Source organism: Phodopus roborovskii, unplaced genomic scaffold, assembly GCF_943737965.1.
Source record: "Phodopus roborovskii unplaced genomic scaffold, PHOROB, whole genome shotgun sequence".
NCBI classification, from domain to species: domain Eukaryota; kingdom Metazoa; phylum Chordata; class Mammalia; order Rodentia; family Cricetidae; genus Phodopus; species Phodopus roborovskii.
This window is the reverse complement of record NW_026125397.1, coordinates 1,310,757-1,599,114: the sequence shown is the minus strand read 5'-3', so window position 1 is coordinate 1,599,114 and position 288,358 is coordinate 1,310,757. Positions and strand designations below refer to the sequence as shown.

The 288,358-nt window shown below is 42.6% G+C and overlaps 3 protein-coding genes across 11 annotated transcripts; 2 read left to right on the top strand and 1 right to left on the bottom strand.

The window, feature by feature from the left end:
• Window positions 1-13,103: 13,103 nt before the first annotated feature.
• Smim28 (small integral membrane protein 28) lies at window positions 13,104-17,185 on the top strand. Its single transcript, XM_051175301.1, has 2 exons — window positions 13,104-13,214; window positions 16,826-17,185. Exons 1-2 carry the CDS (start codon window positions 13,104-13,106, stop codon window positions 17,183-17,185), a joined length of 471 nt encoding a protein of 156 aa, XP_051031258.1.
• Window positions 17,186-27,756: 10,571 nt separating this feature from the next.
• Hebp2 (heme binding protein 2) lies at window positions 27,757-34,017 on the top strand. Its single transcript, XM_051175349.1, has 4 exons — window positions 27,757-28,055; window positions 28,526-28,661; window positions 29,584-29,764; window positions 33,709-34,017. Exons 1-4 carry the CDS (start codon window positions 27,954-27,956, stop codon window positions 33,905-33,907), a joined length of 618 nt encoding a protein of 205 aa, XP_051031306.1. The 5' UTR covers window positions 27,757-27,953; the 3' UTR covers window positions 33,908-34,017.
• An 11,112-nt stretch (window positions 34,018-45,129) lies between these two features.
• On the bottom strand, window positions 45,130-253,848 carry Nhsl1 (NHS like 1). 9 transcript variants are annotated; one of them, XM_051175333.1, is made up of 8 exons: window positions 253,387-253,848; window positions 109,118-109,270; window positions 85,537-85,661; window positions 70,964-71,156; window positions 66,753-66,884; window positions 51,075-54,383; window positions 50,398-50,527; window positions 45,130-47,059 (listed from the first exon to the last, which is right to left on the bottom strand). In XM_051175333.1, the coding sequence occupies exons 1-8, from the start codon at window positions 253,676-253,678 to the stop codon at window positions 46,333-46,335; spliced, it is 5,061 nt and encodes a 1,686-aa protein (XP_051031290.1). In that variant the 5' UTR covers window positions 253,679-253,848; the 3' UTR covers window positions 45,130-46,332. The 9 variants fall into 9 exon arrangements, with proteins under 9 accessions (XP_051031290.1, XP_051031291.1, XP_051031292.1 ...); XM_051175334.1 differs by having other exon boundaries at window positions 51,075-54,353; XM_051175335.1 differs by lacking the exon at window positions 253,387-253,848 and adding an exon at window positions 175,857-176,230.
• Between the last annotated feature and the right edge of the window lie 34,510 nt (window positions 253,849-288,358).

Genomic DNA, 288,358 nt, shown 5'->3' with positions numbered 1-288,358 from the left:
CCAACATTGCCATTGAATGAATGACCTGCTGTCTTGTCTTTATTTCTATCTCTAGGCCTTTGTCTGATTCGTGGAACAGATTGCAGCCCGGGCATTACAGTATTTCAATTTTTACACTTTTTACTCATCTTTTAGTGCATTTTCATGATTGATGGTAAACGAGGAAGGGACCAGTGCAGTGTGGTCTGTTGGTCCTGGGGGCTCTAAGTGTGCATGCTGAGCAAACTATGGGAGCAAGCCAGTAAGCAGCACCCCTCCAAGGCCTCTACATCAGCTCCTGCCTCCAGGTTCCTGCCCTGCCTGAGTTTCTGCCCTGACCCCCTATGGTGGCCATGTAGCTGGAATCCAGTGGGCACTCCTAACCCTCTGAAAATCCTGTCTGACAGGTCCCAATTTCTCTGGTCCTTTCCCCATTTCCCTGGTCTTGGGACTTCTCTTCCCAACTTATAAGACCGTGAACCTAACAGTTTCAAATGCACATCCCAGATAAAATAGTTTTCTAAACTCCTTAACTTGCCCTTCTCACTAGTCTACCTCAACAGATTTCAAATCAACTACAGGCTGCTCCAGCAACTGCAGTGCCAGCCCCAGCTGTCTTCTTGGAATCTACATCCTGGTCCAGCCTCACAGACCACACTTCCCTAGACACAGATCCCAAAGAACCTGGACATCAGCTGACCCAGTCTGAACTTCCTGTCCTTGACCAACAACCCAGATTCCTTGGTCAATGTCAACAGGGAGCAATCAGTGAAAACTATGCCCATTTACCCAACACCTAGTTACCCAATAATAAAACAAAAAGATGGGAATGAAGGGACACTAGCCCACTTGAACATGTGGCTCTGGCAGGCCTTGCCCTTCTCAATTCCTTCTACCTTGAAAAAAAAAAAAAAAAAAAAAAAAAAAAAAAAACACAACGAAAACTTTAGATTGCATTCCTAAAGTAAGCCACCAAGGTCTATTTCCTTATTTAGCCCAGCCCTCCTTCTAAAGTATTGAAGTCCAGCAATCAAAAGCCCCCTTTGGCTCACCTAATAAACATGCCTAATTAAAATTAAACACCTCATCCTAACACAGGGTTTCCCCTTGTACCTTTAGAAACTGTCATTTTCTTATGTCCCACATCTGTCTCCTCTCCATCCAGAGGCAGTCAGTCCTTTGTCCCTCTGGGACAAATACCCCTATCCCCTTTCCTTGTTCTTTTCCCCTCCTCCCTCTTCCTATACCTGCTATTTTTGTCCCTTATCCCTGCCCTTTGTCACTCTGAAGCAAATAATTCTCCTTTGTGCTGAGAACTTGGTGTTGGGGGTCCTGAGCCAGTAGTTTTTCTCTCAATGATGGAGTGTGGTGTTAAAGTTTAAATAAAGTAAATCTTTTCCTCCCCAAGTTGCTCTTGTCAGTGTTTCATCGAAGCAACAGAAAATCATCATTTCTTAAATTGTGGGTCATAAGCCAATGGGTTGGGAACTGAGTGGGGTGGGAGTCATGAAAGTTTCAACAGGAGAAAAAAAGTTCTTAATATGCAACAACCAAAAATGTAAAATTCAGTCTTTATGCTATTATAATTTGTAATTTTTAAATTTCCAGTGACTTTGTTAAAGTCAGTTGTTTCTAGGCATTTTTTCGTGTGTGTGTGTGTGTGTGTGTGTGTGTGTGTGTGTGTGTGTTTCATAGGATTATCCACATCTACAGTCTCTTACCTGTGAATTAGCTTTACTTCCATTTAATAATCTATAGGTCTTATGTATCCTTTACTGGCCTTATTGCACTATTTCTCACCTCTCAGAAAATATGGAATAGGAATGGGGAGAGGGAATATCTTTGATTCAGTTCTGACCTTGGAAGGAAAGCAGTCAATCTTTTATCATGGGGAATGGGGGACCTAGCTGGGATTTATGGGGTGAGAGAGCATCTCCCACTTATAGTTTGAGGAAATATTTCTAATAACTGGTTGTTAAAGTGAATAAAATAGCTTTTTCTCCATCTGTTAAGATTCATACCAGGTTGTTTTTATTAATAGAGTAAAGAATGTTGCTTTTCCAGTATATAAAATCTTGCATTCCTGGAATAAACACCACTGGTCTCTATTCTATGATTAGGCTTCTGCAACAGGCTTGTTTGCTGCGGAATATCCTTTAAACTGTTTGAATATATGTTTCTATGACTGGTTTAGCAAGCTGACTGGCCAATAGCTGAACAGGATAAATTAGGCAGGTTAGCCAAACTGAGAATGATGAGATGAGGAAGCGTAGTCAGGAGAAGTTTCTAGCCAAATGCAGAGGGAGCAGGAGATCGACATGCCATGCTAATAAAGATAGCACCATGTTTAACTAAGAGTTAACTTAAAATGTTAGTTAGTAATAAGCCTGAGCTATTGGCTGAACATTTACAATTAATATAAGCCTCTGTGTGGTAATTTGGAAGTGGATCCTGGGACAGAAAAACTCCACATACACTTGGTGGTTCAACAATACAAATGTATGTTCTCATATTTGTGGAGGCTTGAAGTATAAGATGCCATCAGGCTTCGTTTCTGATGCAGCCTCTTTCAAGAGCTTGTAGACAGCAACCTTCTTTGTGAATCCTCATATAGTCTTTCCTGTGTGTGTGATCCTAGGGAGGCTCACACACAGAGGTGTCTCTCTCTTCCTGGGAGGACACCATAGTTCTGTGGGTTAGGTTCTATCATGTGACTTCATTTAGCTTTAATTCCTTCTTTAAAGGCACCACTTCAAAATATAGATCTATTGGGGGTTGGGGTGAAAAGTATGACTGTGGGGAGGGGTACCATTCAGCCCAGACCAAGCATGATGTTCTATACTTACTGTATGTTGCCATATTTCATTTACTTAAAAAAAAATCTACTAAGAATTCTGAATCTGTATTTATGAGTATTATTGGTTTATGAATTTGAAATACCTTCAGTTTTGATATCAGTGCAATGTCAGTTTTATAGAATTAATTTTGAAGAGATTCTTCTATGGGGAGAGGTTTTTATAAAATTGAAATTGATTTTTCCTAAATATTTAGTATGACTCATCAGTGAATTCATATGGAACAGTAATTTTCTCCTTGAGAAAATTATAAACTATTTATTTTATTATTCAAATAGAAATAGACTATGTATGTCATGTGTTTGTCTGTTTTTGAGACAGGACTCATGATGTATAGCCCAGGTTGGCCTCAGTCAATCATCCTTGCTCTTCATCTTGCATTCCAGGATAACAGATATACTTCCACATCCAGTATCTTTTGGGGTTTTGTTACTGTATTGTGCTATTTCCTTCCCATCACTTACTTTGTGTGTAATTTACCCCAAGTTTCTTCTTTTGGTTTTTTGAGACTAAGGCAGTATCCATATTATAAGGACCATCACTCCCTGTTACAAACTGAACCTCCTATTATTAAATGTTCTCTTATCACCATTAACATTTCTTAAGCTAATGACAATTCATCTAACATTACTTTTAATTGTTCTTTATTGATATTTTATATCTAATTAAGATGTTGGCCAAAGGGAATCCCTGGAAACACCCAAGCAATTGTCAAGGCTATTGGTTCCTCTCCACATGCTAACAGTAAGTCCCTGATGCTGAAGAGAACACCCACATATCTCATTGAACATGGAAAAGTCATGCTGGTGCCTGTCTAAAGCCTCCACCCCTACTGGTCAGTGTTCATGATATTGGAAGGTACTCTGCATGCTCCCAGATGAGAAAGTTAGACACCAACACAACTAGAAATCTCTCGGTGCACAATCATGATGTCCCTGCATGACACACTGATGCAATGCAAAGGCCACTCCATAAAATGGAACCCATGCCTGACATTTTGACTGGCCAAGACCTGAGACCTAGGGGAAAATCAAATACTATCATTCTGCTGAAGGGATATAGCAATAAAATGACTTCTAATGATATTCTGCTATACCCATAGATCAGTGTCTTGCTCGGCCATCATCAGAGAAGCTTCTTCCTGAAGGAGATCAGAACTAATACAGACACCCACAATTGAACAAATTCAGGGAGTGAGAGACCTTGGAATACTCAGTCCTAAATGGGATGTCTTCATCAAACTCCTCCTATTGGGGCTCATGAAGCTATATGGAAGAAAAGGGGGAAAGACTGAGCCAGAAGGAATGGTTGATACCAAGGAAACAGTGTATTCCAGACACAATAGGACTGACATATATATGAACTCACAAAGACTATAGCAGCATGGGCAGGACCTGCACAAGTCCAAGCCAAATGGGGTTCTAGCACTAAGAGAGGAAATAAACATAAACCTCCATCCCTAACCAAGAAGCTATCTCCAATTAACTATTGCTCACAAATGAAAACTTAGTTTTCTCCATCAGAGTCTCACTGGGTATACATACCGCACTTAAGGGCAGGCTCCACACCTAGAAGTAGATGCCAACACAAAACAACAGTATTTGGAGATGTTTTGTCTCACAATGCTTTGTTTGGGCATTTTTTTTTTAAATATACTGGTTTTTTGCTAATGTGTGTTTTATGGATTGTGTGTGTGTGTGTTTCTCATTGCCTTTTTTGTTTGTTTGCTTTGTTTTATTCTGGCTTATTTGTTTATTTGCCTGATGGTTGGCATGGAGGGTAAGTAAGATCTTGGAGGAGAGAAATGGGGGGAAGTATGATCTGAATATATCATATGAAAAAATATTTTCAATAAAATATACGGTTTTATAGTGAATATTGGTTTTTCCTTTTTGAGAGATGAGGTTTAGAGTGGGAATACAGATTGAAGCTGGCATTTTAAATCCAGTGTATCCAAATTAAATCACCACTATCCCAATTGCATATCCCCAAATAGGACTGTTCAATAATGCACGTTTCAATTCAAAGGCTTTCATCTGGATAATTTGGGCCATGAACTTAGTGTGAATGCCATGCTTCTCAATATTTCAATACTGATACTCCAGGTGCATAAATATATCACTAAAGCACCTGCCTGCCTATTGGGAAAGCACACAGCATATGCTTCAAACCAGGAATAATACTTATACCCTGTAATATTGATAACATCATTTTTACTGCCATTGCACTCCATCTAAGATTTTTATCCTATTTAAAAATAATAAATTCACCCCCAACGGTTAGTTGTTAAAAATGTGAAAGATATTACACATAGGCACATTTCCAAAAGGAAGAAACAGATGTTTCACTTAAAGAATTTCCAGCTGTTGGAAAGCACATTGGCGCTCCAGAGTAAAGAGTCTTGTCATGGCTTTAAAGTCGCTCACTATAAAGCCCTGAATAGGTCGCAGAGTTTCTGTTTCATACACTGTAAAATGAAGGTGTTATTCTAGAAATTTCTTTCCCCTCAGATTTTATGTGCTTAAGGACAAACTTTTAAAAGTGAAATGAGTGATAACACATGAGATCAAGACACATAAATGAACTTCAACCCAGACAAATTCCTTTCTGGGAAAGATGAAAATGCTTGTCTTGTTTGTCTTGATGCTTTGTTTAGTTTTGTTTTGTTTTGACGCCGGCATCACTCAGCAGAACAGAGCTGCTTTCTCAAGACCTGTGCAGCCAATCTGAAACCTGAGCAGAAAGCAGCAGGGTTGAAGGTACCACTGTCACCCTGGGGCTGGAACCTGAGCTGAAGTTTCTGAGTCATCAATCCACTTTCAGTTCCCAACTTTTAAATGTGCTGCTCCTTCCCGGTGGGTAACTGCCCAACATTACTAAACACAAATCACGTCTGAAAAAGAATCTCTTCAATTTCCCAACAATCGGGGTCAACACAATCTGAACTTCTGTTAGAAGTTACTAAGCATTCTGGGGGGAATGTAGAACCCACGCTGAAAATAAAATAAAATAAAATAAAATAAAGCAAAAGCAGACTTTAAACTAGGAGTGTCAGAGGCTAGGCAGAGGTAAGGGGCAATTCCCCACAGACACCTTCGTTTTGGATTTAGAGCTCCAAGAACTGACTAGTTATAATTCTAGTGGGTCCCATGATGGTCAGTCAGTTCTTCCCACACTTGCTTATTTTCATTCATGTTGTATCAACTAGCCTCCTTAATTATTGTAGTGATAAAATCATGAAAATGTCTCTTTCATTCAGTCTTAGTTAGAGTTACTATTGCTGCAATGAAACACCATGACCAAAGCAAGTTTGGGAGGAAAGACTTTATTTGGCTTATTCTTCTGCATCACTGTTCATCACTGAAGGAAGTCAGGACAGGAATTCAAACAGGGCAGGATCCTGGAGGCAGGAGCTGATGCAGAGGCCTTGGAGGGGAGCTGCTTACTGGCTTGTTTCCCATGACTTGTTCAACCTTATTTCTTATAGAACCCAGGTATGGCACCACCCATCATGGACTGGGCCCTCCCCCAGATCACTAAATGAGAAAATGCCTTACTGATGGATCTCATGGAGGCATTTTTTCAACTGAAGCTCCTTCCTCTCTGATGACTCTGGCTTGTGTCAAGTTGATACACAAAATGAGCCTGTACACATTCTAAGAGACTAAATGTTTTGCTGAACCTCAGAGATGACTTAATAATACACCTTGAAATCATTTAAGACAACTATAGTACTGTGTAAAGAACCTGTTTGTTTAACCTGCCTTTAAGAGAACAATATAACAATCAACTTTACTTGCCTTTTATTTCCCATGTCATAATCTTATTTTTAATTTTAAGACCTAAGTTAATGCATAGCCTTAATATTATGTATTTTTCCATACTCCTGACCAAAGAGCAATGCATGTATATTTATATGTGTGGTTTTATAATAAACAAGTCAAAGGTGAGCTTCTTTAATAGTTAGTCACCATAGATGCTGAAAACAACATACAGATTTGCTTGATAAACAATGTTTACAGCACTGTTTGTTATCTGGGTCAGTCAGGGCCAACTGGATCCACTGAATTAATCCTTTGTAAAACTCAAAGATTTCTGTAAAGTCCCTCATTCCTTTGCCATGTATTACTTTCTGTACTGTTAATAAAAAAGAGCAAAAGGTCGTTTGTTAGACAGACACAGGGACAGACAGACAAGGCAATACAGCATACACACACACACACACACACACACAGAGAGAGAGAGAGAGAGAGAGAGAGAGAGAGAGAGAGAGAGAGAGAGAGAGAGAGATGCAGATTCAAACAGCAGACAGATTACAGACAGGCCAGAAACCATAAGCTACAGAGAGATGGAAGACACAGGGAAGTGGGGAATGAAAATTGCAGCTCATTCTTGGTCAAACTACTTCTGACTTCTTTAATGTGGCATTCACACATTTACCACTGCATTTACCACTAATGTATATAAATGATACAAATTACAAGATATTAATCTCCTCCTGTTCTACATTAAGGAAGCTGCATTCACAGATCTTCCAATAGGCTCTCACGCCCTCTGCATCTAATACTTCAGGCAGCTTCTCAGGACCGCACAAGATGCTGCATGACAGTATCAGAAACCAGTTAGAGGCAAAATTACTTAATATTCATCTGGTGTGTCTCCATCACCATGACTTCATCAACTGTAGAGTATAATTATATTCTGACCTGGGAATTTTCTTCCCAAGACTTAATTTCCTAATCTGCAAAATAAGAATAATCCTTTCACACCAGAGTTGTTTATTTTTTAACAGAAGCAGATAGTATTATAATATGAGACAATTTAGGTGTTAAATAAGTGATATTCCTCACTCTATCTAACCACTCTGGGTCATAGCATGAGTTAAAAACAATATAGGCCAGGGGTGTCAATCACTGGCTACAATACTCAGTCAGCTTTGGCATTCTATAGTGTAACACTGAGTACATTTAGAAATAATGCATCATATACCCCAAAGTAGAAGAGATGAATTAGGACGTGCTTACCAGGAAGAAATGATGGCATTTATAATGATAGCTATGCTAATTACACTTGATAAATGACCAATGTACAACAAAAATCAAAATATCACATTATGCCTCATAAATATGTACAAATACTATGTCAATATTTTTTAAAACAACATATGCATAGACAAATTAGACAAAGGTTTTTAATAAAAATGTATCTGCCCACTAATGTTTCAAATTCAAGAATTTTAATTTAGGGGCTGGAGAGATGACTCTGTGGTTTAGAAAAATTTGTTTCACCTACATAGTAGCTTACAACAATCTGTAACTCCAATTACAGAGGATCCAACACCCTCTTCTGCCTCTGATGGGACTAATTACACACGAGATGTACATACATGCATGCAGACAAAACACACATATGCAATAAAATAAACATTTAAAAATACTAATTTCATTTCAAAATATTTATGATTATTATTCTAATTTAAATATGACTAGATTTTCCTTGGTTTCAGCCATAAAAAGATAATTGACAAATGTTTGGGAACATATACCATACAATACTGTAAGTTTATAAATTTCATATCCTATTCCTTGATTTTTCTTAAAAAAAAAAAAAAGTAAAATATTTTTCTATTGCAAATAGAACTCAAAATATAGGGAGCTGATAAAACAGTGAAAAGACTGTTCCTTTAGAACTTTTAACTTAACTTTCTATGAAAACCTCCAGTCTCATAAGTGCTTATGGTTTTCCAGAGCAAATTCTGTATCAGTAGTTTCTATTATTGCCCGTTCTAGACTACTGTGTGTATGTGTGTGATTTTTTTTTAAACAACACAGGGATTAGTCTTTTTTTCGGTGCATGCTTCCAGTGGATTTAGTCAAACTGTTGCTTCCTTCCAGATTATCAAGCCAAGCCTTCAGGAGAACTCACCAGATATGTGACCCTTGGGTGACCTCCTGCATCCCCCGTGGAAGTCTGATTCAGGCAGGGTGATCTATTACAATGATGCCTGAAGACTGCCAATTAGTTTTTCTGTCACCCTAATCAGATACCAGCATATTTAATTCCTATAACAGAATCTTAAGACAGTGTGTTGATCTGTTTACTAAGATTCAAATGTATTTCCTAGCTCAGAAATGTAATATGGAGGCAAATATCTACCATTTCATACTCTGTTTGGTTCATTTTAATCTTCTCTATTAGTGTCTTAGGAATTTTTCTTCATTGCTAGCCCAAAAGCATTATATGAAATATAGCAAGCAAACTGTATGTCCAACTGATTCACAATTAGTAAAATGAGAAAAATCTAGGAATCTCAGCTATTTTAAAAAGTATCACAGCAAATCAAATATGTTGAGTACAAAGAGATTAAAGAAAAAAAGAGGAGAAAGATGTCAGTCTGAGGAGACAAATAATAATCAAGTAGAAAATATAGTTTTCTATTGAGGCATTCTAAAGGAGAATAGGGGAGCTTATGTGATAGTTACAATGTGCTAACATTGTAATTAACATTGGGCTGTAAATGTCCTGAGCGGAGGTGGGTGTAGTTCACTAGTTCACTAGCATAGGCCTAGGCTATGGGTCATAGACTCTATCCCTTGCACACCCACTTCTCCCCCCAAAAAGGATTCTGTACATTGAAAGTGAGCTGGTTGAGAGTTTATAGAACACATCTCCTGTAGCCACATCTTGCCTGTGAACCTGTAACAGTGGCCACACCCTTTGGGCATAGTTACAGGTGTAGATGTGACCCGTTTAAGGTAGAGGAACAAGGGACAAGGGAGTAACTTAGTAGGGGAGCATGTGCTTAGCGCTCACAAGGCTCTGAGTTCAATTCTAGACATGGGAAAGGAGGAGGAGGAGAAAATGTTAACAATGGGTCTCTTTCTCCCTCCCTCCATCTCTCCTCCCTTTTTTCCTTTCTTTCTATCTTTTGCTAATCAATAGAGTTACAGGCTTTTCATTTTATTTTATGAGACTATGTATGATTCTTTGTTTGCTGATTTGTGTTTTACAATATTTTTATGATAATACAAAATGCAAATAACAGAATTATTCCAAAACTTGCCCAGGCTTGAAGTTCCATATAAAAGTCACTCTGAGGTAATGTTCTATAATTTCCTGCCTGTAATTTCTACTCAAATTAGAACGAGGGGCTGTTTCCTTTGAATTCTCATAGTATGTTGGTTAATCTAATACGAGCACTTATTTGATCAATGTCATATTCTTTCTAAAATAAATCACAGGACTGCTAGTTGATTTACAGCAGGACTTATTGAGGAGAGAAACATAACCCTGGCCTCTATTTTGACTCATGATTTGATGAGCTACATTTAGCTGACAGAGCCAAGGGCCTGGATCTGCTGCAACCTTTTATACAGTTGGATTTCAACTCTAAAATCTGTGTAGATTCTTGTCATCAAACATGGTGGTGGTGGGTTCCTATTCTGTTTTCTTTCTTGCCTTCATAGCATATGCTTATTGCTAATTATTTTTATATCAAAAGACAGAACAGTTCCTTCCTTTTTAAAGTATATTTAAAATTTTAATTCTGACAGCTTCATACATGTATATAATGCATTTTGATCAGATCATACATACCCTCTGATCCCCTCCACCTCCTTCTGAACCCTCTTCTTCCCAGCAGCACCCCCCTCCTTTTAATCTCTTTCATGTATGTATGTTTAGAACCCATTGAGTTTAATTAGGGTTTACACAAGCATGGGAGGGGAGTTATGTATTGAAGCACCAGCAATTAAATAGTGGCTCCATCACTGAAGAAAATGACTCTGCCTTCTCAAGTAACTGCCGATAGTTTCTCAGGGAAGATGGGATGAATGAGCCCATTCTCCTCCACCCATGATGCAATGGTAAAGGGTCCAGTTCATACGATTTCATGAGTTTAAGGGCACATAATGCCTAGGAGACTGAAGGCATGGAGTTATGAGTTCAACTAACCAAGATGAAAGATAAAAAGGTGTTTATTGGGGATGAACTTACACAGATAACAGTAACTGTCACAGCATTCTTGTTCCAAGGATACAGACCGTGCCTCCCCAATGCTCTCAGCCACACAAGGGGTTCCCCATCAACTGGAATTCCATCTGCCTTGCAGACAAACCCTGCACTTCATGATCGGCTTTCTTGGTTCACTAACTGTCTGCTTCTTGACCTTAAACACCATCACCTGCCACCTTCACATGTATATGCCCGTTGCTCTCAGTCTTGGCTCCTTCCTTGTGTTAAGACACGATGTTACAGAGGAGATGAGGAGGGGAGCTCACTCCTTAAGACACAGGATGTTTACAGGATGGTGAAATAACAGGCTGTTCTAAGGCAAGCTCTGGAACTAGACAAATCAACCACTTCAGAAAGCCCCTAAAACAGAGCAGATTCAATAGACCCCTCCCTTCCCCAAAATGCAGAAGACAAGGACTGCTGAGAGACTTTCAGAAGAGCTGAGCTGCCTGGAAGAAGCTCAGGCCGAAGAAGCAAACTGCCTGGAAAGAAGCCTTTCTATCCCATTGAGGTGCTCACAGGTTGCTCAGTGCAGTTCAGATTTCCGGGTGTCATGATCTGCCACCTAGGTTGAGGTGGACTCTGGTGATACAGCTGTCATTTCCACTCCTGTACGTAACCCTTCCCTCGGGTAATTAACCTAATGAAATGAACTATTTTTCATGTTGGACCTTGGTGGTATAGTGACTTTGGTCTGATCAGCTCTCTATCTGCAGTGAGTAGTCATTTGTTTACATCTCCCCAGGAACAGTGTCACACAACAAGGTACAGGTTGCTGGATGCTTCTGGTATAAGCAGTGTCTTAACTGAAAGTACAAAGTAAGCTAACTGCACAGTAAACAAGGTAAAGAAAAGGATAAGGCAGGAAGGACTTGTAGGGGAGGATACTGACACTGGAAAACCTAGCAAACATTTACAACACAAGTGAATTAGGCAAGGACTAAGTTCTACCAGGCAGGGACAGCTGTCTTTGAAAAGGCAATGGTAACTAACTGTGGATCCTCCCCACAAACTGCACCTATCTGTAAGTCTGTGACTCCCTAAAACCTAGCCACAGACCACCAATAATTCTAATTAAATAAGGAAAAAATTCCAAGTTGAATATTTCAGTCTATGACAATCACTTTATCCCAACCACAAAGTCTGCTGTGGCTTGACTGTGAGAGGTGGGCCTCAGAGGACATTAGGCTGTGATATCTTCTTCATGAGGAGGATTGATATCCTTATGAGGGAAGTGTCACACAGCTGTATGATTAGCCAGATCCTCTGTCTTCCACTACATGAGGGCACATGAAGCATCTCAACACACATCAAATGCTAGCACCTTGATATTGGACTCTCCCGACTTCAGCTCTGTAACACATGACCTTGTATTCTTAATGAGTTACCCACTCTTAGCTATTATGTATAGAACAGTAACATGAACAGGCTGAGACAATGTTGTACATGTTAGTTAGCATACCTGTGATTAAATGTCCCCAAGTTAGCCTAGTAAACAGTCAACCTGGAAACCTCTTATTTGAAGTTTGTTATCAGTATTTTTATAAACTTTACAAGATAATCAGAAGGAAGACTATTTAGATACTGGTAATTGATTTAAAAAAAAAAAAAGAAAGGAAGAAAGAAAGGAAGAAAGAAAGGAAGGAAGGAAGGAAGGAAGGAAGGAAAAAAGAAGTCAGCAAACATCACATCCAAACAGTCTAAGCTATTGTCTGTCTGGCTTCTATACAATTTTATCATTAAGCATCTTTCATCTAAATAATTCAGTAAGGATTATTAATGGTCCTTGATTCTCTACCAAATACCTCTTTACTATTCTGTACAATAGAATCCAGAAATCGTTAAGGATAATTCAGCCTGTGTGGTTTTGCTGGATCAGATATGTCTCTGAGAAGGAGATGGGAAAGGAAGGGGGCGGGTCTTAGTTACATCTAAATATGAACAGCTCTGTATGCACTGAGTGCATAAAACCACACTTTGTAAGAGTGCAATGCAGGAAACTCACCTAGGATCTGTTCCATTTCTAAGAACATTTTCTGACCCCTATGGTAGGAAAGGCCACAAAAACCATTCCAAAAGCACCGGTTTTAAACCTGCTCTGAAGAAGTCCCTCTGCTTGGATTATTTTCCCTGTTGCCACTCATCAGAAGATAGGGTTACCAACACATCCACCCTGATTCCAAGCCAAGAGCAAGCAGCATTGTGGAATCTGGGCAGCAGGGTGGAAGGGTAGCCAGGGCATCAGCAGATGGAAACATGAGGGGACTGCTGGGCAGCAGCTGGAGGAAGTTTGGCCATGCTGGCAGGGGGACATATGAATGGCTAACCAGCGAACCAAGCCTGCAACTTCTGGAGCCCCAGCTGCAGGTCTGTATCTCTGGATTCAGTCATTTCTTCCCCTAGAGTATGTTACTTAGCTCTTTAATCCAACAGTACCTCTGTTTTCAGGTTTTAAAACTTAGTGGCTACGCTGAATAGTGAATTGGTATAATAAAAGTATGAGCTCTGATTAGTCATCTGTAGGAAATAACGTGAGGGTTGGGGGGGGCGGTTGGCAATCGCAAATGTAGATAGGAATATTTGTTCTATCAATTATAGATCAAAGAACACCTGAGGCTGGGAAACAAGACTTTTAAAATGTGTTTTTAGCTGTGTTCTGTGCTCAGTGTGCAATGTCCACATGTTATATACAATCCTAAGAGGTTGAGGCTGTTTGTTGTGCCTGGCTGTATTGTGAGCACTGCACTGTGTCTGCCAGTTCACAGAAACATAGCATCTTCAGGAAAGACGGCAGGGGATTAAGGAAGTTTTCTCATTCACTGCTTTAAGCTGTCTGGCAAATCACCAAAGGAGTATCAATCTGAGCATCATTAAAGTAAAAAAAAAAAATGTATAGAAATCTATAAACAAAGATACTGTAATCACAGGATAAATGAATGGCATGCTGACCACACATGAGAGGGAAATAAACTTATTTTCTCATTTTCTAGAAAACTGGGAGAGACGGGTGTTTAAAATCTCCTAAACCTGTGTTATAGAAAATACATCCTAGTTTAGAAAAATAGGTCCTCTACATGTTGTACGTTAAACTCAGTATTTTTCTAAAAAGTCCCTTGAGTAAACACAAACATCAGAAAACTATCAGAAGTTAAGAAACAACTTGGAGTATAGGAAAGGATTTAGAGTCTTTGAGCAGGAATAATGACTTTTCTATATTAAGAACACATACCAATTTTAACCATCATAGCATGAATAATCCAATAAGGAAATTAAGAATACTATAATGCATTGCATATATCTCTGAAATTTTCTTAACTGGAAAAATAGAGCACTCTGTCTCAGGAGGTTGTAGTACTCTGCATGCTAAACAATAAAACAAAACAAAAACATTTCTAATACTATTTACTATTGGGACAAAAGTACTAAACCAGTGATAACACTGATTTCATTTAGGACTGCATTATTTTTCCTTTCCCAATGTTTTTGCAACTAATATTGATAATGCCAAGTGTGGCATCATTGTAAACAATAGCATCTATTGCCTAATACCTTTTAAATAGAATGTTAAGTACCTTTGTATCAAGTACATATTAAATTCACAGGTTTAATAGAGAATTTAAAATTTGATGAACATAATAGACCAGAAATCATTATCATGTTATTGATATAGAAAAATTTAAAAAACACATTGAAAAATAATGATCTGTGTTTTAGGGGTGATTATTATTTTAAAGGGGATGTTATCTTTAACATATTAATAACTAAACTAGAAAGAGAAAAGGAATTATAGTTAAATTTCTTTTGTAGTCAAATTTGATTTGCTATTTCAGTGGATTCCTTTATAGCTTTGTGAATTCTAATGCTTTTACAAAGCCCCATATTATGTCACAATAAGTACATTATTCTAATACTAACTAGATTATATGTGAGAAAACAAAAGAAATCTCTAATTTAAAAAATCAATCACACACAAAATACATTACTAATTTTCCTGAATATATACATATATACATAAAATATGAATTTAGTAATGCTAGGTTTTATTACTGTGAAGTAATTTCTAGGTTTCTCCTGGTTGTCATCAGTAGTAATTTTTTTTTTTTTTCTGAGACAGGGTTTCTCTGTGTAACAGCCCTGGCTGCGCTGGAACTTGCTCTGTAGACCAGGCTGGCCTTGAACTCACAGAGATCCACCTACCTCTACCTCCCAAGTGCTGGGATCAAAAGTGTGTGCCACCACCATCAAGATGTCTTTAGTATTTTACTGTAAGTTTTAGTGACTTGAAACATGAAGATAAAGTCTCACCATTCCCTGAGATCTTTACATAAATTAATTCACTTCATTCCCTTGCTAATCCTCAAAATCAGACACCATTATTTCCATTACCAGAGATGTGAAGTGTTGTTTATTGTTACATAGGAGAGGGATTTTAAAACAAGTTGTCAAACCCAAAGGTTACAGTTGCTCTGCTTCTTAAGAAGGCCTTTGTTTTTGAGGCTGCTTGAGCTGAAGGATCTCAAGTCACACATTACCAAGAATAAAAATCTGGCAGTGTAAGCAGAGATTCAACCATCTAGTTTTGAGCCAGAAAAGAACACATATTGTAAAGTTTTTAGAGACTAAGAAGAGATTATCCATACAAAGAAAGATGTGCCAGTTGTCCTGCCCATCAAAATCAGACAGAACTCCAAAAGTGAAAGCAAGAAGGGAGAGCATTGATTCTCACAGTAGCGTCTATGCTTACTCTTCCTATGCAATGAGCTTGCTATTTCAATTTGCTTTTTGTTTTTCTTCCTTCCTTTCTGTCTTAAGATGTGTTTATTTATTATGTATGCAATGTTCCATCTGCTTGGTTTTCCTCAGAAGATGGCATCAGATCTCATTACAGATGGTTGTGAGCCACCATGACCTCTGGAAGAGCAATCAGTGCTCTTAACCTCTGAGCCATCTCTTCAGCCTTCCCCCCACCCCATTTTAAACATAGTTTTCACCTTTAAAGTATTTCTTTCCCATGGTCACAGGTATTTGCATTTTTACTTTATGCTTTATTCATATAATACAGAAACTTTGAAATATATCCTTAGTAGATTACCTTAAAATAATATATGTGCAATTACAGCAGTATTTTTAGGTTGCATTTCAACTCTGCTATTGAAGCATTAATCCATGACATTACTTACTCCATCAGAAACCATTATTATTTTTGTGTGCTAACACTACAAAATTACAATCTTTTAGGTTGTATGGGAATTTTCCTGTAATTTGTTTGTTTGTTTTGACTTATGTACCCCAGGCTGATCCCAGACTTTCTGTGTAGCCAAGGCTAGACCCATGCTCCCCCTACTTTCTCCCCTTTCCCCTCCAGCACTGCTGGGATTAAAGGTTTGAGTCACCGTATTGGATTATGTGCAATTCTTTTTTACTTAAAAATTCATAAACTTTCAGGTCACAGGTAGTGGTATATACCCAGGAGTCAAAGACAATCTCTGCTAGTTCAAAGCCAGCTAGGGTTACATAGCAAGACTGTCCCAACATCTCCTACAAAAGTAAAATTAAATATATTCAATTCTGCTTGTCATGCCAATATTACATAATCAAGCTTAATTATAACTCTAACTGAAGCTATGAAATCCGAACTCATCAATTATTTACATGTGGTATGAACTTATAACCATATGAGATTTTGTTCCAGAATTAAAGACGAATATTATTTGTGTCTTATGTGCCAATAAAACACTGTTGGCCTAATTCTAAACAAAGTAAGTAGATAGATGATATGGGTTCCCAGTGAAAACAATAATAGGTGCACTTAGCAAAATGAAGGTATTAAAGCATTCTAACCTCCATGTCATGTGTACATGGACATTCCAAAAGCATACTTCGGCATGAGCTTCACTTTATTTCACCTGGGGTCCCTAGGCTAAAGTGGCAAGGCTCACCTGCCCTTTTCCTCTAACTCATCTCCTTGCTAACTCCAGGGCAGCCAGCAGGTGAGCTCCACTCAGGCAGATGTGAAACCTTTCCTGTGCATCCTACTTCCGGCCACCATCGTGCTTTTCCTGGCCTTCCTGCTGCTCTTTCTGTACCGACGCTGCCAAGCTGCACAGGCCCAAGGCCAGGTGTTCAGCATCGACCTCCCAGAGTCCCCTGCAGGAGAGGTGACCGACTTCTTGCCCAGCTTGCCTTGGGGCAGCGAGCAAGCTGTCCCCTATTCCCCACTGCCCGTCTTTGGGACCCTGCACCTGACCTGCCTGCCACCCTCCTACGAAGAAGCCATGGGGAATCTTCCTGGAAAAGACGTCCTGGACATGGTGTCTCAAAATGGAGAAGGACCCTGACTGGAGGAGGAAACCTAAAGCATGTTTTCTACCGTCAGAGATGGTGCAGGGAAAGAGGGAGGCCACCCAGACCCAAGAAGCTGAGACTCCCTGCTGTGCTACACTTAGGGTGCTTTCTAAGTACCAGATAACCATGCTTTCCATTTCCTTAGGGAAGAGCCCTGCCCAGGTCCTTAGACATACCCGTACTCCCCTCCATCAGTAACATCCCTTAGAGAAGTGGAAAAGTTCGGTGTTGACAATGACTAGGCCAATTCCTATGCTAACTAGGAATTGGTTCTGAACAGCCAGGAAAAAAAGGCCAGAGCAGCTAAAGGCCACTGGTTTTGCCTCCAGTTAAAATCTGGGTTCCTAAATCAGTTTTGCAGGGTTCTCCTAGCTTTACTTCTCTGACCATTTCAAGAAACAAAGAGAGTTCTAGAAAAAAATAGAGAACATTCCTAGTACTCTAGGGTAAATTATACTGTATATAGTCATGGTCTATGTTTCAATATAAATGAAAATACAGGTTTGCAAATAATTTAGCTAAAAATAACTCTTTCTAGTATTATTTCCTTTTTGTATGGCTCTCATATCTGTCCTCTGGTTTGTTTTATGGAGTGAGGACAAAATTTGTCTGCACTACCAACTGTTTAGCTCCCCATGGCCAAGGTCATCCATGACAACTTTGGCATTGTGGAAGGACTCATGACCACAGTCCACACCATCACTGCCACCCAGAAGTCTGTGGATGGCCCCTCCGGGAAGCTGTGGCGTGATGGACGTGGGGCTGCCAAGAGCATCATCTCTGCATCCACTGAAGCTGCCAAGGCTGTGGGCAAGGTCATCCAGAGCTGAACAGGAAGCTCAATGTCATGGCCTTCCATGTTCCTACCCATCCATTGTGGACCTGACATGTTGCCTGGAGGTGGTGAAGCAGGCATCCGAGGGCCCACTGACGGGCATCCTGGGCTACACCGAGGACCAGGTTGTCTCCTGCGACTTCAACAGTGACTCCCACTCTTCCATCTTTGACACTGGGGCTGGCATCACTCTCAATGACAACTTCGTAAAGCTCATTTTCTGGTATGACAATGAATTCGGCTATAGCAACAGGGTGGAAGCTACACGGCTTCCAAAGAATAAGAGCCCATCATAGACCATCCACCCCCAGCAAGGACATGAGCAAGAGAGAGGCCTTGGCTGCTGAGCAGTCCCTATCCAACAACCCCTGACACTAATCTCCCTCACAGTTTCCATCCCAGACCCCCAGAATGAAGGGGCTTAGGGAGCCCTGCTCTCTTGAGTACCATCAATAAAGTTCACTGCACCTGTTTAAAAAACAAAAAAAAAGTTGGGTTCGCATGGTTAAATGGAATATAGACTGCCTCTAACAGAAATCTCATAAACCAGCCCAACCCTGGCTTTACAGACATCACTGTAATAGAACTGAAGCCTGGTCTCTATGTCCTGAGAAGCAATGCCTTAATAGCAGTAGATGTTTTCCCAAACATCATTCAGGTGGGACTCAACTCATGCTCCTCATGGTTTGGGGCTCTCACTGTAGGCCAGTTTGGGGTTAATAACAATCTCCCTGGATTGTACAGGGAAGTACTTGGGAGGTAGATCACAATAGCCATGGAAATAACAAAGTAGATACTGGAAGGTGTGTGTGTGTGTGTGTGTGTGTGTGTGTGTGTGTGTGTGTGTGTGTGTGTGTGTGAATTCTTAAAATCTTACTAATATACTTCATTAAAAGCAACTTTTGTTGTTTTTACAATATAAATTAGACAATGCTTTGATGAGCCCAGGTGATATGATCAAAACAGTGTAGCTTTTATTTTTATTTTTTTTTTGATACTGTTATGCCATAGTTGCAATGTTGTAGATTTTAGAAAAGCAACAAAGTAAGCAAAAATAGGGTACTTTTCTCTTAAAATGGAATCCTGTAGGAATAATGGTTTTACCTCTGAAAACTAAAGCAAATATAACCCACAAAGGTGGGAAATTCAATAGAATTTCTTCTAGGGCAATTTCTTGAATAAAAATTCTCTAAGGGTCTTTGAAGGAAATAAACAATGTGGTAAGGCTCCAAGCACACAGCCTTCTTCAGAGTTTCCTGACCTAAGAATCTAGCGGTGTGGGAGGCAGCTGTCTCTTTGCCCTTTCCCTTCCTGTTTCCTTTTTGCCCTCAGAACTCTGATTTGGTTCTAGGATCTTGAAACCACTCCAAACACAGAGAAGAGTAGCATCATAATAACATGGTTTCAGTTCCTTCACCACAGACTGACTGGGCTTAGGACTTAAGGGGAGATCTGTAAAGGAGCGGAGCTGTTCCTTTCAGTTTGCCTTACCATTAAAAACAAACACATGGGACTGAAGAGATGGCTCAGTCAGTAATGTGTTTGTTCAGCAAGCATAAAAGTCCTGAGTTTGATTACCAAGAACACATATTAAAAAGCCAGGTATTCAGGAGATGCAGAGATGGCTCAGAGATTAAGAACACTGTCTGTTCTTCCAAAGATCCTGATTTCAATTTCCAGCAACCACGTGATGGCCCATAACCACCTATAATGAGAACTGGTGCCCGCTTCTGGCATGCAGGCAGAACATTGTAAACATAATAAATGAATCTTAAAAAAAAAAAAAAAAAAAAAAAAAAAAAAAGCCAGGTATTGGTTGCTCTTCCAGCTTTGGAGAGGCAGAGACCAGGGATCTCTGGAGCTTGCTAGCCAGATAGTTTCTTATCAGCTAGCTCTGTCTTAAATATTAACCCATTTCTATTAACCTAAGTATTTCCACATGGTCTCATCTTACCAGAGAGAGGGGTTGGCGTTCTGCTCTCTCCTTCTTCCATCTCCAATCCCCTCCCTACTACTTCCTCTCTCCACCTAGTCTCCTTGTCCTACCTATCTTGCTTTCCTATTGGCCAACAGTACTTTATTCATTAACCAATACGAGAAACATATTTACAGAATGACATCTCCCATCAGACATGCATGCAGGAAAAACACCATACACATAAAACATTTTTAAAAAAAATTATTAAGACTTATTTAAATGCTATTGCAATCTAGGGAATGAAATACTTTATACTACCAAACTGAAGCAGGAACACAAATACAAACTATAAGGCTGGACTTGCCAAATCCTACTTGCCCCTTGTTTTGTACTTCCAAAAACACAGGGGTGTTTTTGAATAGCTGAAAAACATAAGAAGAACATTTTTGTGGCACATGATAACTACATGAATTTAAATTTCAGAGTCTAGAAGGGGAATGTCATTGGAACACAGACACCCCTCCTTGCCTATGGCTAATTGTTCTCTAAGGGAAGGGGATTCTATGGGTGCCCGACAGGGAAGTGATCAGTGTGAAGAGAGGAGAATAAAAACTCAGTCCAGATTGACTTCGTCAAACTGGATCAAGACTTCTAAAGAGTGTGAAACCAGGTGGTTCATTGCCAGCATATTTAAAATACAATACAATCTGGGAAAAATAAAAAGTATCCTGGTATAACACAATGCTCAGTGCAGAAGAGGTGTAATTATATTGACACTCGACTCAGGGTACCTGTGATTTTTTCCAAGAAGATGGGTTCTACGGACAGGGTACCTATACTAGGTTATGGGCCTAAGAAGGGTCTGGCCTGGTCTTGGTAATACAGATAGCACAGAGGTCATTTGGAATATTAACAACTGCTAGTCATTGTTGTGGGACCTTGGGGCAGCCTCTGGCTATAAGGGTCATTTAGACTACTAGATATCTCTGGTCATGGTTGTGGGAGACTGGGGAGCCCCTGGCTATAAGTATCATTTAGATTACTGGACATCTCTGGTCTTTGTTGCAGGAGCTGGATATGGCTTATCTTAACAGATAATGCAGAGCACTGGGCTATTAGTCACCTCCAATTCCCAGCTTTCTAGATGCTTTTATGTCTTTCTCATTGGAAAGACAACCCTGTATGCTTAACATTCCTGGTTTCTCTGGAGGTCTGTGGCTCAAGGACCTTCATGCTATGTTCCCAACATCCAAAGTTGAAGTGTAACCTTCAAATCCTATATTTACTGTCTAGTTTTTCTCAGAAGACTTTCATAGGCCCTTGTAACAGACCAAGTATATTAATTGTTGAGATAAAATACTATGGCCAAAGCAACTTATGAAGAGTTTATTTGGGCTTATGGTTCCAGAGCAATACGGATCCATCAGAGCAGGGAAACATGGCAGGAAGTGGCAGGCGCGGCTGTACTTCAAGGGGAGAACCAAGGAACATGGGCTATGAAGGCACGTGAAAGGATTCCAGCTGGTCTACACTCATCTTTTAAAGTTTCATGCCTGAACAATCTAGCATCCACTTATTATTAGACTCATTATTAGTCAATTTGTAAAACAAATTACAACCCAGGAATAGGGACATCTTCTTGAACATGGCAGAAATAAATACAGTCAAACAAAGACATTTATGTATTTTATTTTGATATATGTGTAATGTAAAGAATACAAAGTAATACATTAAAAAGGGTGTCATCTATTCTACAAAATATATATCAATGACCTTTCCTGAGGACAAATACAAGCTAAGTGTCTAGAGAGCCACTGGTAATGTATGACTGAATGGTGTGAGACCCTATATCAGATCCAAGTGGGACAGTCACCTAAACCAGCATTCCTCAAACCATGTGTTAATAATCTAAGATAACTAGAGCAACTTGGAATAGAGACACTTAGAGCAAGTTAAGCTTTATAAAACACCCACACATGACATTGGTTCCCCTGACTGATAGCAATTGAATTAGTGTAGAATTAATGATTTAATTTGTGGAATAAGAGTCACACAGCATGGGCTGTGAGTTGTCTTTGCAAATAGAATCACATATTGGTTTATGGTGAACTAGGCAATTAAAAATATTTATTGTATTGCTGTGTTACTGTGTAGTGTGTGTGTGTGTGTGCACGCGCACATGCACGCGTTTACTGAAGTGCTTGCAGAGGCAGCCAAGGTCCCCTAAAGCTGGAGTTGTAAACCACCTGATATGGATACTCCAGTCTTTTGGATGAGCAGCCAGTGCTCTTAATCACTGGGCCATCTCTCCAGCAATCCCCTTTCAGTTCTCAATCACTAGCCACCTTTTTATGTCTGTCTGGATCTGAACTCTTACAAGTAAACTCCAAAATACTCAGGCATGGGATGACCCAAGAGAATACTATGCAGCATCCATAAACAGGCTTAGAGTAGGCTGTTTTGTGTATATGCTGGGAGGAAACAGGGACAGTGTACCACTGTAACACTTGAGTTCTAGAAAGGTCATAAGAGATCAACCTGATTCCTGCCTGTTCTTTTTATTGAGGTCTACTCACTCTCAGGAGATACTTTTTCTCAAAGTAAACTGAGCAGGAAGAAATATCCATAAGAATAAATGTTCTATTTTTTTCACAAAAGGTATGGTCTAGAAAGATGGGAATAAGAGCCAATTCTTCAATGTATACAGTGAAAGAAGACACAGTGTGGTAACTCTATAGCTACATTGAAAGCCCCACACAGATGAGTGGAAGGTTTTCTTTAGCTACCTGAAGACTTCAGCAATTAATCTTCAAGCTATTATTAGAACCATGCCCCCACCACCAGATGTCCAAGGGATAGATTTCTTCTAAATGCTTTGGAAAACATACACTATCTAGTTGTGAAAGATTTAGTAGTCTAATTTTACTTGGAAGCATGAACCCTTTTTCAAACTTGTGTGTTGTGTGTATGGGCATGTGTGTGTACCCATGAGTACACACGTGCCTGTGGAGATCAAAGGCCAGCATCCTCCTGTGTTACTCTCCATATTATATTTTGAGGCAAAGTCTCCCAGTGTTTTGATCTGTTTTAGCTAGACTGGCTAGCCCTGAGGATCTGCTTGTCTTGTCCCAAAGTGATGGGATTATAGATGCACATCACTTTTATATGGATGCTGGGGATCATACTCCAGTCCTCATGCTGGAGTAGCCCTACATTACCACTGTCCCTCCAGTCCCCCAAGCCTGAACCCTTTAAAACAAAAATGGCTGGCCTGGAAGTCCCAGAAAACATATAAGTCTGACTCTGACTAAAATCAATGTTTTTCATTGTAAATGCATTTGCATGTTTAGATTTTAGTTTTCTTACTCTTCACTCCACACAGTTCAACACATTTCTTTCCATTGCCTGTGGTACATAAAAAGGTGGCTTGTTCACAGGTGCCCCTGAAAACATTCAATGACTATTTAGTATCTAATAAGTTTTCTGCTTGGCATTCATTCAACATTTATCAAACAATTATCTATCTTCTGCTGAGCAGGTGCTCAGTGAAAGATGAGTATCATAGGGTATGTGGAGTCTAAATAATGGAAGAGTACTGTAATTCTCATCAAAATTAAAGATGCCAACCAAGAGGGAAAATTAGGTTTATCGCTAGTATACCAAGGAACTACCCATCTTATTGTTACCACATTTGAGATGGTAGAAGGAGTTTTAATTATGTGATTTAATTATGTAATTATGGTGTGGGGGCAAAAGCACAATCCCACAGTAAAAGATGACTTCACATTAAGACATGTGAAGGCCAGGAAAAAAAATATTGATTGATAAAATGCTTCAATACTTACCACAGCCCCATTCAGGGTAAATTCTCATCAAATTATAATTTCTAAAAAAAAAAAAAAAATCACATCACTCCAGTGTCATAAAAAATGTTCTTAGTTTTAATGTGTTTTTATTTTTATTTTATGTGAACTAGTATTTTGCCTGCACAGTTGTCTGTGTGGAGGCATCAAATCACTTAGAACTGGGTTACAGACAGTTATGAGCTGCCATGTGGGTGCTGGGAATTGAACTTGGGCATCTTTAAAAAAGAAGTCGGGTACCGATTGGTTGACAAAAATTTTGTAGCCAAAAGCTCCCAGGAACCTACTCTGCATTGTCCTGTGGTAAAGGTTCAGGATTCACTGATCTCAGTATGCACACAAGCACGGTGACTACTATAAACATGAAGACCCAGCTACAGTGCCTGGTACTCCCTTCCCCAGCCGGGATTAACAGTGCAGACTCCTCGCCTTAAAGGGACCCCACTGAACTTGTATTCCTCATAACCATAAGTAAATAAATATATTGTGGTGTCACACAAGTTTGGTTAAGTTTAAGATACTAGAACAATGTAACCATAATTCATCAATAAGGAACTTAATGATTTTGTAATATGGCTATAGATTTTATTTTGTTCTAGATTTTATTCAACTTATTCTAAAATACAATCCCACTAATTGGGAATAAACCTTTCCTTTCTTCTGCTCTTGTATATAACTAATCACCATTTTCAAAAATAGAAAAGTAGCCTGGTCACCTGCTGGCATCTCTATGAATTGTATATTCTGCAAGTGTAATAGGAATGCTTCCACAATTGGTTTGTTTTTCTGCAAATCAAATGATCTCCCCCCAACAAAAGATATTCTTCAGATTAAAAGGAAAAAAAAAAAAAAAAACCAAAAAACCCCCAAAACTTAACACCATACATTACTTCCTTGTTCTTTTTAAAAAATAATTCTGTAATAAAATATTTTTTCAGTTTTTGAAGCCATCTTAACAATAGCCCACATCTTACTGCAGAGATAACACTGACATTTAAAAAATATGTCAAAATTCATTATTGAAGTTTTTACTAAATAATTCAAGCTTAGCTCTGAATCATAATAGATTTGATGTAACACCTAGATAGCGCTGTGTGGCCTGAGGACTTTACATAGTTCGAGCAGGGAAGGGCAAAGAAAGAAAGCAGCTTAAACTACAGCCCAAACAATGGGCCATTTTCTAGCAAGAACAAAGGACCGATCCATGATGTAGCCTGGGTAGAGCTTGAAACACTGGTCTCAGTAAGGGAGAGAAGTCAGTTAAGGGGGTCACATGTGTGATCTATTGATACAAAATGCTCAGAGGAGGCAAATATATAGATATAACATCTGTTGCTGTGATAAAACACTACCTAATTGTGATTTGGAAAGAAAAGATCATTTGGGTGTCAGGTTGGGATGAGGGTATGGTCAGAAGGGAGAGGGACTGCTCGCTTCACTGGTTTGCTTTTGGCAATGGTAGACTATTCTGGGATTAGATAGTGCAGCTGGGTTTCCAACTTAGTGAATGTGCTAAATGCCACTGAATTGAACACTGTGAAATACCACATTTTGTATAATAGAAATCACATCTACAAGGCCAATTGTATACTCCCCAAATACTTATAATTTTCAAAGCCAGGTAACTGCTGAGGATGTAGGGACATAGAGAGCTGGTAAGATGTCAAATGGTTAAAGAACAGCTCGACTCACGACTTGACCCAGAAATTCCACGCAGGAGAAATGAAAAACTTATGTCTACACAGAAACCTGTATACAATCCCTTCCCCTCCCCTCTCTGTGACCTTCCCTGCACAAATGCTGGTGGCAGCATTATTCATAATAGCCCAAAGTTGACACAACCCAAATAACTACCCATTTATAAATGAAGTGCTTAAAAATGTATTATTTGAACATAAAAAAAAGGGATGCTACAGCATGCCTGAACCCTGACAATATTTTAAATAGAGGAAATTAGTCACTACCATGGTTCTACTCATATGAAGTGTCTGGGAGGGAGGTGTGGACATGGTGACTTTGGGAGACTTTTACACCATCCTAGTTCCTTGACATTTTCCAGAAATGACCTAAACACAGAGTCGCCTACCAGGATGGGAGGTACAGGGTGGATAGGCCCTCCCTTCAGGTTTGTGTTTAGAATTTTGAGTTTCCAACCAAACCATCCAAAGGTAAGTGCAAGCGAGCACTTAGAGGATGGCTCCAGAAGTTAGGAGTCAGTGTCCTAGCTTGCCTTCTGTTGCTCTGATGAAACGCTTGGGAAGGAAGAGTTTATTTGGCTTACATTTCCATACCACAGTTGGTCATTGAGGAAAGTGGGCAACCTGGAGGCAGGACCTGAAGCAGAGACCATGGAAGAACACTGCACGGTCCCAGGCTCACCTTCAGCCAGCTTTCTTCTCTATTTTGGTTTTTTTGAGACAGGGTCTTTCTACATAGTCCTGGCTGTTCTGGAGCTCGCTTTGTAGACCAGGCGGGCCTCAAACGCAAAGGTCTGCCTGTGTCTCTCCAATGGAGTGTGGGCACTAACGCCCGCATGCCACCACTCCCAACCCCAGTTACCTCTTTTATACTTCCCAGAACTATTTGCCCAGGGGTGGCCCTCCCACACTAATCATTAATCACATAAAATGCCCCACAGACTTGCCTAAAGCCAATTTGACATTTCCACAGTTGACATTTCCTCCCTCTTCCCATATGACCCTAGTTTATACCAGATTGACAAAACTAACTAGCACAAGGGCTGAGTAAAGGCTAAAGGCTGAGGTGGGGGGGGGGGTTGATTAAAAAAAAAAAAAGTCCTAGCATTGTAATGGTTTCATAACTCCATAAATATACTTAAAAACATTAAGCAGTACATTTTATTATTGTTACTGATTTTCTGGTTTTGAGGCATTCTCACAAGGCCAAAGGTAGAGAGGGTAGTGGCTTCAAACTAGTGTGCAGTCAAGGGTCACTTAGTGTTTCTGAGTTTCCTGCTTCCAAACCACAGTGCTGGGATTGCAGGGGTCTGCACGGATTGCACCGCGTCTGGCTCATTAACTAGTAGGGGTAAATTAATACACACATGTAATTCAGGAGGAAGGAGGACCTCTGGAGTTCTTACCCACAAGAGCTTCGTCATTACTGGCTGCTGGGCCATGGATAGTCGTTTCTCTTTAGGAGTGCAGGCATTGGTTAGGTTCCCAGTGCAGCAGTGGGTGACTTTCACTGGAGTGTACATAAATAGTACCAACTGAATTTGGTAAGCTAAACATATAATAAAACGATTTGAAGTTGGGAGGGAGATGTGATGGAGGTCCTCTTTGAGGGAGTTAAAGAGGAGAGACGGGGGAGAGGCTATGATCAAGACATACTGTATATAGGTTTAAATTTTTCAAATAAAAAATAGATGAATTATATATGAATTTATTTCAATAAAACTTTTGGAAAAAGTAAAACACCTAAGCAAAATAGCTTAAAAAAAAAAAGTCACTGTCATGTGCTCTCGGCTGTCCCCAAGTGCTAATGAGATGTCTCAGGACTTCAAATCATTTATGGAAAAGGTCAAGGAAGCAGATAGCCCAAGACTCCTCGCAAAGACTGCGCCTCTGCTGACTTTCTATATTGAGCAGCCCTGGAACCTGTTTGGGGATCCTGGCTGCCTTACAGATCTATCCCACCACAGAGGTCAGAGTCCTTAGTTCTGCTGGCTTCTGCTAGTCTCTTGAGTTCCGACTGCCTGCATCTGAGGGGCAGGTCGTTCCCTGTTGTGGCCGGGAGGAGGCTGGTTTTGCAGAGGAGCTGGCAGTGTCTGCCGCCTAGGGAGGGGCTCCCGGACCGGTTCCACAGAAACCGAGTAAGCAGTGGCTCAGGCCTCCGCCCACTGCTACTCACTGCCGAGCTCTGCAAAACCTGGGCAGCCGAGACTCCGCAGAGGAGCCGGATGATGACAGGCCAGCTGGCGGATCCTGGCCCACTTCCCTATCCCAGCGGAGGGGTGCGGCCAGGACTGGCGCACGGGAGGGGCCCTCTCGTGGCTCAAACCCTGCAGTGTCCTACGGACCCGCAGTCAGGGTGAGCCCGCGGGACGGGGACTCAGGACAAGGTGACTAGTGCACACAGACAGGGCAACCCAGGCGCGCGCCCCTCGTGATCTGTCCCTGCCCATGGCCGAGGAGCCAGAGCCAGACCTCAGGGCTGCCGAGGGTGCAGCGGAGCCGGCCGTTGAGATGCCGGGCTGGAAGGCTCCGGAGGACACAGATCCCCAGGTAGGTGTCTTCCAGGGCCTGCGAGGTTGCATTTGGGCTGCTTTACAATGAGATCAAAGAGTACCATAAAGTTACATGAAAAGTACTATTTTTAGATCCAGGCATGAGATGCGTTGTTTACCTAACCGCCCATCCCCCACCCCCACCCAGGTGAGAGCCATGCCTCCACTTCCTGTTTGGGGTGGGGTAAATAGGGAGGAACTGGTTGCAATGCAGACCCAGTACTTCCATAAAAGTGATGCTTGTTTCATTTAACATGGCCTTAGGGCAGTATCAGTATCCTATAGGAAGATCTCCGGAGAGGCCTTTCCTGTCTTAAAGACTGGGACCATGGGCTAGATCTTGGGACCCCAGCATTCCTTTGGCCAATGGTCTCTTGGTAGACTAGGGATCAAGGTTACCAGTATTGCTGACATTCACCTCCTGATGTCCAGGAGTTGCTTCTGGAAGTTCTCTCGGTTCCATTTTAGCCCGGAAGTTATGAGATCCGACACTACGGACCAGCCAAGTGGGTCAGCACTTGTGTGGAATCTATGGACTGGGATTCAGCCATCCAGACTGGCTTTACAAAACTGAATGACTACATTCAAGGCAAAAATGAGAAAGGTAAAAGTAGCCACTGAAATTCTGAGGTCATTGAGTTTAAACTTACTGTAGGAATCTTGTTTGTAATAGATGAATAACCAGACCATTGCAATCCTAATGTTTCTACACACAGTTGGCCCCAGGAAGCTTAGTGTAGTTAGAAGAAGGTGCTGCTGGATCTACCTTTCACTTCTATTCATAACTAGGGAGAAGGCCTTACCCGTGGTAAATGTCTAATAATTTGTGATAACAGGAAGATGTGTAAGAGCACAAGCCACATTCTCTCTCTCTCTCTCTCTCTCTCTCTCTCTCTCTCTCTCTCTCTGTGTGTGTGTGTGTGTGTGTGTGTGTGTGTGCGCGCGCGTGTGTGTATACTTTTGCAGGTTTCTTAGTCTAGAGTGTTATGAAAAAGCGAATGGGGAACCTTGGCGGATTCCATGGCAGGAGAGAGTGACCGAGGTGGGGGGACAAACATGTCAGGCAGACAGAGCTTAAGTGAGAAGTTTTATTGGGGGGGGGGAGAGGTAAAGAGACACAGAGACAGAGAAAATGAAAGAAGAGAAGAGGGAGAGAGGGAAAGTCCTATCTGCACAAGGGGAACAGCAAGAGAGGAAGAGAGCATAAGTGGGCGGGGGTCTTTTAAAGGGGTGTTTTGCATCTGTGTGCAGACTACCCTGGGCTAACCAGGGCACTGCCTGGGTGGTTTCTGCCAGGAGACAGGGGCAGGCCACCATAATGCCTGAATCCTTACCAAAGGACCTTATTTTCTGATTTGTAAAGAAAAAAATGATTAATTGCCCCATGTTTTCTCTAATTTCTCCTTTATGTTTAAAAAATAGGATTCACTAACCCCAGCACACAACACTATGACACATAAAAATAGCTTTAAAAATTCAAACTAGCCATGAAGACGCTGAGGGTACTTTCATTGTTCATGTTGCAGAGATGAGAATGACGCTGACGGCCCCAGTGACAAGCTACGTGGAGCCTGGCTCAAGTCCTTTCAGTGAGTCTACCATTACCATCTCCCTGTATGTCCCCTCTGAGCTGCAATCCGATCCACCCAGGCCTTCAGACTCAGATGTCTTCATTGAAGACAGAGCTGGAATGACTGTGTTTGTGCGGTAAGTGGTAGATAATTCACAGCCCTAGCGACTGCTAGTTTACCTGTGTGTGTTCACCATTTTAGCGCCTATGCAATTTCAGCAGGCTTCTTACCCTTCTCTAAGTGTAGTCTAATGCATTCATGGTGTTTTCCTACCGGCTCGCTTTTAAAATGTCTATTGCGAGATATAATCTACTTATTGAGAAGTCTGTTAAATACCTTCCACATGTAAAACACAGCACAAACTATATCACCCAGAGCGTAGGGCTTCCTATAATCTAGGGAGACCTGAACAATAACACCTTCAAGAAAACAGTATATGACGGCATCTTATTCTGTTTGGGCTGCCAAAACAAATACTATAGACTCCATGGCTTATAAGAAACAGAAATTTTATTTTTGTAGTTCTGTCTAAAAGCTGGGTTCAAGTTGAAGGCACTGAGGGTTTTAGTGACTGGCTAGGGACCATTCCCCATTACATGAGCTCATTTGCTCCTCTTTGTAAGGCTGATAATCCCTTTCATGAGGGCTCACCCCATGATCTAATCACTCCAGAGGCTCTTAAAACCATCACATTTGTGATCCGGAGTCCAATATGAATTTTAGAGATGCAGACATTCAGTCCACAGCAGTGTGTCCCTAAGCACGTGAGCTTTGTGACTTTCTCATACAAAATGCATTCAGCCCCACTCTTTCAGCCCCAGAATATAGTCAGACTTTCCTTTGGGCCACAAACAACATTTAATTATGAAGGCTTGGCCTTAGCTTAAGCCTTTTCCCAACTTACTCTTAGAACTTAAATTAACTTGGTGTTTCTTTTTTTTTCTTTCTTCTTTTTTTTTCTTTTGTTTTTTTGTTTTGTTTGTTTGTTTGTTTTTCAAGGCAGGATTTCTCTGTAGAGTTAGAGCCTGTGTTTCTATTACTTGGTGTTGGACCACGTGGCTCACTTACCTCTCCTCTGTACCCTACATTCCACTTCTTCAGTGTCTCACTGGCCTCGTCTCTCCCACACCTAGATTCATCCCATGTAATGCTCTCTCTCTCTCCCAGAAGTCCCACATGTTCTCTCCTGCCTAGCTACTTGCCATCCAGCTCTTTATTAAACCAGTCACAGTGACACATCTTCACACAGTGTAAACAAATCGTTGCCTACACCAGAATCCTAGCTCATTTTGGCACTGACTCAAAAGATTCATTTAAATATCATTCAAATAAAATCTGGCTGAGACTCAAGGAATGATTCATCCTGAAGCAAATTCTCCCCAGCTGTGGGCCTATAAAGCCAAACAAGCTGTGGGCTTCCAGAGTACAACAATGTGACATGCATGGCAGAGACAGCCTCATTGCAAATGGGAAAATAGTAATGTGCTTCAATCAAGACCCAAGTCTCAAAACTAATGTTTTTGACTCAAGGGCCTGCCCCCCCCAGGGCCATTGGACTGGAGGTCAGACCTCCAAAGCTTTGCTGGACAGAAATTAGGTTCTTGATGGCCCACATAGATGTATCTCATTATTTCCAGTGCCCCCGAGCCCCGCAAAGTTGTCTTGGTTTAGAGCAATGGTTCCCAATCCTGTGGGTTGCAATCCTTTTTTTGGGGGGGGTCATATATCAGAAATCCTGCATATCGGATGTTTGCATTACAATTCATAACAGTAGCAAAACTATAGTTATGAAGTAGCAGCAAAATAATTTTATATTGGGGGTCACTACAACATGAACAACTGTACTGTATTAAAGGGTGGAAATGTTAGAAAAGTTGAGAACCACTGTCTTAGAGTTACCTCCCTGTAGATTCTACCAGGTTACAATTATATACCAGTCACTCTTCTAATATGGTGTGTGGTGCCCTCTCCCACAGTTCTGTTAGGGATGGCTGTGTAGTGGGGACTGTCTGTGGTGGCCCAGCCCTTACTATTGCCCTCTGCCTGTATGCCTCTAGGGATGGAGAGCTATTGTTGAATAAAATAAACATGGTCTTTGATCTTCTAGAAGGATCATGTTATATCTGAATCTGCCAGACTGGTTATTTTTTTGTTTTGTTTTTGTTTTTGCATTGGCACATTTACAAAGAAACTTATATCAATGAAGCATATTAAAAATATTTTTTTATTTCTCATTTTTAACCATCTAAGTAAAATCCATTGTACTAACTTTTATTCTTTCCCTTCCCATCCCTGTAGTAGTGGCTCCATCCCACTAATCTGTCCTGTCTCTCAGCCTATGTTGTTCATACCTAGATTTTACCAGGTTCCTTTCTGCTCAGCATCATGTAGCATAATCCCAAAAGGTCATAGGTTAATAAGGGAAGTTCTGGCTTCAGTACTTCTTTTGGACCCCATTCTATGCTTGCCTGTGACAGTGCTTTGTACTCTTGTCATTTCCATATTTCTTATACCCCCCCCCTTCCTTTGTTCAGGAAAACCATCCTTTCTTCTAAGACCAATTCAGAAGACACCTATTAGCCTGGACTGAGTGCCATCCTTAGTATTCTCAGAGCCCTTTGATCCTGTCTCTGTTAAAATACTTTCTTAGGCTGTTTAGACAATACTGGCAAAACACTGATCTCTTTCACTGGACTTGAATGTGTAAACATCCAAATTACATTGTATTCATCTGCAACCCATTGTGTGCCCAGAAGAGGAAAAGGGGGAAGCAGTTGATTGATGTCTGACTCTGTCTGTTGACACACTCTTATAGTCCCAGGTACTTAACTGAGAGTTCGTTCTGACCCATCCTGAGCAACTAACATTCCATGACAAAGTATGCAGCAGCAACAACAGAACAAAAGAAACAACACAATGAAGTCCAGCTTAATGGCACACTTCCATAATACTAGCATTGGGTTGGCTGAGTTAGGAAGATAATGAGCTTGGGGTTAGTCCTGGCTACATAGTATATCAGATTTTTCTTTGGGCCTTCTGACCCATCCTGAGCAACTAACATTCCATGACAAAGTATGCAGCAGCAACAACAGAACAAAAGAAACAACACAATGAAGTCCAGCTTAATGGCACACTTCCATAATACTAGCATTGGGTTGGCTGAGTTAGGAAGATAATGAGCTTGGGGTTAGTCCTGGCTACATAGTATATCAGATTTTTCTTTGGGCCGCCAGCTCACAAATAACCACACAGAGACTTATTGTTAATTGTGAAAGCTTAGCCTTAGCTTAGGCTTGTCCCACTAGCTCAGGCATGTTTCACTATCTCAGGCCTGTCCCACTAGCTCTTATAACTTAAATTGACCTGCTGCTCTTAAGCTATGCTTTACCATGTGGCTTTTTACCTTTCTTTCACCTCGTACCTCCCGTTTTCTCTCCATATCTCCTGGAGTCTCCCCTGCTCCTCTGTCATCTCTTCCCTTCCTTTCTGTCTCCCTGGAAGTCCCACCTATCTCTCTTGCCTAGCTATTGGCTGTTCAGCTTTTATTATACCAATCACAGCAAATACAGCTTTACACAGTGTACAAATATCCCATAACAACATAGGGCCTCTAAGGGTTGCCTGAGCTATATAGCAAGACTCTCTGATGTGTAGTGATTGTCAAGGCAGCCTGCATTGTACATAAAAGAGAAAGAATGATGGGAGAGAAAGGGATGGGAGGGAGAACAGGGACTTGTAGTGAAGAAGAGGAGTGAGTGTTTGAGTGTTTTATAAGTGGCAGCATCAGCTTGTTTCTGGGAAGTTGTACTCCAGCCCTATCCTACACATCCTCAATGTACATTTTAATAAGGTTCTAGGGTAACTTTTGTATATGTTAGCCCACACAAGAAGATATGAGTTTAAATGTGCCAATGAATAGGGCTTGAGAGTTTTCCTGGGTCTCCTAAGTAAACTTGAAGTCTGGACATGAAACTTAGTGGCTGCCTAGAAGCCACTTCACCCAGCTCTCAGGGCCCCAGACTCTGCTGTTCATCTCAGATTAGCATTGACATCCATAGCCAATCACTTTCTTCTCCACAGGGCTTTCAACGGATTCTCCAGTGGCCAAAAGAATCAAGAACAGCTTTTGACATTAGCAAATATTTTGAGAGAAGAAGGAAAAGTTTTCAATGAAAAGGTCTTTTATACTGCTGGCTACAGCAGCCCTTTCCAATTACTTGATAGAAATAATGAAGTGTGGCTGATTCAGAAACATGAGCCCTCCAAAGAAAATGAGTAAGAAAATGAGGGTCACTGCTGGGGCAGAATTTCAGCAGATGTCAGCAGCACCACACATGAAGTATCTAGAATCTTCATAATGTAATACCTGATATACCGGATATCTGATGTGACCCCAAAGGGGTCGCACCCACAGGCTGAGAACCACTGTTCTAGGTTATCTTATGCTAGATACCATCCTGAATCATGCTTATTTCCAGTGTGCCTTTTTGAGAAGCTTTATTTAGGTCCAGGTACCAAGACAAATCTGTAAATGAGATGGCCTCTATGGTTCTGAGGGTCAAGGGCAAAGCCATGCCATTTCCCTCTTATTCATGATATCACCATCAAGTTGCCTTCTTCTGCTTGGACTAATGACATGTGAATGTTCTACCTTCCATATAGTAGCAATAAACATGTCAAAGTTTTGTCTTATGTAGAAATAAAATTATGTCGGATACAAAAACAGTCACTTACTGCTGCCACTATTATACTTTTCAGAAGAATCCATGTCCCCATCCAGTTACTGCTCCCTGCATAAAGAAAGCTCTTACTATAAAGTATTGATAAAATTTGGAGACAGAAAATAAATTGATGAAATGGTGACATGTCCTCTGCTACTTGACAGGTGTGCCTTCTGAAGAAATACACACATATACATACTTTTAGCATTCACTTGCATTTTTAAAGCATGTCATGCAGTCTTCCTAGAGGTTTCATGGAAACTCTTACTCCTTCCAAGTGCGGGTTGGAAATCAAGGAGGTTGGAAAGCCTTGTCTCCTTGTTCTGTCAAGTCTTCTCCTGGGGAAGATCAAGTCACATTCAAGTTCCTGGCAGCTGTCCTGAGAAGGGCACACACTCTAATGTGGGCTCCTGGGTTGATGACTTTCAGAGCATGGGTCAAGCAGGTTAGAGCTCAGGAACATCCTGATAATTAAAACTGCTCACAAGTGACATGGCTTATACTTCTCATTGTGTAAGCACAGGCCACATAGTCACTTCCTGAGAAAAATCATAGGGGAGGCTACAGGGCTGCCATGTTGTGATGACCCCCACAACCATAAAATTATATTTATTGCTATTTCATAACTCTAATTCTTCTACTTTCTTGAATCATAAATATTTTGGGAGATTGAGGTTTACCAAAGTGGTCCCGACCCACAAGCTGAGAAACACTGCTCTAGCACACCATCTGTCCCCATAGTTACGAGTTTCTAGGCAGTCAATTCTGAATGCTTCACCTGAATCCTCACAGTCAAACTTCAGAATAATTCACATGTAAGCATCATTATGTTATAGAAGGGGAAACTGAGGCACATAGATCTTAGTTGCCCTAGACAAAACTGTAAAAGCAAAGGTTCACCTGGTTTTCCTTTCCTTCCCTCACCAGGCCAACAGAGGCAATACACTTCCTTCACAGAAACCCTCAAAATGGTCATTTTTGATACAAAACAAGCTACATTTATGGTTTTTAAATTACTGCAGATATAAAAATCTTTAATTCTCAGCATTATTTCCTTGAGTTGCATGTTGAATTTATTGATTTCTTACATATTTATGCCTGCCAAAAAGAAATTACTTTTATAGCATGTATATATATGATCACTAGCTGGGAGATGCCTTTAATCTCTCCTATGGATGAAAATCCACAGCACGAACTTCTACTATTAGGCAGCAAATATTTCCAGTATTTAAGCTGAAGTCCTATATGAAATATGCATAATTTCCATTTTAAATGAGAGGAACCTATTTCTGCTGACTAAAATGGAAAGGTGTCAAAAACACCTGAGTTTTGCCCCATTCAAGTTCAATGTATTCCATTTCCCACCTCTCTTCCTCTAGAAGCTAAAATTGTTTCAACCATAAATTGGTAGATCCAGACAGAATTTTTTCACAGCAGTGAATTGGTTATTTCATAGCTGACACTGACTGGGGACCATCCTTTGTGTTACCATTTCTTCTTGTATTTTTCCCCCTCAGTGGGAGACATGTTTAGACTTTCTTTTCTTTTTCCTCTTTGCTGATGGTCTAATTTTGCTCCATGAACGGGATCCCGTCTTCACTGCAAATTCAGTGCCTCTAATTGCTGCACCCAGAACTCACTCCAGGTTTGAAAATCTGATTCCCCCACCAAAAATTCCTTTTTTTTTCTTGACTCTCATATAGGACAGCTCCCAGCTTGCTTTTGCATACTACCCCCACCACCTTGCATCTTTATCTAGTTGCCCTGGAAAGAGTCGACCAAAGGCTTCCAAGGAGCTTTAGACTATAAGGCCACATGTCAGCAATTAAGGTGGCCAGTACCATGTACCCTATGCTTTCCACACAGCCATCTGTGTCTCCACAGGGAGGTCATGCTTTTCAGAAGATAGCTCTTTGAAAAGAATTCAATGAAACTCATAGCATTCGGTTATCCCTTTACAGTCACCACTTAGCTTCTTAAAAATCCCAAATCTGCCTCCACCCACATACAAGCAGTTCCCTGACTTGGCATTTATTGTCATGGTTCAGATCATTATGAAGTCCCAACTCTTTTTCTGGGACAATGCTCATGGTCCCTCATCATTGGCTTTCTATTCACCAACATGGTTCATTGTCTACTGAGTCCAGCTGCCTGCTGAAAATGTAATAGTGTTCATGAAGGTTGCTGAGGAGAGAGTTCCAGCAGTAAAATGTTTGCTATAGAAACAGGAGGACCGCGTAAAATGTGTATATTAAAATTAAAACAAATGGGGTGAAAAAAAGCTGGACATGGTGGCATGCTCTTGGAAGCCCAGTTCTCTCTGGACAGCCTCTAGGCTATTTGGTGAATTCTAAGCTGGTAAGGGACCTGGTCTCAAAACTTTTTTTACAAAAACCAGAGTGAACATCTCCTGATGAAAAGATAGCCCTCCAAATGTGCTTGTTCACATATAAATGAACACAGACAGACAGACAGGCTTGAAATGAGCCTGTGAGACAAAGGCACAGAAGGTTGTGTGGCTGTCACACAGCATGGCCAGGGAAGGTCTTTCTGAAGGAGAATCCTGGAGATGAGGATGATAAAAGCCAGAGGGTACATCTTGAGTAGATGTGACAGTGGCAAAGCAAGAGGCTGTGCTCAGCGCCAACACTAAATGCTGTACATTGTTACAAGTAGTTTTCCCGTCTGGTCCCACCGCAGCACCACTCCCAATTAACACACACAGACTCTGTATTTGATATAATGCTGTTGGCCAGTTACTTGTTTCTTATCGGCTAGCTCTGTCTTAAGTATTAACCCATTTCTATTAATCTAAGTATTTCCACGTGGTCTCATCTTACCAGAGAGTGGGGCTGATGTCTGCTCTCTCCAATCTCTACATGCTGACTCCTCCTTACTACTTACTCAAATCCTCCTTGTCTCCTAGTCCCTCCTATCTTGCTTTCCTATTGGCCAAAAGTGCTTTATTCATTAACCAGTATGAGAAACATATTTACAGAATGACATCTCCCATCACCTCCTCTTTTCTGTCTAAATAAAAAGGGTTTTAACCTTTACATAGCAAAAAAAAAAAAAAAAAAAAAAAAAAAAAAAAAACACAACAGTTATCAAGTAAGAATCACAGTTAACAATATTTAGTTCATTAACATTTAGTAAGATTTAAAGACATATTTCATCACTTATCCTATCTTCGTGAGTCTAAAGTCTTATATTTATCTTATCTTTAATCCTAACTAAGGAAAACTATAACCATAACCATTTGTCTTCAACTCCATCAAAGACCACAGAAGGATAATATATAAACTCTAGAAATGACAGAGACGACTCACTGCCTGGTCAGTCACCTGAAGTTCTTCTGTAATGTTCCATCTTCAGCCCATAGGCCACAGTGTGTCTGGCAGACTCTTCAGCAAAGCAGGAAACTTTAAACTGTCTTCTTGTATTGACAGTTTGTCAGTCACTTTTCTCTGTGTCCTGAAGACTGTCTGGCAGACTCTTCCATGAAGCAGGAACTCTTGAATCAGCAGTCACTTTTCTGTGGGTCCTGCATGTCCAGTTTATACATCATGAAGTCAAACAGTCCAGACAAGAACAGTTTTTGCCCAAATGGCTAGTCTTGCCATATTGAAAGCAAACTTCATAATGCCTTTCTTTGAAGTCCATCTTCCTTTCTGACGCAGATGGTGTTGCCAGGAGCATTTATGTCTCACTGTCAAGAAAATCCCTAAACCATTTTAAATGCCATATTCTGTAGGTCTTTGAAAGGTTTGAACAGTGCCTATTTATCTGAAATACATGTCTGTGTATCTTGAAATCCTAACTTAACTCTAAGCTTTGACTGTCATAGGTAATTATCTATAATCTGTAGTACATTATACATTACATTTCTAAATGAGCTATATAATACAATACCTAAACAAGAAGAAAAATATACATATCACAAAATTTACCTTAAATTTGTATCAATAAATGAAAATCCATTCCCTAACAAAGTATTCATATGACAGTGAGACATAAATGCTCCTGGCAATACCACCTGCACCAGAAAGGAATATGGAAGATGGACATCAAAGAAATGTGTTATGAAGTTACTTCCAATATGGCAAGACTAGCCATTTGGACAAGATACTACTCTTGTCTGGACTGTCTGACTTTGTGTTGTATAAACTGGACATGCAAGACCCACAGAAAAGTGACTGCTAATTCAAGATGGACATTGCTACACAGTTCCTGCTTCATAAAAGAGACATTCTGCAGGACACAGAAAAGTGACTGACAAACTGCCAACACAGGCAGACGGTTTAAAGTTTCCTGCTTTGTTGAGGAGTCTGCCAGACACACTATGGCCTATAGGCTGAAGATGGAACATTACAGAAGAAGGTTGGGTGATAGATCAGGGTAGTTGTCTCTGTCATTCTAGAGTTGATATACTATCCTTCTGTTGTCTTTGAAGGAGTTTAAGACAGATAGTTATGGTTATAGTTTTCCTTAGTTAGGATTAAAGATAAGTTACATATAGGACTTTAGACTCACAAAGAAGGATAGATGATAGAATATTTTCTTTAAATCTTGCTAAATGTTAATGGACTAAATATTGTTAACTGTGATTCTTATTTGATAAGTGTTGTGTGATATATTTTGCTATGCTAAGGTTTAACCCTTCTTTTTATTTTTAGACAGAAAAAAAGGAGATGATGGGAGATGTCATTCTGTATATGTTTCTCATACTGGTTAATGAATAAAGCACTGTTGGCCAATAGGAAAGGGAGATAGGAGGGACTAGGAGACAGGAAGGAAAGAGAAAGTAGTAGGGAGGAGTCAGCATGGAGAGACTGGAGAGAGCAAAATGCCCGCCCCACTCTCCGGTAAGATGAAACCACATGAAAACATTTAGATTAATAGAAATGGATTAATATTTAAGAGAGAGCTAGCCAATAAGAAACAAGTAAATGGCCAACAGAATTATATCTAATATAGGGTCTCTGTGTATTAATTGGGGCTGGCATGGCAGTGGGACCAGACCGGCGGGAAAAACCTTCCTCCCAGCAGTACATGATGCTTGCTGAGCTGGGCCTCTAGGGCACTGACTCTTTGGATAAAGAAACTGCTGACCGTACATATGGTTTCAGGAAACCCAGAGTCCAGGGCTTTCTAAAGCATGTGTGGATTGGGTTGTAGCTGGGGAAGTACGGTTACTAGCTGGGATGCTGCTCAGTGGCCTGGTTTAGAAGTGGGGTTACTGAGGTGGAGTTGGCATTGCTCCTACTTGCCACATATCACTGTGACCTGAGGACAGCCACTTCTGAGATTTGGAGTTGTGGCAGAGAATCACCTTCAGATGGGCCAAGGTTGGGGGGGGGGTACTCAAAGCAGGGACACAAAGCAGAAACCCTGCAGGAACATTGCTTAGTGGCTTGCTGCCACTCTGGGCTGGCTCAGCCACCATTCTTATGCACCCCAGACTCACCTGCCCAGACTTAGCATTGCTCACGGTAGGCTGGGCCTTTCTATATCAGCTCAACTAGCAATCAAGAAAATGCCCTCACAGGTTTGCCACAGATCAATCTGATGAAGGGAATTTTCAATTGAGGGTCCCTCTTCTCAGGTGTGTCAACAACCAAGATTAGCCATCACACTCACTGTACACAAAAGCCTAGGCCCCACCCTCAAGAAATAAACAAAATCGCAAGACCGGAGGTCAGTTCCATGAATCACTTTAAAAGTGCCAGGTGTGGTGCTTCGCCTTTGGAATCCTTTTGATGAGGAGGTGGATTCAGGGAGATGGCTGGGGTTTGGTCAGCCAGCTTAGCCTACTTCACGGACTTTCAGGCCAATGGGAGCCACTGCCTCCAAAGCTAAAGTGACAATACTTGAACAACACCTGAGGTGGGCATCTGGCTTCCACATGCATCCACACACATGAATACGCAGATGCGCTCACAAAATCAACCATTACAACTCCTTCACCCATATAACCAAGCAGAAAACTTTGAAGGTCGTGTGGACTTGGACGGTAAAACTAAAAACCAGCCAATGTCCAACCAGGCCGGGTCTGTGATCCTACACAGAATCGAATGTAGGAGTCTGAAACACAGTGAGGTCAGGCTGATAACCCCCCACCCTATCCCCTGCCACCTTTTTTAAAAGACCAGGTCTCTAACCCAGGCCAGTCTTGAATTCCTTGTTTTCAACACTTTTCTGTTGCTGTGATAAAGCACTATGATCAAAAGCAACTCACAGAAGAAAGGGTTCATCCAGGCTTACATTTCCAGACGATTAAGACAACAAGCCAGAAGCTGGGAGTTCACATCTTCAAAAAGGAGGAAGCAGCATGGGCTGGAAGTGGCTTTAACCTCTCAATGCTTGTCTCCAGTGACATACCTCTTCCAGCAAGACAGTACCACAAACTCCAAGTGCTCAGATCTCATCCACTGAGGGCCATTCTTATTTAAACCACTATATTGAACAGGACCCTGACTTTCTGCTCCTCTTACCTCTGCCTCCCATGTGCTGAGATGTCAGGCCTGGACCACTGTTGTAGCAAGCTATCCTCTGAGCCAAACAGCCACCATCTTCATGTGTCCAATATGGCCTGTTTACCAGATAATCGTAACAACTGGGCTTGTCCAACTGTTGATGTTCCCTCTTGGAAGGAAGGGATGGGAAGAGTCATTACCCTCACCTGACTAGCCAGCCTTCCCAACCAGTTATATCCAATTCTGCCCTACCTAATTGCTTGCTGCATGAGTCTCTGGGAGGGGCTAGAACATGTGGTTGGAGAAAGACAGGGTTGAGGGATGGGACTTCCATGGGGAAGTTAAGTCATCATCCTAGCAGAGTGTAGATTTCCTTTAAGGTCACCCATACTCCTGCCTGTAATTAAGCCTTAAAAAATGGAATTGACTCTACTGGGTAAATGTTGGTGAAATCATACTCCAGTTTGTTGCTGGGACCTCAGGAGGAGGAGAAGTAGATATTGTCATTTCCTAAAGGAAGAAATCTTAGCAACAGCTAACACACCTAGTTTATGAGGTTCTAGGGATCAGATCTAAGCTCTGGTGCGTGTTAAACAAGGATTGTAGCAGATGACCTTCATCCTAGCCCCACCCACAAGGTTTTGACACCCTAGGAGATTGTGAACATCTTGAGCCTTCAGGGGACCACTTTCAGTTATTAAAATAGAGGACTACTCAAGCCTCCTTCCTCTGCCCTAGCATAAGGTGGTGCGAAACTCTTTCCTCCATAAAGCAGTAGGCACAGCCCCAAACCGGTCCTTCTTCTTGGCTTCTAGGATTTGGTGCTGGCTCTGATTAAGGAATAAATGGCTATATGCTGACGATGCTGCAAACTTTGTCACCAAGCCTGGAGAACCCTGGCATTACATTCTAATGCAGTGATTCTCAACTTGGGGATCTTGACCTCCTTGGAGATTGAATGATCCCTTCACAGGAGTCACCCAAGACCATAAGAGAATACGGATATTTACGTTACGATTCATAACAGTAGCAAAATTAGTTATGAAGTAGCAACAAAACAATTTTATGGTTGGGGGGGTCACAACAACACGAGAAACTGCATTAAAGGGTCACAGCATAAGGAAGGTTGAGAACCACTGCTCTAAAGGCATTCGATCAAAGACATCAGGTTTGTAACACTAAATAAGGGGGAGCTTCTTGAGATTTACCCTTATGCCTTAAAGCAAAGTTCCAGACAAAATATGTAAAATAATATGTCTAGACATTGGAGCTCACTGTGTATAGGATGTGATCTTTCAGAGATGAAGGAATTACCTGAGTCTATGGAGGGGCTGGCCAGGCTAATGTCGTTGAGGCATTTTCTAGGCAGCAAAGAAAGGATGGGGAGACAGAGACCAGCCAAGGCAGTGAGCTGAGAGACAGACAGCTGAGTGTCAGGAGAGGCATAGTAAACACAATTAAAGGGGGTGGGGGTGGGACAGAAGAAACTCAGAGAGCAGAGGAAGGCCAGCAGGGGGATCCTCAGTGGATCTTAGGTGGCTGCCCTTGACAGTCGGTCGGTCGGTGTGCAAGAGTGCACTTACCCAGACTGAAGAACTGGGAAGTAGCTCGATCAGTACTTTACAGATCTAGGAAGCAGAAGGAGTTTGTGACCCCACTAAGTCAGAAAAGGAGTAAGGTATGCTTAAGACATCCGGTAAAGTCCCCAAGTGAATGCCGTCATAATAGAGAGGTTAAGTTGTCCTTAGCCGAAAGACTTCTTTCAAAGTGACACATGTGAAGGAATTAACCACCTGGGTTTGGTGGATCCTGTGGCACCTGAGGTAAAGAAAACAACACATGGGGCTGGAGAGATGGCTCTGCTTCATCTCTCTCCAGTTAAGAGAGCTGGCTGCTCTTCCAGAGGTCCTGAGTTCTAACCCCAGCAAGCACACGGTGGCTCACAACTTTCTATAGTGGGATCTGATGCCCTCTTCTGGCATAAAGTTGTACATGCAGATACAGCGCTCCTATACATAAACTTTAAAAATTTAAAAGAAAAAAAAAAAAAAAAAAAAAAAAGGAAAGAAAACAACACACAACAGACCACTTGCAGGGTGTAGTGAGTGTGAAATCAGATGGGGGAAGGTTGTGCTGGTGAAGTGCTTGCTGCACATGCATGACAGACCGGATTTAGAGCCCTGGCACCCGCATAGGACACTGTGCACCTGTGATTCTACAACTGGAGACACATACATAGACAAGCAGTTCCCTGGTGCTCACTGGCCAGACAGCCTGGCCCAATAAAGTTCTGGGATCAAAGAGAGATCCTGTCTCAAAAAATAAGATGGAAAGCAACTGAAGACATTCAACAGATCTGGATTTCTCTCTCTCTCTGGAAGAACAGTTGTTAGTAACTGTAAGACTAAACTAATGGCTTTTGGAATACTATAGGATGCTGAGGGAGATGGCAACATGGGACTGTAAATGATATTGTGCCCCAAACTGTTGTTATTGAGATCTTATAAGAATTGCTGCATTATAAAGTTGTCAAAGCAAGCAACATCCATTGTAAGATGCAAGTGATAGAACCCCACCGTTATAAACATTTATTTGCATGTAGGCTGAGAAAGACATTCATGCACAAACAATGAAATCTATCTAGTCTGTCATCTGATTCCCAGGATACTAGCTTCAGAGTGCAGTGTTTCACCTGTGGTTAGAGATAATGTAGACACTGAAATGCCAGCTTTCCTTTTCTTGTTGTTGTAATTCCTCAAATGAACAGTTACAAAATGCTTAATATGAGCTTCTCTCATAAAAAGCAAGCCCACCCCATCCTTTTTTCAGGTATTTTTTGATCTGTAGTTAGTTGACTTCCCAGATACAGAGCTCATGGATCCAGAGACTGTGTGTGTGTGTGTTCATTCTTGCTCTCACATGAAAGGTGACCAATTTCAATTAAAACACTTCAGAAATCCTCAGAGGATGGCAAGACACCCAAAGTTAAGACTGTTCCCAGCACATAGACCAAATGCTCTCTAATTCTTGGAAAAATGAAGTGGAAATTTAGCCGTGGTGCCTCTCTAGCTCTCAGGTGTGAGAAAGGCCATCCACTCTGATCTCATGAAGTTTGGAGTGTGACCTAGCCCACAAGCACACATAGTTCTTACTCCAGGAAAGCAGCAAGACCGAGGCCATGCCACGATTCTTCTTTCCCTGTGTACGACCCACATCTGTGAAACCGCCTCCCTCCACAGACCACCCCAGCTAAACAATGGGTCCGTCCATCGCTCCCACTTTAGCATGTTATCTTCGGGTGGTGTGCATGTCTTTAGAGGCACTGCCCAATGCCTGTGGTGTTCTGTCTCCTTTCGGCCTCCACCCCCAGAATCTCCTGCGTCTCACTGCTTTTCACTTCAAAGTGCCCAGTAACGCACTCAATGATTCTGTATTAGTAGAACAGTTCCACGGAAGGTAGAAATAAAACTGTGCGGGGCTGCGGGCGTCAAAGGGACTAATGGCAGCAGAGAAAAGTGGGAAGAGGTGGAGTATGAGGAAAAACATGTTTGACATACAATAGATACTTTGAAAAATTAAGATTCTTTAAATGCACATACAAACAAGGTTCAAATACCAACTTTACGATTGTTTTATTCAAAACAAACTTTAAAACCTAATAAATATCTTTAAAATTGGGAATTTTAAATCATTTTATAATTAGTTCTAGTGCTCAACTTGCCTTCAAACAAATATTGATATATTAAGTTCAAGATTTTTGATATCCAGATACATTCTAATTTTTTAGGTATGCAAAACCCAACATGACCTTTCTAAGATTTACAAGAAATGATCGGTGTGCCCCCATGTAGTTGAAAATTGACCCAAAGGATTAAAAAAAAAAAAATCCCTGTGGCCATGTGTCCAGTCATGTGTCAAGTTTGTGACAGTCAGAGTGCTTTGTTTTAATTCTTCCCTCAGAGATGGATGGGAAATGGTATCAAGGGGTCTGCATGGGAAGCCTTGTGATGTTTAGCCTATGTGATTTAACTTTCAGATACTGTCACACATTGTCAACTGCAAACCACAGCAGCTTTAGAAGCTCAGTGTAATCACTGGGAGAAAAAGGAAGTGTGTGGTTTATTCTGGGTACACACAACCTGGAGGGAAGCAAGGGACACAAGAAGTTAGAGTAAAGAAAAAAGAAAAAAAACTTTGCACACTTTTATCCCAGTTCTAAAGCATGTTGGAATTCTGATGGGAAGAACCCAGAAAGGACTGAGCAACTCAATTCATGAACAAATACAAAAAAACCACACAAATCAAATGGTGCAAAAAAATTCTTTTTAATCTAAAAACTCATTTCCCAGGGCTAATTAAATAACCAAGCCCTACCAGTTTTATGAGTTTCTTCCATTAACAAGAGTCAGCATTTTCTTCAAAGTGAGATACTATATAATAGAGTTTGGTAAACTTTCTAAGTTAGGACATGATGCTGCAAGCAGTTCAGGGGGGCCTGGGGATAGTTGTATTATTTTTCTTTGGTATAACCAAAAGGAGATCCAAAAGTTAGGAAATGTCAACATTTCACGTGACAAACTGTCATGTGGAAGGCTAAACTCTGGTTTGAAACGAAAGAACTCGTCTGAGAGGAAAAGCTTCACCCACAGCTCTACAGTGCACGTTTCCGATTTAATTCTGAAAATATTTTATTAAGAACAGGAAACAAACCCAGCAGCATCACTCACTCCCTCCCCTCGTGAGACCCTGCTCGTCCAGCTTCTCTTGCCTCATTCCACCATACCATCACCTCAGCTACTACAGTATCACCCTCAGCTGGAGAAGGTCTTGGTTGCAACTCTAGGGAATTCATGTTTTTTTAAAAAAAAAAAAAAACCCACCCACGCTTCTGACATCAGGCTCGAAGTTTGAGCAGTAGGCATAGAACACAGCCTCAATTGGGTTATTTTTTCAAAAGAAGGAGGAAGCAGCAGCAGAGCCCCTCCCTCACAAAGTACCTGAACCAGAGAGTTGCTTAGCTATTTCCCAGCCTCTTCCGGGGTTCCACGCTGTGTCTCGGAACTATAGCATATGCGCACACAGCAATGCTCTATGGTTAGAATCAGCCCCGCTGCCTCTTAGCTTACTAAACTTACTCATTTCCATACCCATAATGCATTTTGAAAGCAGTTACCACCAAGGGCCAGAAGTCTCCATGACTCTATCTACCTTAACTCTGACTTCTCCTATTTCTATACACAATGTTAGTGTGTGCATGTGTTAGAATGACGTATTCAAAATGCACACATATACACACAACCGGCATTTTTGGGAAAAACAAACAAACAAAAATCTTCCCCAGGAAGCACTTTCAGAAGTTGAACCTTCTACTAGCTTTTAAGCCACATGGCGAGTGAGTCCTAAGTGACCCGCAAGGCTGAGACTTCCCCAACACCAATGCTGAGTAGGGTCCCCACAAGCCAGGAAAAGGCCACAAAGACTTCCAAGTGATGCACTTCCCTCCAACCTCACTCAAGAGATTCAGGTTCTGACCCTAACTCTTCACTTCCCCCACAGTGCTCAGAGAGACTTTTGCCCTCTAGGCTTCCCATCCCATCCACAGATGTGGACTCCTCCCTACACAGCTGGCTGTCTGGGTCCACCTTCTGCCCCTCCAGCCTGTCCAGAGAGCATCCCGTGGCAGCTTCTAGGGCCCTGTGTGTTTTGCAGTCCGCTGGCTCAGCAGGTTCCCCCTCTCCCTCGGAGATGACAGTCATCGGGCTGCTCTGGATGCGGTTCCGCATGCTGTACCTGCTGCTGGCCGCAGAGGGTGGCGTCCGGCTACGGCTGTACCGTGGGCCTGAAAAGGACAGACTCCGAGGCATCAGGCCTTCGTTCTTGGCCCACTCTTCCTGGGCCCTCCTGTTCTTGTTGGGGGAGCAGCTGGACGGGCTGTCTGGGACGTCTGGTGACGGCTCCGACCTGGATCTCTGGAATCGGGGGTCCGTGGACTTGAGCATCTCTGCTGCCGACATGCGAGCACTGGTGTCCGAGCGACTGCCCTTCTTTAGCAGCAGAGCTTTGAAGTTGTCGCTGCTGGTAGCACTCTTTTTCATGCTTCTCTGGATGGACCCTACTTGCTTTGGAGAGGCCAGGCTAGGTGCTGCTCCTGTGGGTGTCACCGGCGGGGATGGAGAGTGATTTCGGGTGTGATCATCTTCTGAGTCTTTCCGGCCAAGGACTTTCCTTTTGGATCTAAAAGAAAAACAAAATGTGACAAAGGCCAATCCTCAGCAACCCTTGGCTACAATCACTTGTCACTTTACTGAACACACACACACACACACACACACACACACACACACACACACGCGGCACACACACTCACCAAACATTAAAGATGAACTCAAGAGCTTCTCTGATACTACCACTGAAGTCAGGTATCAGAAGCTCCTTCCCCCCACGACAGCAGAATGTGTCTAAAGTACTTTTGTTCAACAGTTCTGCAATGGTCACCACAGCAATGAAAGAAAGAGAAGCAACTTCAGATTTAAGGGGCTAGAGAAGAGTTTGGAAGGGGTCTTGTCTAATTGTGTATTTAAAGGGGAACTGAAATCTAGACAGTGATCCCCCCCACACACACACATACACAGACGTACTTAGCACAACTCAGTCTTGATGGGCCTTCCTTGCCATGTACTGACACATCTAAATCTATATTGCTTACATGGATTACCCATCAGAGCAACTCCGCCTTCTCAGTTTTCCAGACACTAACCTGTGCTGTCATGTCTGATTTGCTTTTAATGGTCAGAGTATGCTGAGGAACAAAAAGTCACAACCATACTCTCTGAAATTTAGAGCCTTTAATTGTAGATACTGAGATGGCAAGGTTTACAAAAACAAAAACAAACAAAAAAAACTGTTGTTTCTCAGGGAGCAGCTGCCTCCAACAAAATGAGTTAAATTTAAATTTCTGATGTCTCTGCATATTCTGTGTGTTTCTAAAGATGATGGCTATAACAGGCATTTAAATAGTTAACAATGGCTTAAAGTCTAATTGCTTCAATAAATATAAAAATTTTGCACCTCAAGTGGTGTTCCACACTTTCCATCTGGCTTTAAATCTGAAGAGAGTTAATTTGCATGCTAACACTTGAAAGCTGTGCTTCAACTCAGATAGTCTTTACATGACATTATAGGTGCTGAAGGTTGTGGACATAATATTCTAAGTGTCCTAGGCTTCAGATGGACTTTGATTACATCTGTTAATTTAGTATTAATACTGACAACAGAAATTAGCATATAACTGAATTCTGTTTTTTTCAATCTACCCCTAAGGCTGCTTGGCCTGTAATTCTCCCATGTGTGCAGGGAATGTTACAAACTGGCTGATTTCTATATCTGTAATAGATGGCACTGTCCCTGGAGCAGAAACCACACATTCTCCAGTGCCTTCTGAAGTCTGCCAAAATAAAATATAGAAGAGACCTCTGGAATATTTTTAGGAAAAAATCTGCAGTGATTTGGCTCCACAACAGTTGGATTTCTTTGAGACCGAGTATTTAGTACACACAGCAACTTGGCAACACAAATCCCTGTGGCTTGTGATTATAAATACAGATTCCCATATATTTAGAAACTCAGTGCATTCCATCCTAAATGAAAGACATTAGGTCTCAGAAGAATTCCCTAACAGTTAAGTTCCAATTGGTTTCATTTAATTCAGAAAATATTTATTGAGGGCTTATTATGTGTCCAATGGCCATAGTTAGAAACATGTATGTAAACCTCTACAAACATCACTTAATTTGCATTTGAGATGCATTTCTCATTTCCGTGTTTTGAGAAAGAATCAGGTAGCTAGCTCCCTTTTTATTTCTAATGAGATCAAGGAAACCAGAGAAGCCACAGAAAGGGGACTGCCCTTTAGGGTCTTTTAGACCAATACTACAGCTGAGAGACAAAAACAACACAAAGACAGATAAAGACATGCACAAGACTCTTTGTCAACTCAACTTGATAATTCAAATCCCAGCTCACTTCCCCACATCAGATGCTTCTGCAATGCACAGTTCCTGTGAAGGGTGGAACTTTCTTCTACAGAACCTTCTTATTTAAACTCTAAGATTCCAGGTGCTGTGGTAGCACCAGTTATTTATACAGAGAGTCAAATGACTCTAGAGGGTACTTGATCTCAGAAGGAAAATAAGGGACCATCACTCAGGTCACAAGAGTTACCAGAAAACTGGTAGTAAGGAAACCTAAGCAGCAAGAGCATTTCTTGACATAGCATTAAAATGTTTGTGCATATCTGCATCTTATCATTTTCTCTGTGATGCAGCTGTGGTGATATTCAGTTGTATACAGCCAAGCAATGTAATAAACAAGGCTGCAGTGTGCAATCAGTTACTCTCAAGGGTAACCATCTAAACACAGGTAACAGTTCCCTTTCTTTAACATGTCAGCAGGTGGCGCTAGGAGTATGTGGTAACAAAGAGTCCTTTTGCTCCTGCATAAGAACCATTAGAGACTTTAGAGTGCTCAACCCTGCATCAGGACCAGCAAAACTCTGGGATATGGAAGAAGCAAGTGAAAAGGCTGTTAGATCTAGACTCGGTGGACGACTTTAGGGAAATGGCATTTTCCAGACACAACACGACAGACCTACAAATGAACTCAGTCTATTATGTAAAACGTGCAAAAACTCAAGCTAGACAAAAATCCCAGCACAAAAAGAGAAAGTGGGTACAAAGTCACACCCTCATCAAGAAGCTATCCACAGATGATGGCTGCTTTGAGGGGAAAAGTCAGCTTTCTTTAGAATAGGGATCTTGGGTATATCAGCCACACTCCAGAGCAGCTCAGCGTAGCTAGCTGGTAGACACAAATTGGACTCCATGGCCTTAGAAGAGAAAGTTTTCTTTTTCTTTTTTCTCTTAGAGAGAGAGAGAGAGAGAGAGAGAGAGAGAGAGAATTTCAAGTGGCTGGGGGCAGATCTAGGAGTAGGTAGAGGACCAAAAAAAAAAAAAAATATATATATATATATATAAAACTTGATGAAACATTGAAAGAACAAAAAAAAGCAGTATGAAATTATGGGTTTTCTAAAAAACAAATCATAAAAAAATCAATTAAAGCATTCTTAGGAAAATGGCTCTGTAGGGATTGTTTATGAATCCTAAGACCACAGGAGGTAGCATTTCTCACCCTAGGTCTAATCCAAATCTTGTAAACACTGGGTCACATGACTGACACACTAGGTGTCTTGCCAGCCACAGCTGTGTCTACCAGGAAGTATCACACTGTGTCCTCAATGTCATCATGGAAATCAGTGAAATAAAGTTAAAACAGAAATCGGACTTTAAATGAAATTAAAATATAAGTAAGATTTTTAAAATGAGTAAAGTTGAAGGAGCCATGCCTGGTTGACAGAAGACACCTCAAGACAACAGAGGTGCCATTACCTCTATGTTACTATATTAAAAGTATATTACTATACTTTTAATATACTATATTAAATTATTATATATTAAATTATTAATATACTATATTAAAAGTATAGTAAAGTATAACAAAGGAGTTTGGGATACCTGTGAATGGCTGCAAACAGATCCTCTGTGGTCATGGGTCTAGTGGGGGTCATGATGTCATCACTCCTGTCTTCCTTAGAGAACTCCCTGGGGTCTGAGGAGGAAGCTGTGTTGGGTTCCAGCAGCTCAGCTAGAGAGAAGAAAAGCAGACAAACACAAAGATGCTGTGACTAGCACTTGAGTCTTCGGACCGGCTCTGAAACATAGCACTTCCCTGCCATCCCTGACAAAGTGAGACCCACCGGGAAGCCAGGTGGGTCTGCAGTATGAGTTTTTATAGAGAGGGAGAGACAACACTCACTAACAGTTAGGGCTCGGTGTTTTTCCTGCTACAGACTTTGGACTAAGTTGCTCTTAAATTTTGTTAGAATATTTCTTTGTAGCTCTTCTGAAGGGAGATTACTCCTGCTGCTGAATACCCAGACTGCTACACACACACACACACACACACACACACACACACACACACACACCTTTTCCCTCTCTTCTCTTGGATCCAGAGTTTTTAAATTTTTCACAAAGCAGCTTGGGTAATGAGATATCAGAAGCCCACGCGCTGCCAGCCCTCGCCTAAGTCTGGGCTTTTTCACCTGGTTGCTTTGAGTGTTCAGTAGCCCTATTTGGCTCAGCTCCAGAGCATCAGAGGAGTACAAGGGAGAGCAGCCAGCCAGGCTTACCTTCCCTGCCCTGTGGAGACAGGCAGCTGTCCGCATTGCCCTCACCATCCACGCTGCTCTCTGCTGACTCTTCCTGTGTGGGGCCCGATGAGTCACTGGGCTGGACCATGGGGGCATTGGTTCCCAGGCAGCCAGGGGACAAGGACCCTGCAGCTCCTCTTTCCAGAACCGGACTGCCGGGGGTGGAGGCCGTAGCATGAGAACCAGTTCGGGATGCTGGGTTGGCTTTCTCCTCTTGGCTGTGTACAGCCTCCTCCTCCGCCCTGGAAGGGCTGGGTACGCCTGGGAATGTTTCGCTCCCGTTCTCTGTGGGCTCCGCTGTGAAATCTCTCTGCGGAGGTGGTACCACCAGGAACAGTTTGGGCTTCTTAGAGATGGGGGGTGGCTTCCTGCTGGGTGAGGAGTCTGGGAGCAGAGTGGTCCTGAGGCTGGGCCCTGGACAGGGAGCTCCATCACTGCGGCTCAGAAGGCCGCCACACTCGGCTGCACCGTCATGGTCACCCTGACTCTGGCTCTTGGCAGGCGTCGGATGCGGATGCGAGCTCGTCACAGAGGCAGGCTGGCTTTCACTCTCCATTTCATTTATGCTATTTCGGGATTTGAGGAGAGCAGATGGCTTTAAGTGATACTGTGGAGCAGTCGGAGTTCGTTGTTCCTGAGCTGATGGTTCAGAAAACAGGGCTGCCTCGGCGCCTGAGTTCTTTTTCACTGGCCTCAACTGCACCATCTGCAATGCCTCTGTGGTGATCAGGGGCATGGGGGGTCGGCAGCCCTCCTCCTTGTTGGCAGGCCGCCTGAGGGACTCCCTGGAGGATTCCGACTGCCTAGAGTTTTTGAAAAAAGACCTGTTGTCTTTCATGAATTTGGGGTCCAGGGGTGGGGCTGGTGGGGGTTCTGATGAGGGCAAGAACGGTGGAGGTGCTGGCAAGGGAGGTGAGGACTCAGGAAGAGGGGGGCTAAGAGCTGTGGGGGGAGGAGAAAGGCACCTGTGGGTGGGGGAGCAGAAAGGAACAAGGGCTTCTGGCGGTGGAGGGGGGAACACTGGAGAAAGCGGAGAGCCCTCAGGGCAATCTGCTACAGGAGGGGGAGGCGGAAGAAAGGAGGACTTGTCTGCCAGGCAGGGAGAAGGCAAAGCGGGAAGAGGAGGGGGAGGAGCAAGGGGTGAGGCCAGGGCTGACTCCAGTTTCTTCACGGTGCCGCTTCCTTCAGTAGAAGTGTTAGAGGAGAGAGACGTGGACGAGGAGGACATAGACATTGAGGAGATCAGAGATGACTTCCTTTCTGGTACCTTGGGCTTGGCCTTCCCCTTCCCGTTTGCTGGTGACATTGATTTTAAAAATACAGGCACAGGGGTGAGTGCTGTGGGTGTATTAGACTGGCTGGAATACCCACTGGATGGAGAGGTGACTCTCTGGGACTTCTCCGGTGAGGTGATCTTTGGTTTAACTGAGCCACCAGGCACTTGGGGCAATGAGACTCTGGACCCCTCTTGGATGTGACAGACCAGCCCGTTTCCAGCTGGGGCCTCACTGCTGGCCGAGCAGCCACCAGTGAGGGTCCCTGGATCCTCCTGCAAGCTGGTGTAGTCAATGTAGTAGCCCCAAGGGTCTGTGTATTCTGACTTGACGCTACTTGCATCACTCTGCGATGGAGTGACCCCGCACAGAGAGTACACGTTGGGAGTGGTGGTGGAGGTCATGCTGCTACCCTCGCTGACAATGCTCTGGCTTCTGGATCGAGGGAGCCAGGGTTCCTCAAAGTCACTGCAGGGACTCCGGGAGGGGGAGCTGCGGCCCTTGCTGGGCAGGCCCTGCTGCAGCGAATGCTGCAGTGAGGCGATAAGGCTCTCGTTGAGCACCTGCCCATTGGACTGGCTGTTCTTCTTGGGAATCCTTCGCAGGGAGTCTGTTCGGGAGGGGGGCAGGGGTGGTTTCTTTGCTTTCTTCAGAGAGATGTTTCTGGAAAAGGATTTATCCTGGTGACTGGCCTGATCCCCTTGGTTTCTCTGAGCCCTTCCATCAAAAACATTGACCATGCTGTGCCTGGGGTTCCCAAAGCCATCACTGATGTTGTACAAGTTCCCAGTCTCATGTCCAGAATCACTGTGAGTGGTCATATAGTAACCATCAGGGTCCTCTGAATACAGGGATCTGGCATCTTCCTTGACAGATGTTTGGTCCAAGCTGCAGCTACTCATGTTACTCGTGGGAGTAGAGCATCCAGGTGTTGCCAGATGTGGCTTCAGTGGGGATGCCCGCCCATTGCTGGAGGCTCTATATTCCCAGGGCTCAGAACCGCCATGCCCCCTGTCCCCTGAATAACTAGACTCGCTCTTGCCATCCACTTCTGGAGGGTGGGTGGGAAAGCTCAGGTTGTTTCTACAGTGATAGGGTATGGCTTGAGACCCATTCTCCCTGCTGGCTGGGGCATTTAGAGCGACCTCTGAATCACAGAGGGACAACAGTGCGGTGGCACTAGGGGCAGAGGAGGCTAAAGCCTGTGAATGAATAATATGACTCTCATTCCAGTGATGACTGGGGGACTGGTGGTCATCTTTCAGAGAACATCTGGGCATGGTGCGGTCTCTGGGTTTTATCTTTGAGTACGTGGATGAGCCAGGCATTCTACTGTCCAACTGTCCCACACTCTGAGCAGTGTGAATAACAATAATCTCTGAAGAGGACAGTAGTGTGGCATTTGGAATGACACTGGTAGAGTAGGCTGCATGAGGCGAAACCACACACGCTGGACTTGCTATGCTTTCGCTCTCAGAGAACCTCAGTTGCTGGGATTTGGGCCTCGAAAGCATTCCAGACCTGGAGGCACCTCCTAAATGTGCCAAGTTTTCATGCCCCTGGGAGCTACCCCTCTGGTAGGGGAAAGTGTCATCCATGTTGTCAGCTGAGCCCAGGGCACCCATCCGTGCCTCCAGGGAATAGGTGCTTGCTCTCACACCCGACCGTGGGAGACTGTGGAAGTCAGCATCATTATTGAGGCGAGACGGGAACACGATACCGGCAGAGTCGCTCAGCACAGACATGTTGCCAGAGGAACCCGGGAGGTGGCTCATCTGGGCAGCGATGCCTAGCCCTTTGTGGGCCCTGATCCTCCTCATTGATGGCGGGATGACTTTCACATCTTCTGTCTGACAGCTGGAGTCCTTGGTTTCCAAGCATTGCCCAGTAGACCGATAGCTATCAAGCCCTCCTAGAGTAGAGTAGCGGTCTGGGACATACACTGAGTGACCACTATCATCATCATCTTGGCCAGGGACTGATGCTGGAGATAAAGCAGAAAGAGGCCTGTTTCCTGAAAATAGAAATACATAGGTTACTATTGCCTATACCCATCCCTGACTGTTGTAATAAAACAAAAAAGAACGCCATCAGCAACAAAACCCCAGACCCTTTTTCTATTTGATTTGGTGTCCTATTGAGCTTAACTATTCCTGATATCTTTAAACCTTTACCATCAAGCTCACGTACTTTTCATTCTAATTGAAACTGTACATCATCCTATAAAACGAATGATGCACATGACATTCTTGGGTGCCGCCTTTGAGATCCTGGACTGGGTACTGTCTGTGGAAGATTTAATTTTCAAATAAGTGGTTTCTGCAAAGTGTGGTGATGCACACCAATAATCCCAATCCTGGGAAGTAAAGGCCAGTCTTGAGTTCTAGGCCAGTCTGAGCTATATAGTGACACCTCATCCTTGATAACAACAGGACCTAAGGAGGTAGGTCAGGAAGTAAAGTGCTTGTCAGGCAATCATGAGGATCTGATTTCAATCCTAAAAATACACAGAACAGCCCAACATGGTGGGGGAAGTGATGGGTACCCATCACTAGGGAGGTGGAGCCAGGTGGTCCTGCTGGACAGCCACTCTAGCCTATTTGGTAAACTTCAGACCAAGACCCTATCTCAGAAAGCAAGGTGGGTAGATGCTTCAGCCTCCACATACACACATCTGCATGGGCACTTGCCCTCACACATACCCTACCCCATAACACACACACACACACACACACACACACACACACACAACTTCAGTGCAGCCATTCTCCAACTAGGTGACAGAGCAAAATATAGCATCTATCAAGCATTCAATGAATAGAACAGTCTATAGGGCCACAGAGATACCATTGAAATGATATTAATCTGAAACCAGTGTTAATTACATTGATTCTTCGTGTCAGAAGGAAGTCCTAAGAAAAAGAAATTTGATTTATGGGCCCATCTGTGCTTCAAGCATTTCATTATCCATCTTGAGCCATTGTCATCTGTCTGCTGGTGACATTCAAAATGCAACAGCAATCTGCTGTGTTCTGGTTGGGGGTAGAGCTACGGAACTGATCCAGGGAACATTTCCTCAAATTAGGGTATTTATTTCTTTGAGTTTACAACCAACCAGAGAGTAGTATGTTCAGAAAAGAAAGAAAGAAACACAAGAAGGGGTGAAATAAGAAGGAAGTTGAAGATAAAAACTGTAACTGTAAATAAACAGATGTCAAGCTACATAGGAAAGAGCAGAGCTTAAAAAAAGAAAAAAAACCACAAAGCCAAGAACTTATCCAAAACACACTAAGAAATAGACTCAATCACTAATACAAATCCAATCCTTAAAAATAACGGCGAAACCATGGTTTCATGGGTTTTTTTTTTCTTGTCAATATGAAATATGTATGGGTAGAGTAGATAAATATAATTATACACCAACAAAATAATTGTAAGACGTGAAAACTCTTAACGTGATACGCATATATTACTGCATCATCTTGGGATGAAGAGTGACAGATCATATGGAAGGGGAAATGAGATAAGGGGTGGGGAGAGAGGAAGGATAAAAAATACTAGGATGTTTGGAAAAGCCATAGGGAATCATATTTTACATCTGCCTAAAACTACATATAACATGTATGTGGTGCGCACATGGGTTTAATGAAGAGAAATAAATTTACAGCACTTGGGGTGATAATGCTCTCCCAAGGAGTTATAGACTATCTAACAAAAACCTCAGTAGCAGGAACAAGAAACTTCCTTTCAAGTTGTTGGTCAGGGGAGTCCACACAGTATGAGGTATTGCTGTTGCCCTTGGTTGCCTCCCAGAAGTGGAAGGTAATTTCCTGTTGCTGAAGACACCACACACTTTAGACATAGGCCTTAGTGACTTGGAGGAACTGAACTGAAAGCCTCCTTTAGGGCTAGCTAGCTTTCATAGTGCTATCATGTGCTATGTAAGCTGCTAAGGTAGAAAAGAAATCAATAGTCATACCAGCTGTGATACTTAATGAACAACAACAATAACTTGCATGGCAAGAGATCTCCAACGTGCAATAGTGGCACTTATACCTAAGTGGTAACCAACAACTGTTAAGTCAGTAGTTCTCAACCTTCCTAAAGCGACAAACCTTTTAATACAGTTTCTGATATCGTGGTGACCCCCAAACCATAAAATTATTTTCATTGCTACTTCATAATGTAATTTTGCTACTGTTATGAATCATAATGTAAACATCTGTGTTTTCCAATAGTCTTAGGCAACCCTGTGAAAGGGTCAGTCAACTCTCAAAGGGGTCATGCCCCATAGGTTGAGAACCACTGGTTTACCTGGCCATAAGGTTTACTTTACAGAAAGGAGCTGAGACCTGGTACTGTAATCCTAATCAACTATCCATGACTAGTGAAGGTATGGAAGGGTTTTAAATGAAAACCCTACTACTTCCACTTCCCTTAACTAATAAAATTCCTAACTACAGTCTGAATACTTACCCTTACACCCACAGGTAAGTGTAGCTCGTATCAAAGAAGCTTCTTTTTGTAGCAGATGAAGACTATTATGGAAATCCACAACTTGTCAAGATACAGAGCACAACTACCTGTGGGTGTCCAGACCCAGCTGATACGCATACAACACAGCACATACACCTAAGGCTCAGGAACATCTAAGAAGGAGTGCAAAGGCTGTAAGAGACAGAGAACCAAGAAGTCTGCTTCATGATTCTATCTTCTATATATAAAAAAGGGGATCTTCACCCATGAAATCTCAATGACTAACAGTGACAACAGCGAATGACATGCTAACGTAGGTGAGGGAAATCCCAAGGGGCCCCACCTCTAGATGAAGAGCTATAGGCAATTAATGACTTGAGAGAGAGAGAGAGAGAGAGAGAGAGAGAGAGAGAGAGAGAGAGAGAGAGAGAGAGAATTAGTCATTCCCATGGATGAACCTCCTGAATGATTATCCAACACTAAGTGGTCAATCCTAAAAACAGACAGAACACTAAATGTACTCAGCAGGATGTATTAATGTGTGTGCATAACACACATATACATACATATATTGAAACCATGAATTTGAATTTGGAATGGGGTCGTGGGAGGGGTTGGAGGAAAGGGGGGAATGGTGTATATTCAGTACACATGTGGAAACTTAAAAGGTATATTTAGTTTTAAAAAAAAGAGAAAGAGTAATGAAAGAGTGAAAATTATTCTACTCCCATTAAATGGAAAGCGACAAGTTACAGGTCATTGGATATGCTTTGGAAGTAAATACAAAAGGAGTCAAGACCCAGGCTTTGCTGAGCACTGCTGGCCACCTTCAGGACAAGGGTTGGGATTCTCCCTGCCCCACAAAGCATAACCATCATTGTGTGTGTGTGTGTGTGTGTGTGTGTGTGTGTGTGTGCACTCCTGCTCAATCTCAGAGATGTCACAGTACAAAGAAGGTTCACTAGCAAAAAGTCCTTTCCTTCACGGTGACAATGGAGACTACTTTTACACCCATGTTGTTAACAAAGATGGTCTGTCACCTTTCTCTATGCTCTCCCACGTATCCATTGAAAACAGGTGGTGATGACACACACCTTTAATCCCAGCACTCTGGAGGTAGAGGCAGGCAAAGCTCTGTGAGTTTGAAGCCAACCTGGTCACAAAGCAAGTCCCAGGACAGGCTCCAAAGCAGTATAGAGAAAGCATATCTCAAAAAACAGAGGGAGAGAGAGAGAGAGAGAGAGAGAGAGAGAGAGAGAGAGAGAGAGCAGACAGATATACAAACATATACATAAAGGCATCTCTCAGCAAGAGGGCAAGTGGCATGGTATGACTCAGCCTCATCAACATCAGACCCTAGGAATGAGCCTCCTGGCTATGAGGAACCGTATAATATTTAAGTAATATGTGGCCCCTACATGCTCAACATGTGGTGCTTGGTCAACATGAAGAACTGTTCATGAGAATGATATGAAAGAAGCTGTTTTTTGCAAAGACTGATGGACAAATGGGAACTATTGTGATGTGGAGAGGTTGGGATATTGCTGGTCCAAAGGCTAATTACCTTATTTTGAACAAGCTTTAGCCCATCAATAGCCATTCCTTGCATGCCTCTGTGCTGGAACTAATACCTTAGTAAAACCTTTTGGGATCTATTAAGTTAGCAGGCCACTAGCTTCTACCAACCCAAAGCTAAGAGCATCATCAAGACAGCAAGTGAGCTGTACAGAAAAGCTTCCCTATCTTGTGGGAGCTGCCATTCTGATGTGCTTACCAATATACTTTAAACTTAGCTTGATTTATGAAAGTCTTCTTCGTTGTGTAAAAATGTAAAACTTCATGAAACATGGGATTTAGGGTAACCTCAATCTGTGTTCCTGGGCCATGGTCCCTCAAAATTGGACGGAGGGAGGAAGGGGGGAGGGAGGGAGGGAGGGAAGGAAGCAAGCAAGCAAGTGGGCCGGAATGGAGGATAACTATCTACTTTAAGAATAGAAAATTACAAGGAACAAGTTTCTAGCACTTGTTGAAGGTAGGAGGCTGGCTTGTGTAGGTACGGTTCAATTTTGAACATTCAAGGACACTGCAATCCCATTTCATAACAGGCCTATTTCTTTCAATACCACAGAGGTCAGCTGGAGATATAGTATGGGGATAAGAATTCTTTCATGCCTAGTCTGTGAGACCCAGGGCTTGATCCCTGTGTGTGTGTGTGTGTGTGTGTGCGCGCGCGGGGGGGGGGGGAGGGGTGCTTTAAAAAAAAGTGCAACCTCCTCCCCATAAATCTGCACAGCTTTGGGGGAGATTTTCAACTACTACAATTAAACTGTTCAAATGCCACAAATAAAGCCAGATGCCTTTGGGTAAAATTTAAGGTATGAACTGGGCTCCAGAAAACAGAACGAGAGACAGCGTATAGCTGAGTTACAGGGTTCTTATTAAAATAACAATATTTCTTAAAGACATGATGAAAACAGATGAGAAACAACTAATATAAAACCTATCAGAAGGACCACAAAATTTCTATTCCCAAAGCAAACTCTCTAATATTTTCACAGAACAAAGTTCAGTTGTCTCAGTATGGGGCATGGATGAAGCTATGTGATAAAACACAAAAATAACGACAAAAGTCAGTCATGGAGTTTATTTGAATTTAAAATATATAAGTAGAATCTTATTCAAATGTTACTTCCCCTTTTATCCACCAATCCTACCAGGCAATATTTAAAACCAGAATAAAAGCCCCATGGAAACTTACTACTGTAGAAGCTCAGTCAGTCAGTCAGATAGATAGACAGGAGTTTAAATGTAGAAACCATAACATAGGGGAGAGAATACCCCAACTAGACATCATATACTACTAATTAAAATCCCTAGTACCAGAAATTGGTTTAGACATCATATACTACTAATTAAAATCCCTAGTACCAGAAATTGGTTATCTTTCTGAGTCATTGGCCAAGGGGTCACACAGAACTCCACCCTTGGCAAACATCACAGGCTATTGCCAGTACTACTGGTTACCTTCTACAGTCTGATGGTAGGACCCTATTGCTGAGGATACAACATACTTAAGTTATCAAACATGGAGAAATCCCGCTGGTGCCCAACTGGAATCTTTACCCCCCCCCCCCCACTGAACAATATTCACAGTGCTGCAAAGTACTATATCCATGCTACGAAGGGAGAAAAACAGTCACCAGTCTCACCCAGCTAAGCACTCTTTCAGCTACGTTTGCAATCTTCCTGCATGACCCCCTGGTGTACACACGTTATGAGAGCAACCAACCACATGCTGATTCGACTGAAGGCCCACTTAGGAGATGGAACCCGTACCTGACACTGCTGAAGTGGCCAAGAAACCCTACTACTATTATTCTGCAAAAGGAACACAGCAAAAACTTGACTCCTAATGGCACACTGCTATAGCCATAGATGAAAGCCTTGTTCAGCCTGTATCAGAGACACTTGCAGTACATGGGGACTAACACAGAGACAATGCATAGAGTGAGAGACTTTGGAAGACTCAGTCCTAAGTGGGATTTTTTTTTTTTCAGAGACAATGCATAGAGAGTGAGAGACTTTGGAAGACTCAGTCCTAAGTGGGATTTTTTTTTTTTTTTTTTTTTTTTTTTCATCAGATCCTTCTCGTGAGACTCCGGAACTATTCAGAAAAGAAAGTGGAAAGTTTTATAAGAACCAGAGGTGATAGATGCCTCCAAGGAATCAATGTCTTCTAGGCAGAACAGGATTGATGCACATAGGAACTCACAGAGACTGTGGCATCACATACTAGGCCTATTCAGGTCCAAGACAGACAGAATCCCAGGACTGAGAGAAGTAGTCACAGGCTCGCTCCCCTCGCCAAGAAGCTATCTATGTCCAACTGATACTTGTTAGGCGAGGGAAAATAGTTTTTTTTAATGGAGTAACAATGAGTCATTACACTCAGGCTCAGGAGCCATTGGCCTATATAAAACAGACTCCATGTTGGCCATAGCTGTGCATGTACACACATGAGTGCACACAGGTGCACTTTGTTTTGAGAAAGAACATGAAGTTAGGTGGGAAGGGAGAAAGCAGGGTTCTAGGAGGAATTTGTGGAAGGGTAAGCATATGATCAAAAATATCGTATGAAAAAATGTTTCAGAACTAAAAATTTAGAGTTGTTATCTGATTTCTTTCTCAGCCCCTTTGTCGTCTGTATATAGTAGAGCTACTGATTTTTTTTTTGAGTTTATCTTGTATTCTGCTAGTTTGCTCAAGGTGTTTATCATCTGTAGGAGTTCCCTGGTAGTTTTTTGGGTCCCTTATATAAACTATCATATCATCTGTAAATAGAGACAGTTTGACTTCTTCCTTTCCAATTTGGATCCCCTTGATCTCCTTTTGTTGTCTTATAGCTTTAGCTAGAACTTCAAGTTCTCTTGAAGAGATATGGAGGGAGAGGGCAGCCTTGTCTTGTTCCTGATTTTAGAAGAATCGCCTTAAGCTTCTCTTCATTCAGTTTGATGTTGGCTGTTGTATTGCTTTTATTATGTTTAGGTATGTTCCTATTATGCCAGATCTCTCCAAGACATTTATCATGAAAGGGTGTTGAATTTTGTCAAAGGCTTTTTCAGCATCTACTGAGATAGTCATATGTTTCCCCCCCCTGTTTGTTTATATAGTGGATCACATTGAAAGATTTTCATATGTTGAATCCCTGCCACCCAGGGATGAAGCCTACTTGATCATGGTAGATGATTTCTCTGATGAGCTCTTGGATTCAATTTGCCAATATTTTATTAAGTATTTTTGCATCAATGTTCATAAGGGATATTGGTCTATAGTTCTGTTAGTTGTGTCTTGGTGTGGCTTGGGTACCGAGGTAATAGTGGCCTCATAAAAAGAGTTTGGTAATGAACCTTCTGCTTCTATTGTGTGGAACAATTTGAGGAGTATTGGTATTACTTCTTCTTTGAATTTCTGATAGAATTATGTGCTGAAGCCATCTGGCCCTGGGCTTTGTTTGGTTGGAAGGCTTTCGATAACTGCTTCTATTTCATTGCGGGTTATAGGTCTATTTAAGTTGCTTATCTGTTCTTGATTTAATTTTGTTAAGTGATAGTTATCCAGAAATTTGTTCATTCCCTTTGAATTTTCAAATTTTGTGGAGTATAGGTTTTCAAAGTATGACCTGAAAATTGTCTGGATTTCCTCATTGTCCATTGTTATGTCCCCCTTTTCATTTCTAAAAATGTGGCATGTTTACACAATAGAATACTACTCTGCAGAAAAAAAAAAAAAAAAAAAAAAGGAATCTTGAAATTCTCAAGCAAATGGATGGACCTTGAAGAAACCACCCACCCTGAATGAGGTAACTCAGTCACAAAAAGAGGAACATGGTATATACTCACTCATATATGGATTTTAGACATAGAGCAAAAGATCAGCAGCTTGTAATTCACACTGCCAGAGAAACTAGGATACAAGGAGGAACCTAAGAGATTCATACAAGGTCCCTCACAGAAGGGGAAAGGGACAAGATCTCCTGAGCATATTGGGAGTAGGGGGGGGGGTCAGTGAGTGGAAAGGGAGCTAGGAGAAAGAGAAGGGGAGGAGAGGAAAGCATATGGAACTAGGAAGATTGAGTCATAGGAGGAATAGACGAAAGAAAAAAATGAGAGAGAGAGAGAGAGAGAGAGAGATACTATAAAAGAGGGAGCCATTATAGATTTGAAGAGAAAACTGACTCCATAGAAATGTCCAGACACCTACAAGACTGACCCCAACTAGCAATTTGAGCAACAGTGTAAAGGCTACCATAAATGTCCTTCCCTGATAATGAGATTGATGACTAACTTATCCACCATCATAGAGCCCTCATCTAGTAGCTGATGGAAACAGAAGTAGACACCACAGCTACACACTGAGCAGAACTGGACTCCAGATACACAGAGGGAGGACAAGACTAGGCTACAGAAACCCAGAGAGACAGCTGATCTGAACAAGGAGGAGCTAATGGACCCCAGACTAATAGCTGGGAAACCAGCATTGGACTGACTCAGACACCCTGAACATGGGTCTCAGTTAGAAGGCCTGGGCAGTTTAAGGGACCTCTGACAGTGGAACCAGGATGTATTCCTGGTGCATAAAAGGACACTGGGAGCACGTTCCCCATGGAGGGATATTTCCTTAGCCTAGAGGCAGGAGGGAGGGCCTAGTCCCTACTCCAAATGACTTGACAGATTATGATGATCCCTCCTGGAAGGCATCACCCTCCCTGTAGAGTGGGGGAGGATGGGATGGGAGGGTGGTGGTGGGGCATGGGAGGGAGGGAGAGTGAGTGAGGGAGTGAGGGGGAGGGAAGGAAGGAGGGAGAGAGGAAGAGGGAACTGGGATCTATATGTAAAATAAGAAAAAAATAATTAAAAAGAAAATAGTTGTTATCTAATTGCTTCTCTTTCAAGAGCTTCCCCCATTGAAGCCCAGACTTGGACCAAACTTTCAGTGTTGCTGAGCATGATCCTGGGCTTCTGATTGCCCTGCCTCACCTCCTCAAGGCTGGGATTACAGGTGCACATCATCACCTTTCTCTGTGATCAAAGCGAGGGCTTCATGGGAACTCAGCATGCACTCCGCCTTCTGGGCTGCACTACAAGCCAGAATTGTCCTCTGGTTTGTTTGTTTTGGGTTTTGCCCCAGTATTTCAGATTGGGCCCAGGGCCTTGTACACGATAGGAAAGTGCCCTGCCACTGAGCCACAGCCCTGGCCTTGTTTTGTTGTTGTTGTTGTGTTTTTAACTTTGAGACAGTCTCACTAAACTACCTAAGCTGACCCTGAAGCCATTTTGTATTCCTAGTAAACAGTGAATTTGTTAGTCTCCTGTCTGGGATCTTCTGAGTAGCTGGGATCACAGGCCTGAGCCACCTGCTCTTAGACAGTGGCCCCTAGTGGCCATTCAGGTACATAACTGACCATACAACAATGATATCAGTTGCCTCTCCGATATGGCAAAGGTAACAGAATAGGTAATATTGGCAAAGTGATCACTAATGGTGACCCCATGTCCCATGCAAAAGAGAAAGGAACTCTTCATAAATTAAAAACAACGTTCCAATTGCTGAACATGCGATTGACATTGATGGACAGGATCATTTCAGAAGATCAAATAACCAACTGACCTACTGGCTCTTCCTGGTTGGTTCAATAATGCAAGTGATTAAAGATCCCAGTTCTTAGGCTGCAGAGTCCGCTCAGCAGGTAAAAGCACCTGTTAATCTTACACAGTGCCCAGGTCCAATTCCTAGCACCTACATGACAGCTCATAACCCTCTAAAAACTCTAGTCCCAGGGGATTGGATACTCCCTTCTGACCTCCACAGGCACCAGATGCACACGTACATGTTCCACATCCATACACACAGGTAAAGCAGTGATACACATAATAAAATAAATCCCTCCCCAATATCCTAATTCTCACATTTTAGGCTTCATATAACAGACATCGTAGTACAACGCTTGCACAATCCTTGTGTGTGTGTGCATCTTGACCAAACTATTCTTACTCTCTGTACAAAGTCATCTAGAACCTAATGTTTTGTTTGGAAAGGCAACCTTGGTTGCCCAACTGTGCAGTTTTCTGGCTACTAGTTTGAAGGCCATCTTCTCCAGTTTATCAGAAGCCTGGGCACTGCAAGGGGTTGGCCCATCAAGCATCTGCTGTGCATATGAACGGTGGTTATTTTCTCACATGTATGAGCTGTAACCTCAACAGGGGAACAAAGTGTGCACGTAGCACTAGTGCAGAGATTCCAGGTAGTTCAGGGAGGTCTTAGAATCCATGCAGTGCCTGAAACAAAGACAGACAGGGAAATTCTACTAGGGCCATTCAGACTCTTTTGTTTTGTGGTTGTTTGTTTTGTTGTTGCTGCTGCTGTGTTTGTTTGTTTGTTTAAGACAGAGTCTTACTTTATAGCCCATGGCAATCTTGCTTCAGTCTCCTAAGTGGTGAGTCTCACCCTGTAGCCAACGGAAACCCGCCTGCTTCCACCTTCCAAGTGCTGTGACTACAGGTGTGAATCAGCAGGCCTGGTTCTGCCTTTGCTATTTTGTTTGTTGGTGTTCTCTGTCTGCTTTACTTTGAGTGTGTGGGCGCAGGCATCACATTTACAGGGGATATGTATGAGAGTGTGGGTGCCCTCAGAGGTCAGAGCTGTGGGATCCCTGGCGGTTGTGGTTGGCATAGTGTGAATGGGGACCAAATTCTGGTACCCTGTAAAAGCAGCGCACTCCCTTAACCCAAGTCATTTCTCAAGACCCAGCCTTTGCTTTTAAAGCCTTAGTGACAAGGTCACTGGAATTATGTACAACAGAGGCAAAGCATTACTGTTCTTTTTCAAATATTTGTACAGTCCAGAATGGAGGGTATAAACACTCTAGGACCAGATGCTGGTAAGGGGGAAAATTCCAGTTAAGGAAGAGTGGATCCATCCTTCCTTCTACAAGGTATTTAAACAGCAACCCTGTGGGGAAATGAATACATGCAATCTCTATAGCATTGAAAGCTAAAACAGGACCTCAAGGTTTGTAATTAATATATCACTGTTGCTAGGGTAAGCTCATTTTGACTCAAAGACATGTAAGCAATTTCAGAGATAATGACTCTTGCATTTCTTGAGTGTAACCTTCAACAGTAAATAAAAGTAAATTACAATACCAGGCTAAAGTAACTGTTATAAGTCCACAGGCTGACAGAGAAGAAATGGATTTCAAGACAGACATTATGTCCCACAATAGTAGCAGTGACCATTACAGTGTACCAGGGACCAAATACATGCTGTATATAAATTCATCTGGTCCACAAACAACCCTATGAGATAGACTCTACTAAGGCCGCCATCCCGTGTGGAGAATGGAGAAGAGTTCTGGGGAAGGTGGAGTGATGTGTCTAGGGTGCTAAGCTGTCCCTGGCTCTCCTGCCGGGTCACAGTGATGTGTCTAGGGTGCTAAGCTGTCCCTGGCTCTCCTGCCGGGTCACAGTGAAGTGTCTAGGGTGCTAAGCTGTCCCTGGCTCTCCTGCCGGGTCACAGTGATGTGTCTAGGGTGCTAAGCTGTCCCTGGCTCTCCTGCCGGGTCACAGTGAAACACAAGGGGAGGAAGTGACTACAGGAGGCACGTGAGCATAGCACATGGAAAAATCAGTATGAACACAACGGGCAAGCAGACAGGGGGATAACAACTCCATCAATCTGATTTGTTTTGAAGTTGAACAAAAGAAGCTGTGAAAGTGTTTGCTTTCAGTGAAGGAATTACTATACATATAGGAACATATTTTACACTTTTGTTACATGTATTTATTACACGTGTGCCACGTCACACATGTATTAGTCAGAGCACAACTCTTTGGAGTTAATTCTCTCCTTCCACTGTGTGAGTTCCAGGGCCCAAACTCAGGTCATAGCCTTGGCAGCAGATGTCTTTACTTGCTAAGCCATTTCAGCAGCCGCATGGCCACACTTTCTATAGCATTGACATTTACCATTAAATAACTTCAGACTGCCACTTCTTAGGACAACATGCCACCAGTATTGTCAGAATAATGGACAGTGTTTATGCTAAGGCAGATTCTTAGAATGAGGTTTCCATCTGTGCAAAGCCCAGGAGCTAAATAAAAGATCTAATAAATACATTGAAACATAGAACCAATTCTCAAGGTCCCTGGAGACGATGGTGCTAATTTTCCATGGAATCTTCCCTATCCCTCTTCCCCAAAGCAGCTCCACTCCACAGGGACAAGTTCCCTTAAGACCTCATCCAGAAGCTGGCCACCAGACCATGTGGAATTGACACACCACATGAGGTTAGTGCAGTAAATCAGAGCAGCAAGGAGGGGCAACAGAATGCAATTCTGGTGAGCCATACCTAGCTCCTTCTGAATGATGTCAGGGATTCCTGAAATAGTCTTTCTCCTTTTGACTTTCTTCGGTCGTCTTACCAGAGTGTCTGTGTAAATTAGAGACCTCCGAAGGCTGGCCTGACGATCAAAGTTCTCCCCTAACATAGAATAGTAGAACAAGCAAAGCAATGTTATTGTCAAGCAAGCAGACACCATGCATGTCCTTCCAGAAGCTTGTAAAATGGTAAAGAAAGTATTAATAATAATGAGGTTAGCCAGTCACATGATGATGGAGGCTGACAACGAATAAAGAAGGGGAAATACATTATCATCAGAAGGCTGTTTCCAGAGTCTACTGAGTGTCCTCCAAAGGAAGGTGCCTCCGGTTCACTTCCAAACAAGCGGCAAATTTGCTAATGATAAACTGCAAGGATGATTCTTTGTCACTTGAGAATGAATCATCTGGCAAGTGAGAGCTTCATAAAGTGCTTTGGTCACAAAGGTCAAGCTTTACATAAGTATGTATGGACCAGTGACAATAAATATATTGTATCCATCTGGGCATGCCATAGAGACCAACAAGTCTAAGACTGTTGGTCAGCCAAGAAGGCTCACAGTTTGGATACGTTGTGAAATCATTACAGTATCAGAGGTGACTGTCATGGAAACCAAATCGCCTTATAATGATAAAGTACTTCCACTACAGTGAGTCCAAGCAACACTGCTGTTGTCAAAGCTGAACTCTTCCCTTTTTGCTCATAAATTCTTAAGGTGCTAGGGCTTGAACCCAGGGCCTGACACACGATGGGCAAGTGCTGCATCCCCACTTCCTATCTGCATCTTTTAAAGTTTAATCCATTTTAGACAGTAGAACCCCAGTACCGCATCCACAGAGCAGTTTGCCCAGAGACCAAGCAGATTAGCACACTGTGGGAAACCAGAAAGTAAGAAGGTCTTGGCCGGCATCGGTTACAGACTGATCCTGAATTGTTTGCCATTTTGATACAGGGAAGTTTTGCTGTATTGGTGTTTTTACATAGTTATTCTCTTAAAAATGTGACTTTTAAAATACACACATTCATATAAATCCCATACTTCTATTGTAATCTTATGTATGAGAAAAGTACAAACCGGTCACTCTTGTTTAGTAATATTGTCATATCCTCAAAGTAGACATGTGGTGGACAATAAAACTTCATACAGATAAAGTGTAAGCCTGGCCTCATTAAAATGAGGTAATTTTAAAACATGCACCATCCACTGAAGAGCAGACTAATAAATGCTTGTAAATTTGCAAATCTTTGCAATTTCATTCTGAACACAGAAAAGCGGAAGCAATTCAGAGCCAGGCCTGGAATGCCAGTAGGTACCATTCTCTGATAAACAGGCCACACAGATACAACATCTTTAAAAGCACTGAAAAGGGGAAGTCGTTCAGTGCTTTATTAGTTTTCTGAAGCAAAAGAAAAGCTGCTCCTTCTACGCTGGCATTCAAAATGGGCAAAATATTACCACAAAGTTGCATGTAGTCTCCAGTTTCCTGCCCCCATCCCATTGAAAAACAAACAGAACAAGCAAACAAACAAACAAAAACCAAGCACTATCCAATTACTAAGAAAATTGTGAAGCAAACCATATGAGGGTGAAAATTGCTTTACAACATTCACATTGTTTCACATTGTGGCCTAAAAGAGGCTATGTCACAGGCTGGGATCTACACCTCTCATTAAATAGAGGCATCCTCGACAGCATTCACCTAGTGCACAGTGCCACGTAGTTAATTATCTGATGAACTGAATTGTTCCCTTTCACTGACACACAGCATTGGCCCAAATAGCAGAGCAAAACAATTTGCAAATGTTTTCCCAGCATGTTGACACGTACACCAATCTTTCAGGTGGAAGACTGGATCCCTGTGGCAGACAACGGGGCATAGTCACATGTCCTTTTTATTTAAAACACTTCCCCTCCTTAACCTTTAGAACATACCAAGGCTCTGCAAGACTGTAACTAACTTCATTCCCTTGCAGGCCAGTGCCTCACTTGTGTCGAGCCACTGGATGCTCGGTGTTCTGTATCTCCAGCCCTGGCAGGCACCACTCTGGATCTAAAGCCATATGTGTATTGGCATTTGTTTTTCCAAAGCCTCACTGAAAAATCAAGTTAGGGAATCAATAATCACCCAAGTTAATAAGAATGTGACCATTTCCTATAAGCGGTGGCACTTTTATCTAATTAAATCTGGAATTTCAGAAATAAATAATAAAGAGCAGGAGGCTGAAGAACCTGTGCCAATCCAACCACCCAGAGTGAAAGCTTTAAACTTGTCAATTCTTTGGACCAGACTAGAGAAGTGCATCCTTGAGAAACACGTGTGTCTATGTGAACACAGATCAATATGTATATAGCTGTTATGTTAATGTTGGCACTATGGGAAAATGCCAACCACTCAAAGACAGATTGCGTTTTACAGGACTCAGGCTGTCCAGGTCATTATTAGCATTCATTCACCTTGTGTGGGTGGCATCTAAAAGCCTCCTTTTATAGCCAAGTAATTCACATAAACTTAGCTACCACAGGTGAGAAAGCTCGGAGAAACAACTGGGTAAGTCACCTGCCAGGATGCATCCTACTACAAACACTGTTTTCTGTCTGAAACTCTCCTTATTCTAGTTTCACTCTTATTTCAAGGCAGAACCTTCTATTCTATTCTTCTAAGGGTTGTCATCTTTCATGGCATAATATGCATAGCTTAGAATATTATTAGTCAATCATAATTAATTACATTTCTTCTGTATTTAATCCATCAAATGACTCATTATCTTGTGCAGAATATAAGCATACTGATGCCCAGTGAAAGAGGGGTAAGCACCACATGGTTCTACAGCACAGATACATTCAAAAATAATATTTTAAAGATGTGAGCTAGGTGGAAGGGAGGTATGCTCACAGACATCGGCAATGCTCTTTACAAAGATAATAAATTAAAATGCCATGCTGTTCTTTTAAGGCTTAAGTTAGTACAAATGTAAAATATAAAACATGAAATTGAAAATAATTCACATATTTATTTATTAAATTTCCATAGAAATTCTAAGTGTAATTTTTTAAATATACTCTAAGAATTTTTTAAAAACAAATCTTATCTAAATGTTATTAGCGCTTGCAAGTTTATAGGTACCATGGTAACAAGCCTCCGAACAGCAATAACCTCAAAAGATAGAAGGATGCTATGGGCTTTCATCCTAATAGTTAATGAAAACTTCTTCCTCTTGGTCAGCCAGATTTAAAGGCACATAGAGACCAGACTTGGTGTGGATTTTGTGTATACGACATTTACTTCTATGTAATATACCATTATAGTTAGTTGATGCTACTAACTTCTGTGTGTGTACACAGTGTGTGCACAGTATACACACTGAGGACTACACTGGAGGCCTGGCCCAGCTGCTATGAACTCTTTACCATTTTGTATTTTGTGCCCTTCCCACACCACTTATCAGCTCTCTTGGAAGACTACAGAGGGGATAAAGATAGCAAATTTGGGTTCTTTTGAACAGCTCTTCTAAATTTGTGAGGCTCAGCTTGGAGCTCTCTGCGCTTTCTTACTTGGTGCCTTAATCATCACAAGGGTCAAGCATTCAACTTGGCAATTAATAGCCACAGTGCTGCCGATGTGCCAAAGCCATTTCCTTGGCAGAAATGGGTCTTTTTCTGAGGACTGAGACTCAATTTATAGAAACTGAGGTATACTTTTACCATTCTATATTTATGTTTTTAAAGATATGCTGTGGTCATTAACTTACTTGATGCCTTTATCTCAAGCACTCCTTTTCCGTTTCAACAAACAAAAGGTAAGAAAATACTCATTATACACAGAATGAAATATTCCTTTCCATTTCTAGAAATACTTCTTATGGGAGTGTACAATTTTTGCTGCTAAGGAGCACATTTGCAGGATATTCCCACAGAACCAAAATTTTAGTTAAAAACAAGTACAATTCAAAAGCCATCTCTTGAATGAATGTCTGAACGAGTTCTCCCTTACCTAACAAACAACAGGTGTTTTTCATGCACACACATATGTAGTTCTAACCTTTCCTTTATCAAACAAGAGTAGGAGGCCAGCCCATGGCTCTTTACTTGGCTGCATAAAGAAAATGCTAACAGCATATAGCAAGCGAAGTCACTGACACTCTCCCAAGGACATCGTGACCCAGTCGGCCCTCCAGCATACCAGTGATGTTAATAGGGACCACATCAGTCTGGACTGTCTGGGCTTGTTGCCTCGTCTTCTCTTCTGGTGTTGGCAGTGGCAGGGACTTGGTCCAGTTCGTCTGAGTGTGAAGGTCCGAGAAGTCAGCTGAGGTTGGCGTTTTAGGTCTCCTGATGCTGATAAATCTTTCTTCTTCAGATGAAGAGATAGAACACTGCAGAAAGAGAGAGAAACTGGGTATAAGTAATTAGCAGAAATAGTCACAAGTAGTTGTTTAAAAGATTACACTAAGTTAAAGCAAGTCCAAGAATGGTTCCTCTTCTAAGAACAGAGAGATAATCTCCTCTTGCATGTAACTTTCCACACATACAATTCACCTTGCCCTTTGTCTGGAGAATGTCAGGGTAGCAGAGGTTTTGCTTACCCTCAGAACCTTTCTACCCTTTTAGTTTTGCTTAACTCTGCTGAGGTTAGAAAACCTATGGACTTAGTCTAACACTAGAAGCCAGGAGAAATGTTTTGCTAAGGCCACCACTTTCTATTTATATTAAAATTCAGTTTTGTTCAAAGTAATTTCTAGCTTCAATCTTATTTCCTTTCGGGCCCGATCTCAAAGAACATTTCAAAATGATGGAGCCATTGTTCCACTATTTGTGCACTTCTGAAGCCATCTATATGGATAAAAACAAAGCAAAACAAAAATCAGTGTGAAATTGTTACATTACAAGAGTCTGACTAAAGCTGTGCTCCGGGCCCTATCGGAATTCCGTGACAACCTTTTAGCTATGTCTTCTGTGATACCGATTAGCGCTCTCACCAAAGAGCCCTTCTTCAATGCCCTTCCCTGCAATACCTGAACAAGTGTAAGCAGAGAAAGCTGTATTTTGGCAAGCACTTTAAACAAGACGTCCCCCGAGCTCCTGGGCGTTTGTAATGAGGATGACCCAAGACCTCAAAATAAATGCACCATGCTTAGGAACAAAAGCAAAAACAAAAACAGTAACAAAAGAATGTCTGGCTTATGTGAGGAAACACCATTAAAGATATACAATAAGTAAATGTAAAAGGACTAAATGTAAGTATTCACACATTACGCTGGCCTGCCCCTGTCACCTGGCAGAATGCACTCAGGCAGTACTCTGGTCAGCCCAGGGTTCCATGAGTGCTAGTGTGCAGGCAGGTGTAAAGGACCCTTTAAAAGTCAGACCCCGCCTACTTATGCTCTTTTCCTGTTCTGCCCACTTTAACTTGCCACTGTTTCTCTGGGGCAGACAGGACTTTTCCTGTCTCCCTCTTCTCTTCTGTCCTCTCTCTGTCTCTGTGTCTACCTCTTTTCTCTTTCATTCCCCCTCCCTCGTTTTTCTAATAAAACTTCACTTAAGCTCTGTGCGCCTGGCGTGTTTGTCCCTCTGCCTTGGTTCTCGCACCATGAAACCCATCCATGGAATCCGCCATGGTCCCTCACCCAGGGGTCCCCCTCAAATTTTATGCTAACACTAAAATTTATGGAATTTAAATTGAAACACCACTATGCATATAAGGTGTTTAAGAATTCTGCTGAGTCGTGTGTTGGTGGTGCACGCCTTTAATCCCAGCACGCCAGCACTTGGGAGGCAGAGGCAGGAGGATCTCTGTGAGTTCGAGGTCAGCCTAGTCTACAGAGCGAGTTCCAGGACAGGCTCCAAAGCAATACAAAGAAATCCTGTCTCGAAAAACTGAAACAGAAAAAAAAAAAAAAAAAAAAAAAAAAGGCAAGAAATTCTATTGAAGAAGAAAGGGTTGCAAACCTTCCCAAAGTAGACATCTGCGTAAGCAGCTCCCAGATCAACTTAACCTCTCTAAGTCTAGCCAGCCCCAAAGCAAAGATAACTGCTTTATGTCATTTGATAAAAGTGCTCTCTCTCTCTCTCTCTCTCTCTCTCTCTCTCTCTCTCTCTCTCTCTCTGCATTTATGAAGATTTATCTAGCTTTATGTCATGTCTGGATGCCTTCTAGGATATAAGGAACATCTCTAAGGGGACACAAGGAAGAAATAGTAATACAAATACAGAAAGACATCAGTCTATCACTATTGTGTGATATTTTGCTTTGAATCACAGGGTGGAGCTAGCCACTAGATGACCAAAATTAACCATAGAGGTTTTGGAGGACTGAGAACACATAAAGAGACAGGAAGTAATATAGTGGAGCTTAGAGAGGACCTCAACCCTTTTGGATAGAGGAATGGAGGAGATAGGACTTGCCTGGCTGCTTCTCTACCCGCTTCTCTGAGCATTCAGGTTCTTATCCTGATATTTGATAAAGGATAATTAGATGAACATATCATGTCAACTTAGACAGAAGACCACTGCCACCCTGTTTAGTGCTATGAAAACAAACTGCCTGAAAAATACCCATCCCTTCTACTGCTTGAGGGATGCAGATCTGAAAATTAGCCTAGGGACAAGGCTGAACACTACGAACTCTCAGCCTCCTCTGAAACTCTGAACTTCCCTTTGCTGGGAAGGGTTGCACTGCCCACCTTCTGCACTGGGAGGTACTGTTGGGTCTTAATAAATACATATGTATCATGACTGTTAAGTGAAATGTTGGTGAGCATTGCAGATATAGAAAGGACTTTAGAAAAGCAAAACCCATGAATTGACAAGTATGAAATTTTCTTTTGTTGCAAGGAGAATAACAATAATAGAAACACTGTAGAGCTATAAAATATAAATCATAGCAAGGTGGTAGTGGCACATGCCTTTAATTTTAGCACTTGAGAGGCAGAGGCAAGCAGATCTCTGAGCTTGAGGCTAGCCTGATCTTCAGAGGGAGTTGCAGTACAGCCAAGGATACACAGAGAGACCTTGTCTCAAAAAAAAAAAAAAAAAAAAAAAAAAAAAAAAAAAAAAACATGTGTTTTTGCAGTAAATAATGTTTACTGTTGCTAACTTGCAAAACACAAAAAGACCATCTAGCTTCTTTTCAATCTGGGGAAAATGTGGATTAACATTTGTAACTAGACAATTACACTCAATGTACAAGATGAGCATGTGTCACTGACAACTTACAATGGTACTAACTTGAACACCTTTCTGATGATCAGATCACACACAGATCCAGACAAAATTCCCTGCAAGATGACTTAGCGGGCAAAGGTACTTGCCATTGCCAAGTTCAATCCCTGGAGCACAAATGACAGGGGAGAACCAAGTCTTGCAAGCTGTCCTCTGACCTCCACATGCCACGGTGTAGCATGTGCTTGGTCACACTTGTGCAAAAATAAAATAGACTATTAAGATTATCAAATGGATTTCTGAGGCATCAGAAGCCAAGCCCACTGATATAAACCCCTTAGTTCCAGTCTTTTTGCAGTTTTGACACTCTTGTTAAGTCAGACTTTTAACACATTTCTCTGACTGCAGACCCACACACACCTATTAAAATTGATTTTATTTGAGAATGTCATGGCAGTTTGTATAACAGTGTCTGATGCTGAATCTTAATCAAGTGAGTTAGAAGGTTACTCCAGCATAAATTTGGAAGGTAGAAAGAAGCAACTTCTGGCCAAAAAGCTGTGAAAGGAAGGCCAGTGAAGTTCTGGGCTGGTGGAGGACAGATGAGCTCTTTTAGCAGGTGATGTCATCAAGGAACAGTGACAAGCACCACTCCTGTGTCCTCAGCACCCCGAGGTGGCACGGCAGGTCCACTAACCTACTTTCATGGGTGACACTGGTGTCCACAGCTTTCACAGTGAGGAAGAACTTCCCTGCAGTTTTGGTTGCCATGGGAAGAGCCCCAGGGCTGGCAACAGTGTGGCAACTCACTCACAAAGCAGATCTATTTTACTGAGCTCCCAAAGCTCCCTCTTCTCTGGCCAGCAAATTTCCCAGGCAAGCAGAACACCAAATCAATATGCAAATGTGCTGTTTCAAGGTACCGCCATCTACTGAAGGAAAGGCCGGGGTAGGTGACTTTCAGAATGATCTAACTCCCACACAACAGGGACCAGGAAAACCCTGCTGATTCCAGTGCAGTCTTTCATATGGGTTCTATTATGGTACCCACCCCATGTGTTAGAGGCCAGCTTCCCAGCATCATCCTACCCAACAGTGTTGGGACTGTAAGAAGATGGGACTGAGTGAGAGGATTTGGGGACATGGTGGGGATGCCCTCAAAGGAGAGACTGGAACTTGGCTTTCTCCTTTGCTGACATTTGTTTCCTTTGTGTCCTCTGGCCACAGGTGGATGGTTCTGCCTGATTCCTCATTGCAGCTATGAAATGCTGCCTCTCCACAGACCCCCAGACAGGGAGGCCAACCAATCATGAGCCAAAACCTCCAGTCTATGGAGACATTAGTAACTCTTCTTTCCTTACAAAAGGCTATGTAGTATTTATTGTAGGACTGGAAGATGACTAAGGACGCCAGGGTTCCTACACCAGCCCAGTGACTGCTTTGCTCCTGTCTTGGTTCATTACCCATCTCCACCCCTCCCTTTCCAGCAGTACATTCTCTTTCGCACTGTATGGCACTCGCTCCCCAAACCCTCCAGAATCCTTACTTAGGAATGCCAGACGAACCAAAGATGGACAGAGAGATGCCACAAGCTGGCACGACAAGAGTGACAAGGGACAATAAAAGGGAGCCCTGGACCCATCCCTCCCTGCTGCCTTCTCGCTATGTGATTATGTGAAAGTATTCTCTGTTTCTGAGATTCAAATTCCAAACTGTTAGACCAACAGTCACAAGTATTAAAGCACCCATTTCATGGGATTCTTATAGAAAATGGTAGACAATATGGGGACAAATTCTGGAGATGTTTTAAAGTGTACTGGCTGCTAGGATTACAAAGTTAGAAACTGCAGGACTCCTGGAGGAGTCATACATACAGATGACCTGTGAAGCCAGGATAATCAGTTTTTTGTTTTTTGGGTTTTTTTTTTTTTTTTTTTTTTTTTTTTTTTTGTAGCTGCCAAAAGCACTCAAATCCATTGCTTTGGGCAGAAAATTTCATGTGGGCAGAAGAAGAAGAGACAAGATGATTGGGAAGGTAGCCAAATTTTCATAAAACAGACATTGTCTATTGTGCCATTTCCTTTGATGTCTGGCTTGGAAAGTTCAATACGAGTAATCATCATTATCCAAACACACAGTATGTTGTTCCAAGCGCTACACACAGGACTTTACAGACACTCACCCGAATAACACTCTTGGGGGTGGGGTATAGAGATATCACCTGCATCAGAACTCCAATACCTTTGAGAGCAAGAGCAGAGCTATTAATAATTACACAGGCGAGCAGCTGCAAAGCAGGGCTGTCCCCTGCAAACCACATGTGGTTTCATCTCTTTACAGTCAAAGGAACCAAAGCTCGTGTAAGGAAGCAAAGGAAATGGCTTGAACAGGTGGAGAAGCTGCCTCGAACCTGTGCTCTCTGCACTGCGTTCAAATGAGCAAACACGCCTCTGGTGCACAGTTACGGCCATGAGAGAGGCTCCTGCTGTTTTCTTCAAAGTCTTCCTTTGATTAAGTATTTCCTTTAACAAAACCTAAAACACCTCTGGGGTGCAGGTTCAAAAAAATAACAGGAAATAGAAAAGGCAATTTCAGTTCCTGTTACTACCACCAAGGCCAACCATTTATTGCCAAAATTCCAATCCAGCTCATCACTCTGGAGATGAATTTTATACAAGAGGTTGAGTAACTGGCACCTGGTGCCCTTTCCCTAACACAATGGGGCCTCTGTGTACGGTTCCCAGAATCGATGAACACGCCACCAAATGCAGCCTCCCACAATGGCACCTGGAGAACCCCCCTATCTACTTGCAGGAAGCATTTTGGCACCTGTAACAGATCGCCCTTCAAACCTCACAGGCACTGAACACTGAAGGAAAAAGTCAACATAAGAACAAAGAGCAGGGGGATTCATTCTGTGACTTCACAGTTGAAGCACAAGGGCATTTTCTGGAATTTCTAAGAACCCTTTGCTCACAGCACTTTTTGCTCCTGGAGCATTTGTGCTATGTAGATACGTGGAACACAAACAATTGGAAATAATTTAAACATTTTTCTTGTCACACTACATTGCTACCTTTAATATCAAAGACATGTGGCTCTCATTAGCAAATTACCTTTCTTCATCCTTTAAACAGATTCTACGGACTTACACTTGGTAAGAGATCTTGCATGGGAATAATTAGGATAATAATTTTAGGACAATTAGCCCGAGTAAATAAGCAGAATGCATACCCTCAGGTTCTCTTTTCTAATGGATCAGCCCTCACTCACCCTCTGCTCTATCAAGAACTTTTGTTTTAGGACAGAGCTCCTGCGCAAAGCACTTCAGGAAGTATAGTATTTGCTGGACGCAAATCAGATGGCTTTTCATGAGAGTCTGTGCAGCCTAAGCATGCGTTAGCTCCTGCAGGCCCTGTATTCTCCAGCCTTCTCTCACTAGGCTGCCCCAAACCTCCCTAGGAAATACAAAAGGATTTTCCCCATGGTAGAATTTGCCCTGGAGAATGGCTTCCTCTGCATTCTCGGATGTTGTCAACATGGCTTTGAGATTAAAATTTTTGTTTTGTTTTTTTTAAACATTCTAAGAACTGAATCGCAGCGTAGGCCTTAACATGGGACCGCTAGTTAACATAGACCGCTAGTGTGCACAGCCCTCTTTGTTTATGGGATCCCATCCATTGTGGAGCATCAGCTAGATGATCTACAAACCGAGTGAAGACATCAGTCTGGCTCGTTTGTTTCTATACTATCTACTGGCTTTGGTATCAAGTTCTGCTGGCTGATGTATTCAGGGCCTACACTGCACAGGCAGCTTCCCTGTTTTCCAGTCACCCTAGCTAACAGTGCCCGGGCCCAGCCCCCATGGTCCTCTTCCAATAGCCCCAAGACAGAACACAGCAAATCTGCTGCTCTACAGAGTTAACTTAGTAAACCAACTCTGGAAGAAATGGCAGCATTTGTGCACTGAGGCCCCTGGGCTGAGAACATTCCCGCTCGTCATGTTTCTGCTCCTTCACACTATTCTAAAGCTTGCTTGTACAGACAGCATACATTCCCCTTTGTTTCTTCTGTCTGACATGGTAATTTTAAACCTCCATCTCTTATCCTGAGCATGCATATGGAAGCTACTGATTGATGAATAACACCAATTGGCCAGTACCAGGCAGGAAGTATAGGTGGGATTACTAGACAAGGAGAATTCTGGGAAGAGGACGTAGAGGGTGAGCCAGAAAGATGCCATGTAGCCACCAAAGGAGTAACAGGTTTGGACATTCTGTGGTAAGATAAGGCCATGTGGAAACACATAGATTAATAGTTATGGATTAATAATTAAGTTTTGGTAGCCAATAAGAAGCCTGGGGCATCGGCCAAACAGTTTCTAATTAATATAAGACTCTGTATTTATTTGGGACCAAGTGGCTTCAGGCCCTGTGGGAACAGAAACTCCATCTATATTTCTGTATATTAACTTGATACCTTCCTAAATCATTGAATTGCCTGCATTATTTGTAATAGCTCAAAATATATATTTTTCTAAATTTAACAAGTACACATACTTAAAATGTACCAAGACTAATAATGCAACTTCAAACGTTCCAAATTTTGTGCCTGTTTCTTATATGAGACATGTATTTATTTATTTAGCAGCGCTGGGGATGGCACTCAAGCTCTCACAGGAATGCTAAGAAAGCACTCTGTCCCCCTCTTATGTCCCATTCTAAAGGAACCAGCACATTATTATAGCATGCATAGCAAGACCAGAGGACAACATCTAGGACTGGGTTCTCTCTCTCCTTTTATTTTGAGTTCAGGGTATAGAATTCAGGTCATCAGGTTGGCATGGAAATCACTTTACCCTCTTAGGTATCTCCCTAGACTTCACCCCATTTTTGTGGTTTTATCAGGAATGGCTGTTAAATTGTAATAAATGTCTTGTCAGTATCTACTCTTTTAATTACATGAGTTGTATCCCAAGATTTGTCAATATATTCAATATTAATAGTCAATTGCCATACTATCTAAGTCCACTCATTGACATTAAAGTAGACTGCAGTTAACTATGTCGTACTTGTATTTTAATGAGCTGCTGGTCATGTCTCCTAATGATTTATGATCGATAGAGCCAACCTTCATCACTCAGGCTGGCCAGTTAATCTGCTTCCTACCCCTGGCAAACTAGTCTGTTAAAAAAAAAGAACCAAACTTGGAGCTAGAGAGATGCTCAGCTGTTAGGAACCTCACTGCTCTTGCAGAGGACCTGGGTTCAGTTCCCCAAACCCACATGGCAGCTCACAGTTGGTTAGAGGTTCCCATGCCCTCTTCTGGCCTGCGTAGTCACTGCTCACACACATGATGTACATGCACACATGCAGGCAAAATACTCTCATACGTGGAAGAAAAATTTAAAAAGTCTTTAGAAAGAGAACTGAGCTTTTCTTTTTTCTCTGGAACAGTTTCAAGCACCGGAGTCCACCCTGCCCACTTTCCCTGAGACAAACCTGGGGCCAGATGGGATATACCCCATAAATTATAAAATCAAATGTGAGGGATTTCCTACTACCCAAGCAACAAGTCAAGCCCCTTAGCTGTCTCCCCATTGTTCCTGTTCCTACACCAGGTCAACTCAGTACACACAGACCTGACCACCTGAAACCTGTTCTGGTCTTCACCACCCCACATCTAACCCACTTTATACCTACTCTTCATCGACATATATCCTGACCTATGCATTGCAGGATGCCCACATTCAAGATTTTTTAAAAAGACAGTTTAAGAATTAGTAATCCTGCAGAATTTTCTGACAGTGGTAGATAAAAATAATCAAATTTTAGCTGAGACACCCAGTGTGGGTTCACTGATGTGGGGAAGCTATGGTGACTGGGTTTCTCTCATTGGGGTTTAAAGTGGATTCTGAGAATCATATACTTGGATTTGGACAAATCTGTGGTACAGGAAGATGTATAGTCAACAGATAAATGTTTAAGTTTAGGCAATAAATTGATATTTAAAGCCGGGTAAGGTAGCCCACACCTGTAATACCAGTAGACTAAAGCAGTAAGATCATCATGGATTCAAGTGACATTAAGAGCACCAGGTCTACCTGGGCTGCAGTGTAAGGCTCTGCCTTAAAAACAAAACACTGACATTTAGAAAACTCCCATACATGGGATTTAGAACTAGGGGAACTCATTGAGATCACCCGAGGCACGGATCTGTTACAGAGGAGTAGAGGTACAATGATTTGAGCCTCCAGTGTTGATTTAGACACATGGAAGGAAGGGAGTATCCAAGACTAGGAAGTCATGCAAATAAGGGACAAGGGAGCCAGGATAGTGTGGTGCTATGGAAGCTAAGTGAGTGCTCCAAGAAGATTCACAAATGATGTCAAATGTTGCTGAGAGAAGATGAGTTGTTAGGGCCACCTGTGTGGCACCATGAAAGTGACTACTGGGCAAGAGGGTAGTTTCAGTAGTGAGCTAAGGGTAGAGGCTTCGGGGGCTTCAAAGGAGACTGTGGAGACAGTAAGTCTAGACAGTTCTTTGGAGAAATAAAGTGGAAAGGAAAATCTGGTGGAATTGGAGGGAGATGAAAGGTCAAAGGAAATTTCTTCCAAGATGAAAGAAAACTCAAGTATGTTCGTATAATGATGGCTATGGTGCAAGCAAGAAAGAACCCATCAGGCCAAGAGGAAGGTGTAAATTGCACACCTTACATTCTCTAGAGGTTGGCCTTATTTGTTCCATTGGGAATGCATTGAGTGCCCATTGTGTGCCAGGCCAGAAACTGGGCACTTGGGATATAATGGGAGAGAAAAGGATTAGCAACTGTTTACCCCTTGTGGTTGCAGGACAGGAAGAGTGTATACAGAAGAGGTGCAAGCAGGGCACTCATTGGTTTGGGGAGGAGCTGCCTTTTGATTATTTTGGTTTTCCAGAGGCTATACCAAACATGGGGGATGCAGGTTTTGGAGATGTGAGAAGGTGTGACGTTTATGACTTGAGAGAGCAGCAGAATAAACAGATGATTTACCATGATAGAGTTCGCTTAGGGTCACAGGTCACACATTAACAGTGTGACTAACGTGTCCTGGTGCTTTTCTCTAGCCCTGTTGAGCTAATTATGCTGTAAAAGAAGAAGCAGCCTGGGTCAAACTGGGGGGGGGGGGAAGTTTGCTGGTAACGTGACAGAAGGAACAACGCCCGCATGGCTGAAAGAATATGATCATGGCCACATGTTAGAAACTACGGAAAGCAGATTGCAGACATGGGAAGGGTGGGGTCGATGGGCTAGATTCTTATAATAATGAGAAGCAATGATGAATTCATAATGAGCATCTTGAAGGATCAAGACGAAAAACATACAGATTCATCCTCTCTTGCTTTCTTTAACTCCAGCAAATCCCACAGGACACACTTTAGACACAAACCTAGAGCCTCTGCCACTGCCACATCTAGCCCTGCCCCCATGTGTGTTTTCTCCCCTGGATTACTGCAGTAGCCTACTGTCTGGTCTATTTGCATCAGTCATCAACTCCCCATGAGCTCATCTTCATAAATTACATTAATTAGCCATTCAGATCTCATTTCTTCCTTGCTCTACTCACCCAGTGACTTCTCACCTCACCCAGAATCGATCAGTCTGAGGTCACTGGCTGCCTCTCTCATGGTCCTCATTCCTTCTCTTCCCCCTGCCTGATACCCTGTTCTCACAGGAACCATACTATAGTCTCCAGACTTACTGTCTCTCCTTCCTAGAGAGGTCTAGGTTATTCGAGGTGGATGTTCTTATTATATGTCATCCCAAGCTTTGATCTAATGACACCTTCACTGTGTCCTTGTTGGATGCTTCCATCTAATATGGCAGTCTTGCTGCACTAGAAGGGTCTTAGACATTGCTTTGTTTATCCTCATGATGCATACCACCGCTGGTATTTACTGTATTTATGCCAACTGGTCACTGATGGGGAAGTGCTTCTGTGCATATCTTTCTCTTATTGGTTGATGAATAAAACACTGTGTGGCTAGTGGCCAAGCAGGAAGGATAGGTGGGGCTACCAGAGGAGGAGCATTCTGGGAAGTTGCCACGTGAGCCGACAAAGACCTTTCTCTAGTAAGATAAGATCACATGGAAATACTTAGATTCATAGAAATAAGTTACTAATCAAGATAGAGCTAGCTAATAAGAAGCTATAGTCAACAGCCAACAGTTTCATAATTAATGTAGCATCTATGTGTTTATTTGGGGCTGAAGAAGTTAGGGAACCAGGCTGACAGGGTGGAAACTTCCCGAAACAGTTCACTGCTGTTATTACTTCAATGGAGGGATCTTGACTGGATTACTTGATGGAGCCTTAGGATATGGAACATGGCTTGGTGTACTGAGTTGCCTTAAAAATATTTACTATAGTGAATGAATGAACTGTCCATTCAAAAAGATCAACTGTGGGTGGCACCATTCCCTGCACAGGGGATTGTATAAGAGTGAAGAAGGCAAGCTGAGCACTAGTGTGAACGTATTCATTCATTGCTCTCCACCTTCGGCTGTGCAAATGATGTCACTAGATGCTTCAGGTCCTTGTTATCTTGACTTCCCTACAATGGTAGATATAACCTGAAATAAACCCTTTCCCCCTTGATTTTCTTTTGTCAGGGTACTTTATCACAGCAACAAGAAAGGAAAGAACATGACATGGTTTGTTAGTTGTGATTTAATTAACAAACAAAAACAGTTCCTTTTAAGCATCAGTAATGGTGCATTCCAAGGATTTGAAGCCAATGAACAAGTATTAACCTGGACCTTTGAAATCACAAAAGTAACAAAACTTTATGTAGGTCCCAGAGGGGGCTCCAACGTTCTTAGAGACCAACTCTTCTATCACACTTGTCAGAGAACCTACGATATATCTGATAAAAAAGAAAGAGCATGTGAAGGGGTTGGCAAGATGGCTCAGTGGATAAAGTACTTGCTGTGCCAGCCTGTTGACCCGAAGGTGGAACCGATGGTAAAAGGAGAAGACTCCCTAAAGTTCTTCTCTGACCTCACACGTATGCATCTATGCACACACACACACACACACACACACACACACACAAACATACACATCTACACACACACACACCTACATACACAAACATTCACACACATCTACACACACTCACACACATCTATACACACACTCACACACATCTACATACACACACACCTACATACACAAACATTCACACACATCACACACTCACACACATCTATACACACACTCACACACATCTACATACACACACCTACATACACAAACATTCACACACATCACACACTCACACACATCTATACACACACTCACACACATCTATACACACACTCACACACATCTACACACACACACATCTACACACACATTCACACACATCTACACACACTCACACACATCTATACACACACTCACACACATCTACATACACACACACATCTACACACACTCACACACATCTACATACACACACTCACACACATCTACATACACACACATCTACACACACATTCACACACATCTACATACACACACACATCTACACACACATTCACACACATATCTACATATACAAACATTCACATACACATCTACACATACACATACATCTACACACACAAACACAGATACATCTACACACACACATTACACGCATTCTCACACACACACATTCACACACATCTACACACACACACACCTATCTATACATACACACTCACACACATCTACATACATACACTCACATACTCACACCATCACATGCAAAACAAACATTAATTTTTTTTTTTTAAAGAAAAGAACACATAGGTTTCAAGAGTTCTGCCTGTGGTCCCACTTTCTGGTTCCTAGTCCAGGGATAACTGCAATCAAATCTCACTGCATCGTCAGGATGAATGAGCAGCCGATAAGAATTTAGAAATCAGGTCTCCATTCTATTAGAGACCTTGGAGAGTTACCAAGATAGACCAAGTTGCTGCTTATACTGCATACTCACAGCTTATACAATCATGCCACTCCCAGACCCTATTTCTGGCTCATTCCTAGGCATAATTTCTGGGCCCACCACTGGCTTTTACTCCTGCGGGGATCAGTAGAAGGCTGAGGTCTACCTGAACACACATAAATCTCACTGTATACGTCACTTCCACTTTTCATTTTCCTTAGTCAAGCCAATAAAGAATAAGAGATTTTGATATTCAAGAACAGGTCAATTTTGAAATGGCTGTTCGCCCCATTACATAATAGTAAGTAACCATTCTTGCATGCTTTAGCAAAAAGACTAGCCTAACATGAGAACCTGTTCTTTAGAAAATTAAAAAAGAAAAAAAGAAAATTCCAGTTTCCAGGTGGCAAAGAAGGCAATGAGACCTGATGCCCTCTTCTGGCCTCCAAGGCATCGGCATGCTGGGTACTTGCATACAGTCCAGCCACACACGTGCACATAAAGTAAAACAATAAAAATAAATCTTCAAGAAAGTGCTTTCTGAGCCAAACCCAATCCCCAAATCTTACTTTAATTAATACCACTGTCCACATCACATAATAAAATGAAAATGATATACTGAAAATAAAAATCTCCACACATTTTCTTCTCTCAGGTGTATTTAGAACTGAGGTAGTATATTCTCTGATGTGGTTTGTGTTGCAAGAGGTAGCATGAGATAAAGGAAGCCAAAGATACACACAGTCACCAAGTGAACGGGCCAGTATAATAAAACTAAGTAAAGGCTTTACTTACACACCTGGCCTATTCCAACATACCACTTTTGAAACGGTGACTTTTACATTTTGCGATGGGTTTGAATATATGGTTTATGCCTCTAGGGCCCATGTTTGCAAGCTTAGTCCTAAGAGGACAATTTCAGGGGTGGGATTGTCAAACAGTAAGACTAATGGGAGGTTGACAGCTCATTCCACATTCGGGGCATGCTCTTGAAGGGAACTAAGGTAGTTTTGGTTGAACTCACCCAGCCACTCTCTTGCATCCTGTTATGAGATGTGACCTGTTCTCTGGCACCTTGTTCCTGTCACTACATTCACTGTGATATGACAGTCAACAGGACTCTTACCAGAACTGTGTGCCATGCCTGCAATCTCTCAGACTGTGACCTATACAGAACTCCCTAGCTCAGAAACAGCCTTCTGTGTCATCTTATTATTGCCATGGTATGGCTGACTGGCACAGAGCTCTCTGAGAGGTGACTGAGCTCCTGGTCATATGAGAAACAAAACATTTTTGAAAGGTATCTTTTGATACAAATATGCAGAATGAAACATTGCTTTTGTGTATTTCTTGGCTCCTAGCCTCGGCTCTCTTTTGTGTAAAAACTAGAACAATTTGACACTTGAGGATAAATTGCAAACACAGTATTGAGAGTTTCTGGTGGTCTCTTCACCCATCTCCCTATCTGCATGAGATCATATATGAGTCAGGGTACTTAGGTCAAAACCAAGAAATTATTAACCTGTGACACTACTCAACTAGAGGAAGGGGTTATTCTGAGTCTATCGGTTTTCCTCCGCTATGGGTGCCATGCAGATGCTCATGCTGAAGTTACCCTCACCTTTCGATCTGTGACCGCATCCTCATCTTGATACTCATCGCATGGGCTGGAGCTGGCTGCAAAAGTGGGTCCCTGAGAATAGTACTGAGAACTTCGGCATCCATCTCGCCTCAGCTTGTCACATTCTGCAGAGAGGGCAAGAAGTAAGTCATTAGAAACCAGAATTTGTGGAAGTCTACTTTACTTAACTGTTCCAGTAATATTTTCCTAAGCAAAATAAGATTTCAAAATAATGATATAAATGATTAAGGGTTATTAAGGCACTAAATATCACATCAATGCACTTTAAGTGGATCTTCAGAGGGTACCACCAGCCCATGCAGTAAACACTTGTCAGCAATTCTGTTCCTAGGAAATTGAAGGTTAGCATAATTAAAACACTTGTTCAGTATGCTAGGCAAGGAAGAAGTGAACTCACAGTATTACCCCGGGGCCTTTGTCACTGTACTGTAATTGCTGTCACAGAATTACTGATTATATTATAACAGCTTTTCCAAACCCACAACTAAAGTGATGGACAAGCCATGCTTGTTTCCAGGACTTAGCTCAAGTGACATGAGAGGTCACTCAATGACTGTGAGACTATAGCTTTTCAGGGCGATGGGATGGGGGAGGCGGAGAGGAGAACTCAGGTTCCTGGAAATGAAACTCACAGCCCTGAGGATACTAAGCTCTTCGCCTGCAATTGAATTCTGATATTAAATTTGCTGTGTGGAATTTCATAGGAAGCTATGTGCTAGCCTGAGATATCTGCCAGTCCACAGAGGACTGGCAACATCATGGACAGTAACAGGTCCATGTGCCACGACTGGCAAGAGACTGGGGTCACAAGGGACGCCAATGCAGGGAGGAATCTGATCATCTGGGCTATCATGTGGGGAAGGCACCAGGAGCTTTCCCAACTATTATCCAGACCCACTAAAGGGGCATTTGCCAGTCAAGAGGAGCTGTATATAATGTGGTCCCTTAAAAACCAACTTTCTAAAGTATCAAGAAATGTGCTTTTCTAGAAGTTTTCTCTTTATAGGACTTTTTGTTTGTTTTGTTTTGTTTCAAGACAGGGTTTCTCTGTGTAGTTCTGGCTGTCCTGGAACTCATTCTGTAGACTAATCTGACCTCGACCTCACAGAGATCCACCTGCCTCTGCCTCCTGAGTGCTGGAATTAAAGGCATGCACTCACCACTACCCAGCTGCAGGGCTTTTAAAACCATATACTGAAAAGTACAGAACCAAACTCAAGCCTCTCCACCCCTCCTGTGTTAACAGAGAACCCATGATTCTCAGTAGACAAGGACAGTAACTTCAGTAACAGATAAAGTTGTGAAGGTTTTGTTGTTGTTTATGACCAGAAAATAAAAGACCTCATTCTTCTTTATTGCAATGGGAGTGGATGGAGGAAGTTTCTAATTCAGAACTATATATAGATTTAAAAAAAAATGGGCCCTGACAACAGTCACTAAGCTCTGTGAAAATGTCAAGGTAACTGGGAAATGAACACTATGAGATAGCTAAGTAACAACTTCCATCACTTATGGGCTGGCAAGTATTCGTGACACTTTTTTAAAAGCGCAATCTTCAAGTGTCTGAAGCTTCCAGCCAAACTATTTTTTTTAAATTAGATTTATTTATATATTTATTTATCATCCATGAGTGTATCCATGAAAATTCAATCATGCAAGCTAGGCCTTTAGATGGGGAAATATTTTCACAACTCCCCAACAGTTATCAATTTCTCTGCGGTAAATACAAACGATGTACATCCTCATTCTACTGAGATAATGTTATAGGAAATAGGAAGGGTAGCTTTCAAATGGTGTTCTCTTAAGATCTCTTGGGTTCCTGAATATTTGATTTGGTTTTCTTAAAGGAAGGCTAAACTCAGTAACACTCAATTCAATAGTTTCACATGCTATATCTTAACATAACCCACTGGGTTTGGCACTTAACATCCTGCTAAATTCACTTTCCCATTCCAACCATCTCTGTACCACTGCGTCTTCTAAGAGCTGGGGCAAATCTTGCAAGATGAACCACCACAAACTATTACCATCTACAGCTACTGCTTCTGCAATGTAGGCTTTTCAGAGACCTGACTAATAAAGAAAAATAAAGATAGGAACCAAAGCCTTTAAAGCAAACTCTTTTGTTCATAATCATCTTTTCTGGCCACACCAAATATGTGAAGAGTATTTGCCCCTGTTATGGTGACACACACCAGTAATCCCAGCATTTGGGAGGTGGGAACCAGAAGAAGAAAAGTTCAAGGCCAGCCTGGGCTAACCAAGACAGGCCATGCCTTAAAACCAACCAACCAAACAAAGGAGACTTTAAATCTTATATATGCATTGATAACATGTAAAACTTTATTTGAAATATGGTTAAGAATACTAAATACACACTAAAATGATTGACACATGTTAAATCTTAAAAGCCCAAAGTACTTCAGAACTGCGTCCCAAACACGAAAAATCATGAAAGATTAGCACCATGTGTTCTATACTTCCAGCTGTGGTTCCTCCCTCACCCAGGGCAAAAGACAGTGCATGTTTTTCCTGCCATGACATTCATATCAGAGAATTGTGTACACTGAGCTCCAGCAAACACTAGTGTGGGTTGAGGAATTGGCAAACTCTCTCTCTTTCTCTCTCTCTCTCTCTCTCGCTCTCTCTCTCTCTCTCTCTCTCTCTCTCTCTCTCTCTCTCTCTCTCTCTCTCTCTCTCTCTTCCTTCTCTTATCCAATTTCTGAAATAAAGTAAACTTACAAAACTCCGGTATTACTTCTTCTAACTCTAGGGGAAATTTTGGAGCATTTCCTTTATCAGCTTGCAATAGATCTTGGCTTCTAAAACCATGGCTTTGTTCATTAAAACTGAATATATTGTGTGCAGAATGAGACAGGAGTGGGTCAAACCATCATGAATAACAGAAACTTCAAACACAATAATGAGAGTAACTTAACTGTAAGACAGCACATAATTTACAGCCAGGTTTTACCAGCATCTGCAAGATAGAAACGTAACAGCAGGCCATCTTTAACACACACTCTTGACATAGAAATGAAGGCTAAAACTAAGCTATTGTTCTCAAAGGACTGTTTGGATAAGCATCACCCTTGAGGCCTCTGCTTTCCCAACTAAAAAATTTCCCTCCTTCCTTTCATGAAGGAAAACAAGTTCTTTAGCATAAGGAATATGTGCAAACATTTCCAGTAAGCCAAAACACGGAAGGAAAGAGTAAGATCATAAACAAGCTGGCCATCTAACCAGCTCATGAATTTAACTTAGAAATGTCAACAGAATCTACTGCAAGAAGGAGGGACAACCTGAGGTTGGATCCCCAGCATAAATATAAGAAGCTGGGCACAGCACACGCACCTGCCGTCCCAGTATGGAGGAGGCAGACAGCAATCTCACTGGCTGGCCAACCAGCCAGCTAGCCAGTCAGGGAGCTCCAGGTTCAATGTGAGACTTTCAAAAAACAAGGTAGAGAGGCTGGGAAGATGGCTCAGTGGGTAAGAACACTTTCGCTAGAAGAGAGGATCTGCATCTGGATTCCCAGAACACATGTGAAGACAGGTGTACATAGTATATACAACACACACACACACACACACACACACACCATAAAATTAAAAAAAGTAATCTATTACACAAAATTTCCAAGAGCTATTTCCAAAGTTCATTTCTCCCTGGGCACTCTTACTGGATTTCCTCTTTCTGTGTTACAGTCACAACGAACAGAATATACAGCGGCTGCAAATAGGCCCAGACTCTCAGTGGCTTAACACAACAATTTCAAAATCTCAGTGGCACAAACTAGTTATATTCCCCTCATACAGCCAGAGCTGGCACTGGGTCTGGTCACCATCTCCATCTAAGGGCAAGCAGCGCGAGGCCCACCTAACCTGGTACTTGAAGTAACAGCCTGGTGTTGCTCACACTGGCTCTTCTGCCTAACGTCACAGAACCTCCATTAACTCCAATGTTGTTGGGTGAAAGAAGTCAGATAGTTAGACCTAACTTCAGCGAAGACAGGAAATGAAACCCTTCCTCTGGCCAAGGGAGGGAAACGTTAAAATACCAGAACAGCTGAGAAGATTCTACCAAATGGAGGAATGGCGTTGGTGGTAGTTTTCAGGTTTTTGTTACCTTGTCTCTCAGCATATTGTTATTTGCAATCCTAAAATGAGGCAGAGAGACTTCTGGCAAGCAATTTGCAACTTCAAGAAAAATCAACCCTTTTGTTTGTGTAAAGGGGGATTAATTATTATTAAAACTGTTAAGAGCTGTCAAGTGGCTGTTTGGAATCCAGATAGACATAACACATAGCTCACTCTAAGTGAGATCTGAGGGCAGCACTTGAGTCTCACACTCCAATCCTTGAACTGAACATTAGAGTTCATTAATTGACATTAATTTACTTTCCAGTCCTCTGTCTGCTCAGGCACTGTGTTCAGGCTCTTCGGTATAAGAATTTTCATAGAACTCTCTGAAGGAGGGTATGCAAAACAATAGTTCCCCCCAAATGCCCACTGCTCTTAGAATTCACACATAAATCACAACTACTCTGATTTGTTACTAAAAGTCAAGATGTAACTGCATAGCTAGATTTTGTGTGTTTTTTCTTTTTAACCAACTTTAGCTACATCTTTACCAAAATACAATGAAGCTGTGCATACTTCTTTCCCTAAAAATTAAAGACACTCCCAGGTATGTTCTCTCGCTGTCCTTTATAACACCTTTCAGTCCAAAATAGGGCCAAACCATTCAAACCAATGTAACTTCCGGACTTACGAAAATGATCACACATCTAATTAATTTTACACAACACGAAGCTTCATGATTATGAGTAGTTTTATTCTAGAAGAGTGTCAGACAGGTAGCCAGCAAATATACTGAAACTTCAAAGCAAAGAGAAAAAAAAATGGAGGGTCTCTGGTCTAAAAGTATGATCTCCACATTGAACTGTGTCCTCTCAAAAACTATAGAGAAGTCTTTAGTCTATGTACCCATGTTCTTACTTGGAAGTGAAATCCTTCCAGGTAGAGCCAGTTAAAATGAGGTGGTCAGAGTGGGGCCTAGCGAAATAGGACTGATGTCCTTATATGAAGAGGTGGTAGAGGACTCTCTGAAGACATACAGAAAGCAGCAGGTCAAGCTAGGTATAGAGCTTGGAGCTGGCTGGGGCCACCAGGAGCTGGAAGGGACAAAGAAAGCTTCCCAGACAGAATGGAAGGAACATGTCATTGTCACCAGTTTAATTTTGAACTTTCTGTCCCTAGACCTACAGGATAAAACATTTCTCTTGTTTTAAACCACCCATTGTGGTGGCAGCCTTGAAGTATCACTATAGGACAAGCCAGGAGATGCCAAGAGAAGGAAGAAATGAGCAAAGATTTTCCCAGAAATCTGTGTTGAGAGGTAAGTTCTTGACAATACCCTCAGCACATCACAAGCAAAGACACCAAGAAGAACTGGGCATGGCAGGCACCCATTGGCTACTCAATAGCTATGGACCCTGGGAAGTTAACATCTGTTTATCTGAAGATTCGCCTGCAGGTCCCGAGGAAGGCGATCCTTAGGAAGGAAAGGGTCGCTGTGACAACTCACAAAAGTCATAACAGTAACTGCCATGCATTAGTTATACCCACTTTGAGGGTTTCCTTTGTCACTGTCCTAAGATCATTACACATAATGGGGACTAGAATACTCACATTTTACACATGAAGACTTAAGGGACAAAGACGTAGCTTGCTGTGCTGCACTTGTTGAGACCACCATTAGACCCCAGGTCTTCTGGCCCCAGAGCTCATTTCTCTTTCCCGGGAGAATAACGTGCACATGTGCATGCTTAGGATGGGAGATTACATCATCTTCGTTTCTCGCTGGACCTCTGCTATGGCTTAGAGGCTCCCACCAAACTCACACTGCAGTTTTACTGCCACTGTGATGGTCCCAGAGCTGGGAGCTTGAACATTGGACATGAGGGCTCCATTCCCACAGATAAATGCCATTATCCTAGAAAGGGCTAAGGTCTCAGGAACAGGTACTCCCCCACCCTATTGGGCCTTGTATCATCTACTTTAGAAAGGAGGGCCTTATCAGATCTTGAATTGCCCAGCCTTCAGAACAAACACCAAAGTGTCATCTACCCCTTTGAGGTTGACCTCACACCCTGAGCAGTTGCCCAAAGCCTTGTCTTATGACTCCAGCCCCACCCCTGAGCTGTCATGAATTTGTCAGTATCTCTGTCCCTTCAGGACCTACTTCTCAGGACAGTTGCCTTCTACTCCCAAGTCACCGCAGTCACCTCCATCGTCACTAATATACATCATCCCTTCCCTTCTAGGCGTTAGGGTCTTTGCAGGAAGAAGCCATATCTCAGGCATTCTTCGGTCCTACTGTGCCTAATGTGGAACAGAGGCTCAGTTTACACCTTTCAAAGGAACAGACAGAAGCTCACAGAAGCACAAGAGTAATTCTTGCCAAAGAAGCAAAGCCATGGCTGCAGGAAGTCATCAGTCCCCCAGACAGTTTCCTCTCCTCTTAGGTATGATGACTTGTGGGCACAGCACCCCTACTTCATGTACCTATGAATTCAACAAACAGATCTTAAACGTCTACTGCCTGCCAAGCACTGTTACATGCAGAGGAGATTTCCACACTGAACAGGACAGACTCGAGCCCACAGAGCCTATGTTCTGACATGAGCAGACAACAAATGAAAACAGTGAAGTACTGTTTGTAAGGTCTGAAGTGGTGACAAGAAAATAAGGCAGAGGAGGACAAGGGGGTGATGCGGTTGATGACACAGATGAAGTCCAGGCTTGGAGGAAATGTGACATCTGAGAAAGCATGGCTTCCACATCCTTTGATGTGGGATGTCCTTCTGTATGCTGTAGATATGTGTTGTTTTTATTGGTTGATGAATAAAGCTGATTTGGCCAATGGCCAGGCAGAATAGGGCCAGGCAGAAAATCCAAATAGAGATACGTAGTAAAAGAAGGCAGAGTGAGAGAGACACCATCTAGCTGCCAGGGAGATAAGATGTGAGGTGACAAGCCACCAGCCTTGTGGTAAAATATAGAGTAATAGAAATGGGTTAATTTATTTGTGAGAGCTAGTCAGTAATATGTCTGAGCCACTGGTCAGACAATTATAAAAGCTCCATTTACAGTCCTTAAGAAATAACTAGAGGTGAAGGTGACACTCAGACTAAGTGAAGAAGAGGAAACAGAGGGAGTTGAGGCTTGACAGGAAAGAGGACAGCAGGGCCTTGTGAGTTACCATCACAACACAAAACTGGTTGGTAACTGCAAACAGAAAGGTAGCTCGACTGTACTAGCTGTCACTACCTATTCCCACCAACTCCGATTCAGTTCAGACCACACAGACATATGAAGTCCAGATAAGACACAGGTAGAGTCTGAATGGAGAGAAGTCACTAGCAAGACCTGGAACGTCACACGGTGTTCACCACTGATACCTACAATTCATCATAAGCAACTTCTTTCTCCTAGATCTAATCTGTGAACTGAGATTCAGGGGAGAAGCACACCTGTGTCAAGCATTCTATAAAACTGACTGTGGAGAGCTGGAATGTCATCCTGGGCCATCTCCGGTGTTCTCATTAGCCATATGGCCCACCTCGACATGGGGCCCAACAACCCAGTCACAATTCAGTAAGTTTTTTTGGAATGTACAAAGAGTCCCCTAACTTCCACCAACCCGAAGGCTAAGTAGGTCATCAGATAGCATCTCCGGCTAGAACAGAAGTCCCTAATTCGTGTCACTCGCCTACCTGATGTACCCACCAATGTATTTGAAAAAAAAAAAAAATTAAAAAGCCTTGAGTTATAACTCTTTTTCTTCTGTTACTTATAAAAATTTCATGAAGGGCCAGGTGGCTCAGAGGGTCAAGGGTCAAGGCTCTCACCACTCCCCCACCCCCTGGGAGTACAAGTCTGGCATCTGAAGTTCACCTCAGAGCACACGTAAATGTGCCAAAGAGAACCAACTCCACAAAGGCCCTATGCCCTCCCCGTGCAAGCTGTAGTGCCCATGCCCCCTCCCCCATAGCAGTAATAGGAATAAATTAATTGCAAAACCTTCAAGAAATTGTGTTCACATTGAAACATGGTATTTGTACAGTGTTATTCGTACTGGCTACAGAACAAACTCTCTCCTGCTCCTTTAAGGTAAGAACTACGCTTCTCTGTGTTGACAAATCTCATGAAAGAAGGTCTGCTATGCATTAAATAGATTCTTAGGGTCTACAGAGATGGCTCCACAGTTAAGAGCAGTGGCTACTCTCCCAGAGACCCAAGTTCTATTTCCAGCACCCATATGGCAACTCACAACCATTTGTAACTCCTGGCCTTCTCATGACCATGTATGTACATGGTACACAGACATACCTACAGCATAATATGCAAGAAATTTTAAAAAAAGTTTCTTGGGGCTTGAAAGATGACTCAGTAATTAAGAGCACTGACTTCTCTTCTAGAGGACCTGGGTTCAATTCCTAGCTCCCACATGGTAGCTCACAACTTTAAGATCTGGCATACATAGCTCACACAGGCATACATGCAGACAAAAACACCACCAATGCACATAAAGTAAATATAAATGAACTATCTTGATATTTTTTTACAATGACTTGGAAATAGTCTAAGGGAAAGTTTTCAACTTCAACAGATGGCAAATGCTTATGACTTCGGACTGAAGATGAGGCTCAGTGGTGCAACACTTAGGCCGGCATTCACAAGGGCATAGGCTCCATCTCTGGTACTGAATAAAAAAGTATAACCTGCCTCAAGCAAGATGCTGGCTGGTGCAGGACAGAAGAGGAAACAGAAATCGAATGCATATTGGGAAGAAAATGGGATTGCTTTTTTGTGGTGCTATATTATCTATGGTTTCTTAAAGCTTGCCTGAGGATTCAGAAGCAAGGCCAGCCTCAAGCTATAGAGACCAGGCAGTGGCAGTACACACCTTTAATTCCAGGACTGGATTAAGAGATGGACAGATCTCTGTTAGTTCAGGACCACATTGACTACACAAAATTGATCCAGTCATAAAAGAAACAGCTCACACAAAAGTGATCTTAGCATTTGAGATGACACGGCCTTAATTCCAGCATTATGGAGGTATAGACAGGAGGAGATGGCTGGGCAGAGAAAGGAATATAAGGAGGAGGAAAAGACAAAAATTCACAGCCTTTGGTCTCTGAGAATTTGTGGAGGCTGGATTGCCATTGCAACTGGGGAGAGGTAAGATCTACTGGCTTGGCTGCTTTGCTTCTCTGATCTTCAGTTTGAAGTTTGAACCCCAATATATCTGTCTCTGGGTCTTTTATTTATTGTGTTACAGCTTTTCTAGTCTCTGAGTGGGTGAGTGCTAAAAGAACACACACACACAGAGTCAACTGACTTGCTACACCATGTGAAAAAGACAAAGAGATGATGAAAGAAGACTTTGCAACCAAACAGCCAAAAGGACCCAGCAAGTTTTCTAGTTTATCACTTTCCAGGGCAGTGCAGGGGAGGGGTGGTTCAAGTGAGGATGTATGTATGTATTCCTTGGGATGTTGGGAAACACTGGGATTAAAAACACCACCCTAGATCCCACAGACGCACATTATTTTAACATCCGAATATAGTTTTTCTGTAATAGTATTAAATCTTTCAGATTTAATAGAATTCAAGGTCATAAAACTTTGGGAGGACTCAAGTTCCAGGGTCAATTACAAGGGTAACGGCCATAACATATAGCTCCAGTGAAAATGCCTGACCAGGAGCCAGCAGCTAAAACATCCTCTTTTCAGATCACTGAATTTTAAAGCCAAGACTCTTGACATTAAAAAAAAAAACCAGAAAGCCCTTTGCTGTCATTACTTGATTTGTGTTTAAAGTACTTGTGTGTGTATTAAGGGAGAGTGTGCATTTTATCTCTCTCCTGTATCAGGAAGCCTAGGTGCAAAGCTTGTCCTAGTCCAGGGTTCTATATTTCTGTCCCAGTACTTTTCATCAGATTAGGAATGGCAAGGCCTAGGACCAGAGCATCTTCATCTGGGGCCTGGGGGACTGAGAATGCATGGGCTACAGACATTTAGGTCTAGAACAAAATCAATTCCAGACCAATGCTATGCCAGGTATGATGTAGCTAAAATAGTTCAGCTATGTGCTTTTGATGAAGCCCATAGGAAAAACTGACTGTGCTTAAATGTTATGCTTTGTAAGTATTCAAAACCATGTTTCCTTAATGAAAATCAACACTAAATACAATTTTTAACTGACCTCTCACTTCATTAATTTATTGGGTTTGACAAGATTGTAAAAGAGAAGGAAATCTAACTGATTCCATACGGACAACGAATTTGCCAAAAATACATTTGGATTTTCCAAAAATCCTTTAATGTAATTAACTTCAATGTATTTAAATTGTCTTGGAGCAACAACAAACTTGAAGATAATTAAGAGTCTACAGATGTGCCAGCATTTTTCAAGTGACTCACTCATTTAGTGGATTTAATATGAATCTTGTCCATAGGTATTTTTTTTTCTAGATAATATGATGGAAATTTTAAATGCTAATTCAAATTCGGATGAACATATCCTTTTGGTTTACTGTTGGACTAATGACCATTCTTTTCCACACTTTTAAGTAAGAGTTGTTATGCAACCAAACAGGGATATACAACAATGGCATCAAAACACACTGTTGCATCCCAAGTACTCAAATCAGAGCTATCCTACAACTGCCTGCAGTTTCTCACCAAGTATCACTTCATCGATCCTCAGCATCCAAAGCAACATAAAACACAAAAGGACAAAGCAAAAATGTATGGTTTTAACAAGGGGAAGATCTACTTAATATTAGGTGAAGAAAGTCCAGCCAACCTGAGTGAAGGCAACTCTGGCCCAAGTGTCAAGGTGGAGGGTGGGGGGACTCAGGACAGGAATGAGTCTAACACTGGAGGAGAGTTGCCAGAGTTTTGCTCCAGGAGAAAATTTGGGAGGAGGCACGTCACACCATGGGGTCTGTGATTCTGCTGACAGGTGCTCTGTGTGTGTGTGTGTGTGTGTGTGTGTGTGTGTGTGTGTGTGTTGGGGGAAATCATGCAAGTATATGTCTACATTGATATGTAAATACACGTGCACATGGAAGCTGGAAGCTCATAAGTGTCTTCAATCACTTCTCCACCATATCATTGTGAGACAAGTCTCCTACTAACCAATTTGGCCAGCCTGGTTAATCAGCAAGGCCCAGGGTCCTGCTATCTCTGCCTCCCCAACACTGGGATTACAGGTGTGTAACTCTGAGCCTGGCTTCTTACCTATGTGCTGGAGATGTGAATCCACGTCATCATTTCTGTGTGACAGGCCATCCCCACAACCCCTTGACCCATTTCTTAGTAAATCTCTGGATGTTGTTCTCCCACATCTGAGGCCATGTTAACTTAAGAGAAAGCAGCTAAGTAGGCAGACACAAAAGCCCAGGCTCCCAAGTCACCACTGCAGGGCAGAGGGTTTCTTCCCGATCTTCAAGATACATAAAACTCAGCTGTTTAACTAAGTTCCCCTAACTTGGACAGTATTTCTCCAGATGAAGGTCCCTCGGAATCCCCAGGAGGGCTTATTAAGGCACTGTCAGGTATACCCCCAATACTCAGTAGGTCTGGAGCAGAGCCCAAGACCTTTCATTTCTAACAAGCCCACCATATGAGAGCAAAGTTCAGAGGCAGACAACTTCTACAAAATTAAAGGTGGCTGGTGTGACGCCACTTAGGTGAGGGCAAAAGTAAATGAGGCCTTCTCTACTTGGAGGAGGTATCAAGCAGGGACCCTCCCCCCCGCCACACACACACTAAAGAGGAGAACAGAATTTTTATAGTTGGAGACTTCATGAATATTTCAATGTAAAAAATTATTTTAAAGGGGGAGAGGGTGGCAAGATTGTCCATGCCCAGAGCATGTGCAAGTGCGTGCAGACACACACACACACACACACACACACACACACACACACCATTTTTAAAAGTTCCAAAAGGAGAGAGGTTGTGCTTGATGTTCATTCATTAAGTCTCTCAGTAGACAGTAACTTAGCGGGAAGACAGGTTGAAGCTGAATTCTGCTAACAGGCTACAGACCGGCGAGGGGAAAGGAACGTTGTATCTGGTATCTACTTTTATTTCCTAACTGTTTTGTTTCAAGAAAGGCCTTAATTTTTGCTATTTACAAAGGTGTTTTACACGTCAAGATGTCCTTAAAATGTTTGGTAATCTTAACTTGTATTTCAACTCCAAACACAGGGGCAGCTTCCTGCAGGCTCTTTCCATCCCTTACCTAAAAACTATTTCCTATTTCCTATCTACAAACCTTCAGCATGGGGCTAAAGGGAGCCCCACAACAAAGAGTCAGATTACGTGACACTTGAGTTCCAATTTCTCCAGTGGCTTCCCATGTCCTAAAATGGAAATATCAAGGTTTTCCTAAGATCTCTAAGCCCTGAGTGAACTCATTCAATGTGGGTATACAGTAGGTACCTAGTGAGATATAAAATGGATGACTTTCTGTATTCACCTGGTACCCTGAAAAAGGGCACTGGCTATAATATCAACAGAGGGGCTGGCCCCATCACTCATCACACATTATCCTTGAGCATACTTTCTGTCCTAGTTTACCCAAGGCATACGGTCTGCCTGTCCAGTTGACATAGTCTAAGTCATCAGTGTTTAAGGACACTTCACATTTCAGGGGTAGTTAAGGGTATAAGTTGGGATATGGCTCAATATAGAATTTACTGACCTCCTAGTAAATGGACCCTTTCAAAGCTCAGAGTAAGAGAGGACAAACAGGTGGGATGAGGCAGTGGCAGTGCTCAGTCAGGAACTGAGTCTCAGTAGAATTCCAGGACTCTTCTAGTAGTTTAGAAATGAAATGTCCCCAAAGACTGATGGGTTCATAACTGAATGGACAGATTAAGTGGTAGAAATTATGAAAGATGGGCCTGATTGGAGGAGGCAGGTCACTAGAGATGTCCACTGAAGGACATAGCTTGTTGCCAGCCTCATTCTCTCTCCTTGCTTCTCCAAACTGGGAGGTGAGCAGCCTGCTCCAAATGCCCTGTCACCAAAATGCTCAGCCTTACTACTGGCCTAGAAAGAAAAAACAGTTATCCAGTCAAGGACTGAACCCTCTAAAACCCTGAGCTAAAATATCACCCCCACGTAGTTAAGTCTTTTAATTCATGTATTTTGTCACAGTGAGGAACAATCAACACACCAACCACCCAGATGCTAAAATTAAAAAGCTAACTGCAATTCCCACAAGCTTTCTGGCCATCCAGAACAGATGTCCCAGGAAAACTACATTCCTGGAGAAAGCACCACAATCAGTCTGGGGGAAGAATAAAATAGGAGAGAAGAAGATGACAGAATGACATCATTCAAATAGACAGGTTTTCCTGCTAAAGCAGACAGACCAAAACATATTTTCATCCAATTCCAAGTGACTTCTCATTTTAATTTATACAGCACATTCAACAAAATACAGACTAAGACAGGGGAGGTAGTGGTCGCAGAAAGACCGCCAAATGGAAGTAAGTTTGCTGACTAATGTGTTAGCACACATTGTTTATCTTGTGAGCTGGGACCAATGTCACCCTCACTGACATTAAACATCACAAGCAATTCCAGGTATACAAACAATTGTATATACATATATAGTTAAGTGTGTATGTGCATACACATATATCCATATGTAATTTTAAATTCAGATTCCATATATGAAAACAGTATGTTGCAATAAAGGAGCTTTTAAAGCCATTCTGATTAATATCTCCCTTTATAGTTAATGAGGTGGACAAGGGACCTTAGTAAGTAAATAGCAATACCTAAGCCACGAATCCTCAGCTTTTTTTCTCAACACACCATCAAAAGCATTACTATTCAAATGTCATATGCCATCACAGAAAGCCAACTTCTACAACCTCTTCTCTTCACATCCCCAAATTAATTTAAGAAGGCTTGCAGAACGGAACCTAATTGAAATGGTGGCGGAAGCCTCCTGGCTGGCGCCCATGATGAATGTGAGTGTGTGAAAGTGAGGAGTCCTAGCGAAGCACAGCCAGAGAAGTCACAGTGGGGCAATCTCCTTTCACAGTAGAATCGGGACAACTGTCTAGGCAGCTGAGGAGCATCAGCGAGGTCACTCAATATCAAGTAGCCCACCGAGATTCCCCCGCCAACACTAGAGCCTTGACTGTACCGGGAGCCATGGCAGCTCTTATCTAGGGACCTTCAATGTAGCATTTTTCTAGCACAGCGGCTGAAGCACAGAGGCCACTCGAGTTACTTTATCAGTAGTGAAAATAGAATTGCTGAGACAGCAGACTGGCTGTGGACACAAAAACAAAACAAAAAGCCTTTGTTTAAACAAACCATGGCGCTTTGTTAAGACCTGGATCATCTGAAGGGCTGTACTCTCGGGTCTATCTTTTGTGTGTTGGTAAAGATGGGGGTTAAAGATGGGGGAAGGGAGTCCCCTTTTACCTGTCTGAAAGAACACCGAAAAGCAATGAGTCTTCACTTTGCCAGCCCCTGACTTCCTTCTCAAAGGTTACGCCAAGGAAAGCACTCATTAACATCACTGTGTATGAAGCAGTTACCGGAACACATCAAGTCCAGCATTAACTGGCCTGCTCTCTTCACAGTGTCCATCTCTTAACCTCACAGTTTTGTCTCCAATCCTATTTCTTAGTAAGGTATTTAAGCCTTTCTTTCAAATATTTTCCCCTAGAAGTGGAAACTCCAAGCCTACTGAATGCCAAACACATTTTTAAAAAGGAGGAATGGCTTTCAGTTGTATAATCTTGTCCTTTAAAAAGTCAACCTAACTAAATTGGCAAGCACTGGGCACAGGATCGCCACCTGAAGTCATACTTTTCACCACAGGGCTAACAATACAGAGGAACCATATTTCCACCAGGCCTCCGGGGCCTCCCTTAAGGGAACCACGTGACTTCAGGCTCCAACCCAATCCGTGCTTCTCCAGTTCCCTAAGAAGACACAGGTCACACCTCTGGTACTATACTTTGCTCCCCGACTCACTGCCTTTCAACTGCTCTTTCAAAGGTCACCAATGGTTTCCTAGTGACTGATCCAAAGTCCTGTCCATATGCACCAGGATGACCGTCCTGTCCTGCTGACTTTCTCCTTCCCCAGCTGTTTTCTGGCACCTTCTGCCACTACAGACCTCTAAACATAAAAACAATTAGGCTTCCCAAGTTGAAACCCCTACCACAAGCCTCATTCCCACTCTAGTCGCTTCCCCAGCCACAGTTGTTCATTGACTTTGACTCCACTCTCTGAAGTTATAGATGCTTGGGGCTTCCAGAAATGGAGTAGCATTTCTAGTACCATGTGCAGGACTGTGGGCTGGAGAGACACACAACAAACTCTGGCTACGAAAAGTCTTGCTTTAGAGGGTGAACACTGGCTTAAAGCTATTTGACTAGAGAACTACAAGGTTCTGTGGGAACATAAGGAAGAGTCGCGAAGAGCTGCTGGCGAGACCAGAAGAGCTCTGTGGAGATTCAGACACCCATGGGCCTGTCAAAGAGAGGCAGTGGGAGGCAGCCGAGTGTGAGAGGCCAAGGTTCAGAAGGGCAAAGATGGGAACACACAGTAGAGGGGGCCAGCGAGGGCAACCCAGCATTCTAGGCAAAGACCTTCACCAAACTCCCTTGTGAAATTATAATGTAAAGACCTTACGAAGAGTGTCAGAGGCCCATGAAAGAGAGGGTGATTGGGTACAGGGACACAGATAGCAGGAACCACTTCACACTGACTGTGGTATTAGAGATCTGAACAGAAGCTAGAAAAGAATTTCAAATGAAGCAGAAGAATGATTAAGTTTATGCTTTAAAGCCTACACCCAAAGGTAGGGTGAGGCTCAATAATACCACCATCGTCAACCTTGTACCAGTTAGTTATTCATGCAGTCTTATCACTCTGTCTGGTTTTGAGCCTCTGGAAGAAAACAGCAGTTACTCATCTTTGGCTCCATTACAACATCCAGCCCAATGACTCATTTGCAAGACTTGCCCACAAAAAAATTCTATGGCAACAGAAACTTGATTTTAGACAACCTGATTTGTCAGGACTTGGACTCAGCAGTTAGCATGTCTCTGTGCCAGTAATATGCACATATGTCACCTTCCAGATTTGAGGCTGATCGGAATTTTGCAGCTTAGAAAGAAACAGAGAGATAAGACTATAAGCTGTTTTCCAGAAGCCCGGAACAAATGTGAGATAAGATCCCGAGATGACCCACTGTGTACTAACAATTCTGAGATCAGAACTCTGGTCCCCCATCTCAGTTACTGGAGCACCTGCTGACCACGGAGAAAGACTCCAACCCAATGCTGCTGTAGTTGAGGGAAATAAGACAGCTGGATCTCTGCATTCATTGGTTTTTTTTCTGACTAATATTCTATGGCCCCCTCTGACCCAATTCTATGCCTATTTTTTTTTTTTTTTTTTTTTTTTTTTTTTTTTTTGCTTAAACTAGAAAATGGGAGCCAGGCACGGTATTGTATCCTTGAAATCCCAGCACTCAGGCAGCTGAGACAGGAGGTTCACTATGGCTTTGAGACTATCCTGAACTATATAGACAGGGGGTTCACTATGATTTGAGGTAGCCTAGACTACAGGGCCATGCTAGGCTATCTTAAAAAAAAAAAAAAAAAAAAAGGAGCTAGAAAGTGAATTTGAATGCAATTTAATATTTCTTGCCCATAAGAACTTAACCCACTTTTTCCTTAGTTAGTAACACCCTGCTTTTTTTGACATATATACATTCTGCAGGAAGTCAGAAGCGAGCCAAAGTAACAGCTACAAGTGGTTGTCATTTACCTATCATTTCCAAGTTTTTATCATTTCCCCTTCTAACCTATACTTCATATATTTTAAGTCTATTGAGGTACTAGAGCCTAATGTAACCCCAAAACCAAGCACCAGATGGCATTAAGATGTGCTGGTCACACCTGACATCACACAGTGCTTCTTTGTTTCCCCTGCACTAATTTGAATGCTAAGAGAAGATTCCAGGAACAACCCTGAAGCTACCTTGGGCAAAAATGAGCTCATTGGATTCTCCTCAATGAACTACCTCCAGAAACCAAGTCCATCCTGGACCATTAAACTCCCTGAGTGAGCCCTGTCCTTGTGAACTCAAAGGAAGTTGGCAGCAGCTAAAGAGGCACCAAAAGAACAAGTCTCCTCAGGATGCCTAGGGGTCTGAGATCCGAGTAGGCCTGCAGAATGGATATCCCTCAGCTTCTCAGGGCTTTGTTTTGTCTGTCTACAGAATGCAAGAGATGGCTGGCCAGAGGACCCACAGCTTCCTCCCAGCTCTCTACTGTAGGTGTCATCCAGAAGCTGCTAGGGAATGCGATGACAAAGAATCATAGCATCATGCCTATGGCTTTCCCTGGCACCTTACATTGCTCCTTGTTCTATTCCTCTCTCCTCCTCCTCCCATAGTTCATGATGGGATTAGAGCATTCAGGGAAAGTACCAACTAAAACATGGCAGCCATTTCAGAAAGAGACTTGTGTTCTACTCCGTTGTATCCATGTGCCTCCACACTAAATTAAAATACACCCCTCCTTCCACAAACGCTATGGGGCAGTACTTTGAGATCTTTTTAAATATTGAAGTTCATTTTATCCTTATAAAAATAGATATTATGACATTTATAGATGAAATGGAAAAAGGAAACTTAACTGAAGAAATAAGCTCCAAAACTGTATGTCCAGTGTACATGTCAGGACTGGAGGATAAATGTGACTTAAGCACATTCCATTTGAATTCAGACTTCTCTTGGAAAACAAGAACAGGGACTTCTACATTTTAGCTGGTATTCTATTTTTTCTCAACTTAGGAATGGTTAGATATTTGTTTTAAAATTATTTGTCAAGCTGTACCTGTTTTACATTATATTATATTTTTAATTTTATTATTTTTAAAATTGTGAGTATGTGAGGGGTGCATATGCATATAGTCCTGGTGGAGGCCAGAAGAAGGTGTTACATCTCTTGAAGCTGGAATTGCAGTCAGTTGTGAGCTACCCCATGCAGGTGACGGAAACTAAACTGAAATCCTCTTAGAAGAACTATATATGTTCTTAACTGCTGGGCCATCTCACCAGCCCATGTCCTAATTTTTTTTTAAAAAATGAAAGAAAAATAAAAGATAAAGAACTCAATGTAGTTAGCACAAGTAGGTAGGCACTCCTCTGGAGCCCACCTACAGGTGCTGGGCAGATGTATTATTCTAAGAGTATGAGTGCTCAATCAATGCCTACAAAGTCACACCTTCAAACCTGCCAGTCACAGGATCTCCAGGACAAAAATCTACTGCCCAAGACACAAAGCATATCTGTGAGGTCTCAGAGACCCATTTGCCCAAAGAAGATGGATTCAACAGTTGATCTTCCTCATCGGGTCCAGAGAAAAGACTGGATGCAGAAACCTGGCTAGCCCTATTAGAAACCTGCTTCATAATTTGCAGAAACGTATCCCATGTTGAACATCAGACAAGCTGACATGCGAATACACACACTTATTTCCAATTATCTGAGGAAGGAGGTCTCTATCTCACATTGTAAATCTACAACTCTGTCCTTTCAGATGTAATGAACATAAGTTTGATTTGAAAGGCACACGGGCCAAATTCAATACTCCCCCACACTGTGCTCATACTTCTATACCTGGCTGAAGTGCGAGCCTGTACCTGTAGCCATGGAGCAAGCTGACCTGCTAAAATGTATTTCTCAGCAAGGAACTGTGACTACAAGAACATTCCTGATACCAACAGCAGATGCTCTGTGAACTAATTCAGGCAGCAGTGTACACAGATACAGTGACTAAATTGTCTGTTAAACATACTGTGAAAACCATATTTATCTCTCCTAAGTTGAGCTTTTTGGAGACTAAACATGATGTCTTTATTTCAGCCTTTAATATACTCATTATTGTCAAATGAAGTCTGCAAACTCTAGAGAAACAAACAAGGACCCTCTCTTGGTGCCGATTCCTAGCTTCCGATTCCCCCTTCCCACTCAACTGGGACTCTTCCTAGAAAAAGGCTGTGCAGATAAAATGTGTTATAAAGGGGTTATCTTTCATCAAAGCTGTCTCCAACAACATCATGAAGGTTCATGTAGTTACAGAGATAAAAGGGTGGAATTTTCTGGAAATTTAGTGAAATGTTAAGTGAAATCTTCAGTTAACAGATCCATCTTCACAATTTCACTCTTCTCTGTAAGCCAGATGTCTTGACAAACCAAACTACAGAGGCTGGAAAGATGGCTCCACAGATCTATTCCCAGCACCCCCCACATAATGACTTACAACAGTCTGTAACTCCAGCTCCAGGGACTCTAACACCCTCTCCTGGCCTGCATAAGCACCAGACATTCATATGATACACATACATACATGTAGGCAAACCATTCATACACATAAAAATAAGTAAATAAAAAAAAAAAAAAAGGCTCCAAGAAGAAACCAACCAAACAGTGAAATATTACTTTCAAATGTAGGTAACATGTTGTCTTAGGTGTCCTGTTGCTGTGACCACGGCAACTCTTATAAAGAACACATTTAATTTGGGGGGAGGTTCAGTCCATTATGATCATGAAGGGGAACATGGAAGCATGCAGGCAGATGTGGTGCTGGAGCTGAGAGGGCTACGTCTTTCAGGCAACAGGAAGTCAACTGACTGTCACCCTGAGTGCAGCTTGAGAGAGAGACCTCACCTTCCTACTCCAACAAGGACACGCCTCCTAATAATGCCACTCCCTCTGGGAACCATTGTTTTTCAAGTTACCACGCATGTATCTTCAACGGTAGTAAATCATGGCCTAAATCACTAGTGACCTGACATCAAAAACAACATTTGATCTAAAAGTGTGGCCACTGTTTTATCAAGCTGGCCAGAGATAACTACAGATGACCTCTGCTACATTTCCAGCACAATGAAGCAGTCCAGGGGGGTCACCTGCTTCCAGGCATGCTATGTGTCATAGTGGACATCGAGAAAGGCCAATCTCCTTGCAGTGTGAGAGCAAGAGACCACCTGGAAGAGTGACAGAGAACGGGAGAGCAGGGTCTACTGATGCTTTTCTTTTTCCAGATTTTCCTATGCACTTGCCATACTTCACCTTCGCAGAAGCCTGCGTAGTTAGGACAGCAACCTGAGCCCCTAATGCTGGAGACCCTCGAACCTTCATCTGTTCACTCTGAAACTCCTGGCATAGCACTGGGCATGGTGGTATAGGCTTATGATTCCAGCACTGGGCAGGCTTTAGCTGGAAGGGTAAACATGCCGGGACAGCCCAGGCAGCAGAGCAAGATGCTGTCTCAAAAATGAAGTACACAGATAAGCAAGCAAACAAGTAAGTACGGAACTGACATTCAAATATCTATTAATGCTGTCTATTTCCTGCCCTTCAGCATCAATTTAAATCTAACATTTGCATAGCATACTTTCCAATAAATGTGTGCCTTCCTCGGTTACTGGACAGGCCACTAAGCACTATCGTGTCACTTTAAGAAGTCTGCACTTGGTGTTTGTTTCTCTCTAGTACTCACTGTGCCATTTCCATGTGCACTTCGTAGTCCTTAAAACTAGGCAAGCCTAGCTTCCTCTCCTGTAAGGAGAGGGGAATAATTCTTAGGCGTGCTATTTAACAAAATAGAAATGTTAAAGACAAGGTCACTGTGAGATTAGGAGGAGGAACAAAATAGATTGTACACTAGAGATAATTACTTTTCTAAATTTTTGAGCAAAAATTTTCAGGGAGAATTGACTTCAAGTGATAACTAATACAATGTCAGGTCTTAACAGTATATGTGGAGATACTCAGGAACATCACTAGTGTTCCCGGCTGTCCTGAATCTTCACTTGTGTGGAGACAATGGATACACTTCTTGTAGCTCTCTCTGTTTGCTGAGATGATGTGGGGGAAGTGAGCCATGACGTTCGGTGTGAACCCCAAGTGATCAGAAGCACATACCGAACAGAACTCAGAAGTTCTTTCCAGTTTCATCCTACCCATCAGCTCACAAAACCATATTCAAAACTTCAAAAGAGAGTGAAAATCCAGACTTGAGTCCCAGAACTTTTCCAAAGTTATTAATTTTATGACTAGAATACCTATTTGATGGAACTGTTGAGGGCATTAAAACAATTACAAAAACTATCTTGAAATTATCTTTTCAAAATAAAATTCAACTTCTGGGAAACCGGTGGTGGTGGCATCTCCAGTGGGGACTGAAGCATCCACAGGTAGATGCTCAGTCTTCTAAGGGAAGGAAAGCCCTGATGTGGGACTTGAAAATACATGGACTCCAGAATGAGGCCCAGTTTCCCAGAGACTGATCAAAAAGCAGGAGAGCCTGAATACTGAGACTCACGTACACATTCACAGAGGAGCTTTCTACAAGCCAGCCCATGCCATTGCTTGACTGCTCAGGAGCTGGGCAGAGTGATGTGAGAGGCACTGCCTCGAGGATTTGTCCTGGGAACCATGCCACCTTCTCATTAATTATCTGATGGAGGCAGGAGAGCTATGTAAGTAGAGTTGTCGCCTGCTAAAGCTGACTAGAGAGGAGTCGCTGGCGACTGAATGTTCTTGACTATGGTTGGATTCAAGGACACAAAGCAATCGGTGTCATGAAGTTGATGGAGCTCAAAGTACAACTGCAAGGCCATATAAATGAACAAATGGATGCCGCTCTTCTCCTCCAAAACTGTTGCCATTAAACATGGAAGTTACCCCAGCTTAATGAAAAACAGAACCTGATAATGCCCTACGTTTTAAAGTCTAAAACAAGATACTCTGAGACACTCAAGATAAGCTACATATTATAAAAATTAAAGGGGTCAGGGAGTGGCAAGATGGTTCAGCAGGGAAAGGTGTTTGTCACTAAATCTAAGGACCTGAGTTTTGATTCCTAGGAAGAACTGACTCCCACAAAGTACCAAGTTGCCCTTTGACATACATATATCTGCTGTGGCACGTATATGTATATATGTAGGTAGATAAGTAAGTAAATATAGATGATAGATGCAAAAGTAATTAAAGGAAGACAAAACAGCAGTAATTTTATAGTGAATCTATTGATTGTTATCTGACTGCCTCTTAGTAGAAATTATCTAGGTTTTTTTTGTTTTTTCATTCCCATAGAGCAGTTTTTTTTTTGTTTGTTTGTTTGTTTTGGCATATCTCCTGTGTATTTTTCATGGTGTGATTTGTACTACAAAATATAAATTCAGGATACTTAGGGTCCCACCTTCATATTCTACACTTCCTTCAGAACAACTGATTCTCAACAAATAGCTATTAACGCTGCAGGAGGTCCACGTTAAAGTCCTGATTGTTGCAACTGACTTTAAAGTGACAGGCAAGTATGCTTTTGTGAATTATCCTTCATCTAGGTGCAGTGAGAGCAATTGTAGGATAACTCTGAAGATTAAATGAGATGAGACATTCAGTGAGCTTGGACTAGTTTCTGGTATTGTAATAAACTGTTTAGTAGGCATGCACTAGTATCATTGTGCTAAGGCATTAAATAATAAATCACTTAGTAAATGACCAATACATCAGTAAAAATTCTCGTAAAGCCAGAGGTTCCTGATGGTGCTTTCTCCTTGAATCAATGACAGAACTGTTCAAGACTCAAGTCTTCCATAGCGGATAATAGAAACGATGCCCAATTTCATTAAATGCCAAGTAAACCACAAATACTTCTTTGGTTTATTTGTGTCCCAAATGTAAGAGAGATCTGATAGGAACAGTCTGCCATAGGCAAAGAACTTTGGTGTGTTGTTTTATTACAAAGTCTCTATTTTCCAAGTTGATCCTTTTCCTTGGAAGAATCCCCTGGCCTCCCAACTCTATCATCTTTGCAGAGATACTTTCACTGCTCATTTACTGTTTTCAACATCAATAATTAAAGCGAGAATCTTGCACTAGCTGTAGGAATTCACACCTCTTATACTTCCTAGCAGCCACTGCCAATAGAATGTATGGTCAGAATGGCCCTGCTGGGCATTACCCAAGTTCTGATACCTCAACTATTTAGCATCACATCAAAGTCTACATATCACACCTCCATTCTGCTTTCTAATGTGAATGAAGCAGAACAAACCATTAAAAGCACCAGCTTTAGCAAATTTTGCTTTCAATACAAAAAAAAAAAAAAAAAAAACAGCTTTAAGAGGCAGTGGCCACTCCCCTCCACCACTTTAGAGCAAGTTTACTTTATTTGGATTATATTAATGCTGGTGATTCAGACATCCGGAGGGGTTTCTAAGCAGCATTAGCTTCTTTGAAGGCAAATGTGCAAGTCAGTAAAAACACAGGGTCTTCCAGGGACCAGAAGCTTTTAGTAATATGTAAGCTTGTATTTATGGAGACATTCAGTGTCTTTTACAGACTGTGATTAAATAGATGTTCTTAACAATTAGCAATTAAGCCGAACAAGCCCAGAGAGATGGCTGCCTTACCCCTCAGCACTGATTTGAGGTTGAGCTTGGCTTGGCGGTGCAGGTCTTCAACACAGGGGGGTCTTGTAGTGGGAAGGAAAACATTCTCCTGCTGATGCCATGGTGCTGTGTAGTGGACAGTCCATCGACTCTCCTCGTCTAGGTTGGAAACCGCTACAGAGAAAAAGAACAAATACACATGTCAGCGGTTGACCCTGAATTTGTTACATTAAGATGGGGTCTCAGCCACCAGGCATGGTAACACATGCCTTTAGTCTCAACAATTGGGAAGGCTGAGGCAGGAGGATTGCCAGAAGTTCAAGGCCAGCCTGAGTTACATAGTGGGTTCCAGGCCAGCCTGGAGTATACTAAGTGAGACCCTACTTCAAAATCACCAAGGGAAAGATAAGACTGTGATATTTAACATACCCGAAGGTAAGAAGCCACCAGGAACAAGGGAAATAACTTTTGGGGGGAGGGGGGATTTTCAACTCAGGCTCTAGTGGTCTTGGCAATCCACCGAGCAGCATCTGTAAAGAAAAGGTACCAACTGCCCAGCTACCACACAGTATGTGCATAGACATGTTTGCTCAGCTCCCGCTTCCCAAAACCATAGCTCCTCCAGATCCTGTGTTAGAAGAATGATAGACAAAATTGACAGAGAGCTCTCATTCCTCCTTACCCACACACCACAAACCCAAGTTTTCCAACTGTACAATACTGCTACAACATTAAACAAACCAGGAACAAATTCCCCACCATGAGGTTGGGACCAGACATCTCTCTTCTGCTGCAAAACTTAAAAAACACCACTGTTACAAGCACAAGTCAAAAATTCAAAACAAGTGTATTCAGTTTGAACACCATCTGCACTATAAAATTCTCTCATGTATGCTTTCATGGGACACTTCCATAGTAACTTTTTAAATGTCCAATGTAATTGACTTTATCCAACACAAACCAATTCAATTAAATTTTTCCAATACAAAAAGAAAAGTTCAAAGCCTTGGTGGGAGGTGAATAACAGGCACGCTGAGCACAAGATGAACCTCTAAGGTAGTTCTCTTACACTCCTACTAGGGCTTGAGACACCTTTTTGTTCCATATTTCCCAACAACACAAGCTATGCTGGAGCCTGAGTGGGGCACATTCATCAGCAATGCTTTAACAATGTCCACATGTCTGCCACATACTCATGCATAGGAAAGACTAGACATGTAAAAGGAAGCCCCCAGACTGGGCATCTACCCAGGGTGCTAAATCTAACTCACACAGAGCTAGCAGACTGTGAGTCAGAAGCTACCCTGATAGTGCCCTACAACAGAGAGTAGCCCGGAACAACAGAATGGATGCCTGGGAACTAGATCATAAAACACAATCTCAAAGGAACATGAAAAACAAAATGGACTAGTGACTCTGCCTGCACATATTTAACATTAAACATACCTACTACAGCACAGGGCCTAGGACTACAGTAGAGCCCCAAAGGGCTAAAGTTGCTCACCAAATAACCTGTATAATGCAAGACTGAGAGAGAGACAAGGATCCTGAACAAGTCCCCAGAACTATTCCCACAGAAGAACTGTGCCTTAGCCTGGCTCCCACACCCTGTGACCCTCCTAGCAATTTTTCCTATAGCTATCACATTTTAAAAGTCTATGGATCTGAGAAGAGTTAAGGAGATACTTTCTCCATAAATTGTTCAATGGTAATAAACACCTCATGAGAACCAGACACAAAGTTAAAAACAGAAATGCTGTTTTCCACTTATAATGTTTGACAAGGGTCTATAAACTAGTCCCCTGCTATTTTACATACTGGAAGAGTGTTCTACATGGCCTTCACTCTGCTGTATGGTTCAGAGAGGAACAAAGCTCCAAGCAACCAGAGGCACCTCAAGGTACACACAGAATTCATTACAATGGTTTTTGCTAATGCCTATTTATTTTTAAATTTTAATTGCCTTAGACAGAAAATGGAAACTTTCCCTCATGGCTCATTACTAACTGAATCCAAGTGATGGCATCTGAGCCCCTGGAATTGTACCATCAGCCCCAGGGCACAGACACAAACAGGCTCCTCTGAAAAAGTCCTTGCCTCTTCCCTACTCTACCTGCCTCCTGCCAGGGCAGATTTGTATCAGTCCCTGGGCAGACAGGCTTCAAGCTAGAGAAATGCAGAAAATGAACCCGGAGTGCTGTTCTTTGTCTCCTTCTCCAATGTTTGTTAGCAGAGAAACACCCACCCCACCCCACCCCACCCCACCCCATCCCACCTCGAGTCACACATTTATCCAGGTCATGTCACTGATCAAAAAGGCAACACAAATCCACACTGAAATAAGTTAATAGAAGAAAAAAAAAAAAAACCATGTCACTGTAAAATTAAATTTTCACGGGAATGAAGAAGCACCTAGATTAAGAAAATTTAAACTGACAGGAAGTACAGAATGAAGCCATAACACAAAAGCTCTCTGCTTTACGGCAGTCACTGATCCGTCTAGACGGTTTGTCCTCGGGCTCTGTAATCCATAACAGAGAGTATCAGGGGGCTTTAGAGGATCATCCCCACTACAACTATGTGACACATTACACATAGACTCCTTACCTCAGCCACTCAGCCAGCTGAATGCCCAGAAACCACACACTGTATATCAAGGCAAAGGGTCAACACAAAGACCTTCCCCTTCCTTAAAGGGCTTCTTCTGAGAAGTATAAGAGAAATGAAGTCACTTAAAACCCCAAACATAAATAAATAAGACAGAACAAGGTCACATAACACTGTCCAAGGCACTGCAGTGACCTGGTATACAGTGGAGATTAATTCAAGGCTATTATGCTCTTTCACTGTGATTTCAGCACTCAGGAGGACGGACACACACACACACACACACACACACACACACACACACACAGAGAGAGAGAGAGAGAGAGAGAGAGAGAGAGAGAGAGAGAGAGAGAGAGAGAACTTACTTTTCTTCTTGAAACGTTTAAAGAAAGATTTAATCTTTGCATTCATGAAGACCACCATTTTCTTTTTGCAGCACCTACATAGGTTCAGAATTCCAAGTCACTTTAAAAGCTGGGTCCCGTAGGTCGGTGGCAAACTGTGCTCCACAGTCCCAGATCCTAACTTTTCTCATCAGGTTGCAGTCCTTCGACATCTGTCTCCCTAAGCTGCTGTAACTCTGAGGTCAAGTTTATAGTCAGGTGGTTACAAACCATTAGCAGCCCTTGAACCAGAAAAACTCCCACTGAAACCTGATCTGTAAGGCTAGGAGCAGCCCGTGACAACAGGAAAGAGAAAACCAATCACAGTCTTCATTTGCATAAGCACTGTGCAGGCTCTCCGCCTGGCTGCCCATTCATTCCATTTCCTCCTCACACACCATAATTTTCTCCTGTCGGTCTCCGGTCTTCGCTGTCCACACATAGAAGGCAGGTTTTGCTTTCTGGAAGTCACATCACGATGAAAGAAATAGGTCCCAAGTTTTCACAAGGCCACCGTGCACATCCAGATTGGATGTTTGTTTGTTTGTTTGTTTTTACAGGATCTAGTGAGTCTGAATGCAACCCCGAGTTGATTCTGTGACTTTCTGGCCCACTCTGGGAGCAAGGGATGTGAACTGATACAGGGAAAATGAACTAACCTTTGTTTCCCAACCACGCCCCCCAGCTCTGCCTCCCAGACCAACAGAACTTCCATAAGCAGCAAGACTCTAGAAGAGAATCACCAGGGAGCTTTTCGAATGACTCAGTGGCATTTTATGCAAATGAGAGTGCCCTGTCTTCTCACCCCTGCTAGTTATTACATTCAGCACTGTGTCTTGGGAAGTGTAATCTCATTTGCATCTAGCTGGCACAACTCTTAAAACAAACAAACAAACAAACAAAACCCTTAACTTCCCCACTCTAAAGAAGAAATTAGACACATTACCCGAATCACTCGAGTCTCTTTAAAATGCAATATTACCTAACAGCCTGGTTCTAGCAATTCCACACAGCTTTACTGGGTAGTAGTTTTGAACAAACATTATTTGGATTACTCTTTAGCACAAATGTGCTAAGCTCTGGACTGAGGAAAAACAAATGTAACTGGAGGGAAATCAAGGCACTGTTAGAAAAATACAACCCAATGGGAAAGAGATAGACGTGAAAAACTTAAGAGATCAGGAACTGAGGGAGAACACAGGAAAAACACCTCCCATCTCACCCCACTGCACACAGAACAGTCTGGGAAGCCATTTAAGGGACCTCTTAGTTCATAGCTTGGGGCCAGCCTTGTAACTGAATGGAAAAATGTAATAATCCCCTAATTCAAAACATTCACTTTATAACAAAGGCTCTAAAGTCAAAGAATAGCAGTTTATAGAAGGGGCTCCCCCTAGGGAAAGCTTGGAGATGATGGCACCTCAAAGTTTCTCATGCTTTTAGCCTGTGGCTAAACAACAAAAGCAAAAAAACAAAACCCAAAGAAAACTAGCACATCGTCACACACAGAGAAATTAGGATGTGTGTTCTTTTGTCTTTTACAGGGCTTCAACTTAAAAGTCTCCAAAGTGCTAGATGGCAAATGCATAACAACCAAGATGGTAATTCAAATTGCAAGCTCACTGAGAGCAAAGTCCCTCTCCAGACTTATCAGTGACTGAGACCTTGCTCTGTGCATTGCATTACAGACAGGAAGAGTCCCATAAAGAAGCAATCCTATTCAACATCACTCTGAAGTTCAGAAACAACTTTCCAGCTAAAAGTAAAAATGGTTCAGGAGAACAAACCTTGAATACACTCAATGCTGGACAACACACAGCTTTTTGTGTACATAGGAATGACATGCAAACACAGGTACATTCATTAAACAGATAAGTATTGCTAGCCTACTATGTGCCTCTCTCACGGGGCTTGTATTATCTGGCAGATCAGAGAGTGGTAAATTCAGTGGGCAAAAGAAAAGTTGAGCAATGTGGACAAATGAGGATGGGAAGGGAGGAAGGTGGACGGGTCTGGGTGGATTTTAAACAAGTCAGGGTGGTCCTCACTGAAATAATGATGTTTGTGTACAGTCTTGAGAAGATGGCAATAAACAGAACTCAAAGGTAAATCCCATTGGCTCTCATTTTCAAAGCAGGTGGGTGGGCGTACAAATCTCCAATCCCCCAGGACCAGTTAAACAAGTACTCCTCCCCTTCCTAGGAAATGGACTGCAAGAAGAATGGAGCCATCTCCTCTCTCAGACTGCCTGGTTGCTAAGTAGCCACAGTTAGGGAAGATAAGCCTCTCTGTTACACACCAGCCAGCAGGGCCAAGAGGCAGGCTTCCAGTCCGGAGCCAGGGGCACTTAATCCTCTTCAGGCAATAAAGCAGATAAATTATCAGGTTGGTCAACTGTTAACACACTGTTATGGTTTGGCATTAAACATTTTATTAATCATCAAGTTTTATTAATTATAAGGCATTCCCCAATAATAACGCCATCACGCACTTTACTTCTTATATATTAGCCTAAGAACAGGGATGTATGTTTACCATATAAGATGCATGCCTTCCCACCATGATTTATTTAAGCAAATGTCTAGTATTATGAAGTTGTTTGATTTAGACATTCAACAGGAAATACATGATTCTATGGCACTTCCTATTCCAGTTGTATAAAGCTGAATTAACAGCAGTATCAGCAAAACACCTGGGCTATTCTAGACTCTGAACTTAACAGAATAGCACAAAAGTGAAGATCTCAATTCTGCAACCACTACCCTCCTGTCCCAGGACAGGAGCGGCTCACTCAACAAGACTTCAGGCCTTGGTTAGGTCAGTGGTTTAGTGGAGGGAGGACAGCATCTCTATGGCAGGGTTGATATAGAACTTAAGAATTTTTTGATAGATTCTATGGAATAGTTCTTGGTGTGTGGTTAGCATTTGTGTTTGTTAAACACACAAATAAAAATCTCAGGAATCAGCAAAGTAGCCTCATGCTTAATAAGGAATTATGCTTATTTTTAAATTTGTATTTGTGTGTGATGTGTTCATGCACATGCATGTGTGTGCCTGTGCATGCATGTGTGAAGGCCACAGGACAATGTGCAAGCGTTGGTTCTCGCCTTCCACCACTGGGTCCCAAGAATCAAACTCAAATTGTCAGGCTTAGTGGCAAGCAATTACCTTTGCACTCATCCTGGAACGACTGCCACACCCACCGCCTCTGCTTTATGCCCACACAGCACCTTTTTCTAGTACCTACAAATGCTAATTCTCAAAGTTTCCAGGCTAAAGAGCTGGCTGAGTCCACAAGGTGCTTGCTGCACAAGCCTGAAGAATGTGGGTTCAATCCCCTAGATCCCCTGAAAAAGGGCAAATGCAGCAGTGGACACCTATAAGCTATAAGCAGAGACAGGATCCTTGGGGCTTACTGACCAGCCAGGCTACTTCTGGTTCAGTGGGAGACCTATTTCAGAAAAAGTAAGGTGACAAATGATTGCAGAAGGCATACAACATTGACCTCTGGCCTACACACACACACACACACACACACACACACACACAAAGTAAATTAAAAAACAAAACAAACCCCTATGCTGCAACATTGGATGAAACATCCTGGTTGAACTGTAATGGCTGAATGGTTAAATCACTAACCTCCAATAATCTTGGTAGCTTATTCTGGTACTGAATTTCGGAATTCTGTTTCCATTACTGTGCTGTGAAATATGTATCCTTACTTATAAAGTTCCAACTTTCAGTGCTGGAGAGGTGGCTCAGTGGTTAAAAGCACTGCCTGTTCTTCCAAAGTACCAGAGTTCAATTCCCAGCAACCACATGGTGGCTCACAACCATCTGTAAAGAGATCTGGTGCCTGGCCTGTAGGCAGACATGCAGATACAACACTGCATATATAATAAATAAATCTTTAAAAATGCAAGATGCTGTTTTTTAAAAAAAAGTTCCAACTTTCCTGATTTCTTTCACATTAATAAAATCTTATTAGTAGTAAATGTCACATTTAAAGACTTTTCTTAGCCAAGTGGTGGCACATGTCTTTTATCCCATCAGAGGCAGACAGATTTCTGTGAGTTCCAGGTCAGCCTACTCAACAAAGTGAGTTCTAGAATAGCCAGGACTACATAGAGAAACCCATCTTGAAAAATCAAAATAAATAAAGACATATATATAGTGATATATGTCTCTATTTTTCTGCTACACAGAAGGCAGAGGGCTTATGAGCCTATGAGTTCAAGTTCATTACAGTCTGAACAAAGGCGAGAGCATCTTTGCTAGCAACAAATTTCCTTTGGGGCATCATTTTATCACTTCCACAGGTAAGTACCGCCAATACACCAGTTAAAAAACCTTCACTATGGCAGGGGTTTATGCTCAGTATTTTAACAGTTTTATGCCAAGCACTTACTAGTTTCCTTGTGTTAGATGTCCAGGATAAAAGTGGGTCACTCATGACTACAGAGTGCACAAGCCTGTAATCCCAGCATTTGTCAGGGGAAAGCAAGAGAATCACTCAAATCAAGGCCATCCTAGGCTACACAAGGAGACCTGGTCATAAAGTAAAAGTCAACAGATATAGCTCAGCAGTTAGGCGTGTACCTGGAATGGCTACCAGGCCCTAGATTTGATTGCCTGGGGGGGGGGGATGGTCACAGTCCAGTGGAGAAGACAGGAAGCCACACCCCAAAAGATAAAAAAAACCGGTAGTAACAATGAGTAAGCCCAGGAGGAGGGAGGTGGGCAGGAAGTTCCTAATGAAAATGATGAAGGGGGATCCCTAGTTTATTTACACCGGACAGCTGAGACAAGGGAAGAGACAGTCTCAGTGAAGAAGTGAAGGGAGGGTGCTGTCACTAGACAGGTCTGCACCTTCTGAGTGGAGGCTCAAGGGACAATGGGGAGGGAGGAACACATAGGCCTGGACAAGAGCACACCCACAGGCCCTTGCCTGCCACCAGGGGCTGCATGGCACTTCTATGTGTGCCACAATCCACGCTAAAAGGTAGGATCAGCTAGTCATTTGCAGCTAAGTTTCTTCACAATGCTTATCAGCCTATGTTTGCAGCATATACCCTCTCTACATCCTTAATTCTGAATATATCCAACACTAAGTGATCCAAAATCTGAAGGTTTCTGAGCTCCTATACAATGTCATCTATTGCGGTTAAATAAGGATCAGGGTAAACAAATAGGCCGAATAGATGTTTATTCAGGGAGAAGTAACTTACAACCTAGACAGATGAACACCAGCAAGAGAGCGGTCCCTGGCTCCTCCTCAGACCTCCTTCCATAGGTCACTTCCGCCCCTGGCTCCACCCCCCCAATGGGCGTGGTCAGTGCCACAGAAGGAGACAAAGTGAATATCCCACTACAGTCATCAGTAGAAAATTCCACACCTGACACAGTTAAAACAGGTGCCTTGAAAGTGTGGTCCAGAGGTCCCTTTAGATTATGCAAGAGGTGGATAGAAAGCAGAAACTGAATTCTAAGTTCAGACTTAGGTACCAAGGGATCTTGCTGTGTATATGCACATATTTGGAATCTTGGACATGTTAGCTCCACAGCACTAAGAAACACTATAATATGTTTTAAGTCACAAACGTCTAAAGTATGAATTTAAAAAACAAGTAAGCAGGGTTGGCGGGCATTTTCGACTAAGCAAGGCTGTCTGGGTTCTACTTGAAGTACCAGGTGAGGGGAGGAGAAAGAGACCCCAACTATCCACTATTTGTCCATGTGTCCCCCCCCCCAATTCTTTCATCTTAGACACAAAGTTATCATTTTGAGGAGCAGAAAGCTGAAAATACCCTAAAAACTTCTCAATAGCAAAGCCATAGAAGCTTCCAGAACTCTCCCACAGAGCCTCTACTCCCTTCCTCTCCATTCCCATTTTCGTAAAATATCAGCTCCTTGGTACATTAAATACAGTGGAACATTAGAAGTCTTTTTCAATCCCCAAACTTTCATACTGCTAAACAATATTGATTAAAAAGGTACATTTTCAAATGGTAGACCACAGGAGTTTCATGCAGAAATTAGACATGGTTGTCTCATATTATACATTCACACACACACATACTTTGAAGTCTCCATCAACTGAAAATAAAACATATAATTGCTAAAGAGTACTGTGTTTGACTTGGATGGAAAAGGAAGGAAAGAAAGAGGAAAGAAAAAGATCAAGCTGGGCAATGGTGGTGCATGCCTTTAATCCCAGCACTCGGGAGGCAGAAGAGAGATCTCTGTGAGTTTGAGGCCAGCCTGGTTTACAGAGCTAGTTCCAAGACAGCAGGAAAGCTAGGGCTGTTACAGAGAAACCCTGTCTGGTGTCTGGGAAAACAAAACAACAACCAAAAAAAAAACAAACAAACAAACAAAAGATTATACATAACATACAAGATAAATATAACACATCCATCTCAGGGAATTTCAGCTGCTGAAATTAAAAAAAATTCCTCGGCCCAACTTTATCTATAAGTAGTGGGTTTACTGTTGCTATCCTTGAGGGTGTTTTTACAAAGCAAATTTAACATCTAAATTAGGAAAAAAGAGACTAGAGAGATAGATAACTCAGTGGTTAAGAGCATTGGTTGCTCTTACAGAAGGCTGGGATTTGATTCCCAGCACACACATGGCCGTTCAAAGCTGTCTGTAACTCCAGTTCCAGGGATCTGCCATATTCTTTTGACCTCCTCTGGCACTGCATGTATGTATGTATGTATGTATATATATATATATATATATATATATATATATATATATTAAACATCTTTTCAAAAATAAATTAGAAGGCTACACAACTACTTTAGATTTACTCATTATCTTTATATATATAGTTAAAATAGAACCTGAAATCCTTAGAAATATGCATCCATTATGTTTTGGGGGCTCATTGGGCAAAAAAAAAAAAAAAAAAAAAAAAAAAAAACACCATACAATGTCAGCCTTTTAGGTCAATTAAATTAAATTATATGTACATATTTGGCATGCAGAAATGCTAAAGCGAACATAATTTACTTTACACCCATAGATATAAAAGGTGCAATCTCAGAGATACTGTTCCCAGAATGAAAGCATGTGACAAACCTTTATGCAGAATTATTCTAGCTGCCTCAATGTTATTTCACAACGCACATTTAAATTCATCAAGACTTCAAAGTGACATGTTCTTCTGTTTCCAAATTAATTTTTAATGATGTGCCTGTGACATATTGCCAAGGACGAATGGAAATCCCCCTTTTCCAGTGTATGGTGGACGTGGTGAGAGGCAGAAAGGGAAACTTCTGAGATGATAACACATCCCTCCTGTAGAGGGAACTTGATATGCTATCCATTCTGCCAGTTAATGTGGATGCTCAGAAACCCCCTCACTCTGCATGATTCCTGGTTAATAATTTAACCCAATCCCACACTCCCATCTGCTCAGCCCATTTCACAATGCCTGCTATCACCATGGCTAGCTTAGGCCAGCCACAATGTTCATGTGACAAACAATGAGCAAATGAACGGTGAGGCAGACAGAAAACATGCCTTGAGAGGAAAGAAAAAGAACCCCAGCAGTAAACATTCAAAGTTCAGCTGGCCTGCAAGGGTGCAAAGTCTGCCCCGCACAGGGTAGGGCCATCCAGGGGCTATCCTAAGATGATAGAAGTGAGGCGAGGCAGCTTTGTAAGCAGCAAGCCTTGAGTTCACTGTGGGAAGTCCGAAAGGGGAATTTTCAGAGGCACCTAGAGTCAGAGTAGAAAGAGCCAGGAGGTGTCCTTGTTTCAGCAATAAGCAGCCTGCAGTGCCGAACAGGGCTGCTCCCAGATGAACTGAAGTTCTTCCCTGTAATTTGCAGTGTCCTACGTGCTGCTTGTATTAGGCAGGGGCCATGTGGCTGTGGAATCCATTCTCACGGTTTTCCCTCAACGTCTTCCATAGGCTATTAACCTCCCTAATGCCTGATCCCTGACCTACAACTGGGAATGTCTCTATTCACCGTTCAAGTAATGGCCAAAGCTTATCCTTTCTCAAGTGTTCCTTGATGAAATTTTAATAACTTTATTTTTATTTCAAATACAGCTTGAAGGAAAAGCAACCTGTGGGGCTGGAGAGATGATCCAGTGGTTATAAGCACTTCCTGTTCTTGTAGAAGACCTGTGGTTTCCAGCACCCACACGATGGCTTTATAAATTCTCCATAAGTCCAGATGCAGGAGATCTGATGCTCTCTTCCGACCTCTAAGGGCACCAGGCAGGGCATGTCTGTATCGTACATGCATACACACAGGCAAAACACTCATACACAGATAATAAATAAACCTAAAAAAATTAAATAAAATATTTTAAGAAGAAGAGAGAGCAAGGTGTGCCTCACAGAAACAGAATGGTCTGTTTCATTAGCTGCAGCTCCTCACACCTGAGGCATTATTCTGCACCATGCTGTGCAGCTCACACCCTTGCAGCCAAGCAGCAGTGATGCGCCAACTCATTCCACAAAGCCCACATGAGGTACATACAGGCTCATTGAGAGAGAAACAATGCATGTGAGCAGAGCTGCATGCAGATGAGCTTCATTGCAAAGCTAATTCATTCTACTGTCTGAATATATATTATATTAAGGGTCTAACTGCTCAAGTGTATCTCAGAGAATCACTTCCAATGACTCAAAAATTAAAATACACTTTTTGTACTATCTAAATTCAACATAAGTATATACTAAGAATAAGAACTAACTTAAGGGAAATGAATTTTAAAATCGGGAAGAAAAAAAAAATGATGTTACCCTTTGGTAAAATCTTTGAGGAGCAAAAAGAACATCTCAATGAGAAATAAAAAGCTGGAGTATAATAGGGTAATCCTAGGTATCTGATTGAAAAGGGGCAAGTGATTAACTAACACTGGGTAATACCGAGCACCAGCTTGACTGATGGTGCTACCAAACCTAGGAGAAATCTATGCTTGAGAGGAACTTTCTCCATGGGGGAAGAAAAAAAAGGAAGGGCAAAGAAAGACTTCTTTAAAAAGATTAACAGCAACAACCCAAAACAACAGAACAAAAACAAAATAAACAAACAAAAGTCTTCCAGAGAGAAAGTGACAAAGTGAAAAGGAGACATGGGACTCACAGGGGACACCTGGGGACACCTGATGAAGCACAGGGTGCCACAATGACCTTGGGCAGCCTTGCCTCCAGCTTTCTTTTATCCTCAGAGCTTCTTATCTTCCTCCAGGTGGTGGTAGGTCTATAATCTCTGTGGCGCTTGAGCTTGACTTTGGATAAGGTTGATTTCTGTACTTCCAGAGAGATGTATGGATATTCATAAACTGAGCACCATCCGCAACCAAGCGCAGCCAGCTAAAGAAGCCCGTAGTGCTTACATTATGTAACTACTTATATTAAGCAATTACAGTAAGTACTTAGTACTTACAATATTATGAAAAGGAGGTCCCTATCAGGTAGGGATACAAATTCAGGTCCTCCTTCTTGTGTGCCAAGTACTCTATTCACTCAGCCACATTCCTGTCCCAGCAATGGGGTCTTTTGTTTATTTGTTTGTTTTTGTTTTCCAAGTCAGGGTTTCTCTGTATAGCCCTAGCAGTCCTAGAGCTTGCTCTACAGACTAGGCTGGCCAAGATCCACCTGACTCTGCCTCTGGAGTCATGGGATTAACGATGTGCACCAATGTGCCCAGTTTTTAACAATGAGGCCTTAAGAAGAGTTTTCATTTAAAGATGGCTCTGAAGCATTGTTTGAGAATAGGAAAAGCAGTTACAGTGACGGCTGTAAAATCAGATGTCTTGCTGGCCCCATTTCTTCACAATCAATGATCAGTAAGCATTAACGCTTAAAGGACACTAGAATCGTGGGTTTGATGATGCTTAGGATGGTATTCGGTTCCTCAAGCATGTGCAGCAAGAGCTCTGCCCCTCAAGCAACCACTCCCGGGACCTTTACAGTCTAAGACTTTAGCAAGCAATGTACAGAACCCTTATGAGCATGTGCTCTGCTGAGTTACACAGCCACTGAAGTTTCCTTTTCTCTTTTTCTTGTGACTTCTTATATGGGCGTACATATGGTTCCGATGAACATTACAATTAATAAGCTGGTGTGCTCAATTGCTCTTGCAAAGAGACCCTGCTGGTTCACAGCTAAATGATCCTGTAGGGAGTGCTTAAATTGAGCTTTTTTGGTTTGCTGATGAACTGATGGTACTCCAGTTAAAAAGTCCCACTGTATTTGGTTTTCTAGTAATGAAAAAGGTTCATCTAGGCAAAGATAGTGTGCATCTGATCAGAGTGAGCTTCATGTTATTATAATTATTCTGTATCTTCCTAAAGTAGGGGAGAGACAGCAGCAAAATTCTTCATACAGAAACCATAGCCCCTTATTACATGTAAGGCTATGGAGGCTCTGTAAGGCTGCTGGAGGTGAGGTACAGGACAAAGAACTGCAGCCCAACAGAAATGGACATTTAGGACTCATCTGGACTGCAGAAGACATCCAGTAGTCAGCCAGCCGAAGACTAAGTGAATAAGACTTTCCCAATAGTCTTACACTCATTTTCCTTTGCAACTCAAACACCTAGTCATTTGTAGTAAATAAACACCAAGAACAAAAACAGCATTGAGTGGGGATGGATTGTTCAGCATCTCTGATGTGTAACTTGTACTAAGCTTGACTTGTAGACTGCTGAGTTGACACAGCAGCGGTACCACTGCTACTCCTGTTCGTAGAGGGCAAAACAATTAGGGCAGAGCTGGAAGGAGAAGGGGGGGGGGATGTTGATTACAGAACCCTATCAAAATGACAATTGAAAAATAATGCTTATGCTAGGTAATTGTCATGATTCTCAAATACCTAAGTTCGGCCCCTCCCCCCTCAGTATCATGATAATTCAAAATGGGAAGCCAAAAAATTAAATAAATAACAAGGGTATTTTCCCCTACTTAGCAAATAAAGAAATCACAGGGGAGATTAATATGAGTCATCTTCCTCATGTACCTAATGTTTAACTTATGGTCAAGGTGGCTAGTTCCTAATTTGGATCGTTTTACTAATCTCTTTCCCTTTCCTCTTTGAGACAAGGTCTCAGTAATTAGCCTCATCTGGTCTGTAACTTAAGACATTCCCGCTTCAAGCCCCCAAGTGCTAGGTTTCAGAACTAAGCCACCTGCTATCTGTCTTCCATTATGAAAAAAAGTGGGGAGTGTGGGGGAAAATCATCTGAAGAATTTAACCAGCAGCAGGCTAGGGAGTGGCTTGATTGGTACAGGGCTTGCCACATAAGCATAAAGGCCTGAGTTTGGATCCCAGCTCACTTCTAGATAAAAGCTGGCCACAGCTGTGGACGCTTATAATCCTAGCATTAGGAATGCAGAGACAAAAGGGTCTTGCTGGACCTGGCTGGCCAGCCAGTGTAGCCAAATCAGGTCAGTGATAGACACTGATCTCAGAAAATAACAAGATAGGGTCTAGGTAGATGGCTCAGCAATTAATAACAACAGATGTGCTTCCAGGGAACCCCGGTTTTATTCCTAGCACCCACACTGTGGCTCATTATCATCTGTAACTCCAGTGCCAAAGGACCTGATGCCTGATTCTGGCCTTGGGGATAGGTACCAGGCATGCACGAGCATACATACATTCAAGCAAAACACCTATATACATAAAAAATAATAATCTAAAAGTGGTCAAGAGGAGCACTCTGGTCTACAAGCACAAGGCCACATGAATGCAAACACACAGAATTCAACAATTTTAGTAAAGAACTTAGCTAACAGTTAAGACATAAACAATAAACCAGAATAAAAAGTAAAGCAAGATATATAGCAAGCTAGGCCTGGTGGTATTCGCCAGTAATCCCAGCACTTGGTGGGCAGAAGCAGGAAGCCTGATCTACACAGTGAGTCCCAGGTTAGCTGGGCTAATAGTAAGAACCCATCCCAAACAAAGAATCCAAAGACATGTAGGAAGAAAATAAATAAAGTAGAATCTTACAGTGCTAAATAGTTCTCCCAAATCTCTCCGATACTATATAAAGCCCTTTAAAAGGGTCAGACAGACTTCATTTTATCAGCAAGTCTGAGACACATATCTCTTTGAATGCAGCATGCCATAGAAATCACTACATGATAAAAACACAAAGCGGTAAGTTGGATCCCCAGGACTAAACTAAAAGGAAATGTTTACAAAACCGTCACAATCAATTTTTATTTCCAAAGCCTATTTAATCATCTTCCCCGGCTATCAGTGTGGTTTAACATGCTTGTATTTTCTCACCCTTGCTAGATGTTTATACATAATCACCTCAAATCTGATTGACATTTAATTATTTCAGCTGGAGAGACACATACTCACCAATAGCACCCCACTGGACAGCGGAATCGGCCACAGACTCTGGACTGTATATTACATTCATCATCAGAATAAATTCCAGGGCATCTACGCAAATCACACTTCATCAGCACGGTCCAAGTTTAGAGCGTAAGAGGTGCTTCCTCCCTGGGTAACCCCTATATCTCAGCTACAAACCCAACTGCTCAACTGGATCACTCTGCATTCTGAACTTTTGGCTTCATTGAGATGGCATTTCTCTCACACACACATACACACCCTCAAAAGGAAAAAAAAAAAAAAAAGCCTCTTCATCTTGCAGCTGCTGACCGCTACAAATAGCTTCTTGTATAACTGCACTTAGAATGCATCCCAGACCAGACATGCTGAATGGCAACCTGAATGCTTCATTCATAGAGACTGCCAATGTGTAGAATGTGCTAAAAACATCACAGTGGTGAAGGGGATCATTGGGAAGTCTTGGGGCAGAAGATTGCTTTTCAGCAGCCCCCTGCAAATTCTTCTGGGGTCTATGCAAATGGCGAGAGAGAGGTTTCAGAAGATTCCCACAGTGATCAAAGAAGGACTGGAAAATCCCCCTTCACCCTGTCTAGATGGGTCTCCCTCCCTGAGCATGACCTCCATTTTCCACAACAAACATGTACTCCCAATAAAACATGCTTGTCCCAAATCCATTCACATTGCAGCATCGATTATCCATCCTTGAACCTGCGCATTTTAAAGGAGCTTTGTTTTATGCCTTATGCACTCTGCACAGGGCAGACCCCCTTGTTTACATCTCCTAGAGGGCTGGAGTCAACTCCTCACTGTTCACTTTGTGAAGTGTTAACCTTGGTGCCAAGCCAAATGGACAGAATGTAAAACATGGAACTGTAACAGAAAAGTGTGGGGTCAGAAGGAGTCTAGAGAATTTAAAAGGAATATTTGTCATGGTGCCATGATTTTCTAACTTGTATAAAGTTGTCCCTTAAGGAACAGCTTGCAATAGGAAGAGAGACCATGATTAGATAATAAAAAATGGTGAACTTCCAAGATGCCTGCCTCCTTCTTCACACCTTCCTTACCCGAGACTAAAACCTGGAAGTTTCAAACAAAGACCTGTTGGGATTTTTCTCCTACTAGTAACGACCTCAGGCTGTGGATCGTGCTGGCAAATTCATAACCACACCAGGATGTGTTTAGCCCAAAATGTGTGGACTTACCAGCCTCCTTGTCTTACTTTGTTCAAACCAGCCAAACTTAATTGGGGTAAGGAAGACCCCAGCTCCCAAAGACCCTTAAAACCCTCAGCCTTCAAGGAGAGACCGGCTTCTCTTCCTTACTCCCCTGGTGTCCCCCAGCGTCTTTTCTGTGTACTTGCTGTTTATATGGGTGCTGTTTGCTCACCCCCACTGAGAGCCTTTCATTATCAGAATCACATGAGCATAGGAGATGGCAAGTAAAGGGGAAGCACTTCGTGAGAGAAAGCACTTTGAGGGTTGCTATGGAAAGATGTGGGTGGAGGAAACCTTGAAGTACCTTTTCACAGGTTCTTTTTCTGTTACCCCTTGCATCTCAGATTAGTTTTTCATTTATACATATATCTACATATATGTGTATACACATACATACACACACACAGTATTTGCAAACTCCATGATGAACTCAGTGATTTCTACTGAAAACTTTGACTGTTGAAGTAACTCAAAGTCTCTGTGCCTAGCTCTAATTTTATGGAGGTAGGAGGCAGGCGTGTGCCAATTATTTGGCTGACAGGGCATGCAGCTGGAAGCAGTGTGGTCTTGTGTTCAAAAACTGGACAGCAGCTTTGCCAACAGTGAGGGCAGCTCCCAGGGCCAGCTGGTTCTTAAAGAGTTATTCCTGACCCCCAGCCTCTTCTGTTCACCCTGGAAGTACCGTACACCCCTCTGCTTACACTGAAGTTTGCATCTGAGCCTCCTCAGACCACCTGGTGGCCAGAGGGGTGACCATTTGTGGTGGGCAGGGGTGTCTGGAGGGAGGTCTCACTAGAGTTGGATCATGAACAATGGTGAGGAGCTCTGCCTGCTGGGCTTCACTCAGCCAGAAATAGTTGAACATCAAGGGTTTGTGACAGACAGAGATCTGTGTATTGAAAAAAAAATTAGAGGTCTGGGAATACAGCTCCACTGGCAGACTGTTTAGCATGCACACCTCACTGGGCTAGAAGCCAAGAGTCACTACATTCTCGTGGTCCCAGAACTTGGGAAGTAAAGGTAAGAGGAACAGAAGTTCAAAGTCATCTTTGAACCGTGACTTCAAGGCCAGCTTGGGCTACACAATATCCTGTCTCAAAAGGGTGTAGGAGAGCTGACAGGCAGGCTCTGTAGGTAGAGACACTTGCTAGGCAAGGCTCACAGCCTGAGTTCAGGCCCAGAAACCATGGAAAGGTGGAAAGAGAAAACCAACTCCACAGAGTTGTTGTCTGGCCTCATGCAAACCACCCTCCACACTTAAAAAAAAAAAAAAAAAAAAAGTTTCAGAGATAAATGATAGTGACTTGTTAAAAAAAAAAAAAAAACAGAACAAAAGTGTACATCCACAGGAAACTAATGTTGATGAAAAGGGACGAGAAAGGTGGTCCCCACACTAATGAGCCCCTTTTTGGGTGGGGACTGCTGAAGCTACAGTCATGACTGAAGTGGCTGCCCGAAACCGTTCTCTGTAATCATTATTAAAATGCTGAGTTCCCACCAACCTTAATCACACACAACTCTTGAAGTACTTCACAATTTTCCAATTAAGGACATGCACCCATATCAAAGCATTATTGTTATCCTGGGAAGAAATATCAGATCACTGACCCAAAACAGACAGCACTTGTTAAAGGTAGACATGAAGGCAATGCCAGAGTACATTGAGGACAACAACCGAATCCACTCTAGTAATACTGAGAATAAAAAATAAACACACAAGCACACATGCACCACAATTAATAAAGGGTATTGATCCTCTTGCAAAATCTCCAGGCAGGACAGACTAAATTTACCTGCTACCCAGTCAGAGCTGCTACAGCAAAATGCAGCTGCTGCCACCTGCTGGTCAGCACTGATGGCATGCAAGTCTGAATACCACTTAGAGACTGGCAGGGGACCTTGCCAGTAGATCCCAGCAACCTGCTCAGTTACTGCCTAACGCTCCTGGTATGATGTTTAAATGCAATACGTGAGCCTGTTGGCAGAGCCTTGGTTGCAAACCTGACTATGGCTGCAAGGGCGTCTAGAAGCCAGGCTAGCCAGGTAGGATGGGAAATGAGTTTGGCCGTTGATGCAAGCCAAGAACTGCATCAGGAACAACTTCTAACATGCTCCAAAATCAACTGGAACATTTAGGTGCCCCGCCCATCAAGTCTGATCTAAATCCAGTAGTAGTTATTTTATTTACATTAAACACCCTGAATCAGAAGCTAGGAAAGTTGGAGCAACCTTTTGCTCAAATTGCATCAATGGCCCAACAAGAATTCACCCAGCTGTGTTCAGCACCCCTAACTTTAAGTGTATCAACTCAACACAGCCCAGGTTTCTTTCTATGGATGGCTTTTGTAGAGAACTGAAAAGCAAAATGGGAAATCAATTTTAAAGACATGTTCTAAACTCAACAAAATTTTAAGAAGGCCACAGAGGAAAAGAAACAAATTTCATGGAGATGACTTTCCAAATAACAGAGTTCTCAGTGAACTGTTGTACCCTACAAAGTAAACTTGTGATTCCAGCAGCCACTCTATGTAATTAAAGTGAAAGACTACGGGAATAGTAGGATAAAAGAGAAGATTATAGAATCTACTTTTAGACTAAAAAGCAACTATTAGTCTTAAATATTTCATATTGGTAAGGATTTTTGTATACTGATACGAATTTGAGGTACTTTTTTTTATATATTTTGTATATATTTCTACTCTGGTTTAAGATATTGTACCTATGCAGCCCATTTCAAAATGTAACGTATAATTAAGAAACACAGGTTAGTAGCTAGTCATCTATAATAATCAAACATGTAGTCATGTTTTGTCTACATAAAAAGAAAAGGGTTATAACTTTTTATTTAGACAAAAGGGGGAAATGTTGCAGAATATTTGTACACTTTGTGAAGATGTCAATGGTCAATAGCTATGCAGGAGAGGATAAACAGGATTTTCTGGAAGACGGGGGAAGAAGAGAAGGGATCTAGATGCAGAATTTGGCAGCAGACTCGGAGCAAGTTGGACATGCTGTACTGAGAAAAGGTAAAAGCCACATGGCATAACATAGATTAATAAAGCAGGCTAATTAAGTTATAAGAGCTAGCTGAGGGAAAGCCTAAGCTAAAGGCCAAGCGTTCATAATTAATAGATCCAAACATAGCTGGAGATCCAAAGATAGTTCGACAAGAAAGTTTGCTACACAACTAACACACAATTACAAGTGTTTGCTCTTGATTTCCTGTGTGTTCTTATGGAAAGGGGTGGGCAACCCAAACAATGACACAGTAACCTTCTTATAATGTGCACTTACACACACACACACACACACACACACACACACACACTGTTCAAGGCCCCTTTCCCTCAGTCATCTCCTCTTACATCTTCCTACAAACCCTTCCCCGGGCTCTCTCCTGCTTGTATGTCCTTGGTTTTGGTTCCTCATTTCATCATTAGGGCTGCCTGCATCAGTACGGGTTAGGGGTTACTTGATTAAGTGGCTACACCACTGAGGAATGTCATCCTCAACTCCCTCTGTAACCTTTTAGTGTCTATAGCTTTTCTGGGAGGGATGTGGCCTTATGAGGAAGGAAACCCTTCAGTGACACAATAACTTTAACATTCACACATCCAAAAATACTAAAAGAGAAAAAAAAAAAAAAAAAAACCCTCCATGGCTAAGCATCTATTGAGAAAAATACATTTTTTTTTCTGGGTACCACTACATAAATAGGTCTTTCTGACTAAGGCTGAAAAAATGCTTTACCATATATGTAATAACAGTGTCAACAGCATCAGTACTTTTTCCAAAGCATAATTTACCAGGAACATAGTACAAAGTGAGTCTTGTAAAGACAAAAATCTCCTGTCCAGTTTTTCATTGAAAAAGGTAATTTTTGTTTAAGTTTTACTAGAAAGCTAGCCATAGAGGTACATCGCTGTCATCCCAATACTCAGAAGGCAGGAGGATCAGAACTTCCAGCTAGCCTGCTCTACAAAGCATACTACAGAGGCCAGCCTGAGCAAGACCATGCCTCAAAAACAAAACTAAAGTAGGGGTTTGGAGGTATGACTCTGGTAGGGTGCTCGCCTAACACACCCAAGGCCCTGTTAGATGCCCAGTACCAGGAAAGCAAACTAAAACGACCCAACAGTAAAAACGAATGGAATTTTTATGTGTCTCATAACTCAAAAATATTGGTTTCCTCATAAACATCCAAATAGTATAATGAAACATTAAATATTCATACTCCTGTTTTCTTTTAAATCAGAGAAATGTCATCTTGGATGAAGAGAGTGATTTGCAGCCACCATCATCTGTGAAGGCTGGAATGATATTTGCACAATACAGATTCATCCAGAGATCAGCTGGGGAGCACGGTGGATGGGGAAATCAATGACATCTACTGACAAGCATAGGGTCCACAGGCTGAACCAAGTCAGTTGTACTTCAGGATCCTTTACGTAGGTGAGGGATTCTAGAGTGTAGTTAGAGAAAGAACCAGAACCAGTACTTTGAATTCCCTCCATTTTGACATTCAGGTAGAGTGGATTAGCAAATATTTGCTTCATTGCCATATTATTGTTAATTATTATTTGCAGAGCTGGGGATCACACCCAGGATTTTCTGTATGCTAGGTGAGTGTTCTAGAACTGAGCTATACCCCCAACCCTGAAACACTCTCTTACAAGGAGACAAATAACAATAAAAATTTTCAGAGCCATCCCTTGAAAATTCAGTAGGAAGACCAACTCAGTTTCCCCTATTACCTTTTAATTTTTGTTCACATTTGTCCAAGTCCTTACATGTTTTCTAAAACAAAGGGAATGAACATTCTAAGTGCTTTTCATCATAAACGTTGACGTTCAGTGTAAATTATTGCCCCAAATTTAGTTATGCCCTGTGTTAAATTTAATGTCAAAGTATAATGACAATAACATAACAAAGCTCAATAGCTCAGCTTAAATGAAAATAAATAAAATGTTATTCCATAGAATTCTGGCATACAATGAATACTGAATAAACAAAAATCTTAAGAGTACAGCTTTCCTAACATCAGGGCTACAGACTGGCTTAATCCCAACTCTGCATTCTGATGTCACCTTGGGCAAGTCATCTGATCTCTTTGTGTTGGCAAACATGACATTGGTGATTCTGAGAACTGCTTTCCAAATTCTCATTCTATCTGTCTTGTCTGTGAACAGAGGCAATTGCAGGAACTTCTCCTTGACCACTACCGTGTAGAGAAGCTTACATACAGACTGGTCAAGAAGGAGACAAGAGATGCCTGCTGGAAATTAGACAGGTGGGTGGGTCTAAGATACATTCTGAGGAAGATTAGACACTTAGCTTTTGGATAAAAAACAAACAAACCAGATAACTCAGCTAAACAGTTTGGGGGGTGGAAGTTACTAGATGGGAGACTGTTGTCACCATGTAATGAGAAGAAAGACAGAACAGTTGGAGGGAAAAGAAATCAAGACGTAGACAGGCAAGGGGAAAGCCTCCCATGAGCACAGAAGTCTGCACAAAGAAGACAAGCCACACAGGGCACAGAAAAGGAAGACTTGTGTCAGGTGGTGGGAAGCTGTGAATATCCCAGAGGAGAACCAATCCCGTGCACGCTAAAGAGAACACATGCAGTCTGGAAATCACATAGTAGGTTTCTTTTATTGTCAGCAGGGTGAACTAATGCTTGCTTTATGTGGTCCACACTGGCCTGAAGCTTGTTGTGTAGTTCAGACTAGCTTCAAACTCACCATCCTCCAGAACATTGAGATTACAGGTGTATATATGCCCATGCCTGCCTGCCCGCCTTTCTGTATTCTGAGACAGGGTCTTACTGTGAAGCCCAGGCTCTCTTGGAATCTGAATCCCTCCTGCTCTGGCCTCCTGAGAACTAGGATGACAGGTACAGGGCACCACAATCATCCAGGTGACTTTTTCAGTAATAAATTTTCCTCCAAAGATAAGGGGGAGGGGGGAAATAGATGGGGAATGATAGATACGCTAAGTCAAAAAAGTAATTGCTGAGCAATTTCATAAATTTAGATTGATACATCAAGACTCAAAGTTCTGAATTAATGAATGACATAAAGGCTGGCAATTATTTTCTAAATAATGAGTCTCATCAATACACATACACATGCACACACACACACACACACACAGAGAGAGAGGGGGGGGGCAGCCCATGGCCCTCAGTCTATCCCGTCATGATTTTTCTGTACAACTTCAAGCTTCTCCATTTTCCCACCAACAAAGTGGCTAGGTTTGGATCACTCATTTGGACAGAAGAAACCCACCAAGATATAGTACAACTCATCTGGTATATTTAAGGCTGGTTAGAGGCTTAAATAGAAAATTTTAAGATTAAAAAAATCCAGTGCAAAGGGCTGTAGGCATGGGTAATATGGGGCTTGTATCCTCAGAGGGTTTAAGGTTTGGAAAGCCCAAATCCTAGGAAATGGCTCTGTGCTGTAGGTCTAGCCTGAGGCCAGATGGTAAGATTGCCTCATGTTTTAAGAAGCACAGAATATTCTTTAGGGAGACAAAACAAAAATAACAGCTAGAAGTGAACTGCCCTTCCTCTGAGCTAAGCATTTTGTGTGCATTATCTCACTGAGATCTCAATCGCACCCCTGGGGCCCTGAGGTGTGTCAGCTCTTCTTGGTCCCTTTTTCTTTTCTTTTCTTTTCTTTTCTTTCTTTTCTTTTCTTTTTTTTTTTTTTTTTTAAGATGAAGAAATGGGAACTATGTGAGAAGCTATGTGATTTTCAAACTAACCAACTTGAAATGGGCCAAGCAGTGGGGTGACTGGAAACTGTTTTTTTTTTTTTTTTTTTTTTTTTTTTTTACTACTCATTATCTAGAAAAGAATATTTACCTAGATGACCAAGAGTCCTACTCAGACAAAGCAGCAGGAGCTGTGAAGGCTAAAATCAAACCTAAATGCTAAGTACACACTTTGACTGGGTACAGAGTCAGCCATGCACAAGCTGTGTCTAAGCCTCCATGAATCACTACCCAGTGGGGGCTGACATAGTAGTCCACAGGGCTGACACTCTTGCAGTTAGCTACCCCCAACTGAACCACCATCCAGAATGTAGTAGCATAGTGATCCCTCCTGGTTCTGAAGTTCTACGAATGGAATCACAGGCTTCTACATCTGTGAAACTCGGCTGTGTGGCTGTGTAAGACAGCACGATCTTTATTCTCACCATCATATGAATATGGTATGGAATGGTATGGTGTGGTATGGTAAGGTGTGTTATGGTAAGGTGTAGTGTGGTATGGTATGTATGGTATGTATGGTGTGATATGGTAAGTTATGATATGGTATAGTATGTATGGTGTGGTATGGAATGGTATGATGTAGTATGGTAAGGTATGGTATGGTATGTATGGTGTGGTATGGTAAGGTATGATATAGTATGTATGGTGTGGTATGAAATGGTGTGGTGGGTATGGTATGGTATGTATGGTATGGAACGGTGTGGTATGGAATGGTGTGGTATAGTATGTATGGTTTAGTATGGTGTTGTGTGGTGTGGTATGGTATGACACTAAATGAACTTCCTGTTGTATTTTTAATGAATGTTTGATTTTATCCAAGTTTAAGATGTTTGGGAAAAGTGCAGCTATGGACAGTCTCACACCCAGCATTTGGCAAGTACAGGTTTGCCCTCTGCGGGTCTGCACCTGGAAGAAGAATTTGCAGGGTCAGAAGGTGAGCACACAGCTGGCTTTCAGAGAGACTGCCATATGATTTTCCAAAGAGGAAACCCTACTAGAGTGATTTAAAAGTTTTTATCCCTGGCAGATGGATACATAGGGAAAAAAATTTTTTTTTAATTAAATACACTGTGGGGCTAAGAGATGGCTCATAGTTAGGAGTGCTAATAGCTCTTCCAGAGAACACAAGTTCAACTCCCAACACCCACATTGGGAAGCTCACAACCACCTGTAACTCCAGCTCCAGGGAATCCAACACCCTCTTCTGTCCTCCACAGATAGCTGCACAGTGTAGTATATACTCACAAAGACACACATGCATACTTTTTAATTAACTAGATAGCGGAAAGTATCAGGTTATCCACAGAGATCAGAAACGGACTTTATAAAACCCTTAATAATCAGTTGAATGTTTTCAAAGCCTTATGTAATCAATGCCAAGGAATGAGTGGTAGAAAAGGTCTCAGAGGAGTTTATATGAAGTAGCAATTGGGCTAGCTACAAACTTTGGTGGACAGGTTCCTTTGAATGAGCATAGAGATTCCTAGTCTTCACTTTGCTCAGTGAGACCAAAATGGTACCCCCATCCTCCTGGGTCTTGACCTTTCCACCTCTGCAATCACTGCAGTGATGACAGGGTTGAACTGTAAACTCCAAGTTCTATTTTGAGCTCTATGTTGTGTGGTACAGATAAGAGAAATGTTTCTGGCCTCTGCGAGATAGAAAGGACTCGGTCTAACAAGTTCACTACATGATTCACCCAAAGCTAAAACGAAACAGGGAAAGCACTTTGCTGTCAAATACAACACTAACAGTACAAAAAGGAAGGTTAGCTGGCCTAATGCACCAGATAAAGACACTTTTAGGTGAAAATGATTTGAGAATATTTGGCTTCAATAATTACAATAATAAAAATTAAAACGTAAATACACTCTAGAGTGTATTTTCCCACATACACCCCCAATTTCCTTCCTACACCAGTGTTACCCTACATTCTCCTCTACCAAGAAAACCTTCAAATAAAGTAAACAAATACCAGTGGTATTTCCCCTCCTTCTTACTGTACCCTCTTTCTCCCAACAGCTATGTTCCCTTCTATTTTTCCCCAAGTTGATACCTTATGTTTTTTTATATCTTTGTTATTTGAAACTACACTTCGGGTCCCATGTCATTATCTGAAATTAAACTTTCTAATGTCATTTTTAAAAATGCTTTTGGATTTGACTATCTCTTTTTCCCTCTATTTTTAACTGGCAAAATAAAGAATTCTAAAATAAACTGACACATGGTTCTATGTGGAGCAAAACCCCATGGGGGGGTGTATGACTACATCTCTGTTATTCTTGTTAGCTTTTAAAATTCTGGGGCTTCTCTCCTGCTGCTTGGTACTTCGAGATAGTCTTTAAAGGGAGCTACACCCTGTCATGTGTCTAACATTCGCTTCTTTGTTTTTGCTTTGTAGTGTTTAAACAAGAAAGCAAATCGAGCCAGCTGAACAAGCAACATGGAAATCCCTGGGGAGGCTCTTTAGCCTCCCCTGTTTAACCTGTTGACATAGAAGGTCAAGACCAGAGCTGGGGGCTGCTCTGCATTCTGTACCCAAAAGAACATCTTTTGTAGTTCTGTATTTTGGAAACTGAATGAAGATACAGAAGGAAGAAATCACTGATAAACACCAGAGCTCAGAAGGTGGTAAGTGGTAGTTTGAGCATGCTCAGAACTGGGTTCTGAGAACCTGACCAAGGGAAGGCAAAAGTAAAGGGGGTGGGGAGTTCTTTTTCCATTTTAAATCTAAAATGACAAAAGAATGTTGTAAGGCTTCTGAGGCTAGCAGCAGCCTCATTTACATCTGTGGATAGGGGCTGAATTAATTCATGGCTGAAGATTAATGGCAAGTCAGAGGGCAGGATTACCCTGTCCTGGCATTTGTGGGCACATTTACATATGAACAGCAGAAAGAAATGGGTACACACTCTGCCCCATAGCAATCCACTTAGGAGACTGAAAACGCAAGGTGAAAAGAGCCTTTTTGGCACTGCAGTGTGACAAATACCCTCAGATGTTCAGGGGCTGAGTAGCGTTTAACACATACATAACAGCAAGAAGAGTAGTGCTTAACAGTTACTGGATGCAGCCAAGTTCCAGATGCATCACCCCACTGAACGTTCAAGAGATGAAAGGAACTGGACCCCAGGAAGTAAAATGACTTGTCCCACTGCCATGCACTGCCTCTGACGGAGCCAAAGTTATTAGTGATTAGAAAGCCCCTAGACTAGATGCCAAACCCTGCTCCCCATTGTACTTCTCCTACAGATATCTGAAGTACACGGGCTGCACCACGGTGGGTATTTTGAAATCTACTAGAAACTAGTGAATTATATACATAAGACGCACATGTGATAATTATGCAGAGAAAACAAGCTATTTTGACATAATTATAAGGCTGTATAAGTAAATATAATTCCAGATGATTATATGATAAGCCCCGATTACCAAGACTTTATGTCTTACATTATTTTTTAAATATGCTCACGATAGTCAGAGCATCGTTCTGGTGATGGAGAAATGAAGGAGGGTGGCAGACTAGAAGGAAGGGTGAGGGCATTGCTCTTAAGAAGGAAGAGACAAAATGCCCTTAGGAGGGAAGAAAATCTCAAAGCAGAGCTGGTTTATCAAGAGTGCTGCTGAGTGTTTCAGTTGAACAAGAAAGGGGATGGAGGGGGGTGGCGCTGCCTGCCTGCATGGCCCTCAAATCTGAAAATGCAGAAGGTCTGCTGTACACTAAACAAGGGCTTCTTTGGGGAAAAATAAATCTGCAAAGATAGAAGAGTCTTCAAAAGGCGGGAAGATGTATGTATATCCTAGTTAAATGGCAAAATTTATGTGCAGTAGCATTTACGAGCAGGGATGAAGCTAAGTGTGGGACACATGCTTAGCTTAGTATGTGCAAAATCCTGGGTTCAATGCCAACACACACACACACACACATGCACACGTGTGCGTGCACACGCACAGACACATGCACACGCACACACACAGACACATGCACATGCGCACGCACGCACACATACACACACACACACACTCCTCTATGATAAGCTCATTTCAAAAGTGAGGATAAGTTTTCTACTTCATTATACATGTAAAATGACAATCAAGCAAATAACACATATGTTTTCATAACCTTGTAGTCTGCATCCTGTCTTGAATTTTTATACTCTGACTGGTCATTGAAATGGCTTTCTGTGATCATGTTGTCCAATATTTGAAAGGGAGTGATTCATGATTTGATTTTTTTCCCTAGACAAATGTACTCAGTAGTCACGTGATTTCTACCAAGGTGAGAGCATAGTAGGAGTTAGCAACTACAATCATGTCATGTCTAACTGCTGTCACCATCTGACACAGACAGAGCTGGTCTTGGCTTTCACACTAAGCTGATTTTCCACCAACTGCCAAAGACTTGGCCTATCCTGTTATACAGTTAAAATGAGTGGCATTTAGAACTGTAGTAAGAAAATTCAGTTAGCATTTCTAAAGGGAGGTAAAAATTCAAATTTGTGTCTGATTGACAAAAGATTAGTATATTTCAGGTACCTGACAAGAAAGCCAAGCTCTCAGAAGGCAACTTTAGAAAAACAGTGTTGCAAAGAAGGAAACATCTTAAGTAAGCTTCAACAAAACATGAGATGTTGAGAGAGAATCTTTGATATTCCACCACCAAAACCAATCTCCCCTCTGTTGACTCATTGTTAATGTTCCTTAACAAAGTTAACAAATAATAGCATATGGTGTCTTTGGTTGCTTTTCCATGGAAACCGTCAGAAGTCTGAGACACACTCAGGAGTGTACCTTAGATATTTCAAAGGTCATAGAAAGATTTCTTGGATCATCCAGAAATAAGCACCTCAAACAGGTGTCAGAAAAGGCATTCGATTTAATGTCTGCAAAGATTCAATATTAAGGCCTTGTGGAAGTGAGGTCTTCATAACAGAAAGCTTCATGTGGAGAGCTTTACCCATCCCATTTTTGTTTAGTTGGAAAATTCATTTCCATAGCTGGTAAAGGAAGCCATTCATTCTCGTTATTCGGCCCCATCTTTATGAAAGCCACATACTCTCAGACCAAGTTACCAGGAATTTGGCACCTTGAAATAATACCCTTTACTGCCCTATAATCCTGTCAGTCGGTGATTCAATGGCTTGGCTGGGATCTGTGGGGACAGTTTCATAAGGCCTGAAGGAAGGGGTGGGAGGACAGGCATTAGCCTGGGTGCCAGGGAAGAGGAGCTATTCCACTGCCTATTCAGGTTGGTGGCAGAAGCCAGTTGCTTCTCTTGACTTCCTAGTGCCCTGCTCCTTCAAGCATCAGCACACAGACGCTTTCCCAGGCTCGGAGTCTCCAAACTTTCCCTTCTGTCATCACCTGGGGGCAGCTCTACTTTTTAAATGTTCCTGGGACTGCATCAGGAACTGCATGTAAGGTTGCCCTCTCTTACTTATGCAAGGTCTCTTTTCATCATTTGAGCAAACATGCTAACAGGCACGATACCAACCGATAAAGATTATGGCGGCCAAAAATTTTCCCACTGCAACTGTCACAGTGGAATAGAGGATGCTCTGTACTCGTATTCATCAATTCCAGAGAATACACTCAGACCACTCGACTTGATAAGCAATTACAGATTGAAATGGAATGAAAGTTTGTCTCCTCCCAAATTCCCATGTTGAAACCCTACACCCTGAAATGACCATATTAGAAGGAGGTGAGGTCAGAGGGTGGTGCCTTCATAAACAGCCCCAGGAGAGTTCTCTCATTCTCACATCACATGGAAGTAAAGAGGAGGCTGCAGCCCACAGCACTGAAACCTCTGGAGAACCCCTGCTGACACCACATCTCAAGACTCCCACCCTCTGGAACTGGCAGCAGTAGCTGCTGGCTGCTTGTAAACCACCCAGTCCTGTAACTTTGTTACAGCAGACTAGGATAAGAATCAATCATCCAGGGCATTATTATCCACCTAGTCTTGAGCATCTTGTTTTGGATGATAGCATCTATGCAAATTTACTTACAGAATATTATGGCTACATCACAAATAGAATTTTCCCAGGAAGTAGGGGGGACCCAATTACTTTAGGGTTTTCTTTCTGGACTAGAATCTTTTCTTTTCCAGATGCATAGTCTCACTTGGAAGTCTTTGCTTACCTATTCATCACAAGTAATCATTTACAGACACCAAAGAGAGCAAGTGGCAGTACCTTTCCTGGTGTGAGTGGTTATATAACTTCTAGGAGGCCAGGCTAATGCTCTCTATTTTGCTTCTAATACTTAGCCAGACGGAATGCCAAAATTCTCCTTTATATTTTTAATGACTTTTTTCAAATAATTATTTATTGATTCCGCCAACATTCGTTTGAGTCTTTGCAGTGAACCTAGTAAAAAGTTCACAGACCTTGTGTTCTAGGTTCTAAAGGGCAAGCACAGAGGGCAGCAGAACATTGGGGAAATCCTCCAAGAGGAAGAAATAAGTCCTCTAAGCCCCATTGAAGCCAAGGTCCTTGCAGGCAGAGAGAGGGTCACGGGAAATGAAAAGAAAGATGAAGAGAACAGGAACAAGAAAAGAAGTCAGTAGAATTGTGACCAGAATGGAAAACTAGCAAACACCCTCTTACAAAAGCCTTTCCATGTCATGGATAAATTTATACTTTATCCTGAAGGATGTGGGGGTAGTAGTGGTTAAGACCCAAACACTTTTATCCAGAAAAGAAATATACTGTGGTCTGGTATTGCCATTGGGATGGACTTTGGGATCTAGGTAATGAATGAGTCTAGACGATGAATCAGGAATCTCTCTCTGCCTAGCAACAAAGACATGAGCTGCTAATCATCACCTAAGGCAGTGGTGGCTTGAAGGATGAGGGGAGAGACTGGGTCTAATGATTGTCATTAGCAGGGGATAGAAGAGAAGGCAAAGAAGATTCCTAGTCTCCAGGGACCTTATCTCTTTTAATCTCCCATTAAAATCACTCCATTAGGTAAGCAGGAAGAGCAGTTATCTCTACTTATTAGGAGAGAGATACAGCTGGGAAGGTCTGAAGCAGTCTGATTCTTAGGTTAAGGGTCTTCTGCTTCACATGAAAAAGTCTTATATACTATCAGAGTAGCTCCTAGGCTCATCATGTGTGTGTGTGTGTGTGTGTGTGTGTGTGAGAGAGAGAGAGAGAGAGAGAGAGAGAGAGAGAGAGAGAGAGAGAGAGAGAGAGAGAGAGAGAGAGAGAGAGAGAGAGAATAAGCATGCACACACATATGCCTTCCTATGTACCCCAGGGTAGCCATGAACTCATAATCTCCCTCAGTCTCTGAGTACTAGGATTAGAGAAGAATACTGCCATGGCAAATCATAAGCCTTTCATAACTCTGTAAGATCTCTACTGGCATTAAAATGATGGATCCAAACAAAGCTGCAAACAGAAACTGTCAGGGGACAGATGATCCTATATTTGTTACCATCCAAAGGAAAGGGGGAAGAATAAAAATAAGGTCCCTATTACAAGCAAGCACGCAGACACTTTCCAGATATTAAAAGACTACCTCTGGATGCACTCTGCCATGGGTCCTACGTAGGAAGTGGCTGCCTTACTTGGTACCCAATGCAGACAGAAATGGCTGCCAGCCAGGTTGTGAATGTTTGTATAGAGGAAACAGAACAAATGTTACAACAAAAACTAAATAAAAGGATGACTCTAGAGTAGAGCTAAAAGCCAAGAACAAGGGATAAAAGACCATGTGGAGTAAGGCTATAATGAAATGTCAAATGGGTATTATATAAAAATATTTCATATTTAAATTATTATTTCCTAACAGAAAATAACCTAATATTCCTTAAAACCATTTCCCCCCCTGTGATCAACTGCCCATTCATTAACGTATGCCTGGGGATTCCTTCTTAAAACCCTGAACACTCAAGAGGGAGGAAAGTTCTTAAGACAAAAGGTATGTTTGCCCTATGTGAGTAAATCCTCAGTCCTTCCAGAGGAGAAGGTAGGACCACTTCTGATCACTTAATATGAGGAACCAGGAAGCAGCCATTTCCCAGAGGGTGGCCCGGTACTTCAAAGACTAAGTGCTCGCCTGGCTCAAGTCTCTTTCTCCATCACCACAAAGCCTAGGCTTCTTTGCTCAAGCACTGGAGTTCCTAGAAATATATGAACCTTTCTTCTACCAGCTCTTCTTTCTGCAATTGTGATTCCTGTAATGAGTGATTAAACTGTCTCATTACACTTTTCTCTTGTGGTTTTTGGTGGTGTGTGTGGGGGGGGGTGTTTTATTTTGAGGCAGAATCTCATGAAGCCAGGGCTGGCCTCAAACTCTCTACATAGCCAAGGATGCCATTAAACTCTTGATCCTCCTGCCTCTATCTCCAAAGGCCAGGGCTTACATTTGTACACCACTATCCCAGACTTCATTGGATTTTGTACTGACCTGTTCTAGGAAATAAGACTCAGAAAATAACAATAACAAAACAATGTTCAGACAAACAATAGTATTTCTTATTTGACGTAATGCTTGTGTACTTCCGGTCCTGTTGAAAGTAGTCATCCCACTTTTATATTGTAAGCTATCCTCAAAAAATGTGTTCACAGGAGTGATGGTTAATGTCCATTTAAATATGCCATTCCTTTAATGGGCAAGTACCCAGAGACCTGGTTAAGTTAATTAGCTAAACTCTGGAGGGACCTACTTAAACCCTGTTAGGGAAACCACAGTGCCTCAGCACATCCACACCACCCAACAGAAAGTGGTCCCTGTCCCAGAGAGCATGTAAACCCCACTCCCTGAGGCAGGGTGGAGGCTGCCCTCCATCTAAATGCTGCAAGTGAAGAGTCATAACATCCTGTCCTGAGTGGCTTTTGTCATCTGACCACACACCCGACATGCATAAATCTAACAACTTGGCTGTTGAGACACAACTAAGCTCCTTTTCCAGTTTAGACAGGCTCACACCCCTACTGCTCATCCTAACTGGATCTCCATCAATAAAGCCATTAGAGTCAATTTTTCCAGATTCCAACAGAAATTCTATTAAACTTACTTAATAAAGCCCAAAGGGAAATCTCTATTGCTGCATTTACTATATAGAATGGTGCTCTGAGATAAAATGAGAGGGAGTGATTTTTTTTTTTTTTCTGCTCTCTCACATTATAGGAAAATGTGAAGTCATTTTAAAGACATACCTTCCATGAGCACTGGGCAAGAACATGGCTTGCCTGAGACTACAGTGCTCAGTTCTGGCAAAGCAACCTTTTTCTTTTCCTCCATGGTGTCAGATGCAGGACAAGTTCTGAAACTTAGAAAGCACTGCAACCCACGTTAATCTGTGACTGACACTCTCAAAATAAGAGAATAAGAGAATTTTCCATCAGGAGCCTAAACCAGGAGTGAGAAGAGGTCTTAAGGGAAGGAGAAGCCGCTGCCTCACTTAACCCTTAAAGGTGTCACTCAGCTACTGGGCTGAGAATAGGCTGCAGAGGGAAGCTGTTACTATGGTCCAGGAAGACACAGGCAGCACAAGCAAAGGGCCTGGGAGGGAGTACGGTTTCCAAAGCCATTTAATAGAAGCCAGTAGGATGGGATGCTGAGTAATGAGGAAAGGGCAGCACACATGAGTTCAAGGTTTGGGGTATGAACAACTGGCAAGATGGATTTGCTGTTGAAAAAGGAAGGTTGCTGTAGAATAGAGGTGTGCTTGGGGTCGGGGAGGAGCTGATAGGGATGAGGTGGCTGGGTATCTGCATTGGAAGCTTCACAAAGAGGTATAGACCACTTACACAAACTTTGGAGTTACATCAAATACTGGATTATCTAACTAGAAAACACAACAGGACTCTCCACCCTGGCTTAAAAAATGCTTTCTTTTTTGTTTTTATTTATTTGTTTTGTTTTGTTTGGGGTGGGGAGGCGAGTTCAAGAAAAGGTTTCTCTGTGTAGCCGTGGCTGTTCTGGAACTTGCTCTGTATACCAGGCTGACCTCAAACTCAAAGTTCTGCCTGCCTCTGCTTCTGGAGTGCTGGGATTAAAGGTGTGCTCCACCAATGCTGGCTTGACTAGATAATTCTTAACATGGCACTTACAGCAAGAACCACTCTGCTTCTGCAAGAAGGGCCTGCCTCTTATTTCTCCAGAGAGTGTCTATACAATCTAACCCAATTTTAGACCTCACAGAGCTACTTGTGGTCCAAGTCAAGGCATCTAGCTGCTCATTACAAGGCCCTGAACTTGAAAGCCACTTTCCAAAACCGACAGAGGAAAAAAATGAAAGGATCTCATTAAATAAGCAGGTAGGAAAATCCTTGGGCACATTACATACAGAAGCAACCCCATCTACTGTAAGGGCTCCAGCCTCCTCCCATCTAACTCACAGATACCTTTTTCAAATAACATTCAAACAATGAACTCATTCTACAGTTTCATGAAGACAAGTGGGCTCTGGGGAATAAGTAGGACACCCCCATTCTCAGGAAGATTGTTATCCTAAGTGGGAAAAGGATTTAAAAAAAAAAAAAAGCCTGTAATATTGGCCACAGCAACACTACTATCTTGGGCAGCATCAAAGACAATTCTAGCATCAGAGACATAGGAAGACCAACAAGAAACTATCATGAAAAAGACTGGCCTTGTAAACCCAGCCTTAAAACTGGTGACTGATATCAAACTAAAGTTTTATATTTGACATGCTTGAAACTACAGAAATGTACTTATTGGTGTTCAATCTTTATAACATCTATGAATGCTCTGATTTGAGACAGAGACAGAGAGAAGGGGGGGGGATGGCATCTTTTCACATATGCATAAGGATTTGGTCCCCAAATGCTCAAGATCAAAAGCAGCTCAGATTTTTATTTATTTGGTTTTTTTTTAACTTTTGGAGGCTGAGGCTGCTGGTATAGTGAGAAATGAGACATCTTAGGTAGATCCCCAAGTCTAAACAAAAAAACTCAGGCTGAGCTGTTACACAGAAAAACCCTGTCTCAACTACCCCACCCCACCCCCAAAAAAGAGTTCAGGCTGACCATGTATACCTTGTATATGTATAGCCTAAAAGTAATTTTATAGGGTATTTGGTGCCACATGTGGTTTGACTGTGACCAAGCTCATGATGATAGACAGGTGTGGAATTTTCCACTTCTAGCATTGTTTTGGCTCTGTGAGCATGCATTGTGATTTGCTGACATTAACACTCTTTTCTCTCAGATGCAAAGAGGGCTGCCCAACAGAAGCACACAGAATATAACCCCATGTCAAGAGGAGCTCATTACCAGCCCCTTAGCACAGCACTTACCTACGAAGGTAGGAGTGAAACTATCCACCTGCCCATCCCTCTCATCTGGACGCAGAGAGATTTTGTAACAATAAAACACTTTTATAAAAAGCACCCTCTGAGCATTCCAAAATCTAGCTTTAAAATTTTTATCAAGTATTTGTTCTGCCAGGAAACATTTCCAAAAACGAAAGGTTTTGTTTCAGTTTCTGTGGCAGCAAACACTTCCTTTGGAGCAGTCAGAGGACTAGCAGGAGGCTATTCCAGCTTACATGTCTTTCAAAGTATTGTTCTACTCTAATACTCCTCTGCCAGGATATTCAACTTTTGATACTTTTTCTTCATCTGGATGTATTTATACAACTCAGAACCCAGAAAATTTCGTAAAGGCTGCTGTAAATATGTTGCAGTGGAGAATGAGAAACATATCTGCCTATGTGGAAAACACCAGATTTGCACATTATGCTACAGAACAATCTTTACTTTTGAAACTGGGTTAATCAATAACTCTTTAGAACACCTGAATCAAGCTTAAATAAAACTGTTGCATTTGTCATGGAAAAACACCCAATTTTTATATGTGCTATTGCTGAATCTTTGGTGTTCTATTAGGTAGACCATGGCTTAGGAGATCTTCCCCTGAAGGGCTAAACTCATCTGATCAAAGGATAGACAAGATTTCCTGAATTTTCTTCACTAATGGCTGTTAATCATTTTAGAAATCTGAGTCATGATTATCAAGGAACACTTTTGTTGTTCAAGACAGGGTTTCTCCGTGGTTTTGGAGGCTGTTCTGGAACTAGCTCTTGTAGACCAGGGTGGTCTTAAACTCACAGTGATCCTCCTGCTTCTGCCTCCTGAGTGCTGGGATTAAAGGTGTGCACCACCACCACCAGGCTACATGATGACTTTTATAACACCACCCTAACCACCCCAGCCTCTCTCCTATCACCCTTTCTAAGGCATGCTCCTGCATATGTACCAGGGCGGATTCAGTAGGACCTGACTGGGTATCAATGAGCATCTATGACTGTGTGGTCATGTGGATATGAAATGTCTGTAGGCTCCTATGTTTGAACACTTACTTCCCCAGCTGGTGGAGCTGTTTTGGGAGGCTGTGGAACCTTTAGACGGTGGGATCTAACAGAAGCACGTGGATCACTTGGGAGTGTGTCTTGAGATTTTACGTCAAGGTCCCACTTCTTGCCCACTCTGTGCTTCATGACTGCAGAGATTTTGTGACTGACCACTGTAACAAGTCTTTTTCTATTCCACCAGTTCCCCAATAATGGAACAGACACTTACTAATTACTAATAATGTCACAGACACTTACTAATTATGAAAGTTTAGCCTATAGCTTAGGCTTGATCCTAAGTAGCTCTTATAACAAGTTAACTCAGTTCTATTAATCTATGAGCTGCCACATGGCTCATGACTATTACCTCCTCTTGCATGTCTTGTTTGTTTTCCATGTCTTGGCATCTTTCTCTTATGTCTTGATTCCTACTACTACTTTTCTCTATCTGGAAGTCCCACCTATATCTCCTGCCTAGCTACTGGCGATTCAGCTTTTATTGCATCTTCACACAGTGTACAAATATCCCACAACAAACCACCTCAGGCTCAATACCTTCTCCATCCACCATGTTGAGTTATTACCCCCCCCCCCGCCCGCTTAAAGATTTATTTATTATGTATACAGTATTCTGTCTGCTTGTAACCCTGCAGACCAGAAAAGGGCACCAGATCTCATTACAGATGGCTATAAGCCATCATGTGGTTGCTGGGAATTGAACTCAGGACCTCTGGAAGACCAGTTAGTGTTCTTAACCACTAAGCCACCTCTCCAGCCCCGATAATATCCCTTTTTAAACTGCAAGCCAAAAGGTGGTTTTTCTTGGGTATTTTGGCACAACAACAAGAAAAATAGTTAATATAGGCTGTCAGAATGGTAGCAAAGAGGGGAATATAAAAACAACAGAGAGACATGAAAATCCACAAAGAAATGAGACAAGCATAGGTTAAAAAATGAAGATAAGGATATAGCTCCCGTGATCAAATGTTTGCCTAGCATTCACAAGGCCCTAGGTTCTGTCCCCAGTGTGGCAAAAACTAAATGGGTGTGGTGGCACATGCCTATAATCCCATCCATCCCACAGGAGGTGAAATAGGAGTTAATTCAGCATCATCCTCCACTACACAGTGAGCCCCTCCCTGCCCTCCCGCCATATTAAAATTGAAAGCCAAGGTAAAGCACATTTTTGCTAAGGTTTTCAGGAACTAAAGTCACTTGCTTCGGTTCCCCCAAAAGATCCATGGCTTTATCTTTGTACATAGCAGGAGCTACAAATGGCCAGGTCCGAAGCGCTGTGCACTTTGTGCAGCAAAACCAGAAACTGTTTTCTGCCCTAAGGACAGCACCTCCTAGATTATGCCACTGCTTAGGGAAGTGATCTGGCTTCTACTGTAACAGTCACGTTATCAAGGACAGATCTGGCTCCTTGTAAACCACCTGCTTCCCTCTGATCTCAGAAATGCAAGACCTCGCCAGTGCATCTATGAGAAGTGCTAACTCAAATTGCAGGTGCAACCCCACCCCCTTGGTAGCTGCAGATTACTGGCTATCAATAACGGGCAGTTTTTAAATGACTGGAGAGTGAAGGAATGGGGGACACTTTACTAGAAATGGTCTAGAGCATCTAAAGACACTGGTAATTTACACAATGCCCAAGTACTTAAAGCACGAAAGTAAAATGCCCAGAATTCTACAACTGTGGTATTCCTAGTGTTGCTTTGCTTTTCCTGCCTTCACTGATTCTACGAATCAAAGAAGAAAAACAACAGGGATTTTCCTCACTGGCCGCTTGATGGTGCATTATGGAATTGAAGGAAGTGCAATGGCTGGGTACAGTGTACACCTAAAATTCTAACACTCTGGAAGAGGAAAGACAGGAGGAGTGTGAGTTCCAGGTCATCAGAGTGAGCCTGTCTCAAACAAAGGGGGCTGGGAGTGCCAAGAGACCTTCCAAAGCAAATGGTTGCTTGTTAGCACACTTGAAAAATGCACTTGTTCCAGCACAGAAAAAACAAATCTGTTTCTGATTCCTCACATTGGTTTCTAAATGCTGCCAAGAAAAGAATCTAAGGAATTCTTCTGCATATACAACATACACGAGACAACTGGAAAGAGGCCTGCACTTCATCCCAGGGAGCACATCTAGGAAGGAGGGGGCTGTTTCCAGCATGAACTGTCCTCAAAGGAGCAGAAGTGCATGCCTGAAATGGCTCATGGCCACACTCCTGCTCTCCAGCATAACTCTTTGCTATTATTAGATGAGCCAGAGGCTTTCCTAAATCTGTAACTTGTGAAGCTGAGAATACCTACAAGATTCCACCATGTAGAGCACGCAGCCAGCTGGGACACACCCAACTGCACAGAACTTACAGCTTTCCCATCAAACCTGCTTTCTAGATCTTGGAAGATAAACTAACACAGAGAAGGGAAAGAATCCAGCCCTATACCAATCCCTGCTTTGAAATCCCTGTTAAAAGTGAAGAGCCAAGAAAAATCCAATAATAAAATCCATCTAATTAGGACCTATGGTATACCTTAAATACTGAATCGATTCTTAGGCCGGTAAGTAATGTCTACATTCATCCTTCCCATGTTAACATCATTTTTTCTTTTTTAAACATTGTTTTACTTTTGTCAAGAATAACATGACAAGAGAATTTTGGAAGGTAAATCATCCAACAGCCTGGACTATCAAATACAGTGTTTAAAGGTTTGGCTCACATTGAGTTGACTGAAGTGAACTTAAGTTCAGTTTTGTTTTTTTGTTTTTCCCCTTCTCAACAGGATAAAAGTTCATAAAGGAAACAGGATAGTGTAACAGAACTTAAGAGCCAACTTTCTATTTTGCATGGCTGGGCTCGAGTAGATTTCCAATCCATCTATGTACAAATTGGCCTTAAATGTGCATTGTCAGGTTTCAAAAGCACCTTCAAAGCAGCCACATGCGCTGGGCAGTGTCCACACACCGCATGTGCAGGGCAATGACCACACACTCCTAGCATATCACTTATAATGCAAATTCAATTCATGGACTTTATGCATGTTCTGCTATCCTGGTTAATATAGCGTCCTTCTAGAATCTACATCCACTAGAACTTCAAAATAGGATTTTATTGGAAAACAGGGCCCCTGCAGATGGATTCAGTGAAACTGAGGCTAGACATGAGATTAGAGAAGGCCCTAATTAACTTGTGTCCTTATGAGAAAGCTGTTCAACACAAAAACAAACAGGAAAGGTCTCATGAAAATGAGCAGAAACTGGTGGGCTGGATGCTGTTAGAATAAATGGGATACCAGTGTGCACCAGAAGTGGAACCGATGACAAACCAAAGCATTGGTTTCACCTAAGTCTAACAGTGAACCAGGGGGTTATTGTTGTTGACAGAAGCACAGTGACTTCAAGGAGCTGGGTCATTGAAACTTCTATCCCAGCATGGGTGAGAGTTCACAAAAGCTACATCCTTACAGAGCTTCTGCCAAGGGAGCCTTGCAGGCAACTCCACCAGGGAGTCTCCTCCTTCCAAACAATTGCTACACACACACACACACACACACACACACACACACACACACACACACACTAAACACACAAACACACAATAAACACACAAACACACACATACATACATACATACATACATACATACATACATACATACACACACAAACATACACACCCTTGGGGAGAGGCCTTCTGTGTGTATGTGTGGTATATAATGTATGAGCATGTGTGAATGTGGGTATGTACACACCACAACACATATGTGGGTGTCAAAGGACAAGCTCAGTTGCTAGTCTACACTTTTCACCTTGTCTGAGACAGGTTTCTACATAGGCCTGACTACCTTGCCTGCAAACTTGCAGGAATTCTCCTGTTTCTACCACCCATCATGCCTTAGGAGTGCTGGGTTTATTGACATGCACTATGGCATCCAGACTTACAAGGGTTCTAGAGATCCAAACTCAGGACCTCACATTTGCAGGGCAAGCACTCTACCCACTAAGCCATTTCTCCTGCCCAAATCTAGTCATTTTCTGAGCTTCTTAAGCTTTCAAAGTTCCCTTTCTTCTCTCCCATAGAGGATGTTTTTATTGAGTAGAGGTACCTACATGCCAAGACAATACCTTGATTTCAGATAGCTGGCCTGCAGAACCTTATAACTAAATACAGCTGCTCTAGTAAATGCATGTTTTTTTTTGTTTGTTTTTTTGTTTTTTGTTTTTTTGCTAATAGCACCATTGTGACAATACTTTGTTGACATCCAAAAAGCAAGTAAATTAGTGTGTGACATTGTAGTGACATTATACAACATGTGATTTGACGTTTATGAGACATCAGTCTGTGATGGATTAGAAAAATTTTAAACATCTACCCCATACAGGAAAGGCACTTAAATATAACATTTATAAGATGAGGTTGGTGTACTGTACTTAATAAATTTCTGTTTGTAACCATCTTAGAGATAACTATGTCCCATGTGATTTCAATAGTAAATATTTAATTCTAGTTTTTGTTTTGTTTTGTTTTTAAAGACAGTCATCTGTGACTATACACATATGATAAACACATGGTAGCTTGCCATTAGTTATACTGTTTGGTCAGCCAGAAACCGCCATATTGCACCATGATGGATCACTGACTAGACAATGCAGGAACGTCACACCATGCCTTTGTTAACCACAGGGGTCTCGTCAGAACTTCAGAAAGCATCTTCCCAGAGACTAGGAGCTCAGATGTTGCTCAGACAAATTAATTTGGGTGGGGTGGATATACTGAAATATTTTAGTGGTGACAGCAAACAGTGACTAAATTTATTAAAGGTTTATTAAAGGATCAACCAGTTTCACAGATACAGAACAACTGTATGCTATTCTGGAAATAGTAATGACAAAGGTAACTTCTATATGGACATTTACTAGCACAAAGCTGACAGAAAGCTAAGAAAACGTGACTTGAGAAAAAAAAAAAGCCTCAATTAGAAAAGGAAAATTGCATCAGTGTGGGAGGCTATCTGATTAAAATGTTTTCTTTCAGCAATTCCAAGAAATACACAGGAACACGATTTAAACCCAAAGAAAGGCAATCACATTTCCTCTAAGGTTAATGTTAACCACTGCCACATATTTAATAGCCCCCAGGATGTGAGCTAGCAACAGAGATAAGCCAATTATTGAAAGGACTCCCACCTCCCTGTTTTCCACCATCAAGTGGTCCTTAATATTCCTGGGCCTATTTCAAAAAATACCCAAAGGTTAAAAAAAAAAAAAAAAATCCTGGGTTTCATCATGTGTCTGCCTCATTTGGCAGGTCGCACATTTGGTTATCTACAATGCATTACTGTGCACCAGCAACAGACTGTAAATCACTGGAAGTATGAATTATCAGTAGTTTGTCTGGTACTTAGAGATCCGAAAAGGGGCTTTATTCAGGCTGCTCAAATGGATTCCATGTTTAAACACACACACTTCCGAATCAAAGTATGTAGCTGTCCTAAGTTGACACAGAAGCTGAGTCCTTTCTCTAAGAAAGTGAAATTGCTTTTAAGGGATGGGTGGGAGAAAAAAACACATGGAAGCTCTAAATATTATGCTCAATGGCGATTTCACACATTCATTCAATTAAAAGTTCTTAATCTTGAGCTATCATTAGATTATAATGATATCAACTGCACTGTGGATATCATACCAAGATAGCATGTCCATCTATCCAATAATATTGTTCATGGCCTACACCTTTTTTCCACAACTAAAAATAAGTTTAAAAGAAACAATTTCATAAACCTCTTCATCAAAAACTACTTTTTAGAAATTTTCAAATGCATTTAGACTAGTGTCCCAAGAAATCCATTATGACTCTCTGCTGTAAGAGTTAATTGAGGCTGGGAAGTAGTGGTGCATGCCTTTACTCCCAGCACTTGAGAGGCAGATGGACAGCAGAGTTCAAGGCCAGCCTGGTCTGCAGAACAAGTTATAGGACAGCAAGGGCTACACAGAGAAACCCTGACTCAAATAAATAAATAAATAAATAAATAAATAAATAAATAAAACCCAGAAAAAAAAGAGAGAAGGCAATAATAATAAGAATTGGATGTTTGAAGAGGAAGAGGTGGTATCTTTTCATTCTTGTCTCCTCAATTTGGTCAGTTCTGTGTCTGGTCCATCAATAAATGTCTCCAACTTACAGTAGACCACCGAAGACTCTGGTGAGAACACACAAAGACAGATACCCCACAACCCATGTCTGTACCCGATTAACAGACGGAAAACAGAGAACAGGAGTGATCTACACAACAAACAACCCAGGGGCATCTTCTTTCCCAAAACTGAAAAGCTGTCAAGAGCTTAACATCACCAGAATGACATACACAGAAAGATATGAGCATCATAGCTTGCTTCAGTTCCAAGGAAATTCGTCCTAACTCCCTCATTTCAACAACCTCATAGAAAATGCACATTTTTCACACGCCCCAAGTAAGGATGTTGTGATAAGAGCTGGAAGAAACATAATAATTCAAGGAATAAAAACTAATTGTCTAACAAAGAAAATCATCAGTTACCCATCAATACAAATACTCAGTTATTCACCACGTAGAATACTTTGGAAATCTTACAACTCACATGCAGTCAGAACAAAAAGTGTCTTCTACTGTACAATTAGTATCCCTCCTGAATTCATGTGTTAAGACTGAAAGCAATGGACTCCTTTCCCCTCTACCCTCCTCTAACATTGTGTATGAGTAACTCCTAACATGAAAAACGTCTCTTCTAGGACTCCCAGAACATCACTAAACAATTCTTAGGTTATGGAACTTACTAAAATAAAACAGCAACAACAACAAAAAAAACTTTCATCTATGACACAGAACACACACAAGACACATTTAAACGGAGAAATCTTTCTGTCTAAAAGAATTCCATCTCTCCAGCAGGAGGTCTTTCTTCCTGTTTGAGACCAAAAGAGAGAACAATGACTTTTTTACTTTCATACTTACTAAACTCCCTCCAATTCTAATTGCAGTGGATCCCACCCTGTGGCTTGAATGACAGAGTTTTCCCAAAGGGACGCAAAGCCCCCTCACCTTTCAGGCAGAACATTGTTCAGCAGATCCATGGAGGGCTGGTGTTCTGGGAGCCGAAGTGGCCTGGAGTGCTAGGCACAGCTGTCTCCCACCCACCTCTTCAGCAGCCACCGCCAGAGAGCTCAGGGCAGCCAGCCAGAGCCTGTTACTACAGGAAGCCACTACCCAATCCCAGCTTTCTGGCCTGGCTGCTGACACCTCCCTATCTGTCCGTCCTCCACACCAGGAACCAGCCCTGGCTCCTCTAGAAAAGAGAGGGGAGCCCAGGGCCAGCAGTGGCAGTCCATCCTGTCCAGTGCAGCCTGGGGACCACGGAGAGCCCATTTGTTGGTGCTTATCTCTCAGCATTTTCCATCGCAGTAGATGTGGCTGTTCTCTTGATCAACGGCACAGAAGTCACTGGACTCTACCAGTTTGCTATTAATTACCACTATCACCTTGCCTTCCCTCTTCCTTTCTTGTCACATGTACATCTCTCTTCTTTGGAACATGTATGTACTAGCATGTAGTTAACACTGAACATTAGAATACTAAGCTCTCCACATAGTTGAATATGCATAAATCAATGAAAATGTATGAAACATTCATATCATACCAAATGGTAAACCTCATGTAGATGTTCACCATCATTATTCATAGCCTACTGGTGTTATAGATAAACGTATTAGCATAGAAATATGAACTATGTCACACTTGCCACTATGACATTGCAGTCAGTATTGAAATATGTGTTTTTAACTATTATGGCACAGCTGGATCATTCAATCTCTTCACTTACAATGAAGGGCTAAACACACCTTAGCAAATTCTCCATCACAGGTTATAAATGAAAGCAAAGAAATAATCTACAACACTGGCTCCCGGGTACTCTGAGAGTTCCATCTGAACCCTGAGTGGCCCTAGGAGTCCTTCCACACATACAATGGAGAATCCCCTGACTGCAGGAAGCAACCATTGTTCACAAGCCCAGCTGCTGCTGGCAGGTCTTCCTCTGGACACCCCAGGAGGCAGGAAACTGACTCATAGACTCAATCTATTTATCTGTGTGCTGAGTACCAGCTGCTGCCCTTGCTGCACAGTGTAGATGCTCTATGATCCTTTGCCTTTCACCATCTGGCTCAGCACATCCCCGTTGAACTACTGTTCACGATCCTGTACCACAACACGTTGCCTATCCCAGGAAAGTCACTGGACTACTTCCTATGACCTGAAGGAAACAGAAGATGAGGTTTCTGACCACAAGAAGTTAAAGACACAGAGAACTTGGCTGTGAAATGATAAGGTGGGGCATTAACTCTTAGAACAGAAATGCAATTTAGGACTCAGCTAGTAAGCCATGAGGCAATCTGTTTACCTAAGGATCAGCAGTGTAGCATTCAAAACCACACTGGGCTCTTCCATGTCACTTGTGACCAAGTAAGCTTGGTGAGCTGGAGTCATTCTATCTTGAGTAGTCTTCTGTATGATGTATGAATTGCAAAGGCCCTCCTAAAATGTTCTTACAGGTGAGATTCAACTTTTTAAAAATATATATTTATTTATCTTTTTATGTATAGGTATTTTCCCTACATGTTATGTCTGCGTATTATGTATGTGCTGTGCTCACAGAGGCCAGAAAGAGGCACTGGATCCAATGGAACTGGAATTCAGGCCAGTGTTAATGACCATGGGGGTGCTGGAAACCAAACCCAGGTCCCCTGGAAAAGCAGCCATTGCTGTTAATAACTGAGCCATCTCTTTAGCCCCAGATTCAACATTTTAAATGGCACAGAGAAATTCCTACCTCAGAGGGTTAAGACTCTTGAACAAGCGGCTCATACAGGTGGTTGGGGGTGTGAGTGTGTCCTATGTATTTAAATGAACATTAAGAATATCCACAGGTACCTATATTTTAAGCCTTTTTTACTGTTGTACATGACTTTATATACAGGAATGTATAATGTGGTAGAAAATAAAGAGAACCGGATTCCCATGGCGCCTATATCACTATTTAGATGGACTCTAAGCAGTTCACTGCCTATAAATGTGAAGACTATATGAAATGTATTCGCATACTCAAAAGGTTCTAGCCTGATCCATTAATTTTTTCAGGTATGGTACACAGGTGCATACTGTTAGGTATACCATGTCAGTTTGAAAGAAACAATTTGACTTTTCGTGTTTCCATGGAATAGATGAGTGGACTAGGAGTGGGGATTGTATTTCACTGGTAGAGCGCTTGCCTGATGTGCCCTGGGCTGGATCCCCAACATGGCAAAGGTTGGAGGAAGGGAGATAACTGGAATAAATAATTAGGACTCAATTCTGTAAGTAAAGCTAAGCCATAGGAGCCCAAACAAATAATGATCAATGGTAGGCTCTTGCCTGTTAGCATTTAACTTACTCGCTGTTGTTAGCCACTCACAATAAAGCACATATAGCTCGGGGTTCAATTCATAGACGGATTGTACTACTTTGTATGCACAAAGCACTGGGTTCTATCTGCAACATCATATAACCTGGGCATGGTGGAGCAGATAGGAGGACCCAAAGTTCAGTCATTCCTAGCTACACAGTCAATTTGAATGTATCTAGTACAGGATACACAAGACCCCGTTGTCTCAAGGGAAAAGAAAGCAGTATAATTTGGTGAAGCAGTTAATAGTACCCACCCAAAATTCTCTTCTCTCTTCACAATGTGACATCACCCTCATGATGTGACCTCATTTTGAACAAAGTCCTTAGAAGTATGACTAGGCTCAGGATGAAGATGAGGCAAGAATTAGGTAGTTGATCCCTGTATCCAACGAGAGGATCTTAGTCAGACAGAGAGACACACACAGACATGAAGAAGGGCTTGTGGAAATGGGACAGACAATAGAATGATGCTCCCTCAGGGCAAGAAACACACCCAGCCACCAGAGCCAGGAAAGACAAGCAAAGAACACCCCCTACGCCTTCAAAAACAATGTAGCCTACTTCCCCTGGTTTCAACCTATGTCCTCCTGAACTGTGACATCATATGCCACTGCATTTGAGGTAACTTAATAAAGAAGTCCTACATTTAACAAGGCAAAAATCATGGAGAAAGGAACATGAATTTTTTTTGAAGTTATTTTCAATGTATGTTTACAGAAAGGCTTACAATCTCTTTTCTTCCATGTCCCTTATTTCTGGTGCTACACTTCTACTTGGATTTGAAAGAGGTGGGGGGTGTCCTAGACTATAACTCTCCCAAACAATACAAACACCACCTTTTATGAAATTTGTGAAATTACAGATATCACCACCTGCAAAGTTCACAGCATTTATCTCGGGCTATGAGCGGCCTTCTGTCAAAGTAGATCAGCATGTTTAAAAATCCCTTCTTTTTGAGCCTGGCGTAATTGCTCACATCTTTAATTCCAGTATTGAGGAGGCAGAGGCAGGTGGATCTCTGTGAGTCAGAGGCCAGCTTGGTCTACAGATCGAGCTAGGACAATTAGGGCTACAAAGAGAAGCCCTATCCTAGAGGGAGGAAGGAAGGAAGAAAAGGAGAGAGGGAGGGAGGGAGGGAGGGAGGGAGGGAGGGAGGGAAGAAGAAAAGACCCTTTATTTCTGACTGTGAAAATACCCCTATGAATAAAACATGATAAAATATAACATTCAAAATTGAAAAAAAAAAAAAACATTAAGGACTATGGATTAAAATTATTCCACCACTATTAATCACTGTTACTAACGTAGAAAATAAATACCTGAACTATATAAACTTCTGTATGGAGGAGCAGGCTGGAATGATGTACAAGGCCATGAATTTAGAGCTCTTCCCTGCCTACACTGGAGCCAGGGCGGCAACCTCTTTACTCCCTTCTGGGATTACAACATCCAGTGTCAATGTTAAAGTTTAACATGACCTCTACAGGACAAATCAGTAGCCATAGACACAGCCAACCTGGCAGAGAAATATCTTCCCAAGCGCTTCAGTGATGGTCACTTGTACACAAGACAAGAATTTTGATTTCCACAGTATGATGAGGATAAATTAGGCAAGAATGTACATAACACATAGAATCAGTGAGCAAAGACTGACTCAAAACTCTTATTCCATCCCTGGAAAACAAAAACAAAAAAAACAAAAACAAAAAAAACAAACAAAAAACCACTCTTTCCCCTAAGAATTCTGGTTCTTCCTCTAACCAAAAAGGGCCAAAGAGGCATTATGACCCTTTGTCATAGGTCAATCCTGGACACCACCTAAAAGGCTAGACGCCAGCTTGCATCTGTAATCCCAGAGCTTCTAGGGTAAAACTGGAGGCAGAGACAAGAGAATCAACAGGAAGTTCCTATGCACAGCTGCAAAAACAACAAGAGAAACTTTTCCTCCAATAAAGTGTGTGTTATGCAAGCATGAGGACCCGAGTTCGAGCCCATCCTACAATTGTACATATGACTTCATCAGCAGTTAGACTCTGTCAGAGAGGAACTCAGTCAGGCCTTGTCCATTATTTGTGAAACCTAAAGACACAAGAGAAAGAAGACATAGATTCATAGCATCATAACTTTAAATTGACTAATTTCACTTTCCCCCTGGTTGGTTAGTTCATCCACTCATTCCTCCTAGAATTAAACCTAAGTTTGTTTTTTTTTTTTTTTTTTTTTTTTTTTTGGTTTTTACATATTAAGCAACCTTTCCATCACCAAGTGCCAGAAATTAACTTAGGCCATCATGCACGCTAAGTTAACTCCTAGCACCCCTTTGGATAGTTTAAACCACTCGATTGCTATGGTGACATCTGTCTGGCCATCCCTGTAGACAATCTGAAACAGATTTTTGGTCTGAAAGCCTCCTCCTCCTAACTTGATCTGGGCCTGGATCCCCCGGTAAGGGGCTTTGAGACAAATATACTTGGGTCTGAAATGTATGTGGGAGGGAGATAACCCTGCTTCCAGGGCCAGCTTCTCAGTGAACTCAAGCAACTCAAGACAATTTGCCAATATAATATCCATTATATTGATTAAAAACAAAACAAAACAAACAAACAAAACAAAAACTAACAGAAAATCAGTACCAACAAGAAGGGTCCTTGTGACAATATGCCTGGCCATGGGGTTCACGCCTTTAGAACTGGTTTGTGCAAGCAACTTGGAAAAGTCTGGAGACTTTTAGAATGCTACCAAGGTGATTGGGGTGTGAGTCTCAAAGACTAGAATGCCAATAAAAATGCAAGCAACACTATACTAAGTTCATACAGTTTTAGATGAGAACAAGAACTCTATTGGAAATTGCATTTGAAGCCATGTGTTGTCACATTCTGTCAAAGAATATGGTCACATTTTCTTCTGTGTCCTAAAACATTTGTAATGACATCAGGATAAAGTTGATGGACTACTTAATCTAGTGAGGACAACCTTCAGGCTGTGGCATGAGTATCTCTGGCTACTTTCAGCCATAGTTACAGTGAAATACAAACTTAAAACAGATTAGAAAGATTTGGAGCACTTGGAATTAAGGCCAGAAAAGGAGTATGTTAAAGTGGCCCGATCGGGAGGACCTATGCTAAAGAGACCTATGCTTTTAAAAGAAAGCCGGGTCCCTTGCTGTAGTCACAACAGTACCTTGAGGATGCCCAGGGAATCAGCACAGCCTCACGCACTGCAGACTCAGACTAGCCAGGAGAGATCTTTGGAAGAAGTGCCCCTGCTTCACTTGCTGTAAAAGCCGTTGACTCTGGAGGTTAAAGGGCTCAGAGAGGTTCAATGCTTGCCAAGGAAAGCAGCAGGACACAAGCAGACAGTCCAGGAAGGAAGTCATGTGGCCTGCAGCCTGCGAGGATGCTGGAACTCCCACCAACCCCAGCTTCCAGGCTTGGAACTGTAGGACTTAACATTTACAAAACCTGCTGGGTTTTGATCTTGCTTAGTTATATCCTTCCTTTCTATGTCCCCATTTATTCTGCTTGAAATGGGAATGCCTACCCTGGGTCATTGTATGGCAACATATATAACTAAAAGAATAACAGCAACAACTACAGAAAACAAAAACAAAAAATGGGTTCATAGCCTGAGTCTCAGAAGAGAAATTAAGTTAAGACTTTTCAGTAATGTTGGGACTGTTGAGAGTTTGGCAGGGCTTGCAGTTTAGTAAAATGTATTTTGCATTAAGAAACAGGCACAAGGCCAGGGGCAAAATTTGCTATGGTTTGGATACAGTATCCCCAGGAAAAGGCTTGTGTGCTAAATATCTGGTTCCCAGCTGGTGAGGCTACTGAACAATGATTAGATCATGAGAACACTAACTTCCTCAAAGGTAACCGGGTGATGAGTTCATAGCTGAGTGCACTCCCGGGAAGTGGACCTAGGTGGAGGAAACAGGTCTCTGGGGGAGTGTGAGGAGCATCTTTCTCTCTGCCATGAGGTGAGCAACAATGCCCTTTCTACCATGGTTCTGCCTTGCCACAGGCCAAAAACACCAGAACCAGCTGATAACCTCTGTAATCATAAGGCAGAATAAATCTTTCCTTTTTTAAAGACTAAACCCAAATGAGTGTTATTGGTTATTTTGCTTCAAGCTAGACCCTCCTATATACCTTTGTAGTTATTTTGTTTTCTTACTAAATCTAACCTTGATCCACTTTTATTCCTACTACATCTTTCTAGAAGGACTCTAACCATTCTATGCCTTCCTTGGGGAGAAAATTATTACTCCACTTAAGTAATATGCGCACACATACATACATACCACATTTATACATATACACACACATCATACAGACTTATGAACCTACATACAAATACCTATATATCACATAATACACACACATACATTCATATATGTATACATGCATATGAACACATATAGACATATACACACAAATATACAACACACACACACACACACACCCCTCATCTACCAATAAAAGCTCCTCTAGAATTAGAGTAAATGCATTTTGCCAACTCTTCTGGACACACCTCCTCTTGAGTGGTCCTCTCAGCAGGCTTCATGCCACAGTCCACACAGTCTCCCACCCTGGCTACCTCTGATGAGTCTGTCATTTGCTTTGTCTGGAATGCAGCTTCACTCCTACTCTGTTTCCTCGCTTCACTAAAGACTTTTTTGAGCATCTCCCTCTCCAGAAAGAACTAATCCCCCTTGGGCTCTGCACAGCACTTCACTCGCCCAGCTATCCAAGGAGAATTCCTCAAAGCAAAGACCTGCTCCTTTGATACTTGAAGGGTGCCTGGAGCATGATAGGACAGGTGAACAAATATTTGTAGCATAACTACATACAATCACTTCATTAGTAGATCCAAAAAGCAAAGAACTGGCAGACAGACACAAGCCCAGATGAGACATATATCCAACACTATGGATGTTTACTTAACATGTTTCTTAAAAATCAAATAAATGGGAGTGATTCTTTCCCTATGTAAGCCTTTCTTAAAACTCATTATTGGTGGGACCTGGGGGCTCATACCTTTCATCCCAGCATTCAAGAGGCAGAGGCAAACTCAAACTCTCTTTGAGTTTGAGGCCAGCCTGGTCTACGTAGTTAGACCCAGACTCAAAAACAAAGCAAAAAGTGTTATTATTTAATAAGTCACTGACCTTATTATACACAAGTCACATTGTCATACCATAACCCACAAATCTGTACAATCAAATAAAAACGCCCTCTTAAGAATTCAGTTGATGACTGTTAATAATTTGATAGACTTTTTAGGAACAATCACTTCTTTGGTCTTATGTGCAAACACAGATCCTGTCCCAAGGCAAGTCTACCACAGCAAGCTTGGAAAGCCGTGGTCCCCCTCCCTCATTCTATATTAATTAAATATTAAAGGATGATAAAAGTGGGAAAGGGAGAAAAGAATTTTTCTGGAAGTGTGTATTATAAGAATATTAAGGCTAGCATGTCCAGATGGAGGGAGGGTGGCAAAAGATGTCACAATAATGACCTCAAACCCCCTCTTGGGAAAGTTACAATGAACTGTGCAATCGGAGAGAAAAACAAAACTCCCAGAGTCTTAGTTTTTCTCTCTCAAAGCTCTGCCCTTGTCATGGCTTTGACACACAGATCATACTGTGAAGGGTCCCTGCTAAAGGACATAAAATAACCACACAGAGCAGACCCAGCATCCTGCACCCTCCTCTCTACACTTCATCAATGTGCTCCCTGGGGGACTGGTTTCTAAAATACACAGATCAATCACAGTATTCCCCCAGACCCTCAGAAAAACTGACCCCCCCCCAAAATAAGCCATTGAGATCATGTACATCATGCTTCCTCCAGGCATCAGAGTAATCCAAGAAGTTAAAGCGGAACTTCCGACAGCAGAACTTCCGACAGCAGAAACACAGCCTCCTCTCCCACCTCAGAAGACTCCATCCCAAATTGTTCTTAGAAAACAGCCTGTCAGAATTACTTGTTCATGTGGCAGTCAGCCACGAACACACCCCAAGTTCAGCAACAATGTACATATTAGTAAAACAAATTTAAAATCAGAGGCCATCCAGCTTTCACTACTTAAAACCAAGCAGAAAGGTTACAAAAAAACTGAAGACACACTACAATGTCAATTAGCAGGATATAGTAAGCTAAATTAAAATTCCTGATGATTTTTGTCTAGAAAACTAAGTAGATTGTTCTAATATTTAAGTACCTTATGACTTAGAAGTTTAAGATAATTTTTTAATAACCAATTATGTATTTGGAAGACACAATTTCAGTGGGCTGTGGTAGCTCACTCCCATCATCCCAATGGTCAGAGGTAGGAGGAATATGGAAAGGAAGAGCCTGTCTCAAAAAAAAAAAAAAAAACAAATAAATAAAACCTACAGAATTTTTATTAAAGAGTAACTTATTCCTGAAATCCCCACATTTGCCACATTTGACCCACTTTAACCCGAGTGACCATACTTCAAGGAAGAAACTACACGTTTCCCTTCCAGCTGCCAAGCCTCCTAAGGACTGGGGCGGTTTGAAATGGGAAAGTTACTTCAGGACCCATAGGATTTGGTAAGGATAATGATTTGAGGAAACCACTGCAGTTGGCCTCCTTGAGTCTTTTCCTCTGTCCTTCGGAGTTTAAAAATAGGCAGGACAACGATTGCTAAAATTGCTAGGGCAATTTCAGGGGTGGAGTGCACGCTGCAGCCCATGATGATCACAGAGTCCCCAGGTCTGCGGAACGGACATAGTACATCCCTCAGCACTGCCCTCCTCTTTGATCAGGTGGAACATGGCCAGGACTCTTCATTTTTCATTCCTGCTATTCCCTCTCTCTCTGGCTAAACATCAATGCTGTTAAATTTCAACCCAAGTGATTTACAATTCTGTTATGGGTAAAAGGCTGAAATGTACTCGTGCTCTGTTCTTATTCTGTGTACCTACAAATTAGACTATTAGCGATAATGAATCTACAATCACTCAAGAGGAAGAAAGGTATCTGTCAAACACAGAATGCCAAGTTGAAAGCTGAAAATGTGTTTGCTTCTCTGGAGGCAGGTGTGACTCTGGCAGCTCTACTGAAGTCACTCAGCTGTCTCAGCTGTCTCCAGGGACTTCAGCTTAAACAAAGGAAAGGATGCAGCTTGGGGAGCATGGGTTTGCTCCTCGCTCCACCCTTTGCCTTTTTGCAATAGAATGAATGCATTTTGTCTCTGAGTGAAATAAAATTGATACTGAGAGCCTTGTTGTCAGGGCCCAGGCTTCTCCCCTCTGCCTTTGCAATGCTAAGTTGCTTGCCTGCTTAGAAACCTTCTGGGTGACGCAGAGTAAATTCAAACTTCCAAAGCATGCCCTGTGAGGTCAGCAGAGGAATCCATCATTTGACCTCCACATCAGTGAGGAATGTCAAAACTAAAAAAAACTACCATTTACTACAGGAGAAAGACTGTAAGGCCAGGGGCCCCTGCTGGCCATGGGTCTTGAGTCATCTGACTCACCTGTCTGCTTCTTCTGACAGACAAGGAATGCCACAGGGCTGTGCGAGCCTCAGCCCCTGAGCCTGTAGGGAAGGTAAGTCTGACGGGAGGCCTGCACATCCCTCAGTTATTACACACAGATGTTTACTAAAACACTCTAATGAGCTTGGAAAGCGAACTATATATATAAATGGTCATTGCTGCAATAATTTCACCTCACAAATGATTGAAGTTGGTTTTCTAGTTAGAAAGCAGAATTCTTTAAATTTTCATTTCATCAGAAAAGAGATTTTAAACATGTCTTTCTCTCTAAGCATTATAAGCAAGGTGGCATAAATATTTTGGGAATGAGAGATTTTTCCTATCAGGAGAGAGCCTCACTGATGAATTTGACAATGTTTACAAAACAAGAAAATTGGTATTTTTCTCAGTGTTTCAATTCTTATGTCACAAACATTTTAAATTCTGTTTTCAATTAGTTTAAATTGCATTTTAACACTGTTGTATACTTCTTATAATAAGCCAGAGTACACATTTAACTTGTACTTAAACATTTCCTTCAGTTCTCTTATGTACAAACTGAAGTACTCACAGAACAGCTACAGCGGGTCCAAAATGGGCTTACATTATTTCAACAGATTATTAAAAGATCACTTGAATTTGCATATTGGAATCATTAGCAGTTCACAGAAGAAAACACATTAACAATCAACTTTTGCAGCCTTATTCCATATAATTCCCATTTGCATTCATGAGGGTCAACTGTTATTTGAAGTGTGGGATCAAAAATGTTCATTGGACATGTGGCTATCAGTAACAGAAAGTTATCTTTCTTCCCCATTTCCCTACTTTGAAAAATCAAATGATGTGAATGCAAGATATGAAATAGTGTCATGGTGGCACTCCAGCAGGGGTAGGGGCATGGGCAGGGGCAGGGGCAGAGGTGAGGACCACACATGTAAACACACAGAGACTACATGATGCGTCCTCATCTCAAGACAGAAAGAAGGAGAAGAAAATCTGGAGGAGAAACGTCTAACAGATGACTAGACTTGACTCAATACCAGCTGGAGAAGAGAGAAAGAAGGAAGTCATGAGGGAAGGAAAATTCAGTGTTGTTAGGGAAAGTGGTTAATGGTGAGGCCAAAGCTTGAGAAGCTAAACTCAAGGTCTAAGTAAATGATGCAGTGGATGGTAATCCAAGTTAAATCAGAGGGGTTACAGGGATGTTTCAACTTCAGTGTTTACAATAAGAACTGGTAGTTCCACGTGCAACAATAGGACTGTACAGTGATGCAAACATGTACTAATCCAATAGTACTGGAAAAGAAAGGCCAACAGAAGATAAATATGTAAAAGTCAATAGCTTATTACAGGGACACTTTCTGACAAACTCAAGCATTGATGAGAGCATGGACCCCATCTGACAGCTGGGGAATCAACACAAGACCAAACCAGACCCCCTGAATGTGGATGTCAGCTAGGAGGCCTGGGCAGTCTCTGGGGCCTCTGGCTATGGAACCAGGATGTAGCCCTAGTGCATGAACAGACTTCAGGAGCCCATTCCCCATGGAGGGATACTCCCTTAGCCTAGATACATGCCCTGCCCCAAATGACTTAACAGATTTTGATGATCCATCATGGAAGGCCTCACCCTCCCTAGGGAGTGGCTGAGGGATAGGATGGGGAGGTAGGTGGGGAGGGGGATGGGAAGATGGAGAGGGAACTGGGATTGATGTGTAAAATAAGATTTTTTTAATTTAAATAAAATTTATTTTAAAAAATTAGAAAAGAAGAGCGAAGAGAAGAGGAGAGGAGAGGAGAGGAGGGGAGAGGAGAGGAGAGGGGAGGGGAGGAGGAGAGGGGAGGGGAGGGGAGGGAAGAGGAGAGGAGAGGAGAGGGGAGGGGAGGGGAGAGAAAAGGAGGGGAGGGGAGGGGAGGGGAGGGGAGGAGAGGGGAGGAGAGGAGAGCAAGAAGCCAGAACCTGGCTTCTGACCAGGGAACTCGGGATTGTGGTTTAGGATCTCATTAGTCTCCAGACAGTTGGGATAAAATGGACTGCTCAGACCCTCCCTGCAAGGTCACAAATTAGAATCACCATAGCACACAGCATGGTGACCCAAATATACAGAAGAGAGAGAGAGGGAGGGGGAGAGAGAGAGAGAGAGAGAGAGAGAGAGAGAGAGAGAGAGAGAGAGAGAGAGAGAGAGAGAGAGAGCCTGACTGTGAAAGGCAAAGCAGTCACTATACTGAGGGACAATGCAGTGGAGATTCAGGTCCTGGCAAGATAAAGATGCTCACAAATCCAGGGCCCTTCAGGACCATGCCAGATGGCTACTGGTGATGACTATTCACAGACAGAATAAAGATACCCCCCCAAAAAAAATTTAATTGCATCCCTGAACTGTGCAGAGTTTTGTAAAATGCTGGTGTGGCACTTCTGTGAACACACCACTTCCTGGGGCAGGGCTTGTATAGAGACCAGAAAGCCTCAGGAGCTCACTGGCCAACCATCTAGCTTAATGGGTGAGATCCAGATTTGATGAAAAACACTGTCTCTAAAAGGAAGGTGAGAGCAACAGAGGAAGACATTCAACATTGACTTCTGGCCTCCACATGCACACGCATGAATATGCATACACATACACACACAAGGAAGTCTAAGTGAATAAAATGTCTCCACTAATTTTCCCCTTCTGGGGAATGGACAACAGACATAATGAACAAAGCTGACACTGGCCAGACATTGCTATTCACAGACTTCCCCTAGGGTCAGCCAGCAGGTGCAAGGAATCAGCTGGCATGATTAGCAGCCACTTCAATGTCACTCCATGTCATGCCGAGTCAGGCAAGGAGGCCCACAGTGGAAATTGCTCAGCCCTGCTGCCATTTTCACTTGGTCCTGGGCTAGCAGCAGCATAGGGGAAAAATCCAGTTATTCACTGTTACAAGTCACTTTTCTAAGAAGCAGCCCTAATCCACACTGGATCTCTGGGTCCCTGAGACTTTCTGGACCTTTCTACTGCAGCAAGCTGCCTGAAAGTTGTAACTTCTGCTTGTCAAGGAGCTGTCAGGTACACAGGGAAGACCCCACTGAAAAGTAACACTGGTATCATTTAACTGACTCAAGGCTGTGATCCAACGAGAAATAATACAACCAACTAGGTCAGGACTAACATTTTAGTCTTCCCAAGGGAGAAGAAGTGAAAACTATGGGTGTCCCATGTGGACACACAGGATAGGCAGTCTCACAAAGCCTTCATATGTGCACACAGGTGAACTGTGTGGGGACCAGGAAAGCGGTGAAGACACAGCTAAACCTTGGAACATCTCTGACTGACAATCAACTGCAATCAACATTTTGGTGACTGAGAGCCAAATAGTCACACCATGGTTCCACTGTAGAAGATTCATCCCTCTTCTAAAATGAGATTTATTTCTGGGGGAGTCGGGGTGGGAGACAGCTTAGTTTTCAGAAACTAGTAAAAAAAAATTTTTTTTTCTAATCATATTTTGTTCAGATGGAACAAGAACACAAATATCAATGTTTCTCAAGTAAATGATGCCAGTATTCCCTGGTTTCAATGACATTTAAGGGTTAACTTAATAAGCCAACACAGGTCTCAGAAAGTGGGGTAGAACCAAGGTCAGATGATCCAAAGAAATACACTGCCTCATGATGAAAGAAAGAAGTATACAAAACAGGCATATCATCTCAAAAGTTACACAGACAGAATTTCAGGTCAGGCAACATTCAGGCAAACACACTAAAGAAGCTAATAACAAACAAAAACAACATTTCAACATCTTTTTATAGTAGGAATGGAGTGTGTTGACTAACTAAGCAATACAATTTCTTTAAAACAGAAATCCAATCTCTTTCTCCTAGAAATCAGAGCTCTGTACTTTCTATTGCTGGGGGCTGGGTGGAAGATTATGTAAATAAGAAACCTTCAGACAAGGAGATCCCAGCAACCAAACAAAGCACCAGCCACAACCGGTCTTGAAGGTGAACTTGCCAACTGTAGTTGTATGCTTTGTAAAAGGATCCCCGGCCAATGAAGACTACAGCAATACTCACCTGAGTCTGGGAAGAACTCCAGCTTATCTCAAAATGCACCCCCAGAACACTGGAAACCCAGTTTCTGCCAGAGCTGAGGAGTTTCTAGTTACAAAGTGACAGAGAACCTTACAGGACAGAAGAGAGGGATTGGACAAAAATCAAAGGATACAGTTTACAGAAATCTTAGGTGCTTGTGGTTGTTACTTCATCCCTCAGGAAGGACAGACATTGAACTCACACCTGCTGGCTTCTTTGCATAACTAGAAATCTTTGACTAGAGTTAAGAAATGTTCAGCTGTGCCTTAAAACACGTCTAAAGACACACAATTAGTCCGCCATGCAGGAAGCATATTCAGAAATCTGACCGAGTCATCGGAGATGGACACTCCTCTACTCTCTTACAGCAATCTCTACTATAAGTGATCTCCACTCTTAGAGCCTATTCCGTCTACTTCATGAGCATCCTTCTGCTATCATCCACTCATTACTGCTCTCAGTGTGGTCTTTTTCAAAACTAAGAGTGCAGCAGGAAAATGGCAAGGTTGTGTCCCACCCTACTGAGTGGGAAATAGGAAATAGGAAAACTCCAAGGGGACACTCCACTCCGGATAAACCTCCCAATTCATACCATCACACTGCACAGGGAGAGGCTTGCTCCTGAGTGTGGCCTTCTCACAAGGCTGGTTTACTGCATCTGGTGAGCAACAGCAGCTCTTAAAACACAAGGGCCCACTATGTGCCATCATGGAAGAAGGGAGAAAATGTTCAAGGGATCATGAGGGTAAGTGGTGGGGAGGACATAAGTGCCAAGTGGGAAACGGAACTAACAAACTCCTACTTCTGGGGAAGACAGCCTTCCACGGGCCCTCACAGCTGAACTGGATGACCACTCACCACTTATCAGGCACGTTTAAACATTCGAAGTGTGTATGGCAAGAGCGACGGGTTTTAACAAGAACTGTTGGTTTTCCATCCATCATAACTACTCAGTTGTCAGACAGACATGAAATGGAAGTGACCATGACTTCTTTCTCTGTCAACGCTGAATTTGATGGCATGGAGGAGAAAAGTGGTGAGGGAAGTCCAGGTCTGACCAGAGACATCACGTAGCCAGCTCCAAGTTCCTCCAGGCAAATGCATGTATGCAAGCAGTGTGGGAGTCACTTACTAAAACATTTTCTAATTCCATGAATTAATGTAGTGACCACCACATATGTCACCTTTAATGAGAAAGAGTCAAAGTCTAAGGTAACAACCACCTGCCTTTCATACAGCTAAAAGAAGTTTAAAACTATTTTTTAAAACTCAGGATTTGCTGGGTATTGGTGGCATACACCTTTACTCCCAGCACTTGGGAGGGAGAGGCAGGCTGATCTCTTTGAGTTCAAGACCAGCATGGTCTACAAAGCGAGTTCCAGGACAGGCTCCAAAGCTATAGAGAAACCCTGTCTCAAAACACACAGACACACACACACACACACACACACACACACACACACACACACACACAAGAAACAGTTTAACTGGGAAACCTGTAGCTCCATAACTTCTTTCTTCATGTGAGTGTGTAATAATCTCAACCGGTACTTTATCTCGTCTCATGACCACAGTCCCCAGATGGCCTGGTTCTAGTCCTGCACACTCAGTTGTTTAGCCTGGCGTGCCCCCATGGTCTACTGACACCCATTGCCAGCATGCCTGCTCACAAAGTATAAAACACAGGGTAAGACACAGATGAAACTGCAGTGAGCTGCAAGTCCAGCAGAGGTAGGAAGCACACACGTCTGAAACAAAAAACTACTGAGTCCATGGCCCCAAAGCATCCAAGGTACTGCTGATGTCATTTCTCTGTCTGAATAATTATACAGGGGTCCCTGTTGGGACATTTCCCAACCATTTCCATTCTAAAGATATGACCCTTTCCTGATTATCAAATCACTTGTTACTTTTAGTTACTATTTATGATACCTAGACAATACCTAAATAAGTTAATTCATATAGAGTGTTCTTAGTAGCATTTAGCCCTGGTAAGCTCTCACCAGAAATCAGCTAATTTTAACAAGTGGGGGTGAACTGACTGATTCAGACACGGTCTTCAATTGATACTTGATTTTGACAAAAATATTGAAGTATAGGGTCTTTAGAGGACTACATAAAGGAAGGCATAGCTAACACCTGGTTATACAACTACCCCAAAGACCCTTCCTTGTTTCTACACTGAAACTTCTACAGTATATGCTACCTTAATATCAAAGTATATTCTGATTCACTCCACTACTGATAGTGAAGAGATACAACCCAACAGCCAGTACCATTAAATCCAGCCACATCCAATCTCTAAGGCAGTGGGTCTCAACCTGTAGGTTGTAACCCATTTGGGGGTCAAATGACCCTTTCACAGGGGTCATATATCAGATATATTAGATATCTACATTACAATCCATCATAATAGCAAAATTTCAGTTATGAAGTGTCTACAAAATAAGTTCATGGTTGGGGGTCACCACAACATGAGGAACTGTATTAAAGGGTCACAGCATTAGGAAGGCTGAGGACTACTACTGCAGTAATGCAGTATCTAAAAATCATACACATTTTCATTCAAAAAACATATCTGTTTCCGATTTATGAACAGACAGCATACCATTCATCAGGAAGAATTTATGTGACTTGTCTCCAATTACACAATTAGCAGATGACAGAAACAAAATGTTCAGAGTTTCTGAGCAGCCACCAACCTCATTTACTCCAGTTAATATATACTGAACACCTGCAAAGTATCAGACTACCAAGTTGAGGCACATCTCTAATGTTTGGGAGGCTAAATTCTACATGGAGGAGAGAGATGACATTGAACATAAACACATAAAACAGAGACTAGAGAGATGGCTCAGTGGATAAGAGTACTAGCTGCACTTCAAGAGGTCCTGAGTTCAGTTCCCAGCACCCACATGGTAGCTCACAGCCATCTGTAAAAAAAAAAAAGGAACAATATCCAAGGTTGACCTGTAGTCACACACATGTACACATGTATTACTACATACACAAACAAGCACATATATTAGATGAATGCTTTAAAGGGGGAGGGTTGGGTGAGGAGGAGAATCTGTTGTGGCCATCTAAGCCACAGTGACTGTGAGGACTGCTGAGTGGCCACTGGCAGAGGTAGCAGAGAGAGGAGCAGGTGCAAAGCTGCTCCAGGAAGGCCAAGTGCCACCTCATGCTGTGAACAGTGAGAAGCTTGGTGTGGGTGTCGGTGTCGTAGCAGAGGAGGGGAGGCCGGGTGACAAGCAGGAAACACACAGCTTGGGTCTTGGAGAACACATCAAAGACATGGCCATTACTGTTTGAGAGGGAAAACTACCAAGGGCTCCCAGAAGAGACTTGTGCTTGACTGGCTTGCTCAGGATTACCGACGCTGTGTTAGAATCAGGCAGGCCTTCACAATGGCAAGAGAAGGGGAAATGGTTCAGAGTAGACCACAATAACACCACACAGCCTCTCCTGACAGATGCCCATTTACTGTTCTCCTGCCTCATCTCTGCTTGCTAAAGTAACTTTACTTGTAAGCCAAAATAATCAGATGTTTCTACAAAGGTGCCTGATGCATCCACAGCCCGAGAGTAGGAAGCAACAGCAAACAGCAGGCTGCCACCAACATTATGTCCCCACAAAGTCAACCTTGGCTTCTGTTACAGTCTGAGTTCAGCTACTAAACACAGGGCTACCTCTAACCTGGTGATGCTTTAGCCAAATTCACAAGCATATAGTGCCTAACTTGTGCAAACAGCACCATCAGAGAATCCAAATAGGTTACTTCCCCCTTTTCAGCCACAGTTTACTAAGCACCCAGCCTTGGGGGAAGGAGGGATACATTTCTGTCCTAAAAGCCTTGGCTGTCAAGTTCAAGACTCAGACAAATAAGTATACCCCACTGTATGATAAAGGCAATTACAGGGGGATGAGGGAGCCAAAGAAATAGCAGGGAAGGACTTAATCAGCTTAGCCTGGAGGCGATTAGGGAAGACTACCCAGAGTTTTACAGTGAGTTTGGAAGGTTAAATAGGAAGTCTACAGGCATAGGAGGAGTGTGAGGCATTCTGGGAAGGGGAAGAAGAAGGGATGCATAGAACTCCTGGACTTGGGAGAGAGCGATACATTTACACCATGACATGATGGAAGAGTTAGGATGCAGACAGGTCAGAGCTCAGAGGTTCTCTGCTATGTAAGTGAGGGCCTCTTTCTGTACACAGCGTGAGACCCAAAGGCTATATGGTAAATATGTATTTTAGAAAAATCACTCTGGAAGTAGTACAGACTCAAGGATGAATCAAGATGGAACCAGAGTCCATAGAGCAGGGGAGGAGAGAGGCTACGGAAAGAGCAGCAGATGCAGCTAGATAAGGACAAGTGGGTGACTGCAAGCACCATAGTCCCGTAGGAGGTAAAACTAGTAAGACTATAATGTGTTGACGAATTTGATAGGAAATACAGTCATTAAAAGAAAAAAGAAAAAAAAAAAAATCACTCGACGGACATGGTGGTATCCATTACTTGGGAGGCAGGCAGATCAGCTTGGTCTATACACTGAGTTCAGGACAGCCAGAGCTACATAGGAAGACCCTGTCTCAAAAATAGAAAAGAAAACAAACAAAAACCCTTAAATTTGATGGAAAATACTATAGTTGAAGAAAACCCTTAAAATTACATAGACACACAGTATATTCTATAACAATACAAAACAATTTTGGATCCTGATAAATAGGATTTCTCAAAATTATTTCACATTATTTAAAAAAAAAAAAAAAACCTTTCAAAAGCTGGGTGAAACCTGGAAGCAGGTGAGTCCAGGCCAGTCTGGTTTACAAAGCAAGTTCTAGGACAGCCTGGGCTACCTATTGGGAATCTACCTCAATAAATGAATGAATAATGAATGAATGAAGGATGCAGTCTCAAAAATCTTTCATCATTTAGTAATGACATTTCAACAACAGAAAAAAAAGCAAAACTGGCTCACTTCCAACTGAAACCCTGTCAGAAAGCACCTTTTTTATTAACACACTTCTAGTCATTTGAGAAAGTGTCTAATTCTCAAAAAGCCCACAGACTTTTTAAGGTTAATAAAGAGAGAGTATTAGACCAACCATTGTTTAAATAAAACGTTAATTTCTAAAAAAAGGTCCTTTTTGTTGTTGTTGTTGTTGTTTGCTATATGACAAGGTATGGAGGCAACAGAGGCTGCCAACCTCAGAGGAAAAGAAATAATCAAAGGTCAATAAAGGGCTGTGTCAGTGGACCAGAGAAAATAGTAAGTGGCCCTCTCTCTGCCTCTTTCACAGAATGCCAACTTCAGTAGGAATTTAAGGACAACAAGCCATCCTGCACTGAGAATATTTGTCTTGGTGCTTTTTGTTAAGATAAAAACCCATTTAACCATTTTCCTGATAGAGTAACCTCAGAATAGATAAAGCTTGTTTAACTTGAAGAACAAATTTGCAATGTTCCTTTAACAATGTTTACCAGTGCCTTTTAGTCTTCCTTAATGTCAGTGCTGTTCAAGTCTCATAGTTTTAAAGGTGTTTTACTATTTTTTTTAAGAGAATCCAGTTATCTTTATGGAAATAGGAACTTGAACTTGATGCATTGGGTCCTGTCAAACCATTTTTCTCCATAATATCTGCTCATTACTAATCCAATTGTGGACAGTGGGTCTGTTCTCTGCAACTCTCTTATGAGGGGGATACTGAGATGAAATAAAACATAGCTCCTACATACAATTTACATACAGCTCCTATGAGTAAGAACTGATTTATCAAGGATTTGGGGTGATAGGGCAGGAAGTGTCAAGGACGAATCCAGGGTTTCACCCCCCCCCCAGGTGTAGTCTACAAAGAGCTATACATCCAGCTCTGTGTTTGAAGTTACAAGCCTGGGGGACACTGAAATATAGACAAGTCAACTTTGGTACTGTTACTAAGTTCAGATGATGACAAAATCCACAGGGAAAGAATAAAAATGTTATTTAAAATGAGGATTACCCTCTCTATCTGTAGAGAGATCCTGGCTAATGCCAGGATCATCATTCATGCCTCTACCCAGCCAAAAAAAGAACAGGGTAAAACAAAATGTGCTCTGTGCGATGAGAAGAGACCCCCTACTGATACCCACATCTTTTTATTTTATTTCAGTGAGCAGGAAAGGGGAAGCAGAGGATGGACATGGGTCATTAGTTTTTCTTGAGAACCTTCCATGTTACTGGCAAAGAATCACTAATTAAACACTGGTTAATTCCATGCTAATGGCCAGAAGATCACAGAAAACATGAAAATGTTTCAGACAAAATTCTTTGTCCGAGCTTTCTCTATGCCTTCACGTCGAACTTTACCACAGTTTTTTTGTTTTGTTTTAGCTGCCCCTCAGACACCTCCTGTGTTTTTCCCCAGAAGCATGAACTCCAAGACAGCCCCTGTGAATCTTCACATCTTCTACCCAGAACTCAGTAAGCAAGGTTCCTCCCGGGAGGAGGGGGGGGGGGCGGCTTCCTTCTTATCACAGTAAAGGAAGCTTTACTGAAGCCCCATGCAAGCACACTCCCCGATGTCCCCTGCACAGACGTCTAGTGATATTGCTCCCAATTCAATGACTCTCACACTTTCCCATTCTGGTTTTTTTTTACAGTTAATTAAGTTGAAGCATAGTGTGCTGAACTGGGTCATATCACAGCGAGAACAGAAGAACTGATCACCACGTTAAACACTCACTCTTACCTCCCTGAGCACAAATGTCAATACAAGAGTTTTGAAACTCATTGTGGACTGTGACAAAATAAGTCCAAATGCTTACCAGTGATGACTTGGAACCTATTTCTCTGAGTCTTCTGGTATTCTCTCTCTCTCTCTCTCTCTCTCTCTCTCTCTCTCTCTCTCTCTCTCTCTCTCTCTCTCTCTCTCTCTCATTATGGTTACAGGAGAAGGAGAGAGCAGATGGCCTCTAAGTGTCAGATCCCCTAGAGCTGTAGTGACAGGCAGTTGTGAGCCACCTGACCTGGGTCATGGGAATGGAATTCAGGTCCCCTGCAAGAGTAGAGACACTCTTAACCCCTGAGCTCTTCCTCCAGCCCCACTTCAGGCAACATTCAATGGCAGGTGGGGGTCACATAGTAGAAAGAAGTCTATTGGTCACTTCTAAAACTACAAAAAAAAAAAAAAAAAAAAAAAAAATCTGCAGAAATCTTAAGCTGTCATTTTACCTTAGTTTCTGGGGTGTAAGTAACAAAGTCAAAGGCACCAATAGACAACTTCCAAAGTAGCCATGTAAAGCATGGTGTCGCACATCTTTAATCCCAGCACTCAGGAGTCAGAGGCAGGCAGATCTCTTTGAGTTCAAGGCCACCTTGGTCTACATAATGAGTTCCAGGACAGCCAAGGCCATGTAGAGAGACCCTGTCTCATGAAAGAAATAAGTACATAAATAAATGTCCACCCCCCCCCCACACACACACAAAGTAACCATGTAAAAACTTGCATATGGCTGTTACTCTTCAGCACAGAGACCATAGAAAGGTCTTCTACTTTGTTAAATGAATGGATGTATTATACAACTTACTATTCACCAAGGATCCATTGGGCTGGCTGTGCTATAAGGTGTTACCTGGCGACAGAGGGCAAGAACGACAATTCAGTCCTTGAAGCAGCTGGAAGCAGGCACAGGCAGCTTCAGAACCATCTTCCTCACACCCCACCAGGCGCAAAGAAGGGTTGACTTTCCATGTTACCACTGCCCACCCATCTGTCTGTCAGGGCTGAAGGCAGTGGGGGAGGGGAACACAGACGTTCTTCAAAAGCATTTATGAATCAAAAGACTTGTTCATGTTCTAGGAGTTGGATATGTTAGATGCCTCATATTCCCATCAGACCAGTAGGTCTTAGTGTTTTTGTTTTGTTTTGTGGCCCAATCTTAATATGGCCACTGGGCACCTCTGGGGTGAGTGGTAATCCCTGCTTTGAATTCAGCTTCCTTGATGCTCATCAGAATAAAACCCAAAATCTTGCATGGCTTTCCTTGAAGATGGTTCCTCCTTTGATCCACTAATGTAAACAAATGTCACTTCTACATTTCTCCAAAGAAAAGACTTATGAGGAATAAAGGCCAACTGTTAGTACATGCCCCTGAGACAGCATGTCAAGGAAGAGAGCCAATTTTCTTTTGTAAGCTAAATATGGAAACAGAATGTAATTCTATGATTTGTAGTGTACAGGCAGCTTTTTACAGATTTCTCCAAACCCCATATGTCAAAACGATTACATTTATTCTGGGCCAATTGTTTCTAAGACCTATACATATACATGCTGTAGTAGCCCCCCATTTATACACAGGAGTCTACAGTGCCCCTGCCACCTGAAGGGATAATAGGCATGGTATTCTGTGTTGGAAATAAACAAGTTCTCCCTTCCTTCAGAACTTGCCCCTCTTCACAATGACTTCTTTATTTTCTACAAGTCAAGTGTACAGTCCTGGCTTCACTTTCCAAATCAACGTAACGCATACAAATTCAGCCTCTCTCCCTTTAATGTTAATTTAGATGGACCACGGACAGTGGGGGTGCTGAAGCCACACATACACATCTTCAACAGAAGCTTGACAGTGGTTGCTTTGATGTAAAATAAGTCCTGAGAAGCAACTTCTGGCAAAGACCAAAGGAGTCAAAAGTGTACTCTCTTGCAACCACAGCACTATGGTGTCCACCCTGCAAACATGTTTGGTTCAAACATTATGAACAGCCACTTACCAAAACCACAGCTTATTCCTAGTTTAGAAAAGTAGTTCACAGATTTAAACTCTATGGTTCCAGCCAGAAAGCAAATGCCTATTCCGACACTGGCGATTATACAGTGTGACCTCAAACTCAGGCTTTAAATCTTACTATGGATGGACCACGGATGACCACCTCCTTGATGCAATAAACAACTGACATCTTAAAGAACAGCAACCAATCGTTCCTCAGCCACAGTTCCACAGACAAGCACAAACAGGTTAACACCCACTGACCCTATAAAAGAGCTGTGTTTAATTCTCAGACAGCGAAGAGTGAGCATGTACCCAGAAGCACACAGGTTAGTTGACTCACATTTCTGCAGTCTGGATTCCCAGAAGAGGGGAAAGAATGGGTCCCTGAGAGGTTCTAGCAAGGTTCCTCTTGGCAGAGAAGGAAAGAAGTAAACAAGTCACACACAGTGCCCGCAATGTCTGGACTAGGCTCCTTTGCAACCCACAGGAGGACTTCCCCTGCTGGACTTTGGACAACACCCAACCATCACAGTAGAGACATCACAGAGTGAAACAACTCAGTCCCTACAGCCCACATCCTAATAGGCAGATATCAGCAATTCTATACCAAAAACGGTGTCATGAAATACCAAATGCCCCCTGTCCTCTGGCAGGACTTCCTTTTCCTTGCCTTTCAGGGTGGTCTAACATGCTAACCCTGAGAACAGACACCAACATTGGTCTGAAATGGAACCTGACAGGAACCCCAAACTCTTTTTTGGCCAAGGTAAACCCCTTGTGTGTCCATTTCCCTGTGTGTCACACTCAGCACGTGTCTAATTCAAGTATTCACACAATTCATTCATCTTCTCAGAAGAAAGCTGCAAAGAGACCATCTGCAAACACCCCAAGTTTTCTCAAAGCAGTTGCAGAACAGAAATCACGACTCGTCCAGAACTGTCAGGCTAGAAGATCCCATCTGTGGGCTGTGCCTTCTCATCCGCTTTACCCAAGTGGCAGGGCACTGTGGACTGGGGAAGGCAGAGCTCCCACTGCAAACAACAGCTATTTAACCTTCTCAGAAGACTACAGCCACAAGCTAAATCTTGTTGCAGGACTTTTTTAGTTTAAACATGTGAACAAATGGACGATGCTGAATTCTAACACAAAAACAAACAAGAAACTCCTAACTGGGGGGGGGGGGGTGGTGTGACATGACAAGAAACCATTGATAGAAACAAAGAATCCCATTGAACAAATTTTTAAAAAGATGTTTAAATTTAAAACAACAACAAAACCCAAGTCACCTTTTCTGGTTCTATATATCCAGTTCTCATCATCTGCTTCCACCTGCTGCCCACAGACGGACAGCTCTCCATCACTGCGAAACAGCCTCTTTGTCTGCCTGGACAGGGAGGAGAAATTTATCCAACTCACAGCACGTGAGAGGGAGCCTGGGTTTGCTTTGAGTCTGAAGGAACCTGAGGCGCCTTCTTTTTTCATCTTCTCTCACATCAAAATCCTCCAGAGACAAAGGGCAGCCCAACAAACAAAAAGCTGGCTTTTTAGAATTGGCCCGGGTCCTTGAAAGGAGCCTGCCCCTTCCCACTTATCCACACAACGCTGAGAGTCGGGCAGGCATTGTGCTTCTGTGTGCCCGATAAAAAGGAAAAAGGAAGGATTAAAGATACATTTTTTTTAAAAAAATGATTTACTATAGCCACATTGCAGCACCAATTTCTGGAGGGATGTCCACAGGCAAAAAATAAAAATAAAGATTAGTACAAGCCTTTAAAAAAGAATCGGTGTGTTCATTCCAGACACACTTGCCAAGACTTTGCAAATAAAAGCCAAGGTACCCCCACTCTTGGCTGTATGGCCAGCATCCCTAAATGTAACCCTACGCCTCTCCAGGGCATCCTTCCTTCGGAAGGCAGAAAGCCAGCTTCTGGTGGAGAAGCTACCTCCCCACCCGGCAGAAAAAGGTCCAGAGTCAAGCAGGCCCCCAGTTTAAAGTTCACCCACACAGGTTACTTGGGAGAAATCAAAGGGTTCGGCTCTGTCGTCCCGGCACAAGCAGAATCATAAACCGCCCACTTGCCCTCTTTCCCGTCTGGGAAGCGCTCCTAGCCGCAGGACTCCACAAACAATAAAACAGGCTGCGTGGCTATCGCTGGGATTACAGAGTAAGCACTCCTGCGAAAGATGATAGGCTTGCCCGACACTGAAGGCACCTCATTGGAGACAGAGAGCCCCGCCCCTCCACAGACCACACTTCAGTGGTAGCTCAAACTTCGAAACTCATGCAAAGCAATGGGAATGCAAGCCTGTGTCGGAAGTAGACGGCTGAGGATCACAAAGAGAATTTGATTGCCAATTATTGGACCCATTTGTCTGAGAAGTGTGATCACGGCGTAGCGTCCCACGTCTCTAGGTGAGGTTGAGGAACGTCATTATCAAGGATAATGTGAGCAGTTTCACTTCCTGCTTCCAGCAAATGTGAGATGCAGCAGCGTTAGTGCCTGTTCCTGCCTCCTCTCCGGTTACCCTAGGCAGAATGTGGGGCCCAGCACCCACCCTTCAGCCCGGCCCTAGGAGGTAATCCTTTTCTGCCTTTCAATAGCCACTTTATCAGAGAAGTCTATTTGAAAACAATGTGAGGGCAATCGCCTGCAAGCTAAAGCAAAGCACCTAGAATTCTACCTTGTAGTCCATTGGAGTGCACATAGCAACCTGCCCTAGGTCAGTGTGATGCCCCAGGGTGACATTCAGAGTTTGAAGCCAGCCTGGTCTACAGAGTAAGTTCCAAGACAGCCAGGGCTACACAGGGAAACTATCCGGAAAGACAAATTTTGAAAGCCAACTCTCTGAGACAATAAGGGAAGTTCTTCGAGCATACCAGGTCTAGTCATAGTCAGCCCTGGGGGACCCAGGTAGTTTTTATCCATGTTCCATGTGGATTCCGGAGGTTCCTAAGTGGGCTGCCTCCACTACTACCATGTTCAGTCAAAGTACACTGCCTGAGCAAATGCAAGAACCACACACCTTCCAGTGAACTATCAGCCAGGGCTGCGGGCCTGTGTGCCTCCCACCTCACAGGTACTGTACGCTTCATGATATTGCTATTGGAATTTAGAGTGTCATTGGTTTCCTCAAATACCTTCAGTCAGCATTTTCAAAATCGCAAAATGTCATAATTTAACACCCCCCCACACACACACACATCCTTCTCAGACCTTGTCAACAGACCAGCTGAAGAGATTTGACTCCACGCCTCCATGTGCTGGGTTTCCCTATGCCCCCTCCTGCCATCAAGCTGTCACACTGCAACTTCTGCTGTGACCCGTGTGCCAACACCACTCCCTCCTACCACTCGGCCATGGCTCCGCTTCAGGCACTGGGAGAACAGATAAACAAGCTCACTGAAATTACATGTTTAGCAGGAGGCTGAGGGGCCTCGAAGAATGCAATGCATCACTTTAAAACGAGGGCTTTGCCACAGCTGCCTCCCACTAACGCCCTTGCCCTTCACTTGGGTGACTGCAGCCCGAGGGTCAGAATGGCTGGATAATGACACCAGGATGGATCTGTATCAGGCTGATGGCTGCCTCCCTCTGTTATGTTAAGCCTTAGCCCTTTTGGTTCACTGACCAATCACTATTAACATTATTAGAAGGAAATGTATTATTTCAGAAATAATTTGAATAATAAACTAAATAAAAGTTATCTATAAAAACCAAGAGGCACCATAATATGGTATTAGGGAAAGTTCTAGAACCATCTTCTGGAGTTAATGCCTATGAATCTGAAGAGATTCATCTTCTACCTAAGTCAGTGGGGTGGACTGGATACATTTAAAAGCCTTTTGCTTTGTACCAGCATCCTTAAAACAGACACTACTCAAGTCAAAGTTTTCCATCTAATAAAAATTGTTAAACATGACAAACCCCTCCACCAATCAGGCGTGAAATTACTCTACTTACCATCTGTGTAAAATGCCAGCCAAGGGCAGGAATTCATTTCAAGTGCTGTGAGTTCTTTTGGCCTCTACACCCTCAAATGAGCGCTGTGGCTTCTAATTTCCATGTGCCTCATCTGCTCTGGAGAGGAGGAGAGTGGGTAGGCCTGGCCACCCTGTGGGGCAATGAATAGCCAAAACTGAAGCTTTTGAACAGAGATTGGCAGCTTGAACTGGGGGAGGGGTAAAGCAGTGCAATGTGGCCCTTATCACATTACCACCCAAATCTCCCAGACATCCCTCAGGGACATTTTACTTCTGGGACTGTCACTTCTTATGAATAATTCAAGGGCAGAATTAAGTGGAAATCTTTCTATGTAATTTCTACACACTAATAATTAAAAGTCGATCTCCACAAACCCAAGTGAGTGGTGTGAAATAGTTACTGCTAGTCTGATTTGGGGGCGGGTGTTGTTTGTTTCTTTGCTTGGTTAGGTGGTGTTTGTTTGGTTGAGAAAGGGTTTCAGGTAGTTCAGGTTGGGCTGAAACTCCCTATGAAGCCAAGGTTGACCTTGAACTTCTGATCCTCCTGTTTATACCTCCCAAATTCTGGGATGATTCCAGTTATTTGTATCTAAGAAATAAAACAAAAACCACAAAAGCAAGGCCATGTTACTCCCACAACCAACAACCAAATTCTCCTGGGCATACTAAATTCTCCTTCCTTTATCCACACTTACCTATCATTGCATCAATGTTCAACAGCAAGAAATTGTAGCTCAGAGAGTGGGGAAGGGTGGTACATGCGTGTAACCCCAACACTTGGAAGACAAAGGCAAGGTGGGTCAGGTGATCAAGGTCCTCCCTGGCTCTGGAAGGAGCTTGAAACTTGGTTACAGGAGACCCTATCTTAAAATAAAAACGCAAAGTGCCTGGCGTAGGCTTGTACATCTGTAACCCTGGCACTCCTGGGATTGAGGCAGGAAGATCATGACTTCTGTGCCAACTCGGGCTAGACGGTCTGGCTTTAGAAACCATTTGTCTCTTTCCATAAATGAGTTATGTTCTCCTCCTCACATGTCAAGACTAAACACAAACACACACATTTGTGTACTATTCCATATCTGTGAGTTGAAAGAGGCCTCCTTGAAGATCTGACACCCTGAGCCTTAACCCTGCCCCCATGGGATCACTTGATACAGGCGCAATATGGCAGCATCAGTACCCTCAATCCCCTGAGGTGAAGCACACTGCCAGGAATATCACCAATAGCGGTACACAGAACGCTGGTGCCAGAGCACAGAGACCATCACAGGTTGTGAAGCAGTCAGCAGCCCAAAGGGCAAAGCCTGTACCCAGTTTAACCCCCACCTAAAGGGTTCAGGTGAGAAAATTCCCTGAGTATCAACACTGAGCTCTTTCAAATATAAAAAATGCAAGGGTAAAACTCTGAAAGGAAACTCCAAACAGTCTTTGAAAATCTTGATTGCATGGCCTCTGCAGTGTCTGCTATGGTTATTAATGCAGCTTATTAAACACATAAATCACAGGGGATTTTATTAAAATACAGAGTCAGATTCCGATCGGAGGAAGGGCCTGAAGTTCTGAACCCCACAAAGCCGCTAGCTGATAGCAGTGCACAGCTGCAGCTAGCTGATATTGGTGCATGCAGTTCACCTGTAAGCCAGCATGTCCCTCCAAGGACAGGGATTCCCATGAAGGCAAGAACAATGGAGCCAGGCGTTCATTTCCATGTACACTTTTTTTCCTGAGCTTATGTTTCGAGATAAGGACATAATTAGACCTTCAAGATGGTCAATCCTTTATCACCAAATCCCCCAAAATCAAAATCGAAGCCGATAATAGAAATATAACCTGGATTAAAGAGTGAGTAATAAAATATCATTACCCACACAGTCACACTGTTTCGTTTTAGGAAAAGACTCCGTGCTTGTCTTAATTTGTCCAGACATGAATACTTACTCTCATCCACCAAAACTCCATAATCTCAGTAATCTAGCCAAGTAATTGTTGCAGTGAACAACCAAAACCAGAGGAGCAGCCTCGGATCTCCTTGATTCTCCAGAGATGGGCAGCTCCCCTCTCCCTCACCCCCCCTCACCCTACCCCCGGGGCCCTGTCAGGTGACCTTAACTGGTCAGAAGCAACGTAAAGACTTTTTGCTTTTTTTTTTTTTCCTGGTAGATGTTTATGACAAAAAAAGTTTTCCGTCAACCCAGGTGACCTCCCAAAGCATTCATTCTATTTTGTTCTAGCTGTCGAACTCTATTCACCTTGGCTTACACAGCACACTATGTCAAGCTGATATTTTCACAGGCTTGTTTTCGATTCAACCAGCTTTCACTACATTTTTCACTCCAAGTCAGAAACACATGCTCATCTCAACACCAGCTTTCGCGCTAGATGAACCTCTAACAATGTCAGTTCACAGAAGTGTGTACAAAGTGCTGAAAATGCTTTTGATCCGAGTCACTCAGAACCCAAGACCTTGTCAGGTGTAATGAAGCACATTGGTTATCACAGCAGACTGAGGCAGAAGCACCCAGAACACGAGGCCAGCCTGAGCTACACAGTGAGAGCTACACAGTCTCAAAACACACAAACAAAAAGAACCTATATTCAAGTTTACCTCCAAGTAAGTAAATACAGATGAATATAAAACTACATGAGCACAGGGAGGGACGGGCAGAGCAACTTCCTAAGACTCACTCCATTTGTATCATTTTGTGAGTCACCTCCAGAAGCGGAGAAGAGCCCAGATAAAGAAATCGGTTCAAATATGTATCGATTCCCTCCTAGGAAATGAGCCAGGCTGTAAAATACAGAAGATAGGTGCTAGCTCAGAAGGAAAATAATGTTTATTGTAGGACACAAATACTCAGTTACCTGTTACATAACAGCAAATGGGGACAGGGAAGACAGCAGTGCCTCGAGTCAGGGCTCTAGGAGTTTAGTTATTGCGATAAGAAATACTCCAGCCTGAGATTCTTGTGGTCAGAGAAACACGATCCATGGGTGCTGTTTTGGTAAGGCGACTCTCTGGTGTGGGAGTCGAGGTATAGAGGAACCCTTGCTTTGCAGTACTTGCCAGTTTCCATGGTGTAAGGACTCCCACCAAGGTCAGTTTCAAATTGGCACTAATTTACAAGCAGCTGCTAAAATCATGAAAATCTAAAACCTGGCTATCACACTGCTGAATTTGGCCAGCATAAACTTTAGCACAAGCAATGACCTAGTAGAACAAAAACAATAGTACTGTAGCTCGGCATTTTTTATAGTATAGATAGGAGGGCAATGCCTGCATGGCCCTATATGGGGAGAGGAACCACATCCATGACTGGATTATGTAACTCCAGTTCCAGAGGCTCCAAGTCTGGCCTCTGCACATGTTACACATACACATGAAATACATTAAACAGATAAATCTTTAATAAAAAAAATCTTGACATGAGACGATTATGGATTCTCTAGGGTGAGGGTTTAATGACTCTCATGCAGCCTTTCCAGGTAAGAGAGGGAGTTAAAGGCTGAAGAGGAAAAGGCAAGGATTCATGGAGACTGACATGAAGGGATTCCATCCTGGCTGCTGGAGAACCAGGGAGCTCGAGCTTGCTGTAGGCAATCTATTAAGCGCAGCCTCAGACCTCCAGGACTAGCAGAGAGCACACCTCCAGGTTTTAAGCCAAGTGTGAGGGAGACTCACAGCTACATCAGAAAGCCATACGAGGAAGTGTGGAGGAGGGGGAACCTACGACCTGTAGTGTCTTCACCCATCTCTATACAAAGAAATCTGAACTGTGGGTTTTTGTTTGTTTGGTGGGTTGGTTGTTTTTTCATCATTGCTCATTCCAAATCTTCTAATTGCTTTTCAACAATCTATTTCAGGATATTTGTAAATGCAAAAACGCTGGGAAAATGTGGCCTAATAGGAGGTTCCCTGACGCTGGACTTTAAAACTCTCATTTACAATAAGACCAGGCACATCCTCTCATACTGAGGCTGGAAGAGGCAACCAGTGGGAGGAAAAGGGTCCCAAAAGCAGGCAGGAGCTATCCACCTTGACTTTTCAATGAACAGCCACTCGGTGCCCTGATGTTTGCTGAGTAGACGAGGCTAGCTGGCTAGGGAGCCCCAGAAATGCACATTTCTCTGCCTCCCCAACATTGGGGCTACAAGAACATACCACTTTTACATGGGCCCAAACTCAGGTCCTCATGCCTGCATAGCAAGTACTGTGCTATTTTCCCAACCCCTGCTTTAGCTTTTTATGAAATATAAAATGCTACACATAAGCATCTTGCCTTTTCCCTACCTCTTTGCAGAAATTATTTCTTCAAATTTGATATGTATTAGTCCCAAACATGTTTTTCCATGTTCTTTCTACATATCTGTGTGTTTACTGAGACGCAGTATTGACTCGTTTGCTTATGGTCCATAAACAGAATTATACTGCCCAGATACTTATTAGGTTATTTTTCTAAATAATACCTTAAACTTTCCACTCTGCAACTATAGGGCTCACGGTCTAGATTCTTCCCATGAACCAAGGCACCTGATCCTTTCCCTACAACTTCACCAGGGTAACTAAAGAGCTACTTCACAGCTGGACATACCTAAACTTAGTTGAGAGATGTGGGGTCTGTGTTTCTCTCACATGCTCTGTCTATAACAAAAATCACACTTGGTCTGTAAGAATTTGCTTTTAATTAAAATGGAAATTTGGGCACATAGAAATTCCAAAATGGGCAAATGGAAACGCTGACAGGACATCCTAAAATATAAATGTGGTTAAACTAGAATATGCCACTTCCGAAATATACCTCTTTGGCATACTTGAAAGTATGCCAGTCCTTTTGTCACAGCGATTTGTATCTGGAAAGGAAGTCTACATTACAGAATGTGTACCAGGACAAGAGCTGCTCCAAATGGCCTGCACTATTGACAGAATGCATTCATACAACACCACAGCCATGCTCAAGGGAAGCTCCTCCTGCCCCTCCCAGGAGAAGTATGACCACACCCCTCCAGAAACCCAAATGTTTCCTTCTTGCAGTTCCAGTTACCTAGGCTGCAACCGTCTGACACATCTATGAGTCTCAGTTTATAGAGAATATCTGTGCATAGTTCAATGACTTTTCTGCTGCTGATCGGTGATCGATCAACTCAATTAGCAGCTCAGTCGCAGAGCATAGAAAAGTGAAGGGAGGCCCCTGTCCCTCCCACACACACATATAACACGAAGAATGTACAAAGAGCTTCCTGGTTGTGGAACTTGTGGTTTTCATGTTTTTGTTGTAATGTTTTCCTCTTCACAGAACAATTTTTGTAGTCACATACACTGGCAACTTGCCCAAGCAGCTTCAAAATCTCCAAGTGGAAAAGACTATTTGGAAATGAGGATCCAAATTGATGATGACTACTTCAGTTGTCCCTTTGCGGCCACACGTGTCAGGGTCTTAAAGTGGGAAACTTGCCTCCTGAACAGAAAACAGAAAGGCCCAAAGAGCACTTAAGATATTCACAACGCTTGCTCCCCATGGTCAAAAACAGAGACAGTAAATGGAGAGAACATCTGTTACTGGATTGTGCTGCTCCAAGAAATGCTATCAAAAAGAATGTGTGTATCCAAACAGAAACTTCGGGGTCGATGAAGGACTTCTACAAGGCAAACACTGGGGTCCTCTCCACTGACAATGGATGGGAGTGTATAGAAACTGACAAGCAAGAGCTAAGGCGGACATTAGAGAGTCCCTTGGTGATAGTAGCCCAGCAATGCTGTACCTACTGAGACTCAGAAACAAGGACAATTCTGTCTCCCAAAGCTTCCAAGCGAACTCAAAGCTATGGAGACTCACAACTCTACCCACATGGGTTTCTGTCCCTACTGGAACCACTGTGCACTGGACATCAAGGGTCTTATCTCTCCACTATTATGAAAGCTAAAGGGCACTACAGTGCCCAGCTACTGGCAAGTTAGGGCAAGTTACTTTCAGCAGCAGAGGGAACCAGGCAGCAGGAAATCTCACAGAACTTGAAGTAGATGTGGCTGAAGGCCAGGAGTAGGTACATACTCAAGCCTGTTAAAGAGTGGGGATCGGGTGGATACTAGAGGCCTGTTAGGGAAAGGTGTCCCTGTGAGCACCCAGGTTACACCTACAAACTGCAAATTCCAAAGCTGCTGTGCTTGCCATCTTGCCTAGCTGTTAGGAGACATATTTCTTCCCCCAAATGGTATGAAACAATGGATGGTTTACAGAAAAGTGTGAAATCCTGGCAAATTAAGAGAGATTACTACCCCCAAAATTTAATAAAACTGCAAAGATATGCTGCTATATTACCCAACCTAAACTGAGGAATACCAGTTTAGCTTTTAAAAAGAAATAAAGAAAAAGAGGAAGGTGTGCATCCCTAAGATCTCAGAACTTGGGAGGCTGGGGCAGGAACGTATCTGTGAATGAGAAGCCAGTCTGGGCTGGGCTGCACAGCCTAAATGAGAGCCTGCCTCAAAAAAGCAAACAAATATAACTGATACTGATAACAAAAGGTACCAGTCCTTCTGGTCCCTCTACCTCTATAAGATATGTAGCATTAATGGTTACAGTCACTAAGAAAAACACACCTGGTTAAACGTAGATTCAAAAGGAAGAAAGTTAATGATACCAACCAAATCTTTTGTTCAGAACTGAAATACTATTTCAGAACACAAGCGGTTATGTGCCTGTGTGCAGCATGCATTTCGGATCAGGCCAGATGTCACTTAAGGAAATGACATTACGCAAGAACCAACTAAGTGTCACTTGAAAATTAATACATAAGTATATTATTTGGCCAAAGCCAGATGAGACTTCCTCTACAAAACGAGATTACACTGAATGCTCAGAAAAGATCAGAGTCGGATTTTCCTAACCAGGCTATGGCCTCACAGGAAAGAAATCAATAGTGTAATCCAATGTTTATCCAGTAGTCTACTAAAAGTGGGGGAGGCGTGCGGGCAGAGAGGAGAATGACTGACGGGTGCCCCTTTGCCAGAGCCCAGGGCAGCACCAGACTCTGTCTGGTACCACTCAAAGACTAGAGACACAGCTGGGCCTAGACTCTCAACCATGAGGACCATTATTTGTCTTAATGTAGATGACCAGCAGGTGGCAGAACGAAACCACTCACCTTCAGTAAAGCCAGCTGCAATAAAGCCACCTGCAGTGGAAGAGGACTGGTGGGTTCACAAAGGACTCTTCTATTCAAACACCGCCCGGGACTGAGTTCAGAATCAAAAAGGAAAAGGGGGAGGTGGGGCTTCAACTTCAAACCTGTGTGTGCTGCACAAATTAGGAAGTCAAGTGCCTGTCCATTCCAACAGCTCAAGGGACAAAATTCAGCAGAGTTCTACTGCACTTTGGATACCGCATGGATGAAAAAAAAAAGCTGGAGAGATGGCTCAGTGGTCAAGAACACAGGTTGTTCCTCCAGGGGACCCAGGTTTGATTCTCAGACCCACAAAGTGGCTCACAACTGTCAATCGCCACTTCCAGGGGGACCTGAAGCCCTCTTCTGGCCTGTGCAGATACCAGCAAGCATGCAACGTGGTGCATAGACATTCACACAGGCAAAATACCCATACACATACAATTTAAAAATAAAAAAGAGAGAAAACTGGGCAGGACAAAAAAAAGAAAGCGACACATGACTGAGACAGGAGGGTCCATCCTCAGGTTCGATGGCAAACCTCTGGATAGTTCCAGGCCAGTAGAAGACCCTGCCTCGGGGAGGTGGGGGAGGGTGGAAATCACAAAGGTAAATGTCTCCTGGGGGACAGTTTGTCCTTTGGTATAAACACACGCGCGCACACGCACGCACACACACACACACACACACACACACACACGGAGGGGGCGAGTGAGAAAGGGAGAAGGAGACAGAGAGAGAGAGAGAGAGACAGAGAGAGAGAGAGACAGAGAGAGAGAGAACACAGAGTAATGTTCCAGGAATTGCTTCATTCAAAAAGTCTAGATCACTGCTTCTCAATTGAGCCTAGTCCCAAGTGACCTCTGGGAGTTTTCAGACCCTTGGGTTCCACTGCAGATGCTTCGAACCTCTGGAGGAAGGGTCTGAGAGCACCCAGGGGTCTATGAGACACACATGGGGGCTGTTGGCTCATGACCCGCTTGTACAGCATGCAGCAATCTAAGTGTGGTCAGCACCTGGGCATTCACTAGCCTGCCACAGATAAGAAGTTGCCTTCCATGGTGAGGAAAAGTAGGAGCTCATCAGGGGCCAACCACCCCCTCCCTGCTAGCCCCACACAAGGGGCTTCAGGGTTAGCCAAATGACCCGGGCATTTCTCCACTGCCACACCTCACCGCACCCCCTCCCTGCTCCTGTACTGCCTCCTCCTCCAAGCCTGAAAGGGTTTGCCCACCACTTCGTGGTTTCCATCTCATTCCATTTTCGCTTCTTCCTGATCCCTCCTGCTCGGTGTCTCTCCGCTCAGCCCTCATCAGTGTGCACCTCCACTTTTTGATGCCTGCAGCGGGCGTTCAGTTTCTCCAGTTTCTAGTTCCTTACAAAGGACAAGATGAGGCCGGCTGTGCAGACTAGAGGGCAGCCGTAAGTTCCCTTTAACAAAGGTGAGAGAGAGTCTTGTCCCTCTGTCCTTCCCTCTTCCCCTGAGGAAGGTGCTGGGCCCGCTCTCTACCCTGCTACTTCTGCTCTCCAGCAGCTGGCACTCAAGAGGGCAATTCAGCCCTCACCTCTGACCCTGTCAAAGCCCTGTCACCAATCACATCCACACTACAACCCAGCATCCAACCCAGCATCTCCTCTTGTCTCCTGGAAGTGTAACTCCCGATCCTCCCAAGTGGCTATTCTCTCCATTCTCAGACATCGAGCACAGAGAGAAGTTCCTAGGTTTGTCTGGTTTCTTAGTATCAGTCTCTTGCATGGTGGCCTTTTTCTTGACTCTAGTGATGAGCAAATTTTGTGAGTTTAATTGTGAGTTCACAATAGAAATGTGGGAAGAAAGATTTTAGTATTTCCCTTTCCCCTTTTAGACACATGCTGGGATAATACAGAGGGGCAGACATCACAAATATTTATATTAGGCCAAAGCTGAATCTTGACTTCAACATTTGTATTCAAAGGCAGCTGTAGCTCAGGCAGGCCCCTCCGAAGCATAGCAACAGCACCACCTTGTGGGACAGGCATCACCCACACAAAACTCCAAGAGGTTCTCCCTACCCGGAGAAATCACTGCCGATTTCAGACTGTAATCAACCAAAGGAATAAGTAAGGGACTATTAGTACCAGATCTTCAAGGAGGAAAAGCACTGGTAGCTAATGCCACACTGTAGGCTTAAAGTGAATGGGTACAGAGACACAATTATGAAAACCTTCAAACACCATTTAGCTTCACTTCATCTTAGCTGCAACGCCAAGAAGCAATAGTTAACTGTTTAGTCTTATTCCCAGATAATGTTTATTTTTGGCATGATTAGTCTCATAAGAAATTAAAACAAATTTGTGCACAGCCTTTAAGAAAACAGCATAACCCACTGTTCAAAACCTAACGTAACCTGGGAGTATAGTGCAGTTGGTAAAGTTCTTCTGCAACATGTACAAAGCGCTGGATTCAGCCCCCAGTACCACATAAACAGGACCAAAAGCTAGGCACAGTGGTGCTTGCTTTTAATGATAAAACTGTGCAGGCAGACACAGACCAGAAGCCACCATTGGCTAAATAACAAGTTTGATACAGCTCTGGATGTACGAGATGCTGTCTGGAAACTAAACTAGATTACCACCTTTTTAAATTTTTATGTAAGTAATTTCTAATAGGCCTAGTGCTGGCAATTCAAAGTGACTGTCAATCTTGCATGAGTGAAGGAAAATATCGGAATGAAAATGATAGAACTTGAGGGTCCGTCCCCTTAATACAAACAAATGGTGAAAACTATGTATCCAGAGCTGTAAACATCAGAGAGTGGCAAGCAGTCAGATAACTGCTTTTAAGGCAAACACAAATACATTTCAATAAGCTGGTCCAAACATTTTCTAAATACACTATGGCATAGTAAGCAAGGTAGCAAGGAGCTACTTCCAGTTTCTGAGAGTTCTGGAGAAAATGTCAGAGTTTTGTGGACAATAATGAGCCTCTCTTCAAAACACGGACACAAGTCAACGTGTTCCCTATCACGTTGGTGGTGGACCACAGGCCACCAGCTGCCCACTCCTTTATTCTCTTGTGGGCTTCCCTAACCCTCTATTTAAGTATCTCTGCTCAATTCTAAACCTGAGTTTTCATGTGCACAGTGGGACTGGGCCACTGTCCTCAGAGGTGGCCAGTAGCACTGTATGCCTGGGAGCCCTTTCCTTACTCTTTCTTTCAGCCAGCCTTCAGAGCTGGCTCTTCTGAAGTTAGTACACCCTAATTCCCAACCCCCACCGGCCACACACACCTGGGGATACACTGTTTGAGGACATCTATGAGTCATGCTTCCACTTCCTCTCAGGGTTCCAAGTAGTCCATGGTGGCACAGAACTCACTCATTCGCAACAGTGCAAACTCAGTCAAGCTGAATACTTACACACTCGGGAATTCCGACTTACCACGCAAGGCTCGCATCAGCAGCTAGCTAACCCTAAAGATAGAGAACCCCAACCCTTAGCACTCTAAAAGCAACCACCTCACTTTCATTAGTAGATGAGAGCTGAATCATTCCTTTTGATCCAGCGGACAGACTCCCCAGGCACAAACTCACACACATTATACTTCCCGGAGCCTTTTAAATATTTACTTGTTGGTAGCAGTCTTCCTTTCAGGTCAAAGATTATAGTATTTAGTCACACAAAGAAAGGAGGGGGATACAGTCATGAATTAGTAAACTGCCAAGACTTCCATTTGTTAATTCAGCCCTGCTTCAAAGCAGAATCTGAACAGAGCTTTGGCTGGTGAGAATTAACCTTCAAAAACAACTGAATCAAAAAGGGAATTGGCTAATTTTCCACCAAAAACTGGTGTTAAGGGGAAACGGCTCAGCTGTAGGTAAAGGGAGAAAGTTTCTTCCTATGCAAATAAGTTTGTTTACCTCAGTCAAAGTTTTGTAAGGATTGCTGGCCTCCTCCAAGCTCGGGCCCTTCCACCCTTTGATATGCTGATCGGGCCACAGATTTCTAAAGATTCCGGGATATTTGATCACATTAATTATGGGGGTGGAGGAAGTGGGTACTGCAAGCAAGAGGGGAGGGAAAAAAGGCTTCTCTAAATTGCCTGTTTGTTTGGTCCTTCATGGTACAGACATTCAGGCTTCCATTCACAGCTAGTTCAAGGCTAGCTGGGAGTCCATGAAAGCATTTGGGAAAATGAAGCTGAAGAGAGCCAAAATCTTGACAGCCTTACTTCCCACTGCCAACAGGGATGCCAATTTCCCTGGACTTCTCAAACTCGCTGGCTCTGAGCAAAGGCATCCCTCCTCACCTGTTCTGAGGAACAAGGTGGGGAGGAGGTGCATTTTCTGAGTGCATTGCATCCATCCGACTGCACTGGTCTGTGTTGGTACTTTTAAACCACAGTTGTATGTAGGAGTTACCTCAGGAGCCTTAAACTCTACAGATGTGTGGGCTCAATGTCAAGTGCACAGAATCCTAAGGAACAGCAGCCAGAGCTGAAAATGCTTCTGCTTCCCCAGAAGATAGAGACAATAGATATGGGACTGATAGAGCATACAACAATTGAGCAAAAGAGTGGAAACAGCCCAGCACAAACACGGGCGAGCGGAGAGATGGCTAGGGAAGGGGGATGTGTCCTGATTAGACAGTCAACAGTGAGGGGCCCAGGGTCTTTTCTAGACAGGGTCTTTTCTAGATCAGCTCTTGGCTGATCCTGCCTCCATTCCAGCATGTATGTTACGGGGTCTATATACTGTAGTCACACTCAACCTCAGTGGACAGCCTCCCGGATGGTGGGCTACTATCTGAAACCACAGACAGTACCAAACCTATGTATTATCCCATACATACATACATACTTATTATAAGGTTAATTGATAAACCATGCCCAGTAATCTGCCAAAAGTGATAAAGGAGCAACTATAAAGTATACAGGAAAAAGAAGAAAAGAAAGAAAACATGAAGTAGTATCCTGCAATGATGGTTATATGATGTGATTGCTTCTCTCCTCTTCTCTCTAGAAGTATTATTATTATCACCCCATTGAAGAGAATCACTTCACAGCTTTATTCTTATATCCTCACTATCAGCATCAATTTTCTTGCACTTTGGAGCCATTCTTTTGTTTTTTTAAGATTTATTTATTATGTATACAGTGTTTTGCCTTCATATTTGACTGCACACAGAAGAGGGCGCCATATCTCATTGTAGATGACTGTGAGCCACAATGTGGTTGCTGGATATTGAACTCAGGTCCTCTGGAAGAGCAGCCAGTGCTCTTAACCAAAGAGCCATCTCTCCAGCTCCCAAGGAGCCATTCTTAAGTAAAATAAAAGTGGCTTAAATACAAGCAATATGCAAGGATCAAACTGACAACTGAATCATTTCCTACGTGTTTAGAGGGAAGTAGTATACAAGGGTTGGAGACACAGGACAAACAGATCAGTGTGCTACAGCGGGATGCAATGGCATAGCATCAAACGATGTCACACTACAGAGCAGTGTGCAGTGGGGGACAAAGCTTATTTTTGAAGTTTTGCACAGGTATTTCTAGGCTACAGTTGACATCATATAACTGCCATTGTGGAAATGAATCCTCCTGGATAAGGGAAGAGAGCTATGCAGGACAGGCAGAGGGAGCTCCAATATAGCCTAACTTTCTCCTCTTTACTGTAAGCATGGCAGTGCTTCTAGTTCCCTCTCTTGAATGCTATCCTTTCCCCTCATGTCTACGGAGGAGAAAGAAAGGAGGTGTCCTAAACCTACAATCAGAAACTAAAGAAAAAGGACCCATGATAAAGCATCCTTTCCTATGCGGGTCCCACACAACTCAAGGGGAAAGGCATTTCCTTGGTACTGATCTGAATGTCATCAGGCAGTCTGGTACTGAAGCCCCAGCTTAAGGAGAAGGCAGGGAGTCTGGATTCTCCCTGCCTGGCCAGTAGGATAAGCCAGGAGCACTTTTCACCAACTGTAGGAAGAATGGCATCCATCGCCACCCTTAGGGCTATTCAAGCTGTACATCCCTGACCACAAGCACTAGACAGGCAGAATACACAATGCAACCCCCACCCCACCCCCATACACACCACCATTGTTAAAGCACAATGTGAGGCATCCAGGGCCATGCGGAAATAATTTTGGAAAATCAAGACTCTTCCATCCAGCATATGGAAAGCCCTTTAAACATCTAAAAATAGGCTGAAGGGCTCAGGTGAACAAATCAAACTATGATTTTGGTGGTCAAAACGGGTGCCAAGCTGCCGGGACAGTCAAAACTATGTAAGGGGACTAAGCATTTCATTTTAGTAAGGTGCTAAAATTATAACAGGGTGATCCCACTCAGCAAGATCACCAAAGACCTAGAAAGAATCCACAGCCTCACAAAGACAACCCAGGCTGTTTGCCACAATTAATAGCAGAACTGTTCCTGAGAAGTAAGCAAAACTGTGCTAAGTTTTAAATTCACATCGTTTCTCACCCACATTCAACTGAGAGGACAATTTGAAATGCTCAGGGTTACCACCTTAAATCATAAAGGAAAACTTCGATTGCAGTCCGTCACTTTTTGATAGTTTGGAAACAGGGTCTCCTATATTTCTGGCTAGTCTAGAACTTGTCGTGTAGTCAAAGATGACCTTTAAGTTTTTAATCTTTAATATTTTTGATACTTTTTTCCATAAAATCCTTTTGTTTATAGCCAACCTTGAACTTCTGATCCCCCTGCCTCCACCTCGGAGTGCTATACCACCCTACCCAGTCTGTGTGGTGCTGGGGGGGTCACACCACTGGGCAAGTTGTGCAGTTTTAAAACTGTGAGCTGAGTTAATTAAGAGCTATCCTGTGGGGTCTTTAATCAGAGCACTCAGGATGCATAGTTCGAGGCCAGCCTGTTTTAGAGAGCTAGTTCCATGATAGCTAGGGCTATTACACAGAGAATCACTGTCTCAAAAAATGAAAAATGAAAAATAAAACTATACAACTCAACTTTTCCATTAGCTAATAAACATGTTTGGTTTTTTTAAACTTACTGACAACAAGGATGGCTGTATCTCTGTAACTCTTTCTTGCTGATCCCCTTTGTTCTTCAAAGGTGACATCTGGGGCTGGAAAGATGGCTCTATGAGTAAGATGCTTGCTGTGCAAGCATGAGAGTCTGAGATCAAATTCTTGATACCCATGTAAAAGTGACCAGACATGGTCACCTGTCATTAACACAAGTGCTGCTATGGGTAGAGGCAGAGACAGGAGAATGTCTGGGGTTGTCAGCCAAGCACCACGTTCCATGAAAGATCCTGGCTCAAAGGAATAAAGTGATGAGGGACAGAACAGGACAGCCAACATTTCCCCCTGACTTCCTCGTGCTCGAACAGGCAGATATGTGCATCTGCATATATACATGTGCATACATGATACTCATACAGTATACACACACACATACACACACACACAATATTCATGAATGACCTTTTTTTATGATTCTTTTTCTCTCTGGTGCTTCTTTCCAGTCACCATAGTTTCCACCAACCTAACACAGTGATTTTCCACACCTGTCCTCAGTACCTGTATTCCAGTCACTACAGCCACCCGCAAAAAGAACCCCAAACTCAGTACGTACGATTAGAACTTGTAGTCTTTCTCTCAAACACAATCCCGCGCAAAAGAAAGCTGAGTCAACACACACAACTCACTCTCAATGTTTTTTCAATCTCTTTAACCTGTGTCATTCATGATGACCAATTAAAGGAAGGTACCTGAGTAGTAACAGGTATTTTGAGAGGAGCTAGAACTCCATGAGCTCCATCCCACCTTCCCCTGAATCTCCTCATGATGCTATAATAATGAGCTTCTCTTCTCCAAGCCATCTAGCCAGGGATGGCATCAAATCACACAAGAGCACTGTACAATCTCCATCGGCATTCCTCGGCTAAAAATAACTGCACCAGCTTCAACAAGTTTAGACAAAGGAAACATAGTGGAAGACCACACAGTCACTCACAGAATTCAAGACCTGGCATACAACTGACCCCAAGAGACCTCAACTGACCTCCAGGAAGTATGGGAGTGACAAATCAAGAATGTCTTCATCAACCCCCTCCCCCCCGCAGAGTATCCTCCTGTGACCCACAGTCCATACAGCTGGGAAGGTGGCTTCTACAGCATTTATGAATTGAACTACATTCTCTAACTAAAGAGAAAGACAGGGGCAGGAGGGACAGAATCCTAGGATAGGATCTTGAGAGATAATCAAGTTTAAATAAGACCATTTCTGAGGCTAGAAGATAGTTCAGTGGGTAAAGTGCTTGCCTTGCAAACATATGGACCTGAGTTCAATACCCAGGATCAGTGTAGAAAAGCCAGCTGTCCGGGCACATTTGTGAACTCAGCATTCAAGTCCAATACTCAATAGGACCTGTCATTGTCATATTCTCTCTTCCCCCCTCTTTTCCTCCCTCCCTCTCTCTTTCCCTTTCCCGGGTTCCTCAGAGGGCACTCTGCCACTGAGGATTGGTGTTTAACCTAGTCCAGACAAATGAAGCCAAGAGGCAGCTACCTGAGCAAACAAGGTTTTGCAGCAGGGTTAGGAACAGGCCATGCAGGGAATTACATTCTCAGGAGTACATTCAGAATCACAGTGTTAGAAATGCAACACAAATAATATCATTTGGGATTATATTAGAACAAACCACTGTTGTCAAATTAGGCAAAGGCCATGTCTGTCCTACCTTGACTGCTGGCACACATTAGACATTAGCATGCAGGTAAGTCCCTGAGTCACCCAGCTCCCAATGACTGATTCCTGTGATGGCCAAAACCTGGTGGCTGCCAAGGGCTACAGTCAATACTATTAAGTGGTTAGGTTCCCAAGAGAAATCCCAATAACAAGCCTTCCATAAAAGTATATACCATGATCTTCAGACTATGGAAAAAATGAGGGCCACACAAACAATCTGGAAAAGGACAAGTGAGTTCTTGTCTCCTGTCACACAGTGTCTCTGAATGTGTGAATTAATGCAAAACATCTTCAACACACTCTCTAGAGTCTTTGTCCAAACTCCCAGAGTACAATCTTTCCCCCCGCCCCACAACCACTCCTTACATACTAGATCCCATGAGCTAAGGAGACATCAGAAGGTAAGTGAAGCTCCCATTTTTGAAAAGCAAGTCTCCTCTGTGTAGTAAGCCATGAACATGAGTTCCCAGGAGTGATGTACCTCCCTGGTAGCATCTTGGAAACTGTGGACATCTGGGGTTGTTACAATGATCAGGTGACAATTGCTAGCCAGACACCAGGGATACTGGGCTGCTGTGATATAGACTATTGTTAGTGATGCCTTTTATAAAACTGGGGGCTGGGTGCTCAGTCAATAAGGTGTGGAGACCTGAATTTGATGCCTGAAACTCATAAAAGAGTTATCCCAGTACCTGAGAGGCAGAAACATGCAGATCTGTGCGGCTCATGAGCCAGCCAACCCAGCCTACATGGCAAGCTCTGGACCAGTGGGAGACCCTGTCTCACAAACCAAAGTGGACAGTACCTGAGAAACAACACCCAAGGCTGCCCTCTTCTTCCTTGCAACACACACACACACACACACACACACACACACACACACACACACACAAAGAGAGAGAGAGAAAACTTTCAATACTTTTTATAATAGCACATTCTTACTTTATAAAGACATTGTATTTGTGTTTGCCTTTAATGAACATCAAAATTTCCAGGAATACCCTGACTAGAAAAAGAATTTTGCTGGCTGAGTTTAGAATTCCATCAGGCACTTTCATTACATGTGAAAACTTCATCCCTGACTGTGGCAGGGCACACAGTTCTTGTGCTAATTACACATCTATGCGAGGCCCTAAAGCACTGATTACACTCTCTAATTAGCATGGTTTCCTCTGAACAGTGAATAACAAAAGCTATGAAGGACTTTCCTTTAATTTTCCCGTACCTTAGAGTTAGGGCAGTGGGTGAAGGGTGCTAAACTGTACAGATGTGTTCCGTCGTCCAGAAAATTCCCATTTCAGAAGGCTGCTGTGTGCCTAGCAAGCATGTAGCACTGAGTTTGATCCCCAACACTGAACCATTCCATTTGAGACAGAAAAGGCTCTACAGACTATTTACTGTGTACGGGTGGAGCGGTGCCGTAAGGGTTGCTTGTACTTTAGTGGTGCCATCGGCCTGCTCTTAGTCTTAGATGGTCGGAATCTCGCTGGAAATTCCCAGTGGCTGATACAAGTGAAATTATCTTCTTTGTTTCTACACCTTCTCTAGTGCTTCCAGGAAAACAAGCAAACAACAAACAGAACATGGGCCCTCTCTCCACCGTGGTCATGGGAACAACCTGCTAACCAGACAGAAATAACACCTGCCTGCTTCCTGTCGCTCTTCGGAGTGAGGTGGCTGAATTGTACCAGCAACCCTTGCAGCATAGCGAAGAAGAAATTACAGTCAATGACTGAAGACAGTTTCTCTTTAATTCAGGCCACTCTGTGCTCTTGACCATTGCCTGTAAAGGAGGGGACAAAGACCTGAGCTCAGGGCCTGGACTGCCCTCCAGTTTCCTATCTGAACAATAGTAAGTACCATGGAGTCTGTGACCAACTTCAGCTCTAAAGATACAGTGGCTGCCATTATTCCACACTAACATGGAGTATGGCCTCAGAAAACACTCTGAGATGTGGAACTATATAAATTTTATGCTTTTTCAGGACAAATTCTAAACATAGTATTTTGTGTTAACCTATGCCTGGAGACATTTTCTTCCTTCTGTAACATATTCAGGAATCATGGTGCTAGGAAAATTAGAATTGGCTTATCTACCCTACAGTGTAACCCAGATACTTGAGAAACCTCTAGTTTCTCACCGAATGCCTTGAAGTTATCAAATGACAACATTCAGCTGGGTCCAATCAGATCTCAATGGGAGGCCCCTGGTTGGGTCAGGTTAGGATCTGTGAAGGGACTGGAAAGTAAATTTCCAGTGCCATCCGCATGTCTTTCTCATCAGTCAGTGCTGAGAGCATTCATGGTATTCAGAAGAATGAAGTAAAACAAAGCACTAAGCCTGCTTTCTTTCAGGTCAAGCCAGTGATGCCTACAGCAGGAGATGCCTATCTATCAGTGTGATGATACAGGACCGCTGGGTTCTTGGCTGTGGGAGAACAAAGAACTTCTCAACTGCTTTAAACATTTACACTTTTCTTTGTAACTATTTGTTTATTTTAACCTACATGTGTTTATCATGTGTACATGTATGCGCGTGTGCTAAGGTACACATGAAGAGCTCAGAGCTGATTCTGTCTTTCCACTAAGCAGGTCCCAGGGACTGAAAAGTTATCCAGTGTGGAAGCAAATATCTTTACCCACTGATCCACCTCACCTGCCCCTATTTTTAATAGGTGTGGGGGTGACTTGCTTGTATGCACAAGGCACTATGCACATGCATTGCCCTAGGAGGCCAAAAGAAAGAAGGCAATGGATCCTCTGGAACTGAAGTTATGGACATTTGTGAAAGGCCAGGTAAGTGTTAGGAATTGAGCCCAGGTCCTCTGGAAGACTTCTTAGCAACTGAGTTATCTCATTTACATTGAGAGAGAAAGAGCAGCTCAGAGTGTGATGGCAAGTGCCTGCAATCCCAGGATTCGGCAGTCTCAAACTGCTAAAGAGATCACAAGTTTAAGGGGCTACGTGGACTATATAATTAGACTCCCTTGGTAAGTGGGTACACAGATAATATAACTGGGTAATAGTGGCACACACCTTTAAATCCAGCACTCAAGGAGGCAAAGGCAGGCAGATCTCTGTGAGTTCAAGGCCAACCTGGTCTACAGAGTGAGTTCAGGACAGCCAGGGCTACACAGAGAAACCCATCTCAAAGAGAGAGAGAGAGAGAGAGAGAGAGAGAGAGAGAGAGAGAGAGAGAGAGAGAGAGAGAATATGGCTAAGTAAATCCCCAAATGAAATTCTTACTTCACAGAGCTTAAGCCATTTGTGTAACATATTACTACTATAAAATAAGTGGAAAAATAGTTTTGGCGATCTTTTAGATAAAATTTTTCTTACCTTGATGTTAATAGACAGGAATTTAGCTCCTAGTATCCTCATTAAAATATAATGTTTGCTAATTACAGGGATCAAAAGCTTTAATCTATAAAAGGGAAATTATGTTTTAAAATAACCTAAGCTCCAATATTTCAAAACATTCTAAAAATTTGCCACTCAAAAATGGACACATCATCTTCATATGACATACCATAACACTAAACCTAACCCCGATCCCACTAACTCTAGCCTAATCCTAGCCCTAACCTTAATCCTAGCCCTAGCCCTACTCCTCTCCCCAACCCTAACCATGACCCTAACCCCAACCCTAACCCCAACCCTAACCCCAACCCTAACCCTAGCCCTAACTCTAACCCTGGCCCTAGCCCTAACCCAAGCCTGAGCTCTAATCCCCTGTTTGTACCATAGCTCTGGATGTACCACTAAGCATCAGCTTACAAATCTACTTAGAAGGGGCTGCCTGTACTTCTCACTCATAAATCACCACCTTCTATGTTCACATGACACAGTAAAGGACAAAGGGTTTGGTTTGCTTTCGTCTGGTTTTTGTTGTTGTTTTCATTTGTTCAGGTTTGTTTGTTTGTTTTGTTCTTGGTTACTTTTTAAAGAAAACTGTTATAAAGTAGAATTCAAATGACCTGTAAGGAATCAGCCGCTCTGAATGATATTAGCCCACATGTTTTCCGTAAGGAACATTCACAGGGATTGCTGGACATCCCCCCTTCCTGTGCTGAGGGTAGGATTGAGGACCTCTCACACCCTAGCCTGCTGGGCACCTCTGCATTACACTCCTTGCCTGGCTTTTAAGGAACTTGTTCTACACAGAAACCATATCCGTTGTTATTTTAAGAATTCGTTGGGTTATGTTCTCTGGTTTTATATACTGAATGCCAAGCTAAACCACCCAGGATCACTGAGGATATGGGAACATTCTTGGTGGTCCACAGGGAGCCCTTCAACCTTCTGCAGGCTTTCAGCATCAAGAGGAGACTGGACTGCTATTGCTCCACTGCACTTGTCTGAGGAATAACATTTGCATAAATTCACCCCTAGGCAAATCAGAGATAATAATTAAGGTCAAGGATGGGCACTCTCTTCTTAAATTGGGCAGCAGTATCATAGGAACTCGGGAACACATTGGGTTTTAAGGACAAACAGAAATGACGGTTAAAGAAGGAGCTATACACTTTTTCATGAAAAAGTGCTATCAGGTGGCAAGGCCCCAAAGCACAAGGATATTATTATTTCTTGTGAGTACAAAAAAAAAAAAAAAAAAAACCACTCTGCATATATTGAAAGATGGCACCAAAGAGTTAAGGATTTTAAAAATACAATGAGGAAATAGCAAGTTTTTTTTTTTTTTTAATTCCATTGCTTTAAAATTATTGATTAGGGCCAACACGATGTCTCAGCTGGTAAAGGCACTGACAACAAGCCACTTCCCTAAGCCATGTACAGAAGAGTATGCATAAACTGTGTGGCATACGGTTCTGGGTTTGCAAACTGTACCTTAACGCTGGGCAAGCTCCACTGAAGCGGAGCTGACAGTGAGATTGCCACTGCCAGGGTTAAAATGCTGGCGCACTGGGTGTTTTCTGCAGTGCTCCAAAGCTTGGGGAACTCAGAGAAACCAAGGCGGTTGGCATGAAACAAAAGCAAGAGGGGACCAGAGCGCATCACCTGCAGCAAGAGCACTGCACCGTCAGGGGCCACCACTGCAGACGGCGTTCCCGCTGGCCCTCTCCACCCTCACAGCTTTACCGCTAAAGGCAGAGCTGTTTCAGGGCAGATACTCAAAGGAAATATATGTAGGAAGCCAGATGGGAACTTTGTAATGTCTTTCATAATCCCATGAAACCAGTTCTGACATCACACAATGAAGATGCCAACAATATCTGGCAAGAAGACATAGGATGCCTCCTCTAGATTTGGAGGTACAGCCTCCCTGGAGGTCCTCCTGCGAGCTATGGTGGCATTCCCAAGCATCCTAACAGAAGCCCCCCCCCACCCGCATCCCCCCACCCACTTTCCTAAGGCATTGAAAAGCTGATCTTCAACCCCCTCAGCCTCCTTCACAGTCCAGCCACAGGACCCAGCATGATCACTCACTAGGGCACATGGTTCTGCAACACTGAATCCCAACAAAGGAACTCAGACAGAGAAACTGCTTTGTGTAAGCACATATTTTAGCTCAGGAGAAAAGAGAGCTTCTTAATGGGGCTTTAGATTGTTTGAAAGGCACTAACATGTCTGTCCATCAAAGAGTCACAAAACTGCTTTGAATGACATGTTTTTCCTACCAAGCAATTTCTGAGATAAAGGCAGCCAGTTTCCATCAACAAAACATTCTGAAGACTTTCAATCTTAGGGCCAAAAACCTAAACACATAAACTGTTAATGCACACATGTAGAAATTATGAACCTTCATTTTCAAGTTCCGTGTCTGCCAATAAACTCACGTTGTTAAGCTGAAGGTGCCTCAATGAAACGAACTCAAAAGAATTGGCCTTCTCTCTGAAATAGGCACCCTTATAAAGTGGTAGGTCGGTGGCAGTCACACCCCGCATCTACTAAGTTTGAGTCAATTTACTCTCTATACTGAAACTCTCATTTGTACTTTGTCTAGTAAGCATCCCATTAGAAAACTAGCCTGCCTCCAAGCACCAAAAACTGCAGTTACCACTCAAGGGCAACTGAGGCAAAACCCAAGCAGAATCATCCTTTAAATGCCTCTGTAGTTCAATCTTCCCTTAAATGCCTCTGTAGTTCAATCTTCCCTTAAATGCCACTGTAGTTCAATCTTCCCTTAAATGCCACTGTAGTTCAATCTTCCCTTAAATGCCACTGTAGTTCAAATTCTACGATGTATTAATAAATAATAAATAAATAACCCCAGCTTATCCATCAAAGCATAATATAGGGTGAGCAAGATGGCTCAGCAGGTAAAGAAAGGTACTTGCCACCAAGCCTGAGTTTAATACCCAGAATTCACATGGTAGAAGGAGAAAACCACCTCCACAAGCTGCTCTCTGGTCCTACACACACACACACACACACACACACACACTAAGAATTTAAAAACTAAAAGAAATACAATACAAATGAATTGGAATGTTCCTCCTGCCTAGCAGAGGAAAAAACATGGAACATGGATAAGACATTCGCATAATAATATTCCCTCAGTGCTTCAGCCTCCTACATGAACTCTGATAGATCCAAGAAGACACTGGGCATGTAAAAGATGCCCAGGAAACTATATACAAATTGTTCCATGGACAAACATGAAGCAATGGCAACAAACTAAATGTTTGGCAAAAGGGAACAAAACTTAAGTATGCTCATAATTTAGAATACTGCACAATAACTAAAGTATAAACATATGTGTGTGTGACAACAGGTGAAGAGAAAAGGCCATGAATTTGACAATAAGATGAGACACATGGGAAGCGTTGGACAGAACAAAGACGGGGAGAGCGGTGAATTATATTTTAATTTGAACAACAAAGAAAATGTTTTTAAAGGAAGAATGGATGTATTAGTATATAGTGGTCTTCAATATAAATTGTTGTAGTAAAAGCAGAAAGTTATAGCATCATAGCATCATGCTATCTTTGTGACAAGGACCTGTCACATGCTATATATGAGCTCTACCATGAAACTATACATACACACACAGACATATATATATATATATAGATACAGATATAGATAAATAGGTAGGTGATAGAAAGATAATAGATGGATAGATAGATAATCACATTTACTTTCCAAACATTGTCCCTTTTAACTAGCCTCACATAGGTGCATTTACCTTTTATACGTGAACTTCAAATATGCATTACCTGGGCCAGCCAGACAAGGTAGGACATGCCCGCAATCCCAGCAATTAGAAAGGTGAAGCAAGATAATGATGAGTTTCAGATCAACCTGACTATACTGTGACACAGCTTCAAAAATAAAGATCTGCATATAGACCAGCTGGTTTGTGGTGCTTAAACAGCATTAAATACAAATGATTTAAAATAAGCCTCTCTTAACAACTAGCTGTATTTAGAGGGCACTGGTTTGAAAGAGGGTTCTTATTTTAAAGGTGGGCTCAGAGATACCACTTTCAGTCTTAGTCGGGCCAAAAGGCATTTATGCTCTCCCAGGGAGCTAGCCAGAGTTAACCTGCATTCACTGAGTACTGAGAGCCAATGCAGTCAGAAACAGATGCACAGTGAATCCAGAGAAGTCATTATACTAGGCCCCCCATCCCTACCCCTTTAAAGGAAACTTGCCTAGCATAGAAGGGTGGGAGCCTGCTCTCAGCAAGTATAAGATACTTCCTGCTGAGCTCTACACAAGCCAAAGTACTAGTTGCTGTTGGTCTACAGCCTACAACAAGGCCCAGCCTTTGTTTCAAATACCTGTTCCCATCCTGAGAAAGCTCTCGTTGTTTCTGGTTGAGGTGGAGTTTTAGATGACGTCATCTAGCCTCCTGCCCTTCCCCATAGTCAGTCAGAACCACTGACTATCATAAGTTATGAGCACATCACTCCAGGGATGGCCACCACTGATGGGAAATGCAGTGCCTGAGTCCAGGATGATGAGCCAGTTTTCCTTGCTGACGACTCCAGGCAAAGGCCCCCCTTCTATCTCATTAACTCAGAATGGGAATGGAATGCCAGAAAAGCTGTGGAGGCATGTGGACCTAAGAATGCCTTTAGAGGAGGGAGGACAACAAAGGGAAGCCTGGAAGCTCCACAGATTCCCCACAAACCCATGATCTGCCTTCCCAGCATGGATGATGGGTGTCCTACATCTAATCTTTAGAGTTGATGGGACCCTCACTGCCACTGCCTGAATGTTCCCCTAAAGGCCCCTAAAGGAGAGGACAAAAATGAGCAGGAGGAGGACAGAGGGTGGGTGAACAGAGGTCTACTCAAGGATGGCCCAGGAAAGCAAACTGTGGCTTCCTTCTAGGAATGAGTTCCCAGCAGGACTGCTAATTATGATCCCAAACAGCCACACTCAAGGTCAACTACGCAGTTACAATAGGAGGATCACTGTGGGTCTGGTAGCTACCTGGTTTACTGTCCAACATTCCTTTCCCAACCTTTGCTTAGTGTATTGGTGTAGGCTGTGTGTGTGTGTGTGTGTGTGTGTGTGTGTGTGTGTGTGTGTGTAATGATATGCCCACTCTAAAAACAGTTACAATAGGAAGCACTATGGATCTTACAACTAGCTGGTTTGCTATCAAACATTCCTTTCCTAACCCTTATTTGGTGGTGGCAGTGTGTGTGCATATGTGGTGTGTGTGTGTGTGGTATATGCATGTGTGTGGGGGAGATGAGAGAGAGAGAGAGAGAGAGAGAGAGAGAGAGAGAGAGATATGCATACCCTTTCCTCCTTTATAGATAACACCATGAGCCACAGTTTGGCCAAGAAGACATGAGTGGAAATGGAGGCAAGGTGATTCTTACACACCTTTCTGAGAACTGAGAATCAGCTGGTGCAATCCTTTGACTTTCTTCTTCCTGCCTGGAAGTGAAGAGTGCTACTTAAGATGGCGAGTGCTCTTATGACAGAGATGAATAAGTGACAACCCAGAAAATTCTAGAATCTGATGATGCCTGCTTGAAACCTGAGCACCGCCTGCTTTTTAATTTCTCATTATACCTGAAAATATCTGAACTAGCAGTGTTTGGGATCTCTGTGTATCTTGTAGCTGGGCAGTGACTGACTGAAACAAATATTTGTTTGGTAGCAAGCCTTATTCCCACGAGCTCCTCCTCTGAGTCCTCTCAGAGCCGCCATGAGGCAACTCTTGCTCACAGAAGACACTGAGGCACAGTAAATTCAAATACAACACCCTAGACCATCGAGCTAGAATTTGAGGTCACTGAGTTTGACTCACAGCTCTGAGAGAGAGCGCCAGCCCAGCCCTCCTCAGCTCTCAATCAGAATCACGAAGGGGCTCTCAAGTCCCTGGGCTTGGTCAGGCCTATGTTGGATGGTTACACTTTCTTCCTAGCCAAAGAAGCTTGATATTCAAGCCTTCCAGACAACAACAACAACAAAAACCAAAACAGAATGGCACATGGTCCAAGGCCCTCTTGCATGTTTAAAGTGTTTATGCATCAAAATGTCATGCCAGCTAGGCAAGCAGCCCTCTACTGAGCTACAGCACCAGCCTGCCAACATGTATTTCTTGGGCACCAAGAAGTCAGTGGAACACAGTTAAGTCAATAAGGAATATCCATTCTGCTGAGGAGTGAAATTCACGGTGGGGATAGTATGGGCTATTGTGACACTCTACCCCCTGATGAAAGGGCATCAGGGTGAGGGAGGAGGATGAGGAGAAAAGTTCATTTAGTTCAACTTCCCTTTCCAAGTATCTGGGTAAGCGTTTAGCAGTGCAGGGCATTCCTGCCATTCTGGATAAACCAGCCTATAAGGTCCACAGACAACACCAGAACCAGAGGGTAGAGGCCCCAAACAGGTCTCACTAGATCTCTGGAATGTCTGAAGGCAGCCTGTATCCCCTCCTCCCACCACGACTATGAGAAAAGTCTAGGAAAACAGCCTGGTCTGGTAAAAGCAGGTCAAAGAGACAACCCACGGGTCTCTGTGCTGAGGGCAGAGGTTAATCTATCAGCCAGCTGTGAGGCCAGGAAAGGTACAGTGAGAAGCAGGGCTTCTTTCTGGGGGCTTTGATGCAGCTACAACAGGACCACAGACATCAGGCCAGCTCTCCTGGGCACAGGAGGGGCAGAAAAGCATGGCTGCCCAGTGTGTAGCCAGCTGTTTAGGAAGACAAATGGCCTCTCACACAAGTCAATATGCAAATCGTAATAAAATAGGTGGGGTAAGCTAAAGTATTACGGTACCTGAGGAGAAGAGAGAGGAAGCCTGAAGCGTGGGAAGGCTGCACAGGGCCACAGAGAGGTGAGCAAGGCTAACATGTCCTGAAAAACACTGGTATATCTTAGAAAAAATAATGAACCTAGCAAGGGAAAGGGCACTGGACACAGGAATATGATTCAGTCACACTGGTGTTCTTGTTTGCTGTAAGAGAACCTCACAGGACATGAGGTGAGCTATATTCTGCAACTGACTCCAGAAATCCATTGTCCCTCCCATACTCCCTGACAATCCCCACCACACACACACACACACACACACACACACACACACGCCACCATGGCCATTCAAAGGCAGAAAATACAGGTCTCATGGGCTCAACCACCTATCGTTATCCTCCCCCTTCCATATTTGCTTACAGAACAAACACTTTTTTTTTTTTTTCTAGAACACAAGCCCTCTGAGTCCAAGAACAGAGGAGGGGAGGAAGGCATGTTTGTGAAGCAAACAGACTGTGGGAAATACTGCACGGAAATAAGGTAACAGAAAATTGGGAGCTAAGGCTGACAGCTCTGAACCTGTCAGGGGCATGGCGGAGCTGCAGGAACCTGCTTCCTTTGTTCCAGAATAGTTGTGTAGGAAAGTGTGTGCCCTATATCAGCTCTCAGCAACTGACCTGTGCCCAGTGGGGCACAATGAATCACAAGGCGATGATGGTGGCACTCTCTCATCTATCACCACCTCTCAAGCCCCGAGCCTGACCATCAGCTCCTAATTTCTCATGAAGCCTTCAAGCCACTGGAGGACTCTGGGTGATACAGAACTGGAAAAAAAAAATCAAAAAGAGAAAGTACCACCAAGGATGCTCATATAAGACAGTTGTTCTAGCTACTAGAAAAGTGGAGGCAGATGGATGGCTGGAGTCCAGGGTCAGTCTAGACAACATAATTAAACACTGCTTGTTAAAAAGAACAAAGAGGCTCAGCTTCAGTGATGGATGTCTGTGAATCCTAGTACCCAGGAGACTGAGGCAGGAGTGTTGTACATCTGAGACCAGCTTGGGCTACTCAGGGAGAATCCATGGGGGGGGGGGGGTGGAAGAGAAGTTAGGAGAATGGGGAGAAGGAAAAGGAGAGGGAGGGAAGGAAACTTCGCTAGCAAATTCACTGTTTAGGTCTATATTAATTGTGACTTTAGACACCACTATTCACTGATGAATATTCACTGATGAAAACGGGCGGCCTTCTACTGAAGGGAAAACTTCTGTAGACATCCTCATAATGTAGGAAGAACCCCATGGGTCAGTTTCCCCTCACTGTACATCAGCCACCTAAGGAGATCTGCTCTAGAGTGACACACTCAGCCCCAGGCTCTGCGTGGTCATTCTGACTCAGTGGGGCGGAGTGCTGCTCTGGCATGCAGATTTGGAAAAGCTCCTCCAGCAGGCCTCTGCCACAGTCAAAGGCCACTTAAAAGCCATGGTCTTCAACTGCCAAAGCTCAACTTTGTGAGCCCACCCCCATGTGTGCTGGTGAGAGGGGAAGCGGGGTTGATTGAAGGTCGAGGTCAAGAGTGTAGTATCTATCAGCCAAAAAGCAGCACAAAATATCGCTTAGGATTGAAGTAAGGATCCTTCATTCGGCATAAGGAATAAAAGAGCCCAGAGCAAATCCACACAAAGGAATGTGTCATCTGAGGCTCAGGACAGAAGCAAACTATGGCTTTATTGAAGACACAAGAAAAATAATCCATGACCTAAATGTCGTGAAGCAGATCCAGTTCACAAGACCGACAGAGGAGCTCACAACAAAAGCTGTGAGCAGAAATGGCTATAAATGATGTCCACACCCTCCACAAATGAAACTGTCACTGCCCCAGCAAGATGGCTCAGTGGATGAAGGTGCCTGCTGACACACTTGATGAACTGAGTTTGATCCCAGCAATCTCGTGCAGTTACAAGAAGATGGTGTGTGTGTTCATTAAGAACGAATTCATTCATTGCCAAGTCTCATATATGACTACTCAGAGAATAAGTCATCAAGCGTAAGAAAATGTAGATGCCGGCACGGAGGACTGAAGACAAAAGTAAAGATGACAATGACCTACTGCTTGTCTGCTGGGGGGGGGTGGATTTGTGAGCTTATACTTTATGCTCAAATAAATAAAACAAAGGGAAGCCATAATGTACCAATAATAAGCAGGAAAAAAGAAAACTCAGTTGCCTCTCAATAATTCCAAGAAAGCAAATCGAATTTGTAGTCAGTGTGAGTAGTTTGAGTTGGACACTGTATATTGACTATTCAGTATAGGTATCAGCCCTGCACATGGCTAACAAAGTTAATAACAAAGGGATGCATGCTCTTTCCCTGCGGACTTGAAAAACCACGGAGTGTGTGTCCCTTACAGGTGCTGTCACAGCTGTAGAGCACAAGACTCAAGAGAGGAGTAAGCAGTGCTGGGGTGAAATCTGCAGAATGAGATGAAAAGGAACAAAGCAGGTAGAAAATGGAAAGCCTGTGTGTAGTGTTAGGGTCAGCAACAGCAGGGGCTTCCGGGAGTAACGTTGGCTATGAGAAACCACCCATGACTTTCAGGGACAGTGTAGTCTCAATTTACAGAGCATTGCTCCACAAGGTAGGTGGAGCTGGGAGCAAAGAGATGAGTCCACAGACAAAAGGCCAGTTGAAAGGCCCCGACAGTCACTTAGACTAAGAAAATGACAGCCTAAATTGGTGTAGTGAACGGCAGGTGGATAGGGCAAGCTACTTAGCCATGACCAGGTAACAGGAAGGTCAATGACCCTAGGAGATGGAGGACATCAAGGGTGTCTGGGCCTGCATCTGCAACAGGGCCTCTTCTTTGTTCTCCCAAGTATCTGCCCGGCTTGTATTTGCTGTTCAGTATTTCATTCATACATTCAATCATTCTTGCAGTGTTAAAGAACTGAACCCAGAGCCTTGTACCAGCTACATTCAAGTCCTCCCTTATTGTAATTGATTAATGTATATATTTATGGTATCACTGGGAACCAGAAGGAGCAATGGAAAGAATTCAAGGCTAAGACAACCCTGGATCACAAGGGCTGGATGGTGAGATTGGGGATCCCTAGCTGGTGCCACCGAATGGAGAGTGGTTTGTATATACACTTGGGGGTGGAGGGGACAGACTGAATTGAACAGATTTCTAGAGAAACCATGTCATATAGGGGAGGAACGATGAGCCTCCCCTTTTTCCTAAGTGGACAATGAATGTATCATAGGATCCCATGCTGAGAGAGCTCACTTAGCCTCTGCCCTGCTCACAAATGGCCTCCCCTTCCCTGGACTAAATACCATGCAAATGCTGTCTAGCATTTCTCTGCTATGGGAGGAAATGACAAGGTGAATATCATTCAGAGGGCCCTACACTGCAGCAGAGGTAGTGTCTATAAAAACTGTGGCAGGTTCCCAGAAGGATTCTCCTTCAGAACTGAATTTCTGACACAGCTGTACCCCCTCTTCTGCCAGTCTGTCCTGGCATTCTGTCAGGTAAACACAGAGGCAGCAGCAGAGGGGGTAACTGCTAGCACCCTATGTATCCTGGGTACATCTGGGCAGTGTTTCTGTGGTTGGGGCTTTTTCATACTTGCAGTCTAGAACTCACTCACTTGGGCTCAGCCTTTTTTTCTAGAATGAGAACGCCCTCAGGGTCAGATTGTGTCTCTTCTTTACCTCCAACTCTTTGAGAACAGGCTAGCAATATGAACTCAGTTTGGCTCAGTGGTATCTGCAGAATGAGTGTGATTCCTGACCAGAACAGCACTGTTGAGGACAGGTTCCTTCCTCCCGCCTCGGCCTAGCCTTTCGTTCCTGCAAAGCAGCCAGTGGCCACAACCACCCTTTGTTGGAATGGAGAACAGGTTGTAGACTGTCTTCTCAGATTTGGGCTGCTCACATGATCCCTGGCACCAAGGCATCCAAATTATTCCATTTGACTCGGTAGCCCACAGTGGATGCCTGATGACCTGGGAAAGAAACACCTGTAGGTCGCCATCCAAGCCCGCCTGATGGGTCTGCTTAAATTAGTTCTAGTTGACAGTCAGCTCCTGGAGAATGAATATCAATGCAAGAATCCCTTCCCTCTCAGAGCAAAATCATAACACAGCTCACTCATTTCCTCACGCTTGACATTGGTAGGTCGCCTGACTATGTAGGCTGTAAGTTTTGCTAAGTCACTAGGCACACTTGCTGTTTCTAGGTAAGGGAAAAGCTTTAACAAAGTGTAAAAATTTTTTAAACGCCTTTTCATGCCCGTTGGGACTGATAGTTTAACTCCATGTGCTAAGAAACTATAATCATCTAAATCTTCAGCACTCACTGATATTACTTTATATAATCAAAGAACATTTGTAGACTTGATTTTTCCCTGTTAATAATGGTTTTAAAACATCAGGTATGTTTCAGAGAAAGGCAAACACCAATTATGACTTGAGAATACCAAAATCATTTATTGCTCCCCAACACTGCTTATAGAAAAGCAAGTTTCAGACACACACAGGGGGGGGGGAGGGGGTCTGTGGGAGGCCAAAGGCTGACACTGGGATGTATTCCTCAATCTCTTCTCTACTTGTTTTGTTGCTGTCCTTATTTGTTTGTTTGAGACAACACCTCTCACTGTATTTGGAGTTCATTATTTCACCCAGACTGGATGGCTCGTAACCCCTGGGTCCACCATCTCCATCTCCCAGCACTGGTTTTTCTCTGAGTGCAGAGCCTCATGCACAGGCTCGAAAGGTAAGCGCTTGACTCACTGAGCAATCTCCCCAGCCCCCCGTCCCCTGCACCCCCCCAACTATTTATGCACCCTTACTTGTGGGAGTAATCATTACAGAAGCTATCATGGTAATAGGATTTTCTTCTAACAATCTAAAAAGCCTCAAGTCAGGCATAGACCATAATAATAAAATGATTTGTGGGAGACCCAGCTTCTAACTACTACAATAGAATAAAAAAAACGAACACATCCTTCAATTATGTTTTCCAAATGTGCTTTAGTGGAACACAATTTCTTCCTCTCCAAATGAACAAGTTTCTCTTAAAAGATCCGAAACTGCAAAGCACCCTGTGAACTGCACATGCTGATTACTCTTTTCAAAGCCATCTCTCAAAGAAATAATTATATCACTGGATGAGTATCTCGATGTGTGTTTTCAATATGCTAAAAGGGAAATAACTCGTTTGAGGCTGTAACCATTTCCGTTTTTATAATCAATGTCACTTCGGCCACACTGCTGACAGAAATTCTTAAAAACAATTTAATATTTGTCCAACTGTGTAGACATGCTTGTGCTACACACACACACACACACACACACACACACATACACACACACACACATGCACACACACACGCAATACTGAACTTGATCAAGCATTTTCTTTTCAATGAGAAAAGCATGTGGACTTTCAAGGAGACAAAAAAGTTCAAATCCAACTGAATCCACATATTCAAAAAAGGAAAGACAGGGCCAGGTAGTGGAGATGCAAGCTTTCAATACCAGCACTTGGCAGAGGCAGAGGCAGAGTCAGGCAAATCTCTGTTCTGTGAGTTCAAGGCCAACCTGGTCTACAAATCAAGTGCCAGGCCAGGCTCCAAACATACACAGAGAACCCTAAAGAGAGAGAGAGAGAGAGAGAGAGCTGAAAATCCACTTAAATCAGCTGAGAGCTTTAAGTAGCCAACTGAACAAAGTGAATTGGTTTCCACTATTCCTCGGGAGACTGGCATCTCTCCTCAGAGATGCCTTCCATTGCACCAACTTCCACCCTTCGCTGCCTTTTCAGCCGCTGCACATCCAGCTGAATAGCAATGAGTCAAAACAGCCAGAATATAAGACTCTCAGCCAAGAATACAGGGACAAACAAGAAAAGAGCTCCCTATTTTCAAGAAAACATCTTTTTTTGAGAGTTCTGGGCTCCCAGAAATCAGGCCAAAACAGAGACAAAGTGCCTCTGCATGAGGACAAACACACTTGCGCCCTGCCCGAGGGGATGGCAAGAGGCTTTTGGACCATCTGTTTTCAGAAAGTTAAATCTGGGCTAAAGCTCATTCACTCTCACACCAGAATGGTTCATCTGCCTGGAGATGCTTCGAGACTTGGGGTGGGAAATCAAGAACCTAAAGGAAATTTATGTATTTATTTATTTCTTTAGTGACCATCTGGAAACTGACAGATTATTTTTCTCCACCTGGGAGCAATTAGGAATATCTTAGAAAACATCTGAAAGACAGAATGCATTATCTAAACACTTTGAAAGCTGGGGATATAGTATATTTCTTACCACAAAATAAATCCCCATATAATGACTTTTCCTCATTAAATGATTAAGACATGGGTGCAGACTCCTGAGAACAGTGATTTACATTCTTATAAACAACTTTCTATACAAACTGACTTGCATCTCATCATGAAAACCTGGTAGTGTTCCATCTGCCTCTCCTGGTTCCTCACCAGCCAGCCTCACAGTGGTGCACAGATTGCAATCCCACCGGAGAACTGCCAACAGCTCCACATTCAGCTCTCTGTGCCACCATGCCAACTGGTGCGGCATCACACTTTGGTGACTATCCCCCGTTCTGAATGGCCTCAGGTCCTGCCATCCACAGCATGGTATCTGCTAGTTCTCCCTGTCCCATAGCACCTTGCTGACCTCCACTGCACCCTCCATTGCACCCTCCACGGCTGTCAGGAACTGCTGAATAAGTTCATTGGTTTTACAAAGTGGCAGAGCTGGTATGTGGGAGAAAGCTGGCATGCTCATCCTGAGCTAAGCCAGGGCAGCCAAACTTCTTCTATAATGTCACAGTATTTCTCAGTCCTTTCACGACACCTGTCAGCATCTCTACCCCAAGGGAGGTCATGGCAGGCATAAATCAACTTACTGGTTGATAAGACTGAAGACATCTTCAATACTGACCCCATCCATACACATGAGATAATTGATGTATTATTAGGTGGAATTATCTGAACTTCCACAAACCGTCAGCTTCTGCCTGGTTTGGTAGCATCCACCTGTAATAACAGCTATTGGAGAGCCTGAGACAGGAGGATTGTAAGATGAAGACCGGCAGGGAAACATGTAAAAAGGGGCAGAAAGTAGACAGGAAGGAATAGAGAGAGGGAAGCAAGGAGAAAGGGGAAAAACAAGGGATGAATTCCAATAACCCCCAAGGGATGCCCAAAATCATTGTAGGCACCAAATCCTATTTCCCACCCACACAAACCTGTGATAAAGGGTGACTTCTATATTATGCACAGCAACAGCTAAGGACCATAACAATTACAATACATTTCAACAGCAGTTACGTGAATGTAGCTTCTCTATATAGGCTGAAATAACTATATATATATATATATATATATATATATATATATATATATATATATATACATACATATATAGATCCAAGTCCGTTTAAATGAAAACAAACATTTATAGACAATATTTGGGAATTTGGGAGTTGTTCTTCCCAAACTACTTCCTGCATGAAATACCTTTTATATTTACTTTTTAACTTTATGTGTATGTGTGCATTGTACCATGTGCATACACTGTCCTCAGAAGTCCTTAGGGCATCAGATCCCCTTGGAACTGAAGTTACAGTTTGCCCCGTGGGTGCTGGGAACTGAACCTGGGTCCTCTGCAAGAGTAACAAGTGCTCTTAACCACTGACTCATCTCTCTAGAGCTTTAAAAAAAATTTTAATGAAATGGATTCTCACTGTTTTTTCAGCCTGGCCCTAAACTCCTGGGTCTAAATGCTGTTCCTTCTTCATCGGCATCCTAAGTAACAGGAACTACAAGTGTATAGCACTGCACCCAGCTTTCAAAATACCTATTGTACTGCCCCCACCCTTATTCTTGTGATTATGATATAAGATGTCAAAGGACTTGTATAGTAAAATGGACTTCAATGAATTACAGGCAATATGGCAGTGTTAGGCTCCTACACAAAGGTTACTTAGACTAAGAACTATGATGCCACGGCAGGCGATCTAATGATCCAGGCAGGTATGTGACTAGTGGGAGGGTGATACACATCATGGATGTGCACAAGAAGGGAGCACTCAGAACAGCACGCATTTTGGGAATATGTATTTCTGCGGTTGAGGTTCAGTGGCAGAGCCTAGCAAGAATAGGTCCCTGGATTTGGTCCTCAGCTCAAAAGAGGGGGTGGGAGAGGGAGAAAGAGGGGGAGAGAGGGAGAGAGAGGGAAAAGGGAGGAAGACAAGAGGGAGGAGGGAAGGAAGGAGAGGAAGAAAATACATATTTCTAAAGAATGAATAATTTGTACAGTAAAATCTGTACAATTTTTATTTGCTGTAAGCTACACTTTAGCAAAAGTACTTTTTATAAACTGAACACAACAGCAAGATGACCAACAAAATGCTGAGTGCCACCCACTACAGCTATAAAAGAAAGTGTAAAGAGACCACATCAGCTGAGTTGTAGCACAATTTCTTGGCACTGGTGGCTGCTTGGACAGTTTTTTGTGTTTTTGTTTTTTTGTTTGTTTGTTTGTTTTTAATAACAGGGTTTCATGTCACTCAAGAAGACTTCAGACTCTCTGTAGCTAAAGATGATCCTGGATTTCTGCTCTTTCTTCCTCTGCTTCTTGAGTGCTGGGATTATAGATATTCACTGATGGCCATATTATGTGGTGCTGGGGATGGAACCCAGGGCTTTGTATATGCTGGGTAAGCACTCCACCAACTGGTTACATCCTGGCCCTTTGAGAGAGGGAAAGCACATGAAGGCAGCCAGAGAGAATTTATACCCACTTACTATCACTGCCCCCATCTTCTCCTCCTTGGCTTCCATTTCATTCCCTCCCTTTTCACGTTTGCACGAGAGAACCCAAACCATCTGTTCTACACCTGAGAAACATCTCCTTGTTCTCCATAACACCCACAATCAGAACCGGAAACAATCCCATGTTCTCCACAATATTTTCAAATGTAAGAAGGGAAAATTTTAAGATATCATGTTTTATATGCATTATAAACGCAGGGCTTTGCTTTTTTCTTTTCATCCTAGAAACTGAACTGCATGCCTCACACATGTCAGAGAATGTTCTACCACTGAGCTGCATCACCAATCAAGTAATGGTAAATTTTCTAAAAATAGTCTGTCCTTCTGACATCTGATTAAATCTCCCCTTACGAACTATATTGGACTCCTAACTCCATTTAAAAATCAAGTTAATAACCAAGGAGGTTATTAGAAAAGAGTTTAACTATTTCCTGAATACTAAATACTTGAATAGATTTATAAGCAACCTAAAAAAGTAAATTCAATCAGAATTTACTTTTTTGTATGTTTCAGGAATATACACACACACTCACATTTTCTTCAAATTTAAGACTAAGAAAACACTCTGTACCTTATAAAGACATCCTCTAATTTAATTTGCATTTAATGGAAAATAGAAACAGATATCTGCATGAGTGAGGGGAAAAGTTGAAAGAGAATGGAGAGCATGGACACACGCTTACAAAATGGGACTGCGCAGTGGAGAAGAAAAGCAACGTTTGTGGGAAAAGGGCTCGCACACACAAACACTCCCATGTAGAGTCTCAGGGTACAGACAGGGTCCGTGGGCAATGCACGCTGCGTGGTTTAGGGACTGTGGTGATGGTTTAGGGACTGCGGTGATCAAACAATATGAAAGCTGTAAGGATCTTACAGGTGGAGTTCTTTGTCAGGACAACAGGTCAACTCTGACCCAACAGGTGCTCCTAAATAACTACATAGATATTTCTTACATATTACAGTGAAATTTGAAGTTTCGGCAAAGGGTTCAGATTTTACATCAACAAGGCAATATAAGTTAGTTTTACAAAGAAAAAGATAGAGTTGGAGACCTAGCTCAGTTGGTAGAGTGCTTGCCTGATACACACAAAGGCCTGAGTTCAAACCTAGCACTGAATAAGCTGGGTTTATAATCCCAAAACTTGGAAAGTGGAAAAGGAGAAGAAGCAAAGATTCCAAGTCATTCTTAGCCACACAGGCAGTTCCAGGCCAGCCTTGGATACACTAAACACTGTCTCAAAACAAAACAACATAGAAGGTACAGTGGTGTTTTATAGTCGAGGCTGGCTACAGTGTGAAGAATAAACGGAATGTGAGAGAAAGGGGATAATTAGTGAGGAGACTCAAAGGGAGGCTAGGGCAGCAAATCTGGGCACAAGGGAATAAGGGTCGTGGGCGGCTGAATGGCAAATACAGAAAGGAAATTAAGAGTTCGAAGGAAGGCAGTGTAATTAAAGGGCACTTGCTCCCAAGTATTCATTCCACTTAAGATGACTTGGAATGTTGGATCTGCCTCCTAAATTTGCTCGTCAACATTTCCAAACATTTTCAAAGGGCTCAGGTGGGAGAGTTCAAGTATCAGGCAGAAGACATCAGGTACCGAAACAAACTGAGCCAAATCCACAGCCCAGAGGAAAGGTCATGGTCATTAACAGTGGCTTTCCCTGGGGAGGCTGCTGGGTGCAGGCACACTGCTGGACTTGGTCAACACCAGCCAGTTCCTTAGGGTTCAAGAGATGGAGAGCAGATCCCAAGATGTATTTCAGCTATTTAAGATTTTAGCTTTTTACTACAAATAAAACTTACTTCTCAAATTAACATTAGTCAATTTAAAACAGAAATCAGAGAACTAAGAAAACTGCAGGAAATAGTTTCAAAAAATGTTATTTCCCAGTTATGATATTCAGTGAGCTGTTTCTTCTGAGAGATCAAGTAGTCAGTCAGAAGACTCTTAGTTTAGGAAACTGTGCCTCCCAAGTGCAAGGACCTGAATTCGATGCCAGAATCCAGGTAGAAAGGCAATGTGGTGGTGTGCACTGCAACTCAGCACTGGGGAGGTGAGGAAGAGGGGTGTCTGGGACTCGTTGACCAGCCAGCCTAAGTGCTGAGCTCCAGGCCAGTGAGAGACCTCATATCAAAGGAGGTGGGTGGCATTCTGAAGGCTGACAAGCAGGGACGGACGGGGACACACACACACACACACACACACACACACACACAAGCGTACTTGGTAAAAGAATGTAGTGGTGGAGCAATAGAAAGAGATGGGAGGGAAGGAGGGGAGGGGAGAAGGGGAGGGCAGGGAAAGGAAAGGAAAGAAGGAAGGAGGGAAGGAAGGAAGGAACGAACGAACAAACAAACGAATGAAGGACAGACATACAATCACATTTTAAAAATATATCCTCTCAAATTTACTTTAGCTGTAAAGGGGCTGGGACTATGAGATCTGAAACAATGATAAGAAAGGAGACCACAGGCGCCAAACACCTTTAATCTAGCAGTAGGAGGTAGGAGCCTGCCTGCAGTCACATCTTAGTGACCACACACCTTTAATCTAGCAGTAGGAGGTAGAAGCCTGCCTGCAGTCACATCTTAGTGAAAAAACACTTCTCTACAAAATGACTTTTGCACAGTCATGGATTAATCCCAGGAGGAAGCAAAGGCAGATGTGTTCCAATGAAGACTGCACTCTTCAAGAATTTTAATTAAAACCGAGCACAGTGTTTCCTGACAGAAATAAATTATGCGACTGTTAGTGTGAACGCTGCTCTCCTTGTGTCAAAACAGTGATTCCTAGTTTTACAGTGTCTTTGTGACAGAAGAATAAAACCTCTGCCCTTTTCATTAGTAATCACTTAAAAAGAGTGGGTCACCACAAGGCCAGCATTGGTTACCAGAGTGAATATATTTTGTTCTGCAGTTTCCTGTCCTGGGGACAAAAATACAAAACAAAACCCAAAAATAGAGCAATGTACAGCACGAAATACTCAGCCAGAGGCGCTACGCCAGGAAAGCAACAGAAAGTTTTACACTGGAGACAAAGGCTCCGGGTCTCTTTTAGATTTTTAAATCGTGACAATTATCTTGATGCCTCTTAATGAATCAGCTCTGTCTGCAGAACAAAGGCTTGCTTGGGAGTTGTGTGTACTTTGAGGAATAATTATTTCCTAAGCTTATTCACTTTTTTAAGAAAGCAGCTTAGAGGCAGATTTGGGAAATGATGTGCTTGAGGGAAAACATTTGGACCAATGGACTTCCCCAGGCACCCTGCACGAAACATCCAACGGGAAAGATCGAGGGAGGAAAGGATAATGTTCAACCAATTTAAAAAGCAGTATATTTCTCCCATGTATTTCTCTTTGAGCTTTATGATTTAAACTGTTGTCATTTTTTTGTGTTGAAATGCCAACAATTATTCCTAAGATGTCACCAGAGTCACGGTGCTAAACCTTGTGTTTCATTACAACATCCAGTGACACCCAAGCCTCTGGTGGCTACGTCATTTCTTTGCTTGCCTCATGATGTAACTACATTAGCCAACAGCACATAATATATTGACAAATCTATTTTGATCTCTGATTAGAAATACTTCATACCCTCCTCCCCTATACAATCTCCTGCCAAGTATCTATTTAAAGGAACACTAGTACAGGCGAATTCTTATTTATCTGTGGTTGAACTAACAAGCCATCCTAGAATTAAGACTTTAAAAACCAGTTGTTTATGTATAATTCTGCAATCTAGGCTAGGCTTGATATGGAAGCTCCCCTCGGTTCTGCTCCATAGTCGTCATGTGAGATTGCCTTCACCAGACAAGAAGACATGGACTGACAGGCTTCCCTCATACTATGTTTACTAAAGCCTCCCTACATACATGTGACCTCTCCATGTGGGTAACTACTTCTTGCATAGCCCTGCAACTTGTTAAGCTGGGAACAACACTTTACGAGGCAGGCAGACCATAAAGTAAAAGGAAAGAACCAACTCCCAAGATTGTTCCTCTGCCCTCCACATGTATGTCACGGTACACACACACACACACACACACACACACACACACACACACACTCAGTAATAATAACAATAAATTAGTATTTTTCACAGGACAACACACATTATTCACCATATAGCTCTTACTCTGTAAGTGATGGAACACTCACCTCTAAAGGAACAGACAGAAGTGGGGATAGGATTTCTAACAGAAAGGCCATTGTTTATCTATAGGCTTCACACTCTAGAAACAGGAACACCCGCCAGATCGTCATACACCACATGCAGAATGCTACACTTTCTGAAATGTTTAATTACCACCATTTATAATGATAATCACCAACAGGTAATTTCCTAAGCAAAGTGAGAACCGAATTACAATGGGGCTGAGCTAAGAATTCCCAGAATCTACTGCCAGATGATCAGTGCCTGGCCCTGATCTGAATCTGAGATTCAAGCTTTGGCACCACACTGGCTTTCCCAAGTATGCTCACAGAACTATTGGATTGCTCGGTGCAGTTCTTTCCAGAGGGTGTGACCTCCACTGTTCACTCTGAGCCCGAAGCAACTGGGCTTTCCTGGGGTGTTACAGCCTCAAGTCCAGTCAGGAGATATCCATCATTAAACACTTAAGTGTCTCTTAAAGATCATTGGTCTTGGTTCGGTGATATAACTCAGTGGTTAGAGGTACTTGCTACCAAACCTGAAGGGCTAAAAAGTTAACCGAAAGAACTTGTGTGATAGAAGGAAAGAACTTGGAAGTTGTCGTCTGACTTCCACATGCATGCCACGGCTCATGGATCCACATGCATCCATATTCACATGCAAATGACACATAAGTAAATAAATAAAATGTAATTCCTAAAAAGGCCCTTTAATCCTTAACCTTTTGCAAAGTGTTGACTCTATGTAGATTTAACTTTTAAATGCTATTATCAATCGTTGTTTCTGTTGGGTTAGAAATAACTGTGCTGCTGAGGAGCTGTTAAAGATTTCTCTGAGAGAGCATTGCTCAGTCCAGAGATATGTGTGACATCACAATGCAGCAGATACATACAAATATAAACACACTGATTCAGAACACACACACACACACAAACACACACGCCAGCAAGCCGCCACTGATTTATGGATACTCTCTCTGTTCTCGAACATGTGTAGAATTAGACAGTGACCACAGGCAAGGAAGCAGTTGTAGTCCTATCACATTTCCTAATTATAAAAAAGAATGTTTTTAAACACCTGGTACATCCACTGTTGCTGAAATTCATGTGAACATACACCGAGAAGATTATATCTTCATATGTCCCCTCCCCATATATACATACCTACACAAACATCTAATCTGGAAGAAAGTTGACAGAATGGTTCAGTGGGCAATGACACTTGCCTCTAAGCCTGCTGAGCTAAGTCCAATCTCTGGGACCCATGTGATAGGAGAAGAGAAGGGACTCCCGCAGTTGTCCTCTGGCCTCCACATGTGTTCTGTGACATACTGGCTCACAGACACAAAAAAGAAGTAAACAAATGTAAAAATACAATTAAAATCTTTGGGAGAGGGTGGTGCCATCCTAGATGAAGACAAAACACAATCCCTGTGTGCTGAGAAAAAAAAAAAAAATCACAAAAATATGTCATAAGGGGAATGAAATCCCAGCTGCGGAACAATGCAGATGATATGAATCTAACTTTGGGAGAGGAAAGAGACCACACATTGGGCATGTGTGCTGGGACTGGCTTAGCTAAGTGACGTGAGAAAAGAGCTCATCCGACGTGATCCCATGCTTGGGTGTTTGGGCAATGGTGGTAGATGCTGAGCCCAGGGCTGTGCACAAGCAGCGCTCTACCATTGAGCTCCATTCCCAACCTATTTAATGTCTTTCTTTCTGCATTGTGATTTAGCTTTATTAAATTATTGTTACTTTATGTTACAGAAACAAAAAGCCATGATATAGTCACAAAGCCTAAGTGGCTATTTTGAGAACTGAGATTTGGGGGCACAAAAACAACAACAACAAAAAAAAGAATAGTCTGGAGGTACAGTGCAGTGTGAAAGTGTATTAGCAGGCACACAACCCAGAGCACTAAAACCAAACCAAACCAGAGGGAAGAAATGCAGGAAGTAACACGTTTCTAAGTGCCTGTATAATTAAGTCTTTTTCCTTCCTCATTAAAGTGACAAGATCTTTCCTGGATACACTAAGTATTTATATCATAAAATGTGGTTCAAAACTGGGTGGGCGGTACACACCTCCAGCCCCAGCTTTTGGAAGGCGCGAAGATCAAGAGTTCAAGGCCATCCTCAGGCACAGGTTAAGAAGTGTTCGAGGGTTTCATGCTCCTACATCAGGCACTTATAGCAGTCCCAAGGGATGCAGTGCGCTGTCTGTGGGCACCCACCAATATCCACACAGACACACACACACATAAAAATAAATCCTGAAAATAACAACAAAACATACAACTGGAAACATAGAAATTAAGCGATAACAATGCAAGAGTACTCTCCATTGTCACCCTCCTGTCCACTGTCATCCTCAAGTAAAAGCCCTGGGTTGGGTTCCACATCCAACTTGTATTTCATGTGTCCTGCCCCAGCTTCTGATCTGGTCCATGGATGCAAGCTCCCTCACCAACCATGGTCCCTTTCCTAGAAAAGAATCTGTGGAATGGCAGGCCTTTGTTTGGGGGTTTGCCTTCTAACTTTATTTATTTTTTAACCAAGTGTGAAGCCAACTTAACATGGCTTTTCCCTAATTGATAACTCTGAGATGAATCAAAATAGACAATACTCAACAGCAATCACTGGAAACAAAATTACCACCAGTCCCTCTTTTCTAATACGATAAATATTGTTCTTTTTCATTTTAATAACTGGCACTGAAAAGAATTAAGTAAAGCCAGATGAGGTACTTAATAGTTTCATGTGACCAATTATTTCAGAAGGATTGTCACCACATAAAACCAGACTGGGAATACCATTCTGCGGTGTACACTGTGTTGTCATCTCGGGATGACTGTACCCACTCTCTGGCTAACACAATACCAACTGTTTCCTGTAGCCACCATGTGCTCAGAGTAAACCACAAGATGCTCTGGCAGACAACGGTGGCCATACATAGCTCTAGCCATTGTGATGTGGGCATAAGACATCAGAAAGAGCTCGTGTTACCCAAAGACAAGCTTAGAAGAACCCTTCCCTTCTTCGCTTGGGTCAGCTTGAATAAATCCTGGAAGTGTGGATCTTGGGAAAGAGCTCAGTGGTCAAGTTTGACCTTACATGACCCAAGTTCATGTGAAAAAAGCTAGGCACAGTGGTCCCCACTTGCAACCCCAACGCTGAGAAGGCAGAGATGGGAGATTTGCTGAGGATCCCCACCCAGTCTGACCTACTGAGCGAGTTCCAGAAACTGGGAGGCCCTATTTAAGAAAATAAAAGGGCAATGGCTCCTAAGGGACACACGAATGTGGCAGATGTACACAACTGTACCCACGAGTTCACCACACACACATACACACCCATCCTACAAACGTGGCCATCAAGTTGTGACTTTAAGGAATACTTATGACAAATGCCCCTCCTTCTCCACCTCACACTCAAATACAAGAGGAACCTGGTGACTGATGGCTTAGTAACCACAAATACCCAATAGATCTTCCGTTAGGAAGAAAAGGAAGGCCATCTGTGGTCATCTGTCTGTCTGTCTGTCTGTCTGTCCTGTCTGTCTGTCTACTGTGAGCAGCTGAAAGCATTCCAGATGTTGACCACCAATGAGGAGTCACACTCAGCACTGATCCTACGGCTGAAACCGAAGGCCAAGGAGACAGAATCACTAGGAACGAGAAGAGACTCAAACTGCTAACACAGTGCATCCATACCCACATCACATACATGGCTTCTGCCATTCACCCTTAAAAAAAAGCAGGTTCCAGCTCCCCTGCCTTTGGCAGCTCTCATGGAGATGGACATTCTTTGGATCATAACAGTAGTACATACTAATTTGCCAGTTTAGGAAACATGCAGAAACCTAAGGCAGCCAGGTTCTCAATGCCACCAATTTTCCAAAGACAACAACCATGCGGGAAACAAGCTTCTTTACACGCTGTCTTTGAGATGCCCTGCTTCCATTTTTATCAGGGGTAATAATCAACAGTCATTTATAGAAGATTAAAAACTGACGCAGTGCTTCCCTCCTAACACACACACAGACACACACACACAGACACACTCACACACAGACACACACACTCTCTCTCACACACACTCACACACACATACACACACACACACACACAGGACTTCCCTGCTGACCAAGCTCACACATAACAAGGCAATCACACACAGATGTGCCCTTCAGAGAAGGCTGCATGATTTACGGGCAAAGCGAGATCCTTGACAGGAGGGCTGCTGATCCAAAGAACACAAGAAATCGGCACAATGTTGGTTCCGTCGGATAGATTTCACAGACTGGAGTTAATGAGGGTTCTGCTTGCATTTTAACTATTTGTAAATTATGTCTATAATTATGTATATGACTTTTTAGAAAAACTCAAACATGTTCTTACAGGTTTTATAAACAAACTCCCAGTGGTCCTGGGTGGCATTAGAAACTTGAGACCAACGGATGCTTTTATGAAGATGGCAAAAGAAATCATTTGTAGCCATGCTTCGGCCTCTGACCTGTAATCCGCAGCACTCAGGAGGCTGCAGCAGGAAGGTCATGAGTTTGAGACCCGCCTCAAAAACAAGTCAACAAATAAAACGAAAAAAGGGGGAAAGGCTGAAAGATGGAGCATCCCACGTCACAGAGGTTATTATTATAGAGACACAATTCCTAGCTGCCTGTCAACCCTGAAGCAAACATTTAGCTTTTGAATACTGAATTATCAAACATGAAAGTCTAAAGCATTAACAGAACAAACACTAGAACTGAGCTACTGCCTCTGTGAAAGCACACCTTCCATTTCTATTCTGCTAGAACATTTCTATTCTGCTAGAAGTATCTGAGAAATAACTAAACAAAAGGAAGAGAGACCCAAAAATGAGAAAACAATTGTGCTAATAAAAAAGGCTTTATGAGACAATACCTAGAAACATTTTTAAAATTCCTGAACATATATGTTCCTGACTTAAGAAAGATTGCCTGATGAGAGAGTCACAAACCTAAGGTGGGAAAAATATGCTATCTGTAGTAATCTAGAAGAGCAGCCTCCACTTATCACAGAGTTTTATTGCAGTCCATGGATGAGCTGGTCTGAATCGTAACTTCCCCCAACCCTGCCCTTCCTGAGGTATAATTGAACAAAAGTTGTATTTCAGCTTTCCATTCTATAACAACAAAATACCTAAGACAAGTCAGTATATGAAGAGACAATTTTATCTAGGTGTATTAAAGGTTTCAGTGCAGTACCATTTGGTCCATTGTTTTGAGGTCCTGTAGAAAGGCAAGGTTTGCATGGTAGAGCTCACTCAGCAAAGCATTGGCATGCAAGTATAAGGGTCCAAGTTCAGATCCCCAGAACCCCTGTAAAAGCTACCTATGGTGGTATGAACCTGTAGCAGAGCCATAGACATGCCAGAACACACTGGGAAGCCAGTGTAGCACCATCAGTGAGCTCCAATTTCACAAAGAGACCCGTCTAAAATAACACAAGGTAGAAGGCGATGGAAGTAGGCACCTAATGTTGTCCTCTGGCCTCCCCATGCATGCTGTGTGTGTACAATCCTAAACACAGAAATGTGCACACAAAATAATGTGCATACAAAATAAAAGGAAGAAGCTAGGGCCTCACTTCACCTGTCAAAGGCAAGCCCCAAAGAGCTCAGTCCTTCCATGAGGCCTCTCCTGCAAAAGGCTCTATCATGCCAGCCATGGCCAAGCCTCTACAACACATTCTAGATCCAAACTATAGCAGGTATGTGATAAAGAATGTCCTTCTGTATGCTATGAATATATATTTCTCTTATTGGTTGATGAATAAAGCTGTTTTGGCCAATGGACAGGCAGGATGTAGTCAGATAGGAAGTATAGGCAGGGCTACCAGACAAGGAAAGTTCTGGGGATAGGAGCACACAGAGTGAGCTGACAGAAAGAAGTCATATAAGAACTGGGAAGGTAGGGAGGCCAGCCAAGACCAAGTGGAAATACATAGATTAATAGAAATGGGTTAATAATTAAGAGAGAGCTAGCCAATAAGAAGCCTGAGCCAAACAGTTTATAATTAATATAAGCCTCTGTGTGTTTATTTGAGACTAAACAGCTGCAGAACTGGGTTCTGTCCACAGTTGTGTAACAAGATGACTGAATACACGTGTACAGAGTAAGGCAATTACCACAATCACACTAATTAATGTATCAACCACTGCACTATTTCAGGGGGCTTTGGGCTTTGTGTGATGGAAGCACTTTAGACTTACTGTCTTAGCAAATTTCATACATCATTGCATATGGCCACTGTAAACATTAAGTCTACCTGACACTTCCAGTCCCCGGTAACCACCACTCTATTCTGTTTCAATACAGTTGACCTTTTTAAAGTCTACATATCATGTAAGTAATACCACACAATGGTTGTCTTTCACATAACATAGTAGCTGACCACTAAGCATAATGTCTTTCAAGTTCATCTATCTCCCCATCCACTTTCTTTTTCCATTTCTCCCTGTCACTTGTCCTGCCTACTTTAAATAAATACAAAAATGAATACAGACATGCAGATGAGACAGTGGCTACATTTCCTTCACAGAGAGAACCGTCCCACCATCTGGGTCCACACATGAGCCTGCCAAGCACTTCAAATATTAAATCATTTGACAAAATCCATAATAAAAGAAACTTCTTGGAGCTTAGCAGGAAGAACAATCAGCTTCTTTTGAATTTCCATTGGTTTAAAGACCTTTGTCTTCCGATGCCTATTATATCTACAGCCTGCTTAACTGAACTGCACTCCACAAGAGAACACCAGAACACTGGCCCAAGATTTACAGACTGGCAAAGGGTGAATGGGCTTGCAAATACATGTGTACCAAGATGACAACTATGCTGCTTAGCTCACAGAAAACCACCTCAACTTCTCTTGGTGTTGTGGGTTTGAATGAGAGAAGTCCCTGAGAGGCTCATGTGCTTGAATGCTTGGTCTGCATCTGGTGGTACTGTGGGTTGTGGAACCAGAAGGGTATGGAGTCTAGCTGGAGGAGTGAGTCACTGGACTGGGCCTGGAGGCTTTGTAGCTGAGCCACACATCCTGCTTCCTGAGTGTGGATACAATGTGACCAGCCAGCCACTTGACCCTGTCACTATGTCTTCTCTACCAGGTGTCTTGTGATATTCTGATAATAAAGTCCTGACAATAAAGTTTGCTTTGATCAGAGGGTGGAGCTAGCCACTAGCTAACCAAAATTAACCATAGAGGTTTTGGAGGAGTGAGGATAGAAAGACAGGAAATAGTGAGGGAGGGCTTAGAGAGGAACTCAACCCTTTTGGATGGAGGAATGGAAGAGACAGGAGGTCATTTGGCCACTTCTCTGATCATTCAGGTTCTTATCCTGTAACTAACTCCCAACTTTTTATTCATAAAGGATAATTTGATAAACACCATCAGTCATGACTGACTCTATCCCTCTGGAACTACAAACCAAAATAAATCCTTCCTTTCTTTAGTTGATTGCCAAAGTATTTTATCACAGTAATAAAAAAGTAACTAAGATATTTAGCTACCAGTGAAAGGATAAATAAATTTAAGACATTTTGGAACAGTGGCTATAAATAAGAATTAATATTTTCCTACAACCAAAGGAAAGCCAAGGTTAATGCTGAGCATAACATGTAACAACTGGCTTCCGAGGAAAGAAAACACAGGAATTTAAACACGCAGTAGCAGATACATTATGACATTTTACTTATTACATTAATTGACCATAATGTTAAGTCAAGCAATTAAGAAGAGAGTCACTTTCTCCACCACACCCTTTCTAAGACACACAGATCACATGATGTCTTCTCCGCACATACACCTCACCCCTCCTACTTTTCCGGATTGAAAACACTGCATCTCTACAAAAAACTAATACAACTGAAAGCCCCCAACCTGTATTCCTCCGCTAAGTGACACCTACGTGATACTTGTCGTGCAGTATCAATGTGTCTTAGTGATTCTTTTCTTTCTATTTCCTCTACTGCCTAGTTAAGCCAGGCTGTGATGGCTAAGGTTCCAAAGACCTATCTCGGTAGTTGGAACACAGAAAACTGCAGGTTAACACTTCTTCCTACTTTTGAATGTTTAAGATTGTGACCTAACAAACTTGACTACTTGGGGGAGAAAGTTACAATAAAAGTATTCTTCCCCTGGAATTTTGGAGAGAAAAGTACAGAAGTTTAATAACACAGAAAAAAAATTCATGTCCCCCAAGACCGTGTTTATTGGTATAGAGGAATTACTTCAAGTCATCCACAGATCTTCAAAATTCCAAAAATTATGTAATGATATTTAATCAAAACAAAAAACACTGACCATGAGAACATTCACATTCCATTTCTCTCATCATGATGTCCTTTCGTCCCACTTATGTGTGGCAGAAAGCAGAAATAAGAAACTCTAAAACTAACCCTGCTATAGTAGATCTTACATTTTACAAATGCCCCTTGAGCTCCATGGAAAATGAAGGAAATTAGAGGCATAAGAGTGCCTTGAATAATTAAAATGACACAAATTTATTCTTGGAATAAACCTGATTTCCAAAAAGGAAAATTAAATCTTATAATAAATTGTAACTCTTTAGTTAAGTAAATTTATCATCTTGAGCAACAATAACAAAAACCTTCCTGGGGCTGAATAGATGACTCAAGGGGTAAAACCTGATGACCTGAGTTAGGTACATATGCTAGAGGGAGAAAACCAACTCCTGCAAGTTGTCCTCTGTGTGTACTTTGACACATGCAAGCACACAAACAGACACAGACACATACACACAGGCACATACACACACAGGCACACAGAGACACAGGCAAACACACACACACACATACAGTATAAACAGGGAGGGAAAATACTTCTGAGGAAAAAAAGTTGAAATAAACATGGTAACTTACACCACTTCTTTTTCCTTTTGGGAAATTCCTGAATTACTGTCACATGACATTACAACTACAGTTTAGTTGTAATTGTTAGGAGGAAAAAAAAAAACAACTATTGATATTCAATTATTTCTTCTTGAATACACACTAAGATATAAAAGGAAAGGCCATGATCCTGACTCTTGGGAAGCCACTGCTGTAGTAGGCAGTCCTAACATTTATCACAGTTCAGAATCCTAGGACAATAAATAGGATGTGATTTGTACTGTCCTGTCTATATCCACCAAAAGGCAGGCCTGGGGACAGTCTTATGTCTCCTTTACAGAAAATTCCGTTGATTGACTAGCCTCCTCCCATTGTTTCTCATTTCAAGCAAATAAGTGAGTCACTCATGAATGCTGCAAAACTGGCTGCTTGGATGTTAGATGCTTAAGCTTTCTGTTCAAACAAGCTTGGGTCTGTAATGACTATTAGCTTATCCTACTAGAATCACTAATAGCTGAACAGGTCAAACGAGATTTTATATAGAATAGTCAAGAGCTGAGAAAAAGCAAACTGGGCTCCGGGTGTAGCTCAGTGGTACCTAAGGTCCTATGAAGACATGGACTGATGCAGTGACAGGTTAAGCAGTGAGAGATAGGAGAAAGGAAGAAAGGAGGAAAAGAGAGAGGATAAAAGTCAGTTATGGACTATGTCCCTTGTTTTTTGGCTTTGTTTTGGTTTTGGGGTCTCTTTTGTTTGTTTCTTTGGTTTGGTTTGGTTTGGTTTTTCAAGACAGGGTCTCTCTGTAGCTTTGGAGCCTGTCCTGGAACTCATTCAGTAAACCAGGCTGGCCTCAAACTCACAGAGACCCACCTGCCTGTGCCTCCTGAGTGCTGGGATTAAAGGCGTGTGCCACAGACCAGCTCCCTTTACCTGGTTTTTAAAAGGCCCTTTAAGCTGGGTGTAGTGGCACACACCTGCATTCCCAGCACTCAGAGGAGAGGAGATGAGGCAGGCTTGTTGGGCATTTTAAGCCACCCTGGGCTATATAATGAGCTCACGGGCAATGTGGGATACATAACAAAACAGACTGTACTTCAGTTATCATACACCACTGGAATAAATGTATTTTCAGAAACAAGCCTGGAGGTCACTCAACATCCCCAACGCCTGCTCTAGCAGATTCATCTTCAGGGAACAACAACCAAGCACACAACGGCACCTGTTCACACAGAATGCCAGTTCAGGATGATAGGGGGTTCAATATTATTCATGAGGAGACTCTCTAGTAGGATCCTATACAAGTATTAAAAATAACAGACACAGAGCTGGAGAGATGTACTTGATGCCCCTGTAGAGGACCTGAGTTCAAGTCCCTGAAACCACAGGGTGCCTCATCATAACCTTCTGCAACTCCAGTTCCAGGGGACCCGAAACTCTTCTGGACTCCAAAAGGCACTAGGAATGCACATGCTGTGCATATATTCATGCAGGCAAAACACACATATAAAATTAAACTAATCTGTTTTACAAGGTAATGCACAGTTAATCACAGAAATGATGGAGATTTACATCTACAAATAATATTCACACTAATGTAGGTAATGAACTTACAAGCATTTCCTTTTGCTTTCTTTTAAATGTTTCTATGAATTATTTTCAAGTTTGGCTTTGTATAGGTAAAGTTAGATCATAAATATTTAAATTGTTACCAAAAAAAAAGCAAATTTACAATGACTTAAGCTGTGGTTCTTAGGGGTGTTCTGAATCCAAGACATGTCACACCTGTCATCCAGTGCAAAGTCTAAACCAGAAGACACTGGCTGTGCCGCCTCATCCTCCCCAGCATTTGGGCTGTGCATGCTCCCCAGTATGTCTGTCTCTGGTGGCGCTTTGCCTTCTCAGACTACACTCAACAACCAGACCAACGTTAAGTCTTTCACTCTACAACACTGACTTGTTTGTTTGGCCATGCTGAAGAAGGAACCCGGAGCCCAGGTCTTTTGCCCCAGTGATTAAGTTTCTCCCCAGGTATAACCCCAAGTCTCCTGTAGTTCTCCTAAATACTGTAGTTGACCGAGCATTTAATAAACAACAGTGACTGGGAGTAAGATGGCCCATAAGATAATGCCACCCACAAAGTGCCTCAGCGGCCCCTTCAGATGGTCTAAGAGCAGCAGATACATGAGGCCAGGAGCAGGTGAGGGAGGGGACCACAGAATCGGAATAGTTCATGGCTTGACTCAAATGCTCAAATCCTGAGGGTGCTGTGGATGGAGTGATGCCTCAGTGGTTAAGAGCACTTGTTGCTCTTCCAAGAACCTGGGTTTGATTCCCAGCACACTTGGTGGCTCACAACCAGTATCAAGGGATCTGATGCTCTATTCTGGCCTCCATGAGCACTAAGCATACACATGGTACACAAATACAAATGCAGGAAAAATACTCATACACATAGAATAAAATAAAAAAGACAGACACTCATCACGTGGACCACAATTGACCACTGTATATGCTGCCATGCAAACTTCTGTGATCCCCAATTAATCCCATCCTTTTCAAAGGCCTTTGGATAAAGGCATTTGCTAAGGTAGAAAATTACAGCAGTTCTAAGTGATGGGTTTCACAGAGTATGCATGCAACAACGCTCGCTGCAGCACGACTGGAAACAGTCAGAACTGTAAAGAAACCCACATGTCTACCAGCTGGAGGACGACAAAACAGACAGTAAGACTGGTGCAATAAGAAACCAGCAATCGTGAAAGAAAATGTGGTGAGCGTACATGGACATGAAGGCTGCAAAGCATACTGTTACAAAGGGGAAAATACTCAAGCTGGACTTTGTGCGTTATATGATCCCGTCGTGTTTGTAAAGAGAGAAATGTGGGAATGTGCCGATGTTCAGGAGGGGAACGTTCTCAGAATGTGAGGATGTATACCAAAGTGCTGACAGACAGTGACCAACTCTAGGAGAGAAGTAGACCGGAACACTACAGTGTTCCCAATGGGAATCTGATCATGCCTAATACAAGTGCAAACCAAAACTATGGTTCATAGACGAACTAACAGATTCCATATTCTTTTTGTTTTTTGTTTTTTTTTAACCCCAGGCATGTTTTTTAGCAGCCCTTTATTAAGAGCACATTCTCCTGGTGTGGCTGGTAGATAGAGAATGCCCTCCCTGAGATATGTACAGAACGGTATTCTTGTCAATTCTTAAAGGTGAAACTACATCTTTGCATCCATGAGCATAGGAAAGCTGTGTTCCACAGGACCCAGGTCCTCAATAAGGCTCTGTACTAGGGTAATGCCCCAGCAAAGGCAAGGACCTAGGCTAGTTGGAGATCACAGTGGAAGACCAGGAAAGAAGAATTTAACTAAAAACACAAGTAGAAGGACAAAAAGTGAAATAGGATGTTAAAATGCATAACCCATGTTGAGTTCAAAGTCCAATAACAAACTATATGAACTCTTTGGTTAAAGGCATTTGCTAAGGTAAAAAATGGCATATTTTCATATAACATCTTCATAATTAATGACTATTTCCTTCTATAATTGGTCAGTACAATATAAATTAATTTTTATTTTTAGTAGGGTCACATGTAGTCCAGGCCAGCCTAAACTCCCTATATAGTTAAGAATGACCTTGAACTTCTGATCTCTATCTCTCCCTCCTGATGCACAAAATAAAGGCATGTCCTCCAAGCCTGGTGTATACAGTGCTAGAGACTGAACCCAAGACTTATTGTATGTCAGGCAAGCACTCTTTAGACCAAGAAAAAAAGAAATTTAACAGAGCTGAGTTGACACTGTTTATTTAAATCATGAAATAAGAAAGGTTTGTCACTAAGAATTGCTTTCTAGTCTACACCAAACCGCTGGATTTTCAAATTCTAACATTCATCTCAGGTGCTACAAATAGAGTTAAATTTTTTACAGTTGTAATTTTAAAAACTAAGAAGTCTGGCATGACCATCACCCAACACAAAGAATCCCTTTTCGGAAGGACTAAGAGGAAACCCATTCGCTTGAGACATTATTCCAAAGGGGGAGCGGTAAAATGCCGGTGCTCGGTTCAACCACAGTGTTTTCAATTCCCTTCTTCAATTTCATCCCCTCATCAAATTCCCAGGAGTCAAACAGGGAACTGCTGAAGAAAGGAAAGGTTCTAGACCCTTTAACTGCCTATGCCAGGTTGAGGCAAGCCTGGGCTACACTCAACCTGTCTCAAAAGGAAAAGAGAGAAGGAAAGGCAGGAAGGGAGGGAGGGAAGGAGGGAAAGAACCCCTTTGGCACAGAAATTTTTTCATAGCACTTACTCATTTGATCATCAGTCTTCAAAGTGGTAGCAGAAGAAATCATCACTAGTAAGGGACATGGTCCAGAATGTCAGAAAAGGAACCCAACTAAGATATGAACCTCCTGTTCACCTGGCCCGGGGACCAGACTGGAAATGGTTTTGTAGGGTGTATCCTATAGACAGCATAGTAATGAGCTTCTGACTGAGTCTTACAAGAGAGTTTCAGGAACATTCATGTGCAATCAAAGTCAAGATAAGTGGATGAATAAGGCAAGACTGAAGAAAGAAAGACTTCAAAGACTTCTGACACGATGTGACTACCAAACAAAGGGCCTTGGAAAATAGAATCATGGTGCTGACTTCAGGATCCATCCATGATCCTTCAGGGTACTTTCTCCCTCCATAGACTCTGGGTAGAGTAGCCATTCCAACCCGAAGACATCCCATTGTGTGGAATCAGAGAACTGAAAGTCTAGCTCTGCTCCCCTACTCCTGGATCAAATAAAGTGTATAATTTAAGAATGGTCTAGTAGGACAGGGCCTAGTCAAACCCAGTCCTTCCTGACTCACACTGCCTCCTGCCTGGCCACTCAGAGGCATGAGGGCCCCAAGAGTCATGAGACAACCACAGTGACCTTATTAAGAAATTGTTTTCTGACCAAAGAAAGCCTGGGCTTTTCTTTGGTCATGGCACTGAGGCTAAGGCTGAAGAGTACCTGGAACTCGGAGGCCGGCCTGGGATACAAAGTGAAACTTTGTGTCAAAGTAAGTGGAACTTTGTGTTGAAATAACAGAAGAGGGGCTACAGAAAGCTCTACAGTTCAGAGCACTGACTACGCTTCCAGAGGACCCAATTTGATTCCTAACACCCATAAATAAGGCAACTAGCAACAGTCAATAGCTCCAGTTCCAGGAAATCTGATGACCTCTTCTGACCACACTTACATTGTGTAAGCATGCATACATGCAAGCAAAACACCCAACATATAAAAATAATCTCAAAAATTTAAATAAGAAAAGAGAAGAAAAAGTAAAAGAGAGCAAAGATAAGTATTTTGCCAGATTTGTAACCGTTATAAACTCAATACTCTAGCAGTTAATGTAGCCTGGGATATATATTGAGCTTGAGGCTACTAACCTCATAGGAAGACCCAGCCTCAAAAAGGAAAAAAAAAAAAAAAAAACCCACACACCTATAATCCCAACTACTCAGGAAGCTGAGACAGAGATCACAAGTTCTAAGCCAGCCTAGGAAACTTAGCAAGACTTTGTTGATATGTATGTGGTGTGTGCGAGTGTATATGTATATATACATATACATGTATTTAAGATTTTTATTGTTGTTGTTGCTGTAGTTTTATGTGTTTGAGTGTTTTGTCAACATTACATCTCTGTACAAGGTGCATAAAGTACACTCAGAGGTCAGGAAAGGGCAGAGATCCCCTGGAATTATAGTTACAGACACTTGCAAGCTGTCGTGTGGGTACTGGGACTCAAATCCAGCTCCTCTGGAAGAGCAGCCAATGCTCTTAACCACTGAGCAATTTCTGCAGCCCCATTGACAGGGGAAAAAAAAAAATTCTTACAGGTGGTAGGTAGAGCTTAGTGGTATAGAGAATTTGCCTAGAATTCAAAAGGTACTGGGTTGAATCTCCAGAACGACACAAATAAATAAGTAAATAGCAATTTTAAAAATTGTTTTTCTCTAGGCACTTCATAAAACAGAGGTGAAGGAAGGTCCAGACCCCAGCCCTAACACATGATAAACTATGTGCTCTGCAAATCATAAACTGCTGGGAAGGGTAAATGTGATACTTAAAACCATGAGAAAAGCTTACACCTATTTTGTTGTTGTTTTGGTTTTTCAAGACAGGGTGGTAGTTTGAACTTGATTGGCCCCCATAATCTCACCACTATTAGGAGGTGTGGTTTTGTTGAAGTGGGTGTGGCCTTGTTGGAAGAAGTGTGTCACTGTGGGGGAAGGCTTTGAGGTTTTCCATGCTGGGAATACAGCCCAGTGTTGACTTTCTGTTGCTTGCAAGATGTAGAACTCTGGGTTTTTCTTCCAGTACCACATCTGCCTGCATTCAGCCATGCTCCCCACCATGATGATAATGGACCAAACCTCTGAAACCATAATCAAGCCACCTCAATTAAATGTTTTCTTTGTAGAAGTTGCCAGGGTCATGGCATCTCTTCACAGCAATAGAAATCCTGACTAAGACACAGGGTTTCTCTGTATTCTAGAACTCAATCTGTAGAGCAGGCTAGCCTTGAACCCTGAGATTCAGCTGCCTCTGCTTCCCTAGTGCTGGGATTAAAGGTGCCATCATCACACCTGACTTTATTATTATCTTTGGAGTAAATCCTCAAAAGCGGTTGGGTAAAAACTAAAAGAACAAGGAATAACTGAATGAATTAATAATAAAAATAATGATAAAAATCTGATTTAATATTTATGCAATAGACACATGTATCAAAATAATCACATTGTACTCCATACTATTTAATCATCACTTGTCAATTTTAAATAAAATTAAAGGCAAAAATGGGGTGATGGGGTAGAATATTGCCTTGTAGACTGCTATCCTAGAATCCATTATGTACCCCAGACTGACCTTGAACTCATGGTGATCCTCCTGCCTCAAGTTGCAGGATTATAGGCAATGTGTTGCAATTCCTAGCTGAGTCTAAACATTTTCAAAGGAAAAGAAAAAAATAAATTTCTGTGGGGGGTGGGGGAGATAGGAGATATACATCCTAAAAAAAGAAAAAAGAAAAAAAAAAGGAAAGGAAAGGCACATAGTTTGTAAGTCTCGAAAGTAGCCTTTAAGATGGCTAGCAGAATAGCTGCATCCCTAGGGGAACAAGAAAGCTAAGTAAAACATGGGAGAAATCTGCTGTGTTTAAGCAGATGAGAAGGCAGGAGTAAAGAGTATCCCCAGAGTTCTAGCAAAAAAAGCTGAACTGAGTGCTTACACCAAGTCTATACTTTCAGTCCCACCAGCACCGAAGCAGGAACAGACTGTCTTCAGAAGATGGAAAGTGAGACAGCAGAAGGAGAGAATCTTTTGGGAAGCTGGAAAACTGAAGGTTGAGTGATGGGAGTAGAAGTGAAATGATGGAGAGGAGGAAAGAGCCAGAGTAGGAGTTGGTTAAAAATTCACCGCAACACTGGCATGGTGGTACACAGCTGTCATCATAAAACTTGGGAGGTAGGACAGGAGGAATTCAAAGCCAGCACTGACACATAGAAAGTCTGAGGCTAGCTTAGGTTATAGGAAACACTGTCTCAAGCACAACAAAGTTGCTGAAGCAGCTTGAACCCTACATTCCCATCCTGGCAGAAGCTTGGATGTTGATCCTCTGAAGATGTTAAAACAGGCTTTCTGGGGTGAGAATACACAGTTGAGACATACCAAAATACAGGGATCAAATGAATAAAGATTTGTGCATGCTGAGGCTCCAGCCCACCCTCCTAGCCACTCCTAGGGAGCTGACAGCTATGTCTCATTTTCATAGCAAAAAGATTGGAAAGGTCATTTCTAGAGAATCGCTATAGCCTATGATGACCTCATTATTAACAAGAGGCTTCCTCTTCATTCTGCCCATCCAGAGGACCAGCCTCCATCTCAAACAGCTCCTCCCCCTCCCCATTCTCAAGGGACAGACAGGGAAAACCCTTAGCCAGCTCAGCAAAAGTGCTCAAATGAAATACAAAATCAGGGTACAAAAAAAAAAAAAAAAAAAAAAAAAAAAAAAAGAGGAAAAAGTGATTTAAGAACTAACTTAATAACATTTTTTTCAGAATTTAGAAAAAAAATAGACTCAGCTCATCAAGTAACCAGCAGATATTAAAACACACACACACATTCCAATAGATGAGAGTGTGACAAACTTCACAACAGAGGGATCACAGAGCTGACCACAAAAGCTTTTAGAAGGGAAAAGAGAACTACTCAAAGGGTCAGATGCCAAGTTCTGGGCTTCTCAACAGCAATCTGGGATTGAGAAGATTAAAGAGTCTGGCAGAGGGACATCTCCAAAATATAAAGAGTGGGGGTATTTAGCCGGGCAAAATCACTAATTACAGGAGAGGGGAGACATGCAAAACTATTTTCCAACTAACCTTTCCCAGGAAGCTTCCAAGGTCAAGGATCCATTGCTGTGGTTTAGATATGAAATAACTCATGCATGGAAGGCTTGGTCCCCAAAACAATGACATGGATTGGGCTTTGGACTCCCCCCCCCCCCAGATCAATGGATTAATCCATGGATGAATTTATACTTGAATGGGCTACTGAGAGGTGGTAGGTAGTGTGAGAGGTGGGGGCCTGCCTTGGAGGAAGTAGAACTTGAGAGGAATGCTTCTGAAGTCTTTCCCTCTGGCTCCTTCTCTCTCATCCCTTCCTCCATTCTTCCTCCCCTTCTCCCTTCTTCTCTCCCCTCCTTTCCACCTTCTCTTTCCCAGATGCTAGCAGGTGAACAACTCTCTTGTCTTGGGCCCAAACCAAAGGAACCAGATATAGACTGAAACCTCCAAAAATAAAAATCAGGCATGAGGGGAAAGTTCTAGTATTTACTAAAGAACAACAGAAATGAAAAGGGAGTTGACAGGGAATTCAGAACAGCCCAATTTTTTCTAAAACAGATATGACTCTATTTAAAGTACTACTTCAGGGCTGCTGCTCAGTGGTAGAGTGCATCTCACTGCTGCAAGTTTCCCAGTTCAGTCCCCAGTGCCACCAAAATACCATCCATAATCCCAACACTCAGGAGGCTGAGGCAAGAGGATTGCTACAAGTTCAAGGCCAGCCTGAGCTACCCAGTGAGTTCCATGACATCTTGGACAACAATGAGAGACTATCCCAAAAAGTAAAATAAATAAATAGTAACTCCCAAAACATTAACTATACTCCCTTGTTTGTTGTTTGTTTTAGTAGGATTGTTTTATTATTGTTTGTTTGTTCTTTTGAGACAGGGTTTCTCTGTGTAACCTTGGCAGTCCTGGAATTGGATCTGCAGATCAGGTTGGCCTTGAACTCAGAGATTCACCTGCCTCTGCCTTCCAAGTGCTGGGATTAAAGGTGGGTGCCACCACCGCCCAGCTGAACTATAATACTTTTTAAGGGCTTAATATAGTAAAAAGAATTATTTCTAGACTACTCCTATCTCCAACTTCTGTCAGATCAATTAGCAAGAAAAGGTGAGTAAACAGCACTCCACAGCTAGAAACCAAGTGCTTGGCTTCAATGGCACTGCAAAAATTCTGTGACACCTCCCCATGATCTTCAAAATTAATTTTAGGAACTTATGCTACCAATAAGAAAGTCTGACATTTACAAAGTGATACCTTGGGCCAGGAAATCTAACTACAAAACAAACAAACTCTTATTTTTATCTTATCCTTCCCCTTAACACAAATAGACACTTATGTAGCTAAGATTGACGACTGAAGTGATTTCCCTGACTCAGCATATTTTACCTACCCTTTCTCCATTTTTATAGCTACAAGAAGAAGAAAGACTAAAACTGTCAGGTTCCATTTCTGGCTGCAGAGATGCTGAAGCCCAGTCCTATTTAATACAATCGCCACACAGTTAGAAAACTCTTTGTTGCAACGTTTTCCCCACTTCAACTTAAAAAACAGAAGTTCACTTTCTCATTGGAAAGCCAACTTGAAAGTAAACTGCGACCTTCAAGAATGTAATTCGTTCCCAGTGACCCCTTCAAGGACATAAGTTGTTGAGACACACTCACTGGGGGAAACATTTCCAAGTCATGTTTGACATGTAAAGCTACATGAGACTTGACAGGGATCCTTTTTAACAAGCTCAACATGATGTAAAGACATGTACTCTACCAAAGTTCTCTGGATCCTGTAAACAGTTCAGTTCCTTTTACAAAGAATGCACAGTGGGAGCCACAGGCAGAATTCTTCAGGGTCCTGCGCCCCACATTCTCTGAACAAAAATTCAACATAAATGCATACTCACATAAAACAAATGAGTGTTTCCTTGTATTTTATGCACAGATAAAAGGTTTTAGAGGTACTAAATTATAAACCATCAAACATAGTCTTCAAAATAAACATTTTCATCAACAAAAATAAAACTTAAATAGGACTTTTTCTTATTTGAGGTGGAGCCTCATGACACTCGAAGCTAGCCTCCAAACTGACATTCTCCTGCCTCAGCTTCCCATGGGCTCAGATCATGCACCATGACTGGCTTAAGTGAGCTTTTGAAACAATTGTCCCAAATCTATGTAAAGTCCCCTAGAAAACATATTTATTTACAAATGTATTACACCGATGTATATATGTTTGTACATGTACACAGTGTGTCTCAGTGTGGGCCTGCCCATGAATGCCACAGTGTGCTTGTAGAGGTCAGAAGACAACTCTCAGGAGTCAATTCTCTCCCTCTATAGCGTGGGTCCTGGGCATCAAACTCAGATCATCAGGCCTGGTGGCAGACACTTTATCCACTGAGTCACTCAGACCTAAATGTTCTGCATAGAGCTGCCCATCACTCCACACTGACACTGCAGTTGCTGGTGGCTCCCCTTCTATCCCTGTGCTGGTGCTCTTATGTAACTCTGGAATCAGCTGAGCACAACGCCTATGTTCTCAATCCCACACATCCACGCACCTTGGAGATGATCCTATCCCTGCTTCCCAAGAGTTGTACCCACACATACGCTATTTTATCATAAAGACACACTCTCCCACACACGTATACACAAACACATCCCTGCCACCCTCCAAAATGGAACCCGGAGGCCTGATCCAAATGAGGCCCTGATCACACCACTTAGGGAGGAGAACCCCAAAATAACATCAAACCTACCCATCAGGTGTTCAGGAAACTAGCCAGAAAATAACCCATATTATTAAAGTCCAGTTAAACAGTTAAGTCCAATCCTTCATTCTGGCACCTCAGTTCCCCCTTCCCCAAACCAGGGTTTCTCTGTTGTAGCCCTGGCTATCCTAGAACTCACTCTATAGACCAGGCTGGTCCACCTACCTCTGCCTCCTCAAGTGGCTGGGATTAGAGGCCTGGACCACCATGCCCAGCTAAATGGAGATATTTAAATGCTCTTAGAAACAAAAGAAAGAAAAAACTACTGAACAAGGAGTAAAAGTGGCCCAAAGCACTTTGTTATTGTCATTTCCATTGTTTAGGCCAGACACCAATTTAGGTGCCTAATTTTATCTAAAATAGTGGTCTACAGTATTGGTGCAATACCTGTTTTCCAGAGGAGAAAACTCCGCACAGAGAGGTTGAGTCACTTACTCAAAATCACCCGTTAATAAATCTCATTCTTAACCACAGTTCCCCAATGCCTTTGACAAACCATTTTCCTTCTCTTTAATCTCCCCAAACTGCAGTGACTTATGCCACACTGAGACAATTTACAGACAGATACTATAATCAAGAATAAATTGAAGTCTGGGCGATGATGGCACACGACTTTAATCCCAGCACTCGGGAGGCATAGGCAGGCAGATCTCTGAGTTTGAGGCCAGTCTGGTCTACAGAGTAAGTTCCAGGACAGACTCCAAAACAATACAGAAACCCTGTCTCGAAGAAAAAACAAACACAAAAAGAAAAAAAAAAGGAATAAATTAAAAAGTTGGATTATAATGGATGCATTAAAGCAAAACTACAAGCAATAAAGTACCACACTAATTCACACTTATAAAAAGCCTCATGTTTACTCATATCTGGCTCATCCATATGTAAAAATACTCCTTATCTTTCTTACCTTTTCCTAGTTACCCTAGAATATACTATCTCTACCTGACATCTCAAAACGAAGCTTTGTGTAATCGGTATTCAAAAACAGTGACTCTTCCTCCTGGGGTTTTGTTCCAAAAGTCCATCCCTGCCCTGTGGTTGGGTTGAATCACCTCCCTACTCCTAGATGCTGTTTGAAGTTCCTGGGAAAAGAGAAGTTACCCTAGCTCCCAGACTAAAGGGCAAGCCCCGAGGCCAGGTTACTAATGCCCAAACAGAGAGATCCACCAGCTGCACCTCCTACTGTCCAGCAAGACTCCTACTGTTCCTTCTCAAGCCCATATCCTGCTGACCCAGGGGCAGCTCCTTTGAGAAACTGCTGGGATTTGAGTATTGGTAGCTCCAGCCTATCCCAAGTACAGCCAGTCTGGATGCTAAGAGCTCTAAGCTGATTCACTCCTACAGCCTTGGGCTATCTGCAGACATCATTTTCAAACCCTGGGATGCACCCACATCACCTAGGTGGCTGTGGGCAGGAAGGAAGTCTGCAGGGTCCAGACCCAAGATTCAGATTCAGTGCATCAGGGGTGGGTAGAATCTGGTAGATCACCTGGTTCCAGGACCACACTTGGTCACAATTCTCTTAACCAAGCAGTTAATGGTATTTCTCACCAACAACAGAAACAGAGAACAGGATTACAGCTCAGTTAGTAGAGTGCTTGCCTAGCATTCGAGAGGTCCTGGATTTGATACCCAACACTTTGTAAACTGGGTATGGTGAAAAATACCTGAAATATAGCATTCCAGAGGTGGGGTAAGAGTCATCATGGCTATACAGCAAGTTTGAGGTCAGCCTGGGCTACAGGTAACACTGTCTTAAAAAGAGAGAAGGGGGAGGGGTGAGAGGAGAGAAGGGGAGGGGGCAGATGGGGTGGAGGACACACTGGGGACCTAGCTCTATTAATGTTCCTGGTCCCCCACTCACTAACTACCAAGTAGAACCAGAATCCCAGTATTTGAATGTAGTGGGTCTGGGGAGAGAAAGGGTAGGAGAATTTTTTAACCTTAGCATATCGCTTAACCAAAAACAAGCCTGAAATTGGATTTGTTCCTGTGACTCCTGTCTTCTGACCCTGACCATGAATGCCTGGCAGAGGAAAAGAGGCCAGGGCGGGAAGCACTAACAAAGACTCCGTGTTTGGAGGCTAGACTGTCTTCTAGTGCAGTGAAAAGAAGCAGACAAACTTGGTTCCTTCTCTGTAGATTCACAACAGCATGGTCACACGGGCTACTGATTTGTCCCCAGGGCCATATGCTATTGGACAACTGGCACGATAATTTTAAAGATTCAAAGCAAAATAGAAAATGCGTACTAAGTCCTAGCTTAACTCGGATGCTTTTCAACATCACAGTGAACTGAGAAGTTTGGGGAAAATAAATACAAGCTGGGCATATTGGCATATACCTATAATCTCAGCACTTGGGAAGTTGAGGCAGGAGGATCACCAGAAGCTCCAAGCCAGCCAGAGCTATGCACTAAATTCAAGGCTACACGGGTTATAGAATAAGACCCTGTTTAAAGATACCAAGAATACCAGGCACAGCAAGCTTGTGATCCCAGCACTTGAGAGGCAGAGGCAGGAGGATCAAAAGTTATTTTGAAGGGAAATGTTCCATTTCATGTACGAGACAGGAGCATCTTGGCACAGGAGTCAGTCTCTCATGGGTACCACCGGACACAGGCACACAAATAAAACATCCAAACTCATTACAGAGCTGAGAACTCAGCTCTCCAAACAAGCCAAGTCACATGTGGACAAATTTACATTTCTGTGCCACGATTTTTGTCATCACTAAAAGGCAGGGGTGTTAAGCTAAATGAATGGGCACATAATCAATATGCTTATTAGTTATAGATGGTACCTTAAAACATTAAAATACATTAACGGTATTATAATTGGGCTATGTAGTTTGTAAATACTATGTTCAGATTATATGAGAAGTACTAATAGGCTAGATAGCCATCTTTCCTAACCCTTTTACACAGCTTCATCCTTTACCATGGTAATTAGCCCACACTCCCCCATCCCTCTGTACCCAGTACTTTTCAGCTAAGCTCTTCTGCATTTAAGAGATCTAAGGCTATCAAGAAAACAAGACCAAGAGCTGGAGACAAGAGACACTTGGCAGCCCTCTGTTTTAAAAATCTTCTTGAACTAAATCAAAATAAACACACACACACACACACACACACACACACACACACACACACGTTGACAAAGGAGGCTCCAATCAAGCTGAGCACACTGGAGACAGATGTCTAATTGCCACTCTGATGAAGGGAGAAGGGAATGTTTATTTGCTTTTTCCTTTAGTCCTTTTGTTATTGTTGTTTGTTTGGTTTTGGCCCACTACCTTATGGGGGTTTGGTAATTACCCTCCTGCTCAGGGATAGCCCCAACTCAGTTTATCCTGTTTGTGAGGGAAAAGGAGAAAGATAACTGGAAAGAAGAAGTGACATTATAATATGCTCATCCTGCAGGAACATTCCTCCACTGGACCCAAAATGAATGAGAAGACAACTGTTAAAAACCGGCAAGACACAGCACTGTCCTCCTGAGGAGGTGATCCTAGACATGGAAACGATTGGCTTTTCCAGAAGACAGTGTAAACCCCAAGATTTAGCAAGTGTCTACAGATAGTTCTCAGGTAGACATCATCCTAGTCTCTATATCATGAGTGTAATTATCGGATCACAGAGAACCAAGCACCTGGAAAGGAACTTCTCAAACTCAGTTGGACAGCCATAGCTTTCCCCCCCAACCACAGCCGGGATGAACGCTTGGGCTCCCAGAGCATCAAAGATTGTCAGTGCTTCTCCTACTTAAGGCAACCTCTAGGAGTTTGTGATAAGAGGAAATTCTGACAATACAGGCTAGGGGTTGAACAATCAGAACTGAAAATTATGTACAGAGAATGGGGTTTAAAATGTGACCAACTGGGCCAATGGCAATGTTCATGATAGTGTGTCTAGCATGTGCAAGGTCTTAGATTCCATAGGTGGACAGACAGACAGACTACTAATAGCTATAGTTCAATAAATATGAAGATGTTAACATGTGTGTGTGTGTGTACAAACAGCAATATTCTCCAGTGTCATTTTTTTGTATTCTTTGCTTCTTCTGTTTCACTGGACTAAAATTTAGGGTGAATATACATTAATATTCAAATCAGAAATATGTTTTCTAAGACAAAAAACTTTTACATTAACTTTGCCTATTTTTTTTTTTTTTTTTTTTTTTTTTTTTTTTTTGAGACAGAATCGCACCATGTAGGCCTCCAACACATGCTTCTACTGCATCAGACTTCTGAAGGCTGGGCTCACAGACATACCCATCAGAGTTGACTTCATTTTCTTTTCATTAGAAAAAGTAGACAACCGAGCGTTGGTGGTGCACACCTTTAATTCCAGCACGAAGAAGGCAGAGGCAGGCTGATCTCTGTGAGTTCAAGGCCAGCCTAGTCTACAGAGCTAGTTCCAGGGCAGGCTCCAAAGCAATACAGAGAAACCCTGTCTCAAAAAGCAAATAACAAACAAACAAAAAAGGTAGGGTGTGTAACCCCAAATTGCTTCTGAGTCCAGACTTGTTGATAATGTTTTTGTTTGTTTGTTTGTTATTTTGGTTTTTCAAGACAAGTTTTCTCTGTGTAGCCCTGGCTATCCTGGAACTCAGAGATCTGCCTGCCTCTGCCTCCCAGGTGCTGGGATTAAAATGCCCCACCCTGATTCTGTTTTCTGAACAAAATCAACACAAACTTTTTATCTTGGGTTGATCTCAGGTTAACAACTAAAGAAAGTAACTCCAAGGACTGACCACATCTGCCTGCTTCCTGTGTCTGCCGTGCTTCATCATCATGAAACCACCTAAGACACTGCAGTCAACAGGCAGACCTTGTGAGCCATTGCATTTATGTTTCAAACTCTAGCTCACTATCTCATAGTAAAACCCACCACACCAAATCCTAGATCACTATTACTCCATCCCACATAAGAAACTCATGCTCCATATTGGAATATCCAGATAAAAGACATGCTGGCAAGTTCTCCATCAACAAAATTATTCCCTCCCCGCATATCCTTTAATGCCGGAAATGCTCAATCATCTCTTCAGAAGCTCCTCTTTAAGTAGACCTAAAAGCCAAAGCATTAACAATTTTCAAAATTTTAATAAGGAATTTAGCAATCTATCTAAATTTTATCTTCTCCCCCCCCCAATTCAATTGGATATTTTAACAATAAAATTGATCTGGAATTTGCAAATATGATTAAAAAGTAGTTAATTTTTAGAAACCAACTAAAAGACATATAGAAGAACCATGAAAAAGATAAGGCAAACCCTGAAATTCTGTGCATGGACAGTACAGGGGAAACATCAGTTTCCTGTTTGTGTGAATTCTTGGAAAGATACAAGAAAAGCAATGAATGTGTAGGCCTGGCAAAGGGCTGGAGGGACAAGGCAGTAGGTGATCAGCAGGAGTGACACTTCCCTCCAAATGCCCTTTCAAGTATATTTGGTGGACACTGTAAGTGTGCTGCCTACTCAATAAACTCAATGAAAATCCATGCTATGGCTATCCGAGTTGCACACCGATCTCCAGAAACCTCAGCGCTGTGTCATTGTGGCCTGCTACTCCAGAGTCCACCAGCTGATTAATTAGAACACCGTATATCCTGAGAAAGGCTGGTTTCCTCATCTGTATATAGTCCAGCAGCCAGATGGTCAGCTGGGAGCATCCTCAGGAAAACTTCCACCTCAACTGTGACTCCTGTGGCCAGGCATAATCCGATTATGCATCAGAGAGCCTACTTAATTCAATTCCTCCAATTCTCGGTCTGCATCCTCAGGTGGATGCCTAAAACTGCCAAGAGAGGCGTCCTAAGCTCCTGGGGGTGGGGGTAAGGGTGAGGGTGTCTCATATTTTCCAGTGTGTTTGCTTTGTTTTACAAAAGATGTCTATTTAATAGTGCAGGATGTCCTTGCTGGTCCTCCGGCTCTACCTCCCAGATTCCAGGGTTACAGGTATGTGCCAGCACACCTGGCTTCTGCTTATTTTTAAATCATAATTTTTAGAAGAAGATATGTTGCAAATGTTTCACGTCATAACTTTGTACTCCAGGGAGTGCCACCATCCCACAACCTACAACGGGTCTTTTGAGGCAAGTGTCCCCTAAAATTGGCCATTTCTAATTCAGAACAGCTCTTCTAGAACTAGTATAAGGCTTGCACTTGCAGGAGGAGGATCTTGAGGTTCTGGGAAGACTGTGCTACTTAGCCAGATCCCAACTCAAATACAAAGAAACAACAACAAAAGGGTTACTGTCTGATGCACTTTGGGATCCAGAAGGCACTATCTCGACAATGAGCTCCATGAATGGGTAACCGCTCTACCACCTGGACAGATGCCTAATACACAACAGCCTGCTATTTCCAAAACTTGGTTTATCACAATCACCTGGAGGCCTTGTTGGCCCAGGCTGTTCCTGGCCTCAACCCAGCCTCTGATTCAGAATCTCCAGGGGCGGGGTCTGAGAATCTGTTTTTTAGCAGAGCCCGGGTGATTGCTTATGACTCAGACCGTGTGGGAAACAAGGAGATGAATGAAATGGTCCTAGTGACTCCAAAAGGCCCCAGAAGAGCAGAGGCTGAGCAGCCAGTGCCGAGTGGAACCAGGGAATGGAGCTTGGACAGAGGACCCAAGAGAAACCCAAGACCAGCCACCCAGGCAGTGAGGCTTTTCAGGGAGGGGGTTCTTCCACAGTTAAGAAGCTCGATGGGAACTGAGACCACTTCCCAGTTCCCACAATGAGGGGAAATGGAGGAGAGCCTGAGAAAGAAAAAGGACATCCACGTGAGGGTTCCAGGAGAGGAGCTGGCAGTCCCAGCCCCCAAGCTCAAGCGTGTGTAAGACAGAAAGCAAGCCCTACCCCCATTCCTGACACAGACTACAGCCGCTCCCAGAAGCTGTGCAGGATGCTTTGATTTCGAATGGGTACCATTTTCACATTTATCTCTCCCACTAGCTCTCCTCTGGATTGGTTAGCTCTCATCTTCCAAGAGGCAGTAGCCCAGCCTCCTGTACCAACCATCAGTGGTGACACAGGGACATGAATGTGTACACAGTTACTACCTCAGTTGTCCTGTCACCAAGGCAAAAGCAGCAAATGCGGAATGTCAACTGTGTGCCAGGGTTCTCACTAAACGGTGCATACTGGTCTCACATGTGCCCATCTGCTAGGACATTACTGGGTTTAGGGGGGTGGACAGCAAGATGGCTTAGTGGGTGAAAGTACTTGCTACCCAAATTCGTGACCTGAGCCCTGGAACTGAAATTCATGGCAGGAGAGAACAGGCTCCTGCAGACTGCATGCACACACAAATGCACACACACACACACACACACACACACACACACACACACACACACATTTTTTAAAGAGACCAAAAACCCTTTTTAATACAGGGTCTTTTATATTTCAAAATAGATGACCGACTTTTTGTTTTTTAGACAGTCTTTTGTCATCCAAGTTGGCCCTTTAACCCTTTATGTAGCCAATGGTAGCCTTGAATCCCTCCTCTTCCCACCTCTACCTCTCAAGTGCTGGCCTGCAGTATGCTAAGCAAGCAGTCCACTGGTTTAGACACATTTCTCTCTCTAGTTTCCCTTCTCTGACGAAGGAATGTCATCATTTGCAGTATTGAAAATGTACCACCCAATGTTAGAGCAGGCTGACCCGAGACACACCCTGCTTGAAGAGGCTGGATTTTGTGTCTCATACAGGTTCAAGCTCAGCCTAGACTGCCAGCCCTTCTCATGGAGCCAACATGTGGCTGTCCTCTTCCTTTGACGAGCCCTTTAGCCCCTATTTCCTCCTATTGTGGGAACATGTCACTATTTCACAAGGAAAGGGAATAAAGCCTGGGACCTCCATGCCCTTTCCTTGGGAGTTCACTGAGAGACAAGCTCCAACTCCCCATGCACATTTTTCCAAAACACTGCCACAGCAAACACTGTGAGAAACGTGGGCCACCAGGAGCCAGGCATGGTGGTGCATGCCTGAGATCCCAGCCTGGGAATCGAGGCAGGAGGATCAAGAATTCTAGGCCAATCTAAACTACTTGAGACCCTGTCAAAAAGAAATGGGGTAGGGATGGGGAGGGAGGGGACAGAGAGAGAGAGAGAGAGAGAGAGAGAGAGAGAGAGAGAGAGAGAGAGAGAATAATGAAAGCAGTACACAGAAGTTACATGGCCATCCACATGTCTGTTAATTTTGAATTTCAATTTCTGCACAATTCATTTGTGCTAAGCTATAAACCAACTTGAGCAGCAACAAAATTAAATAAGCAAGTTCCTAGGCCTCTGTGTTAGTTGCAAGACATCTTATATTTTACTTAAAATTTGACTTTTTTTTGGGGGGGGAAGCAGGGAATGAAGTAGCTGAGTTGGTAGAGGATTAGTCTGGCATGCACCAAAACTTGGGTTCAATCCCAGAATTCCAGCACTTGGGAGGTGTAAGCATGAAAATTACAAGTTCAGGGTCATCTGCTATATACAGAGCTTGATGCCAGCCTCGGATATATGAAACTGAAAAAAAAAAAAAAAAAAAGGAAGAAAGAAACAGCTTTTGAAACAGGGTCTAATTCTGTAACAAGACTGGCTCTAAATATGCAGGAATCCCCTTGGTTCAGCCTTGGAAGTGCTAGGACTGCCAGTATGCACCATCATACCCAGTAACTTTTTTTTTTTAAAGATCTTTAAAGTCTGCAAAAATGACAGTTCTTCCAAAGGACTGAAGCTCCATTCCCAACACTCATGTCACACTACTAGGAATTAGAGTTCCAAGGCATCCAAGACTTCTGGGCTCTGCAGGTACCCACATATGTGTGGCATACACTCTCACACTATATATATATGAATTAAATTTTTTCTTTAAAAAAGACATTTATATAAAGCAAAAGTAATATAGTGCCTTACTTTTCTGTTTTAAAATCTTCTTCCAAAATATTAAGCACACATACACACCTCAAAATTAAAAATAAAGACAGGCGATGGTGACATATGTCTTTATGTCTTTAATCCCAGAAATCAGGAGGCAGAGGCAGGTAGAGCTCCATATGTTTTGAAGCCAGCCTGATCCAAGACAGCCAAGGCTACATAGAGAAACCCTGTCTCAAAAAATAAAAAATTTTGAATTAATGTGTAAAATGCTTCATTTATTACTTCCCATCCTAAAACAACACATACAGACAAAAGTAATTAACATGAGGGTTTTTCTACATCGTCACACTACGTCATCGCTGAAGGCTTCATATACTTCCCAGGCATTGTGTCCCAAAAATCAGGGAGTAGACTTCAGTCTTGAAACCAAGGACACACCCTCCTAATTCAACACTTAACTCCCTTCTTACTAACCTGAGCATGTGGCAAATGCATTTAAACACAGGCCTCTTTCCATAATGACCCTGGCACTTTATATCTGGGGAAGAAAGCGAATGTTCTATGGGTAGAGCACGCATGAACTTGAAACAGGTACTTGCCTAATGTTTAGAAAACGACTTAACTTCTGAGCATGTGAATAGCCACACATCCACATGCCAACTAGCAAATGAAATACATCCTGAGACTGGGAATGTAACTCAGAAGGCCCTGGTTTCTTCCTCACACTGCAAATAAAAAACAAATAAATAAAATGGTGATGGAAATACTCCTTTTAATCATGAATACTTAATCTTTTAGCTTAAGAATCTAAACAGAGAAGCCAGGCATTGGTAGTGCATGTCTTTAGTCCCATCACTTGGGAGGCAGAAACAGGTGAATTTCTCTGAGTTCAAAGCCAGCCCGGTCTACAGAGCTAGTTCCAGGACAGGCTCCAAAGCCACAGAGAAACCCTGTCTCAAAAACAAAACAAAAAAAAAAAAATCTAAAAGGAGATTTCTTTCTCCTCTTCTACTGAGACAGGGTCTTATACAGCCCAGGCTAGCCTTGAATTTATCTTCCAGCCTCTACATCTATCACCAGGTATGTGCTTCTAGACTCGGCAGGCAAGTATTAGTATTTACTTATTTTTAAGACAGAGTTTTTCTATGTAGTCCTGGAACTCATTATGTAGGCCAGGCTGGCTTTGAACTCACAGAGATCTACCAGCCTGTGCCTCCCACATGTTGAGATTAAAGGCATGAACCACCACACCAAGCATAGGCCGGCAATTCTTTTTTTTTTTTTTTTTTTTTTTTTTGGTTTTCCAAGACAGGGTTTCTCTGTATTGTTTTGGAGCCTGTCCTATCCTAGAACTAGCTCTGTAGAACAAGCTGGCCTTGAACTCAGAGATCTACCTGCCTCTGCCTCCCAAGCGCTGGGGTTAAAAGCATGTGCCACCAACGCCAGGCTAGGCAGGCAATTCTTAAGGACGGGAACATAGAAAATAAAAATTGCTTGATCTCACACAGGCTGCTTAACCTAATGGCACAGTCTGCCCACTCAGTTACTGTTGGTTTCTGTTTAAAAATTTAAGAACTCTCCTCAGATAAAGGCGGGAGGAGACCATACTTCCACCAACACCTCTGTAGTACATGGTAAGCTGCAATGAACGCAAGGCTTGTGCCAAGTTTACGCGACACACATTTAAGGGCGAGCTACCACCTTGAAGTTCTTAGAAGTTCAATGAAGTCAACATCTTCACTGTCTTTTCTCCAGTGTCTTTAGTCCATTGCCACACACACTGCAGAGATTCATTCTGAGGAAGAAGGACACTATTCACACTGACATCAACCAACTGCTGGTTAGGTCAGAGGATGACGGTCCACCGACAGGATGAGGCAACTACCACCTAGAACACTGCGCTCAAGCACTAGCCCACACTGTCTACCAAATTCTTAGACCTGCTTACACAAAGACAATGCCTATACAATCTTTCTGCCAACAAGCTACCCTTTTCAGAGGGAAGCCAACTGCTAGAGACAAATAGAGCCATGTGCATGCCAAATGTGTGACCCACCACTAGGCTGCACCCCCACCTGGCCATCCATCGTCAACACTATTCATCTCAAACCTAAAAATTATAGAGAGCCTACCAGGCCCGCTGTGTATGAATGAACAGGAGAGGCTCACACCACATTGTAAAGGATGTCCCAGTGGTTAGGTAGCACGGCTCTTCTCAATGTTTCTAGAATTTAAAGGTGGCAGGGAGAACTGTCATTCTAGAACTATTACTTTAAAATGCTAACAAGTTACCTTTCCCTACTCTCTTTAAATAGGACTTCATATGCACCCAAGAAGTTCTTGGTTGTTCTTGAGACAGGGTTTTGGGTAGCCCAGGCTGGCCTCAAGCTCACTATGTAGCCTAGACTGCTCTTCCATTTCTGATCTTCCTTCTTCTCTCTCCCAAGGGCTGGATTTCAGGCATGTGCCACTACATTCATGGTCGGGGACTAAAGCCAGGGCTTCATGCTTGATGGGCAAGCAAGACACCACTGAGCTACATTCCCAGTCCCACTAAGACAAACTGAAAAGCGCTCAGAGCAGAAATCATGAGTCTCACTCTGTCCTGTTTATTAACGCCCTTTGTTAGCCCCTAGGATTTGCATTTCCTCTCATCTATAAAATAGACCTGAAAATACAGCCTTGTCTTTCTATTTCATGTGGTTTTGGAATCACATAAGGAAGCTGAATGACAGGCTTTTAATACACATTAGACTTCACAGGAGTGTGCTTGTTAGTTATGGGAAGGAGCAAATGGTGAACCTGGGAAACATGCTTCTTAAAGGAAGCTGGACAAAGACACAGACTGCATGAGGACCCTTGTCTGGAATGCTCGGAGCAGTCAATCTACAGAAGCAGAAAGCAGATTTGCAGTGGCCTGGAGGTAGGAAGGTCAAGAGGAAAGGGAGAAGGACTCCCAGTGATGGAGTTCTTTCAGGATCATGGAAATGTGACAAAATAGACTGTGGTCATGCCACACATCTCGGAATTCACAACACCCATTGACTATACACTGGAAATGGGTGAATCCAGGGGGAATTGTGTCCCAGTAAAACTATTTTTGAGACAAAGCCACAGGCCCATAATTCCAGCTACTTGAAAGTCTGGGGCAGAATAGTTCAAAGGTTACAAAGTGAGTCCGGGCCATGGACAACCTATAGAAATTCTGTGTCAGCATTTAAAAATAAAAAATGGTCTGGGGATACAGCTCAGTGGTAGAACATTTCCTAACATGCCCCAAGTCAAATCCTAAGTAGGAGAGTGGGGAGCACACTTCCACAGGCCTTAATAAAACATGGCCACTCCTTTGAGTATTTTAGCTCTACACAGAAAATTTCTTGATTGCTAACAGAGCCCAGACATAACTATTCATATTTCTATCTCTTGTTACTATTTTCAATAAATCCATATTTTGTCAGCAGCAAAACTAAGTTTTACTTTCACAGAAACAGAAGCAATGAAATGATTCAGTGAACACAAGAGACTTGAGTTTGATCTGTGGGTCTCACAAGGTAGGAGAAATCACTCCAGTAAGTTGTTCTCAGACTCCCTCACATGTGCTGTGACATGTGTATACACACACACACACACACACACACACACACACACACACAAACACACACACACATTAAATGTCTTTTAAAATTTTTAAATATATTCTAACCACTGTACTAAGATCTATAAAATAAAATGCTGCCACACCCTTGGCTCAGAGCAGCTTGCTGGATGGCTGAAGGAAGTAGGTGTAAAAGACTCAACTTCAGTGCCTTGGAAATGCAGTGTTAAGGTCTGTATGACTTGGGGGTTCTTTTGAGAAACAGAACTGACAGAATGAACACACACACACAGGGTTTACTAGAATGGTGTGTGAGCTGTGGTCCAGCTGGTCTAACAATGGCTGTTATCCAGATTAAAGGTGGATCTGCCAACCTCCAAAGATCTGGATTAAAAGTAGGTCTTCCCCCTTCACATGACTTAAGAAAAAAAATCTCTCACAGGTGTACCCAGAGGCTTGAGTTTTAGTTAACTCCAGATGAAGTCAAGTTGACAACCAAGAATGACCATCACAACATCTATACTGGATTTGTGGGACCACTTTCCCCAACATGGGATCATCAGAGGAGTCTTCCCTGGGCATGGGAAGAACAGTAATATGTACTTTTCTCAAGTTTTGTAAGACTTCCTATCTATGATATTTGAAGATTGGCAAGCCTGGAGAAATACTCCCCATAATACTGAGGTCAGCAGGATTGGCCCATGGGCCTAACATGCTGATCTAGTGTTGCAAACAGTCTGCGTTGTTCAAATTGTTTCACTGGCATCTCACCTGAGGGCAGACACCGGCAGCCATGAATGGACTGGCTCCTGGCCCTCTTCCATTTGTGCTGCTGAAGTCTGTTACTTTCTCCATGGGAGACTGAGCAACAGTTTGTCTTACAAGACAGAAGAAATTAAGGTTCATAGGCAGCCCAAACAGTTCACGAATGTGTCTATGATTTGATTCTTATTTCCAAACACTCCTAAAGGGAAACTACACACACACTGGTCAGCAAGCAAGCCAATCAAAGATATCGGCTCTAGCCCTCAGGGTTTCAAGTTTTTCAGGCTGGATTTTGTCTCTGGTTATGGGTTCATGAAATCAGAGGCATCTATAGTCAATTCCAGTGCAAAAGTCCACAATGGAGGATGTGACTTGGAAGACCTGCTTTAAAAGGTCCAAGGTGACACCTTTAGTCCTAGAGCTCAGAGTTCAAAGCCAGCATCCTCCACATGCTGGAATTGCAGGTATGAGCCACTGTGCTAGGCAAGGAATTGTTGTTTCAAAGAATCCTGCAGATACTAGGTAGGATGAATGTATAGGTGACTCCTTGCTTATTAACATATAAAAAAAGTTGTGTGCAAAGATGTGGCCAAATCTAATAATGTGTTTAACAACTCATCTTTTTGTATATATACACACCTATGGTCTCAGGAGTAATTATTTTTGTTAAAGCCTTCTCTCATGACGGAAATTAAAGTCATTTAAGATAACATGCTCATTAAAACTTAGAAGAGAATTACTTCAGTCACTACAAGAACAACTTTAGAGAGAATTCAGAGCAGTATAGCTTATTGGAGGGGGGGTGGGTATGGAGGTGACATCTTTGCATGTTAACAGCATTGGAGGCAGGTTCAAGGCCGGTCTGGCCTACATGAAACTATCTAAAAGAAAAAGGGTGTGTGGAAGGAGGAGCAAGCAAAGGAGGAAATAGATTTAAACGCAAAACAAAACTAGCAAAGACAGAATTTTAACATCAAGGACTATTGTTTACTTTTCTACATTTTAGTTTAAAAATTGTAACTGGCCTTGTTTTGCAATTGCAGATTGGGGCCACACTCCATTCCATGCACTAGAGTGTGTCCCCTTTATTTTGTTTACTTCCCTTAGATTTGTTTACCCAGCAGCTAGATCTGCCTCACTACATTGCACGTCAAGGATGAAATTCTCATCCACCCAGGTACACACACCCTGCATGAAAAGGGCACAGAAACAAACAGGATTATCAGGTTGACAGTGACACTATATCCTTATGCACGAGGTCTCCATCCACAGGAACTAATTATATCTGATTATGTCCCCAACAAACTATTAGGCCACTTTGAAACTCTGACCCCTTCTTCCCCTCCTACTCTCCTGGGTCCACAGCTTATAAGAATGTGTTTTTAGCACAATATAAATAAAGCCATCCAAAAAATGTAAGCCATCATATGATAATTATACAACCTAGAAAGATGCATTTCAACAACGTGTAGTAAATTTAAATTAGTGAAAATTCAAGCTCCTAGGCTGCAAGATAGTTAAACCTGACTCAAGTTTTCAAGCAGGCTGGAAAACGAGCTACTCCAAATTATGTATGAAGTGATTCTAAGTGAGGCCATGTTTCTTGCAGGACTGCTGAAATCTAGGCGTGGGTTGTTACACCAGTATCTCCCCTCCCACCCTGCAATCCATCAACCATCCCCAATTTACTCTTTGCTCTTAAGCATCATGACCGAGTTCACCGTACTGAAAAGGGAGAAACCACCCAGACATCACACTGAAAGTTTCTCAGTTTGGGCCAGCAGGAAATTCCAGTCGCTTCATTCATCAGAGCCAGTTAAAGCCGCTGAAATGAAATGGGCACTTGGAGATTACTATGTCAGGCCATAGGCTTAATTTGGTGGGTTGAAGAGGGCCAGACAAAAACAGAATCCCAGCTCAAGGTCAAGGTCCTCAGAATGAAAAAGAGCTGATGGTCAGTCTTGAAGGAAACAAAATCCAAGGCCAAAAGGAAAAATTCTCAACTTTAGATAGCATGCTTTTCTTTGGTAGGTAAGCCCACTTGCACAATATGCAGCAGCCAGCGGTGACAAGCCACCCCAACCCTCGCTCATGTCCCCAGAGATTGTCCACAAACACATCCTCCTAAAGTGTAGTGCTAATACCATTCTATATATCCCTTGATTTCTCCGACAGGACACCATCACGTTTTTGCAGTGTGGCTGCTGTCAACTTCCCACTGACAGAGCAATGGGATGAGCCATCCCAAACGCCACACTAGGCGCACACTCCACCAAGGCAACCTCCAGGAAAGCCACAATTGGGGCCCGTCACACTCTCATGCCACCTGCACTGCCTCCCCACCCAAGCTCACCCACCCACCCACCCGTGGGCTCCTGAGGACGCTGGAGAGCTGAGCCTGGACCGCCAGGGGGCGGGAGGCAGCAGCTGGCCGAGCGTCTCGGTGCCACGGTGCCCTCCCAGGGACCATCAGCCACTCACGGATTTTCACTCGCCGGTGGTCCAGGCGCGCGGCGGTGGCGTGCAGGGCGTCGAGGCGGCGGTGCAGCTCGGCGGTGCGGTGACCCAGCGCGGCTGCCTGGCCCTCGAGCTCCCCGAAGATGTCGCCGGCGCAGCGCGACAGGTCGGCCAGCTGGGCAAGCAGGCAGACCAGAGTGTGCGCGCTGACCTGCTCCAGCGAGCGGAAGAGCGGCGCGCCCGCAGCCCGGGCCACCGCCGCCTCCTCGGGCCGGTGCAGCCGCGCGGGCTCCACGCTCCGTTGGTGGAAGGGCATGGCTGGGCACACGGGGTGCCGGGGGACCGGCAATCACGGCGTTCACGCCGGGCCCCGAGGGCGATGGGCGCGGGTCTGCATCCAACACAAAGGAGAGTCCCGGGGCAGCCGCCGCCGGGACGAGGCCGAGAGGGGAGGAGGCTCAGGGACAGCTCGGAGACCCCAGCCGGCCGATGTGCCTCCTCCAGGGCTCCGGGACAGCACCGCGGAGAAGTTCCCGGAGCAGTTCCCGGGCGGCCGCTGTGGGTCCCGCTGGAAGTTTGCAGGCAGGAAAGCGCCGCCGCTCCTTCCCTCCCTCCGGATTGGAGAGGGAGGAGGAAGCGGGGGAAGTGCCGCCGACACGGGCGCGAGGGAGGGCGGCGGGAGAAAGGGAAGGGGGAGGAGAAAGGCCGGCCGGGAACCACCTGCGGCTCCCGCGCCCGCCGCGCCCAGCGCCCTGACCGGTGGCCACCCGGCGCCCCAGCGCACTCTGCTGGGGCGATCGCGCAGTCCTCGAACTCCCAGGACGCCGCCCACTCCCCCAGCCGAGCCCCCGGGCGCCGGGGCCCTGTCCCCGCCCGCACCCCAGGCCCGAGTGGGGCGCAACAGGGCGCCGCGGAGGCGGAGGCGCCGGGACAGCGGGGCCAGCTGGGATCCGGCAGCTCACCTGCGTGGCTGCAGCGGCGGCTGGGTCTCCATCCTGCTTCCCAGCGGCCTGTCTAGGTCCACCTGGTCTCTTCCCTGAAAGACTGCCAAGACTGAGACGCTTTGGTGAACCTCCAAGACATCAACAAATCACCCAGTGGCCAGGAGTTCTGCCGCCATCTAAGAATCTGAATAGGGGGATTCAAAAGACCTCTTCAGAGTGCTTCAAGAGTTTTTCTAGGTGTCTCCCTAGTGGCTTCCTGCCCTTCAGATGAGCAGATGTAGTGCCTGTTTCATCCATCCCTCAAGTGTATGAGTTACGTTACTAGAACCTAGTACCGGGAATCCTGGGCCTGGAAGATCGTAGTCATGAGACACCCAGCTGACTCAAACTTTCTGCTAAGAAAAATTTGAGGAGCTTGGGTCCAGCACCCCTAAGCTAAAGATCCCACTGGCCTCACTGTTGTGTTTGCTCAGAAAAGGAATCTTGTCTTTTAGTTTCTGTCTCTGAGTTGATCCACATTGGAACACTGCTCCTTGAACTTGGGATCAATCCCCAAAGTGGTGCTGGTCAGCCCCTCTGCAGGACAAGAGCAAAGCAAGAAGGCAGCCTGAAGAGAGCATCTTGAATAAAACTTACTAGACAAGTGGGGGCGGTGTGGGTGTGGTAGGGATCTCACAGCTTTAATCCCAGCACTCAGGAGGCCGAGACAGGCGGATCCCTGAGCCAGCCTGGTCTATAGATCAAGAACCGGAACAGACAGGGGTATACAGAGAAACCCTGCCTTAAAAAACCCAAAAGGAAGGAAGAGAGAGAGGGAAGAAGGAAGGGAGAAAGGATAGACAAACTTTTTCCATCTTCCCCTGTTGTACAACAACTTGTTTTGTTGATGATGATGTGTTTTTACAATATGTGACGTTTAATAATCCAGTTTTTATACCTTGATATGAAACACTATATAAGCAGTATAAGTTTCCTTTTTATGCTATTTCTCAAGAAATGTCCTGGAGTGAAAAGACGATGTTCCCACTAGCTCCTCGCTGACATCATGAGATCATGAATAACACTTTAACTGTCCATGTAAACCAGTCTACTGGTAGTATGCACTACAATCAGGCAAAAGCAGCAGGAGGAGTTCCAGGCCAGTTGAGACTACCCCAAATCAGTACTAAAATTCTATACAACATAATAGTATGTAGTGAACTATTCAGTGCTGTTTAGTATAGTGAAGGTCATGCAAACACACTATAGTCTATCACAGTCTATCTCTCCTCACAAATGGTTCTTCTGACACCCTAATCCCATACTAGCCACATGCAATCATTGCTCCTGTGTTTTTTACAGACCAGTCTCTTCTAGAAATTTCAGATGAAAGGAATCAATCTGTGATCTTTTGTAGCTGGCATCATGTTTTCAAGGTTTCTTCATGTTATAGCCCTTCCATTCCTTTTTATGGCTAAATAATCTCACATTGTTATGAGTAGGCTATTCTGTGTTGATCCACTCAGCTAATGAGCATCCAGGTTTCTGCTTTGGTGTAGATTTCCTTTCTCTCAGGTAGACATACCTGGGAGTGGAATTGCTGGGTCATATAGGAACTCTGTGTTTAGCCTTGTGAGGAGTTACTGGCCGAGTTCCCAGGCCGTGGCACCATTTTGCATTCCCACCACCCATGACTGTGGGTTCCACCTCTTCACTAACAATTGTTATTATCATCAGTCATTATTACTGCAGCCACCCTACTAGATGTGTCTGGATTTGTATTTTTCTGAGAGCTAGTGATACTGGACTTCTCTTCGTGTACATAGTTGCCACTTGTTCACCTCTGGGAAAAGACAGTGCTAGAGAAAATCCACTTGGGTTTGTGCTCTTGGTTTTGTGCTTTGCTTCTGTGTTTCTCAGAACTGAACCCAGAGCTTTGCAGTGCTCTATCGCTGACCCAAATCTTTGGCTCCCACCCCTTTCTTACTCAGAGAGTACCATCATTATGATGTAACAGGCCTTTACGTACATTTATATTTGAATCCCTTACATACAATATTAATAGGAAAACAAAGATATTTTTGTTAGTTTGTAATACTGGAGAAATCCCAACATTTTTATCCTGCTGAGTATCAAGCCCAGAGCCTCCAGTATGCTAGATAGATTTTCTATCACTGAGTTAGAACCCTGGCCCCTACATCTTTTATCATTGAGGGGGCTTGAACTCAGGGTCTCAAAAATGTCAGGCAAACACTTTACCACTGGGCTATATCCCCTCTTTTTGTATTTAAAATGTTTTCTTTTTATAATTTTATAATTATTTGGTGTGAAGGTGTCAGATCCCCTGGAACTGGAGTAAGAGACAGTTATGAGCTGTCTTGTGGGTACTGGGAATTGAACCAGAGTTTTCTGGAAGAGCAGCTAGTACTCTTAACTGCTGAGTCATCTCTCCAGCCCCTGTATTTAAAATGTTTTTAATTAGTTGATTAGTTAGTTAGGATGGATGTGCCGTTCTGTGGGAGTCAGAGGACTACCTTTAGGAATTGGTTTCATCTTCCATCTTGTCGAGCCAGGGTCTCTCCTGATATACCAGCTGCTCTACATAACCTAGGCTAATTGACCTGTGAGCTTCTGGATGATTCTCTCCATCTTGCCATAGGAATACTAGGGTTGTGGGTGTGTGCTGCTACATCTAGTCTTTTGCATGGGTACAGATAGGGCTTGAATTCAGGTTGTCAGGCTTAAGCAGCAAGAGATTTTACTGTTTTCACTTGCTAAATGGGTGAATCTACCCAGTATCACCCTAAATCTAAATCTCTCCAGCATGTTTTTGGTCTGGGGTTGGTTGGTTGGTCTTTCTGAGACAGGTTTCATGTTGTAATCCAAGCTGGCCTTGAACTCACGGCAATCATGCTTCACCTTCCTTAGTGGTAGGATTACAGGTATGAACCCACTGTGCTAAGTTTAGACAGGGTGTGTGTGTGTGTGTGTGTGTGTGTGTGTGTGTGTGTGTGTGTGTGTGTTTTGAGACAAGGTTTCTCTGTGTAGCCCTGCTGTCCTGAAACTCACTTTATAGACCACGCTGACCTTGAACTCAGAGATCCCCCTGCCTCTGTCTCCCCAAGTGCTGGAGTTAAGAGCATGCACCACCACCAGCAGGCTATGAAACAGATTTTTAAATGGACAATGGAAGATAACATCTTATGGAACATAAATTACTTTATGAATATAGGCCATGAATTCTATTTATTCCACATTCTGGTTGTGTCTAGAATTTAAACTCAGCTTCTCAGCCAGTGAAGTCATTTTTATTAAATAAAACATTTAATTCGGAAGTGAGATGTGGTAATGAAATCCCAGCACTCAGAAGGGTGAGGTGTCATGAGTTCTAGGCCAGCCTGAACTACATAGCAAAACCCTGCATAAGAAGGATGGGAGAAAGCAGGGAGCTGGAGGGGGTTTCAGGAATGAAAAACTTGCTTTCTGTAATTAAAACCTTGCCCAATTCCCAGCAGGAGCCCTTTGTGAGCAGAATTATAGGAGCTGTGTTCCACTCCCCCAGCCAGCTGGCAATGCTATAGGGGAGAAGAGTATTGGACAGCAAGCAGGAGGCTGGGCTGGAGCCCTGGGATGGGACTCTGCTACTGTTATATCACACTCTGCTTAGCATGCACTGCTGGAATGTGCTCTTTTCTGAACACCTCTGGGCCCTCACAGGGAGTGTGGTCATACTACCTGACTCGGGCCATGGATGGATTCTGATAGCTTGTTCTACCCCAAGCCTGGCGTTCCATCCCTGCACTCCTCAGAGGCTCTTGTTTAGGTGTTTTTCATCCTAACAAAGACTTTTCAGAGGATGGAGTTCAACATGTCCTCAGGCCATCAACCTTCCTGCAACAGGCTCCAAATGCAGTCTCCATTTATTGATTTATTTCGTTTGTCTGTTTTGTTTTTGTGTAGCCTTAGCTGTCCTGGAACTCACTCTGTAGATCAGGCTAGACTCATGAAGATCCACCTGCCTCTGCCTTCCAAGTGCTGGAATTAAAATTGTATACTACTACCATGTGAAAGCCATGTGGCATGTCCATGCCTGAATTCCTAGCATTGGAGGCAGACAGAAAGATTGCAGTGAAGTTCACTGGGCCACACAGACCTGCATGATGGCTCAGTGGATAAAGGCACTTGCTGCCAAGCCTCATGACATAAGTTCAGTCCTCAGGACCAATGTAGTAGAAGGAGAGAGTGGATTTCCACAAGTTGTTCCCAACCTTCATACATGCATGCACACACACACACACACACACACACGCACGCACACACACGCACGCACGCACACACACACACACACACACACACACACACACACACACACACACACACTGCACAACTGCCCCATATGGTTTTGATCTAAAATGTACCTCAAAGTTGCTCTTCTGTAGAGCAGTTGCTCTTCTGTAGAGCTTGGCCTCCAGCTGACAGATCCACTCACTGAGAGATGAGGGCTCTGGCCTCACTACTAGATTAACCCCATCAAAGACTTCTCATTGTGATGGCATTATTGGGAGGTGGTGGAAATAGAATTTGGGGTCTGATTGGAGAAAGCAGGTCACTGGGGGAATGGTTTTGGAGGGTCTGTCTGTCTTTACCACTTCCTGTCTCCTTCTCAAAGGCCTTTTTCTGCCATGTTCTCCCCTCCCTTGTGTCTCTGCCTTGTCATAGCCTACAGGCAATGATGCAGTCAAGGACTGAAAGATCTGAAACTGTGAGCCACTTTAAATACATCCTCCTTCCTTTGATTTTCTTAGGCATTTTCTCACGGTGTTATGTAAAACACACACACACCCTGTCTTAGTAAGGGTTTCTAGTGCTGTGAAGAGATACCATGACTATAGCAATTCTTATAAAGAAAAACATTTAATGGTGGTGGCTTGCTCACAATTCAGAGTTTCAGTCCATTATTATCATGGTGGGACATGTCTGAGTGCAGGCAGACATGATGCTGGAGAGGTAGCTGAAAGTTCTACATCTTATGCAGGCAACGGGAAGTAGTCTGAGTTACTGGGCATGGCTTGAGCATATATGAGACCCCAAAGCCCACCTCTACAGTGATATACTTTCTCCAACAAGGCCATACCTACTCCAACAAAACCATACCCCCTAACAGTGGCACTCCCTTTGGGGGGACATTTTTGTTCAAACCATCACACACCCCTTCTTGTCTCACCATGTGATGCCCTGCATCTCTGAACTTTACCAGCTTAGAGGTCTTCACCACGGATGAGAGTATAGTGCAGTGGCTGGGCAAAGGCTTGGTATGTGAAGGCCTGACATCAATCCCCAGTATATACATTAAACGTTTGCAGATGCAGCTCTTCAGCCTGCAACTCCAAAACCATAAGCCCAATTTTGACTTTTTAAATGTAGCCTGCCTCAGGTATTTTGTTATAGTAATAAAGGAGTGGACAGTTTGATACATCTTCTCACTCCGTGTGGCACTAGAAGCCAGTCAATCCCCTTACCCTCTGTGAGGTAAGAGCAGGACTTTAGTGAAGCTGTCTAAATGAAGTCTCAGAAAGTTCTCTTTGAGGGGCTGGGAGTGGAGCTTAGAGGAACAGCGCTTGCCTGGCATGCTTGAGGCCCTGGGTTCAACCACAACATCACAAAACAAAACCTTCTTGGGCTGAGCTGAGCCAGCTGGCAGAGCGAGCGCTTGCTATCCAACTATGAGGACCTGAGTTCAATCCTCCAAAACCAACAGGAAGCTGGGGAAAGCGACATAGTGAAACATGCCTGTAAATTCCAGCACAGGAAAAGTGGAGGCAGGAGGATTCCCACAGCTGTCAGGATAACCAGCTCCGTCATGAACTCCAGGTTCAGTGAAAGACCTGGTCTCAAAATAATAGATAATAAATAGTATGATGGAAAGTAACTGAGGAGGAAATCCCATGAGATGTCAGCTCCTAGCTAGCCACACTCATGTGCCCACACATGCACACACATGAAAGCACACACACAACCTCTCAATCCCCAGTCACTTGAATTCTTTGTATTCTTTTTAACTATAGTGTCTAACTGACCTTCAACCATTGACTTTATATTTGATTTTTCTTGAGCATCTTCCTACTTAAGTAGTAAATACAACAGAGGGGAACCATTCTACAGATATATTTCTTGGATAATTTAGTGAAACTGGTGGTTAAGTGGTTGGGTTTTGCACTTTGACACCATAGAACTCAACTCAATAGTCATCACAAGAAAGGAGCCCTGGGGTCCTCAGACAGCATCTGTAAGAAGGTGACTAACACTCTTCATTGTTTCCCACTCACTCATCTGAGGAGAAGGTAAAGGGACATTCCATGGTGCTAGTTACAACACTGAAGTTGTAGGAACACACACACACACACACACACACACACACACACGTGTGTGTGTACACAAGTAACACATATTCTGAAAGTCGGCACACAGTACAGATAGGCTACACATTTTCCAGCCCTTTGATACACAATCAACACTGGTTCTTCATCAGGTCTAATTGCTGGTGTATTTTTATCATTACTAGCTGAGGGGAAAGCAACAAACTCTTTTGATGTAAAAAAGCTACAACAGGCTCTTTGGGATATGGTTCATGATATACTGTGGCCTAGGCCTAGGAATAGAATCAGCTAAGAGACAGCAACCTTTGTCCAACTTCAGCGAGCCTAGTCTATTTGCAGACAGAGACCTGTGGTCATTTTCCTGCAGATTGAAATCAGGACTGGACTCCAATTAGCCAGAGATCTTCCCAAGGCACAAATCTGATTGCATCCCTCCCCAGCTCAAAGCCTTAAGGCTTTTCAGAAATTATCTCTAGGATTATCTCTGAGGACCACAATGAGCCCAGAGGTGTAAGTCCTGCCATGCTGTCCGCCCTGTTTCCTGCTTCCCTTCCTTCTCCTAGCATGTCACGTCCACTGAGTGACACAAGCCTCACAACCTTTGTTTTCTCCACTGTGTCCATCCTCCCCTCTCTTTATCTTCTTTGTTCAGTTGCAGCTTTTGATTTGGGCTCAAATGTCACTTCCTTGGCAAAACATGCCCTCAGCCTCCCAGGCAGGCCTTGCTATCATGGGACACTGAACTCATATATATGATTGGAGGTTAGTGTCTGTATTTGAGTTATGAAAGGAAACAAACTACTCCCATTAGATTGTGAGAACTGAATGAAGAACTCAGATGCCAGGCACCCAAGGACTAGCAATCCCAGAAGACTGTGAAAGGTGCAATGGAGAACCACCTAATCCCTGACCCCCAATGGCAATATCCACCTACTCAGACAATAGAAACAAGACCTTATTCCTGGGAGAGAAGAACAGATGGAGAATGCTCATGGGAGAGAGATTGACAGGTGGATAGATGGAGCCCAGGAAGCAGATGTAATTCAGAGTCAACAAAGATCATTAGCCACACACCAGGAGACTTCCTCATAGTAACTCCAGCTTCACAGCTATGCGATGCAGCAAATAGACTTGTCTCCAATATTTTTTGTTCTTTGTTTGAGAAAGAGATTTAGGTAGCCAAAACTGCCACCAAACTGGATATGTAGCTAGCAAAGGATAATACTAAATTTCTTTATCCTCCTGTCTCTATCACCCAAGTGCTGGGATTATAGGTGTGTACAAGCACATACCATGTATGTTTTTTGTTTGTTTTGGGGGGGTTGTTTTGTTTTACATTTTTAGATTTATCTATCTTATTGTTTTACTAAATGAGTGCTTAGCCTGCATACATGTATGTATGTGTACCACATGCATGCCTGGAACTCAGAAGAAGGCATTAAATCCTCCGGAGTTACAGATGGTTGTGAGCCACCATGTGGGTTCTAGGAACTGAGCCAAGGTCCTCTGAAAGAGCAATAAGTATCCTTAACCACTGAACCACCTCTTCAGCCCAAACTTCTCCACTTTAACATTTAACATGTATGCAAGGACTTGGGGTGTAGCTCAGTAGTTGGTAGAGTGCATACCTAGTACATGTGAATGCTTGAGTTAGATCTCCACAACCACCTAAAACCAGACATGGCACATGCTTGCACATGCCTATACTTCACGTGGGAGGTACAGGCAGGAAGATAAGAAGTTTAATGCCATTCTTAGCTACACTGAGAGTTCAATCCAGTTTCGGACACATGAGAACCTGTCTTTTAAAAATAGTAGGGAGTGGTGGCTCACACTTGCAGCCCCAGACCTTGGGAGGCTAAGGAAAGAGAATTTTCTATTTGTGGAAAACCTGGGCTATAATAATATAAGTGTGTGTGTGTGTGTGTGTGTGTGTGTGTGTGTTTTATGTATATATGTGATAGAAATTCATTCAAGCCTCTGTCCTTGTCTAATTAATTAGTTATAATCATTTCCCCACTCTTCCTTTATATTCAAGCTTCTAGAGGGATCTGCATTAGGTCTCCAGGTCCACAGACCTTATCCACAATCTGCTCTCATCCCTCATTCCTTTGAAATGACTCTGCTGATGGCTCAGACACCTGCCTCTTGGTCTGGCCTTTGGCTCAGTGCTACATCACATGTTCTGACAAGTCTCATGTTCTCCAAATTTTGTCCCCAAAATTCTGTCCTCTTCCTCTTCCTCATGCCATGTCCTATTTCCCTAACTTCAGAAACTAGAAGCTATAAGCACTCATCAGAAAAGGGACACACATAGAAAATGTTATCTCTCTCTGCCTTCTCCTCCCTCTCAACTGACAGACATCCCAACTGGAAAACTTCACACACATGGCCTTAACAAAGTACATCTACTCCAGGATCACAGTGGGACTATCACTCAAGAGGCTGAAGCATGGGGATTGTAAATTGAGTTAACAAGATCTTGCTTTAAAACAGAACCAAAATAATAAGTAAATGGTACCTTTGTACGCTGATTTTAAAAGTAAAAAAGAAAGAAGACAACAAAATCTCAAGCACAGTCACTGAAAATAAGTTTTCCGCAGCTCCCCAACTATAATTCATGAAGTTTGCAAAGAACAAGGGAAAAGCTTGAAGCAGAAACATCTCCCAAGTCAGAAGGGAGATCCTGAGTCACACACTTTTTAGTCTGTTGATTTCATGCCTGTGCTTTGCTTACCTGCTAGCCAACTGCATCTGCTTCGTTTCGCAATGTCTCCCAGTTGTTCCCTGAAAAAGAATGGCTCTTGTCAACGGATGATGCAAGAAACAGCTTAGAAACCCATTACTTGCCCAGTGGTGGCCTTTAACCCCAGGATTTAAGAGACTGAGGCAGGGGGATCTCTGTGAATTTGAGGCCAGCCTGGTCTACAAAGCAAGTGCCTGGATAGCCAAGCTGTCTTGATAAGGAGAAACAGAGAGGGGGGGGGGGAGGGAGAGAGAGAAACCTGTTACTCTATTTAGTACAGGTACTGTTTACTACAGCTTCATTCAAGAAATGTACTTTTAAAACTGATGTTAGGAACAACTGCTTTAAAAAAAAAAACTATTTTATCTCATGATTAATTATTATTTTTTTATAAATCCTAGTTTTTGGGGTGTGTGTGTGTGTGTGTGTGTGTGTTGATATACGGATCTCATTTAGCACAGGCTATCCTCTCCCTCATTACGCAGACAACAGTGAGTGGTGGGATTATAGCAAGTGCTACCATGCCTGGCTTATGCCGTTCTCAGGACCAAACCCAGGGATTCTGGCATGCTAGACAAATGATCCACCAAATGAGTCACATCCCAAACCCAGACAGAGCTGGTTTCTGAGCTAAGTTCTTGTAGAACAGAATCAGGATTGACTGTGTTCTGTTTGTGCCCTTTTCTCATCACAATAGCTTCCTGTTCTATTTAGTGTCTACTTCTCTGTGTCACAAAACTCTAAGTACACCAAGAAAAATGTTCTTTTCTAGTAATAGAGAACAAGTTTTAAATTTAGGATCCTTGCTTTCCTGTTTTTAGTCACCTTCCAATTAAACCTAATATTTGCATATAACATTCTTCAAGAGCATAAGTAAATATGAAGGGGGAATTGTTTTCAAATCTTGTAAGTGTTCAGGAGAAAAATCTCCACTGAGAAAAACTCTGGGGAACATATAATCCTTTTTATCCATTTCTCACACCTCATGGAAGTAGCTAATTATAATTTTGGCTATTTCTTTTGGGGAAATGTAAAATGTTAATGTTTTAAATTATCATACTCAATTAAATAAAACCTGTTGAGGGAACACTGTCAGAAGCAGAATAATTCATCATCCCATGTAGGTAGCTGATAGTCTGCAATACTGCCCATCCCCAAGGACCAGATCCAGGGCTTCTTCATTCATTTGAGGGATGGAAAGCGCTCATTGATTCCCTCATGACATTTCTTAGTCGGGACTGGATTTACTGGGAATAAAGGTGAAGCCTCAGGGCCCCTCCCTTGCTTTGTCTTAGACCCAGCAAGGAAGTTTTACTATTGCTTTTAAAAAGTCACACACTTTTTTTTTTTTTTTTTTTTTTTTTTGCAAAATTTGCAAAAAAATGAATTTTGTGAGTATCCTTTCTATTTGCAAGAGTTCCAAAATGATTTAGATTTCTGGTTGCATAAAATCTGGACCTGTGTCTCATCTAACTAAACAGCAATTTAGCAAAACACTGTTGTAATGTCAACAAACCGGCTCTGGTTTGTGCACTCCAGGGTGTGTGCGCATGCAGGCCTGGTGTGTGTGTGTGTGTGTGTGTGTGTGTGTGTGTGTGTGTGCATACACATATATATGGAGGCCAGAGAAAAATGTCAGTTATCCTTTCTCCCCTCCCCCCAGTCATTGCCCACCTAACTTTTTGAGAAGGATCTTTCATTGAAGTTGGAACTTCACAATTCAACCTAACTGGCTAGCCCGCAAGCTCCAGGGATCTTCCCATGCCTGGGGTTGGGGGAATATAACACCACACCAGACTGTTTTCCAAGGGTTTTGGGGATCTAACTCAGGCCCTCCTGTTTGTGCCTCAAGCACTTTACTGAATAAGCCAACTCCCCAGCTTCCTATTCCCTGCTTCAATTGCACCAGACAGAAGAAAGAAAATTGTGTTCATTTAGATCTTTTATGTAAGAATATTATCAAAGTGATATGAAAATAAAATGTGAATAGTTTTTAATATCATATAAGCCCAAGTATAATTTTAATAATTATGTTTAACTTTTATTAATAATTTAGCCATACTTCATATTACCTGATAGACTAAGAAACTTTGTAATAATTCAATATACAATTAATATGTCATAAACACGACTTTTTAAATTTTTTTTTTTTGCCTGTAATGAATTGATATACTCTAGTATCTCCCTTTCCACAACAAAGTATGCTAAAAAACAAGGAATATGTTAAGACTATAAATATTACATGTTCATTATAATCTTTTGGTATAGAAGCTAAGACTTTGTCAAAGAAAAACTTTCTCAAAAAACACCTTCTCTGTAATTTGAAACCAGAAATTCTAAACCTAGCCATGCTTGCTAATCTTGACTACTAGGAAGCCTCCAAGGGAAAGTAATCCATGAGACAACGCTACTCAAAACCACCTACATGTTTGTAGCCCACAGTCAACACCTCAATTCCACTGAGAATCAACCAGGCAGCCTAGGAGAAATGTGAAGCATTATTCTGCGAAGCTATAATTTTACCCTTGTATTTCTGCTTCTCTGCAGTGCTGTGGTTTAGATTATACCATCTGCAGATTTCAAATTATGTTTCTGAGTGTGTAACAGACATCAGCTCCAAATTCACTTAACCACCCTGTACAGGTCTCCCAGAACTCTCATTGAGTGCTGCTCCCTCCTAAATAGTGGTCTGTGGTGATGACATGACAGGTAAATCAAGCCAGCACAGACTACAGATGCCCAGGATCACTTTGCTCACAATGGCACCTGAAACAAGCATTATGTTCTGTCCACAAAGTTGTTTGTGCTTGAATTATGTTCCTGCCTCCATATATATCAAGTGCCTCAAACTGGAAAGTAGGGAGAAAAAGCAGGAGTGTCCTCCTGGAATATGACTGTGGCTTCCTTCTTTTGAGATGGCTGACATTTTCAAGGCACACACCCTACTGGGTCAGACACCCTCAGGACCAACAGGACTTTGGGTAAACTTAATATTGCCATTGTGCAGGCAAGAGACAAATTTGGAAGAGTGATGTACAAAGAAACAGCAAGCTAGGTTTCAGTATAGTCTGTCAGACTCTGGCATCTGAACACAGAAACATAACACCATTAGTTCCTGGGCTGCTTTAGTTTTTGTCAACCTGCCACAGACTATAGAGTCACCTGGGGAGAGGGAGCCTCAGTTGAGGGGCTATCTCCATCAGACCAGCCCATGGGCATGTTTGTGGAGCCTTTTCTTGGTTAATGGCTGATGTGGGAGGGCCCATTCCACTGCATGCAATGCCACTTCCAGGCAGGTGGTCCTGGGTTGTGTAAGAAAGGTTGAGCATGCCAAGCCATTGAGCAGCATCTCTTCATGGTCTCTGCTTTAGTTGTAGCCTTGAGTTTTGCCTCGGCTTCCCTTAGTGATTGTCTCAGGGAGGGTTAAGCCAAATAAACTCTTTCCCCCAGCAACTTGATTTTGTTATAGTGTTTAAGTAAATTAGAAGAGCTTCTAAAATGCTAGTTGGTATACAGGTACTGCCCAAAGCATTAGAAAACCATTTATTTCTTAAGTGCCTGGCATAGAGATGGTGAACCCTGGTCCTGAGTCATGCTAGGCAAACATTTTGCCACTGAGCAACAACCCCCACTCCAGAAAGTAATTTCTCTCTTTTTTTTATGATAATTATTTAAATTTAAATTAGAAACAAGCTTGTTTTACCTGTCAATCTCAGTTCCCTCATCCTCACCTCCTCCCCTGTCTTCCCCAACCCCCATTCCATCCCCTTTCCACACCCCAGGGAGGGCAGCAGAGCCTAGGCCCTCTCCCATGTGCCCAGGCTGAGAGAATATCCCTCTATGTGGAATGGACTCCCAAAGTCCATTTGTACACTAGGGATAAGCACTGATCCACTACCAGAGGCCCCATAGATTGAACATGCCTTCTAACTAACACCCATGTTCAGGGGGTCTGGATTGGTCCTATGCTGTTTTCCCAGCTACCAGACTGGGGTCCATGAGTTCCCCCTTATTTGGGTCAGCTGTTTCTTTGGGTTTCTCCAGCCTGGTCTTGACCCCTTTGCTCATCACTCCTCCCTCTCTGCAGCTGGATTCCAGGAGCTCAGCTCAGTGTTTGGCTGTGGGTGTCTACTTCTGCTTCCACCAGCTCCTGGATGAAAATGACATATAAGATAGTCATCAATCTCATTATCGGAGAAGGGACTTAACATAGTCTCTCCACTATTGCTTAGATTCTTAATTGGGGTCATCCTTATAGATCTCTGGACATTTCCCTAGGGCCAGATTTCTCTTTAAACCTATAATGGCTCCTTCTTTTCTTACTCTCCTCTATTCTTCCTTTGACTTAATCTTCCTGCTCCCTCATGTCCTCCTCTCCCCTCCTCTTTTTCCCTTCTCTTTCTTCTAACTGTCTCTCTCCTCACCCCCTGCTCCCAATTTGTCCCTTTCCCCTTCTCCACGACCATGAATGTCTCTCTTAGGGTCCTCCTTGTTTCCTAGCTTTCCTGGCTGGTGATCCTTTGCTCTATGTCTACAATCCATATATGAGTGAGTACATGCCATGTTTGACTTTTTGTGACTGGGTTACCTCACTCAGGATGATTTCTTCTAGTCCCATCCATTTGCCTTGGAGTTTTAAGATTCCATTGTTTTTTTGTTTGTTTGTTTGTTTTTGGTTTTTGTTTTTTTTTTGTTGTTGTTGTTTTTCTACTAAGTAGTACTCCATTGTGTAAATAAACCACATTTTCTGTATCCATTCTTCAGTTGAGGGGCATCTAGTTTGCTTCCAAGTTCTGTTTATTACAAATAATGCTGCTATGGGACATAGTTGAACAGACATCCTTGTTGTATGAATATAGATCTCTCAGTTATGATGTTAATTCTCTAGTGTGACTATTCTCCAGTTTCTTCATGTGGGCAGTTAGTGCTATGACTTTCCCTCTTAGCATTGCCTTCAAAGTGTCCCATAAGTTTGGGAATGTTGTGTCTTCATTCTCATTGAATTCTAGGAAGCATTTAATTTCTTTCTTTATGTCTTCCTTGACCCAGAAATGGTGCAATGGCGCATTGTTCAATTTGCATGAGTTGGTAGGGTTTCTGCAATTTGTGTTTTTGTTGAATTCTAACTTTAAAGCATGGTGGTCTGATGAGACCCAGGGGGTTATTTCAATTTTTTTGTACCTATTAAGGTTTGCTATATTGCCGAGTATGTGGCCAATTTTAGAGAAGATTCCATGTAGTGCTGAGAAGAAGGTATATTCTTTTGTCTTTGGATGGAATGCTCTATAAATGTCTATTAAACCCAATTGAGTCATAACTTCTGTTAGTTCTTTTGTTTCTTTGTTGAGTTTTTGATTGGTGGTCCTGTCTAGTGTTGAGAGTGAGGTGTTGAAATCTCCTACTATAAGTGTGTGAGGTTTTATATGAGCATTTCTTTTACGAATGTGGGTGCCTTTGTATTTGGGGCATAGATGTTCAGAATTGAGACTTCACCCTGATGGGTTTCTCCTGTGATGAATAAGAAATGACCTTCTACATCTCTTTTGATTGGTTTTAGTTTAAAGTCTACTTTGTTAGATATTATAATTGCTACACCTGCTTGTTTCTTAGGTCCATTCATTGGAAAATCTTTTCCTAACCCTTAACTCTTGAAGTAATGTCTGTCTTTGAGGTTGAGGTGTGTTTCTTGTATGCAACAGAAAGATGGATTCTGCCTTTGCATCCATTCTGTTAGCCTGTGTCTTTTTATAGGTGAGTTAAGACCATTATTATTGAGGGATATTAATGACCATTGATTGTTAATTCTTGTTTGTTTTGGATTTGGTGGTGATGATGGTATTGTGTGTCGATTTCCCTCCATTTTTCTTTTGGCAGTTGGTAAAGTAGGATTATCTATTGCCTATGTTTTTATGGGTATAGTTAATTTCCTTGGGTTGGAGTTTTCCTTCCAGAACTTTCTGTAGGGATGGATTAGTTGATATGTATTGTTTATATCTGGTTTTGTCATGGAATATCTTGGTTTTACCATCTATAGTGGTTGAAAGCTTTGCTGGGTATAGTAGTCTGGACATCAGTGGCCTCTTCATGTTTCTAGAATATCTATCCATGACCTTCTGGCCTTAAGAGTTTCCATGGAGAAGTCAGGTTTAACTCTGATAAGTTTGTCTTTATATGTTGTTTGGCCCTTTTCCTTTGCTGCTCTTAATATTCTTTCTTAATTCTGCATATTTAGTGTTTTGACTATTATGTGGCAATGGGACTTTTTTTGTGACCTACTCTATTTTGTATTCTATAGGCTTCTTGTACTTTCATCGGCATGTCTTTCTTTAGATTGGGAAAGTTTTTTTTTCTATGATTTTGTTGAATATATTTTCTGCACCCTTGAGTTGGGGGTCTTCACCTTCTTCTAGACCTTTTATTCTTAGGTTTGGCCTTTTCACAGTGTCCCATATTTCCTGGATATTTTGTGTTAGGGTTTGGTTGGAGGTAAGATTTTCTTTGGTCAATGAATCTATTCTCCTAGTATATCTTCAACACCTGAGATTCTCTCTTCCATCTCTTGTATTTTGTTGGTTATGCTTGCATCTGCAGTTCCTGATTATTTACCCAGCTTTTCTATTTCCAGCATTCCCTCAGACTGTGGTGTTTTTTGTTTTGTTTTGTTTTTGTTTGTTTGTTTGTCTCTACTTCAGCTTTCAAACCTTGCACTGTTTGAATTGTTTGTTTCTTGTGATTTTTGGTTTGTCTTTTCTTCCATTTCTTTAAAGGATTTTCTCATTTCCTCTTTTAGGGTCTTATCATCTTCATGAAGTTGTTTTTAGGGTTGTTCTCTTTTGCTTCATCTGTGCTGGGAAATTCAGGTCTTGCTGGTGTGGAGTTGCTAGACGCTGGGGGTGTCATATTGATCTTTGTGTTGTTGACTGTATTCTTATATTGTTGTCTTACCCACCTCTTCTTCCAGTGTGTACTGGTAGGGTTTCTCCCTCTCCTGGTGGGTATGGTGCCAAGGTTCTCTTCCAGTGGATGCAAGCAGGTTAAGTACTCTGATGGCTCTCCTCTTCCAGTGGGTTGTAGCAGGACTAGGGTGTTAGCAGACTCTGGATGGGCTGTCTACTGGAACGTGCTCCTCTGTGATCAGACCCCAGCCCTCAGGAGGTTCTGAGCAGGGCACCAGAAGATGGGCTTCTCCCATGGGTGGAGGCTGGACAAGGACACTGGCAGACAGACTCTGGATAGGCCAGTCTGCTGGGTTGGGTTCCCCCCATGCATATGCAGTCCCCAGTCCTCAGGAGGCTCCAAGCAGGGCACTGGAAGCCAGGTAGTTATTGCAATTGAACATTCTTCAATCCTCTTTTCCTATCAAGTACAAAGGTAACTTATTTTTATTCTTGGCCACCAAAAGGTCTTAATAATATGAAAATGGATTCCAGTCACACAGAACGTGCTTTTAGAGGATGGTAGAATCAATTCAGAAATTAATAGCAGAAAGTTCTCTGAAAAAAATCCCTCAAATATTTGAAAATAAAATACCACATTTCTCAGTAATTCATGGGCCAAGGGACAAATACAATGGGATAAGCCTATACTTCTGATTCCAGAAGATTCCATCCCTCCTCTGGTCTCTGCTGGCACTGCATGCAGATAGTGCATAGACATACATGCAGGCAAAACACCCACACACATAAAATAAATAAAAATGAACTTAAAAACACCAAAGCCCAGTAGAAAAGATATACAAAAATTTATGGTTCTATAAAATAAAAAGAGGATGTTAGAAAGAAAAGAATGAATGAATGAATGAATGAAGGAAAGAAGGAAGGAAGGGAGAACAGAAGGAAGGAAGGGAGGGAGGGAAAGGAAAAGCTAAATTGTTGAGTTTTACATTATGTGAAAATCTTGGGAGATGGGCTAGCCTTGACTTTATAGTATCCCCCCCTCAGCCTCCTGAGTAGACAGGATTATAGGTACATGCCACTGAACCTTGCTGTTAGGCTATCTCTCTCTCTCTCTCTCTCTCTCTCTCTCTCTCTCTCTCTCTCTCTCACACACACACACACACACACACACACACACACACACACACACACGAGGGAGACAGCCTTGAGCATGACCTTGAACTCCCCCAATCCTCTGGCCTTCATGTACCAGGTGCAGAGATTATACATAGGCTTGTGTTACCCCTGAACTACTTTACTATATTTTGAAAGAAAACTCCAGACAGAACACATGGTCAGAGCATGCCTGTAACTTTAGCACTTGGGAGGCTGAGGCACTGGGAAACCAGCTTCAACGTCAGCCCAGGCTACACAGTAAGATCCTGACTCAAAATAAATAAGCAAATAAAAAACAATCTAAGAAAATTCAACTGTCTTTTTGGTAGTAACAAGTTGGTACAAAAATCCTAAGGACCTGAATAGCTAAAATATCTTTGGGAAAAAAAAAATCAGAAGGCTAATTCTGCCTGATTACAACTTACTATGAAAGAGCGTGACTCAAGGTGATGTGGTGTTAACAAAGATCAATAAACAAAGTAACAAGGTAGGATGAGAAATAGATCCATCTATACGTGGACAACCAATCTTCACCAAAGGTACAAAGACCATCTTTCAAAAGGTAGTACTAGAAGAGCTGCATATTCACAGGTACATCACAACTTTCAAACTTCCACCTACATCCTGCACTGTTCTGTGGTTCAGCTATGCTTGGTCCCCTTGATGACTCACATTGAGTGGCAATTAGGTCATGGAGACTATGCCTCCTGGCAGGGCAGGTTTTGAGGGAGGTAGTGATCACACAAGGCCAGTGCCTTTTCTCATTCTTGTACACATGCATTTCTCTCCCGTACATGGCAGCCTGCCCTTTTTCTTTCCACCATGAGCTGGAAATGAGGCCCCCACCAGGGACCAAGCAGACGTCAGGGACAAGCTATTGAATGTCCAGAACTCTGAACTAAACAAACCTACTTTCTTTGGAAATAACTCTGGCTTGAGAATTCTGTTATGGCAAAGGAAAATGGACTAAAATGTAAAACTTACAAAACTATCTTGAACTGACTGACATAACTATGAAGTTTCCATGAAGTTTCTCAATGATAACATATGATAAGATCTTTGAGCGCATAGCTGGACTTTGAGAGATAGCCTTGAGCGTGTTATGATGCAAGCATGCAGCCACTGGACTACATTCCCCAGTCCTTGCTTTTGTCTTGAGACAAAAACCTCTCTGTGCAGCCCATAGTGGCCTCAAACTCAATGTCAGCCTTTCAAGCAATGAGGGTACAGGCACACCCACCCAAGGAATGTCTAATTTTGATTAAGTCTAATAAATTAGTTTTTTTAGTCTGCTTTTGTTTTTATGCATCATGACTGCAGTTGTGTTAAAGAAATTACTGCTTCATGCCAAGTGTGATGGTACATGCCTCAAATTTTCAGAACTTGGGAGGCTATGGCTGAAGATCCTGACTTGGAGGCCAACCAACCAACCAAAATAGAAAATTTAAATAAAAAAAAAAATAAAGAAAGAAAAGCAAGACAAGGAGAAGAAGGGAAGGAAGGAAGAAAGAAAGAAATGAGGAAAGGAAGAAAAAGAAAGAAAGAAAGAGGAAAAAAGACAATAAAAAAGAAGAAGAAAAGAAAAGCATTTTCAGAGTTGTGGGAAATGGAGTATGTTGGCCCAGGAACAGTGTCACCTCCAGAGGTATGTCGTGTGTCGGTCTCTTCCTCAGGACAGACATAGGAAGTCATCTGGAGGTGTGCTGTCCCTTCTGTGGATGATGTAGTATTAACTGATGTGGGACACTGAGTTAGGTCTATACAGAGCCAATGTGCAGCTCTGCTGAGCACTTGAGTGTGTGCACAGACCTTTGAGACTCAGGGCTCTGTGCACTGCACTCTGAGCGCTTTATTTTAAAACTGTCAAGCCCTTTTCTGGACACAGCTACATTCTGGTGGATGTTTACTGCTATGAGCCACTTGCAGATCAGAAAGCTCAACCTGGAGCCACACTGTTCTCTACCCCACCCTCCTCACAGAGCTGGCTTCCCTGTGGTCCCCTCAATGAAATACACTCTATAGAATAAACTGAACCACCAGTATTCCACTCTGAATAAAAGTTTACAAGGGGTCAGGCATTAGTGGCACATGCCTTTAATCCCAGCACTCGGGAGGCAAAGACAGGCAGATCTCTGAGTTCAAGACCAGCCTGGTCTACAGAGTGAGCTCCAGGACAGATTCCAAAGCAATACAGAGAAACCGTGTCCGGGGGGTGGGTGGGTGGGGGAGGAAAGCAAAACAAACAAACAAACAAACAAGTTTATAAGGGTTCAAAAGAAAAGGAAAGAAAAAAAAACCCATCAAGTTACAGATTTAATGAAAATATTTGCCATAGGCCTAATAAAAGTCTTGCACCAGAAGATAATGATCTCTTGAAGAAAGAGGTTGCCCTGCAGTGGAAGAATGAAATTGAGACGCAACCAGTCCTGTCAGAGTTCGGACCTTGTGTGCTGGTGTCTTGAAATGACACAGCTAGTCCAGGCTAGCTGTGGTCACAGGCACAATGAATTACAATTCTGTCTAAACTGGTTCAAGCAATTTTCTATTATTTGTACAACATTAAATCTTTTTTTATATAAGATCCTAAAGATTTATTTTGTTTTATATGTATGAGTGTTTTAGCTGCATCATTTTTATTTGTTTAGGGTTTCTTTCTTCCTTCCTTCTTTCTTTTCCTTTTGGATGTTCAACACAGGGTTTTTCAATACTGTGTTTTTCTATGTAGCCCTGGCTGTCTTGGAACATGCTCTGTAGATGAGGTTGGCCTCAAAGATCTTCCTGTCTCAGCCTCCTGAGTGCTGAGATCAAAGGTGTATGCCACTATGCCTGGCTCTTATTTTTGTTTATTTGAGATAAGGTCTCACTAGGTAGCCCTGGCTGGCCTGAATTTTCCTATGTAGATCAGGCTGTTCTTGAACTCTCAGAGCTCTGCCTGTCTCCCAAATACTGGAATTAAAGGCATAGACTATCACACCCAGCTTGCCTATATGTTTGTATGCACACCACACAGACACAAGAGAGATCATCAGGCCCTTTGGATCTGGAGTTAGGGATGGTTGTGAGCTGCTCTTTGAGGCCAGCAAGTGCTCTTAACTGCTGAGACATCTCTCCAGCCCTGAAACAAGACCCTAAGACAGGCAAGTGTCAAAGTTACTATGTAATCAAGGTGAGAGTCTTACTTTTGTTTCCTGTTTCTAGGACAAAATATTCTTGGCAAAAGTAACTTAGGGAAGAAAGAGTCCCTGTTAGCTCACAGTTACAGGACACAGTCCATCACAGCAGTAGGAGCTAGAAGGAGCTGGTCAGTGACATCCTTAATAAGGAATATATGATATAATAATACAGAGAATCATGGAACAATGCATGCATGCATGCTTGAACTCTACCTGTCTTTTTTCACTCTTACACAGTTCAGATCTTCCCATATCAAAAGCCTAATCCAGACAGCCATCCACAGACACACCCACAGAGCAACCTGGACTAGACAATCTCTTATTAGATTCTCTTCCCATGTGATTCTAGACTGTATCAAGGTGATAATTAGAACTAACCATCACAATGACCTTGAACTCTTGATCAAGCACCTGAATTATTAGCATGCATTACCACAACCAGTAGGAGTAACTGAAGAAACTAAAGGTGTGGGTGGTAGAAACTGAATTTGGGCCCTCTGCAAGAGCATCCATGGTTCTTAACCTCTGAGCCATTTCGACAGCAAAAGAGAATAATTTTGCTGAACATAAACAGGGTATTAGATACCACATGAAATGATAAGGTTCTTGCCAAATGTAAATGGCAGAATGAACAAAATTTCAGAGTAACTGTATTAAGAGACTTATGTACATAAAAAATAAAAACAAAAACAAACAAACAAAAACCCTGAGTACTAGGAAACAAACTTTTAGACAGAGTCACGAAGAACAGAACACAAGGACTATGCAATGCATTGGATTTATGAGACTATCTGACTAGTGAATTCTTTTCAAGAATTTTACTTGTGGCTTCCCTGTTTCCCAACAGGGATATTTTCCCACAGGAGTATTACAAAATCTGCTGTATCTGTGTTCTTTGGTAGGATGCACCAGAAACACTGGAAATAAAAACATAAGAAAATGAAACTGGAGGGAAGAAAGTTATGCTTTCTGTCTCAATTGAAGCCCATACACAGGAAGAAACGCATGCCTGATAGTGTAAATATGGTCAAGAACCCATGGTGAGGGCTGGGGAGATGGCTCAGTGATTAAGAGCACTGACTGATCTTCTAGAGGACCCAGGTTCAAGTCCCAGCACCCACATGGCAGCTCACAACTGCCTGTAATTCCAGTTCCAGGAGACCTGAAACCTACGCCAAAGCACCAAGGCACATAAAATTAAAAATAAAACAATAGGCAGTGGTGGTGCATGCCTTTAATCCCACCATTCAGGAGGCAGAGGCAGGTGGATCGTTGTGCTTTTGAGACCAGCCTGGTCTACAGATGGAGTTTCAGAACAGGACTCAAAGCTACAGAGAAATCCTGCCTCAAATAAAGTAAAAATAAATAAATAAATAAATAACAAATTTAAAAAAAAGAAAAAGAACCCATGGTCAGGGAGGAGCTCATAGTCCTATAGGTTAAACCTACAACCATTATGTTGCTAAATGGACACAGTATCAAACTATCTCTGTAAGGAGTAGGTTTTTCTGTCCGTCCACCACTCTGGTCCCGCTGCTGCACCAGCCCCAATTAACTGACAGAGACTCTGTATTTGATATAATGCTGTTGGCCAGGTACTAGTTTCTTATCGGCTAGCTCTGTCTTAATTATTAACCCATTTCTATTACTCTCCACGTGGTCTTATCTTACCGGAGAGAGAGGTCGCCGGCGTTCTGCTCTCCTTGTCTTCCATCTTGACTCCTCCTTACTCCTTCCTCTTTCCTCCTTGTCTCCTAGTCCCTCCTCTCTTGCTTTCCTATTGGCCAACAGTGCTTTATTTATTAACCAGTATGAGAAATATATTTACAGAATGACATCTCCCATCATATCTCTAAATTCAAATCTCTGTCTAGGCCCATAGATCAGGCTCTCAGATCTCATCACAAAAGTTTCTTTGTGCACTAGACTGTGGTTCACAAAGAAACTCACAGCTGGTCAAAGTGCAGAGACTAAGTATCTGTGGATACTTCTCAGCCTCAGATGGGACATCTTATATCACATCTGAATCCCAAGGGGCCATCATGGAAGAGGAGGCAGAAAGAGGATAAAAGCCAGAAGCCAGGGAGTACCAAAGTGAAACAGTCTTTTCTGGGTATGACAAGACCACTGCACTCATGAGCTCACAGCAGCTGTGCTCACCTGCACAAGATCTGTACAAGATTAAGCCAGTCCACTTTCCAGCATGGAGGTGGAGTGGGGGTGGGGGGCAGCTCATGAAGCTCCCACCTAGCTGAAGAGCTACCAATAGCCGATAGCTTCTTCCACATGGAGCACCAGTTTTCTTTAAGGGTGTTGCTCCTGATGTGTTGACCACAATGGGGGCATGAATATATATGACAAATTACATTGAATGCATACATAAAATTCTAAAAAGAAAATAGAAAAAAAAGAAATATTTTCAAGCCCTGAATTGCCCAGTGGCTAAAATTAAAGACAGATCTGCTCCTTAAGTTGGCTATTTTGTGATCAACAGTGTTCAGATGTCTTTATGAAATGCCCAAGTAAATCAATAAAATGCTTGCCCTCAAAGATGTAAAGTTCTTCCTTTGAAGCTGCCCTTGTTTAATAAGCTCAAGTGAATTTCAGAAATGTGTATTTCCTGCTTTTGTTCTTTTTTGTCATATATCCATTATTCATGATGGCTCTTGCTTAGTCTTGAATAAATAAATACCAGAATATTCCAAAATACTCAACTGTCTGTCTTGGAAAAAAAAAAAAATCCCAAATGACTAAAACCCCAAAGGTCGCAAGATGTTTCCCTTCATTTTGTCATTTGATCTAAGACATGCTGCTTTTAAAACACAAGCTACAAAAGTAGCTATTTTGAGACAAGACAGCGCAAATCTATCATTTAAAAGAGGAAATAAGTGGTGGGACATTGCATTCTTAAGCTGGAACTTTTTGTTTGTTTAAAGCAATTCCACATGACAAGGCCACAGTAAAATGTCCCAGTCAGTGGTGGCAAGCATAAAAGACTGGCTCCGTTAGCACTAGCTTTTATTGCCTTTCTAGTCAGCATTCTTTTGTACACAGGTCAGGGAGTAATGCTTTCTCGGACGCACTCTGGAACAGAAGGAGGATACCCTTCTGACTGGGTGTGGCCAATGAAGCCTAAACAGAAATGTCTACTTGAGGCTTCCAGAAACCCTTTTAAAAGTCCTCGTTTGTAGAGCTTGCTCATGGTTCAGCCAGTGAAATGTCTGCTGCTTTAATATGAAGACCTGGGTTTGGAATTCCAGCACCCACATCAAAGCCATGGTAACGTTAATGCCTCAGGATGCTAAGACAGGTAGAGTCTGGGGCCTTGCTGGCCAGGCAGGCTGGTCAAATTGATGAGGTCCAACTTCAATGAGAAACCCTGTCTTAAAACTAAGGTAGATATGCTGAAGAGATGGCTTAGAGGTTAAAAGCACTTCTAGCAGACCTGGGCTTCAATTCCCAGAACCTACATGGCAGCTCATAACCTTCCAGGAGATCCAGTGTTCTCTTCCGGTCTCTGAGGGTGCCAGGTACACATGTTGTACACAGACACAGACGTGTGTAGGCAAAACACCATATACTTAAAAAAATGTTCTTTAATTAAATAAAAGATAAGGTGGAGGGTGATCAAGGAAGACAGCTGGCCTCCATACACATTCATGTACACTACACCCTCTCCAATGCCACCCCACCCCTGTGCCCTCCAACAAGACTGTACTAGCGACTTCCCTTCCACTTTGTACTTCCTCCCTCTTCTGATTTGGATCAATAACATGATGGCTGAGGTAAAGCTGCCTTTCACCTCCATACACTAGGACAACTACATGAAACCATGGCTTAGGTATCATCTCAGCTCTGGGAGCTTATCCCCAAATACCATACTGCTCGATAAACTCTTTAATTGTGGCACCTCTCAGGTATTAACAGCTTGTAAGCAAGCACATTTGCAACTGAGGAAAAGCACATTATTCTCTGACAACAGTAATTTATTTTCTAGAAACTATAAAGTATCCAAGGAAAGATAATTTTTTTCCAAATTCAATGAGGCCTGCTTGAAAAAATCTGATTAATGAATGTACAATGTGAAGTTTTCTTTGCTGTGTTTATAACCAGATTTAACCCTTGTGAAAAAACAAAACTAACATTTTTTTTCATAGAAAATAAATATATTGTCTCAAGGGGATTAGGAGTGAGATGGTAGCACATGGCTGTTTTAGTCCTCCTTCTGCTAGGTTAAACTTGAAGGCACAGAAGCCACACTCGTCTGATCTTTGGACCCCATCTCCTCCAGTGCTCTTCCAGAAGTGAGCTTGGGACAACTTCAAGCCAAATCCCACCCCCCCTACCCCATCCTTCCCGGGGAACGCCCTGGGTTAGCCCGGCATGTCGCTGCCCCCTGTATCTTGGCCCTGGATAGTACAGTCCTAGTACTCTGCTCCATACACCACCCAGAGCCTGCCTTCCCCCCACACCATTTGTCCTGCTGGGCCCTCTGCTCAGGGTGAGCATTGGGCCAGAGTGTGGGTCCAACAATTCCTCCACCTCCGTGGAACTTCCTGGGTCTGCTCTGAGCACACTGGAACCACCTATCCACGAGGGACCACCTTGAGGCCACACTCACCTGATCTTTGGACTCCATCACCTGCCCTCTGCCAGAGGAGAGACCTCCAAAAGAGCTTGGATCATCCAGAGAACTCCTGACATAGAACTCCTGACCCAACTACACCCACCAGGAGAGCAGGAGAGAGAGAGAGAGAGAGAGAGAGAGAGAGAGAGAGAGAGAGAGAGAGACTCGACCTGCACCCACTGGAAGAAGCGATGGGGAGACGGCAAAACAAGAAAACACCCAACAATAGAAAGACAAGCATGACACCACCAGAATCTAGGGACTCTACATTAACTACACCTGAACACACCAAAAGAGATGAAGCAGAAGAGAATGACTTAAAAAAAAATAACTTAATAAAAATGATAGAGACCCTCAAAAATGGTATGAGAAAATCCCTTAAAGAAATGGAAGAAAAAACAAACAAAAATTTGGAAGAAACAGAGGAAAAGACCAAGCAAAAAATGTAAGAAATGAACAAAGCTCTTAAAGATAGTAAGGAAATCCAAGAACAAATAAAGAGATGAAGGAAACAATTCAAACAGTTCAAGACCTGAAAACTGAAATAGAGACAATAAAGAAAGCACAAACTGAGGGAATGCTGGAAACAGAAAAACTGGGTAAATGATCAGGAACTACAAGCATAACCAACAGAATACAAGAGATGGAAGAGAGCATCTCAGGCGCAGAAGATAAACGAGAAGAAATAGATTCATCGACCAAAGAAAATCTTAAATCCAACAAATACTTAACACAAAACATCCAGGAAATGTGGGACACCATGAAAAGGCCAAACCTAAGAATGATAGGCATAGAAGAAGGCGAAGAAGCCCAGCTCAAAGGTGCAGAAAACATATTTAACAACATCATTGAAGAAACTTTCCCAATCTGAAGAAGGACATGCCTATGAAAGTACAAGAAATATATGGAATGCCAAATAGACTAGACCAAAGGAAAAATAAAAGGCCCCTGGCCATATAATAATCAAAACATCTAACACACACTAATGCACAGAATACAGGAATAAAAAGGAAGGATATAAGGCCAATTAACATATAAAGGCAGACCTATCAAAATTACACTGGACTTCTCCAGGAAACTCTCAAGGCCAGAAGATCCTGGATAGATATTCTACAAATAACAAGAGTACATGGATGCCAGCTCAGGCTACTATACCTAGCAAAACTCTCAATCACTATAGTTGTAGAAAACAAGATATTCAATGACAAAGCCAGATTTTCACAATAAATATCCAAAATTACAATCCTACAGAAAGTTCTGGAAGGAAAACTTCAACCCAAGAAAGTTAACTACACTCACAAAGACAGGCAATAGATAATCCCACTTTACCAGAACCTAGAAGAAAAAGCAGGGCAAATATACTCATAATACCACCGCCAATAACAAATCTAAAACAAACAAGAATTAACAATCAAGGGTCCTTACTTTCCCTCAACATTAATGGTTAGCACAGGCTAACAGAATGGATACAAAAACAGAATCCATCCTTCTGCTGCATACAAGAAACACATCTAAGCTTCAAAGACAGACCTTACCACCCGGTAAAGGGTTGGGAAAAGATCTTCCAATTAAATGGACCCAAGAAGCAAGCAGGTGTAGCTATCCTAATATCTAACAAGTTAGACTTCAAACCAAAATCAATCAAAAGAGATGTAGAAGGTCATTTCATATTCATCACAGGAAAAATCCATCAACACAAAGTCTCACTTTTGAACATCTATGCCCCGAATACAAAGACATCAACATTCATAAAAGAAACACTACTAAAACTCAAAGCTCATATAAAACCTCACACACATATAATGGGAGACTTCAACACCCCACTCTCACCAGTAGACAGGAACACAAGACAGAAACTTAACAAAGAAACAAAAGAACTAACAGAAGTTACAGCCCAATTGGATTTAACAGACATCTATAGAACATTCCATCCAAATACAAAAGAATATACCTTCTTCTCAGCTCCACATGGAACCTTCTCTAAAACTGACCACATAGTAGGCAACATAACAAACCTCAACAGATACCAAAAAATTGGAATGGTCCCCTGGATCTTATCAGGTCACCATGATTTAAAGTTGGAATTCGACAACAATACAAATTGCAGAAACTCTACAAACTCATGGAAACTGAACAAGTTGAAATTCCACCATACCTGGGTCAAGGAAGAAATTAAAGATTTCCTAGAATTCAACCAGAATGAATATACAACATACCCGAACTTATGGGACCTTTGAAAGCAGTGCTACGAGGAAAGTTAATTGCACTAAGTGCCCATATGACAAAAATAGGATAGTCACATTAGAGAATTAACAGCACAACTGAAAGTCCTAGAACATAAAGAAGCAAACTTGCCCTGGGGAGTAGGCTCCAGGAAATAATCAATTTGAGGGCTGAAGTCAATAAAGTAGAAACTAAGAAAACAATAAAAGAATCAATGTAACAAAGAGTTGGTTTTTCAAGAAAATCCACAAGCTAAATAAACCTTTATCCAAACTAACCAAAAAGCAGAGAGAGGACATGCAAATCAACAAAATCAAAAATGAAAAGGGGAACAAAACAATGGGCACTGAGGAAATCCAGACAATTTTCAGGTCATACTTGAAAACCTGTATTCCACAAAATTTGAAAATTCAGAGGAAATGGACTTCTGGATAGCTAACCAAAATTAAATCAAGAAGAGATAAGCAATTCAAATAGACCTATAACCCCTAATGAAATAGAAGAAGTCATCAAAAGTCTCCCAACCAAAAAAAGCCCAGGGCCAGATGGCTTCAGTGCAGAATTCTACCAGAAATACAAAGAAGAGCTAATACCAATATTTCTCAAGTTGTTCTACACAATAGAAGCAGAAGGTTCATTACCAAACTCTTTTTATGAGGCTACAATTACCTTGGTACCCAACACAAAGACATAACTAAGAAAGAGAACTGCAGACCAATATCCCTGATAAACAATGATGCAAAATACTCAATAAAATACTGGAAAATCAAATCCAAGAACACATCAGAGAAATCATCCACCAAGTAGGCTTCATCCCAGTGATGCAGGGATGGTTTAACATATGAAAATCCATCAATGTGATCCACCATATAAACAAACTAAAAAAGAAAAAGCACATGATCATCTCAGTAGATGCTGAAAAAGCTTTTGACAAAATTCAACACCCTTTCATGATAAAGGTCTTGGAGAGATCAGGGATAACAGAAAATATCTAAACATAATAAAAGCAATATACAGTAAACCAACAGCCAACATCAAACTGAATGGAGAGAAGCTTAAGGCAATTCTTCTAAAATCAGGAACACGACAAGGCTGTCCACTCTCTCCATGTCTCATCAATACTGTATTTGAAGTTCTAGCTAAAGCAATAAGACAACAAAAAGAGATCAAGGGGATACAAATTGGAAAGGAAAAAGTCAAACTGTCACTATTTGCAGATGATATGATAATTTACATACATGACCCAAAAAACTCTACCAGGGAACGCCTACAACTGATAAACACATTCAGCAAATTAACAGGATACAAGATTAACTAAAAAAAAAAAAATCAGTAGCCCTACTGATAAAGGGGATGAGAAAGAAATCAAAGAAACATCACCCTTTACAATAGTCACAAACAACATAAAGTATCTTGGAGTAACACATACCAAACGAGTGAAAGACCTATGTAATAAGAACTTTGTGTCTTTAAAAAAATAAATTAAAAATACCAGAAAATGGAAAGGTGTCCCATGCTCTTGGATAGGTAGGACAAACATAGTAAAAATGGCAATCTTGCCAAAAACAGTCTACAGATTCAATGCAATCTTCATCAAAATCCCAGCCCAATTCTTCACAGACCTTGAAAGGATAATACTCAACTTTATATGGAAAAACAAAAGACCCAGGATAGCCAAAACAACCCTGTACAATATAGGAACTTCAGGAGGCATCACCATCCCTGAATTCATGCTCTACTATAGAGATATAGTCTTGAAAATAGCTTGGTATTGGCACAAAAATAGACAGGTAGACCAATGGAATCGACTAAAAAAAACCCTGATATTAACCCACACACCTATGAACACCTGATTTTTGACAAAACAGCTAAAATTATACAATGGAAAGAAGAAAGCATCTTCAACAAATAGTGGTGGCATAACTGGATGATGGTGTGTAGAAGACTGCAGACAGACCCATGTCTTATCACCATGCACAAAACTTAAGCCCAAATGGATCAAAGACCTCAACATAAATCCAGTCACACTGAACCTCTTAGAAGAGAAAGTGGGAGATACCCTTGAACAAATTGGTATAGGAGACTGTTTCCTGAACATAACACCAGTAGCACAGACACTGAGATGGACAATTAATAAATGTGACCTCCTCAACTGAGAAGTTTCTGTAAGGCAAAGGACACAAGACCAAATGGCAGCCCATAGACTGGGAAGAGATCTTCACCAACCCCACATCTGACAGAGGGCTGATCTCCAAAATATACAAAGAACTCAAGAAACTATTCACCAAAATACCAAATAACCCTATTAAAAAGTAGGGTACAGAACTGAAGAGAGAATTTTCAATATAGGAATCCCAAATGGCTGAAAGGCACTTAAGAAAGTGCTCAACATCCTTAGCCATCAGAGAAATGCAAACCAAAACAACTCTGAGATATCATGTTACTCCTGCCAGAATGGCTAAAATTAGAAACACCAATGACAACTTATGGAGAAAGGGGAACACTCCTCCACTGCTAGTGGGAGTGCAAACTTGTACAGCCATTTTGGAGGTCAGTATGGCGGTTCCTTAGGAAAATGGGAATCAGTTTACCACAAGATCCAGCAATTCTACTCTTAGGCATATACCCAAATGAGCCACATCCATGCAGCATGATGTCTGCAAGCACACACACTTTAGTGTATGTCTGTCTGTCTCTCTCTCTCTCTCTCTCTCTCTCTGTCTCTCTCTCTGTCTCTCTCTGTCTCTCTCTCTGTCTCTCTCTCTCTCACACACACACACACACACACACCAAGTAAATAAGTAAATGTAATTTTAGATGATCTTTCCTCATACCAATCATAAATACAAATAAATACAAACATATAGTTCAGTTTGTGGTTAACATGTTATCAATCTATTAATATCCTTATATACATTAAAATCAATGTGGGTCAATAAATTAGAGCCGTAAATAATTGGGTGGTGTAAGGAGTATGGGTTTTCTCCGCCGCTGGTCTGGTCCCGCCACCGCACCAGCCCCAAATAACGCACACCGAGACTCTGTATTTGATATTATACTGTTGGCCAGTTACTACTTTATCGGCTAGCTCTGTCTTAAGTATTAACCCATTTCTATGTATTTCCACGTGGTTTCACCTACCGGGGAGTGGGGCAGGCATCTGGTTTCCCCGTCTGTCCATGCTGACTCCTTACTACTTCCTATTTCCTCCTTATCTCCTAGCCCCTCCTATCTTCCTTTCCTATTGGCCAACAGTGCTTTATTCATTAACCAGCATGAGAAACATTTACAGAATGACATCTCCCATCAGGGTGGTAAATTAGTAAATAAGAATCTAGAACTGCCTGACTCTCTGGTTGCTAAGTCTTCAAATGCATTAACTAACACAACAGCTGATGAACTTCCATTCACATCTCAGCAGTTTAATCACCCCTCAATAACTGCATGAATGTGAGTACTGGTATAGTTCATAGAAAAGGAGTTGTTACCTCCCTAGGCGGTTTTCCCTATGAACAAATAGGAAGTGAGAATAGCAAGGAAAGCCAGCTAACCTAAGGCAATAGAACAACAATCAGATATTTCCTGACATTCCCTTAGCTATGCTGAAGCCTTCTGGGACTTATTCAGCTTTCACTGATATACTTAGAGTAGCCATCTAGACATTTTGCAGGGCTGTTTACTTCAAAACCTTAGCTATCTACCTTTGTGATCCTAGAGCCTTCTCCAGGAAAATGTGTATTTGTTTTCCCCATGCCAGAGCTTGTGTCAGATATTCATTTCCTATTCTTCCGGCTGAGGGTCAATGTGAATAGTGGAAGGAACCCTGAGCGAACGAAGACCTAAATAAATGATCATGAGCCACACATTTGTGGCGCACACCTTTAATCTGCCTCCCTTGGGAGGCAGAGGCAGGCGGATCCCTGTGAGTTTGAGACTAGCCTAGTCTACAAGAACTAGTTCCAGGACAGCCTCCAAAGCCACAGAGAAACTCTGTCTCTGAATTTAAAAAAAAAAAAATGATCCTGTCTGTTGATATATGGACACAGCCATGTCAAAAACCAGAGCCTCAGACCCATGGGAAAATGGCAGTCTTCCTCATCCATCTACCCAAAGCTCAGAGGGATGGCAAAGCTTCCTCTGTGGGTACACAAACTGTACACCAGAGCTTTCTCTGGATATCTACAGCATGGAGATCAATTCTCTACAGAGACAGCTACTACTGAGATTAGTTAAACCTGTCTCTTTGATCCAGGTGAATACTATAAACTCTGTTTCCTTGTTTATCTGTGTGTAATAACAACATGAAGTATTCAGCTGTTGCAATAACCCTGCCTCTCTGGGTATATAAAAAACACAGTTTCTCCATCCTAGAGCCCGTTCCACCTGATCCCAGCTCTTCTGTGTTTCCAGGACTGTGTCTATTTGTCTTTTCTCCATTCCTTCACTATCCCAGTCAGGTTTGTCTCTGGAACTGTGCTAGGCATGGCAGATAGACATGGTAAAAGTTCCAAGACTGTCTTCCTGTTAGGTTCAGAGCAAGTCAGTCAAGGGTGTATTTTCACACAAGCGCAAGGATCCAGGGATGAAGTCACAATACAAGCAAGCAAGCACAATGTTTTGTGGGCAGAGGGAAGGTGACTCACCTTAAAGGAACACTGAAGCCTGTGGCTCGAGGACAGCCCCAAATGTCCCTTACACCTTTGCTATGTCCTTTAACCCTGGCCAGAGAGTGCTGTTAGACTGACAGTGGTCAACACACTCGCTAAGCCTGAACTGTTCTTATATCCCTCGGAACCTGGGGAGTATACCCTTCCCCACAGAAAGCCTCCTAGCATTGGACTATCCCTATCTATGGCTCTGGGTGTTCATGGCCAAGGTTCTTCTCCTTAGAAAAAGTCCTTAAGGACAAGATGGGCTGCTTAGAAGTAGAATGTGAAGGCTTCAAACACTTGCTACATATTTCTATTTGTCATCAGAGAAGAACCTTTTGTTTGAAGAATGTACTTGATGGAAGAGAGCATAGCTGCCTGGCTTAGGGGGGCATTTCAGGCTTCTCCTAAGTCAAGAAACTTCTACAGCAGAGTGAGTCTACAAAGAAAAGACAGCATCAGCGAAGGAAGTAACTTCAGAGGCCAAATGCAAGGTTAGCTCTATAAACTCTGGGAATAACCACAGGGACAAATTTCAGCCACCAAGAGACCACTTGTGAATGCAACTCCAGCCTGAGAGCAATTAGCAATGGATGTGACCCTGAACTGTTCTCTGGGACATCTTAATGTGGCCTAGGGAAATGCCCACTGCAGGACTTTAGACTGCTGTGTTTGTCCATTGCAAAACCTTTGTGCATAGTTGTTTGTTTATCTTTAAATAAAACATGGTTTTACTATGCTGCAATTACTGACTTGCAAGTGTAGTGGACACTTTTTGCTTTTTGTTTTGAGGGTTTTTCGTTTGCTTGTTTTGTTTTCTCCCCTGATTTGGGCTCATCTCAAAGAATGTGACTCTATAGTGAAAAGAAACCGTCACTTAAATTTTCTGATTCTGTTTTCTCTTTTTCTGAGATGGTAATTTTTCTCATCTTAACGAGGCTTTTATTTTAGCATCTCACTCACATAGAGTAGATATGCCATGAATATTTGTTTCCTTCTCTTTTTTTAATGTCCTGAGTATATCTGGCAAGATGACTATCCCACAAGACATTAGAGCATGTCTAAGCTATAACACATAGCCCCTGTATGAAAGCAATGTAAGGACTGGTGTGATGACATACGCCTATGGTCTCAGAACTTGAGAGATGGAGGTAGAAGAGATCAATAATTCAAGGTTATTCATTCTTAGCTGAATAATATTAGAATTTTAAATTGGTCAGCCAAGTTTTCCTGAGACCCTGTGCCCCACCCCCACCCAAGCACTCAAAAAAAAAAAAAAAAAACTTTTACAGTATAAAGACAAAACAGAGTATAAATGCAGCCTTTAAAAATTACAGTTTAAGCTGAGTGTTTTGGCATATGCCTGCAATCCCAGCCCGTGGGAAACAGATACTAGGAGAACAAGGGCAACTTGGTCTACACAGTGAGTTACAGCCCAACCAAGGCTACATAATGAAATCTTGTCTCAAAATACTTTAATCACAAGGGAAAATTGATGAAAGCAAAACTGAAGGGTTGGCAGTACTCAAAAATGAACAATATATCAGGAAACCAACTATGCAGTGTATATAATAGAATTACATATATTATATACATTCTCTTTTAACCAATGTATTAGTTACTTTTCTAGTTGTAAAAAAAAAAAAACATACTTGAAACGTCAACTTAAACAGAGAAGAAGTGTACTTTGGCTTACAGTTCATGATGGAGAGGAAGGCGTGGTGTTGGGATGTGACTGGTCATATAGCATCAGTGGTCAGGAAGCAGACAGATGAACGCTGGTGTTCCTTTACTTTTAGTTTCTTACCAAGTCAGAGATACAGCCCATGGGATAGTGTTGTCTACAGCTAGAGTGGGTCTTCTCTCCTCAATAAAATAATATATAAACCTCCTTGAGACATTCCTAAAGATTTATCACTCAGATGACTACATCTGTCAAGTTGACAATCAAGATTAGCCATTAGGGGCTGGAGAAATGTCCCATCAGTTAAGGGCACTTGCTGCTCTTGGGTCCTGGGTTAGGTTCCCAGCACCTATGTAAAGTTCACAATGGTATACAATTCCAGTTCCAAAGGATCCAACATCATCTAGTGTACATGTGGTACAAATACAAGCCTACAGGTCAAACATTCATGCACATAAAATTAAAAACTTGATAATAACAAAAAGATGAGCCATGTCAACTATGAATGGATCTCCTAAGTACTTCCAGGCTGTCTAGCAGACC

Coding starts and splice junctions, on each gene's coding strand:
- Smim28 (XM_051175301.1), top strand. CDS start 13,104: ATGAGGGGACTGCTGGGCAGCAGCTGGAGGAAGTTTGGCCATGCTGGC. Junction 13,215..16,825: donor TTCTGGAGCCCCAGCTGCAG/GTCTGTATCTCT, acceptor TGCTAACTCCAG/GGCAGCCAGCAGGTGAGCTC.
- Hebp2 (XM_051175349.1), top strand. CDS start 27,954: ATGGCCGAGGAGCCAGAGCCAGACCTCAGGGCTGCCGAGGGTGCAGCG. Junction 28,056..28,525: donor CGGAGGACACAGATCCCCAG/GTAGGTGTCTTC, acceptor GTTCCATTTTAG/CCCGGAAGTTATGAGATCCG. Junction 29,765..33,708: donor GGAATGACTGTGTTTGTGCG/GTAAGTGGTAGA, acceptor TCTTCTCCACAG/GGCTTTCAACGGATTCTCCA.
- Nhsl1 (XM_051175333.1), bottom strand. CDS start 253,678: ATGCCCTTCCACCAACGGAGCGTGGAGCCCGCGCGGCTGCACCGGCCC. Junction 85,662..109,117: donor CCTCAAATCAGTGCTGAGGG/GTAAGGCAGCCA, acceptor CCCTCTCTGCAG/AATGTGACAAGCTGAGGCGA. Junction 66,885..70,963: donor GGTCCCTATTAACATCACTG/GTATGCTGGAGG, acceptor ATTCTATGTTAG/GGGAGAACTTTGATCGTCAG.